Source organism: Stegodyphus dumicola, chromosome 1, assembly GCF_044657685.1.
Source record: "Stegodyphus dumicola isolate Sdum_Otavi_A_Nest chromosome 1, ASM4465768v1".
Lineage (NCBI taxonomy): Eukaryota > Metazoa > Arthropoda > Arachnida > Araneae > Eresidae > Stegodyphus > Stegodyphus dumicola.
In genome coordinates this window covers 7,288,055-7,576,412 of record NC_140768.1, presented here as the reverse complement: position 1 = coordinate 7,576,412, position 288,358 = coordinate 7,288,055, and the positions used below count along the sequence as shown (strand labels likewise).

Here is a 288,358-nt window from a genome sequence, read left to right as displayed (position 1 = left end):
AACAGTTTCATGCCTGTTTTCAAACTATCCGAGAAAATTGATTCCATGATCAAAAAGTGAGAGTTTTGAGAATAATGTTTTGAAATAAAAAGACGGAAATATTGTGGAATTTTTAAAACTCTCTATCGGAAAATGAACTCTTAACTTACAAAATGTCAAAGAGAATATAATAACCAGCTTAAAAAGACTCCAGTGGTCATTCAAACATGATTTTCTTAAACACAATGAAATGCGCAACTGCATTCCAGATCCTTTCGAAGAAGACTTTTAAGCAGCCTGAAAATTACTATTTTCTGAGAAATGTATTGATTATACCTTTTTAAATCTTATTCCTTGCCGTTTGTTAATTTTGTGGTACTACAGTGAAAGAGTGCATAGCGATTCGTTCATAGAATTCTCGAATAATGTATCAGCTTACTGTGACTTATTTGTCACATGCCAGTTAAGCTATGAATCTAAGGAAGTACCGGATTTAGAATAAGGCTTAATACTGAATATGCCATTCACAATCTGATCCCCATAATCAAGAACAGCACCTAAGCCAGTTTTTGCACTTTTGTTATTTCAGTTGATATCAGCTGCATATTTGGTTCATTATGGGTGCCTAACATATCCGCAATGTTATAATTAGTATTAATACGGTTACGTTCTGTAGACGCTGTGTATCATCGCGTGCTATTTCAGCGACTGAAACATGCATATTATTCAATCATGAAGTGTCACATCTCCAGGACAAATACATTGGCTTAAATTTATTGGAACATGTTGGTTATTTGCGAAACAGTGCTAGTCTCTACGCCAGTGCAGTAGCATATGCAGATAACTTGGTCATTACCACAGACGATACTGATTTGCAATGCCTAGAAAGAAATGCTAAACGAGCCGAAACCTATTCACCAAGTGAGAGAGCAGAATTTGCCTTGTTCAGTTCAGCTCTTCAATCCTGTTCAGTTCTTCAATCAGGATAGTAGGGCAGTTTAAATACCTGTAAATGTTTAAATACCATAATAGTTTAAATACTATAATAGTTTAAATACTATGCAGAGCACATTACAAACTTTTGAGATTCTGAGCCATATGGTATCGTAGTGTGGCAGAAAGGTGTATAGCATATGGGGTTTCTTCTTTCAGAGTAAACTTGAATACTCATATGGCACATTTCCTACTCACAAAACTCTTTCTCCTCAGGATGTGTCTTATATCTCGCGCGACACTAACCCCCACCTTCCAAGTGCTGTAGGGCTTTTCTTAATTACATTTGATAACACAAAGAGATTCTTAAATTCTGTAGTATTCCGACTGAAAGTGTCATCTTATGAAATCAAGTATCTTACGGAATTAAGTACTATGAACAGTGGTCAACTTCATTACCTTGTCACCTCGTTCGTTTTATGCATAACTAATCGTCCTGACACTTCTGAAATTTGGCTCAGAACGCTCCATTTAAAGAGTTAATGAGAGAGGGGTAGGAGACCAGTCCACGATATCCAGGTGGTGGTCCACCACATTTTAATTCAGGCCCAACAGCAGAGACCATAGGTTTTTCATAGTAGGAGGTACAAAAAATCAACTGTGTCATCGCTAGAACTCCACGCACGAAACTTGCAGTGGTAGGCGGACGTGTTAACCACTCATGTCAAGAAAGCATGCGCGAGGGAATATGCTAACTCTTTTTATTCTTCCTCACTAAAAGGGAGATCCATGGACAGGCACGAGAACCACTCAACTAAATCCAGGCGGTACTAAATTATGGTCCACTAAAGTGCGGACGCTACCGTAGGAACTCTTAGGTTTTTCGCACCCAAAAAACATTATAAACCAATTATGTTTTGGTAGCCCAGTACCCTGTTAATGCTTCTCTCAATGCACACTGCTTTTCGTATTTTGCACTTTGTATTTTTATATTCTCATATTGTATTTTGTACTCTATTAGCATTTCTAATTATGGATTTAATTTAATTACTATGCTTATTTACATAACCAATTCCCAGTACTGTTTCAAATTATCTTTCTGTGCACAAGTACCATGAGCCCACAAATGAAATGTAACCTTATGTAACTCTTGTCCTATTATGCAAAATGGAGCCTTTTAATAGTATCCAACAAAGCTTGGCACTGATATGCCCATAGTATGCCCATAGGGTGCAGTTCTCTAGTTAGTTAGTATATGCGGGCTATACCATTTTTGTCAATGACGATGTCGTGGTGTCCCATACACTTGTTACTGTAACTGTATGTTTTGGTAGAGATGCGAACCATGGATATCCCATTTGCTGGTTGGATGTGCTAATCATTTACACCAAGAGAGCACGTATCAGAGACAACGGTAAATTTTAACATTCTGATGCTTACACTTGCTCCAACTAAATGTACATCGCACATCGTTTTCCGGTGTTTTCTCGAACTATGAGCCAAATGTTTATGCATTTGCTATCTCCATATTAATGCTCCTAGAAAGGGATACAAGTTGGTGGATAAGATTTAGATTCACCTGTCGCAGACTTGAAAGGAATTAAAGGAAGTATATACAATTGGAAAGAAATACCGTCTCCTGGAACGTGTTTTGCAAGTTGAACGTTTTTCGCTGTTAGCTTGTTATTTTCGTGAAGTTTGGTACTTCTTGTATGGTTTTAAGCTATAACCGAGATTATCAGAGTTAGAAAAATGCTGTCCTGTACTCCGAGTGTCTATTGTATTGGGTGTCTCATCCAAAGTACTTTTCATAGTTACTATTAGATTAATATTCATAATTCTATGCAGTGTTCTTCAATGAACTGGGCTGAAAGCTCAAAAAAATGTAGGAGGTAGATATATCTATTAATTGCTTTAAACAGAGTAATAAGATCATATTTGTAGATATCGTATTTTGAATCTACATCGTCAATATCAATGTTCATTATACGCCTAGAATTCAAATTATGTGTTTATATCACATGCACAATTATCAGGACCTGAATTAGTATCTTAGTTGTAGATAAGTTGTGCAATTGTCTGAACATATTGTCACCTGTGCTATGTATTTTTTATCTATACAGTCGCTTTCTATAACTGTGCAGTGCATGTATTACATCTGTTCATCAATATATAACAATGAATTTTGGTTTTCTTATAAACATCCTTTTTTAGATTCAATACTATCTGTATCTTTTCAAATATTGCATTTCTTGTTATTAAACTATAGGTACTGTTGTCGGCACCTGCATCTGCGTTATAACTGTAGATAAGTTGATAAGTTTTGTTTCTCAATATTGTCGACCTTTATTGCATTCAGATAATTGGGTTGACAATCCCATTTTCTTTCCTGAGTAGTAGTTTCACTATATACGTTTCAGCATGGAAGCATTCTGTATTCCTTTGTATTACCACTAGTACTTGTTTTGTTGTTACTGATATCAGCATTATTATTTTCCTCTATGTACTGTGTAATTTGCATATCCATCTTACTTTACTTAATTTAGCACTTGTTCGTTTTACACTTTTGCTGTACACAAATTGTAACTTACTCTAGTACATATAGTAGACTAATATAATTTTTGTACACATATTACAATATTTCTGTACATCTATTGTCCATAATATATTTTCACGCTTGTTTCTTGCCTTAGGATCGTTGTAAATGCTGTGCAATGTCGAAATAATGACATTGTAACCCATTATATATGCATATAAACAAATGCGTGACTGAGCTGCTATCTGGTTTTTGACCGGGGTTTAGCTGTTGTGTACGTAAGCTGTACGCTGAGATGTTAGTAAGCTGCCTAACTGATACAGTAAAATAAAGGAATGCTCTAAGGTAAAACTGGGATGGAACTCACCTAAATGACGCTAGCGTACTTTGCCGAAATAAATTAATCTAGTGCAATCCATTTATACCACTGCCAGTTGTAAAGCCATGTTTACCAAGAAAACTAGTTTCAAATAACTCTAGAAATAGTTATCAATTATCATAAAATAAAAGGCAACAATTGAGAACAAGTATTTTTATCACTAAACTGAATTATCAAATTATCAAACTGAATTATTAAATTGAATTATCAAGTAAAGACGTTTCCACGAAAAGATACACACTTAATAAGTTAATAGGTAAATATCATTACCAGATTCTTCAACGCAGTTTCAGATTTGCTGAAAATTTCAATTTCAATATATTAATATCATTGAATGGAGATTTTAAATAGAACAGGAGTAATACTGAAACAATCATGCAAGTTTTGATTGCTTATCACAAATACCGCTATATAATTCAACACGTTTCTGTTTTCGACAGAAGTAGATAAAAGAACATCTGGGTATATAAGCCTAGGTTTATTCCTAGATAAAAGAATAGCACTCAGTGTTATTTTCCTCTGAGAAAAGAATTTGTTACCTTTCTTCGATCTTCCGCGTTTAATAGCTTCTGTTGAATTTCCTCGTAAGTAAGCTCTTCTTTCTTCTCTTTGTATTTCTTCTGCAACTTTAAAGGCGGAAGCCTACGTAGTGTTGGAGGAAGAGAATTCGTTGACACAAGCTCGAATCTGAAAGAAATAAGTTCAATCACAAGCAGAAAATAAAACAATAAGTGTCTATAAAAAGTTATATGCTTCCTTTGATAAAAGTTTTATTTGCTTATAAATTGGTTAGTGTAAGAAATTCAGAAATAGGATTCGTAACATTTTTCTCTATAAAACCGAAACCTATTACTAATGCATCGGAAATTTTATCTTCCGATAATTTTTTTATTTACCTTATACCCCCACCTGCTTTAGATGGGGGTCTACAAATAAGCCCTTCTTCTCTCAGCATTTCCAAAATGGCAGTCTGCTGTAATGTGTCTCGGTCCTTAGAACTTAACTTCCTTGGGCAAGCTTTTCCTTCAACTATCAGTTCTAAGGAAATAACGAAACCCAAAAATAGTATTTAAGAGAAAGATATTTTTGATACAGGTAGTATGTTATTATTTATATTGACCAGAAAATTGAATTTTAGATTTGAAAAACAATTATTTAAAACTGAAGCATACAGAATACATGTTTAGATGAGGAATCTCCTATGTAGTTTACATCGAACATGACATATTGATGTAGGATATCTAAATTTTACTCTGCTCTCTGCAAAATATTAATAGAAAAGCATATCAGTATAAAATATTAATAAAAATAATTTGAAACATTGCTATAACTTCTTAATTTAAGAGCCTAGAATTGTACAATCCAGGGAAGTGTTTATGAATGTTTTTTTGCTGCACACAAGACTGTAATAAATCTCTGAGGCATATTAAAAGCCCAGTTAAGTCAGACAATACCAGAGGGAGTTCACAAATTTTCTTAGAACTCAATTTAGATTCCCACACAAATATTGCTCGAAGACACAGGATGTTGTTTTTAGAATGATGTTGTGGGTAACTGAGCCAATAAAACAGTTTCTGGAAAGGCATAGGTAATCAGCATAGGTTTCTGGAAAAGCATAGGTAAGTTGTCGAACGAATAATCATAAACAAGAAGACATCTGGGTATCACTGAGGATGTAACTTTAACTTTAGCGCAATGAAGTTTTAAAATCCATATCAGGTGATGGCACCAATAAAAAGGAATATCCTTGGTTTCATTAAGTCTATGATATTATGTTCCATTCGACTGACTATTTTAGATGTCTAGAACAATAAAGCAGAGCGTGTTTTTATTTTGTTGCGTACAGAACCCCGTAATGTAATATAATATGTGAATGCGCTGCAATTCTCCTGCCCGATGGTAATCGGCTTCATGATTAACGCAGCACACCTAACACAGATTAAAATAAAAAATGCTGTTAAAAACGACAAAAATTGACCGGTAAATTTGACTTCAAAATTTGCTATATTTGACGTCATTCTGAATTTGAATTGTGCGGCCGGTTAATAAATAAATTAGAATAATTCGAGAGATTTTTTTTCTTCTTTAAAATGCAGTTTAATAAACTCGTTTTTGACTTACGGGAGTCTTTATTTATTATTTTTCATCTGTATGCCGAAAGAATTTTCACAAAAGTAGTTTGTAAGTTTTCAAAGTCTAAAAAAATCCGTTATTAATAGTCTGTCGAGTTTTATTACTTTAAAATCATAACCTTGTAGTCCGAAAAAGTCATTAAAATGAAAATATTTCTAATTTTTAACTAATGAAAAATTATATATATTATTAGCAGTTGGCTACATGAGAATATTCAACTCTATCAGTGTTTTCAAGAACATGGATTCTATATAAAATTCTGTGAATAAGATCTCCGTTTAGAAAAGTATTACATGGGTTAACATTTTTCAGAATGATCTGTATAGAAATGCTCGTCATGTAATCTCTTAATATCAGAAACTTTTTTTACTTTTAGTTACATATAAATGCAATCATTTTGCTCTTCAATTTGTGTGCGGCCTCTGAATATGATTCTCGAATTTAATATCAAATATCTCGGTAAGTGTTTGTTGTACAGGTGATCAAATCTTCAGTCAAATCAATATTTTTTTGAAACAAGTACAAAATTTACTAAGTATAAAACCCGAAAAAAATGTAAAAGTCAGTTTTATTATTTTATATAAAATTAATTTTTTTTTTTTAAATTTAGAAATATGAAAACATGAATCGTTACGTCCTTTAAAACATTTTTGCAGTTGGAAGGTTCTTCTGCTTCTCCTTCTATGTCATTTTTCTAAAAGTTTCATTTTGATATTAGAAATTAAACTTGTAAGGGATATAAAGGTCGTTCGCTTTGCCTTGGCTATTTCCATTTCGAAATCAAGTTCTAACAAATGTTTCAAATTAATTTAAGTATTTACGTACTCTTGCAACCACCTTAGCAGAAGTTGAAGAATTTCCAGCAGTTGCCAAACTATGGCAACCATGCGCATAACAGTTATTTAGGTAAGCATATCCGTTGTAAGTTGTAATTAGAAAGTTCACTGAATCACCTTTCTTTTCTGTAAAAAATCGCCAAACTGCGCCAAGGTTGAATACGTAAGTACCTTAACTTGTTATCTTCATATAGCTAAGTTTCTTTTCTGATTTTAAGTACATAAAAGAAGAGAACTCTTGCGATGCAAAATTCATTGTAAGAAATTTTATGTGGAAATATATTTTAATCGCCAAAGAGGGCCTAAATCTTTCATGTTGTGTACTTCTTGTTCTTGGATCTGGCAGCGCCAGTTGAATGTGTGTTAGACTTGAATAAACTTGGCAGTTTGTAATGTTCATTTACCTTGGTGATTTGCATGCTTTTAATTAGTGTTTCTTGAAGCAATATCAATTGAATTCTTGACGGTGAGTAATAATATTTTATATTCATTTCTCAACAACAAACAATAATGTTATGTAATTGCTCATGATCAATAATATTAATTGCTATTGTGCTTAACATTTTGAAAACAATGATGTTAAAAATGTGAAGAACAACTGTTAGAAGAGTGTTCTCTTCTTTGATATGGTAGAATTCAGATAATGTCTCTTTTTCTTCATTGAGTGAGAAAGGAGATAAAATTATTTTTGTGTAAATTAATCGCTACGTTGATGTTGAGAAAATTCTTGTTCTTTTCAAGAAGAAGCACATTAGTTTTTATAGAATAGTAAATTATTTTCTCTGCGCTCCATTATATTTGTTTCATACATTACAGGTCCGTAGACGGTTAGTTACGGTATCCAAAACAATTATGTTAGTTTTCCTTTTGTGTATCGTAACATAATTTTCGGCGCCCGAACAGGGACGTTAAAGAAGTTTTAAATAATTTATAAAACATTTTAATTAACGTGTTATATTGAATTTAGTGTACAAATATGTATGCATTCTTAAGTAATTAATTAGATTACATTTAAGAAATTGATTTAAGGAGTGTTGGAACCCCCAAATCTTCAAAAAATTGTGATTTCGGATTTTTTGCATTTTCAAATTCTCTACACTTTTATCTTTCTGAAAATGCCATTCTTTAATCTCTATGAAAATTAGAACTTTAAAAAATCTAGTTTTAATTTGTCATCGACTGCTTTGATCAATGAGGATTTTTACATATAAACGCGTTTTTCTCCAAACTGGATTTTTTTATACTCGATGTACCTTTTCTGAGGAACTACTGCTCACAGGTATCTAAAATTTTTATGGCTTATTTATTAGGTTTCGTAATATTTACTGAAATGAGATTTTTGTGATAAACTTAGAAATTTTTAAAAAAATTTCTGTGTGAGAAAAAGGGTAAATTCTACTATGCCTAACAAAATATTCTGTAAATTACTCTAAAATTCAAAATGTTTCAAAAATTCATTTCAGTATAATCAGAAAAGTATACTTTAATTACACAAAAAATTTCAAGCGTGTATCTACAGCAGATTTTGAGAAAAGGTACATCGAAAATGGCAAATTTAATATCGTCGGTTCAGGGGTTGCTGATACCCCTTAAGGAAGAGATACTATTGTTCCAAAAGCATTTCAAGAAAAATGAGTGTTGAAGCTTTAGAGACGAAACGTCGAATAACGCGTGACTCTTTTTCTAAAACTGTTAAAGGTTTAAAAGAAGAGATAATTAAAACTGAATCTGATAATGGTATTTTGAGTGATAAATTTGTAAAACTGCAATGTATAATGAAAGAACTGAAGAGCTTGAATTCAGAAATTTTGAATTTGTTAAATTGAGCTTGGTACTTTTGAAGATAATGTGAATGCGGAAGTTGAGGGTAAAGAAGAATACACTGGTGAGTTTATTATTATACAGCGCCTCATCAGTGAAAATATGAATAGTTCTAATACTTGGGTTGATGAGCATATCCAAAATGAAGTAGAAAATAAATTGATTGTTAAGGAAAAACGTTACAGGTTCCCTAAAACAGAAATTACGTCATTCGACAGAGAATTGATAAAAAGGCTTTCCTTTTTGGTTCATTTTAAGAAAATTCATGAAGATAAGGAGCACGAAGAATGCGATAAATTTCATTACCTGTTGCAGTCAATGTTGCCAAATAACAAGAGCTTATAAATTAATTGAGAGCTGCCCGTTAACGTCAGAAAATTATGAGAAAGCTGTTTGTGCTTTAAAAGAAAGATTTGGGAAACCGGACTTATTGACAGAAATTTATGTCAGATAACTGCTGAAATGTCAGAGAATTTCTAACGTTCGCTTCACAGGGAAAAAAATTTCGGTACTTACGTATTATCGCAACCAGGTTGGCGCGATTTGTAAGTTTGAGTAAAAAAGTATGAATAGAAAGAAAATGTACATTTATTAATTACAGATAATTTTTAATAGTTTTTTTATATTATTTTGTTTTAAAATATAAAATAGCAATTAAACCCTTCCGGTTTCGAATTTGAATAAGTTGCAGAATTACTTTTTTCGGCGGAAATCTTTTGGCTATTCCTTTTAGCACTGATTGAAAACCGTCTTCGCCATTAACAGCTTGAGCTTGGCGCCATATAAATTCGATAAGGTATGAGTCAAGATGATGACGGGCTGTTCCTCTCTGTTTTTTGTGGCGCCATTTGGCTGAGCCCTACATGCGCTCTACATGTTGTGTGTGAACGCCCGTGTTGGGATTCACAAAGTTATATTTGTGATTAACAGTTCCATGCAGAAATCCAGCATTTTCGAACTCACTTGTATTGTATCCTTTCCAGCAATCCGAATAAATGATGCTTCCTTCCTTGATATTTTCGCAAATTTTTTCCATGAGTAAACGGCGCTTCTGTTAGGTACAGTAACCAAAAAAAGTCTCTTTCTTTTCTCGGCTAATTCCGCCGAAAACCCATTGCTGTGGTAGTACACGCCCAGTGTTATTTTTTCTTTTTACAAATAAACTTTCTCTATTTCTACACACGTAGGGTTGCCGTAAGTAGGGTCGCCAAATTTGACGATTTATGCGAATTTTGGCCTGGTTGCGTTAATACGTAAGTACCAAAATGTCCTACCTTTAGTAAAATTATTCGATAAAACTGAGTCCCATCTCAGGGCTATAGAGTCCATTGGTTTGGATCAAGAGTGTAATGTGGCTTGGTTGTATGCCATGATTGAGTCATGCCTTTTAAAATACATTCTCCGTACGTAGCTGCGAAGTCCTCTCTTTAATATAGTCGAAGATAAAAAGAAATCGCGCCTTTCTCATTTGTTGGAATTTTTAAACAGTGAAGTAGAATGGGGGGGGGAGAAAGAGTTAAACTTGCATGAACTGGATTTGATTGTGTGTTATATTCACAGGACTAGAAAACAAAAACGAGGCAAGTAAAAAGACCGCTTGCTATTGAGGTTACGTTAACGACTTTAGAGATTGAGATAGGCGGAAAGAATATTAAAAAAGAGTGCGCGCCTTGCTAGACTGTGGATGGTAAAGATCCTATATCTTTAAGTCTACTGTGGTAGCTTTAGGTTTAACTAGCATTCCTCAGAAGATATAGTTCCTGCTTTATTTGGAGAGAAAATAACTGAAGCTGCATCTCACAAGGGGTATTCCTTGAATTTATACTCTATAAGGAAGAATCATGAGTCTGAATTTGACTTATTAGAACAAGACGTTATTTATGGAAGTACCCCATGTCTGCCTAAAGGGCTAATATTTAAAGAAATATAGAAATATAGAATTTGTATTTCAGACTTAGGAGAAATTAGTCCCCAAATTGCGATTCTTATTTTAAGTGACAATTATGGGAAAATTCTTACCGGGAAAGTAAAGCCTGCTCAACAGAGGTTTTGCAGCCATTAACACCAAACTGGGTTGTGCGATTTGTGGTGAATATAAGCTTCTACAGGTGAATATAAAGTATTTTCGTTGTTGACAAGGGATCTTTTGCTACAGAATTTGAAAGTTAGTGACTTTTGGGGATTAGAAACAATAGACGTTAAGGATGAAGGTCAGATACTGTACAAATTAGCACAAGATAAACTTGCACATGAACAATTTGTAGGAGATTTAGCCAGAAGCAAGATGGACGATATTATGTAGAGCGGTCCTTTTTACGTGTGTAGTGTATAAAGCGGTTCACTTAGAAATCGTTACAGTTCTGAAACTTTTGTTGAACTCTATCTACATTTACTGCCAGAAGAGGGCGCCCTACAGTAATATATACGGACTACGGTACCAATTTTACTGGTGTATTTTCAGCATTGAGAGAATTAAAGCGAGAAGACGTGATCACACATGAAGCATTAAAATCAATCAAATAAAGTTTATACCTCCCACAGCAGCGTGGTGGAATGGATGCTATTCGCTCCACCAAAAACTTGTTAGTTAAGGTATTAGGAAATTCATTGGTGATCTATAATTAATTGTCAACTATCCACTGTGATGCGGAAGCAGTTATTAACAGTCGTCCTCTTACCTATGTCTCAGATGACGCGCAAGACCTCGTTCCCCAAGACATTTAAGGCATAAAGGAAGTGGGAACACCAGATGTAGACCAAATGGATAGTAATAAATTACGAAGGAGACAGCGTCATTGCCAAAGCAACAGTTAAGAAACAGATTCCGAAAGAAATATTTTGGCCAATTAGTTCAGAAAGCCAGAGAAAGAAAATTTGATCTGAAGATTGGGGATATCGTCCTGATCAGTTCAAGCAATCAAAACTGATTAACTTAGTCAATGGGAAGAGTACGAAAGAATTTTCCCAGTAGAGATAATTCTTCTCGAGAGTGATTTTTTGGTGAGACAGATTCAAAAGCTCTATTTCCTAGAGGTCTCAAGCAAAGGAGCTACAGTCCTTCAAGTGAAACCAGAAAAAAGAAGTCACTGTGGCAGACTTTTAAAACATCCTAAAAAACTTTTATAGATATTCATTTTGTGCTTTCAAATCTTTTCATATTATATTTTAGTTTAAGGACTTTGTTTTCTGCTTGTATATATATTTCAACTTTCAAAATATGTTTTAAACTGTATAGTGTGTAATTTTTTTATGTTAAAAGCAAAAGGTTTTTTTTATGTTATGTAACTTCTCACGTGCAATAACATTATTTGGTATAATGTTTAAAATTTTTATTTTAGTTTAACATTTTGAAAACAATGCTGTTAAAAATGTAATGACAACTGTTAGAAAAATTCTTTCTGAATTGATGCAATTCAGATAATGTTTCTTTTCCTTTAGCTGAGTGCAATAAGAGATAAAATTCTTTCTTTTCTGAGAAAATGCCTTATATACTCCCCCTTTTAAAGAACGACTGGGGATTAGGAGCACCAGTCGCCCAATCTTGGTGGTGAAGAATCATCATCCATCACCTTTTGCTTCATTTTATGCGCCACTGTAGAATATTTTAGATATTTTTCGATGTCAGGAAACTAAAGAAAAAATATGCAATACCCTCGCGGGACGGGAACCTAGACCTATCAAATACGCGCCGAGTATGCTTCCGTTACACCATGAAGGCATGCAGAAAGGAGGGAAAGAATACCTTATAATTATAGAAGATTGTTTAGTAGAGCTTTGAAGGATTTTGAGAAAGATGAAAGTAATTTAACTAAGAGTATAAAAATTACAGAGTATAAAAATAAGTAAGAGTATAAAAATTTCAGAGCACAGGAAAAGAAAAGCTAAAGCATTCGTTGCTTGGAGGGACAACTACTGAAATTACAGATAACGATGTTTTACTGTTTTTTTACTAAAAACAGATGGTAATTATGTATGCAGTTTTAAGGCTTTAGGACAAGAGTTAATTTGTGGAACTATACCATCAGTAGGACGAGGTGACTTGATAAGCGAACTTAGGGAAGATAATATTTATCTGAATGATTAAAGTGATGGACTGATAGAAATATTAATTGAGCTGGTATTCTTATAAAAAAATTCCTGTTATTATTATAACACTGTTTAAGACTAAAATACAAATGCTAGGGTGATGTTTATGAATGAAGCACTGCACATGAGATTGTACATGAATGCTTTTTGCTATAAAAATCAATTTTCAACTTGTTCTGATGTCTCTGATCTTTATTTGGTATTCCATTTCATTCCCTTCGTAACGTTACCGTCCTTGTTTCTCATAAGCGTAGATATCATCATACTCCGTGTGCGGTATGCAGTAGCTAAGTCCCGGATACGCATGCTATCTTCATACTTTTCAACAATCTCTTTATTTCCCTCTCCATGGTGGTTCTAATAATATTCTCTCATTAACTTTTCTAAAATTCATTGTTTATGAATTTACAAAACATTTGTGCAAACATACACACATACAAAATGTTTCTCGCAACATCAGAGTTATATTCAGTTATTGAATGTGCAGTCGTAGCATTATCTTGAAAGAGGTGAACAAGTGTAGTGTCAGTCGAGGCTCATCGAACTGAAGTCGTATTCCGAGCAAATGCCGTATAGTAAACAAACATTTTTGCTTCCAGACAGGAGATTTACAAAGTTGGAAGTATTTCGAAGCGCACATATATCGATAATGCATATGCAGACTGCGTAATAGATGTGTTGAACTCTTAGAACAAACATAAAATCTTATTGCCTAATCACAATATAGCTTTAGTTTTTGATAGTTACGCTATTCAAACATCATATTGAATAGCACGGCATAATGGGAGCAATCTGCTCCTCAAAAGTTTTAAATAAAGAGTTCACATTTTTTTTAACATAGGGAAAGAAGGCAGAGACATGATTTATTCAAGCAGGCGAGAAAAGCAACAAAGCAACAGAAGGCGAGAAAAGGTGATGCGTACTAACTTGCGGTGGTATAAGCCAGAAAGTCTTTGTGTTATTCCTGAGCAGCGACTGAGCTAAATATTTCGCAGTGCAAGAGAAATTGCAGCGAAGGAGTTGAGTAACATGCTGCAGAGTGAAGCGAAATGTTGCAAAGTGTATCCTTGAAGCGGGGATGTTTAATTAAAATCTATGAATTTAAAGGCCTATTGCCAGTTGGTTATAATTGGTTTAATAATTTTATTTCTTATTTTATATTTTGCATATATATGTTACCGTGAAAGACCGACATTGGAGAATGTCGACTTTCACCGGAGAATGTCAACATTCACCAAATACGTCGGTGAAAGACCGAATATTTCACTAAATTCTTGTATATTCGGACCCTCACCGGTGTATGTCGACAATCACAGATATGCTCTGGTGAAAGTCGAAAAGAGAGGTCATAAAGTGCCATAATAGTTTAAGTTGTTGCAATAAATAAGATTTGAATCACATAATTTAGTAAGTTTTTTATTACTGTTATTTTATTTTCTCATTTAGAACGTACTGTATAATTAAGTAAGTTTTTAACTTCTATTATTTTCCTTTCTCATTTTGAATGTATTGTGTGTTTTAGGTTCTCATGTTCTTAAGTTCTTATTTCAAGTTTCAAGTGCGTTTAATCGCGACTGAATTACGGAGAAGAAAATATAATATTGTTATACGAGTATGTTCAACATTCACCATTAGTACATCGTGAATGTCGACATTGACCGGTGTAAGTCAGAAATAAGAGTATTTGGAAAATATTTCGGACATACACCAAGAGACTATGTAAATGTTGACATTCACCGGTGAAAGTCGACATTCTCCAGATTTCGGTGTTTCACCGTAACATATGTATATAATGATTTTTTTCTTTTTTAGAGATTTCAAAACATAATTTTACGTCTGTACTGCCTGACACATTTTAAGTGGGCTAATGGTTTGTTAATCTTCACTCTTTATCAAATTTTAAGTTGTTAATAATTAGATACTTATAAAAATTTATATTTTAAAAATAATTATATAAATAATTTATATAATTATTTTTTAAATATTAAAAATTATTATATCTGTAAAAGCTCAATTAAATTAATTTAAGAAACAATAGGGATACCAACGTTTTTTCTCCAAAGTATAACGTGGATACCCACGTTCTACATATGAAGTTCAATAAATAATTAAAAATATTAAAAAGCCTGCATATTCTCATTTCTGCAAACTCTAAAAACCGAAACCCGTCAGAATAGCTGAGAACAAACATTACGATCCTCAGTAGAATTCTGTATGAAAGGTGTTAGGAGGTTAAATGGCGATGTACTCAAGACCCCTGAGAATTAACATCTTCAAAACAATCTTCGTGTATCCCTTGAAGAAAAGCGGCGGACCACATAGAGATGAGAAAATCGTGTAGGCCGTCCCCGCAAGTCACTGTTTCCAAGCTTTTACGATATGCCACGTGACATGTTTCTGACATTGCAGACTCAATAATTAAATGACACTGCAAGAGACATAGCTTCACGACGAGTGTCAGGAAATGTTAGCGCTTTTCATCGTGTCTGTCGTCAAAACCTCTCGATTTCAAGAGGGCTGACGAACCAATGATTGTGTTTTTCCTCTGATATCGTTCCAGATATGCCAAATCAGAGGATGTAAATTACTACTGAAAAATTAAGGAGGTGTGCGTAATTCAGTTTGAAGATCTTTTTCATCGGAACGACACGTCAGAAGGCTTCTGAACTCTCGACTAGAGAGATCTAGAATGCTCTTGAACTCTCGATTAGAGAGACCTAGAATGCTTCACAACTCTCAGATAGAGAGACCCTCGTTAGCAGCCTCCTCACACTATAAGAACTATGATTCATTTCAATAACTGTCTCTGCTAACCATGAATTATATATTTGTAAAGAGCTTCTCTTAATTGTAATAAATATGTTTTGAGTTCAATAATGCAGTAAGTATCACGCAACCTCACAAACGTACCCAATTATTATAAGGTGACAGATGCACTACGTGCTGCCAGCCACTCAACACAGTGATAATCCACCAGCCACCCCAAAGAATATATTCAGGTTGTTAAATTACGGAGTCAATCTGAGAATTAACATGCGGAGTATATACTTAGTATATTCCAAGTCACTGCAACTTTAAGATGGCATTTTTAGGATGTTCTGTGTTGTGGGGGAGAGATTAGAAGCACTAAAAATAAAAAAAAAAGAAGTAATTTGAAAGACAAGACAGTGCGGTTTACACAAAAATGTGAAAATAAATTTCCTGTTGCAGTAAAAGCGAAAGTAATTAGTAATTTGCACAACAATGAGCAAATAAAACTCACAGTACCATAAAAGTGACTTGCCGTTGAGTTGTTTAAATGCCATACTAGTATGCAAGTGTTATGAAGAACTGGAAAAAGAATCTGATAATTCTCTAAGACCATCGAGTTAAATATAGCGAAGAAGAAAGTTCCGAAGAAGCAAATTCAATAAGATTTTACTAAGAGATGTGTATGTAAAAGAATTTAATGTGCCTATGTTACTAAGTTCTAGATCCATATCAGCTGTGAAGGTGACGTGCGTAGTTGCGACGAAATATTAACAAAAAATAGTATTAGCCGAAAGACTCAGCAATGCATTAACCGAAGAAAGTCAACCAAGAAAAACGTATTGCTTTTGCAAAGAATGGGGATAGAAATCTTTAAATTGGGTTTATCCATATTACAATAAAATTTCATGTATATTTAAGAGCTGAAAGTTATCAGAATATCTCTTGCCTTGTGAGAATTAGACACCATTTGGTAAAAATAAAATTTTTTTGTAATATTCAGGGTTTATATTTCCTATAATATTGTTACGAACAAGACAAATTTTAAGAGCAAGCTATGCCGGAAAAGTAAAAATTGCATTTAACATTTAATAAATGGGTATCTCTTTAGTTTGTATTGAATTTGAATAAACGTAATTGACCACTATGTTAGTGTAACCGTATTCCATGCTCTTATTGGTTTCCAGCAATCTCTAGAAGCAGAAAATGCTAGAACTATTTCGCGCGACCAGTCGAAAACTATTTAAAGCCGGGGAGTAGTTATTTGTTGTTGCAGCCGCTTAGTTAGCTGATGTAGTTATTGTTGAGAATTCAGCGCGAGATCGGATTAGCTTTTTTTTTTTTTTTTTTTTTTAAACTACGCAGTGCATTGCGTTCTATTTAACGTTTTTAATAGTTTGAAGTATAGCTACTGATTATTATTGCGTGATATTGTGAACACTTGTACGAATATCTCTGAGGAAAATTCCAGAGTTCTGATAAATTTCTTTTGATAAGAATAAATTTCATTAACTTATTATCGGACTTGTGCATTCAATATATTACGAATCCGTACGCACGCAACAATATTATACCTGCATACAAATTTGTAAAGAATTTAATACTTCCCATTTGCTTTTGTTGCGGTTCCATTAGTCCAGTATGCTGAAAATCCCCGTTTGACTTCGGGAGAGGATACATTATCTTCAGGTCCTTCACACAACTGATCTCACTCTGAGCTCTGTGTCCTGCACCCAAAATAAACTGATGTAGTTAGAGTAAATCATTAAAAGTGTTTTCTCCATGTGCTGAGTGTTCCATCTAGCGTATCGTTCTGGTACTTCGAAGTGTTTGATTCTGAGAAAATGCGTAGATTTTTTTTTTTAAAGTGCTTCTTTCCCTCAACCTTCTCTTGGTATGCGTTAGCGTCCAAAAATATTATTTACTCAATTTAAAAAATGTTGTTTTTTAAAACTTTGAGTTATAACCTCCGATACTTTACCTTCACGAAACTGAAATGAATGGTATTGAGTTAAGTATTTTTCTTTTAATAAAATTCTCCAACTGAAGTTTTCATAACTTTCCCCATTAAAGGTTCTTAACGTAGAGAGAGACCTGATCTATAATTATTGACGGTTTCTGTAATCTTTGGCTGTGATAAACACTTTTTATGTTGATTATGCCCTTTTTATGTTGATTATGGCCTTTTTGATTTTAATTCTCAGGAGAGTTATTAGAAGTCATATGTTCAAATTTTGTTTCAAGGATAATGTATGATTAATTTGCACCTTGAGGGTAAACTATTTCTCATGGGCTATATACCTATAGTTAAAACAGAATGTTTCAAGCAGATAAAAAATAATAAAAACGGAGTTTAAAAATTAATTAAACTTTAAAAGAAACTTAATATTTTCTTACCTAAATCATCTTGATGTTTAAATTCATTGTCTACTTCTCGAACCTTTTCCGGGTCAGAATATTCAGTTATGATGCTTGAATCTTCGAGTTCATAGACTCCAGAATCCCAACTAAGGTTGGATGACTGAGAACTTTTCAATGAATCCTGGGAATGAAATGATAAATCATTAAGTATAAGAAACTAAAGACATTTTTCTTATCTTTACATTTCATTTGCATGGCTATGCTAAAAATGAATCTTGGTTTCTGCATGGAACAGAAAAATATTATTTTTAAATTTCCTCTTGCAGTTTAGCGGATTGAGTAGCTTTAAGAGAATTAAATTTTAGCAAAGGAAGACAGCAATAATTAATATTGGATTGATACTGTAAGATGATTCAGCCAGATAAACGATGGAGAAGAAAATCATATAAACTGCATCATATCAAGTGATTATCAACTTACAGTAAATATAGAATAGTTGGTTCAGTGATGGGCATATATCGTTTTGCTTATATCAGAAGCATTGATGCAGTATTTCTTGCATGGTTTTAGACATGTCTTTATATTAAAAACGTGTTCAATAAATCAACATAATGATATTTAGCTATATTAACGAACTTTTCAATACCATAAAGTAACTTATGAAAGTTATCTAGCGTGATAAAATGTTTAGAAATCTATTAACTATATGGCTTTGCATCAGGCATGAAGAAAAAAAGTTTAATAAATTAATTATGCGAAACCATTAAGTTGAAACCAGTGAAATTTAATTCAAATCACTATGTAATTGTTTTATACATAATATTTATTTAATTAAATATAATCAGATTAGTGCCAGTTCTTAAGTAAAAATACCAAACATTAAGAATTCAAGCAGTTAGCATTGTGTTATTAAATCAAACTTAAGACACTTTAGAGGCAGATATTAAGTGAAGATTTAAATTTAATATCCCAATTACTTACGTAAAAATTTTATTTAGGACTAATTTTTATAGTTGTCTCAAACCAAACTCTTAGATCTTAAAAATTCAAAACTATAGCAAAGCCAGTGCGGTCTTATAGTACAGCGTTTCCCAAGCTATGTGCCGTGCAACTCTTGTGTTCCTTAAGAGATCACTAAGAGTTCCGAAAAAAATTGCGAAACTTAGGTAAATTGATTTGACAACTGATTGCGTCCTAAAACTAAAATTTAAGGAGATGCTATTAAGCCAATTATGGATAAGTTTGGCGTATGAATATCGAAACCTATCAAAACGAGCTATTCGCATTTTAGTTCCTTTTGCGACAATGTATTTGCACGAGCAGGTTTCTCACGTTAAGGTGCAATGAAATCCAAACATAGAAACCGACTTGATGTTGAATCTGATATAGGAAATCAAGTTTCTGAAGATATGTAATTCGAAAAGTGAAACGTATCAAAGTCATTAAAAATTAAAAATGTTTAATTTTTTGTATTATTTAATTGGATTTATGTGTTATTTTTTATAAAACAAAACAAAACAAAAAAAGTCAGAAAAACATTCCTTTTATATATATGGTATAAAAATTGGAATAAATGTTTATTTTATTTGTCTTATGATTTATTACAATAAAAAAGCCGAATTTACTCTAATGTTCTCTAATCAAGGTTGCTGGTAGTGAGGGTGTGTCGCAAAAAGGGACAGATCCTATTCAGTGAGTGCACGGTTTTGATTTGATCCCATTAACGGATGATTTCGTCCATCTTTATCGCTAACCAAGCTGAACAGAATGATTGCTTCAAGTCCTTTCATTTCTTTTTGTCAGCTGTACTTACCACTGGCCGAGTGGCTAAAGCTGTAGAAATTGCTGTTATCCTGGGTTGTTTTCATAGCTGCGTGATTTCCTAAACTTTTCCTATGTGTAGTATAAGCCAAGTCATTCGTGCCTAGATCCTAGAAAGCCTTCCTCCTTTAAGAGAATAGGTCTGGAATCTTTTTCTGTAATTAATTCTACTTCGCAGGAGCCAATGTTAATTTTAGCGTAATCTATTACAAGAAATAATGCTTTCAACAGTCCTCAGAGTTAATGTATGTTAAATTATTTCGTATATAATAATTTATGCTGTATGTGAAAATTATAAAATGTTTGTTTTGAGCCAGTTTGCCTATCTTTGAGTATAGTCTGGTCTGTTTCGAGTATTCTTTCATGGTGCGGCATTTTCTTTGTCTCGCAAACCTGCCCCATACCAGGCTGGGCATTTAGCTTTCATTACACAATGCACATCGGCTTTTACACTACTTGCCTTTAAAATTGAAACACGAGGAAGGAATAATCTGATGAACGTCAAAATCACATGAAAGGAAGTTGGGATATGCAAATGATTAATTTTTCAGCGCATTTAGACAACAAAGGAGGGAGAAACGAAATCTGAAGCAACTCCATAAAAGAAAAGTTGTGTAGTGGATTTCTCATACGGAATGTACTTTGTAAGATTGGAATTTGGTCAAAATATCATGTTATGCCTCTAAAAAGAAGAGGAAATGCTTACCAGCAAGTTTAAAAATTTGATAGAGGCGGGATCGTTGCTTATCCAAAGTGTAGATTATCGTTCCGTAATATCGCCGGCCGCACTGATCGACATCCAACCAATGTCTCGCGAATATCGAATCAATAGATTGCTGAGGGTCATAGTGAATGGTATGGAGGAAATAAACGCCCTACCATGACTAACGTCAGAGAGGACAGCCATATTGTGAGGTCAGCCTCGCAAAACCGTACGACCAGGTCACAGACCATTAGTCAGGAAATGGGCATGTTTGCAGCACGCCCAGTATCAGCTCGTAAAGTGCGTTGACTTTTGTAGCAGCGTTTACTATCAGCAGGTTGACGTTTACTTCGACTTCCCTTGAAAATGCAGCACAGAGAGAGACGGTGACACTGGTGCGCCAAACGACAAAACTGGGTACAGGAGTGGCGCAATGTCGCCTTTTCAAACGAGTCAAACGTGCAGTATTCGAATGGCCTTATACGTGCCCGGAGTGTCCGAGGAGACCTCACGTCACCTGCTTACATGCCATGTCGGCACAGGGGCCCTGCACCTGGTGTGATGGTTTGGGCAGCCACTTGGTACACGACACGCACATCTCTAGTTCGGATCAACTGTAATTTGGAAGCAGGTAGGTACATTTCTGACATCTTACGTCTAGTGGTTGTGCCCTATTTTCGAGGTCCCCAAACGCCATGTTCAAAGAAGATAATCCAAGACCACATATTGCACGTAGTGTTCTGACCTATTTCGATACGCAGGTATTCGATTGCTGCTCTAGCGTGTACGGTCTCCAGATCTCTCACTCATTGAAAACATTTTGTCATGGGCTACCTACTGACAGACTGTCTCGCCACTCCTCTCTAGCTAATACGCTTGCTGAAATGTAGTATAGACGTGAAGCAGCATGGAATGAGTTGCCCATTTCTGTCATCCAAGCCCAGTTTGACTCCATGCCTAATGTGCTAAGGACCGTTTTAACTGCCAGGGGTGGCAGCTGTTTCTACTAATTTCGCTCCTCTGTGAACCTCCAAAATGCTTACAAATTTAATCATTTTGTTTTCATGTCGTACTGTTTACGTGCAATAAATATCCTTTTTGCATTTGCTTTCCTTCATGGTGTTGCAATTTTAATGGACAGCAATGCATGTCTCTTTGATAGTTACATATTATATTCAAACTATTTACTACTATTTGTAGGTATTACTGTTTGCTTTTAAAAGCTTTTTAACTGCAGTAATTGTTGTGCATAATTTTATTGTTAATAATATACATATTTAAGATAAAATTATGAAAGCAAGTTGCTAACTTTAATTTTGCAATAGCCCCTTTAATCTTCATTTTAATTTGGGTACTTCTGCTTTCAGTCCTGAAAGTAGTAACTATTTATAAGACAGAAATCCAAACTTCGTCATTTAAATATTAATCCCTTTTATCCCATATTGTATAATGCTGCAATGCAGGCATCTTTTAGCCAATCAGATTAAAGATTTAAGTTGAAACCGAAACCTTTTGTTCTTTTCTTAAACGAAATATCAATGTTCCCAATCTGGAATCTATTATCATCTTCAAAACCTTGTTCTAGATCTGTAGTAAATGCATTCCAGTTGGCTTTTTTAAAGCTCCATTTGCGTTGGGGTGTACTATATTTAGTATTTCGTTTTGCAGGAGTATTTGCCCTGATTGTTGTAATGATCGCTCTGTGTCCAGAGCCGGGGTCGTAAATTACATTTCTTACGGCGTTAGGTGCTAGATCATCTTCAACCATAGTTAGGTCAGGATTTGTAGATGTGCCTTTATAATGGAGGTAGGTGGTATAGAAGATTTAAAGGAGTTGAGAAGATCTTCTATCACTCTACCTGCACTATTGTAGTCAGCATAGTTACATGTAGTGCTATGAGCATTGAAATCATCCATTAGCCTTTTTTATCTGGCGAAAGAGAGTGTCAAAATTTAATTTTGCGTTACCAGGTGGGCTGTAACACATACAAATTGTAAAATGGACTTCATTTCTGCAAACTTCAGGACAAACCAAATCTGTGACACTGCGACTTGTCTTGATTTAGGTAATATATGTAAGGAGTATCCAGGGGAATTGTGGAATTTTAAGGATAAGTCAGATTAGCTTCAACAACGGAAAACACATCAACATCCTCCTTATCTAGAACAGTTAGGAGTTGAGTCCATGTTTCATGTGAGAGGCCACCAGCATTCCCCTGAAGCAGACTCAAAACTTTACAGATCTTGCAAAAATTGTCAGCAAAATATCCAGAGACACAAGGAAGGTGGCAAAGCCGTAGCAGATTTAGTATTAACCAGGGTGCACCGCTTGGAGGCCTGTTGTATTACACCCTGAATAACAATATTTAATATTAATATAATAATATTTAAAAAGGGTTGATTGCCCGTAAGTGGATTTCTCTTGCAACTTGAGCGCCTGCTTCACTGTAGTATTGGAATTAGATTGAGTAAGCCTATGGCTGTCGGACTTAAACAGCCATAGGCTACGGAGTAAGCCTATGGCTGTCGGAATTTTACACTGCGTCTGCGTTAGCTTGCCAAACGTTCAAGTTATTTGGAAAGAAGGGCTAGTATAGACTTTAAAGTTGGCTGATAAACTGGCTAATTTTTCGGAAGCCCTCTATAAAAATAATTAAGACTGGAAGAGTTTAAAAATTCCCTAGATAACGTCAAACCGAGTTAAACGCTCGTTAAATCGAAAATGTTTGTTTTAACTTTGATCAGTTAAATGAAAACATTTCTCTCAGTCGAGAAAGATTTTTAAATATGAATTAGACTACTTACGAATAAATTTATTCAAATGTTTCGTTAAAGTTTTTAAAAGGATTATAAAGCACAGTTTTATTTCTTTAACGTTTTGCAAAAATTTTTATTCCCTTGATGATCAATGAATTAACGTTCTAAGAAATGCTTATGAGAGCTCATTAAAAATAAAATAATGCAATATTTAATCATGCATATTAGATGACAATAAACATCGCAAACCTTCCCTTGACAATTTCCACGGTAAAAAGATTAAGGAAAGTATTTAATATAATGAAAAAAAAAATTACATCTTACACATAGATATTCTTCCCCAGTCATAACAGTGACATATATGTATCTTGACATTAATTTACTTAATATTTGTCAGTTTTTATATCATATCCAGAACTTCCGCAATTTTTCTTCTCCTCCATGACAACCAAATCCATTATGAAATAAATTGTGTTGAAGCTGCTATTGATTCTCGGATTGTCCACTATGAAAGCGAGTTTCTTTCATCTAATGTTCAGTTTTCACTATGAAATAGGTCAAGCCTTATAAAGTGAATTCTTATTAGTCTATCTATAGTGTGCAATTTGTAAGAAAAAATAAATTCATGAGATATTTCTAAATTCCTTTTTATTTCCATTAAATAACTGACGCAGTGAAAGATTAAAAAAAGATTCATTGAATGCAAAATTTTCAATACAGTTAAACAATCTTAATGAAGATAGTGGAATAAACTAAAAATGAAGGATTTTATTCCAATGATTAACTTAGAAAAGAGGATTAAACACTTTTAAGCGCCAGTGTCAGCTTTGAGAAACCTATCTTTATAGTTTACAAGAAACGTCACCTAATTATTACTTGCCTACGAAACGAAAACGGGACTAAGTGCCGTCTGTATTAAGCTGTTTTAATTTTGAAACAGTACTGTGATGTTTTGTCATATCAACAAATATTATATAATCCTTTTAATTTTAAATATTTGCCGAGAGCTTAAAAAGGATAGTTATATCCATAAATGGAAAATGTAGAAACAAATAGTAACTTATTCCCCAATTAGAAATGCGAAATTAAAAAAGTATTATTTCTGCCATAAATACAAGGTGGCGCAGAAGTCACACATGGGGTACCCCATGCACGTGCAATGCGTCATAATTGATTTTTGTAATTTGTTTATTTAATCTTTTTCTTTTTCAGGATTATGAAATACTTTGGGACATACACCATGAAGAGATTGAGACTTGGACTGTTCAGGAAACTGATAATACTTTATTTTGAAAATCAAAGATCCATCAAAAATCATTACCCTCACTCAAAGAGGATAACCGTCGCCATTTGTCCTCATTAGACTACAATTCTGCGATCGCTCAAGAACGGGTTCGGTTTGAACTCCCGAAAACATTCGACTGAAGGACAGCATTAATGACAATCCCGTTCTCGGGTGATCGCAGGCTGAGTAATGTTGCCGAATGCATGCTATCAGACAGAGAATAGTAGTCTTACGAAGTTAGTTGCGCACAGTGAAATGCCGATGGTATGCTCTTTGAATGAAGATGATAGATCTTTGATTTTCAAAATAAATTTCTATAAGTTTCATGAGCTGTTAGAAAGCTGTTAGAGAGGAAGACTCAAAACCTCTCCAAGGTGTATCTCCCAATCATGCTTCACAGTTCCGAAAAATAAAAAAAATAAATGAAAAACAACTTGCAAAAAAATTATAATGCATTGCAAACCAGGCTTGATTTCTTCGCCCCCCTATATATTAAGCATTCTTTTTAAGCATTTTTTAACTTTATTCCTTTTAAAATATTTGAGACGGTATTACAGGACGAGTTTAAGATAGTTTTATGATTACAAAAATGTAGTTAACGCAGGGCGTATTTGATTAACTTCTTCAGAAATAAAGTTTAGTAATTGGCACTTAGAAGCTTTCTTAACAGCTGAGTTGTAAAACATTTGCATCTGTGCATCGTAACATAAATAGTGAAAGACTAAGCCTCGAACGCTTCCAAAGTTCCTTTAAGCGCAAACTTATGTGTCTGCATGTCAGGGCAAGAGAGTGACTGGTGTCTCAAGAAGTATCATGACGAGGCACATGTATGAGTTAGCTTAGAAGTAGTTCTGAAACTTTCTTACCGTACACATAGGTGCGAGGGCGGAGGTTGAACCTCTGTACCTGGTTCTGTGCCTGGCACTAAGGGGCAAAGGAACTCATAATGCGGTTCAGCTTCACGGAGTGAGGAATGCCCATATCTTATCTTACCCTACACATCTTTTTACCATCTGCAAAAAAGGTGCATCCGATTTCTGACGGCCTTTTGCTCCACATTGAGAAAAGCTTTGAAGAATGCAAAAAATATTTTATTTCAGAATGCTAGCCGGCTCATATAAATTTCCTTCAATTAAGTATAAGTTCAGAATTGTTTTGTATGTTATGAATTTTGATTCATTAGACCTTTTCAAAGTATGTTAGAGGGTTGGCCAAACTTCATGTCAGTAAGAGCCGCACGTTTGAATTCAGGAATGTTCGAGAGCCGCATCTAGATTTTCTAAAACCCACAAGTTCATATTTACATTATTATAGAAGTAGTGGAGGAAGTTTTAAATAGAAAGAAATCCCTAATAACTTTATAAAAGGAGTCTAAACTAATTAATTACTTCCTTTTGGACACTGAATAGTTTTAATTTAGTATATTTTATATGCATGAGCCGCACAAATTGCCTGCGAGAGCCGTATCAGGCTCGCGAGCCGCAAAGGTTTTGCAGCTGAGGATGGTGGTTCGGTAAAACCATCGAAACTAGTCCTGTGAAAATTTTGAAAATATAACGCTGATTTTTGTTGTTTGACTTCTGAATTAGAAGCTATTGGTTATTTGTATTAAATAAGCACACACAAAACAATTTTAGATTAAAAACTAGTTACCATTTTAATTATCAAAATTTAAGTTATAATACTTTAATTCTACAAATTTGGTGCGAAATTTGGGCCTATTTAAGAGAGATCGATTTCTTTATGTCTGGTCTTACTTCACTTACATTCAATCGTAAATTAGAATTAACTTTTAATTTTGTTCTGTATTTATTTTGCAAATATAACATAGAAAAAATCGTTAACGCAAATAGGTTGTGAAAAAAGGCAATACAAATTTAATAGCTTTGTTTAAAATGCATTTAATTTCTTTTTTTCGGTTCAGCCAAAAGTTAACAAGTGTGTTATTTTTGAAATCTTCAGTTAGAGTTCAATAACGGGAAATTTCTATCAATTGTTCTTTTTCTTCACGAGAGAAAATTTCAGGTACATTTGAACAAAATGGATTTCTAATCCAATTTTCTTTATCATAATTCTCGGAAAAATACATGTTGAAATTATTTATCAATGAAAAATAATGATTTTTAATGTTGGATGCTAATTCTTCTTTTATTTTCGGTTAGAAAACTTTCTAAAAGGGGTAAAACGTTTAAAATAGTATTATCCAATTCTTTGACTTTTAGTTCGAGTTTTTTATTCCTTTTATGGTCTGTTTTATTATTATATGTATTTATGTTGTAGGGTATTTAAATTTTGAATTTAATAGTTGAAAACATATTGTTTCTTTTGCGTACCACCTATTTTTCTCTTGCGTACCACCTATTTTTCTCTTGCGTACCACCAGTCGTATGCGTACCAGCGGCTGAGAATCGCTGATTTAGATAATTAATTTTACAATTTAAATGCCTTCCAAACGGGGCAGTGGTTAGTGACCCTGACTGCCGTAAAGAAGGGTCCGATTTAGAGTTCCGGAGAAAGCATGGTGTTTGTAAAGCTGGTTCTTTTAAATCACCGTGTCGTCATTTTATGAGTGTTCTCATTTTTTAATACTTTTTTATCTGAAAAATTTGAAGCTTTTTCAAAGAGTCCTAGATCGAAAATTTTAATCTCCAGTTTTGAAGTTTGAGCCTGTAAATAAAAGGAAATTTGGAAAAATACAAAATTATTAATTTATATATTTCTTTAATTGTTTTATATGCATTTATATTATAAAAATTACATTTCCTTTTTGTTACCTCACGGGCCCACCAGCGGCCGAGCGGTAAAGTCGCTGAACACTGGTAATTCCGTCCGAATCCCGCGAACGGGCTGGCTGCATGGGCGTTTTCGTGGTTTTCCCCATGTGTAATGTGTATACGAGCCAGTTTCCCTTAGAAAGTCCTCCACGAAGGCATCCCTCCTCTTAGGCAGATAGCCCTAGTGTGCGCCCACCAGCGGCCGAGCGGTAAAGTTGCTGAACACTGGTAGTTCGGTCCGAGGTTCGAATTCCGCGAACGGGCTGGCTGCATGGGTGTTTTCGTGGTTTTCCCCATGTGTAACGTGTATACGAGCCAGTTTCCCTTAGAAAGTCCTCCACGAAGGCATCCCTCCTCTTAGGCAGATAGCCCTAGTGTGCTTTCCCATAATTAAACACACACACACACACCCTAGTGTGCTTTGCCATAATTAAATACACCAAACACCTTGTTACCACACGTTTTCCTCGCGCGAACATTTATTATCCACTTGTTTAATAGCTAATTATGTGTAATAGCTAGTTTAATAGTTAATAAGTCAAAACGTGTCTCGTAACTAAATATGAGAATATTTAAAGAATAAAATTTTCATTTTCAAAATATCAAGAACATTTTAAGAATGAAATTTTCTGATGTAGGAAAACATTTTATGCTTCTGACTTATAGTGCTACATGTTTACTAAGGTAGTGAGACCAAACGTATGATAAAGACCCGAAGATATTACACAGAGCATATATAAGAACGATGTGCTGTGCGTAATACCTGCAAAGAAATAATTACCACATTATTTTTTTTCCTTACTCTTGTTGCATTAAAGAGGATATCTTTTTTAATAAGATTAATTATTTGAGCACGGAAATAGCGTTTTTCGGACTAAAGGTAAAGGTATGATAATTTGATTCCAGATGATAGCAAATTATGCGTATATAACATATACAAATTCCAAGGACCGAAGAGAAGGCTACTATTTATTTCAGCAGCTTTCTTGCCGTTTTATTCCAATAAAAGATGTTTCGACAAATTTCATCATTAAAAAAGGTGTTACGATGTATTGCCAGATAAAGACATTACTTTATTGATATTTAGAGATTTAAAGTTTTTAGGATATATTTTAAAATTTAGTTTTCGTTTGAGTTAATTAGATTTTCCGAAAGAGTTTGCTTTTGTGAAACAACCAAACATTTGTTTCTAGAAGCGTATTCATTTCCTTTCATTCAAATTAAAGCCAAATAACATTTCGACTTCATCGATTAATGAAATTCTGATTGGATACAAGTAATGTGCTTATTATTATGCATTATTGTAGCCTCTAAATTACGAAAAATATTTCATACTGCGTTTTAGTAACATGGAATTTCTACAACGTGATGATTGTATGCAATTTATTTTTATGTTTATATCATGTTACCTGTAAATTATCTAGCCCTAACATAAATTATTACACATGGAAGGTAAAATAGTTAAAAGTATTATCTCTCACGAGTGCAAAAATATCAAATTAAAATTATGCATAAAAGATAATTCACTGCACACGATCAGATAGATTATAGAAATTTCCCGTTGCCTGCCATTCAGTATTTTATATAAAAATAAGAAATAAATCATAATTTTTATTATGAAAAGCAGAAAAGAAAGTTTGGAAATATTTACTTTCAAGTTGCTTAACATTAGCTAAGTTTTATCGAATAAATATACATCTTACCTGTAAAAAGCTATCTGCTTCATATTCGGTGTCTTCTTGTTCCAAAAAGTTTTTTTCTACTCCTAAGTCATTTAAGGGAGAATCATTTAGGACAAAGGTTCCAGGTTTTGTTTCAGATGAGGCTCTTTGAGTTTGTTCCACAATTATGCATTTTGTAGTTTGACTTGGAGTACAACCCATTTCGGATGTGCCACTTTCAGTTTAAAAAATTAAAATATTGTTGCTTCTGTAAGTAGAATGTTTGTAGTATAGTAACTCATATTTTTAAGGCACAGTTATGCATATAAAAGGATTGAAAATTTAGTTAAACAGTTTTGTCTAAGTTGAAAGAAATTTCATAAATGAACAATTCACTTTTTTAGCAAGTAGTTGGGTTCAAAAATCAGAAAATCCGGCACGCGTGTTTCAACTAGCTAGGAAATATGAGCATCATAACATAAACATAATAATTAAACATCATTTTGGTCTTTCGATTTTTTATAGGTGAAAGCATACTCATTCCTTCCCTTTTCATTCATTTTCTGCCCTTCGTTCCATGCCTAAGACAGGAACAACTCCCTTGAAAGTTGGATAACAGGTTTGCAGGAAACTGCTGCTTAGGCAGATGAATTGATTTGGTCACTAAATTACTGTCAATCTTTTCTGAAATCAAAATTGATTACATTAACGTACACTCCTTTTTAATTGCTCTGCAAAGTCTCACTTGGCAGATTCTACTTTAAGAACATGTTCATAGGAAGATGTAATAATTCCATAACTAAAGTGCAGGCAATCCTTTCAGAAATCCAAATTGTCTGCATTAACTTATACTCTTTTTTTTAATTGCACTGCAAAGTGTCGCTCGGAAGATTTTACTTTTAAGAAACTGGAAGTCTTAGGAAGCAAATGCTTCGAGTATCTGTTTGCATAAAGTTAAAAATCAAACGACATTTTTTACTATTACATTTATATCAGCAGCTTGTTTGCCGTTTTATTCCACCTAAAAAAGGTGTTTTGACAAATTTCGTCAATAAAAAGCGTATTACGATGAATTGACAAATAAACACATTACATTTATATCAGTATATATTACATTATAAACAAAATTATCAGAAGCAAACATAATTTTTTTATGTTTTTTGAGAGAAGACAAGCGAAAAATTTTAAGAAAACATACAGAAGCAATAAAATGTTACAACATAGATCTTTATTTCATCAGCTAGAAAGGAAAATAAAGTTTTAATTTTGCGGAAGAAATCTCTACTTAAAAAATGTTTTTTGCAATAATTTAGATGCTGTTTAATTGTTTACTTTTAAAATTTAACATTTACTGAAATAAAGTACTGCTGCCACAAAGAGCTCTACGATATGTATTCCTGAAATCCTGTATCTAATATTTAAATTTATTTTAATTATTTCTCTTACTGTCATTAAATTGATTACGTGAAACGAATCTTCGGGAAAAGGCATTCCTTATAGGAAAATTAAAAATTATATTTACGTCCCAGCAATGGCCATTGGGCTAAAATATTGAGCTGTGCTTGCTTTGGGATATAAAATTTAGAAAACACTCATATGACAAAACCTTTCAAATACAGTTTTGTAGAGAGTAATTTAATACACATTAAACTTTATTTATCCCTCTGGGATTACAATTACCAAGCTCCTAACTTCTTAGAAAGTTCGGGATCATGAAAGTCAGAGAAAATTAAAGATCTGGTAATCTATTTAAACTGTTCCGAATTAAATAATTTCTCATTTTTAGAGAAAAAAATTCTTTCACTTTTACATTTCGTGTAACTGTCATCAATCATAAGACTCGAAATATTATGTTATTATTTTAAGAGTTGCAAATTTATCAAAAATATCTAATTAAGAATCTCTATAAGCTAATTAATGCATATGTATTTATCCTACCTGTCAAATGAAGATGCATTCTCATTCTTCTTATACATAAATTACAGTTTTGCGTCTTACGCAAATGCAGGTGTTCAGTCGTTTTGGTGACGGTGTCTCTTTTTTTTTTTTTTTTCTTTCTAATGCAACGCATTTTCTAGCGCGTATTATACGAAGGGATATGTGGGACGAGTTCTGACTAAATGCTCCCGATTGTCTAACTTCTCTTTGGAACTTCTAAATCGATTGCGTGCCATTCAACATGTTTTTGCCATAGAAACGTGCGCAGCAGTTCGCGAATAAACAATTCGCAAAACAGACTTGGACTTCGCAGTACAACGGAGTGAATGGCAGTTGGGAGGGAGTTGGAGTGGGAGATAGGGTAAGCGTGCAGTGTGTCAATACTAAAAATATTTCTTTTTCTTTCTCAGTTATCTCCACTTTATTTCAAAATCATAAAAAAAAGTTGGAAACTTTGGATATCGGACATAGTTATATTCTCGAAATCATAACTTCAGTTTAATGATTGTTGTAACGATATTACAATAAATTAAAAGAGTAAATATAACTTCAAAAATATTATTTCAGTTTAACTAGTTTTTTTTTTTTTTTTTAGGAAACTTTATACAATCAATATAATGATATATCTAAAACATGCGTCAAAGAAAGCTTCAGAATTTCAACATTTTAGAAAGAGGGAGAAAAGAATTATTTTTAAATGTATTAATACATGAAATGCTTCCTTACTTTTGCTGTTTTAATTCTTTTAATAGTAATTTTATCTAGCTCTTTAATATATTTTTTAAATATTAATGCCGGTATAATTATAAAATTGCACATTAGATGATATTCTTCTACTTTTCTTTCGCTCCCTTAATTTACAGAATAGTATAGCTTTTTCGACATGTGTCTCATCATTTCATTTTTTTCTTTTTTTTAAATTTTTTGGTGTTAAGTCATTTTACCGAAGAAAAAAGAATCATTTAAGGAATTTTATTTATTATTTATTATTTTTATATTTGAATTTTTAAATTTAATTTATTATCATTTAAGGAACTTTATGTATTTTATTTAAAAATTTCATTTTTGCTGTGCAGCCGCTTGAAACATCAAACGGGAAAGAGAACTAACCTATTTTCTCGGCAAGTAGTCAAAACAGAGGATTTTAAAATGATTAAATTCTGAAACACGTTTTAATTAAACTGATGTACAAAGTAATATACGGAGTCCAAAAGCATGCGATTTTATTCATTGAGAAATCCTAAAATGTCTTGTATTCGTCATTATAAAATAATGCACCGCAAGGAAGTTCTAGGAAAATTTCAATAATAACACACTAGAAATTCTTCCATCCGAACTAGCTAAAGGATACTAATTCAGAAGACAAACAACAAAAATCAGCGTTATATTTACAAAATTATAATAACTAAAATAAAAATAACGCTGATTTTTGTTGTTTGTCTTCTGAATTAGTATTTATTCGGCGTGTTATTGTGTCTTAATTATTAGCTAAAGGATGTTTCTTAGGATAACACTTGTTTTCTTTGGTAACCCATAGTCAGGCTTGTTTTCACATAAAAATGAAAATGATACATTTTTCATGTTGTAATTTCGACAACAATTTTGCACTCTCCAGCGTTAAATACGAAGTAATAAATTCGTTATAACATATGTTTTGAAATTCCAGATTTAACAAGAAATTATTCACCTCACTAGTAGATATTGACTTTCTTGTTGTTATGCTAGCCGTTACTTGGCGATTGGACTTGGACAGTAAATGCGATATACTGGCCATCAGGAGACGTTGTAGTACTAGGAGGACATGGAAAGGGTCTCTGGGTAATTGCCGTAGCTGTCCAGAATGTTTTACATAAAAAGTAATAGCAATGGCTCTGGGAAAAAACTGGGGACTTCTTATAATGGATTACCTTTTGTTCCTACAGCACATCAGCGTTGAGAAATCTTTCGGATCTTTCTTTTTCAAAAATCTTCTTTGCATCATAAAACAATTTTTTTAAATTCAAAATCATCACTATCATTTTCAGAAAGTTGGTCTTTAGATACTGATCCCTTGGACTTAAGAGTCAATTTGTCACTTTTTTTCTTTTCTTTGTATCTCGAAAATCAAAGTTTTGGAATCATTATATATTTATTTACACATCACCATTGACGGCAGAATCTTCTTACAATGAAATTCGCGTATCTGCTCTTATTTACATCGCGTCCTTAATGTTTAAGATGAACACATTTCGCTTAAAAAAAACTTAAAAGTTTCTTCTTAAACTTCGTATTTTCATTTAAATAATAACTACCTAACTCAGGAAACACAGAATACATGCAATAAAACATCGTTCAGTTTTTAGTTTTACTTCAATTATAATTTTTGAAACATCAAACTAGAACTATAAAGACGAGAAAACGAGCAGTTTTTTTAAGTTTCTCTAAATGACAGATACTCACTGGGCATGTTTGGCTGCTGTTTTTGTTAGTTTTTTTTATTTCAGGGAATTCTTGTAATACAAAGTAAATTTTGATTGACAAAATGCATCAGTATCTAGATATCGGAAAATTATCTAGACAAAGACTACACATTTTATAGTATTTTGCAAACAGGATACTTTTTAGCTTTAAAATATGAACTTAATTCCAAACAATGAGTTAATGAAAAAACAGTTCATTTCTAGAAATGGTTGGTTTTCTAGCTCATTTATTTTATATTATTTTAACGTTATTTTACAACAACAATAATAATAATACAAATAACAGTTACAATCATAATTATTCTGATGTTAGTGATAGTGATGATAATAATGTTGCAAAATTAAGTTGATAAGCCTAGTTTTTCCCAGCTAAAAAGACATGAGTATTAAATAAAATCCGAGGTCGATTTATACAAATCTTCCAATTTTTTTTGCGCAAGCTAGGGGGCACAAGAAAAAATGTTATTATGTCTCATCCAGCTCGTGTTCAATATCTTGAATAGACAGGAAGTGGTAGAAGAACAATTTGCTTTTTTATTACAACTTGGAAGAAGAAGCAATTAATGCAAATAAAAAACACTTAGTGAAATATAACTCCAACAGTGTAGAAGATAACTCATAATCCTTCTCAAGGAGGAAGAATATCGCACTTTCAGTTCCAAAAGAATAGGGTCGCCTTTTGTCGAACTCAACAGAGGCAACGAAATTGGTAAATAAAACACATTTTGGTTTCTATTCTAAAATAAGCACTATCACCAAATTAAAGAGTTGGTCCTCTCTGGCACTTATACGACCTTTTAAAATGCAAATTTTCAATTTTGGGTCTAATCTACTGATTATATGTTTGACTTCTTTGATGGCAATAAAGAGGATTTAACTGAAGTCCACTTGGTTATGAATTTAGTACTGTCTGCCAATTCTGAATTCGAAACAGATATTTTTCTTCCATTGTTGCTCATAGTGAAATTCACTGAAGTTGGTTTAAGTATTACCCCATGCGTCTAAACCTTTTTTTATTTGTCCTCGCTCTTGTTCTTCTGTTTTTTCTGCATGCTAAATGCTTTCCTCTGCATTCGTTTTCCATCAGGAGCTTTACAATTTAAGAGCCGAACTTATCAAATGAGCGTTTTTAGATTACTTCCGATTATAAGAATTTGGTAATGATGTCACTCTTTTATTCGATTAATCCCAAAACTGCACTATTCGCAACTTTTAGATTTTGTTCGTCTTTATTTCTATTAACGAAATCTGTGTTCTGCCCTAGAATACCATATTTTACGGTTTATGTTTTAATGTAAGATATATATTTTGTAATAATAAAATTCCATAGTCAAGAATACACTTAAAATTTTAACTGTTTAAAAGTTGCTTAAGTGCCGCTAAGCCTAATAATTTTTCCATGGCGGCCATTGCTTGTTTACATCTGAAACAGCAGAATAGTAGATTTGTTGCCAATCTAGAGAAAGTAACCTTCGCAATAACAAAGATAACGCTTTCTTTTATTATTGCGAATTAAATCATGCTTAATCCATTCTGAAATTTATTCAAGGAAATAAGTGTTTAAAATTTGCTTAATAATTTTCAATAGACATTTTGAGTTTTAATGTATTTTTGCCTTGTCGCGAAGTGAGAACTGAATTAATTGAATGAAAAATACCGAATCGTCTGTGAAAAATTGTTTCTTTTTGTTGTTGTTGTTCTTTGCTTAATTTCTTTTATACATCGATTTAGATTTATTATGGTATTTGAATAGAACATGTGGAAACGATTAGATAATTCTTAAGATCATATGAATTTTGTGCATTCTGAGTTAAAGAATGAACGAAATGTAACGCTGTTAAGTGAACCTTAAGACAAAGTGTCTCTGTAGTAAACAAATGCAGTGAATTTTAAAAGGCTATTATTCTATTGTGTTTTATGCGCTATCGACGAAGTAGATTTAATTCAATCCAATAAGTTCAAATGAAATGCAAGAAAAACTGCGTATAATTTAATATTCCGTACAAGCAAGTCATGTCGTGCACACATCAGATTTTTTTATATTCTATTAGTTTTCTTTTAAGGTTGTTCGAAAAAATTATTCAGTATCTTTTTACGTAAACCTTATATCGCATCATATTACGCATGTGCATTGGATTACAAATACATATTGTTTTAGTTTGTATATTTTATATCTAATTCTTGAAGATGATTGATGAAATATAAATTCCATAGTAACACGAAAATGAAACTCGATTCTTACATTTTCGTATTATATATGTTACTGGCAAAGTATGAAACGCCGGTGTTCTATAGAATGCTTAGGCACTGTATATAATGCAAGACGTTTTTAGGCAAAGTATGAAATATGAGAATAATTACATACTTTCCCTAGCCATTGCGTATAATATCTAGGCATTCTATAGAATGACAAATGCTCTTTAGGCAAAGTTTGAAAAAAAAAAAAGTTCCTGATAAGGTTATTATTAAAAAGAGCATATCTTTAGAATTTCCGATATACAGTCTCGCGCGCTGGAGATTTTTTCTGTACAGTTTTGCCATTCTTCGCTTTGAAATCGTTGAATTTCTTAATCAAAAATTCGTTAAAGTTTTACAAAGTATGAAATAGATAATAAAAGAAATTCCAAATTTGGGTTTTCAGATAGATGCCCATGTTCGGGTGGAGACTTACGTTATTCAGAATTGGATGGCTCTAGATACCGTTGTTTTATCACAACGCGAGAAACATGCATACATTTATATGCAGATTCTTCATTATTTAATATTTTAAATATAATACAGGGCTCTAATATTGGGTGGCAACAATTTAAAGGGATTCGTCGTTTATAGTAAATCAACGCAAAATGACAAAAATGGCTATTAATTTCATTTTGGGCTGAAAATTTTAAAACCCAGTCTCACGGTGTGGAGTGTCATTGTTTCTTCCGCACAGTCTTGCCATTGCTTGCTTTGAAATCGTTGACTTTGTTAATCAAAAATTCGTTGAAGTTTTACAAAATGAAAAATGATAATAAATCAAATTTCAAATTTGGGCTTCCAAATGTCCATATTCGGGTGGAAATGTTCAATATTCAAAATTGGATGGCTCTAGGTACCGTTGCTTTATAACAATCCGAGAAACATACATAACATTCATGCAGATTCTTCATTATTTAATTTCATTACATGTAATAATACAGGGCTCTAATATTCGGTGGCAACAATTTGAAAAGTGAACCGACATTTATAGTGAGGCAACGCAAAATGGCAAAGCGAAATTAATAGTCCTTCTGGGCAAATTGTCCCTTTGGGCTAATAGAAATACAATTTATTACAATGATGGGAACGAAAAGCGGAATATTGGGACAGGCGTTCGACAGAGTTTGGCTTACTGGTTTACTCTACAAAACCATCCAAATTAAAAGCGACATATACAAAGCATTTCTGCATAAATGAATGTCCCAATATTTGGATGTCCAGGAAGCAGGCAACGACACAGGATTTATGATTAAAAGCTGCTGCAATTTTTTTCTATTAAATTGAGAATTAGTTGTTGAATGTCCTAGATGGAAGCCGAATTGATTATTCTGAATTTTTGGAGTGTGATCTGACCTTTCTGGGTTCACTTCTCTCATTGCAGCAAAGTTGCCACTTTTCTCCAAAAGTATAAACAAATCTTTCGCTCCCTTTTCCCATGATTCACTCTTCCCGCCCATTTTTGTTTTGCCAGCAGTTTTTTCTACTAAATTGAGAACTAGTTGTTGAAAGTCCTTGACGAAAGCCGAGGTCAGGTCCGGTCATAACATTAGACTTCAAGTTTCGTACTAATGAAAGTACATTACTTGACCTGATAATATCCATTTAAGGCTTTAAGTAATGTATTAGTGCTTGTCCCGAAAAGGATGTACGTAAGTAGAGAAAGAGATTCTTGAATTACGGCAGTATTTCGAGATGTTGATTACAAATGTGGCTTCTATGCGCCAGGAATGCAAATACAAATTTAACGTCTTAATATCAGAAGTGCTTTTCACGTGTGTAATTTCCATGATGTTGATTGGCTGAGGCGAAATAAACTTAAGATGCATATTTTTAACTTAAGATACAATCTAGAGAAAGTAAGCTTCGCAATAACAAAGATAACGCCTTATTTTATTATTGCAAATTAAATCATGCTTAATCCATTCTGGAATTTATTCGACGAAATAAGTGTTTAAGATTTATTTCATAATTTTCAATAGACATTTTGAGTTTTAATGTATTTTTGCCTTGTCGCGAAGTGAGAACTGAATTAATTGAATGAGAAATACCGAATCGTCTGTGAAAAACTGTTTCTTTTTGTTGTTGTTGTTCTTTGCTTAATTTCTTTTATACATCGTTTTAGATTTGTTATGGTATTTGAATAGAACATGTGGAAACGATTAGAGAATTCTTAAGATGATATGAATTATATTAAAATAAGGAAAAGTCTATATACAAAACTAATGTATAGAACTGTTGTCTAACATTATCAGTTATCTTGGAAAAATATTAGTATGATGATGCTGACGCATGATAATTGTAGAAAAATAAAACTTGAGTATAAGGGTGTGCTAGCTGATCGGCCAATACAGTTGCAAATAAGTAAATTCTTGAGTAAATACAGAATGAAAATTGCTAATGCTTCCAATTAAAGTTCAAATTCAAAAGTCTAAGTATTGAAGCATAGCAAAATCTTGATTAAATACTCAGTGAATAATAAAATTCTAAAATAAGATGATGAATATATACAAGTGCTACCAACGAACATTGTGGTGAATTATCCGCGTTCGTTTATAAGGCTGTTCAATTAAGTAAATTTGTAATTGCGTATGTTTTTAATAAGATTTGAAGGGTGATTTTCTATTCTATTGTAGAATTTGTAGACGGACTTTAGGATTTTTTCATCTATTGTGTTGATTTTCATATCTGTATGTAGAACTTCTTACAAACCAAGGAGCAGATCTTTCCGAGTGTTGGAGTGGGATCTAACCTTTTTAGGATCTAGGATCCTATCTTTTCTTCTGGCATCAACTTCTAAGAGTTCTAACCAGTAGTTTTACCAAACATTTACCAAAGGCTCTTAGAATAAGAGGTGAATTGATAATAAAATAAGAGATGTATTGAAAAATACCACAGCCGAAGGCGAGATCGAAGTCATGAGATAAACTCAGTAAATAGTCATTTTTTAAATGCAATTAAATGGCATGTCATTAGCAGTGGTCGGTGCAAAATAAGTCCTAAATTTCATAAAATTGCTGAATAAAATGACCTTTCTGTGGTCCCTCTTCTCCTTTAAAGCAAAGTTGCTGCGGGGGACGATTTTTCTTGAAATATAAACAAATCCTTCTCTTCTTTCCCATAATTTACTCTTCTTGCCCCCCATTTTTGTTTTGCGAGCAGTTTTCCGGTGCTGGAACACCTGCAGGATGCGCTGCCACCAAAGGAAGCAATCAATAAATCAATCAATATACTCCTATGCCCTACTGCCGCTGTTTTACACGCGACGTTGTTGTCTCAATGACATCTTTCCCATAAAGGCACATAATGTAGAACAGCCCGGGCGAGCACGTGGGAACACTCCTTTTTATCAGTCACTGTTGATTGCCGAATTGACCAACTGCCGAATTTACTGCCCCCTTCCCCTCGTTGCGTTCCAACCTGCTTCCCCTTGCTTAGTAACTTTAGTAACTTAACACGATAAAAAAACGCCCCTTTGGGCGTAATGTAAAATATTTTTAATTGTTAAGTTACTAAAGTTACATCTGCAGGGTTAATTCAAGAGGACATCTGCAGGGGTAAATAAAAGTAACACACAAAACACGATAAAAAAACGCCCCTTTGGGCGTAATGTAAAATATTTTTAATTTTTTTAAAAATCTAATGGCCGGAATTAATTATCTTGTTTTGTGTGTTACTTTTATTTATTAAATATCATGTTCTTCGCACTTAAATCATAAAATTCAATTCAACAGCAATATCGCAAAATAATTTTAAAATGAGCCTATCTTTAGAATTTCCGATGCAGAGCCTCGCGCGCTGGAGATAATTTTTTTTTTTTTTTCAGTGTTGCCATTGTTCGCTTTGAAATCGTTGAGTTTTTTTAAGCAAAAATTCGTTGAAGTGTTACAAAATATGAAACCGATAATAAAAAATCTGATGTGTACACCACATGACTTCCTTGTCCGGAATATTAAATTATACGCCTTTTTCTTGCATTTCATTTAACTTATTAGATTGAATTAAACCTACTTCGCCGACAGCGCATAAACCACAATAGAATAAATATATTCTTTAAAATTCACTTTGTTTACCACAGCGACACTCTGGCGCTAGGTTTACTTAACAGTATTATATTTCGTTCATATTATAACTCAGAATGCACAAAATTTATATCATTTAAAGAATTATCTAATCGTTGCCACATGTTCTTTTCAAATACTATAACAAAGTTAGAACGATGTATAAAAGAAATTAAGCAAACAAAACAAAAAGAAACAGTTTTTCACAGACGATTGAGTATTTCTCATTCAATTAATTCAGTTTTCACTTCGCGACAAGGCAAAAATACATAAAAACTCAAAATATCTGAATTAAAAATTACGAAGTAAATCTTAAATGCTTATTTCCTCGAAAAAATTCCAGAAAGGATTAAGCATGATTTAATTCGCAATAATAAATGAAGGCGTTATTTTTGTGTTGCGAAGCTTAGTCTCTCTAGATTGGCAACAAATCTACAATTCTGCTGTTTCAAATGTAAACAAATATGTCCGCCATGTTATTTAGAACTTAACCGCTCTTAGCTTTTAAATTGTTGATAATTGTACAAATATTGCTTCCAGAATTACGAAAGGCATAAAAACTTTGACCGGAAGATAAAAACAACATAATTCAATCATTTTTAAAGCATAAAACGTACAATTTACAAACATGTAAGAGTAAAGAAACTGAGATCACTGAGCCGAGTAACAGAATGGATATATATATAAATGTATTTATACACGTTTGGTGCGGACGATTGTAACCAAAATACGAGTTGCACATCTATATGTTATAGCAGTCCGATATACAAAATTTCAACGTTCTGAGGATACTCGTTTTTGAATTATGCGAGATACGTACGTACATACGTTCGTACAGACGCCACGAAAAATTCTCTTCAGAATTTTAAAGCAGTTTTATAATTTTTTTGGAGGAAAAGAGTCTTTTATTCTGTCCTTTACGTATAGATATCACGCAAAAACATCGTTAAATTGCATTCGAAAGCGGTCAAAGTGGATATTTTCGTTGAAATATGCTGCCTGAAGATTTTCGCGATTACAATACTTCCTTTTTACTTCGTACAAGGAACTACAAACAAATTTCAAACTCAAATTAGGGCTTCCACATGACCATATTCTATGGAAGATTGTTATTCAAATTTTTTACGGCTCTAGGGTACCGTTGTTTCATCTCAGTGCGAGAAACATACATACATTCACGCAGATTCCTCATTATTTAATTTCTTAAATAATATTTTTAAAGCTTTTTTGGCCGCCATGGGAAAATCGCATCTAATGTCAGGGGCGTAGCTACAGGGGAGCATCTGTCCCCGGGCGCAGAAACCAAGGGGCGCCAAACTGATGTTACGACATTTTAGAATTAAATGTTTTCCATCCCGCAAAATCTTCAGTTGTTCCTGGGCGCTGAAAACCCTAGTTATGACTCTGTGTAATGTTAATCCAAAATGAATTAATTGAGTCTTTCGAATATTTTAAAATTAAATCTCGATTATTAATTAGAAAGCGAAACTAGTTCTTCCTCTTCGTTCAAATTTAATTCAGATACAGAAGTTCTTCGGCACCAAAATCGGCTTGGATACCAGAATCGGCTTGTGTTTAAAAACCGAATTTCGCCATATCTCACGTGTACCGTATACTAGGATTAAACCCATTATAATTTTTACTATATACACATCTAAAATTTAGCGGCACAATTTAAAAATTTGATGGCACACAAAAGTGCAGCTGCATAATGGTTGAGAATCACTGTTGTAGAGTCATTAGGACTTTTGAAGCAAGAGACATGGAAAATGAGCAATGCCCTCGCCCAGAGGCGTAACTGGGTTTTACAGCTCACAGGGACTGCTGAAGATTTTGTACCCCTTTCTGTGTGCCAAGAATAGAAAACATTTCATTCTAAAATTTCGAAGCATCAATTTGGCGCCGCCTGGTCGCTGCGCCCAGTGACAGATGTCTCCCCTTGCCCCATCCTAGCTAAGCTACTGCCGTCGCCGGGACTCGAACCTCGACTCCTTGATTATGCGCCCAATGTGCTAATAAAATTCGTACCACAAAGGATTTATACACGCAAAAGAAAAAGGAAAAATTGACATTGTATATTAATTAGTCCAAGACATAAAAATGCGTTCTAAACTGCATATAGATATTATATTTATTATCTTACTTTTTAAAATAAATCTTTCGGGCCCACCAGCGGCCGAGCAGTAAAGTCGCTGAACACTGGTAGTTCGGTCCGAGGTTCGAATCCCGCGAACGGGCTGGCTGCATGGGTGTTTTCGTGGCTTTCCCCATCTGTAACGTGTATACGAGCCAGTTTCCCTTAAAAAGGTCTTCCACGAAGGCATCTCTCCCCTTAGGCAGATAGCCCTAGTGTGCTTTGCCATAATTAAATACACCAAATAAATCTTTCCTTTATGTAAATTAGGTTTAGAATTTCGATGAATTTCAGCAGGCTGGTCTATTTAATATGAAATTCCTGATATATGTCACACGTGGCCAAACGGCGGCTTTCGAAGCTTTTGCATGCGGCTCCCGATGTAACAAGCATAGTTTCGTTTTTAAAGATAATTACAACATTCATTATAGATATGCATGCTACGACACGCTTTTTTAAAATAACGGTAATTTAATATTTCAAATTGCATTAGGCACATAACATTTTTAAAATATGCCCCTTACGCTACTTGTAAATTAACCCTTAAGTACAGAGGTTCATTTTCTGTTACATAAACACAGAGAAGGGGGCTCTCAAATCGCGCTCTATTTTATGCATTTTGAAAATATAAAATTTAAAAATAATGTACTATTGTTATTATATAAGCATTCATACACTTTGCTTCTTATATTGAAGCAATTAGGTCTTTTAAAAACTCTAAAATTAATGCATTAAAAATTAATTTTTAAATTATATACTAAAAAGTACGAAACATTTAATCAAATAAATAAAATTTACTACTCGCTTGCAATGCGTATAAACAAATTATTTAATAAATTTCCCATTCTGGATTTAAATAAAATAATGCAAAAAAAAAAAAAAAAAGTATAATATATAGAATCTGGATTTGTATAAAATAAAAAAAAGTATAATATATAAAGAATGTTAAAAAACTGCAGCATATTATTTTAAGCATTTTCAGCACAATTTTTAACAAATTTCTCTTGGCATTACATATCGGATTCTTGCAGCTGAAACACAGAGTGCTTTGCCGTAATCAAATAACCAAACCATACTTTTGCATTTTAGATCCGAGTTTGCGCCTCTCCGACAATTTAACTGCGGCTCGCGACCTATTTGCGATCCTTTGCCATCTGAAATGCCCACCAGCGGCCGAGTGGTAAAATCGCTGAACACTGGTAGTTCGGTTCGAGGTTCGAATCCCGCGAACGGGCTGGCTGCATTGACGTTTTCGTAGCTTACCCCAACTGTAACGTGTATACGAGCCACTTTCCCTTAGAAAGTCCTCCACGAAGGCATCCCTTCCCTTAGGCAGATAGCCCTCGAGGCTTTGCCATAATCACACAATGTGCAGGTGGAGGATTGTTATTCAAAATTAGATGGCTCTGGGTACCGTTGTTTTATCACAGTGCGGGGAAACATCCGTACATACATACAGATTCTTCATAATTTAATTTTAAAAAATATAATACAGGGTGATAATATTTGGTGGCAGCAATTTGGAAAGTGATTCAGACTTTTAAAGTTTTCGACGCAAAGTGCCAAAGCAAAATTAATAGCCTTTCTGGGCCCTTTGGGCTAAAAAAAAACTTATGTTCAAGCCCGCAGCCTGCTTGCAGCGCAGTCTAGCTATGATTTCGTCCAAGCAAGTCACTTGCCGACAGGTTTTCAAGCAAAGATAAAAATCAAGAAATGTAATGCTGCTTTTTTAGTTACTGATCTTAGCTTATAAAGTGACAGTCTATTCATAAAAGCGGTCGAGTGGATGAGATCTTTTAACTCTGGTAATTCGACCGGAGTTCATATCCCGGCGAATATATAAGAGGGTTATATAACGTTTTCACAGTTTTTTTTAATGAGCGATTTTTCTTCAGAAAATGTACCACGAAGGCATCTCACCCGTTTAGGCAGATAACTCTTGCGTGGTTTGCTTTGATCTACTAAGACTTTAAGACTGGTATTTTTCTAACCAGCCTTAAAGGGAAATGATTTCACGGAAATGTGCTGAAAGAAAGAAATTGACGGAACACAATTTTGAATTTTTTATAAACTGTTGTACATTTGCAGGATTACACAGTTCTATGAAAGTTTTCATATATAATTGTGTTATTAATTAATAGTATTATCCCGTAGGTTGATATTGAGATTGAGAAAATTTCGATTCCCTTCTTCCTTTTTTTAAAATTTATTTTATATAATATTTATATATATATACTTATTTGGTATATAATGTATGCCAAATGCCAAATGCTTACCTTATGCTTGTTACTAATACTTACCTATTACGCCACCCAACTGGTATAGTGGTTAGCGTCTTGCCCAAAGGCCCGGGTTCGAACCCCGTTGAACGGATGGATGTTTGTGAATGTATAGTGTCGGTGCGGCATGGCGGCACTACGAATTTGCGGCGAGCCGAAAGTCCTCTCGTGTGGTTTGGTGGAAGGAGCAGAGAGGTGGGAAATTCGCGGATCTGCCCCCCCCCTCCCGGGGCGCTTTCCATCCAAATTGGGGGTGGAACTGACTTAAATCGCATTGGCAACGGCAGGCGTAATCTAGCACTCCTTGCCACGAGGAGTTTCGTGAGCTAGGGCTAACTATGTCAGACAAGCGAGTATAAGCAACAGCACACAGCAATTAACCTATTACTTAATACTTACCTTATACTTAATATTTACTTATTAGGTAGGTTGTCGCATTTTACATTACAGAGTATATGTGCCACATTTGAGGGGTTAAGTTAGAAATTGAACATACAAGAATTTTGAATTATTATGCCTTTTCCTCTGGAGCAAAAATACAGCAGGCGCCACTGTATCTGATCGCGGTTAATGTTATTCGGATATTGTTATCGAATTCCCGAAGTCCAGCCCATTTTTATACGAAAAATAGGAAAATACATCGATTATCATGATCAACAGTTTTGTTAACGTTATCAGGAAGGAATTTTTGAAACGGAATTAAAGTCGCTAAATAAAAGTTAACATCGCCGAATAAGGTTGAAATATAGAAATTGCTAAACGACAAAGACATGTATCGAACTAGTGGATTAAAAGGTCGCCTTAATAGCATGAATTGTGATGAATTTAACGTTGGCCGGATATTGATGAGGGGGGGGGGAAACTGAGAGCTTTCAGGTGTTTTAATACGCTCAAAGGGGTATTTTTTTTTATTTTATTTATTTTTTTTTTTTTCTTTTTTCTTTTACATGTACAAACACATTTCGAGAGCATTTGGGCCAAAAATATTTGAAAACAGTATATTTTAGAATTTTCGATAGGCAATCTCCACGCTGGAGATAAAAATATTTTATTCCGCACAGTGTGCTATATGAACTAGATAATAAAACAAATTCGAAATTCAAGATTCGGGCTTCCGTCGGTCTACATTATCCAAAATTTGATGCTTTTTAGGTACCGTTTTTCACAATGCGTTAAACATAAATATATCCATGCAGATTCTTCTTATTTAATTTCTTTAAATATAATACGGAGTTCTGAGTTAAGACCCCCAGTGAAGGTACACCAGCCCACGGGAAAAGGTTAATAATAGCAGATACTTCTTTCAAAAGAGAAGTGAGAATCAGGATTTCCCTGAAAACCGTGGCAATCTGTATGCAATTAGGAAATTTTCCGGAATCTTGCAGGTTTTAGTTCTGAGTATTGAGTTGAAAACAAGCTAAACACCTGAACGTGGGGGGGGGGGTGAATTATACTAAAAAGTCTCACGGAGTGAACTGCTAGTCCCCAACCGTGAGAGCGGGTATTTCCATGAGGGCTCTGAAGGCTATTTGGGTAATAAAAGACAGCTGAAAATTTCGGTCATTACTGAGGATGCTCCATGTGCTTGAACCAAAGAATATTAGTGCTGTAGAAGTAACGAGAAATTGTGTACTCGTATGTACTCGTTACGTTCGGTAAAAACCATCGGTATTCGTATCCTGAGCCTGTTTTATCGGTACACGGCCCTATGCGATAGGGAGTTTTTCGTCGTATTTTTGGATGGAAATAATTCACCTCTTTTTGTGGTGTCACAAAAGTCAGAAGTCAGAACCGCCTACGGAAGTCAGAAGTCAGAAGCGCCTACGGAAGGCGGCTACGGAAGGAAAATAGGAAAAAATAAAATAAAAAATAAATAAAATAAATATTACAATAATAACATTAATTAGTAATTAAAATAATAAAAAATTACTTAGTAAAAAACTTATTAATTAAAATAATAAAAAATAGTGATTAAAATAATGAATAATTAAAGTAACATAATAATTAGCAACTGAAATATAAAATACTTATAAGTAAAATTTAACAAAAATGTTAAGACAAATAAAAATTAAAATAATTCTTAAATTTATGATGAATAGTTAAATTATAAAGTAAAATACCAGACCTTGTCTTATTGGCTTAGTACCTTCTCGTCCTTTCTCATTTCATCCCAGCTCCAAAAAGTGTCATTTTGTTCGCTGCCTTCCCCCACCAATTCCCTCTTTCCCGTTTTATCCGCTGTTTTAAAATTAGGTGTTTACTTTACGATAAGACGAACGTCTGTTTACTTCAATTAAAATGGTTTAGAAGAGATGACTGTTTCTACTTGGACTTAGCTTTTGATTTCTAATACTATTTATTATTTTATGCAGACGAATTATGCTGAGCAGAAGAATGAATTTCAGACGTGTTCAGAAGGTGTTGTATCTAAATATAACAACATTTTTGTTATATAGTATCCATTTTTTTAATTTCACACATTTTCTAAAGCAACAGAACCACGGTATCACTATTTTGGCACACACACACCAAAAACATGTATAATTAACATTAATGTTACATTCTTTATTAAAAGCAATGAGTCCTCTTTAAATGCAACCATTCATGCTTTTTAGAGGATTTTACATGTCGTGGTCTTAAAAAGGTGATGTTCACTACCAATGTTTGTTTATGTTCTCAAAAATACAGATTTCTTAGAAAGTAACCTCTTAGAGATGTCGTAATTAGATGATTTGCTATAATTATTTTCTAATAGATAACCGAATTAATGTAATTTAATGTCAATAACTCGAAGAAGCAAGTTTAAATACGGTGCAACAAAAATACAGAAGTATTTTAAATGACGAAAATATTCATATTTTGTCAAATTCAAATTTTAAAAAGAATTAATTTTGGACAAATTATAAAATCTAACTTTTAATGTTGTCTTCTGGTTCCTATATTTATAGCTGGCAAAGTTTTATACTCGTTATGAAAAAATAAAAATACAAGAAGTTTGAGTCCCGTGGACGGAGATTGACCGGGAAATTTAATTTCAAAATTTGCAGTGTTTGATGCCATTTGTAACTTGCCTTCGGGTATCGCTTAATTAAGTCAGAATAATTCGAGGAAATAAGTTTAAATGAAGTGCAGCAAAAATAAGCATAATTTAAGATGTTATGCGGTATCCATATCAAATTTCACTTTTCATAATGACAATAAAACTTTTCCAAATACAAATAAAGAAACTGGGTTGGTGTTGGTGTATTTAATTATGGCAAAGCACACTAGGGCTATCTTCCTAAAGGGAGGATGCCTTCGTGGAGGACTTTCTAAGGGAAATGGCTGGTATACACTTTACACATGGGGAAAACCACGAAAACACCCATACAGCCAGCCCGTTCGCGGGATTCGAACCTCAGACCGAACTACCAGTGTTCAACGACGTTACCGCTCGACCGCTGATGGGCTAAAGAAACTGGCTGACGGCATTAAAGATTAGATTTCGTTATTTGTCCGCTATTCGTTATTTCGTTTGCTGCTTCTCCCCATTCCTTTCATCAGAACCGCTAATGACGAAAGGGTGAATTTCTAGTAAAGCATGTATATTAATGTTCATTATACATTTGTCACATTTTTGCTTTCTTTCAAAACAGCGATAATATTGTTTTATAAATTAATAAAATGGGCCCTATGTTATAAAAACCTAATTATATTCAGATACACACCTTTTGCACATGTTTGAAATCCAGGCTTCTTAATCAGAATGTCTACAGAAAATATTTAATCATTATTAGAAATCAAAACCTAAGCAGTGGCGTTACTAGGGGGGGCAAGGGGGGACATCTGTTCCCGGGCGCAGCATTTAGGGGGCGCCAAATGGATGTTATGAAATTTTAGAATAAATTATTTTCATTTTTAAATGCAATAAAAATAAATTAAAAAAATTCGCATACAGTCTATCGCCCCATTATAATAAGGATATCTTTTTCCTACATTTTGTGTCATGTGATTAGCAAAGATTGAATAGAAAAGCTAGGTTTTCGACTAGTAAGGTCAATGAAAGTCATCCTTCCCCACAAGTCCCTTTCCCATTCATCCCTAAGTAAACGGCGAGAAAATACTTGGAAGGTTATGTGATACTTTTAAGTTGTAAAGCTTTTGTCCTTTTACAGCTTTGAATAACCCTCCGTATGTGGTCCCATTTTCCCTGTAGCAATCAAGTTTAGCGTCGCGATTCTCTGAAAGTGGAGACACTAAAATAGCAAAAGCCCTTTCATTTTGAACCAAATATTTAAAATCACAATGATTAAGAGAATTAAGTATTCCAAAAAAGAAAAAAAAAGTAAGGGTATTTAATTTGACATTTATTAATTATTACACAAATATTGCACAAGAGAGGGGAAGAAGCTAAGTCAGTTAAACTTATTAAAAATATTAATTTATTTTATTTTATTATTATTATTTTTTATAATATAGAGAGAAGGCCAACTTCGCTGCGTTAAGTACAATGAATTTTACGCTATTAGTCATCTAGTAATTTAAATCCTCTGTTTAAAATTATTTAAGGGAGCAGGTGTTAAATATGCAGATGGTTTATATAGTTCATTAGTGGGTAGAATGTATAAGTCTGGTCAACGGTGCTGGTTCGATATTGTTTATAATATCAGCGAACGGGCTGACTGCATAAATACTTTTATTATTTTCCCTTATATGAAATTCAAATACAAGCCAGTTTCCCTTAGAAAGTCTTCCATAAAGCCATCCCTTCCATAGATGGATAACCTCCACTTGCTTTGCCGTACTCAGTTCAATAATAGCAAGCATATATAAAGTGCTAATTATAGCGACATAAAGTTTGTATTTGTAAGATTACATACATCATCAACAGCAAGTCAAAACTACATATTAACGAAATCAGTTTTATGCAGAAAATAAGAATTTCTGTCGTAAATGCAGGAGAGAATAATAACTTCCCCTCATAAATTTTTGGTATCGGCTTGATTTTGCAAAAATCGATGTTCTACACCAGGCATTCCCAAATCCGTTCTTAGATCGATCCCTGTTAAAGGTTTCTTCATCTACCCACTTACATTTTTCTTTATAATATACAGTCTGCAACATAACAATAATAATAATTGCATATATGGCACTTAAAGATAATATTTATAACTAAGAACATAAACAAAAATTTAGATTTATGTTTTATTATGTTTTGTATAATTATTAAGTTTACAAATATAAAAAGTTTTCAGGAAAAATATTACAGAATTTAATTTTTTAAAAGTTCGATTTTAATCACTGCGCTTCATATATTGATGCACATGCACATTTTTAAATATGTAGCATAAAATTGCTTATGCCGTATTATTCCTTGTTTCCCGTAATAAGTTGACTAAAGCTTTCTTCACTTAAGCTATCAGGGTCAATGTTCCTTCTTACCTTCTTCGGGAACATACAAGGACCTGACTCGGAACAGAGAGCTTACTAAAGCTATGTTCACTAATTGTGGTAAGTAGACAGGACACACATGAAGGGTATACAAAACCCTTTATTTTTCTCTATATACAATAACTTCCGTACTTCGGAATACACCGACCCGCCACTCGGGGTCTAACGTAAAAGTATAAAAATAAAACTAAACTCTAATTTAACTTTAGAATAATAAACGTGGAAGATTGGCCTTATATTAACAGGAAGGCGTATGTAGTACAGATAACTGAGAACACTACAATACGTTTAAAAGTTATCAAGAGGATTAAAACCTCTGGCCTGGAAGGCAAACAGCAACTGCGTAACTTCTAAGGTAAGCGGCCTGCTTTGACTCAACTGCTTCCTCTCTCTCGCTTGGCAAAAAGGCCACAACTTAAATACTTGGCGTTCGCCAGACAAACTTTGCATAAAAACCTTAACGCTTATAATTCTGGCCGGAAGTAGAAAATAAGAAGTGATAGTAAAGATTTAAAATAAAATAAACGTTAGTAAAACTTAAGATCCTTACAAAGCAAGAAGATGGAAAAATCAATGGTGCTGGGCAAGATAAAAGCTTTTATTTTGTGATACTTCTTTCGAATGACTTTTATTCCAAGACTTAAAGTTATTATAATTATACTCCAAAATTCAACTTATACACATGTATTTTGAATAAGTTTTGTCTTCCTGTGATATAGCATTATATGAATAGCTAATTAAATATCACTTTTATCAAATAAAGTTTCGTAATTAATGGGATCTTTATTGTGCCGACTAACTGCCCATGCAAATTCGGCTATCGACTTTCATTGTATTCCTTGATCATTATTTACCTCCTTTAAAATTTTATCGACAACCAGGGGGTCAATACCGACCCCGCCGAAAACCTTTCTTCTACACTATAATTCTAATACGTTTATCAAAAACAAATGCATTATACTTTTAATCATGCCCGATGAGTTAACCAAAAAAATTCGAAATCATCAATGAAAAATGTGGCACACGGGTATTGTTAGGAAATACAGTGGATGGACAAAAATATGGAAACACCTTGTGAAATGCATGTTTGAAAAGAAAGATTGATTTTAATGAAATATGTAGGTGGCGCTGGCGTTTTTGACTACTGACGCCACCTGTACAACTTCGTAAATGTGCTAAACAGTTCAGTTGCTGTCGGAGTACTGTTATGTGAGGTTGTCATTGCATTATGTCAGAGTTAACAGACTTCGAACGTGGGCAAATTGTTGGAGCACGTATGGTAGGTGCTTCCGTAAGCAAGGTAGCCGAGGTTTTAGTGTTTCAAGAGGTACTGTATCGAAGATTTATTCCGCATATTTGAAAAGCGTGAAAACATCATCTGCTAAATCACAGCGCGGACGAAAGTGTGTCCCGAGTGATCGTGACAGACGATCATTAAGGGCAATTGTGACGAAAAATAAGAAGACCACAGCTGCAAAAGTTACTGCTGAAATGAATGTTGTGTTACCGAACCCTATGAGTACCAAAACAATTAGAAGGGAGCTTCATAAACAGGGAATTGCTGGCCGTGCTGCAATTGAGAAGCCACTCATCAGTGATGCTAATGCCCGTAACAGGAAAAGGTGGTGTTTAAGTCATAAAGCCTGGACTATAGAGCAGTGGAAGCGAGTAATATGGTCTGACGAGTCTTCTTTCACATTGTTTCCCACTTCCGGCCGAGTTTACGTCTGGAGAACGCCATCTCAAGCCTATAATACAGACTACTTGTTGCCAAGAGTGAAACATGGCGGGGGTTCTGTTATGGTTTGGGCAGCCATATCGTGGTCCTCTGCTAGCCCCATGATAACTGTGTCAGGGCACATGACTGCCAAGACTTATGTGAACATTTTGGCCGATCAAGTTCATCCCATGGTACAAACTTTGTTCCCCGATGGTGAGGGTGTCTTCCAAGACGACAAAGCCCCTGTTCACACAGCTCACATTGTCCAGGACTGGTTTTCTGAGCATGAGGATGAGTTGTCCCATCTCCCCTGGCCACCACAGTCACCAGACCTGAATATTATCGAACCTTTGTGGTCTACATTGGAACGGAAAGTGCGTTCTCGTTATCCACCGCCAACATCGTTAGCTGAACTTGTCACCGTTTTGCAGGAAGAATGGTATAATATTCCCTTGGCAAACATACAGGAACTGTATTTATCCATTCCGAGAAGACTGCAAGCTGTTTTGGATGCCAACGGGTTTCCTACACCATATTAAGCAAAGAAACATGTTTTTTTAAAGGTGTTTCCATATTTTTGTCCAACCCCTGTATATCATTCGTATTCGCATAGAAACCGCATCATTCGTATTCGAATAGCAACCGCATCATTCGTACTCGAATAAATGCACGACAGATGCGAGTAACGAACAAATGCGAGTAAAGAAATGAATTTGTGAGTACCGAATCGGTACTTCGAGTCAACCGATGTACCCGTTACTCGGTAACGAATACATGCGGTTTGCTCCAGCTCTAAAGAATATCTCCTTATAGAGATTCTTTGCTTGGACAAACAGAAATAGCATTTCTTAACTTAATTGTATTTATATGTTTTACAACTGACGTGCAGTTTAAAAGCAGAACCCAGAAAAATTTTTACTTGTGTTTACCAAACATATTTGCAGCGCCGTTTGTTTGTATCTCGATAAAGCTCTCTGCTTCTTTTGCATATATGTATTCATGCATACAGATTGATTAAATTAATATATAATTCTGTGAATTAATTGTATTAAAAAGATGGATTGAATTCACACTTTTTTCTTGTTTTTGGCCAAATGTTAGCGATACGAGTAATAAGTAACATAACATTTTAATCTCTTTCCAATAAAATCACATATTCATGACTTTAGACCCATAGTAATCAAACCTTTTATACTGAATCCAGGCATGTCCTCCAATATTTACAGTGTGTTTGCCGATTAATGCATAGGTGTGCACTGATTAGAAAATGGTTTTGAAATCGTAACTGACGTGCGAGTACCATATAAAGAAAAAACTTTTAGTCAGAAATTTTTACAAAGTATACTGTGTTCTATTCAAAGCAGAATTTAATTAAAATAGCTATAAAATTTATGAAGTTTGCTTTCAATTTGTGTGCAAAATGTTCTATCGCGTTCTTTCTCTCCTTTTCTAGATGCAAAGTTAATATGCTTTCATACTATATGGAGCATTGAACAGTTATGAGACCACTGAATTTGAGCCTAATTTAGTCATCTATACAAGTTAACAACTTCTACACATTCCAGAACCTCATCATGACCATCGTTTCTATTTCATTTTCCTTGTTGAACGTAAGTCCACTTCCAGACTGTTTCGTTCTGAGTTGCTGCATCATCAGTCTTCGTCTGAAATAAACCTTATTTTTCCTTTTTTCTTTATCAACCTTCACATATTTTTGCAAATCTTCAGCACCGCGAGTCATTTCAAAGAAGCCCGATTTCAGTTTCAGGATTTACTTTTTCCAGCCAAGAATGATAATCTTTTAACTCAATTTCAGGTTACTATTCAGTGAATCAAATATGCGAGTTTCTCCTAAAAACTGTAAACTTTTTGCCTTTGATGATAATTTTGAGGAGCAATGAAGAAAAAAAAAAAAAAAAAAAAAAAATTGCAAAGCGCATATTTCCCACACAGATAATCGAGAATTCGGCCTAATGGTCTTTGAGGAAGGAATCTTACTTCCATGTAATATATTCGTTTTCTTAGATTAATTAAATCTAATCGTATAATATTATTAGCCCAGAAGGCCTATTAGTCTTAAAACAGCATTTTGCGTCGAATCCCCTTAAAATTCCAAATCACTTTTCAAATTGTTGCCACCAATGTTATCTCTCTGTATTATGTTTAAAGAAATTAAAAATAATGAAGAATCTGTATGAATGTATGCATGTTTCTTCTATTGTGAAGAAAGAACTGTGCCTATACTCATCAAAATTATAATAACATAGACTTCCACCCAAATATGAGCCCTTGGAAGCCCGAATTTGGTATTTGTTTTATTTTCTATTTCATATTTTGTAAAACTTTAACGAATTTTTGATTAAAAAAATATGAAAAAAAAATCTCATGCTACCCAAAGGAGAAATACTGTCGTTTTCAAAAAGCCTGGTCCACAGTTTTGTTTAAGTACCCAAATTTTTGAATGTTAATAAGTACTATGATTTAATAATGTATAAATAAATTAAAGTCAAATAAAAATTTGAAGGACGACATTATTTGAGTCACCTAGTATTTTTAACACAACTATGAATAAAAAGAGAATGTTTTTATTTAAGCGCCGCTAAACAACATGCAATAAAACTGTTTTGTTCTATATTACATTTAATCACCGCTTACGAACTGAAGATTCTTCACATTTTTAAACATCAGTATTGTTGTTTCTTAATATTTCTCACGTGTCTATAAATAAAGGAAATCATAATTCGGGTGATGAGAAAGCCACTGTATTCGATCAAGATGGCGAAACTCGGCCTATTTACGCATCATAAATTATAAAAGCATGATAAATTCAAGTTTTGTCGCTGAGAATGAAAAATATTTTCAGTTCGAAGCATAAGATTCCCAAAATAAAATCTTTTTTTTAGTCCAAAGGGGCTTTGTCCCTGAAGGACTATTGTTTTCGTTTTGCGATTTTGCGTCGGACTCATAAACGTCGGTTCATTTTTCAAACTGTTGCCACAAAATGTTAGAGTCCTGCATTATATTTGAAGAAATTAAATTATGAAAAATCTGCATAAATGATTGTCTATTTCTCGCATTGTGATAAAACAATGGTACATAGAGCCATCGAATTTTGAATGACGAAATCCTACTGCGAATATGGGCATCTGAAATCCCAAATTTGGAATTTGTTTTATTATAGATTTTATATTTTGTAAAACTTTAACGAATTTTTGATTTACAAACTCAATGCTTTAAAAGCGAGAAATGGCAACGTTATATATAAAAAAAAAAAAAAAATACTTTTATCTCCAGCTCGCGAGACTGTGTATATCGGAAATTCTAAAGATATGCTTAATTTAACATTATTTTGCGATATTGCTCTTGAACTGAATTTTATGGTTTAAGTGCAAAGAACATGATATTTAATAAATAAAGGTAACACTCAAAACGTTAAAAAAACGCCCCTTTGGACGTAATTTAAAATCTGAGACATTTCAGATTTTTTTTTTTTTTTTTTCCTTGTTTTATAAATTTCAAGCAGTATTTTTTCAGAATTGTGCTTTCTAAATAGTACTTGAGATCGTAAAAAGTCTATTAATCTGCCAAAATAACTTAAAAAATTTAATCGCCAGACTTTATACAGAAACATTACATTGGCTTTTTCAATTTAATGTATTTAAGTGGGAGGGGGGGGGAACCTTAGTTTTTGCAAATAATGAGCTGCGCATGTAAATGCTTAAATAAAGTAATGCTACACAAATAAATGAAATCCGTCTGATGATTGAAAATACTTTAGTTTTATCCAATTCCACTATTCATAAATCTGTTTCTCTGATTTCCATATACTCGATCTCTCACAATCGACAGGATTTCTGTGTCCTACAGATTTCTGTATTTATCTCTCTCGTTTACAGTGTCTGGTACATTCATCTTAATATTTTTAATTTAAATCTTAATATTTTTAATTTTATATTTATAATTTAAAGTTAAGTAGTAAGAACAAACGAAAAAAGGCCTATGTGGACAAAAATTTTGCGCATTGTGCTGCAAAATTAAGGAATTAGAAGATAAATTCTAGTACGCACGCTAAAAAGTGTACCAAAAACTGTGGCTCCGTGAAAACTTCAACATAAGCATATTTAGTTGCTATGAAATGTGTGAAAAAGGAGAAATATACAACATTTGAATATTTACAAGTAAGATTACTAAAAATAGTAAGCTATATGCTAAACTAATTAAGTAGATTTAAAACGCAGTAAAATACTAATCAATTGATCGAGGTAAAAATAAAAAATAAAAATTAAGAAGCGGTAAATGGTTATTAGCCCAATTCGAAAAACCAATAATTCATAATCTTTTATAATTTCCATATACCATCTCCAAGGAACACAAATTTAAAACCATCAATGAAAAAATATATAGAATTTAAATAATTATTTTTAATAATTTCAACATTTTGTTTAAATCTGCTAAGAAAAATCTTTAATCGCAAAAATAAATTTTAAATTTCTACCGAGTGATCAAGACCTCTGAATACTTGTTTTTGACTTTGATGCAGATTCTAGAAATTATTCGACCGATGTTCAACCTCTAACTTAATATTCGAGGACCACCTCTCGTTGAAAGAGAGCACGCCAATGTAAAATTTAGGGTGAAAATCTCAAAGCTTTCGTATTTTATATTAGGCCTAAGAGGGCACTATTTTAACATTTTACGTGTTACCTTTATTTAATAAACATATTTATTCTTCGCACTTGAACAACAGAAAATTCAATTCAACAGCAATATCACAAAATGTTTAGAAAGAGCATAGCTTTAGAATTTTCGATAGACAGTCTCGCGCGCTGGAAATAAAAAATGTTTTTTTCGTACAGTGTTGCCATTGTTTGCTTCGAAATCGTTGAGTTTGTTAATGTAAAATTCGATAAAGTTTTACAAAAATTTGAAATAGATAATGAAACAAATTTAAAAATCCGGTTTCCAAGTGCCCATGTTCGGTTGGAGGACTAAGTTATTCAAAATTGGATGGCTCTAGGTATAAAGTATTTCTCCCACCTTCTTAGCATGCCTTCGTGGTGGGGTGGTCTGCACGCTGGGCGCATATTTCCAGGGGTCCGTGGTTCGATTCCCGGAGAGGGCGTTGCTCATTTTTCACATCTCCTGCTTCCAAAAAATACCTAATGTCTCTACATAATGTTAATAAGGTACGGTTGTTTTTCCACAATGCGACAAATATTCATGCATTGATGCAGATTCTTCATTATTTGGTTTCTTCTTATACAGGGCGATAATATTGGGTGGCAACAGTTTGAAAAGGGAACCACTGCAGGGAGTGAAACGATGCAAAATGCTGTTTTGAGACTAATAGCCCTTTGGGCTTAAAAAATAAAAACCAACCTTAGTAAATGTTTTCATAGTTCTCCCCCCCCCTACAGACACACAGGGAGCAAAGAAAAGGCGAGAAAAATTTAGCAGAAATTTTTTATTTGCTCTGAAGAAAAGGAAATTTAGTCTGAATGCTCTCGAAATCGGTATTCAAAATGTACACCATACTAAGGTTGCTTCTTTTTCGTGATTTTAAAATCCATCTGTATCCAAATAACTGTTTGGTGATTGACTTCATTACTTAGCTGTCACTTGGCAACTTTTATAATCGTATTTGACAATTTTACTTGAGTTTGAAAGAAATTCGTTGTCTTATATTCACTTCCTTGTAAGATGTAAAAAGGAAGTATAATAATCGCGAAAAATTTCGGGTATCATATTCCAACGAAAACATTCATTTTGACCGTTATCGAATGCGATGTAACGATGTTTTCGCGTCACATCTGTAAAAACTGTTTTGTTTAATATCTTTTATGCATCGTTTTAGATTTATTACAGTATTTGAATAGAACTTTTCGTAATTCTTTAGATGATAATCATGATATAATTTTTGTGCACTCTGAGTTATAAAATGAATGAGATGTAACGCTGTTAAGAGAACCTAGCGCCGAAGTGTCGCAATGGTAAATAATTATAGTGAACTTTAAAGAGTGCATTTGTTCTATTGGGGTTTATGCCCTATCCACGAAATAGATTTAATTCAATCCAATAAATTTAAATGAAATTTAAATGAAGTGCGTATAATTTAATATTCCGTACAAGGAGGTCAAGTAGTGTACTCATGAGATTTTTTAATATAATACAAGGCGCTAATATTTGGTGGCAACACTTTAAAAAATGACATTAACAAGTGTGTGAACACAAAATTCCGTTTCAAGACTAATAGCCCATTCAGGCTAACACACTTTGGGGCTAATCAACCTGAATGGTTTAATAATCGGTATGCGGGAATCATGCATTGAATTTCAAATCTGAATATCTTTATTTCTCCTGCAGCTTTAATGTTGAATTCCTAAATACTTTGTTATATCTGTGCTTTCAGTAACCATTTCTATATATTCTATTACTCATACAAATGGCTTTTGTTTTCGTCTTTTCTTTCTTTTCTCTTTCAGAATATTACATACTACAAAGAGTGCATTTATTCTCTTGGGATTTATGCCCTATCCACAAAATAGATTTAATTCAAAATTCATTAACTATTAATTCAATATGTTTAATTGAAATGCGGGAAAATTGCGCATAATTTAATGTTCCGTACAAGGAAGCCACGTGCTGTAAATATCATAATTATATATATTATTACGACAGCAGCAATTTTTTTTTTATGCTTGAACCTAAGACAGACAGAAGGCTTTCTGCCCGCAAGGCGTTGATTTTTGATTGATTTATTGAGATTACGGCAAAGCACACTAGGGCTATTTTCTAAGGGGATGGATGCCTTCGTGGAGGACTTTCTAAGATAAACTGGCTCGTATACACTTTACACATGGGAAAAACCACGAAAGCGACCATGCAGCCAGCCCTTTTCGGGATTCGAATCTCGGATGGAACTACCAGTGTTCAGCTACTTTATCGCTTCGCCGCTGGTGGCCTCTGCCCGCAAGGCGAAAGATCAAGCTTAGGGGCGAACAAATGAAAATAGAAAAGGGCAATTTCTTTTGAGAGAGAGAAAGATAAATATATATTTAATAAAAATTTAATATGAAATTTATATTTGATTTATATTTGATATATCATTTATATTTGATAAAATATAGCATTTATTCGGGTATGGTTAATAAGATGAAGCATCAAATTGAAAAACAGCTTAAAATAACCTCAAGAGAAGCCTTTTTTTCTGTGTTTATAACGGCAAAAAATATCCTTTACCTATCTCTGTCAGTACAGAAGTTGCTCAGTACAACGCAAATTCATGTTTTTAAACTGTCTTTTGTAGCGGTTATGTGTATATCTTGTGAGACTTATATGAAAGACTTATATGAATATTGTGAGAAAATTATGTTCTGTTTAACAGTTGCTTGTTGTAACATTACAAAATGAAGATCTATAGCCATTACAGACATAATCCCTGTAAAGTTACAAAGAATGCACGCGTTATGGTTACTCAAATAACCCAGGCATCCTAGTTTCCATGAATTTTTGAATATAAACAAGCTATAAAAATTCGACTGGAAAATCTTTCCTTCATATTGTCTATCGTCTGAATCCTAAAGTAAAAATCTTTTCTTTCGCTTTTGTTTATTATTTTGAAAAAACTATTAATTTGAAGTGTCGTAGCAACAACTTCTAATTTCTAATCATAATTATATATATAAAAAATACTGCTTATTATATTGACAAGTCTCAAGAGCATCACTTTGCTGCATTAAAATTGTTGTTCGACTTTGCAGAAATGCTTTATGTGAGTCGTTCTGATTTCCCATTTAAATTGAATTCTCTTCACAAATTTAATACGAAGCGCTCGAGCAGATGTTTTTCGTTTCAATCATGAACAAACTTTCACTTTCTCTCCCAGTTTCAAGTACCACATCCAGCAAAATAAAATTCCTATGTATCAACTTAATGGTTTGAAGCAGCTGGGTGTTCCGGTTATTCCTTCGCGGTGTCTTCCTTTTTCAGCGGTTGTTAAAATCTTTCCTGTTTCTGTGAAATCATAAATATTCATTACCCCCTTTCCCAAAGGGGTTACATAGTGGGGGGCCGAGTGGACTGAAGAAAAGAAGTGCTGGGTCTTCCCTTTGAGGGGAACGATGCCGACAGGAACCCTTTTGGGGACAGCAATGTGATGCCACTGGGTTCCTCATCTCCCCTACTGACCAGAGCTTCACCAAAGAATATGACATTCTTTGGCTTCACAGTACGAAAGATTAAATCTTTACTTCTTACTTTTATTTGAAAATTATAGTGAGGATATTTTTAAAATGAATTAGTATTTATAAAGTGTTTGTAACGGGAAAATGCCGCTGCATTCGTATACGAAAGAAATCAATGTGGTATTTCATCAATTTCCATACAGAAACGTTCAGCAGACAAAAGAATGGATGCGTTGAATGTTGGAGAGCAAGCTAACGTTTCTTTCTCTCTCTCTTTTTTTTTTTAATAAGTTCATCATATCAATGTTCAGTTTTCTTACCGAGACGGCTTTACAAAACTTTTTTTTTTGTGTTTTTATTATTAACGTTTTGGTGTTTACCTTATTTATTAAATATCTCGTTCTTAGCGCTTATGGCACATAAAATTCGATTCAACAATAAAATCAAAAATATTTTAAAAATCATATCTTTAAAATTTCTGCTAGACAATCTCTCGCACTAGAGATAAAAATGCATTTTTCCGTATAGTGTTGCCACTGCTTGCTTTGTAATAGTTGAGCTTGTTAACCCTTTCCGGCACGCTACCTTTTAAAGTCAGAGTTTTGACTTGGAAAAAAAAAAAAAAAAAAAAGTAAGCAGTCTAGTTAGGCCTAAAGAAGTACACAAGTAAAATTTTGCGAAGAAGCACTTATCGTTTTAATTCTGTGGGTGTGCCCAAAGTGGCACACTGATTGAATAGAGCTTCGAAAAGAGTACTGAAACGAGCATTGTTGTCAATGAACTGACCGATGAGATGTGGAGAAACAAAGAATACTGACTCTCAGTTGTTCTAGATGATCGTCGAGCCCGCCCTGGGCACACCTAGGGTTCGCCGTTTGATTTTAGGCAAGATTTCAAGGTAAAAATCTAAAACTAATATAGAATAAGGAGATTACCATACAGCCAATAAAATAACATAGAAATTTCTTTTCAACCAATTCCTTTTATACCCTAAAAAAATCTGGAAGATTTCTTTGAAAAATGAGAGTCTTAAAAAACTAAACATGACTAAACTATACGGACTAATTTGTGTTGAGCTGCCATCTACTATAAATAAAGAAGGTTCAGAGTAACCTATATTAATCTAATAATCCTTTTTCATTCAATTTTTCTGTGCGTACAGAAGGAAATTTTCAGGTATGTCCTGATGGTGTGTTACCTTTATTTACCTGGAATTTTAAAATTTATTTAAAACTTAATATTTTATGGAAAATATTTGATTAAGAAAATAAGAACGCAGTTTTAATCTTCAGATTGAAATCGTTTTAATATATGTGTGGATCTTTATTATTAAATCAGTTCTAATATAAAATGGTGGTATGAAAAGAAAACTGGATTTTTAATCAATTTTACTGACTTTTAATCATCCATTTCAATAATAAATTGGTTTACTTCTGCTCCAGAGTTAGCGTAGAATTGAAAAAATATTACTGCATTTATAACTAGAGTACTTTTGCCAGCATTTCCAAAAATGCAGTTTGAGATATAAAAAAGTGTAAAAGTATCTTCAGATAAACTACAAACTATTGATATTTTCCCCTTTTCTTGATAATTTGAAGAAATCCTTATACATATTTGTTACAGACGTTACAAATTCTTGTATTACATTTACTGTATTATTAGTTACATATTATAAAACTGCGTATATCTATCAGTTTGTAGAGTTCCTCACTTTGTAAATGCTAAGTTATGGTTGAACGTGAAGAATCTTAAGAACTGATAAGCGAATAATTGCTTGAGTTCGTGTCGCAGGAAACAACAAGATGGAAGGGAAAATAACCCTTTATTATTCAAATAAGATTTAACAGAACTCCGTCTCTGAGTGTACAATAAAAGCCGACACTTGGGCTTTAACTTAAGAGGATAAGAATTAAACTAAACTAACCTAACCTAAACTAAAGAGGTATAGCCGAAGCTATCGAGATTCTAACCGACATGGCCCCTTAACGCTGACTCCGAAGCTATCAAGGGCCTAAAGTGGCCCCCGAGCTAAAAGGGTTGTGGATGATGACTCTCCACACCCATGATTTGGCGATTGGGTTCCCTAAAAGCCCAGTCGCCCTTTAAAAAGGGAATATATAAGGTATTTCTCCCACTTTCCTAGCGTGTCTTCGTGGTGTAGTGGTTTGCACGCTGGGCCGGTATTCCAGAGGTCCGGGGTTCGATTCCCGGCGAAGGCGATTGCTAATTTTTCATCTCTCTTGTTTCCAAAAAAAATCCTAATGTCTCTACAGTGGCGCCTGAACTAAAAGGGTTATGGATGATGACTCTCCACACCCAGGATTTGGCGATTGGGTCCCCTAAAAACCCCAGTTGCCCTTTAAAAGGGGGAGTTTATAAGGTATTTCTCCCGCCTTCCTAGTGTAGTGGTCAGTACGCTGAGCCGGTATTTCAGAGGTCCGTGGTTCGATTCCCGGCGAAGGCGTTTGCTAATTTATAAGCAAAGCCGGCTTAAAAGGCTTTTAAGGCCGGCTTTTCCAATCAACCTAATGTCTCTAGAAGTTAAAGGATTTTAACATTAGAATGCATTGCTGAGATATAATCAAATTCCTCATTGTTGAGAGAATAGTTTGCATCTGTGCTTGTGCATTGTGCTTGATTTATCCACAATAAATTAATCCTAAGAATAATTGAAAACAGGGGTCAGTTAACGTGCTTCGTGATAAGAGTTTTCTCAAAATCTGAATGAGGTCTCATTTTTTGGCAGTCTGAATTTCTGAGTTTGTTCAGCTTTTGAGGAAAGTATGTTGAAACAAGTAGAAAAGCTCGCAAAAACTACGTGTTTCAATGGACATCGTTTTGGAGATAGCCTGGGATTTTTCTTTGATAATTTTTTTTTTCTGGTTACTGAGGGCTCACCAGCGGCCGAGCGGTAAAATCGCTGAACACTGGTAGTTCGGTCCGAGGTTCGAATCCCGCGAACGGGCTGGCTGCACGGGCGTTTTCGTGGTTTTCCCCATGTGTAACGTGTATACGAGCCAGTTTCCCTTAGAAAGTCCTCCACGAAGGCATCCCTCCCCTTAGGCAGATAGCCCTAGTGTGCTTTGCCGTATTCTCAATACACACACACACGCATTTTTTGGTTACTGCGAAAAAGCTGTTTTTAAAATTATTTTAAACACCTCGATTCCCATAACCCTTTTGTTTTCCTAATAGAACGCAAATCTCGTAAAAAGTATTTAAGCTGAGGTTTTTCGGATTGTAAGTCAGAGCGTGTTTCTGCCTCGCAGAGGCAACGTTAATAAGATTTAATTCCTCGTCTTCGTATTTTACTTGCCGCCATTTAAATTGTTACATCTGTGAGGCGTTCCAAACTTTTTGTTAACTAAAGAATTTCCTCATTTGGAAGTTTAATGAGTGAGTACTGTGTAAACAGCACCAGTTAGTAATCTTGTTGACTGCCCCTGAATTTATTAACTGCAATCACATCAGCGAATTTTGTATGTAGATATACAAAATGTTTTGTACTGAATTTAAGGAAGCATAACAAACAGAATCCCAGATTTGCAGATTGAAGGCGTGTGCTAAAATTTTTACTTTAGAGTCCAATTTCCACGTGATTCTGAATTATCCTTAATTTATGGATATGAGTGTATTATGTAAGCTCTACCCATTTTTTGAAACTGCAGATTACGAGTGGATTTCCAGACGTACATGACGTTATGATGACTGGACATTTTGATTAATAATAAAAATAAGACAGGGCGCTTTGATATTTATCATTCAAATAATAAATATTAGACAGATTTTCCGAGTTTAATAGAAGCAATTCTATAGACTTAGGAAACTAAAACACTCGTGAAGTATGATGGGTGAAGTATGACAACAGATGTCATCGCTAGCTTTCGAAATGTAGGGGAGGAGACAGAAGCTGTAGAATCTAGCCACATTTAGAACGAATTTCTGTAGATAGTTTAATTTATGTTTATCGATAGTTTCTCAGCAGATTCTGCGCAAACCAGATTGAATGCCTCACATCCAACTACTGAGGAATTAGCGGAAACACTATTCATCTAAAGTGCTATCAAACTGCTTAGGACAGTGTGACATGTACCAGAACCTGCTTCGTCTACATCCATAGAAAGAGATTGCATTCGGAAAAAAATTGTTAAGGGAATGGTGGGATACGTCAGTTACGTCCATGAAAACAAACCATTAAAGCTGGCATACACTGCCTAGCTGCTGGGCAGATTAATGCTAGCTGGAAGGAATAAGGCAAACATGGTACGTAATCAACTAAATCATAATAATCAACCAAAACCGAGACCGTTACGCTCTTCTTCGAAAGCATTTCAAACGATTGAAATAATTAACAACTGAGATATCTCTGAATCATAAGTAAAGAAAGTTAGAAAGAAAGAAGCTGAAAATATTGCATTTTTAAAACTTTGAAATAGATTTGTGAAATCATTTTTTTATTTCAAAAATTTGTAGATGTGGAAAAAATTGTGAACTTATTATTCAAGGTAACATTATAAGATATTTCTCCCACTTCCCTACCGTGCCTTCGTGGTGTAACGGTAGCACGCTGGGCCGGTATTCCAGAGAGCCTGGTTCGATTCCCGGAGAAGGCGGTTGCATATTTTTCATCTTTTCTGCTTCCAATTAACCTAATGACTCTACAAGTGGCGCCCGAACTAAAAGGGTTGTGGATGATGATTCTACGCACCCAGGATATGGCGATTAGGTCCCCTAAAAAACCCTAGTCGCCTTTTAAAAAGGGGAGTATGTAAGGTATTTCTCCCACTTCCCTAGCGTGCCTTCGTGGTGTAACGGTAGCACGCTGGGCCGGTGTTCCAGAGATCCGTGGTTCGATTCCCGGCGAAGGCGGTTGCATATTTTTCATCTTTTCTGCTTCCAATTAACCTAATGACTCTACAAGAGTAGGGACGAACCTTTACAACAGGGTTTCTTAAACTTTTTTCATTCGCGTCCCGTTTTATCACCGAGATTTTTTTGTCACCCCCAGAACTCCATAATATTTACAAAAATTTGTAAGAACCTCCATAAGTATTGCGCAAATCCGACATACGCGTGAGTAAAACTGTCAATTCTTTAACTTGTACTGTAATATACTATTGCAGTTTTAGGTCATTAACTTTAATTTCTAATTTTAACACATAGAACAGTGTGAACATTTTAAATAAGTAACAGACGAAATGGCAGCGTCACGTGCAAAGCAAGGAAAATTAACGTTTATATTATAAGGTATTTCTCCCACTTCCCTAGCGTGCCTTCGTGGTGTAACGGTAGCACGTTGGGCAGAGTCGTAAGTAGATAGAAAATGGGGGTTCACCCACACGCGGTGTGGGCGTGGCCAATGACGTCACACAGAAGGCGGGACCAAAGGCAACGTCATCACACTAGGAGGCGTGGTCACGAGTGGAGTTGAGGTGTTGGTAGATTGCTGATTGAGTTGTAGACCTCCTGCTTTTCATTTAAAGTTAGTTTTTTTAAAATTGGCAACGGGGTCATGGCGTCCTCTAGGGATGACTTTTATCCTGACTAGTTTTTCATGAAACTTATTTCTCAGGTTTTCTGTTTCATAATAACATATTCATTTACTGTCATATTTTTTTAATACTTAACGTTTCTAATTTATTTGTAATATTTTATTTAATTTCCACATACTATTTTTTTTCATACCTTTCATAAATTTCAGAATACCTGATTTTTAACTTATACGTTATATTTCACAAACGTTCCCGCACGTGCTGTTTATTTGTTACATTACTTAATTTTAGATGCAATTTCACACTTTTTTTAACGTTATAATGTTCAATATATTCTGAATTTTAACTTCATTTACTTTTTTTAAACCATTCTAGTATTCTATACACACTCTAACTTAGTGGTATGAAATTGTATTTAAAAAGAAACGTTTATTTTTCATGATCTTAGTTCTTTTACTAAATTTTCTACAGAATTTCTAATTTCTTTCACGTGTTTAACAATATCTTCCTTACATTACCGAATATTTTTTAAAAAAAACTTAAGTCTATAACTGTTAATTGCTTTTCTTACGTTCATGATTTCCCTTCTGTGTTTATATTTCTTAATTCTAGCTTAACTTATTTATTATAATGTTTTTATTTCTGTCTCATCACTCGTAATTCCAACATTTTATCCCTTTTTATTCATTTTAACGATATGGATTGTTTTCATTTACTCCATATTCAAATATTTCCTTACAATTTTTATAATACTTGTTTTATTCCTCGATCATAATAGATCATCTACAGGTTTTACTCAGAAATTTCCATTCACAACTTTACAGTTTAATACCATTTATATCTAAATGTATTTCTTTCTCATATAGTTTTATGGTCTTCAAAGTTTCTAACATCATATTTAGTTTTAAATCCCGATTACCTTTAAGTGTGTTGATAATTTTCATTTCTAATTTTACAACCACGTTCAGTGTTTCATCCACACATACCAAAATATTTCTTACATTTTCTGATATTTAGTCTGTGTCATATTTCAGTACTTCAAATGAATTTACACTGCTCACACTATTATTTTTTCATGTTTTAGAGACACTAATTATACTAATTTTACTATTTTTCCTGCACTAATTGCATCTATGTCAGCACTCATGATAAACTAGCAATTGTTTTGCATCACATGCATAAAGAAATTCTTAAAACCAACTTTTTCAATATCGTACTCAAATTACTGTTTTCCAGATAGGAATTACCAGTATTCTTTGGTTTTACTCTGTTACATCTTTTTAAATTTTAACATCTTACTTTTAATTCTAACATACATCTTTTAAACAGTTTTTTCTTTTAATGATAGCCTTACTTTATTTGTTCAAATTAATTCTTTCATTCACCTTCTTTACTACCTTTCAGTACCTTCATAATTCACTATGCAAACGCAATGTCTTTCACTGACATTCTGTTTAATAATACCACAAGTTTCCTTAATTGACAAAAAGCGAATTATTTCTCATTTCAAAATAGAACTACTATATTTTTGCACAAACATTACCTTTATCCATTCAAGCCACCCCTTAACCTGTAACTGACGTAGCGATAGGAAAGGAGATTCTTATCATATGCTCTTTCAACATTTGAGGTTTCTAGAACTTCTTTGACAAGTATATCAATACCATCAGAAAATATACTTAACACTTTTACCCAGTTTAAAGGCAACATACTGTTATAAGAATGGTTTTAGTTAAATTTATAACACAAATAAACGCATTTTGTGCTAAATAGGCATAAACATTTAGATTCAGAATATTTCTTTTTAATCCGATGTAAGACTTGAATTTCATTCATGATGCGGATTGTCTCTTGATTTTCTTTTTGTTTACCTTACACTAATAGAAAATTTTTATTTTGCAAGTTCAGCTTTTAATGAAATAGAAATAAAAACTACGATACACCTGCTGATTTTAAGAAAAGGAACTTTGATATATTTCTGGAAATGTAAATGCTTTTAGAGTTTTCTTTCAATAACGTTGATTTTCATTACTTTACTAACTTCAATAATTCTCTTATTAGCTAATATGAATGAAAGAAGATTGTCAAAAATGTGACACAGTATAATTCTTACGAACATATGTACCTTTACCAGCATACAGATATTACCGATTGAAATGAAGAAAGATACAGATATTTTACTCCAATCTACATTAAATTAAAAAAAAAATATTTAAACTTTCATACATTCCAAAGAATAAACGAAAACTCAATAGATATTGTCATGTTTGTATATATGAGATAAAAGTTTTATGAATGGTATTTAAAGGAATGCTTAGAACTTCATAAAAGCGAACATTCACTATGTTAATACACATATCATTAGTTATTTACATTAATCAATGTAATATTAATCATTACATGTACTATATGCATATATATTTAAAGTTTAATTGTCTTACAATTGAATAATTAACTATTGAGAGAAAGAGGTTCATATCTTACACTATTTAATTCACATGGAACAAATTTTTCCATCAACCACATTGAACCAAGTTTATTAAATTCGCCAAAGCTCTTTTATTTCTGCATTTTCACACTCACGACACATTTTAAATGTAACTATTGATTACCATTTCAAACACCGATATCATAACTCAGTGTTAACTCAGTGTAAGTACATCATAACTCATTTTTTCCCTACTAACTACAATTTTATATATTCAAGAAGTACATCTAAGATATGATCATTTTCTATGTTCTAGCAAATCGATTCAATTGCGAACATACTATTAAGACGTGCGATTTTAGAAGACTTGCATGTATTAACGATGTCAACGTTTCTTCGTTTTTATAAGATTCACATCAAATCATGTCGCATTCGAATGTGGTGTAAGAGATCACTTTTTCTTTTAAACACTTGTAAACAATGGATGCAATTTATAAGAACAGAAGTATCATGCTGTTTCAAAACATCATCATCAGCATATTTCTGTTTCTTTTGACACCGGCAAAAAAAAAAAAAAAAAAAATGGTTCGTGAGATTTTCTTCAAATTCTGTTTTACTTGAAAAAATGTCCGAACATTCAATACGATGTAAAGATTCATATTGTTTTAAATTCTTATGCTCACTAAATATTTTTTATCACGATTTACTCTTAAAAGTAACTTTATAAGTTTTCATGTCCTTTTTACATGAAAAGAACTTGTGATTATTCACTACAAAATTCTAAGACGAGAAACTTCGCGACTTTTCAAACTACAAACTTAAATTTCTTAGGACATACGCTACATCTGATGTTTCTTTCATGAGATTTCAAATATCTCTTCAGATTACTCGTATTCAAGAAACCTTACAAATATATCACATAATTTCAGCGAATAATCGCTTCATAAACTCTTAAATTTTCAACACGAGTGAATCACTTGAAGCATATACTGCACTGTAAACATACAATACTTAAAAAAATTGTTATAAAAAATAAAAATACATTCATTTCACCAAGAAGCTTTTCTATTTAAATACATTTATTTATTTCCAAAGAACAAGTTTCTGTATTCTACATAAAATATACTTAGAATTTTCTTTCATTAGTTAATATCAAATTAACAACAATATCCATTTACTGATATTTGATATACATGTTTGCTTTAAAATTAAAACTAAAATTTCAATATACTTCTATCAAAAAAAAAAAAACATAAGGAAAAAAAAATACTCATAACATCAACCAAAGACAGAAATTTAAATAGAATAGCTGTACTTATATTAGTGCATTTTTATAATCTTCATAACATTTCGATTCAAAAAAATCTATTACAAAATAAATGAAACATTTTTTTCTGCCTTAAAGAATCTCTTATATTTTTAAAATTAATACATAAAAATATATCTTCCCCAATATATTTAATTCTATCCTCGACATTTATTCTAATGCAATCATGTCTTGTTTGTGAAGGATGATTTACAATGCAACCTTCGCATTTATATAGCTTTTTTATCACTGAATTTAATTCAGTTTTGATAGAGTTTATGAGTTCTTTAAAAAGTTCATCATCATCACTTACCATATCCGAACAATTGTTTTTACATTTGATTTGCAACGGTAAAATAATTTCAAAAATACTTTTATATAAAGTATTAGATACATCAGGAATAATTTCTTTCAATTTTTTTAAAATATCACAGTTTACTTTTAGGTATGTAGGTTTTAGTTTAAAAGAATTTTCATCTTGTTTAGAAACTTGTTGAAAAATACACTCACCTTCTTTGTTGAAAACTACCAACTCATTATTGCAAATGATGCTGGCAGTCGTATAGACAAGATTAAATTCATATATTTTTGAGGAAAATTCTTGCCATGTTGCAGGAGTTATAACAACACCGCGTGTAGTAGGGTATAATATTTTATTTTGTTCCACACATTCACGTAGATGAATGTTCATTCTGTTTTCAAACTGATTTATGGACACAAAATATCCCCAACCAAGAGTCCACTGTGCAATCAACTTCGAACTTTCTTTTTTCTGTTCTCGATTATTCGGCATTAAGATATTTTCAGGAACAGACTTCATATAGTGGGCAAACCAGTCATCCTCTGGAAGTTCATCCTCATTATCTTCCAAGCGTCGTTTTTTAATTTTCGAAATTTTTATGTTTCGGAATGTGATACTAATTCTAGGATCTTTAACGTCAGGTTGAGAGGGTATTCCGTGCATCCAAAATTGATTCGTTGGGGCTTTCATTACAAGGAGAGTTCCATGAGTTAAGTCCACGCTTCGAGATGTGAAATTTCGCCTGGTAAATACCATTTGACGTTTTGCACCTAAACTGATGATAGGTATATCACTTTCAGGTTCGAGACAAGTTTCATTGTCTTTATGCGTTGAAATTTTCGCCACTCCGTCAGGATAATAGTTCAATAAAGCAAAATTATATTTTTTGCCAGTTATCCTTTCAACATAATCTTTTACATTTAGAAGAGTTTGAGTCCATGGTTCTGCACAAATGCTCGTTCCAGAGAATTCGTAACTAAGTCCTTCATCACCAAAATCGAGTACTTTTCTTCGTGGAACATACTGAGTCCCATTAATTTCAAAACTAATATTTTTAAAATCATAATTTGATAGTTCATCTAGCAAAATATCAGCTTCATTTCGTGAATAAAATTCTTCGTATAATTCCACATTTAACTCTGTATCACATATATTCCTCATATTCGCTTCTGAATCTAACGACAATTCTGAATGATATAGAAATACGTAGCATTCTTAAATAGCAAAAATTATCTAAAACATACATTAACGAAATGATTTCATCAACACTTATCGTAATACATTCTTGTCATGTCTTGTTTGTGAAGCCAGTCTTTCCGGCGTCATATGTGTAAAAATAATCATGATAGGATAGTGGGAAAGAGTTATAGTGCCCTAATGTTGTTATTCTGAACCTCGATATTACATATATGCATAAGGAGAATCTTAAAAGCATCATCCACTTATCATGATAGAGTAATGGAAAATTTCTAAAACTCTGAGAATCATACGCGAAAGAATGTATTATCTTAAGGTTATTGTTGCTATTCCAAATTTGACAGTACATACAGAAGTGAAGGAAGATCCTTGATAAGCGCTGTAGACTTCACGTTATCATGATAACGTAAGTATATTAGTTTCATTTATTCTTTGTGTACTCAGCTCGAGTTTCATTCGTCTGTGTTTAGCTAAAATTTTTACTCGTATTTCAGCACTTATCTCTTTTCCAAGAGAAAGACTCATCGATTTCAAAATTGCCATCTGGGGTCAAAACTTTACACAATTGTGGGAGTTAAATGTGGCATGTTGGCCCCCAAAAGACACCCGTTGCTTCGTGTTTTCCAAAATTCTAAAATGCAAGAAAAATGAAAGAGGTGATTGACAACTAATTTGTCATTCGGGAGTCACGCCTTCTTCCCTTTGTGAGGTGTGATAAGATCACACAAAGGGAAAGCTCACTTAAAATGGAAATGTACTTAAGGTCCATCTCACCCGAAGTCGCGAGCTCTCCGTCGCTCTTCCTTCACAGAAACTGCTGGTTTGAAAGCATGCTTTTATTCTTTAGGGAAATTCTTTGTTAATTTCAGATGAAAGACTAGAGAACACAAGAGAAATCTGCGCTCTCTTTGATACAAATAGGTTGTTTCCGAAATAAATTCTCACAGTTGGTGAAAGGAGGAAAAATATTTCTAAGGCTCGTTTTAGATGCAAACTAAAATTTATCCAAAAGTTGAAAAGGAGCCCCTATGCAGCCAAAGGGGTTGAAAATCAGAATAAGAGCTTTGAGGTGTATCAAATAATAAAATTGTTTAACGGCGTTTCTTCCTGAACAAAAAGATACATTACAACCTATATTTACAAAAAATAAAAAAGGGGACCCTTACAGTCCTTGATGATCTAAAGTGTGTGTGCGTGGAGGGGGGGGGGCGATTCTTCGTATCATAGTATGAAGCATGGTTGTTTTTTCACATATTATCTAAAGTATAAAATACAACTTCAAAAATGTAACATACTTTCTCAGCTGAGTCGGTCGTAGTGCTTCATTTTTCAATTTTTTTAATTTTCGGCTGAGTTACATCTGCTTGTAATATTATACTAGTTCAGTTACAGCATGATACGATTTACACATGCAGTGTTATATTTGCTAAATTTTTTTATAAAATAATATTGAATTTAAATCAAGTTGAAAAGCTTTTCACCCATATTTTACATAAGTATGTTCAGCTGGGTTGCGTCATCAAAGTGCATAAAAAAACATAAATTTTATTTTTAAAATTTTAAATTTCTGCCAAAATTTAAAAAAAAAAATTGTCTTTATACTTACATAACTATATTCAAGCACTCATCACTACAGACGCACATCAAAAGTACCCAAAATTAATTTTAAAAACGAAGATTAACAGTTGGCAGCTACCTGGAAAAAAATGTCCTATTATACCGACTCTCAAAATTCAGGATTTCGCTCTAGATTTTTTTAAAGTCTCAATTTTGTATCCTTAGGGTCCATAAGTTATAGTTCATGCAAAATTTTACCACAGTTTAAATTATTTTATATACCGCCCCTCAAAGGGTTAAAACACTCCAACTGAAGCGAATTTTTGTGAGTCACTAATTTCATTCCATCTGCCTTTTTCGTTTCAAGTGTTTTCATAGTAGCTAAGGGTTGCCATATTCTAACTAAGATTAATTATAGAAAAAAAGAGTACCATTTAAAACTGTGGTAGCTACTTTGAAAAAGGCTAAGTTTCTTGCAGATACAAAGCATACTGATCGGAAATCGTATCTAATAAAGCTATGCAAAAACGTACATTGTATCGAACACTGTACGTGCATTTGCCATACCAGCCCACAATGCAAAATTCGAGAGACTATTTTCCCCAGTAGTCTTCAATAATCGGATAAAAGTAACAAATTTGCAATGGAGACAGTTGAAGCAATTTTGATTTGTTATTTTAATTTTAAAATGACTTGTGCCCAGTTTTATAATTATGTGAAAGAAGAACAGGATATAATTAAGGAAGTAAAAATCAACATAAAGGCATAAAAAAGATGTAAGCATCTTTCCTATTATTTCGTTTTCTAGATTTCTCAAACTTTATTTATTATTATTTTTTTTATTAGAGTAAACATTTTAAATGTAGCATATAAACTTCCCGTGTGTCAATGCTTAAAAATCACGCCAATCTTATTCATAGCAGTTAAATTTTAACGTAGGAAGTCCTAAAGGGCTGACTGCATGTGTGTTTTCGACACGTCTGACGTGTATACGAACCAATTTTACTTCGGAAGCCCTCCACGAAGGCATTCCTTCTCTCAGGCAGATAGCCCTCGCGTGCTTTGCAGTAATTTAACAAAACAAAAACATTAATTTAGGTAAGGTGCCGCCCTGATGCGGAAGTGGGTAGTGAGTCTGACTGCCGTACCGAGGCCTTTGTTCGAATCCCGGAGAAAGCATGTATATAAATTGTATGTCCCTTCAAAGGCGGCAATGATGGCCACCCGTTAGGTGCCTCCCATAGTAAAATGACCAGGCCTTAGTAGTGGCCAACGCCTATAATCGGCTAGTGCGTGCCATATTAAAAAAAAAAAAAAAAAAAAAAAAAAAAAAAAAGAAACCTTTTAGGGGTTATATTACGCTCAAAATGGCCTTTTTTTTTTTTTTTTTTTTTTTTCAACTACATACACATACATGTTTGTGTTGGTCGTGCTGCGTGCCATGGGTTGCAGCACACTCGTATATTACATTACACATGCACATTTTGAAAGCATTTGGGGTAATGTCCTTTTGGTCTAAAAATATTTTAAAACAGCATATCTTTAGAATTTCTGATAGACAGTCTCGCGCGTGGGAGATAATTTTTTTTTTTTTTTCTTTCTGTTATTGTTTTTACTTCTCGTTTTGAAATCGTTGAGTTTATTAATCAAAAATTCGTTAAAAGTGTACCAAAATATGAAGTAGACAATGTAACAAATTCCAAAATCGAGCTCCCAGGTGTCCATATTCGGGTGGAGGACCACATTATTCAAAATTTGTTGACTTTTAAGTACCATTGTTTTTTCACAAAGCGAGAAACATACATATTATTACCCAGTAGAGAGGTGTTTGCAACACCAGGGTGCCTAGGCCAGAGGCCTTACCCCTTGTAGAATATGTCTGGTTCCATTTAATATTATATTTACAGTTAACCATTCAATATAAGCATATAAGTAATTACCAACATTTTTTTTTTTTTTTTTTTAAATATAAATTTTTAGGTCTTTAGAGGGTAAATTGCTGTTATGGTGGAAGCCCAGGAAAGTTGTCGAGCCATGACTACAAAGTTACATGGTAAGATGGTAAGTCAATAGTCTGGATCCATTAAGTACATGATACATGATTCAAAAAATATATGAACAATAATTAACGATACATTAGAAGATAATAAAAATAAGAACATACATGACATCAGAGGCAGGTAAAAGGTGAGAAAGCGTATACACAAAGCAGGAATAAATTACATAATGTACACATTGAGCTGAGCAAGGGGACGATCAATATTCGCAAGATCGTTATAATCATATTCACAGATTTTGATGCAGGGATTGTCAGTAATTTGCTGCCTACTGTGAAATCTTTTGGCCAGCCTGTAGTAGAATGATCTGAGCTGCATCATGCCCAGCTCTTCATGTATTCTATTATTCCTGATATACCATTCTGCGTTGGTAATTTGCCTTAGAACAATATTCTGACAAGCCTGCAGCTGCCTCTGTTAGTTTTGAAACATATATATATTCATGCAGATTCTTCATTATTTAATTTCTTTAAGTATAATACAGGGCGGTAGTATTTGACAGCCCTTCTAGGCTTTGGGCTTTTTTTTTTAGAAAAACTAAAAACTTTTCTAAACTTCAGTCGGTTTAAGTTAGTTTTTATTAGAATTTACGACTACCAGGACAGGATTAAGTGTTAAAATGTGCTTCAGTTTATAATTTTTTCGAAATTGTTTATGTCGCCAATATTCTTAAGCAATAAATTCTTAAGCATGCAATTCTTAAGCATGATTCTAAAGCATCAATAAATATTGATTTTTATTCTTTCAAAGAGCTTATCTTGTTATAATACCTTACGTTTTTCCGAATATCAACAGGATCGAATGAAAGGTGAATCAACGAAAAATTATGTTTCCAGACTAATAGCCCTTTTCGGCAAAGAAAAGTCGGTGTCATATACAAAGACAGAGACAAGACAACACGCACCAAGCAATTTTCTCCAGAAAGACTAATTTTTAATTAAGGTTAAATTTTTTCTAAACTAAGAATTACATCTCTGTCTTGAGTTTTCTGTTTCAGTAAACAAGTAGCGAAGTAGAATGAGACGCTTTAAAAAGTTCCAGTTGCTTTGAAAACGAGAAACGCATAGGTTAAATTAAATGGAGCCATAACAGAAACGACTGTCAATTCCGAATGGGCAACTGACTCGAATGAAAAGTGAAAACAACTCAAAATCGTGTTTCGCTACTAAAAGACCCTTTTAGAACCATCTAGTAAGGTTACAGTTTTTGCATTATTGTTTTACATTAGCATGTTTTCCTTCAGCGAGAGATGTCCTCCGAATATTAAGATTAGGCACTGCATCGGCCAAATAATTTTCAGAAACGTATGAACCCCTTCATAAATGCGAACAGTCTTTTCGTGTTTAGAATTTTATGCAAGATATATTACTGATCATATTCATATTAAATTAGTTAAATTCCATTTCTGTTTTGAAGGGCAATTTTTTTCTCAGCGTTTAGTGTTATCATGATACCATCATGATTATTACGATATCAAAATATGTTATGTGATCACATTGAAGTGCGCTTGCAGTATATTTTTCACATCATTTATTACATATTCGTTACAATCCCCCCCGAATACCTAATTAAATCATTTCCTTTGCCTAAAACTGAAGTGAACCTCAGTTCAGTTTACTTGGTTCTATCTAAGTCGTTGACTGTAAATAAAGAATAAACACTTTTGTGTTACTTAGCTGAAAATCTACGTGAAAACAAACGTGTGGGCTTTAGCCCAAATATAAACCTTAATGTAAATTCGTTGGTAAATATTTGAACTAAACGAGTGTTCGAACTGGCGAATTGTATTTAGCGAACAGGTAGAACGCTTGTATGTTAAAAAGGTATCTGATAAAATAAGTTTATAATAAACAAATAAAATCTTGAACTTAAGCTTATTGTTACTGGAACAGGTACTTAGGCATACAGCTACATGTAGCTATTACCTACATTTGGGGTAGTTTGTAAGGACATTGGCGGTAAAATAAAAATAAGTGCTTAGCGCCACACGAAAATTAAGAACTTTTTATAGATAAAACATGAAATATGTGGCGAGAAGAGAAACAACAAATACGGGAACTCCTATCGCCATCTATTGAGTAAAATGAATAAAAAAAAGGTTATTTAGTAGATCCTGAGATTATAGAGCAGGTGCGAATAGTTTTCAGCCCTAGTCTGTGCTGTTTATAAAAGTATCTGTTAGTTATTCGAATTGGCATGAATTGCGGTAAAGATGAGTATTTAGTCCTGGGACTTTGACTCAGCAATTATTGACCCTACGGGGTGCGTCGTAGTGATGAAAAGACACTCCACTTTAGAATTTAAGTGGAAATTTTTTCAGGAAACGTTCCGAGTTATTCGAAAACGCAAGCGTGCATTTATTTTAGAAACAAAAAAAAAAAAAAAAAAAAAAAAAAAAAAAACCACCTGCATTAATTCAAATTGTTCGAAAAATGCTAACAAAAGGCATCCAATAAAATTTACTGCTATTCTTAACTAAATTTTCTGATTGGCTGGAAGGGATGCAGTGATATTTGATTGGACATTTGCCAGTGACTTTGGAAACGCAGAAAGACTTACGGCTCATTCTAGCCAAAGAATCTCTAAAGCTTCGACTGCTAGGGCGATTTTAGACTTATCTCTGATTTTCTAACTTTATATATTTTTATCTATTTTGCTAACTTTTTATACCTAACTTTTTTATTATAACTTTTTATACCTTTTTATATTATAACTTGTTTATATTATATAAACTTTTTTGTATTATATTTATCTATATTATATTAAATTTTTATCTATCGTGTTTTATATTTTCGTCAATTTGTATATATATATATAAAATGTAAAAGTTTACATTACGCACCATGGGCCCACTTAGGAAGAGCTCCAGGTAAGGGAAATTTTTATCTATTTACGTATTTATATTGTTATACTATTTACTTCGTTTTATTCTCTTTTTCATCGTTGCCGGTTTTCCCGGGTGCATATTTTGGAATGTCTGATGTCTTGGAAAAATCGAATTTTTTCGCATGGATGCACACATAATTCTTGCGCATGTGCTAAGTAGCTGAAGGGCGAGATTTAAACAAAACGTTTAGGCATATACTTATAAACACTATTACGTATATAGTCTAAAAGTATATTTTTTTATGTAATTTCATAATTTCAGCTGCTTTTATTTTAATATTATTATCTGCGTATAGGAATATAGAAAGTTTATGAATACTGTAGGTACTATCAAATAATCTTCACAAACCTTTTAAACTAAATTTTTACGTTGTGTTATTATAAAAAATTATTTCGTTTTATTATAAATATATATATATATATATATAATTACTAAATAATATCGATTATATTATCTCCTAAGTTTAATTATAGTAGAATTATCCCAAAAGAGTAAATCCATACTTAGTAAGTTCTATTTTGAAAGATGATGTGGTAAAGTAACTTGAATGTAAATTGTTTAAAATGTTTAACGGGGACTGGAATTAAATCATGAATAACAAAAATTTCAATTGTAAAAGGAATAAATTAAAGGCAAGAATTAAATGCATGCAGTCATTGATCGGAAATTAGTTGACTTTTTAAGGGGAACAAACCAACTCCCGTTCAATGAACAGTAATAAGAAATAAATACGAAGGTGGTAAAATCCTAGTATACGGTGCATAGAATAACTTGTTTTCGCACTAAAGATCATACAACATATATATATTATTCGGTACTATTCGGTTTCGTGGGCCGTAAAAAATCGCCAAACTATTGTTGATGCTAATAATGCCAAAAATAATTGCGGCAAGAAAAGAAGTATAATAAATAACTATCTAAGATTGATGTTTTAATTTAGATGAAAGGTTAATTTCATATAATACTTTTTTCTTATAATTTATATGAAAAAAGCTAAATATGACTGAATGGAAGCATAAGAGTAAATAACTATTTCAGATCATTATTATAATTTATATAAAAATTGCTAAAAATAACTGAATGGATGCCTGCATCGCTATTTCGCTACCGACTTATCGCTAAAGCATAATTTCATCTCGTTGGTTGTTCAAACGTAATTTCTATAATGAATGATGCCTTTTCTTTGAAAATATTCAGAAGTGCGGAATCGCTCACTTATTTGCTTTCCGTATTTTACAAGGGTAAAAACAATTGGATTTTGGTCAATTTTATTTTACTTTTTAAATGAAAATAGGTCGATGTGTACATAAATAACGTCAAGGGGTGCGCAGTGCCATTTTTGTGCAATTCTAGGATTTTTTTTTAAGTGAAAATAGGTCGATGTGCACATGGATACTGAGTGTGTGCAATTCATAAAAACGCGTCAAGCAGTGCGTGATTCTGCACTTTACCCAAAATTCGATTGCCGACTTTTCATCATGGGCAATTCCCAAATTGTTAAATCCATAGGATATCAAAAAAGGATTTAATAATTAAGCTAGTATTTCAATGGCGTCTTAAGAAATATAGAAGTATATAAACTTACGCAATCTGAAACCAGCGCGTACGCTAGATTTGGCGCGCTGTTAAATGGGCGCGTTTGCTAGATTTGGCGCTTTTGCGCATACATTTTCGCTGCAATTTTTTTACGGCTCTCGAAACAGACGAGTACCGATAATAGTGTTAGTCCAAGTTTAGTTCGATAAAAGATCGTTAGGAACTTGACGATATAATTGACATAGAACAATGTGACGTTTCTAATTATTAAAGAATGCGTCGAAATGCGTTTACCTTTTTCTTTGTATTGTCTTATCGGGGAAAGTGCAGAATCGCCCACTGCTGGGCCTGTTTTTAAAGGACTGCACATACTCGGTATCCATGTACACATCGTCCTATTTTCACTTTAAAAAACATCCCAGAATTGTACAGAAATGTCATTGTGCATTCACTTTATCCATGTACACATCGACCTGTTTTCATTTAAAAAGTCAAAGAAAATTTAGAAAAATCCCATTCTTGCTCTTGTAAAAAGTGCCTTCTTTCTATTGATAATGTTTGATTCCACCAATTTAAATAAAATTTTTGGGATTCTATGTCTTGAAAGAGATAGTTTGTCAGTAAGTCTTGCTGATTCAAGAGGTTTTTGATATTATTTTCTCTACTTCTTGTTTGAACGTTGGGCAGTGGATATCATTGGCTGCATGATGGATATCATAGCTTGCATTATTGAATCTATTATTAGCTATGCAATTAATGCAAGAGGTGTAGTTTGCTTGGCATTCTGAGGTATGGTTCTTTTCTCCACAGTAAAGGCAGTGTGTCCAAAAATTACAATTTCTGGTTGTGTGCGAAAAATCTTCACGATATTTTTGAATTTAATAGTTAAAAATACTTTGTTTCTTTGCATACCACATTTCTTTGCATACCACCTATTTTTCTGTTGTTTACCACCGGTTGAGAATCCATGGTTTATTGAATATAAAATATTTAAGATGTCCTCTTCAGTATAGTTGGGTGGAAGATTATGGGGATTATGTGTTAGTTTCTGTATTTTTGATTTGAATGATGAATTCTTGTAAGGAAAAAATATCGATGCTATTGTCGCATTCACTAACAATGCCTCCTCATTTGAGCTTCACTATTTTCTTGATTTTGATGGGCAGTTTCTTGAGCGGACTATGTCAATCTAGCTCATCAAAGATTCATTCATTAGTATTATGTCCTTTCGGGAATATTAAAAGTGCTGTTGGGGGTCTTTTTCCTTTATTATTATTTTCAGTAGTTGATTCTGATCTTGTGCTAATTATTGTCGGTATAAATTCTTGAGAACAATTTTTAGTTGTCTTAGCTGTCTGATTGCATTGTGGCTTTGGAGTTGATGAAATTTTCAATGAATGATGAGCTGAAGAAATTGCAGTATGGCTATGTTCTGAAATACTATTATAAGAATCGAAACTGACTTGGCATGTACTCTTTTTTGTGAGTTGTTGAATTGAAGAGTCAATCTGTTGTTCTTTTTCAAACTGGGTATGTGCATTTTTAGTAGTTATTGCAGTTTATTCAGATTTATCTTTTTTCTGTATGGGGGTAAGTTTTTAAGTGCTGCATTTCTAAGATTATATAGAATTATCTTGAATTTTTCTTGCATTGTAGGTTGTTTCTTCTGTACTTTATTAATTTGAGTCCATTTTCAAACTGATTATTTATATTTTCTTTGCCATTAATTACAAAATGCATTTAAATTTGGAAGCTTTCATTTAAATAGCTGCAGTCAAATTCTGTCATTGTATCAGATTATGTGTCTTTGAGTGACATAAATAATGAATGAGATGTTTCAAACTAATCTTGTTACTGAATTTACAAAAACGTGTAGAATAACTAATAGAAAATGTATAGAATAACTAATAGAAAAAATAATAACTTAAATATTATGATATAAACCATATGTATAACATAATTATGTATTTATATGAAATAGTTAAAAATATTTATTTTGATATTTTTCAGCGTAGAATTTAATTTGTTATGTAAATCAAATGGTTACTATTATTTATTTAAAATAAGATATTACTGAAAGATATGCATGAGCTATCAACACAGCTGTTGCGTGAATGGTACAAATAATGAAGTTCTATCAATTTTTAAAAATATTATTATTTAGATGAAATTTTATGAAAAGTGCTGTAATTTTGGAAACTCTATATATATTTGAACAGAAGTTATATCACAAAATAGAGAAATTTTTTTTCGATAATTCAATTATGAATTAAAAACGTTTTTGTAAAATTTTGAATTATAAACACATACCCAGACATTGCATTACTTCATTGTTGAATTACATTGTTTAGTTACAAGTCCAATCTGCGAAGATTTTCAGTTTGCTTAATTAATAACTTTTTCCATGATTAATTCTATTGCCTAGCAGGTGGTATCAGTGTATTCCTCTCGAGTAGGGCTTTACGATGATATAAAATTCGCTTATGGTATCACAATTTGTCCACAGTATAAAAAAATCATAATACAAGAGCTCAAAGAAACGCGTCTGTCACTCATATGTATCACTCATGTATCTGTATGACATAGAAGGAAAGACAAGAATTGGGGAAGAAGGGCACCACTCTTCTACCATTTGGTAAATTGGTTTAGTGCTATCTTCCCACTATCTAGAGCATCCAAGGGTAGCAAAGTATAGCACAGAGATTACAGGAAGCTCCACACCAGATGCCACCACACAGTGATGCCAGTCGACGTTCTAATCCACACCTCAGGACTGAGTACACAAATGGCCACAGAGACATCACCGATCCACCTATCCGAACCCCAGCCGTTTATTGATATTAACAAAACAGATACATTATTTACAATGTAATACAAAAATTTTGAGCAAAATATAGTAAAATAGTAATGTACAGAATTTTGAATATAATACAAAAAATTAAACATAATATATGACATAACTTATTAATTAATGAACGTAATTTTCAACATAAAATATGACAGAAAGAAATGGTAGTAATGAAGAATATTTTATGAAACACATCAGTCTGGTATGATAATGATGTTCGTATGTAATTTAGAACAAAATATATGTACAAAATCTGTAATTCAAAGTCTAAAGTTCAAAGTCTGTATTCAAAGTATATAAGACTATAGATATAGTACAAAATCTGTAGTTCAAAGTCTGTAAGTAATGTTTATGTAATTCATATATATAGTTCAAATAGATTTTGCAAATATACAGTTCATGTAAAAACATACAGTCAAAAGTCTTTAATCCGGACATCCATAATCTGGAATGATTTATAATCCAGACCTCAGAGCTACAAACTTTCCCACGAAGTTGATCTGTCAGCACTATCCTTATCTTTAGGGCAGATGTTTTTATTTTATTCTGCTTATAATTCCTTACTAAATGTAGTATTTCATTTTGATGTACTCAGTCTTTGATATGATTTAAATCAAATTCCTCGTCATTATAAATATCAGGAATACACATCAAGTAGTTTTCTGCTTGCAATTTTCTAATTTCGGCTGTGCGTAATGTATGCTTTACGCATGCCCGCTGTGAAAGAAATGTTTAATAAAGTAAACAAATAAATATTAAGCTTTTTTTTTGTAAATTTTGATACCCTTTAGATCATAATTGCTCTTTATTTCATAAATTATGGTTTCATATTTTTAATTTTATGATTTCTGCATGCCATCTTACCAGATTCAAACTGATGATCTATAATCCGGAAAAACCGATAATCTGGAATTGCCGAAGTCCTGACGAGTCTGGATTAAAGACTTTTGACTATAGTTCATTATATATTTCATATACGTAGTTCAGGTAGTTCTAATAAAGAGTTCAGATAGTTCAATATATCAAAAAATTTAAGTTTCTAAAATATAAATAGTTCTAAAGTTTAAATAAATTGTAGTTTATCATAATGTTCAGAGTTTATCTGTAAAATAAAGTTCATATAGTTCAAAGATAATGATTCTTAGTCAGTAGATCATGTATATGGTATGTTTATAGTTCATACCGTTATAATTGTAAGTTCATTAAAAATTCCTAATAAAATACAAGAGTTCATAATTGGTGGTAGATAAAGAAAGTACAATACTATCTCATGAAATCCAGTACTTAAAAACACACCACTCCTGTATTCAGTATTGCGATGTAAGAGTTTTCATAAGATATTTATGTTTGACAGAGGTCTGAACCAAGGTGGAATAACTTTAGCATAATTTTGGAAACTGAATTTATAAGATGTTTTTGGTGGATCATAAATTTGCAGAAAGCTTGGGTATTGGAAGATGGAATTGGGATGTGGGAGTTTTCAGTTAATGGACAACCAGCAATATAGTGTTCTGGAGTACCTACTTTGCCACAACAGCAATGGTCAGTATGAGAAATGCCATGCTTTGTGAAGTAAGCAGGGAATGGGCCACGTCGAGAAATGTAACTAACCAAATGTGGATTGACTATTAGGCAACTGCTTTTGACATGAGAGAGGTGATAGGTGACTCATTTCCAATATTTCCGAAGTGTGCTTTTATCCACGAAAGTCGGGGCCTCAGTTGTTCATTATTTCGGAGGATTGTTTGTATAGATTTAATGATAGTGCAATAGCCTTTGGTTATATTTAAAATGAATGGTCTTTGAATACATTGGAGATGCTTGATTTTATGTCCTTGCATTGGCTGAGCCCAAATAGCTGCAACATAGGTGACTATTTTTTCAGAGACTAATTTCAAAAAGATTTTTTGAAGATGTGGCTTGATGCCCCAGTTTCATCTGTGCATAAATTTTAGGTTTTTAGCCGTTTTTTAAGATCCAGAATATGGTTAATCCAGTTAATTTATTATCAAAAATGACTCCAAGGTATTTTAAGTTTTTAACTATTTTAACACGATTTCTGTTAATGGTAATACAAAGTTGTCATGTAAGGGATCCACCTTTTTTATTAATCAATAAGATTTGAGATTGGCTATTTCAAGTTTTAGCTTGGAACATCGTTGGTATAAGAGGTGACAAACCTCATTTGAGTTTCGTTGTAATTATTCATTCGTATTTCCTGTAACGAAGAGAGCTACATCATCTGCATATGCTAGAACTTTTTTATGACTGGGCCAAGGAGCTTCAACTACATTGTTAAAAGTGATGTTCCATAATAAGGGTCCTTGTAAATAGTTCAATTATTATGAAGAAGGGGACGATCTGAGAGGTAAAAATTTTTGAATATATTGTATATATCGATAGGACAGTTTGCTTCCTTAAGAGCTTGGATAATAGCCGGCCACCGTAAGTTATCAAATGCACTTTTGAGGTCTATACTGATAAATGCTGTATGTTGGCCCTCATTCTATTGGTTAATAAAATTTCCTTAATATTAGATAATGAATGCAGGGTAGATCTTCCAGTTTGAAAGCCTGCAAAAAAAAAAGTATAAAATCAGCATTTTGATATTATGACTTCAATTTTTGAAGTTGCGTATTTAATGTACTTGTTTTTAATGTGTATTAATATAAAGAATATCACATTAATAGAAATAAATTAAACAGATAAAATACTAAAATCATAACTATACACAGGAATAAATACTGTAAACATAAAAAGAAATTTAAAATACAAAATTAAAAAAAAATTAAACAATTAAAACTTGAATTAAAAATTCTGCTGTGTGTGAAATAATTCAAAACAAGGATCCACATCTGTATGTGGATCCTTGTTTTGAATTATGTTGGACTGTTCCAACATTGCGTATTTCACACTAAAAATACGTTGTTTACTTTCGCTTTTCCTTGGTTTTAGCGAACACAACACATCTTCTCTTACCTTTATTACCTTTTCATCAACGTAAATTTTCAGAAACTGTCTTCCAGTTAGACGGAAAGGTAGAGTGTCTGGTGATTTTGGACAAATTTTTAAGTTTTTAAGTAAGGTTTCTTAGCCATGGCTAACAGAATGAAAGTGAATGCCCAGCACATGTCCCAAAGCTTCTTCAAAAGACACTCGGAAATATTTAAACCTCGAACACTGTGTGACATCAGGTTTATATTAGAAAACTTCCTGTTTTTCTAAATCGAAAACCACGATGACTGGAAAGTGATCAAGGAAAAACCCCCACTGGTGGGATATCCGTTACAGATCACATCAATATATACATTATATATAATTACATTATATTTAAAGTAAATACATTATATACCAAAGTATAATGATCATTCAAGACACTATATATAATGACTTGTTAAATTGAGTAAGAAAAACAAAAATGCAGTCTTTTTTCCTGAGAAATGCGAGCAAGATGCATTATCCGTTGAGAAAGCTGATAGTCTTTTCCGTTCTGTAATGATGTTGTAAAGTTACTTTTTAATTAACCAAGAAAGCTTATGTTAAGCTTCAAAATAAATAGAAAAAAAAAAAAAATCGTAACGAAATAAACAAACGCCTGTTACTTTTTAATTTACAGGCACACTTATAAAGAGCAGTGATTTCCAGTTTGTGTTTTTTTCAATAAATCTCTCAAAACCAGTTGTTTTTTTTTCAATAAATCTCTCAAAACCAGAAACACAAGACAGAAACTAATGCCAGTACATGAAGGTCAAATGCCCTGTGAAAACAATTACCACTTAGCTCCATTTACTGTCTTTTAAAAATTCAAATAAATCATTCCGTTTTAATGTTACGTATATGTGGCACTGGACTCGTAGGAGCAGAACACAATGCAGGTCCTGCAAATCCTATTTTGGATTTAAATGATTTTCCTTAGTTGCATTGATGGTGTAAATATTTGTAGAAACTATTAGTAAAAACAGTTGTTTAAACCTTTATAATTGATGTTAAACATGTACTATATTACTAAAAAGATTACTTTTTAAAAGTAGCTCAGTTTTTGCACCGATAAGCTGTAGAGTCATTAGGTTATTTTGAAGCAGGTGTGAGGGCTTAATTTCTAAAATTAGAAGTGCTGGAGCCCTATGTAAAACTATCGGGAAAGAACAAAAATAAACAAATACACAAAATGACTAGAAAAATAAATAATAATTAAACTTTTAAATTATTATTAAAATTAAATAATTAATAATTTTAATAATCAAAAATGTAATATTAACATTTAATAAAATGTAAAGACATATATAAGGTATTTCTCTCGCCTTCTTAGCATGCCTTCAAGGTGTAAGGGTCAGCACGCTCGGTGCGTATTCGAGAGGTCCATGGTTCGAGTCTCGGCGAGGACACTGCTCATTTCTTCAGTTTCCTGACATTGAAAAATTCTGTCATGCATTTTATGCATTGCATTGCTCAAATTAAACTTTAAATATTAACTAATCTTGAATTTTCTTTTTTTTTTTCTGGGACAGTATATGTAAGCAAAATTTGAAAATGGGCATAGAACTATCTAAATTTAAGGTGCAGTCTAAATTCACTTGCAGAGAAATCTAAATTTATGTGCAGTTTTATTAAATGCACATGTGTGCCAGATTTGGTGCTTTAGTGGGTATACTGTGGCTGCGATTTGATATGGTTCCGGTAACAGAATTGTACAAACTTTTTTAATTATAGAAAACTGCAATTTTCATTATTACATAATATGAAACTATATTTCTTATTTGTAATACTCAGTTTTTCATTTTATTCATTTAGGAGGAGTCTAAAACGACGAGCAGACACTGAGGATGACAGGTAAGATTTTATCTTTTTTCACTTTGCTTGTCTTTGTACATGTTCAGTAGAGTTTCCATTATCCAGATTCCTAGCAGTCGCAAATCTTTAAGAGTGAAACTTAAAAAAAATTACATCTCTCTATAGAATTAAAAATTATTAAACATAATAAAGTAAGCTAGCAAAGAATAAACCCAAGTGAATGAAACACAAAAATTTGCAGATGCTAACTTTATGAAATTTTACGAAAGTAATTTGGTGTATGATCACTTTTGTTATCTCCTTACATTTTTCAATTTTGGGAAAAGAAAATAAGTATTTTAAAAAAGGTTTACTTTATTCAAAATCACAATGATATGAAATAAAAATATATGATATGGTATGAAAAAATACTGAGCTTTATATTCGAATTCAGCTCCAGGCTACAGTGCTTTTCTACAAATTATTTAAGTTTACAAACAGTTTTGGGAGCCACTGTATATATGCTGTGCAGTAAACAGTATAAAGCTGCATTCACACCAACGTGCTCACGCCTAAAGCGTTAACCAATCAGAAGCGAGCTGAGAGGTGGCATTTGCGGGATGGCCGGATACTCACGCGGTCTCCGACCATCTTGATGGATTTTCCAACTTTTTTACGCTTGACGCGTCATTTCAGGCGTCTGGTTTCAAACGTCCAATTTATATCATGGTTTTTAAATGATTCCACGTTTAAGCATTCTTCTCAATGAAAAAAAAGTCAAATGAACTAATCTTAATTAAAAAATGCATATGCTAATAAAATAAATAGCTTTATAAATTATTTAAAGGAAAATTCTCAAGTTTATTAGCAGTAATAAATCTTAATAATCAACCATAAATCATGTATGGTTGATAACTATTACAACTGTTGATAACTATTACACTGTCCAACTTATCATAGCCCGCATGCCATATTTTCTTCATCAAACATTTCGGGAGCCAAGAATGAAAAGTCTTATGTTAATTAAAAAAATATTTTATTTAGACTAAAAAGAAAACTTTAAAATATTCGTAATATATTAATGAGAGCATTGTGGCCGTAATTGTTTAGCAACAAAACCTTTTATGTCCACATCAGTACTTGTTGTGGTTAGTCTAATTATATCTTCAAGAGTGGAATCTTTCAAACTGTTTCTATATTTTGACTTTATATATTTCATATTGGAGTATGCACGCTCCAAAATTCCAAGTTTATCAAGTCACCATAAGTCTGAAATTTTTGCATCGTCTACATGTAGCGATATAATGCTATTTGTGCTATCTGAAGTTTCCATCGTATTAGTCTTACCCATTAGTGTCCATCCAAGCCGCATTTCCATCAAGACTAGACCTGAATCTAACTGTTTATGTTTCCGGTATACAGTTTACCTGCGACATCAGCCCCTACGAGTCCACGAATCTCGTCAGGAGAGAATTGATACAACAGATCTACTTTATCATTCAAATCAGACAGGAAAATTTTATCTTTCTTAATTTCAATCATAAATTTACCTTGCGGTACTTTTGGGACTTTGGAACAAATTTTTTCTTGATTTAACACCTCGAAATTACATCGATGATTATACGAAAAGTCACTAAGGCAAATCAAGTGTCTCTTATGTGTTTCCGTAGTTTCTGTACCGCTGAACAAACTGTGTGTTAAAATTTCTTCGCCAATACACATTCATATCCCATTTACATTATTGCAAAATTTGACAAATAAGATTTACTGCTGCCTGAGTCAATTAGTACCCTTGTGTATTTCGTATTGTTCTTATTCCTAAGACGAACAATAAGTGTTTGCAAGAGAACTTTATGAGTAGCTGTTTTGTTAGATAGAGCGGAGTCCTTACTTTTGATTTGTTTCTCCTCAACCTGGAGCAATCGGTTTGAATTTTCGGGATTACGTTTTTCAGTACACATTAATTTAAAATGAGCCTTACCACAAATCTCGCACAGTGGTACTTTCATTTTACAAAATCAAGAAATATGCTTTCTTACTGCTAAACATCTGAAACATGCGCACCCCTTTTTAACAACATTTGCTTTTTCTCTTCATAAGGCAAATTATCAGCATACCTACACTGGCTACTCATATATGCTTTGTTACAAAATACACAAGTTTCCTTTTTAATATCGCCCACCAGCGGCCGAGCGGTAAAGTCGCTGAACACTGGTAGTTCGGTCCGAGGTTCGAATCCCGCGAACGGGCGTTTTCGTGGTTTTCCCCTGTGTAACGTGTATACAAGCCAATTTCCCTTAGAAAGTCCTCCACGAAGGCATCCCGCCCCTTAGGCAGATAGCCCTAGTGTGCTTTGCCATAATTAAATATACCAAACACCTTTTTAATATCCGAAGAGTTACATAACTCTGCAGCTGTTGGAGTAAATCTTTCCTGTCGTGCTGACGTGGGTGAAATAACTTTGCTTTTGGTTTCACTGTTAAATCTGGTTCGTGCTAGATGCATTTTTTCTTCGCTTTCAATCTCACGAGATAAAAATTTCATCAGTTTATCTAACTTATGAACAGTTTCTTCTTTAGATGTTAGGGATATGGAATTCAAATTTCTTTCCCAAACTCTCAATATGTCGACAGGCAAGCAAGATTCAATCAACGGATACAATATTGAATAATTTGTTCTGGAAACACCTAACATATTTAAAGACCTTAAATAAGTTTCAATCTTATCGTAAAGTTTAAAAAGAGGCATTTTAGGGCCTTTACCGATTGCGTTATTCATCATCAATGAAAGAACTTCTCTAATATACATTTCTATTAACATGTCAGTTCGGCCCAATCTCGCCTTTAAACATTGTATTACGTTTTCATAACTATCAGCTGTGGCCTGAAATGATTCAACAAGTTCTCGCACTCTTGAGCCCTTTAATGTAGCTTGTAATAAATACTGATAGATATCCTCCTTTGCGATTTCATTATCATTGCATATCTTCTCAAATTGTGCCCAAAATGACAACCATTCTTTGATATCACCGCCGAACAACTTAAATTCTATTTTAGGAAGCTTAAACTTCCATTTCGATGAATCATTAACTATTTGAGAATTAGATAGGTTTGTGTCAATAGCAGTAGAGTTTTGGTTTGACATGTGAATCCGGGTTTTCACTCTAAATTTCCACAACAGAATTCTTTTGTGATATTCTGCTGTAGTTTGAATCTCTTCGTCAAATTCTTCTGGTTTCAAATTACTTTCGATTTCAGAATCAGCTATCTTAAGGGATTCAAACTTATCGTTCAAGAGTTCTAAGTCTTTTAACAAATTTATATCAACAGAAGACTTACAGTGTCTCAAAAAAGTGATGGGACACTTGTGCTTTACAAAAGGAAACTGCAATAAAATAAATTAAAAAAAAAATGTAAAATTTTTTGTGGGTGTGTTTCATACTTAAATTTAGTAACAATTATTACATAACATACATTTTCTCAAAATATTAAAATATTAATTTAATAAATACAATTGTTTAGAACGGAGCAGAAAATGGCTCACTTAAGTGATGGGACACTACGTACTATGCAACAAAAATCGTCTGAAGTAAACAATAAAAATATCTTTTGGGGTATTTATTTTTACTCAAAAGCAATTGCCAATAATTTATAAAATCGTCTGCAGTATTTCTCTCCAGTTTGTTTTGGAATTTTTTTGTTTTTTAGCTCTGTGCAGCCATGAATGTTAAACAAAAAGAAACTTTGCCTGGAATTCGAATATTAGTTATTAATTTGCATATTGAACGTGGAAAATCTATTAGAGAAACTACTGAAACAGTTAACTTCAGTCATTAAACAGTTTTCAATATCATTAAACGATATAAAAAGAATCATATGATTCAGGTTAAAAGAAGACCTGGCCGACCATCAAAGCTATCCAATGGAATAAAGCAAATTATCGTTCGAAATATTTAAAAAAATCCAAGAATGAGTGCTCCTAAAGTTGCTGCTGATTTACAAGCATTATATGGAGTAATTGTTAATCCTGAGACTATTAGAAGAGTAATTTGATCTACTGGATATCACGGTAGAGCAGCCAGGAAAAAATTCTTCGTAAGTGAAAAGAATAGAAAACTCAGACTGGCTTTCGCAAAATCCAACATAAATAAGAATTCTGATTACTGGAATGAAGTTACATTTGCTGATGAGAGTAAATTTAATATATTTGGTTCTGACGGTAGAATCTTGGTGTGGAGAAAACCCAGGGAAGAATTTCGCAAACAGAACTTGGTGCCAACAGTAAAACATGGTAGAGGAGGAGTTATGGTATAGGGGTGTATGTCGTCCACTGAAGTCGGTAATCTTGTTTTTATTGACAGTATAATGGATCAGTACAAGTATATTGACATTTTAAATCAAAATTTGAAATCTTCAGCACGAAAATTGAACCTTCATAACGATTTTAAATTCTACCAGGACAATGACCCCAAGTACAGTGCTTTGAACATTATACTCTGGCTGCTGTATAACTGTCCTGAAATAATAAAAACACCCCCACAATCTCCACAATTAAATCCCATAGAGAATATTTGGCAAGAATTGGAATCAAGAATTCGCAAACACACCATTTCTTCAAAACAACAATTAAAATCGGTGCTTCAAGATTAATGGGGTAAAATCACTCCAGAAATCCCAAAAAAATTAGTCGAATCCATCCCAAGAAGATTAAATCATGTTTTAAAAGTAAAAGGAAATCCAACAAAATATTAAAACCTTTTAAAAAGTAAAATTTTTGGATAAATATTTGATGGAAAAGTAAGTGTCCCATCACTTAAGTGTCCCATCACTCAAGTATTCTGCTCCGTTCTAAACAATTGTATTTTTATTAAATTAATATTTTAATATTTTGCGAAAATGTATGTTATGTAATAATTGTTACTAAATTTAAGTATGAAACACACCCACAAAAAATTTTACATGTTTTTTAAATTTATTTTATTGCAGTTTCCTTTTGTAAAGCACAAGTGTCCCATCACTTTTTTGAGACACTGTATCTAGTTCAGATTCTATTTTCTAAAGAATTCTGGTAATGTACGTTCTCAAACCACCTCTCTTTTTCTTTAGTAATGTCGTCTACTGAATCGAACTGTTAACTGATTGTTTACTGAATCGAACATGTAACATATGAGATCTTAAAGAATTCAACAAGTGCCTTTCAAATTCAAAATGCATAAATTCATTAATATCAATCTTCAATTACTTTGCTTTCGTCTCGGCAAGGTATGCCAAATTAATATTGCATCAATTCAATAGACAATATTAATTAATGTATAAAGCATTCCAACAGTAGGTAAGCAAAATAATATTTACCTGAATGATCGGGTTCTTCATTCAGGTATATCCAAAAAATACGCACAGGTTCAGCTTTTTAAAACTTTAATCTGTACGCAAGTTATAAAAGAGAGGGTTATTACAAGAGATCAAAAACTGTGCATCCATTTCTTAAGGCATTCATAAACAAACTAAACTAAAAATAAAACACTGATTACAACATAAATTGTTAAGCGCGCGGTAAAAAACTTAGGCAATCAGTTCTAATCGTTATGCGCGTGCATAGGCGGATATATTACGTATCCCAACAGCAAAAGCATGCATGTCTTGATTGATGCTTGTAGGATTTATGTGTGTTTTCCTGTTCTGCTTTGTATAATTTTATGATATTGGTATTTCTATGGATATCTTATGCATATAAACAAAGATTTTAAAAAATGAAAGGTTTCCATTGTTAATGTTTGTGTAAAAGGACTCTTTTAATTAATTTGTTTTAGTGTGTTTTGGAAGTTTATTTTGGTTTGTCAGCATTATCAATAGAGATGGTCCATATGAAACAGCGAAATATTTTATATGATACTAGACATTTATATGATACTAGATACATACATTTATCCTTAAAAGCATGTGACCAAGCATGTGACAAAATGAGACAAAAAAATTAACATAAAGCTAACTATTAGTAAAACGTAAATGTCACTTATCTTTCAAATATGTCCAACCTATTATAAGTGTCCTTAAAAGCATGTGACCAAGCATGTGACAAAATGAGACAAAAAAATCAACATAAAGCTAACTATTAGTAAAATGTAAATGTCACTTATCATCTTTCAAATATGTCCAACCTATTATAAGTGTAAAATATTTAATGCTACTTAATAAACTGTATGAACTTTATTTTATTCTCAAACTTATTAATAATTATGTTAATTCATGTTTAGTAATAATGCATACTACTTAGGGATCTTTTATTTTTTAGGATGGTATTACAAAAGTGAAATTCAGGCATAGAATAATATTTTTAATTGAATTTATTCAGTTCTCATTTGCTCATAGGTCCTTAATTTTTTCATTAATGGTCCTTAAAGTCCTTAAAAGTACTTAATTTCCATGTGCAGAAATGTGTACGAACCCTGTATTTCTAAGAAATAGTATAGCTTTGGCAAGATCTTCATTTGATAACTTTAGAGCTGATTTGATAAACTTTAGAGCTGAGAAACGTCTTTCCACACTGACTTTCTCCCGCCTTCTTGGCATGCCTTCATATTGTAGTGGTGTGCACACTGGGTGCGTATTTCCAGAGGTCTGCGGTTCGATTCCTGGCAGAGGCATTGCTCATTTTTCATCTTGCCTGCTTCCAAAAAATACCCAATGTTTCTACAGTGGCGCCTGAATTAAAAGGGTGGTGGATGATGATTTTCCAAACCCAAGATTTGGCGATTGGGTTCCCTGAAAAAACCCCAGTTGCCCTTTAAAAGGGGAAGTATATAAGGTATTTCTCTTGCCTTGTTGGCATACCATCGTGGTGTGGTGGTCTGCACGCTGGGCGCATATTCCAGAAGTCCGTGGTTTGATTCCCACCTAAGGCATTGCTAATTTTTCATCTTGCCTGCCTGAAAAAAATTCCTAATGTCTCTACAAGTGCTTTCAATATTATCAAAAAATTTTTCTCAAAATCAAATTTATCACTGAAAGAGGATAATAGAGACTAAGTTGCAATGTCTGCAGTTTGACTGTAGTGATTTGAATCCTCCAATTGCTCTGAAAATAATTTCATTCTTATTGAAAGTTTATAGATGGCTTTGTTCGTTCGATGTTCCAATCGAGTTATTGTTGTCATTTTTCTTCCGCTGGGTGCAACTCTCGCTTTAGCTTGCACCAAATGAACTTGAATCAAATCTCTTATTTGTACTCGAACAAAGGTCACAGCTGAATATGCAAGTTTACTCACATCACTGAAGAAATGAAGTGAGACATTTTCTATATCACGATCACAGTGGTATTCTCAGTCTTTCCAGACACTTCAAATCATTCAACCATTTACAGAATTGTGATTTTCTATTTGTATGAACTTCTTGGTCCTAAGATAACTTCCCATAGGTGCTGAAGTAAAAGTTTCGGCACAAGAGTTATGGGGCAAGCTATTCCCAAGGCTGCGTTCAGACGGTGGCGTATAGGGCATAGAGGCATAGCCATAAGGGCATAAAATACAGGAGTTCTGTCTACACCTACGAGGATGGGATGTAAGCTGTGGCCAATGAGAGAAGCTAAATTTGCGCATGCGTGGATGTGTCTGCAACTTTCCCATGCTGTTCTCCTGCTCGATTGATTTCCCGTGTTCGCTCTGTTTGTTTTTTTAACAGCGAAATCTTCTGCAGAACGCCGCTTCGTTTTAGCTTCACTCTGATTGGTCAACGCTTATCCCAAACTCGGTGTAAAGTTGAAAACTTTGAACCCTATGCCACGAGCTCTAAAGCAAATTTTGTGACGTAGCACAGACTGGTTAACTTGGCAACGGAGCTTGGCTTTAACCACTTATGCCCTTTACGCTCCCGTCTGAACATAGCTTAAAGGGCCGTTTCCACTGGGGTTTATCTGAGCTAATAAACACAACTAATGTAGTAGACCCATCTCTAAAACTAGTTTTTCCCCATAGGGCAGCAAGTAGAAAAATCTGAACTGTAGGCACAGCGGAGCTAGTCGACGCATGGAACTGACTTCGTTAGCTCAGATAAACCCCAGTGGGAACGGCGTTTGAAGGGTCGAATATTTTGTGTGTAGTAGCTAAAATCTCTCTTTTATACAAAATTTCTGGTAGATAGTAGGTGATGTTAGTAATATTAAGGCAAAGGTAATCTCCACATCGTACCCAAACCATTCCTAATACATTTGTGGTACTAGAGAAATTATCTGTTGGGTCACTGTATTTCCAACCACGTAATTCTAGCTTTCTTGTGGCCCACCAGTGGTCGAGTGGTAAAGTCGCTGAACACTGGTAGTTCGGTCTGAGGTTCGAATCCTGCAAACTGGCAGGCTGCATGGGCGTTTTCGTGGTTTTGCCCATGTGTAACGTGTATATGAGCCAGTTTCCCTTAGAAAGTCCTCCACGAAGGCATCCCTCCCCATAGGCAGATAGCCCTAGTGTGCATTGCCGTAATCTCAGTAAACCATAAACCAAACTAGGTTTCTTGTAGCTAAAGTATCTGAAGCAACTTGTATGAACTGTTGCAATTCTAAATTATTTTTCACACTCACTAAGCAGTTATCTACATAAAAGCTCTTCTTCAATTGCTCAATAATATCCACTTTATACATTGGGTTTCCATTTAGTTGTTTCAAAGTGGATTCTAGAAGATGGTGAATTACAGAAACTAGCAAAAAAGGGCTACTTGTAACTCCACATTTTACCCTACAGTGCCTGTAATACTTCAGTTTTCCATCAGTTCTATACCATAAGAATCTTAGTCTTTATCCTTAGGGTTGAGACTTATTTGTAAGAATGCTTTTCATATATCTGCAGAAACTCCTATTCTGTTCATTCAGAATCTATGAAGAATTGAAGGAATCAGTTTGATAAGGTTCTGACCTTTTTCTAGACGATCATTGAGACTAGGTGATCCTTTCTGTTTGGCTGAGGCATCAAACACTGGCCTGATTCATGTAGTACTGTTTTCTTTTACTAGGTGTCGATGTGATAGATAATGGCACGTTACATCAATTTCGCTTTTTGGTTCTTCTTCTATGATGCCTTCTCATTCCCATTCACTAAAAACTTCTCCATAAGCATCATAAAGTTTCTCAACTTTTAGTCATTTTACTGTAGAATCTAATCTCTTTACAGCTAAGTCATAGTTATCTTTTAGTGGTAGATGGTTATAAAGCCATGGCAAGTTGACTTGAAAACGTCCCTCATCAATCACCTTTAGTAGACAAGAAATGATCTCTTGCCTCTTCTTGAAGTTCTAGTTTATTTTTCTTCTCTGAGGGATCTAGAATTCCAAGTGAATCTAGAGACTATAGATCGGATATCGATACTTCCTTATTCAACATGGATGTGACGAGCAGTGTGGAATTGTCCGAGATCTCACACATACCATTTTTCCCAAAAAGAGTCCAGCCAAGTTTAGTTTCTATAGCAGCAAGGCCTGAAGTAAGCAATTTAAATTCTCCGGTCATCAACTTGCCTGCAATGTCAGCGCCGATAAGTATTTCTTTTGGTCCATTAGTATTGTTGCATACAGAAATATTGTTCTCTTTAAGCTCTCGAATCCACTCGCCTTTGGCAACTGGTGGTATAGTTCCACAAATAATATCTTGGCTAAGAGCTTTTAAGTTACAATGATAAGTTCCATCCGTTTTAGACAAAAACACTGTAAAAACATTATGGTTTATGACATCAGTACATGGCCCGCCAAATAATGAATGGCTCAATCTTTCTTTAGATGTACTCTCAAATTTCATTTCATCTGCAGTGCTTTTTAGAATATAAGATCTTTGTGAAACTGAATCGATAATAGCAGGGGCCTGGTGCTTTCTTACCCGTGCTTTCAACGTAACCGTTAAAGTTTGCAGAAACACATTTGCTGTTCTCGCCAAATTGGCGAGGGTTTCATCTCGTTTAGGTACTGCATCCATATTTGTATCTCTATTCATGCTAACAGGAACTGGAGATTTTGATTCAGCTTGGATATTTCTACATAAAAGTATATGGTGTTTCTTCCCACAATTCACACATAATGTTCGTTTTTTTACATTTAGCTATTACATGTTTTCTGTCTAAACATAAAAAGCAACTGCACAAAAAGTACATCAGTTGAATTTTGTTCTGATGTTGCTATTAGAGTAGAAACAGAAGGTGTTTTGGAAAATTCTGTGCGGATTTCCCACTGAAAGGGCCCAGTTTCCCACTGAAAGGGCTCCACGAAGGCTCATAACTCTCGTAAATTTTGTTATATTTAAATAACCCTAATTCTCAAACTACAACAACTATCACACTAAATTGGGGTAGAAGACTTCGAAACAAGATTTTGAATAAGACTCCGGATCCCCACTGGCAGAGCATTTAAAATCGCTAAGCACAGCTAGCTCGACACAGGTTCAAATCCTGGCCAACGAGCTGGTTGCATGGAAGTTGATGGTAGGACAACAACAACTGAAAATTAAGAAAAAAGAACCTAAAATCAGTATAAAACTCTACCGATTACTAAAGCAATCTAGCAAAACTTTTCCATCGGGTGATAAATTCTACTCATACAAGAACAGTTGTATTTTAATAGTGTTTATCAAGTTAAATTTATGAGAACCTACTCAAAGTTTGGTTTTTCAGAGCCTTCGAGATTCATCAGAAAGGTGATAAGATCATTAAGTGTGGGGAGACAAAAAAATGTTTTAAATGAAATAATTTCTGCAAAACGCACGAAGTATGATTGTTATATAAATTAAAAATATGCGAAATTTCTTCTGATGACCTCTTTCAAACAGCATAATATTTCTGCAAAAAGGTAGCACATATTTAGTTCACTCATGGTATTTGGGACTATGAACAGAAGGTTGTCAAAAATTTTTATACTACTTCCTGGTAAGCTATTGAGTTCAAATTTTGTAAATATATTGATTGCGGATGATAATACAATATGGTACAACAAGTTTTATAAAATTCCATTAAATATTTTTTTAATTTAATGTTGACACGATTTTTGCACATATTTTCATTTGCAAGACAAACTACAAAAGTCAAAACTTTAATGTTTGCACTGACATAAAATATTCTTTTAATTGAAATTTGTATATTATTAACGTAGCTTCTGATTTCTGAGTGAAAAGTCAGAAAATGGTTTCGATTATTGTTAAAAAAATATTCATTGTTATTCATTTACTTTATTGGAAGTAAAAAAATTTTATTCATTTTTGAAAAATGATTTTTCAGTTGAAAATTTTCATTGGAGATAAGTTATTAAGATTAAGAAGATAAAAATTTATAAAAAATTAAAAACGTTTTATAACATAAACTTTTTATTCGAAACTTATGAAATTCTTAATAAGCCAATGGCAAAAAAAAAAAAAATATGTGGCATATTTTATTGGGAACAAGAGATTAATTAAACTTCTTTACAATATTCATGTGCAATTTATATCAAGGATTATAAAAGTGCAGACACTTAAATAACGAAATCAAACAGTCGATTTCCAATGTCAAAAATATATATAGGGCGCGACTTTTTTTTCTTATTCATGATATAAATTTGTAAATGAATTTTGTAAAGAATATTATTTAATTTCTTATTCCTGTGCATGTATATACAGATGTATGTGTTCATGTATGCGCATATATATACATACGAACGTATACATGTGTTTACACACATATAAATACACAGACACATGCATAGGACGTGCATACATACATTCCTGAATCCCTTCCGATAGCAGAACAATAGCTAAATTACTTTTCTTTTTTAATTTACTAATCATTTGAGTTATAAATAAAAGCTTATTTTATAAAAATCTCCTTTTTGTATTTTTTAAATTTCTTAAAAAACATCTAAAACAGAAATTCTTATTTCCTCTTTAACTTTCTAACTGGTAACAAATTTCTTATTATTTTAGAACCAGTGTAAGGTCGCCGTTATCGTAAAACATCAAGAAGAGTTCTTGATCCTTAAACTTCCCGCGCTATTGAGGGTCATTCATTAGCTATTGTTATCAGGGTTGGAGGGAAGCTTGTTCCCTTAGGCGCTTGGGGGAGAAAGTGAGACGAAAATACGGGCTATCTGTTTTTGAAGTTTATTTTAAGTCTAACAAAAAGATAGGTCAATCTGTTTTCAAGGAGATATTTAAAATGAACATGTTAAAGTAAAGCAACGCAAAATTGCATTTCAAGACTATTGGTCCATTTGGGCTAATAAATTAATCTCTAACTTCTATGATGCTAAAATTTTTCTTGATCCATTGAATATTTATGTAAGAAAATAGTATGTATTAATGTTATTATAATTCATATTGTAGTTTTTATAATTGCTGAACAGTATTCTTTACAAACTCTTATGTTTAAACAAATAATAATATTATATTCTTTTATTTAGGTCCTCAAAAAGGATCTCCCGAGGTCCACTCCAGATGCCCAGTGTGCCCTCAACGTCAAGGGGTAAAATTAATACTTTTAACTTTTCGTTTTTGTGCTTTTCATGAACAGCCTTCTTTTATATGATAACCATTTGTGATAGTAATTTTTCCATATTTTCTCAATAACAAATCTTTAGATGAGGCCCAGTTAATTTGAAATCGGGTTAATAAGGAATCTTTCATAACTAGCATTCCAGAATTCCTTTGTTAATAAATTGATTTTGTCCGTCGTGCTGAGAAGGGATTATGACTGATTCGACACAAGATGCTTCCTAACTGCATAAACAGTAGAACATTTTTTCTTAAACCCTCAATAAAAGTCTTTTTTTAAGAAAAGAATTTATGAATTTTTGCATGCTAAAAATAGTTGTTTTGCTTTACGTGATGCTAAATTTGACTTTTGAGTGGCATTTTTAATATTGTTGCATTTTCTCTATTCTTCTGACACCAGTTTTTGCGTTATTTTCTTACTTCACGTTCGTACGGGGTTCGTAGATTTGGAGTGAATAACGACGACACTGGATGAAGTATCGAAACACACTTTACTTATCAATATTAATCAGGACCGCTTGAAAACACTTTTACAGTCGTCGAAGATCTACTATAAACACTCTGGAACAATCAGTGACACAGCCTTCAGGTTATCAGGCTATCACGGTGGAGACAGCTTCCTGCAAAGCATCCGACTCTGCTTTCCGGAGTACAGCTCCCGACTCTGCTCAGTCGTTCTCGGAACTCCACGTACTCTCGAGACTCTCCATGCTGCAACTCGCGATGCACTCGCCGACACACGAGCACACTCTTCGGTTCAGTCTTTCCCGGAGCTCAACACGCTCTCTCGATGATGCACTTATTTTAATAGATGTTTTAAACGTGCTTATATAACACTTTTAATGATATTTCTTTATAATATCTTAAGCAATTAAGAACAGCTTAAATTCTTTAAAAAAATGGATTACAGGGAACCGTCTCATTATGACAAGCTACCTCAGTCAATCATTTTTTAAATTTAACCAACATTCCTCATTAAATAAGTAATTAGCAAACATAACTTCTCTAGGATGACCACTATCATTGAAGATCAAAATCTTCAAGAATCGCATATAGCTATCTTAGAGAAAGTTCATTGTACAAAAACAGCCAATATGCAAATCTTCTCATAAATGAAGCCACCATAGTTATTAAATATAATATAGCCCTTAAAAAACTTAGACATTGTTTAGCCGGAACAAAATTTGATATTGTTACAGATTGCGCTGCTTTTGAAAAAAACCATGTCACCATAAGACATAACACCCAGAATTGCTCGATGGGCTCTTTACCTTGAAGACTTACGATTACACAATTACATGATAAAACACCACTCTGGACATCTTATGAAACATGTAGATGCTTTAAGTAGTTTCCCTGTCATGTTAATTGCCATCGACAGTGTCACTCAAAAAATTATTGACTCACAATCAACTGATGACTTCATTACGGGGATCAAACATACTTTAGAAAAACTCCTTTAGATGACTTCTTCCTAAAGAACGGTGTTCTGTATAAAATAGTTGAAGACCAAGAACTATTAGTTGTACCTCAGGCATTGCAAACCGAAATAGTTGAAAATGTTCACTCTAAAGGTCATTTTTCTGCTCTCAAAACGGAATCCATTATTAAACATGAATATTGCATCCCTAATTTATCTGCGTTAAAAAAATTGTTAAAAAAATCATTTTGAACTGCGTACCCTGCATTCTTTCTTCCAGAAAGGCTGGTAAAGCAGAAGGGTTTCTTCATCTGATTCCCAAAGGCGATACACCGCTTGGTACTTATCAAATAGATTTTCTGGGACCACTGCCATTAACAAACAAGAATTACAAATATCTTTTTACAGTTGTTGATGCATTCTCAAAGTTTCTTTGGCTTTATCCTGTTAAATCAACAACCACTCAAGCTGCTGTGTACAAACTGAAATTCCGAATAAATTTCTCAAACTGTTGTGGCGTTCGAAAAATATTATATTTATTACCTTAAATTTCTAAAACAATATTACATATTGGTCCAAATGAATCACTGGGACTCGGACAATGTTTTCCCTCTACCTTTCTTTTAGCACAAGATTCTGAATATGTTTTAATGATTTTGGTAATGTTTGTCTTCCTTAAAGCGCTCACAAAACGAGTTACCCTAAATTTTTCGTCCGCATAGTGGCCGTTTTCATCTTACTAACTGATTTGCTATGGAATTTTGGGTGCATGGCCTATCATTGATGAAACAATAATAGTGAACAGCTTCAAGAAAATGGGGATATCTAATGCTCTTGATGCCATATTCCCACTTATTTTTAGTAATTTTATCTTCCGTAAATTGAGAGGGAAAAATTAGGTGAATAATTTAATTTCCAAAGGACACAGTCACAATAATAATATAACAAATGAAAAGTAATCATGGATAAACTACTACTATCACAATATTATTTCTTTAAAAGAAACCTATAGATCAATAAGAATGTACATAATTGCAACATCTAATAATTTATCTCATTTGTACTTCTTTATAATTTGAATTTCTCTCATTCTCATTGTTGTTCTTGCAACTCCTTAGGCTCAGATCATACATAAATAATTAGAGAAGGTGAATATGCAGCTGATATGGCAAAATTGCACAGTGAATGGCAGTTGGTATTTGCTTTCACTATCATAGATAATTTTTTTGTGTTAGGCTGACATAACATTCAATAGTTAGAAGAGAAAGATTCAATGGGGCCTTTAGTGGTCGATAAATCCATTTTAAAATCTTGGGATGTTCATTTTCTGAATGCATTAAAAAGGGAAACATTCTGCAAATATTTTTTTTAATTTTCAGAAGCTGGTTCTAAAGCTGGGTGGGGTGGAAAATGCAATGCAATACGGTAATTCTGAAGATCATTGCTCGTGGTAGTACAAACGGGAAGGTGATAACTTGCATGCTGTAGAAGACGACACAAATTGCAGTTCCAGATGCATTAAATGCTTTGAGGCCTAGGGAGTAGCAGTGGACAATAATAAGAGTGAAATTCAAGGTATAGGGAAGTAGGAATGAAAATTATTATCATCAGATACTGAAATGTTAATATCACTAAGCATTCTTATTGGAATGTAGGTTTCTTTTAAATAATAATACTATGGTAGTTACCAGTAGTTCATTCATGAATATTTTTGATTGGTTATGATCTTACTGTAATCACATCCTTCAAAATGAAATTGATTGCTTAATTTCCCCGTTGATCTTCATACTATAATATTAGTAAAAAAGGAGGAAAAAAAAGTCTGCAAGTAAACATCTCTTTCTCTGTATAAATAGAGGCATGTATCTTCATGTGCAACTATGCAAAACAAATGTGACTTTTCGTTCTTTAAAAAATTTGTTAGTAAATAGGATGAGAAATTAAGTTCATTTTAAAGACTTAAGACACATGAAATATACATGATCAGAATAAATTAGAAAATTAAGTTCAAATAAATTTTAATCTAACTTACATGTTCAAGTTGCAATAATTCAGTTGTAATAATTAATACTAACAAAACCAAACATCATATTCCCGTTCTGCAAAGTATAAAAATTCTTCTGCAAAACTGCAAAATTTACCAACACTTTGGCTTATTTGATAACTTTCAAATTCACTCCTTTGTTTGCATTTAAAATTTATAACTTTAATTTTCTACAGAAATTTGTGGAGCATAATTTCATTCACTTCAGGGCATAATTTCATTCACTTCTGAATATATTAATAGATGAAGAAGGTTTTTGTACCTTACATAATTTTAAACCTTATGTAATTAATCACAAAATCAAAACATAGATCAGAAACTGCATAAAATTTAATTAATAATTACTACCAGTGTCATACAAAATGCTATGAAATTAATCAATAAAATAAGAATGAGATAAAATATGTGGAATTAATATTCCACATGTGTGAAGTTTGGAAGTTTTATGTTAAATACTTTTTTTAAAATTAAGTATTTTTAAAAATGACCCCTAGTGCATGGGACCTTTCGTAATTAGACACTTCGCTAGTCTTTCATAACATTGCTTTTCTTTTATTAACAAGAAATATTGCATTCATTTATTTAATTTAAGATTTCCAAAAATAATGCTACTGAAAAGCATGAATACTTAAATTTGAAATTAATTTGGTTAACTTAAAATAATATTAAAAGAAATAAATCTTCATGTATACGTCTAAAAATGAGACCTTATTAATTTTCTTTTATTTGAATGATATCTGAATTCTGCATTAGTTTGGAGTAGTAAATAATTGGGCAATTAAATGCCAAGCTGTACGAGAACTAATGTAGTTTACAAATGCACTGAATTTCATTTCCTGCATTAACTTTCAAAGAAAGTAAAATTTTTTTCATATTTGCATCATTTGGATTGATAGAATATGGCAAAGCATGAAAAAGCTATCAGCCTAAAGAGATTTATATATTCATGAATGACTTTGTAAGGAAAAGTAGCTTACATTTCCATTTATTCATGTGTGTGTATATATATATTTACATTGTTAATGGTAAAATCAATGCTTCATTAAAAATTTATTACAGTCAAAAGTCGTTAATTCGGACACCCATTATACGGACCTCAAAGCTACAAACTTTCTGCGCATGCGTCACGTGTAAGACCTTTACTGCTGCGAATATGCATGTGCGCGTGCACAAAATACATCTACGAATGTGCGTTTAATGTATAACGGACGGTATAAGCTAAGCTAAAATTATCTAATTCAGTTAATGTTGCAGATTGCGTTGTTCCTTAATCTTCGAATTGGATGCGGCTTATTATTTTTTTGCAGACTGTTAGAGCAATTTTATAAAAGTAAGCTTGAACTTTCGATTATGTCAAATAGAATTTCTGATATATGTTTACTAATATGTACAAAACGAAAGTATGTTTCGAAATCCATTAAACAAAAAGTGGAATTGCAGCAAAAAATGGATAAAGGCATATCCTTTGTTTATTTAAACTTTAACTTTTGTTTATCTAAACTTTGTTTATTTTTGCGCAATGAATTGGAAGTTGATCTGTCAGCACTATCCTTATCTTCAGGGCAGATGTTTTTATTTTATTTGCCGTATAATTCCTTACTAAATGTAGTATTTCATCTCCATGTACTCCGTCTTTGATATGATTTAAATCAAATTCCTCGTTATTATAATTTGCTTCCGATAGTGAAGAAAGTGACAGAGGTTATTGAAAACGAAAAAATTTCGATTGACAAATTAAGTCTGTATTCTTGACACAGCAATTATAGGACTTGAACAGTGGAACTTTGTAACTGAACAAGAAATTATGTCTGTTTATAGAAAATTAAAGAGAATGTATTATCACATAAAAAACAAAGCAACTTGAACAACTTACATTGAAAGAAATGTTTAAAGTAAACAAATAAATATTAACCTTTTTTTTTGTAAATTTTGATACCTTTTAAATCATAATTGTTCTTTAACATAAATTACGGTTTCATATTTTTAATTTTATAATTTCTGCATGCCGTCTTACCAAATTTAAATTGATGGTCTATAATCCGGAAAAATCGATAATCCGGAATCGCCGAAGTCCAGACGAGTCCGGATTAACGACTTTTGACTGTATTATTTTACTTTTAATACTAACATACAGATGCAGAATTGTTTGAAATTCCAATAAACAATCATAATTTATTTTTAAGAAAACTTATTTTATGATTTATATATTATATTGCATGAATAAGAGAAACATTTATCACGAAATGTATTAAACTTGTATTAGCAGATTCATGCTATCGTAGTAACAAGACTATCATACTTCAAAACTGTATTAACACTGGGCAAAATAAAATCAATGTAAATTCTACATTAAATGTTTAAAAACTTATAAGTATGCAATGGCAGTTGTATATACAATATATATTAAATTTTGTCATTTATAAAAAATTATAAAATGATACTTTTAGAAATAATGTATAAAATTTTAGTTTTCGTTTATAACCAGTTTAACGAATTTTTAGAAAAATATTTTAGGTCATTTCCATCTTTCCGCTGCTGATAATGGTTTATTAAAATATATGGAATAATTAAGTTGCATCTAGTTAGTAAAATAAATGTTAGTAAATTTTCGTAAGAAATTAATACTACTGAAAAAAATATTATTACACTAAAGAATAAACTCGATTCTTGACCACAATGTTCAAGTTTTTGTAAATTTATTTCGTAACACACTCGTACATAAACATATTAGACTGAACTATAAACCAAGTATAATTAATCAGGTAATCCTAAAAAAAGAATAAACCAAACCTAGTAAGCAAAAAATATACTATACATTAAATTCAGAATTCTAAGTGTTTACATAAATTTTCTCGCAAAAGATGTCAAACGTTCTTTTGTCAGATGATTGCAAACGAACACTAACATGATTAATTTTGTTTTCAACAACAGCATTACCGTTTCAATTAAATACCACAACAGTGATTAAATTTTGGAATAATTAGTTATAAATAATAATACAGTCAATTTAAGGCGTAATTTATCGGATGCACAACGACAAAATATTACTATTAGATCTGCATTTTTAATAAATATTTTGCACTCTTACAACTTATTAGACATTATGAACATTGATGTTAATTAATTGCAAAGCTTAAACATTAAAATACTTACTCACTACATATAACAGTGCAAAGTGCATGAGAATAATCTGCATAAAATGAACAAAAAACAGTAATTGTAAACATTTTCTTACTTACCTGCGCTATACAACCAACATGCATTCAGCCATATTTTTTTTTCTGCGACTAGCTTTCAAACACCTTTCTCCTGATTGGCTAATTTCCAGTCAGTCACGTGATTCTTCCACGCAGCTTCTGAAACATTATCTGTAATGTTACAGGCAAATCAGCTGTACCCGCCACAGTTTGCTTTCAAACTGTCACCATTATGGGAAATTCATTTGTAACTATTTGATTTCTGTAACTTTACAAAACTTTTGCCTATAAAGAGCAAACTTCTTTTTTACAGTGCAGTTAAACCAACTGAATTCGAATATTCCCGAGCCTTGGGTACAAAATGATTTTCAAACCATTCATTTATTTATGCTTGTGTCATCCATGCTGTTTTATTTCCACAATATATAATGGGGAAAATCTTTACTCTTCTAAATTCTTGAGGTCATGTATTTTTTCCAATAACAAAAATTCATTTATGCATGCTAAAAATTGTTAGTCTCGCTTCGGAATCTTTGACACTAGTTGGAGCCTTTTCTGTAGATGTTGCCAACGTTATTTTGTGATATATATTGCCAGAAAAGACCAATTTCATCAGCATTGCAAATTGTTCTGGAGATGACGTTTCACTGTGGGTGAATTCAATGAATTCATCTACAAATAGTTCAGGAGTTTCTTAATCAGAAGAAGCTTTTTCACCTGAAATTTTTAATTGCCTTATATCATAGCGATTTTTTAATTTGGTTATTCAACCTGTTGAATTTGTGCATTCAGTTTTTAAGTTAATTTCTTCATGAAATAGTTTGGCTTCAAGCCATCAGCATTGGACCCATCAATGGCAAGCCTTTTTTCTATGCTGTCTGACCCATTTAGTTATCACTTTGTCATGATTGTCACTTTTAGTATAACGGATAATTTTTCTATTACTGGATAATTTTTCATTGTGAGTGGATTGTCAGAACCAGGAAAATGTTTTGTTATGTCATATATAGAGTTGACTTTCCAATGCCAAACTCCTCTCGTAATTAAACCATACCATTATCCATTTTTTGCAGTAATTCCACTTTTTGGATATTTAAATGGGCTTTTGCTTTGTAAATCCTGTTGCAGCTCGAGAATTAGAATCTCATTTCAACATAATCGAAAGTTCAAATTCAATTTTCATAAAATTAAAGTTTGTATAACATATGTAATAACAGAGGCCTGCAAAAAATAATAAGCTAGATCAAATCAGAAAGTTAAGGAACAGCATAATCTGCTATATTAATTGAAATTCCTTGAAATTAGTAAAGTATAATTCTACCCTAGCTCAATGTGTCTGCTATACATTACTGGCTGTTTATCACGAGATTGGCGATGAAAGGCAAATTGTTCTGCTAAATTTTTGTCATGCTACTATTGTGCACAGTCAGTTAAGCCTGAATTGTATTTAGTTGATATATATTTCTTGCACATGCTTAGAATCCTAAATAAGTAAATTCCCACATATACTTATTAGTTATTTATTATACATACTTATGTCTATTTCTTGCACATGCCTAAGGCTTATCTGAATCCCCAATCTGTAAGTTCCTACATATACTTAAGGTTTATCGAGGTCTGGTGCCACATATCTTACTGCCTGATGCAGTCTCTGCAGGTTCTAATCTTCTCTAAATTCTGCTGCCCGGTGCGGCCACACGTGCTCTGGCGCCTTTTCTGGGTTTATGTGATTAACAAATCAATTATTCTTGATTGAAATAACACTAAATGTAATCTTTTGGCCTATGAATATCATTAAAAATCTATTTTTGCATATTGAAAGATATTTTTTTAAAACTTTTTCCTTGTGAATATTTTTTAGCTCATTTAACTCAAATCTGTCTAGATTATCGCGCAGCAGCACCACAGGTCCAGGGTTCGATCCCCGGGCTGGGCAAGGTCGACTCAGCCTTTCTTCGCTTGATTGCCATCTCTTGGGTCGATAAAATGAGTACCAAGTTCGCTTGGGAACTGGGGTTCCTGCGACAAGCTGACCACTTGTTCAGGGCATATGCACCCCGGGGCCCACAGTCAAGAAAGCAGATTTCAGGGTGCTGCAGGCATTGGCCCATTAGGGCTGTTACGCCACTGAGGTAACTTAAACTTCTAATCATCGTCAAGCGTAATGCCAACAGAAAAGGATGCCATACTCTTTGTTATTTAGTTACTAATAGAAACAAAATTTAGGCTTTGCTTCATGAGTCATTACTCAATTTTCATGTGTTGCATAAACAGGCTGGTGATTTGCAAGGTTGGTTGGTGCCAGGGATATAAAATGTTAGTAGGTGTAAAAATCAATGATGTTCTTATGTAGTAGAATGCATCAGTTTGAGATGTGGCCCTAGCAGATATGCAGCTACAGAGTGAACTTACTGATCACATAAATTTAAGCTAAAGTGATTAGTGCCAAAATGAAATTAAGAATTGGGAATCTATGTATGTTTTATTGTTTGTGTGGGGGGAATCAAGTGCATATACGTAAACCATACACACACACAGGCACGCACAAAAAATTTGGTGGCATTGAAGTCCGGAAATTCTGGATATTGGACGTCCAGATGTTGGACTTTGTACTGTATTTTTCTGTGAATGTAACATGAGAAGGTGTTCCACTGGTAAAATGGAAACACAGGGGTTTAACATTGAGTAAATGGCTATCTCGCTAAATTGGCAAGAAATCACTAAGCTGGAAATGTTTTGTTTAAACGAAATTTTGCAGCCGAATTTGGCAACATTTTGATCCAGTCTCTGTATTATCATGCTAAATATTATAATTCAGTAACTATCATTGATCATTATATTAGTTTTAACCATATCTGGGCCTCATGTGCTTTCCTGTCATTTTGAGAAGCAGAAAGTACTAGAAATAAATAGCTTAGTGGCTGGGTAAACACTACATAAGAACTTAAAGAGTATCAGTTCTCAGTTGTTATCGTGAGTTGGTTCATCTGGCTCAAGAACTGAAAGATAAACTTAGCTGGATGCTTAACCTGCATTAACCTCCAGACTGTGTCCAGGATCAATGGAAAATTAAATGACAGCACTTGAAACACCACCTCCCATCATATGACACCATAACAGGACATTGTATTTGACTCCTTCAACCTCTGGCATAAACATTTGTGGGGCTATTTGATGTTCAAACTTTGCTTGAAATTTGCATCCAGTTGTCTTTTGAAATTAGATGCTGCTTTACAGGAGACTTGATATTCCATCAAATTCTTCTGCTCTATACAGTACAGTACAGTGTGTCAATAAGAGTAATAAAAACTCCTGTTAATAACGATGTTTTCCTATATCAGAGTTGTTCTTTTCAGACGGTCTTTGCATTATATTATATTTATATTCACAAGAATACACAGTATTTATTATTAGTGCACATGAAGCAGTAAAACACACAGCAAAACTATTTATGTGAGGCTAAGTTTTGAGAAGCTTCAAGCAGATTTCAAAAAAGGATAAAAAATATTTCAAAAGACTGAGAAATGTGTGTCTCCGAAGAACAGCCGAGCATTATTTTGCTGGATTAATCAAGGGGCCTGTGGGAAGTACATGTGGAATATAGGTTGGGAACTGCTGCTTTAGAGGTTAGAATTTGGTATCAAAATTATATTTCTGTGTATCAGAATTTTACAAAAGTATGGTGTATATTTCTAACATAGGAAACTGCTATTATCTGCTTTTTCACAATATGGGGCTTCTTTGTTTCTCTAACTCTGCCCCCCCTCAAAAATATGTATCATGTTTGTAATTGGTTTTTAAGGCACAAGAATATTAATAATATGTTCTTTAGGTAGTCTAAAAAATATAACTTTCATTTTCTCTTTTCCATTGTGAAATTGACAAATGGTATTGATAATTAATTCTTTTTTTATAATAATTGACAAATGATATAGATAAGCAGCAGATGTCATTCCTTTAAAGAAAAAAAAAAAGGGGGGGGAAACCTTAACATGTTCAAAGAGTGTTTGCTTTTGTTTGTGGAATTTTGATTTTTATATTGTGTCAATTGCTTTCTAAAATCATGACCGCTAAATTTGTACACATATATTTTTCTATAGGAAAATAAAGTTATTTATTTATTTATACTCTGAATCAGTATGTATGTTTTATTAAATTTCAGATAGTATATTAATTCTTTTCTTTTGTAGGGCACATTGGAGGGAGTTCGACAGAGGAGGTTTGTATAACTATAATAAAACTATTTTAAGACCTTATCTATTTGATTTTCTGTGGAAGCTGTCATCTAAGAGCAGTGGTCTCAAACATAAATTGAATGGGCTCCTAATGCACAATATGAAAGCAGCTTATTCCAACTCGTTCTAATTATGTTCAGCTCATCAGCTGCCGGGCAGTAAAGTCACTGAACGTTGGTAGTTCAGTCCGAGATTCGACGGGCTGACTGCATGGGCGTTTTCATGGCTTTTCCCAGGTGTAACGTACATGTGAGCCACTTTCCCTTAGAAAGTCCTCCACGAAGGTATCCCTCCTCTTAGGCAGATAGCCCTCAAGCCTTTGCCATTATCACATAAACCAACCAAGCCATCTAATTATTTTGAATTGATAAATAACTTACTTACTAAACTAAAAATAAACAGTTTACAAAATATTTCCAAGTTGGCAAAAGTTGAGTACAAATAATGAGAACTTATTCTCTTTCCTTTACTTATTGAGTTTCCCGGTACTGTTCCATTTTGAGGACCGTAAAAAATAGCCAAATTATTGTTGATGCCAGTGCTGCCAAAAATAATTGCGGCCACCCTAATGCAAGAAAGGAAGTATAATAGGAAATAACTATCTAAAGATTGTTTTAATTTATACAAAAGGTTAATTTCATATAACACTTTATTATTATAATTTATATAAAAAAGGCTTAACATGACTGAATGGAAGCACAAGAGTAAATAACTATTTCAGCTCATTATTATAATTTATATAAAAAAAGGCTAAACATAACTGAATGGATTCCTGCATCGCTGTTTCTCTACCAAGTTATCGCCAAAGCTTAATTTCATCCCATTGGTCGTTCAAACATAATTTTCTGTAATTAATGATGCCCCTTTTCTTTGGAAAAATTCTATTGCAGACTTTTCGTCATGGGCAATTCCCAAATTGTTAAATCCATAGAATATCAAAAAAAAAAAAAAAAAAAAAAAAAAAAAAAAAAAAAAAGGATTTTAAAATTAAACTAGTATTTCAGTGGCATCTTAAGAAATATAGAACTATCTACACAGTTTGAAATCAGCATGTACGCTGGATTTGGTGCACTGTTAAATGGGCATGTTTGCTAGATTGTTGTACTTTTGTGCATACATTTTCGCTGCAATATTTTACGGTCCTCAAAACGGAATATTACCAGTTTCTCTTTGATATATACATGTATACATGTATTTGTTCAGCAGTAAGTGAATTTCTGTATTTCTCACTAATCATTTGAGCTGCACCATCTGATAACCATCAGTTAGTCTCATTCTTGTGCTATTAATTACCAACTGCACAGAAAAAATTTTCACATCTAAATGTATACTCAAACAAAGTGATTATTCTTGTAGCAAAAATTCACAACTGAGAATAAATATTTTTTTTATAAGTATAAATAATATTTAGTCAGATCTGTACCTTGAAATGTTTAAAAAAAGGGTTGGAGATGACTTTAAAGTACCCCTTGTATTATCGAGAAGTTGTTGTTTGGTTTATCGCCAAGTTGGTGTATTATTTATAGTAACCTGAATAGTAGAATTTTATGGAAACCCTATTAGGACGTAGTCTTTTGCATTATTCCAGGAAATTTTGAACCATGGGATGTTTTGCAAAGGCTTTTGTGGTGTGTGTTGCTTAGGAAGTACATTGCTTGTTTCATTGTTTAGACAGTATAATGGCTGAATGTAGTAGGATTAATTTGAAGTTTCTGTACGATTTAGAACGAAAGTGGAAAAGTGCATTAATTGGGAAAATTAATTGTGTAAATGTAGGTTTACTTAGTAGCCATAGTCCGAAACTATATAGTATATTTTTGACTCTTATTTTTGTGAATTTCTGTGGCAACGCCGATTTACGGATTGTAGATCAGATAGTTTTAGGAAGTTTTTGGATGCTGTTAAGGAATTTTGTGTGCCACAGACTGAAGATGAATGAAATTCTAAACAAGGTAAGGGGATTTTTGCTTTGTGTAGTGCTAATATACATAACAGGTTTTTCATTTTTTTATGTTATTTTATTGTTTGGTTTAAAATGTAGTTTATTGATTATTCACTCTTTGTTTGCCTCTACTGTAGAATTGGGTGCTCCTTTGACTTTTTAAGTGAAAATATATCGATGTGTACATGGACAAACTTAAGGGAGTGCATAAAGCATAGTTTGTGCAATTCTCTGATCTTTTTTAAGTGAGAATAGGTCGATGTGTACATGGATAAAGGGAGTGCACAATGCCATTTGTGTGCAATTCGGGAATTTTTTTTTAAGTGGAAATAGGTCGATGCGTACATGGATTTACCGAGTTTGTGCAATTCTTTGGCTTGCGTAGTGGCAGCCAAAATAACAAGTCAAAAAATTTCATGAACTCGGTATCCATGTACCACAAAAAATCGCCAAGTTTCACTAAGGGGTACCCTAAAATGTACTTTTACCAAAAAACAGTTATTTGAATTCAATATCTTTATATGAGTTATATTAAGCAAATTAGTTCCATTTGTGAATGGGCAATTCTCATATTCATTTTGAGTGATAAAAAAAATGATATAAAACTCCAAATCATTAAAATCTGGAACTTTCTCTTCAAAGTTCTGTCGTAAGAATGCCAATTTAGTTGGTGGGTATATATTCATAAGATACGTGAAATTGCTTTCGGGGTCACTTGAACCTTGCAAGCCACTAGTTTGAGATGACTGCCTTAGAAAAGTTCTTTTTTTTGTTAATATACTTCATTTTCAGAAATCATCAAAATGAGATATTTTATTGTATTTAATATACGACACTTTGACTATTTCTATCACATTTTAAGTTCTGCAAAGGCCACATTATATATTCTATTGTTATGAATTAACGAACTAAAGAATATTGATATGAATTAACGATATAAAAGCAGTAGATGCAGTTCGTAAGAATATTATCCTTTAATTTTTTAATATAATTGATAAATAAAAATACATTTAATTCATGAATTTTTATTTAAATCAATCGCATTTAAACATTAAATATTTTTATAAAATTATATAATATATATTTTCACTTTTTAAATGTACAGAAAATACATAATATTTCTCATGTCAGTTTAAATGGATATTCATCTAATTTCCTATGAAATGTTTTGCTCTTCCACCTGAGCTATGTCTGTCGACAGTCCTAGCTGATAAACCGTGGTAAATTTAGAATGATCCCTTTTAAGCAATTGTTAAATTTGAACCGTTTCAATTTTCCTCCCTTTTTTCTTTCTTGTTCATAATTTCATTATTTAATAAAACTGGCATCAGTATAAAGAAAATGCACCGTTATGTACACTGCTCAGCTGATAAGATAGCTGCTGATAAATATGCTGCATGCTGTTAAATATGTTTATGAAAGTGAGAACTAAATAAAAATAGGAATAAAATTGTAGGAAACATATCTATTACAGAAAACTCATTTTTACCCATATCTTTCTGATAAAAAAGAGGTATGCATTAAGGAATTCTGTAAGACTTAATTTAATAAAGATTGTTGACATGTTGAATCAGCGAGACACTAGGCTTCACGTCTGTGAGAAACTGAATCGATTACATGATATATGAGGTTATGGGAGATTTTTCTCTTTCCCTACTGAAAGTAGCTGAAGTTAAAAGTTTTATCAACAATGTATCACATCTATATTCTACTAGATTCTGATGCTCTGTTATTTCATCCTCGTGTGTTCAGTTCACGAAGTTGGCAATTTTGATGTACAGAAAGGGTGGAAGCGCCAGTGGCAGCAGTGCAAGGCATTACCAAGATTTTAAAAATTTCTTCTGTGTACATTTAAACCATCAGAGGAATCCACTGTGAATGATTTAGAAGTCCATACATCCATATCTGCTGAAACAAACACGCAGCTTTAACCAAACAAGTTCTTTTTTAGATTGTGCTGCGTTAAATTGCACATTCTCTCCAAATCAGAAGTCGTGGATTAGCCGTCTCTGGGCAAAATCTGGATTTCTAATGGAAGAATACTTGTCTGTGCATTTGTGCAGTCTCGAAATTCTCCAGTACCTTAAATCCTAACCCCCACATGGAAAGACGTAAATTCTTTGTGTAAGCTTCTTGTAAAAGCCATTGGAAACATTGTAGCTGTGAGGCATTTTGTCACCTGTTCAGAGGGGTTATTATTAGCAGATAAGGGTCATTCTTTTGAACTGTTAACTCGTGAATGACAGTGACCAATATGTTATGGTGATTTCCTATATGTTTTACCACCAATCCTCGAATTCCATATCACAGATTATGTTCTTACTGCATTAATATAAATATTAACAAGACATAGTGCACAATAAAAATTAAGCTTTATTTCGGAACTTCGCGCACACTCCTCGACAGCCGGCCTGTTTCGCTCTGCTCGCTACTCTTAAGAAACTTCTCCTCTAGGGTTGCCACACTTATCGGAGGGCGCAAGGCGCGCTCCTTATCGCCATCACCACAGTTTCCCCCCAGTTCCTTAAATGGCTATTCAAAGGAATGACATAGGTTAAGAAATTATCTCAGAGGATCCGTACTGTCGGGTATTTTTTTTATGATTACAAAATTATAATATAAAATTAGAAAAGATCAAAATGCAGTTCAGTATATAACAAGGGAATGACACATATAATAAACATGAAATAACAAAAAATATGTTACAATATGACTTTAAAATTGTTATGTAAGAAGCAAGTTTCTTAGGGAAGTGAACGTATCTTCCCGATCTGGTGACAGTTTGTGTCTTAGAGAGTTCGTTTGCAGATTTATTCTGCTGAACTGTCTTTAAGTCTTATTTGTTTTCAGTTCAGTCAAATTAGAGTCCGAAAGCAAATGGGCTGGTTTCACATGGTGTATAGACACAGTAGATTTCAGACCGTTAATATCAATTGTGAAAGTTTTGTTCATTCTAGAAAGGACTTTATGTGGACCTGTATATGGTTGGCACATAGGTGGCTTTACTCGATCGACACGTAAGTATACATGCGTACAAGACTTTAAGGTAGCACTTACGTAACACTTTTCTTGGCAATGTGCAGATATTGCTAGTGGATTTGTTTGTTGCATTCTATGCCGAAGATTCGTTATAAATTGAGTGTCATACGGAGATATCTTAGATGACGTTATCATATCACTAGGCAGCTTGAGAGTTGTGCCGTACACCAGTTCAGCACAAGATGACTGTAAATCTTCCTTTACGGCTGTCCGAATACCAAGCATAACAACTGGTAGTGTTTCAGTCCAGTTATTGGTCTCGTGAGCCTTGAGAGAAGATTTTAAATGTCGATGAAATCGTTCAATGATGCCGTTAGACATTGGATGATAGGCTGTTGTTGTGATTCTGTTCATACCCAAAATGTGCGTAAATTCTGCAAAAAGTGCGGATCTCATTTGAGAACCTTGGTTTGTTGTTATGATCGATGGGCAGCCAAAACGAGATATCCAACAGTTGAAGATGGCTCTGCAAATGGTTTCCGTTTTCATATCCGGGATGGGAATGGCTTTAGGCCATCTGGTACACGTTCAAAAGGTACACGTTGCCTTCTGATGGAGGTAACGGTCCAATGATATCCATATGGATTTCTGAAAAAAGAGCATCAGGAAGAGAGAATGTGCCCAGTGGTGCTTTAGTATGCCTAGAAATTTTCGATTTTTGGCAAGATTCACAGGATTTCACCCAATTTTTGATATGACGTTTCATATCGGGCCATACATAACGAGAACAAATAAGCTTCGTAGTAGCTGCAATTCCTAGATGTGACAGATTATGCAGATGATTAAAGATGAGTCTATGAAAGGAATTCGGAACAAATGGACGAGGTATGTCTGTTGATATGTCACAAAGAATATTACCATCAGAATACTGACACGGTTTAAATTCTAGTTTCAAAGATGATGTATTATTTTTGAGAAGGTCTTGTAAGTCCGGATCATGCCGTTGAGCTTCCGAAAATTTTTTAAAATCCAAAAATGGAGATTTTGTTATGGAATCAATTTCAATTCTTGAAAGGTCGTCAGCAACGTCGTTTTTTGAACCTTGCACATGCCTAATATCATTAGAGTACTGAGAAATAAAATCTAAATGGCGCAATTGTCGAGGTGAACATTTATGAGGGTTCTGTTTAAAAGCCTATATTAACGGTTTTTGATCCGTATTATAAATTATAATTATCCGTAAATTATAAAATTTCTGCCCTCTAACATGTGTCGGAATTTCTTAATTGCAGAATAAATAGAAAATAATTCCCTATCGTACGCGGACCATTTCTGTTGACTTGAGTTTCATAGAGAAAAATGCTATATGTTCCCATGTTTGTTGAGACAACTGCATAAGTGTGCTGCCTATTGCAACGTCTGAGGAATCTACCCAGATGCTTAGCTGGGCTCCGGGAATAGGGTGTCTCAAAAGGGTAGCCTGAGCAATGACATTTTTGGCAGCAATAAAGGCTTGTTCAGCATTCTCGTTCCAATTTGATTGTGGGGGATGAATCCTGAACATGAGAACGAGATTTCTTTTCATTAATATAGCAAGAGGTTCAATTCCGTTTTCACTAAGGTGAAAACCTAAGAAATCAATAGACATTTGACCAAAGGTGCATTTTGAAACATTTATGCAAAGAGCATATTCCTGAAGTTTGGAAAATAAAGCTTTCAAATGCCTGCAGTGTTCCTCAGAATCTTCAGAGGCTATGAGCAAGTCATCGACGAAAGCGTAAACACCTTCTAAATCCTGCGTGACTTCATCTATAAAACGTTGAAAAGTCGCGGATGCATTGCATAAGCCGAATTGCATACGGGTACTTTCGAATAAACCGAATGGTGTGCATATGGCGTTTTTGTGCATGTCAGCTGGGTTAATCGGTATTTGATGGTATGCCTTAATCAGGTCAACATGACTAAAAATTTTAGTACCGTGCAATGCAGCAGTAAAATCGGCTAAGCATGGAATAGGGTATTTGTCTTTTATTGTTTGAGCGTTCAATGCTCGATAAGCTCCTACAGGTCTCCATTCCAAACTTCCCTTTTTTGGAACCATGTGAAGTGGGGATGCATAATTGCTGCTCGAAGGTCTAAATGCCCCAATTGCATCATAGTTTGAAATTCTTGTTTTGCTATTTTTAAGCGATCTGGAACTAACCGACGAGGTTTTGCAACCACAGGTGGACCTTTAGTTATGATATAATGAACGGTGTTGTGTTTAACAGGTTGGTTAGGATCTGGTAATCTAGTAATTGAAGGAAATTCTTTTAAAATTTTGTGACATGATGTATCACTGAATACAGTTTTTACTGAATAAATGCTTGCATTTTTTACGCAACCGACGGTTTTAAAATGCGTTTTTAAATCTTTGAGACATTTGTTTCTGAGATCAGGCACCAATTCAAAGAAATGGAGAAAATCTGCTCCAAGAATGGGTTTACTAACATTTGCTATAAGAAAAGTCCATGTAAACTGTCATCTTAATTTGAAATCCAAAGAAAGTGTTTTTTGACTATAAACATGAATAGTGGAAGAATTAGCAGCGAAAAGTGTTTGTTGGTGAGAATTCCGTTTTTGAGAATTATTTGCTGGAAGTAAGGACACGTCAGAGCCGGTATCGATCAAGAATGAAAGGTTTGTTCTACGGTCACGAACGAACAGGCGACGTGAAACTTGAGACAAAGAATAAGTCGCCTCTATTCTTTGCTGGTTTCGTTTCCCTGCCATGAACAAGGTTTTGTACATTTGTCTTCTGTACACTTTTTCCCAAAACGTCTATGATACCAGCAAACAGAATAATCTCTCCTTTTCGAATTGCTTCTTTCCTTATTGCGATCTCCGCGATTGGCGAGCGACCACGAGAAAGAGAAATGCGATCAATACGTTTGTTTAATTTTTCTATTTGTTTAAATAATTTATCCGCAAAAGACTGATCGACTGTGCGAGAAACGGAACAAGTCCCTTAGGTTGGATTTACTTCTAAAATTCTGTCGGCAATTTCTGCAGCTTTATCTACAGTTAAATTGGAAACCGCTGCCAAAATAGACTGAACAGTCGAAGGCAAACGTTGAAGGAATAATTCTAACATTAAGTTATCAGGAACATTTAAAGATTCTACTGGACGTTTCATATTTCTAAGCAAATCGGAAGGTTTTCGAGAGCCTAATTCTTCTCCAGATAATAATTGACGAATTTCTTGCTGAGAAGATTCTCCTGAACGATTTATTAACTCAGTTTTAAGCTTTGTATATGGATAGATAGGGTCTGGTTTCATAAGTAAATCCCTCACAAGTGATGCAATATCTGGAGGAAGATGAGAAACTACATAATTATATTTAGTAATGGATTCTGTGATAAGTTTGGGGATGGCAAGAGCAAAGGTACTTTCACACATAATAAACCATAAAGGTGGATCTGATTGGTTATAAACCGAAATTTGGACGGCATGAACATCAGACATTGTGCAAGGTTTTTAAGCCAAAATAAAAGCAAAAATTTAACTAAAGAAAATGAAATTAAATGATAAGTAGAAAACAGAATTATAAGATGATCTATAATTACTACTCATCTGTGATTCGGAGGATGAAAACCGATGTAAACAGAATTACTTTTGGTTTAGAGATCTTGAGTGATGGCTTGTAGTCAAAACCGAAAGTGCTTGAGAACTGTTCATACGGCTTGATTTAACACAGTCCGGGTCACCATTATGGTGATTTCCTATATGTTTTACCACCAATCCTCGAATTCCATATCACAGATTATGTTCTTACTGCATTAATATAAATATTAACAAGACATAGTGCACAATAAAAATTAAGCTTTATTTCGGAACTTCGCGCACACTCCCCGACAGCCGGCCTGTTTCACTCTGCTCGCTACTCATAAGAAACTTCTCCTCTAGGGTTGCCACACTTATCGGAGGGTGCAAGGTGCGCTCCTTATCGCCATCACCACAATGTCTATAAATGCATTTTCTAATTCTGTACAGAAGCCCTGGTGTGAGAAAAACCCTTTTTAGGATTTCTTTTGGTAATCAAACACAAATCACAGTGGTTTGGTAATCGATCACAGATTACCAAATCATTGGTAATCAATCACAGTGGTGTAAACTATTATAAAGCAAAGAATATATGTGTTAGAGATTATATGAAGTATAATAAAATGCTTTCAAATTTACTAAAATTTTTATTTAAATGTAAAAATAATTTATATAGCACTCTAATTCTGATATTATCCTTTTCAGGCTGTCCACCTCCAATTTCTGATGGACCACGTGGCAGAAATAAGGAGCATGCTGGAGCGCTCTGCCACATCGGGTAAATAAGAGTAAAAATGTTTTTTGGCATATGCTGAAATTGAATCTTTTAATATTCAGAGTTCATACAAAAAAAGTCGTATTTCCTTAAAAGTCTTATTTTAATTTTGGCCAAAATGAGCAAAAGGTCCTTAATTTGAATGATCTAAAATTTCTGTCAGTTTTTACGACTGCCATTTTGAGTGTGAATTAGCATTTTGGAGGAATATTTTTGGTGATTCACTGACATATAATATGGTTATCTTTTGAATGGGTTCATGAGACATAATTTGTTTCCAATATAAATGATGGGATATTCGAGTTTCTAAGCAAGAAGTAAAACATAAGCATTTAGTATATTTATCAGTAGTAAGTCATTTTTTCTAATGAAGAGCTTTTAAAATTTTTTATTTTGGGGATGTGAATTCTTTTATTAAACAATTCTAAATTTGGCGACTTTTCAACATTTTGGCGATTTTAAGATCGGTTTATATAGAAACTTTTTAATTCCGAGACCTGAGAATTTTTTGACTATTTTTTTAAAACATCGTAACATTTATAAATTTCAGTAAAATAATGGTAATATATTGAAATTATATTTAAAAAATAACATTGAAATGAAACATTTTTATTTTTTGCTGTCATATTATGAAGTTTCATTTTGGCAACTTATTATACAATATTTTTGAATCTGAAAAATAAACAAGGTATAATGCCATAAAGCACAATTTACAAAACAGCTCTTAGCCAAAGCAAAATTAGCTATATAATTAATTAAAAATATCTTCTTTTTAATTTTTTCGTAGTAAGAGTTTTTCCCATGTTATTATCTCAGAATATTCAAAATTCTCGAAATGTGCATCAGTTTCCTCTATAAAATTAATTTTACATTTTTTCCCTCTTTTTTTTTTTTTTTTTTTTTCCCCAAAAGATTTCTGGCTTTTTGCTGTTACAGAAATGGTAGCAATAATTTTTCTTTAGGATTTTAGACATTGCAGCTTGGAAAGTTTAGAAGGATTTGATGGCAAGATTTATACATCCACGATTCTAGAAGATTCGAGAAATATGTGACAAAATGAAAAGTGTCTCCGTGGTATCAACACGTTATAGGTGTATTTTACAGAAAGTTTGCAATGAATTTCTTACTGTGAACGTCTGGAAGAACAATGAAAACATAATATTTGAATGTTTTACTTCTCATACTAGAACCTTAACATGTTTATCTTCCCTTTATTTTCCCTACTTTTCACTAGACACAGGTATGGAAAATATCAAAAATGCTTCTAATCTTATCACATGGGCAGGCACTATAGAAAGGGATTTTTTTATTAATAAAGAAATTGAAAACTTACAATTTAAAAGATTAATCCAATCTGTCTTATGCACCCTACACATAGCTGGCACTAGTCATTTTCCCACTCGAAGCAATCTCTGTAGATCCTAAATTCTGTTGCCTACTGCCTTTCTAAATGATTCCAATGACAGTTCTAAATTCTAAAAGTTTTGCTCTTTCTAGATTTTGTTGTTCAGTGTGTCATTAAATTCGTGTGTCATTAAATTCTAAAAATTCTGTCACATCAGCTCAGTGACTGGTCTTTACCATATATATTTCATATTTCTTCTGAATATTAATATTACTAAAGAAATAAAAGTAGCCACTTTTTCTGTATACTCTTAATGCATTTAGTATTTTTTAGAATAACAGAAATCCTTAATTAAATCCAAAATTTCTAAAATAAAAAGGAAATGTGTTGAAGAAAGAAACTGAATATATAAAGAAAATTATTCTTCAAAGATATGTGCAGTTATTATTATGTAAATTACCCAATTGTTTATGATTTCATCCTTTACTATAATTTCCGATTTCTATTTCTTTATATGATAAGAGTTACTGAGCCAGATTAAATTAAAATTAAGGGGCGGGATGTCTTCGTGAAGGACTTTGTATGGGAAACTGGCTCGTAGGCACGTTACACATGGGGAAAACCACGAAAACGGCCATTCAACCAGTCCGTTCGCGGGATTCAAACCTCGGACCGAACTACCAGTGTTCAGCGACTTTACCGCTTGTCTGCTGGTAGGCCCTCATTATTAGTTTGAATTTTACTGTTCTTGTTTAATTACATCATTGTGAGCTGTAATTGATTTTGTTAGTATCAGAACATGCCCAGAACATGCCTTTATGTTCTAAGTTCTTTTTAAATAAAGAGGCTTATTTAAACCTTTGTCTGATATTGTAGTTACTTTCAGACATAGCGATGATATGCTTCAAGTCTGTTGGGCATTTGAACTATTTAACTTTTACCAGATCAAGTAAACCCTCATAGGTACATTGTGAAGAGGTTGGCAAGTTAGGAGATAAAGCACGCAGAAACTAGGGAAAGCATTGGTTTGCATATTGAGACAAATCTCTAATTATTAGAAAAGATGCTTAAGGAGAAGAACATTGATATAAACTAGCCAAAATGTCTGGGAAGGCTTCAAATTAAAATGATGGATAAATATTTTATTGAATGTTGTTGCTACAAAACATAAATATTTTGTAGCTTTTAATGTGTTATTATCCTAATATCGTTTAAGAATCAAATTCATAAATTACATGTATTTTAAACTGAAACTTTATTGGATTTTAATAGGGCTTTTTTAACAAATGTTGTTAAAAAATAAAATTTAATAGTGGTCATGTAAATCCATAATGACTAAGGTTATTAAACTACCTAATTTAGTTATTTATAACTAACTGCTTACCCTTAAAAAGTATCTCTACATATTAAAGCGAGTTACTGTGTTTCATTAATTCTCACTGTGGTTAGAAGATAAAATACAAAAATGTAAAAATTCAAGTAAAACTTATGCTTTGTATCTACTGAGAAACTTACTTAAAATACTAACTACTTAAAATAATACAAAATATCTTATCACCTCTGCCGCCTTAATGGCTTATTGAAACCTGGCTTATTAACTGGGTTACGAAACCTGGAACTCTACACGAAGCTATGACAGTAACTGCATCAAACAGAGCCTGACTAACTTTCAACACTTGCCAACTGTACCTACATCAAGCCTTTCAGGTTTGTTCTAATCAGCAGGTCTCTTTCTAGTTAGGCAGCAGCGGTGACAACATCCAGTCTTTTGTTATGAATGATGCTGATTATGATCTTACATCTCATTTTAACCTATGCTGTTTGACATCAAATCTACCTGCTATTTACTAAGCTTCTAGGCTGACCAAGTATGTGACAAAATGAGACATAAAAAAAATCAACATAAAGCTAACTGTTAGTAAATCGTAAATGTCACTTATGTTCTTTCAAATATGTGCAACTATTATAAGTTTAAAATATTTAATGCTACTTGATAAATTGCATTAAGTTTATTTTATTCTCAAACTTATTAATAGTTATGTTAATTAATTCATGTTTAGTCATAATACATACTACTTAGGCAATTTGAATTGAATTTATTCAGTTCCCATTTGCTCATGGGTCCTTAATATTTTCATTAATGGTCCTTAAAAGTCCTTAATTTCTGTGTGCAGAAATGTGTACGAACCCTGATATTGGATATTTACAGTCATTTTCTTCTTCTTTTTTAACTAGGTGGTTAGTGCACTATTTCCTAGTAGTTGGCTTTAATTAATCTTGTAATGGTAATAAAAGTTTTAATAAAATCGTGATGCTTCAGATGCAATGAAGCCTAAGAACTGGTAGAATTTTGCATAATTTCCTTCTGAGGGAAGTATTTGTCCTAGAGACAAGATAGTTATTGTATCATTTATGAAATAAGAACTCAGTGACAAGAAGTTATCTGAAGTATTTAATAGCGGCTAATATCAAAAAAACCTCTCTGTCCTATGAATCATATTTCTGTTCAGTATCAATGAATTTTCTGGAAAAGAATCCTAGTGGTTCACGGGACTCAAGTGCCTATGTGTTGTTCTCAGGCATCACACATAAGAAAAAATTTCTTCTTTGGGGTCTGGATGTACTAAATTTGTAACTTGTTTCATATGCTGTTTCCAGTGTCTTATGAGCAATCTAACGGTATCTTGTCATTTTTCTGAGTGTACCTTTCAAAGGTAGTTGAAATTCAGCAGCATGATTTAAAAATTTCCTATAGAAATAAAGAAGTCCCCAAAAAATGTCTGAATTCATTAATAGTTTTTTTTGTTTTCGGGAAATCTTCGATAACTTTAAAAGGAATGTTCCAATTTTTGTCAATTATGTGATTGTCATAGACCATGCGTTAGATGGAGAAATTGGGACATGATGTCTGCGTTGCACAAATGGACTGGGTGCTAAAATCCCATAGCCTTTTTTACCTTCCAAACATTCACCGCTTAGACGGTTAATAATATATTTTTGAGTTAGTCTAAAAAAATGTAACTTTTATTTTTGCTTTTACCTGGCCATTGTGAAATGAACAAATCATTTTGATAACTAATTCTTTAAAGCATTAGTTGTCATTCCTTTAAACAAAAACCCTAAACATGTTCAAAAAATGTTCACTATTGTTTCTGCACTTTGGAATTTTACATGTCGCGAATTGCTCTTGCCATTCGTATTTAAAACGATGGCTGTTATATTTGCCTACAAATATTATCTGTAGCAAAAAGAGCGTTTTTTTAAAATTTGAAATCAGTATATATTTTTCTTTAAATTTCAGATAATATCTTGATTCATTTTTTTTCCCTTTAACAGGGGATACCTCGAGGACTGTCGTGCTGCAGGTTTGTATAATCATAATAAAACTTTTCTAAAACATTATCCATTTGATTTACTGTAAATACCATGTAAAAGCAGTGGTCTCAAACATAAATTGATTGCACAATTTGAAAGCATTTTTCTTATTCCAAATAATTCTAGTATATTTCAATGCGTAACTTACTTAAACTGAAAATAAAGGATTTAAGAATTATTTCCAAGTATTTCTGGCTACAGATTTGAGCCATCAGTTAGTCTCATTTTTTCTTATTAATTTTCATCTGTGTAGGAAAAATGTTTACTTATAAATGTACACTCAAACAAAGTGATTTTTCTTTTAAAAAAAATTCACAACAGAGGATGTTTTATTTTTTGTTAAGTATGAATAAAATTTAGTCATGTCTGTAGCTTGAAATGTTTGAAAAATTTATACGAAGTAAATATATTTATATGAATTTCATTAAATAAATTAGTTCTGTGTGTGAATTTTTTGGGAAATTCTCATACCTATTTTTAAGAAGTAAAATAATTTAAAAGTGGACTGTAAATCATTAAAATCTTAAAATCTTGTCTTAATAATGTTAATTAAATTACTAATTAAAATTGCAAAGCATGCGAAACTGCTTCAGGGAGTCACGAGTAGCCTATAGGCCACCAATTTTAGATAGAAAAGTTCTCTTTTTTGTTAGTGTACTTCATTTTTAAAGATGATCAAAATGAAATTGTTTTATCATATTTAATATTTTCGACTTCTATTTCTATCATACTTAAAGTTCTGGACAGGCCACATTGTTTATTAAATTGTTATGACTTAATTAACTAAACTATTTGATTGCATCTCACTAAATTGTATTGAGTGTCATAGTTTCTCCAGATCCAAAGTCATGCATTAGCTGTCTGGGCCGAATCTGCATTTCTTGGGGAAGAAAGCTTGGCTGTGCATTTGTACAGTCAAAGCTTGGATCCATTGGAAGCTTTCTTTGCAGCTGTGTGTCATTTTGTCACCTTTTCAAAGAGGCCTTTAGTAGCAGATAAGGGTCATTCTTTGAAGTGAACTTGGGAATAACATCGACCAGTATGTCCATAAACTTTTCCTATCTCTTGGAACCATATTTCGTGGTTACTTCTTAGCTCCCTTAGCTCACTGGAATGTTGAATGTTAAGATGTATTGTTGACTGGCTTTCCATCTTGCTGTGGCTCATCATACGATGTTTTAATGTGAAATCCTTTCCACTCAGGATTCTGATTTGAAGTAGGTGCAGAAATCTCCTGTTAAGACAAATGGTACAATTATACAGGTTTAAAAGAAACATTCGTTTTGGGATATTTTCATATCACATTAAAAAAGTGTCTCCATTGTTAATTTGCAGTTTAAACAGCTTTCTATGCCTGTCCTTCCACAATCCAAAGTAATGAAATTTATTTGAAAGCAGTTCAAAAAACTATGCTATAATGAACTGGATTGAGATAAGATATATTTTGAAAGACTCTTTTCTGTTGACCAACATCTCTACTATGCAAGTTTCTCGTTTCATGGCCCATAAGCTGTACTTGCATTGTGTAAGCAAAACTCTTTTTAGGATTTCTTTTGGTAAGCAAACACGAGTACAACTGCAGGTTTTTTGTAACAGTACAGTGGTGGAAACTTAGAAAGCAAAGAATATATGTGTTAGGGCTTATATGAAGTTAATGCTTTGAAATTTACTGAAGTTTTCATTCAAATGCAAAAATAATTTATATAGCACTTTAATTCTGATTTTATTCTTTTCAGTCCAAAAAAATGTGCTTGCAGCTAGACATGCTGGAAGAGTGGGTGGACCAACTAGAGACCCTCATCCAACTAGGTAATTCACAGTAAAATGTTTTTTAGCATATGCTGGAATTGTATCTTTTATGTGTATTTAGTACAGTACAAAGTCCAAAATCCGGACGTCCATTATACGGAATGATCTAAAATCTGTACCTCAAAACCACCAACAAAAATTTTCTCCTAGGCTTTACGCATGTGGATTTGATTTCCCCCTCCTTGCATAAGAAAACATCTGGAGAGTCTCGATTCTTAACACTAAATAAAATACATTGTTACTGAGTAAACAATTTTTTTTTAGTATAAATTTGTATGATCAGTAATTTGATTCTGTAGTTTCATATTTGCTTGGCACACATTCTCAAACTGAAACATTTGACATAGATATATTGTTGATCTGATGCCAACCTGGCGAATCATTATTTGTTATACTTTTCCTTTCATTACTGCAGGTTTATCAAAACATGACAACTTGAGTAGTGACTCATGTAGCGATGCCTAAAAATTTTTTTTATGTTAGCATTTGAATAATAAAGGCGTGTGGTAACCTTTTATGTTGACAGTACGCTTGGCTATGATTACAGATTTCAGATAAATGCGATAAAAAATGTTGAGGAAAAATTTACCTAAAATTTCTTTCTCTATGCTGTAAGTAGATTTTGTTGATGATACTCATAGACCTAAAGATTATGTTTAGGGCTATTTGAGTTAAGAATAACTTATTTGTTTTTCGCATAAACGCAGAACCTGTGCCAAGGCTCATATGGTCGTGCCGAGTCGCATAATTTAGGACCCACAGAGGCATCGGGCGATAAGATATATAGTGTCGGCCCTCATTACTGCAGTAAGGCGGTAAGATATTAGTGTCGGTCCTCAATAAAGCTTAAATATATGTTGGAATTTATTTAGAACTCAAGCCTCAAGCATGGGAAAGAAATAGACATAAATATAATAAATAACTAAGCTAATGCAATTTAGGCCTAATTGTCTCAGTGCTTGATAGAAGCAAGATAAAATTTAATGGAACAACTTGTCGTTAGTCGGCAACCTCACGATGCATAGCCAAATACGTTGTAATGTATTTTGCAGTAATTAACAAAACAGACAATCTTCTTACATTCATTACATTTTATTTCTAGTTCACGGAAATAGATAATTTGGAGAAATTCTTTAGCGGCAAAACTTTTATACTACTACTAGCTGGTAAGAACTTCACAATTCTAATTTTTAAAACAATTTCTTGCATTGCTGAGCAACGGTTACATAATACAAATATGACGTTGGCACTTCAACAATAAATTAATTAAATAATAAATAAATTTATTAAATAGCAAGATATTACAACCTCTTCCCCCTCCAGAGAAACTTTAATTTATATTTTTAAAAGTTTACGTTTTTTTTTTTCCTTCAAAACAACAAGATCAGCACAATACAGAATTGAAATACAAGAATTTTAAGAAGAATTAAACAAGAAATAACATAACATACACTGAGGAAGAGAGGAAGGAACAAAAAAAAAATTTTTTTAAATCAATATAGAGAAACAAATTATTTAATCGGGACAGGGAGTATGACTTAATGAGTCTACATTTTTATGGTTCTTACCACTTCGATGAATGACCATGTAATTGTAGAGTTGTGTAGTACTAATGCCGATCTTATAAGTCATGGATTTAGACTCACATTATTTTTGAGCCAAACTAAGGGATTATGATCGGTCATGATGAGGAATTTAGGATGCCCGTCTAAATAACATTGAAGTTTCTTTACAGCAAATATTATGATGGCACATTTCTTTTCTTTGGTAGAGTACTTTTTCAGTTTCTGTAAACTTCTTACTCAGGTATAATACTGGATGTTCATTGTCTCGTTCATCTTTTTGAGCCAAAATGACACCCATACCAGAGTTTGAAGCATCAGTTTGCAAAATAAACTCCTTAATCGAAATCAAGTGCATGTAGTATGGGCCTTTGAGACAGTTTCTCCTTTAGCTTTTCAAATGCTTTTGTGCACTCTTCTGTCCAATTTAATTTCCCTTTCTTTAAGTTTCCTTTCAAGGTTTCTTTTAAAGGTGCTGCTATAGATGAGAACATGGGAATGTAATGATTATAATATCCCGTTAATCCTAAAAATGCTTTGACTTGACTTTTTGTGGATGGCACTGGAAAATCAAGAATAGCTTTTACTTTCACTTCACTTGGCATTCTTATACCACGACCGACAATATTTCCTAGATAATTGTCTCTATCTTGTGCAAATTTACATTTTATAGGTTTAATAGTTAAACCAGCATCCTTTTTTTTGGTCAAAACGGCTTTCAGGAGATTTAGATGTTCTTCCCAGGTGTTTTAAAAGATTGCCACGTCATCTAAATATGGAACAGCAAAGTTTTCACAACCGTGAAGGATTTCGGCCATCATTTTACTAAATGAAAATGGTGCATTTTTAAGTCTGAAAGGCATCCATAGATGTCTAAATGTGCCAAAACTTGTAACAAAAGTTGCAAAACTTTGAGCATTAGGTGTTAAAGGTATTTGCCAGTATCCCTTTGTTAAATCCAAAAGAGTTATATATTTTGCGCCTGCTAGCATTTCTACTCGTTGTGTTGATGTTAGGCAAGGGAAAGAATTGTGTTTTTGTCAACTTATTCAATTTTCTATAGTCGATACAAGGTCTTCGATCCCTCCCTGCTAGTTCCACTAAAATCATAGGAGAAATGTAATCTGAATCTCATATTTCAATTATTTTATGCTGAAGCATTTTATCAATTTCCGTTTTTAATCGTTTGTCTAGGTGACATTCTGTATGGTTTACAGTGCATTGGGGTGTTTTCTGTCAATTGAATGTCATGCATTATTAAATGAGTTTTTCCAGGCTTATTAGAAAATATTTTTGAAAACATCAGCAGCATATCATACAATTCTTGAATCTGTTGTTCATTTAGCTTATCACTTCAGGAACTGTTTTCTTTAATGTTCTCAAAATCAAATAATGTTGGTTCCGAGTCAATTGTTGGGAAATTTTCTTCCATATCATCCATTTCAGATTCATCTTCTGCAATCATAAGGTTAACCGATTCTGCTTGCCTATGATAAGGTTTTAGCATGTTAACATGGTAGACTTGATTAAAGTCTTTTTTTCCTTCGAAACTCGCAACATTAGTTTCGGATAATTTCTTCTCAACCTTCTGAGGAGCTTTCTATTCAACTGCTAGTCTGTTTGGTTTATTCGTTGATAAAACTAATACTACATCTCCTTCAGAGAAGTCTCTTTTAATAGCTTTACTATTTTACCACACTTTTCTTTTGGTTTGCATTTCCAGCATTTTATCTGTAGCCAGCTCTTTGCACCTTTTTAACCGATTTATCAATTGAAAAACATATTCAACAGCATTATTTCCTTCGTCTTCAGGATTCATCCATTGTTCATATAATAATGTTACAGGTGTTCTGAGATTTTGGCCATATACTAATTCTGCAGGTGTAAATGCCGTAGTCTCGTGCGTTATTGTTCTTAAAGCAAATAGAGCTGCGGGAACTAGTTTGTCCCACTCGGGCTGCTTCGATACATAAAACTTTTAAAATTCGTTTGATTGTTCAGTGAAATCTTTCAACATAATTGCTCTGCAGATGGTGTACTGAGCTTCTAGTTACTTTTATTCCAAATTTTTCTACAAATTCAATGGATAGATTGCTCATAAAGGAGGTACCTTGATCAGTTTTCGCATTCTTTTTCTCTTTCTTCTCTTTTGCATTCTCTTTCTCCTCTTTCGCGTTCTTCTTTTTGTTCCCTTTCTTCTCTAATTGCAGCCAGTAGTTCTCGAGTAAACTCCTCATCATAACCAGGACTTTCAGTAATCAGTTTCTGCAACTGAGCAATCTTAAATTCAGGTTTCACGGTTAAACATAACTGTCCTGCTAGTACTTTTATATCCTGTTTTTTTTTTTTTTTTTTTTTTTTTTTTTTTTTTTTTTTTACTCCTAGCTAAGAATGATATGTTGACACAAGTTACCTTTATTAGGCTTCCTTTTGAAATTGAATCTACTTGTACTAAAAATGTATAATTTCTGGCAAGATTTAATTTCTCAAATACAAAATTCACACCAACCAGTTGGAGAGAATTATTTAAACAACTTTGCCAGGTTGGCACAAAATACTATAATACTACGTCGGGTTAACGTTTTAACTCACTATTCACAAGCCTCGTTAGCTATAACTATATAAACACCTTTGCCAGGTAGGCAATACAATGAAATTTTACCCGCGTCAGTTTGACGATTTTCTATCTATCTCCACGCCTGGTTGCCGATAACCAAAAACAATTTTTGCCAGTTTGGCAATACAACTTTTAGAATATATAATCTGTAATACGTTGGAATGACGTTACTACCACACGCCTGGATGGTGAGAACTAAGAAAAGACTTTTGCCAATTCTGCAGTATAATCAAATCACACTAAGTCAGTTTGACGTTGCTACTTATTTTCCACGCACCTGCTTGGCAACAAATTCAAAACTCAGCTAGCAGTTCTTTCTTTTCTTTTCTTTTCTTTTCTTTTTTTTTTTTTTATAAAGGACGGGATGGCTTACACATATCAATTATCAACATAAAAATTCAGTACAAATAAAAGTAAAGCATAAATAATAATTTTAAAATACTTCTTTACCACAAATATCAATTATAAATTTAAGCTGAATATTTTTAGTGTCAGTTATTTTAAACAAAATCTTACACAATAAACTATAATTCTGAAACAAAGTATTAAAATTCAATAAAAGTTAATCTTATCTTCAGAGGTCAGCAATATCCTATTTTTGACAATTTTTGCTCGGACACAAGTTATAGAAGCACAAAAGATAACCTTTGAATGATCCGCTTCAAATCTGGCTTTAAAACGGCAGACTTCTTACATCCATTTCTCCTTGAAATAAACAAAATCGGCAATTGGTATTAGCAAACTTGTTCATTTGAGGAAATTTCTGGGATTAGGAGACCAGCACCATTGAAATTGATAATTGCACTTCTAATTTCCAGTATCTTGGTGGAACCTCCAATTATGTAATGACTGTAATGTATTTTGCAGTAATTAACAAAACAGGCAATCTTAGTAGAACATAAATTTTATTTCTAATTCACGGAATTAGATAATTTGAAGAAATTCTTTAGTGGCAAATCTTTTATGCTACTACTAGCTGGTAAGAACTTCAGAATTAAAATTTTTAAAACAATTTTTCACGTTGCTGAGCAACGGTTATATAATACAGTCAAAAGTCGTTAATTCGGACTCGTCGGGACTTCGGTGATTCCGGATTATCGATTTTTCCGGATTATAGATCATCAGTTTAAATCTCGTAAGATGGCATGCAGAAATTCTAAAATTAAAAATATGAAACCATAATTTATGAAATAAAGAACAATTATGATCTAAAGGGTATCAAAATTTACAAAAAAAAAGCTTAATATTTATTTGTTTACTTTATTATTAAACATTTCTTTTAATGTAAGTTGTTTAAGTTGCTTCGTTTTATGTGATAATACTTTCTCTTTAATTCTATAAACAGACATAATTTCTTGTTCAGTTACAAAGTTCCGCTGTTCAAGTCCCGTAATTGCTGTGCCGAGAATACCGACTAACTTTTCAATCGAAGTTGTATAACAAGATATTACAACATATAGTGAAGAATTTTTTCGTTTTCACTAACCTCTCTGTTACCTTCTTCATGTCTTTATCCATTTTTTTGCAGCAATTCCACTTTTTGTTTGATGGACATTGAAACATACTTTTGTTTTGTAGATCCTTCGGGAGCTCCAGCATCGGAAATTCTATTTGACATAATCGAAAGTTCAAGTTTACTTTTATAAAATTGCTCTTACAGTCTGCAAAAAATAATAAGCCGGATCCAACTCTAAGATTAAGGAACAACGTAAACATCAACATTAAGTGAAATAGATAATTAGATTATTTTAGCTTATACCATCCATTATACATAAAACGTGCACGCGAAAACGTATTCTGCGCTTGCACACAAGCACATGCGCAGTCGTAAAGGTCTTACGCGCACGCGTAAAATGCCTATGCTCATTTGTCAACGCGGCGCATGCGCAGAAAGTTTTTAGCTTTGAGGTCCGGATTATAGATCATTTTAGATTATGGGTGTCCGAATTAATGACTTTTGACTGTACAAATATGGCATTGCCACTTCAACAATAAATTAGTTAAATAATAAATAAATTTATTAAAAAACAAGATATTACAACATATAGTGAAGAATAGCTAAACTTCATGATGACAGCCGCTAATTTTAAAGGTTTTCTAATATCGCAAAACAAAGGTGAAATTTTCCAATTAACGGATTTTGTAAAGAAATGTTGAAAAGTGGTAATAAATGAAGATGATAGAAAAGTTTTTCATGGTGAAGACAATGCTTTTCAATCATCAATCAATTAACGAATGAAGAAATCTGTAGTATGGTTCTAGATCCAGAAAATACCGCTACTGATAGTGACGAAGGTGACAGAGAAGTTACTGAAAACGAGAAAATTTTGATTGACAAGTTAGTTGGAATCCTCAAAACAGTGTAACTAACAACAGTGTAACTAAACAAAAGATTATGTCTGTCTACAGAATTAAAGAGAATTATTAGCACAAAAAACAAAGCAATTTAAAATTTTAATTTACATTGAAAGAAATGTTTAATAATTAAATGTTAAGCTTTTTTTTGATATCCTTTAGATCATAAATAGGTCATTATTTCATAAATTGCAATTTCATATTTTTAATTTTATAATTTCTACATGCCATCTTATAGATTTAAACTGATGATCTATTATCCGGATTTTGATCTATTTTGGACTTTGTACTGTGTTATTTTTTTCTTTCTTAGGTCAGTGGTTAGTATATTATTTTCCAATTGGCTTTAGCAATTGGCTCTTGCAATGGTAATAAAAGTTTCAGTAAAATCAGGCTGCCTCAGATGCATTGAACCTTCTTGGATATGAACTCGTAGAATTTTGCATTATATCCTGCTGAAGAAGTATTTGTGCTAGAGACATAGAATGAGAACCGAATTCCAAGAAGAATTAAGCAAACTGTTTTATTGTTAAAAAATAAAGCTTTATTTGAACCAAAAGCATGATTCTGTTCATGTTTTAAATTTCTGTGGCTTCTTGGCAATCAATTAGCAGAAAGTTTACTTTTAAATTTAAATTCATTTAATACTGGATGAATGCATTGGCGGGAAATTGCATTGGCTGAGCGATTTTCTGCATCATTCACATGTAATGCGTATCAGTACCTATGAAATTAAGTGTTATTAATTTTGCAAGGGGGGAAATTGTTATACATTTGGGGGGGGACTTTTGTGAGTGCCTTATGTTCTGTAAACATGTAAGCAAGTTCATTCCTTCAAACAGATATCTGAAATATTTAGTGTCAAAGATTTCCAAAAACCTCTCTGTCCAATGTATTATATTTCTTTTTAATATGCTCAATTTTCTAGAAAAGTAGCCTAGTGGCTCCCGTCTTAGTGAGTTCCTGGACTCAAGCGCCTATGGGTTTTCTCAGGCCATTATATATGAGTTTTTTTTTTTTTTTTTTTGTCTGCATGGACAGAATTTATAACTTGTGCCATAAGCTGTATATAAGACTCAAAAGTGTTTTAGTGTCTTTTAACCAATCTAAGGATATTTTGTCATTTTTTTTACAACTTCACAGTGTACCATTTAAAGGAAGTTGAACTTAAATTTATGATTAAATGATTTAAAAACTTATTTATGATGATTTAAAAACTTCTTATAGAAATTAAGAATTCCCAAAAAATGTCAGAGTTCAAAAATAGTTTTTTTCTGCAGAATATCTTGGATCTATTTTCATCAATTGTAACCTAACCTAAGAATTTTACACGTCCTGCATGTAGGAAGGTTGACAGTCAAATTATGATTTTTTTCCCTCTTAAAAACTTCTTTGATATAAAGGATATATTCATAGAGAGATGAAGAAGGAATCAAAATATCCTTTCTATATATAGTAAACAATAATTTAAATCTGACAAAATTTGATCTAGTAATGTTTGTATATTTGTGCAGCATTACGTAAGGCAAATGTTATGCAGTCTACATGGGAAATTCAAAATATACGGATGGATGACGTCCGTGCTTTCCTGTATGCTTTGTTGCTTGGAGAATGCCTGCCTTTCAAAATGACTCTCCCTACTTTTAGGTTTGCTTTTTCAAGCAGTCCTTTGAAGTATATGGTTAAAAAACATAGCATTGTATCAGGCCTTCTTCATCCCATGGCATGAACAATTAAACATTTGGGAGGCTATTTCATGTTCAAACATTTCACTTGAAATTTGTCTCCAGTTATGCTTTCAAAATTAGATACTGCTTTACGGGAGGCTTGATATTCCATCAAATGCTTCCACTCTATATTTTGTACAGTGTGTTAAAAAGGAGTCCCTTAGAAAGTCCTCCACGAAGGCATCCCTCCCCTTAGGCAGATAGCCCTCGAGGCTTTGCCGTAATTAAATAAACTAGCCTAACCTAACCTAACCTTGGAGAACACCTGCCTTTCAAAAGGGCTCTCCCTGCTTTTAGGTTTTTTTTTTTCAAGAAGTCCTTTGAAGTGTATGGTTATGAAGCAGAACATTGTATCAGGGCTTCTTCATCCTATGGCATGAACAATTAAACTATTATTGGCATGAATAAATTAAAAATTTGTGAGGCTATTTGGTGTTCAAACCTTTCATTTGAAATTTGCCTTCAATTATGCTTTCGAAACTAGATTCTGCTTTACAGAAGTCTTGATGTATCAAATGCTTCCACTCTATATTGTGTACAGTGTGTTAAAAAAGAGTTATCCAAACTAATATTAATAAAGATGTTCTCCTAAATTAGAGTTGTTCTTCCCAGACATTTTTATTATCTTGCACACCATCTGATTTTATACTCCATCAGCTACAATAAAGGAAAGTAAATAAATTTTTTAACAACTAGTATTGAATACACTAAATTTATACCATTCACAAGAACACAGAGTATTAGTTTAAATCCAGGAAGCAGTAAAACACAGCAAAACTGTATTTTTGGGAGTTTTGAGAAGCTTTAAGCAGATTTGAGAAACTCTGGAAGGACTGAGAGTGAAAAATTTCTCGTATGTATGGTTCCGAGGAACAGCCCAGCATTATTTTGCTAGATTGATCAAGGAGCCTCTGGGAAGAACACGTGGAAAACAGATTGGGAACCACTGCTTAAGAGGTTAGAATTCCCTATCAGAATTATGTTTAAGTTTATAAGAATTTTACATAATGTAAAGTGTACATTTCTAACACAGAAAATGGCTGTTATCTGGTTTTTCACAATATGGGGCTTCTTTGTTTCCCTTACTGCACCACCCCTAAATTTAAAATGTTTGTAATTTGTTTTTAAGTCGCAGTAATATTAATAATTTATTCTTCAGTTAGTCTCCAAAAATTTATAACTTTTGTTTGCTCTTTTATATAAATTAACAAATCCTATCGATAACTATTTCTCTAAAGCAGCACCTTGAAACAAAAACCCTTAGCATTTTCAGAGTTAACTGTTGTTTCTGTAGTTTTGAATTTTATGTCATCAATTGCTCTTGTCATTGATATTTAAAGCCATGGCCGCTATTTTTGTATAGAGATATTTTAAGCCTTTTTGTACTCATAATCAGTACATATGTATTTTTAAATTTCAGATAATATCTTGATTTTTTTTTTTTTTTTTTTTTTTTTTTTTTTTACAGAGCGTGAGGGCTTTAGAAGGCATGTCTACCACGAGGTTAGTATAAATATAACGAAACTTTTTAAGATATTATCAATTTGATTTCATGTAAATGTTGTTATTGAAGAAGAGTGGTCTCAAACATGAATTTGGCCAAATACGTGATTTGAAAGCATTTTTTTGCAAATAATTCTAGCATTGAATAAGTGATTAATTTACTTACTTAAACTAAAAACAAACAGTTTTCAATTTATTGCAAAGTATTTCTGGCTACAGATTTGAGCTGCAATGCCAGTCAATCTAGTTCTTTTCATATTAATTTTCAGCTGTGATTTTTTTTTATAAGTATGAATAAAATTTAGTTATATCTGTAGCTTGAAATGTTTGAAAAAATTTATACAAATTAAATATATATATTTATATGAATTAAAGGAATTAATTCTCTTTCTGAAATTTTTTGGCCAATTTTAATGATAAGGAAAATAATGCAAAAGTGGACTGTGAATCATTAAAATTTTGAACTTTCTCTTCAAAGTCTTGTCATAATAATGCTTATTAAATTGCTGGGAATATATTCCCGAGCCATGTGAAACTGCTTCAAGGGAACATGTGCAGCTGGTAGGCCCCCAGTTTGTTACCCAGTTGTTCTGCCTTGGAAAATGTTTCTTTTTGTTAATATACTTAGTTTTAAAAGATTATCAAAATCAGACATTTTATTGTATTTAAAATTCAACACTTTACTGCCACACTAAAAGTTCAGAACAGGCCACATTATTTATTATATTAGTATGAATTAATGAAAGAAACTATATGAAAGTAATAGATGTAGTTTGTAAGAATATTATTTAAAATTTTTTTTATATAATTGATTTAAGTAAATACATTTAATTAATGAATTTACATTTAAATGAATCAGATTAAAACGTTAACTGTTTTTATAGATTATATAACTTATTTTTTTTTCATTTTTTAAATCTATAGAAAATACATAATATTTTTCATATCAGTGTAAATAAATATTCATCTAATTTCCTATAAAATGTTTTTCTATTCCACCTGAGCTATGTCTGTACACCACCACCACTATTCCATCTGGGATCATACTAAATTTAATACAGTTATCTGGTAAACCGTGTTAAATTTAGTATGATCCCTTTCGAGGAATTGTTAAAATTTGATCCCTTTTCAATTTTTTTCCTTCTTTTTCTTTCTTGTTATGTTTTATTATTTGATCAAACTGATACTGCAATAAAGAAAATGCTTTGTATATTGAGTATGCAATCTGCTGAAATGATAAGAGAGCAGGTAATTTAAACACACAGATAGCTGCTGATGCCACACACTATTAAATATAGTTATGAAATGAGAACTAAAGTATAAGAAAGTTTTAATTTATAGGAAACACATCTGATGTTATAAAAAAATTCATTTTTTTACCCATATAAAAAAAGAGTACTGTGATCTGTTTTCTGTACCTTTATGACATGTGCCACAGCAATATTTAGGAAATTGCCATAGCAAAAAGATCTTTCCGAAAAAAAAGGTGTGCATTAATGAATTTTATCAGACTTCAGAGTGTAGCCATCTTGAATCTGTGAGAGACTAGGCTTCCCATCTGTGAAAAACTGAATTGATTACATGAAGGATGAAGTTTTTTTCCTGAATGGAAGTTGAAGACAACAATGTATTCCGATCATGCTCAATTGGATTCAAATCTGAGCACAATTCCATATCCTCTATTATTTCTTCCTCATGTATAACGTTTATGAACCTGGCCATTTTGATGCATGAAAAGGGGGAAATCACCAGTGGCACCTGTAACATGCCATTACTAAGATTTTAAGAATTTAGTTAGAATGGTAAATGTGGACCATGGCCAGATCTATTCTGAATGATGCACAGGTCTGTACATCCATATGCGCTGAAATAAGCAGCCTATTTCCAGCAAAAAGAGGTCTGTATTGATTGTGTTACACTGAATTTTATTGAGTGTCACATTATCTCTAGATCATAAATCATCGATTAGACACCTCTGGGCAAGATTTGGATTCTTTGGGGATGAAAGCTTTGATGTGCATTTGTCTTAAGTGCAGTTTATTCAAGCTTTAAACTCCTCTGAAGACAGAAATGCACAGGACTAGCTCACACCTGGAAATACATTTGTATATTCTTTGTGTAAGTTTCTTGTAATAGTCATTGGAAGCTATTTTAGTGGTTGCATGACATTTTGTTACCTCTCCAGAGGGGCCATTATTATTAGCAAATAAGGTCATTCTTTATAGAATTACAGAGTTGCCAACTCTCCCGAATTAGGCGGGAGACTCCCGATTTTCGACCGCTCTCCCGCCAACCTGATTTACAATATATTTCTCCCGACTTTTTCTTATTCTTAAAATTTCTCACGATTTTTATGGAACTTGGCTTAATGCTTTGTTATGTGAACAAAAAAAAGTGATTTTGGACGTCTGAAAGCAATTGAATTTTCTCTAGATTATATCTAAAACAAAATTCGATAACTTCTGCTTTGTGTGTGAGAGCATATACGTATCCAGAAACGTCGTTCTCCAGTTCTCCAATGGGCATCGTGCTCCATTGCGTGTCACCTGGCATATATTAACCAATGAGTACAAAGCAAGCTGTTATTTGGATGTTCTTTAGTTATTTCGGTCATTTTGTATTTATATTATTAAATATTTACTATTATCTTGAAAGGAGTTCTAAAAGGAAGGGAAAATTGAAACATTTTCAACAGCTGCATAACAGCAGTTTACGATTAGAAAACTTGGATGGAGTTATAAAATCAGCTAGGATTTACACCCAGTGGAGTTTAATTGGAAAACTGAAAGATGCTGATGAATTTTAAAATGTAGTGAATTGTCTAGAATTATGTTGGCCATCTTAACAGTTCCCTATATTAATGCAGAGTGTGATAGGATTTTTAGTGTTGTTGCGAAAACGAGGACTAAATTTAGATCTAAAATTAGTGATGACACATTAGGAAAACATTTATTAGCGAAAGCAGGCCTACGTGGCAATTGCTATGAACAAACTTATGAAGTTTCTTTCTTAAAGAAAGCAAAATCTGCCACTGTTTATAACATTTGTACGAAAACTGATTAAAGTTTTTTTTTTCCTTAACCGATGCAAGTAATAAAAATGTTTTTTATATGTAATGTATTTTTGTGTTGCTTGCATTTAAGAATTAGTTACTATTTAAAGTTAATTCATTATTAAAAACTACATTTTCATCATTTACAAAGTCTTTTCTTCTCATCATTTACAAAGTCTCCCGATTTCTTAAAAAATCTCCTGATTTTTGAGTGTCATAGGTTGGCAAGTATGGAATTATATAACTTATTTTTTTCATTTTTTAAATCTATAGAAAATACATAATATTTTTCATATCAGTCTAAATGAATATTAATCTAATTTCCTGTAAAATGTTTTGCTATTCCACCTGAGCTACGTCTGTACCCCACTAATTGCTATTCCACTTGGGATCATGCTAAATTTAATACGGTCATCTGGTAAACCATGTTAAATTTAGTATGATCCCTTTTGAGGAAATTTTAAGTGGTAGTCACCAAGTCAATGTCTCAATGTCTTTCGGTCAATGTCTTTTGCAAGTGGCAACTTGCGAAAGACATTAACCAATATCGCTTGGTACCAAAGTAGGTGGTTACACCTTAGCTCACTCGAATGTTGGATGCTAATATTTGTTGATGTCTGGCTTTCCATCTTGCTGTGTCTCATCATACGATGCTTTAATTCGAAATCCTTTTGACTCGAGACTGATCTGAAGTGGATGGAAAAATATGCTGTCACTACAATAAATGGTACATGTATACAGGTTTACAAGAAACACTCATTTTAGGAGACTTTCATCTCATGTTAAAAAGTGTCTTCATTGTTAATCTTCATTTGAAACAGCCTTCTATACCTGCCTTTTTGTTACCTAGAGTAATTAATTTTATTTCAAGGCAGTTAAGTAAACCGCTTTAGTGAACTGGTTTGAAATGAAAGATATTTTGATAAATTCTCTTCTGTTCACCAGCATCTCCAGCATATACATTTTCAGTTTTTGTGGCCCGTAGGCTCTACTTGCATTGTGTGTTGCTATGCAGAAGCCCTGGTATATGCGAAACTTTTTTGGATTTCTTCCAGTAAGCAAACACAAAGCAAGCTGTTGTAAGCTTTTTTCTAAAAGCAAGCTGGTGTAAGCTATTGTAAAGCATATATAATATGATAATATATATGAAATATATGCAAATGCTTTGAAAGTTACTGAAGTTTTTATTTAAATGTAGAAGTAAAATTATACAGCATTTTAATTCTAATTCTCTCCTTTCCAGATGCTCGAAGTCTGCAGGGCTTCTGCATCGCGTCTCCGAGCAGCAGCAGCAGCAGCAGGCAGAGGTAATGAAGAGATTTTTCTTTTTTGGCTTATGCTGAAATTGAATCTTTAATATATATTTATTGTCATTTTTGTCCTTTTTAACTCGATGGTTAGTGTATTATTTTCTGGAAAAAAGCGTAGATATGTCAGCATAGGTGTTGCCATCTGGTGGTGGTGGAAATGGTGAGAAGATCTAGGAAAAACTGGATGGTGAAAGCTGGGTTGCTGAGGATTAGGAGGCAGCGAAGAACTTGGAGGAAGTAACTCATACCTGTGAGAAAGGATAACAGAAATGGCATCAGTAACCATTTTGATGTGAAAAAGAGTGTCAACTGGTCAATTTAAGAAACTGGGCAATAAGAAAAATCTTACTTTTGGGTCTAGATGTAATTGTGAATTTGTAACTTGTGTCATAAGCTACTTGCATATCTCAAAAGCTGTACCTGCTGATATTCCCTCCCCATCTGAAGCAGCAGGAGCTGCCAATTTTTTTTTTAGATTTAAAATTTACAGCTTGGTTTCTAGATGATTATTAAACACCAATTTTTAAAGAATAATAAATTTCTTTTAATAAATTAAGATGACATTAATCTGAGTAATGAACAGAGTAAACTTACAAAACAGATGGTAAGAGGTATTCTTTGCACTTCCCCAGAGATGAGATTTATCAGGCATTCATTAGAAGGAGAAATCAAGACGTGATGTCTGCATTGAAGAAATCGGGGGGGGGGATAAAATCCCACAGCTTCTTTACTTACCAAATCTTCTGTTTTCCAATCCATTTACCCAGGGGCAGGTTAAACCAGTTGAGGGCCTCCGGTAGTAAAATTTCTTTGGGCTCCCTGAAAAGTATTTATTTACCTGTATGTTTAAAATATTTGTTCGCAATCTGCGCTGAAGTATAATAAGTAATTAAATGCATAATATTACTTAATATTATTAATATTTTAATAAAACTATGAATAATATTTTTAATTTTAAATATTGGTATATTTACTCAAGACCAAAATACTGCATATCAAGAGTAAAATACATAAAATCATATAATTTAGTTTACTTTCTTTCTCGAGCTGACTTTCATCATGACGTCTAAATGCTAAAATAATCTAATTTAACAATTTTCTAGTTGATATAATTCTTTTCAGCACATTTTTTATATAATTTTCATCGTGATCAGTCCGTTCCAGTAAATCGGAATCAATTCTATTTAAAGGTGAAGATCTTCTGTATGATGTACACATGGAGGATGTTCCTCTGAGATATCATGATCTGACAATGTTACAGTGATAGATCTCCAGTTTTGGAAACCACTAATTAATTTGGATTTTGATGTGGAAAATAATTTGCAAGTGTAACAGCATACACACTTGGTTGTTCCTTTTTTCTTCGATTCCATTTGTTTTAATTCAGCAAAAGTGATCACACAAAAGCCCTATTATATATTTGATCTCAATCCTTATACAGCAATATTAAAGTTGCTGTGTTTCCAATAGATTGAGGCTTGTTTAGAAGTATATGCTGACCCTGTCGGGTACTTGTCTCTTTGGGGGAATATTCTTGCATCACAAGTCAGGCCCTAATGGCACTCTTTTTCAAGTACTAGCACAAGTAGTGAACACTATCAGCTGTTGCAGGACAATATACCGACTAAGTATCAAAATACATGCTATAACAAAGAAATTGATGCACCAGGAAGGAATCGTCCAATTGCTTTAAAATTTCATGTGTGTAAATGATTTAACCAAATACGCAAATGATTAAAATTTGGTGTCCAAATGAATAAATAATGTGATATCTAGCACATTAATTTAAATGTATTTTGATTCAAAACCACAAGAATGTTTCGCACGATGAATTAACTTCTTTTAAATGAAAATTCTTGCTCTGCTGATGAAATTGTATTAAAAGCACTTAAGATATATAAAATATGTTGTGTAAAATATAAATTTTGTGTAAGTGAATTTAATTGAAAACACATACACAGATAAAGACCAGTTGTTATACAATTTTATCATTAATCCTTATGTTTTATTTTATGCAAGTGAAAGTATATGCTCAGAAGAGAAATTTATAGCAAACATTTATAGACTTACTGCAACATATTTTGGCAGGAAATACGCTGCTGTGATGTGAAAGATAAGACAAAAACAGTAAGCTGCATAATTAAGCAAAGTTTCATTGTTCCATTCCAGATCGGATTTAATCCAAAATTAAAATATAAGTACCAGAAAGAATTTTGTAGTATTATTAAATAAATTTAAAGTAATAGAACGTTTAAATTTGAGAACATTTGTTTTCATTTAAAACCCTGTAGTTTTAAAGTTGTAATTAGTTTTCATTTAAAACACTGTAATTTTAAAGTTTTAATTAATCTTCATAATATCGCTCAGTCAATCTTCATAATGTGGTAATTTTTTAAATTGTAATAAAACTGAAATGCTATCTAAATCACAAACATTATTATAAAATAACATAAACAGCATTACATTATTATATTATAAGTAACATTATTTGTAAGTAACATAATATTAGACATTAGCAAAGCAGCCTTCACTTCCAGAAAGTACCTGAAAATAACCAGCACTTCTTGGAAAATGAACAAATAAGTACATCAATGGTAATCATTTTTGTAATGCGATTTCTCTATGGGAGTGCGAAATTGCTTAGAACTACCGGTGTAGTCATTTTTTAGATGTTTCAATACAGTTCAGTACATAATTTCTAAGTACAGGAAAATAAAATGTGATTTTGTCCTATTTCTTTTAAGTAAAGTGAGCTGATGAATGCACTATTCTATTGAGCAAAGAATTTTAATTGATATTCATTAACTAGAAAAGGCTTGTATTTCTAGATGACCATGTGTTCACGGGGTAGGTTTGCAAACCGCTGAACCCGCCTCTACATTTACCACTCATGTTTTGAGAATGCCCAGAGAACCTTTTATGTCTGTATGTCTGGCTGACTGTGAATTATGAAAGTGATGACCTCTATGTATGATGTGCAGTATCTCCACTGCAATCTTGCCCACTTGCTATTATATGGGAAATTCAAAATACCCAGACTGATCACAGCCATGCTTTTCTGTACACTTTATACCTGGATATCTTTTAAGATGGTTCTCCCCACTTTCAGGTTTGTTTTTTCAAGCAGGCTTTTAAAGTAAATGATTATGAAGCAGAACATTGTATCTGTCCTCCTTCATCCTGTGGTATGAACAATTAAACCTGAGACTATTTGGTGTTCTAACTTTGTGCTTTAAATTTGCCTTTTATGCTTTCGAAGTTAAATGCTGTTTTACGGGAGCTTCCACTCTATATTGTGTACAGTGTGTCAAAAAAAGTTACCTAATATTAATAAAGATGTTCTCCTATATCAGAGTAATCAGGATTATTTGACTACATGAAAGAGGCAAGTCTTTGTAATTTAATTTGATTTTGCTTATGCTATTACACTTTGGTATTTTAAGGAAATGTATTTTAAATTATTTCATGTTTTAGAATTTTACACTTGACATTTAATATCATCAGGTATCGGCAACTTCATCTGAGTACTGATCATTTCATCAGTTTTGGTTGTTATGCAGCTCATGTGGTTTTAACCATGTCTGTCTATTTGTATATCTATCCTGTTTTATCTATCAGCTGTGTTTCAAGTGCCTTACATGTAGTTCGGCGTGTATAACCTTTAAGGTTTTGTGCCAGAATACCCACACATCCATCTATCCATTCATCCTCTCCCCACCCCTAAATTAAAAAATGTTTGTAATTGGTTTTTAAGTTACAGTAATATTAATAATTTATTCTTGAGATAGTCCCTGAAAATTTTTAATTCGCTTTTATACAAATTAACAAATCATATTATTAACTAATTCTCTAAAGCAGCAGATGTTATTCCTTTAAGCAAAAACCCTTAGCATTTTAAAACAGTGTTTAACTTGTGTGTAAGCAAGTAACTTGTAACTTTTTAAAGTGTTTTCTCTGCAATTTTGAATTTTTTATGTCGCCAATTATGTCACTTTTGCCATTGATATTTAAAACCACAACCACTATATTTGTATAGAGATGTTTTTCAAGAAGAAAACAAACCTGTTTTTTTTTGCTAGAAATCAGTACATATCTGTCTTTAACTTTTAGATAATTGCTTAATTTTTTTTCAGGTCCTCGGAGAGTAAAGGAGGGTCTGCTGAAGGTGTGTATAATTATGATAATCCTTTTTAAGACATTATCCATTTCATTTTTTGTGGACGTTATCATCTGAGAGCAGTGGTCTCAAATATAAGTTGAACATGGGCCTGATGCATGAAACCGCCTTATTCCAAAATATTCTAATTATGTTGAATTAATGAGTGACTAACTTATGGTAAAAATAAACAGCTTACAAAATATTTCGAAGTGGCCAAAACTTGAGGACTGATAATGACAACTTATTCCTCTTTCTTTTATTTATTAAGCTTTGCCTTCTGCATATACAGAAAAAATACATATATCTATACATCAGTAAGTAAATTTCCTTATTTTTGACTACTGATTTGAGTTGCAACACCTGATATAACCGTCAGTCGATCTTATTCTTTTCTTATTAAATTTCAACTGCTCAGAAAAAAATGTTCACATATCAAATGCTCAAACAAAATGATTATTCTTATCACAGTTATTAGCAATTGAGTGATAGGTATGAATAAATTTTAGATCTGTAGCTTGAAATCTTTGGAAAAATCTACTTCCGTTTATGAATATTTTTGAGTGATTCTCATGTTCGTTTTGAAGGGTTAGCAAAATGATGTAAAAGTGGACTATGAATAATGTTTATTAAATTGCTGAGAATATATTCCCAAGCCATGTGAAACTGCGAGCCGGTAGGCCACCAGTTTGAGACTGCCTTGGAAAACTTTTCTTTTTGTTAATATACTTCGTGTTAAAGATTATCAAAATGAGATGTTTTATTTGTATTTAAGCTTCCACACTAGACAGCCACATGAAAAGCTCAGGAGAGGCCACATTATTTATGATATTATTATGAATTAATGAACTATAAAGCAGTTGATGCAATTATTAAGAATACTGTTTCTTTCATTTTTTAATGTAAATGATTTAAATAAAAATATGTTAAATTAATGTATTCTCATTTAAATGAATCGGATTAAAACATTAAATACTTTTATAGAATTATATAACTTATTTTTTATCACTCTTTAAATCGATAGAAAATAAATAATATTTCTCTAAATGAATATTAATCTAATTTCTTATGAAATGTTCTTTTATTCCACCCGGGGACTGTCTGGTGACAATCTGAACTGATAAACTGTATTAAATTTAAAATGATCCCTTTTGAGCAGTTGTTAAAATCTGTACCACTTCAATTCTTATCTTTCTTGTTCAGTGTTTCTTTATTTAATAAAACTGGCATCAATATAAAGAAAATGCTTTGTATGTACTCTACTCAATTGATAAGAGGATAGGCAATTTAAATAAACAGATAGCTGCTGGTTAAATATATTTATGAATGCTAGAACTTAATAAAAATGTAAGAAAGGAAAAATTTATAGGAAACACAACTATTATAAAAAATTCATTTTTACACATATCTTTCAGACAAAAAAGAGATGTGCATTAAGGAATTTTGTAAGACTTTTAATAAAGATTGTAGATATTTTCAGTCTTTGGGAACACTAAATTGATTACAGGATAGATGAGGTTATGGGAGATTTTCCCTATAAAATGTACAATAGCTAAAGTTAAAAGTCTATCAACAATGTATCCCGATCATGTTGTACGGGATTTAAATCTGAACACCATTCCATGTGCTCTTTTATTTCCTCCTCCTATGTTTAAGTTCATGAACTAGGCCATTTTGATGTATAAAACCCATGGAATCGCCAGTGGCAGCAATACAAGGCATTACCAAGATTTTAAGAATTTTTGCATTTGAGCCATCAGGATATCCATTCTGAATGATGTAGAAGTCAGTAGATCCATATACGCTGAAACAAACCCGTTATTTTCAGCAAAACAAGCCCTTTTTTAAATTGTGTCGCACTAAATTGTATTGAGTGTTGCATTTTGTTTTTGTTCATGAATTAGCTGTCTCTGACCAAATCTGGATTCCTTCAAGTAAAAAGCTTGGTTGGACATTTTGTCCAATTGCAGCGTTCTGAAGTCCAGTTTCTTCAAGCCTGGCATACACCTGGAAATACATTTGTAAATTCTTTGTGTAAGCTTCTTGTAATAGGCAGTGGAAGCTTTTTTTGCAGTTGCGTGACATTTTGTCAGCTCTTCAGTGGGACCATTATTAGGAAGGTCATTCTTTGAAGAGGTAACTTGTGAAAGACATTGACCAAAATCTCTTGGTACCAAATTAGGTGGCCGCATCTTAGCTCACTCGAATGTTGGATGCTAATATCTGTTGATGTCTGGCTTTCCATCTTGTTGTGACTCATCATACAATGCTCTAATGCGAAATCCTTTTGACTCGAGACTATGATCTGAAGTGGATGGAAAACTGCTGTCACTACAAAAAATAATACATGTATACAGGTTTAAAAGAAACACTCATTTTAGGAGACTTTCATCTCACATTAAAAAAGTGTCTCTGTAAAAATTGTATTTAGATTTTAAACTGCTTTCTCTGCCTGATTCTTCATTATCCAGACTAATGCATTTTATTTCAAAGCAGTTCAGTAAACAACACTTTAGTAAACTGGTTTGAAATAAAATATATTTTGAAACGTTCTTTTTTCTGTTGGGCAGCATCTGTACTGTATAAAGTTTTTAGTTTTTGTTACCCATAAGCTCTATTTGCATTGAGTAATGCTGTGCGTCTGTGTTAGAGATTATATAAAGTGAATGTAAAAATAATTTATACAGCATTCTAATTGAGATTTTATCCTTTTCAGGTGTTGGAGAAAGCCTTCCAAATGAGGGCCGAGTTTAATGAAGTCCTGAGAAAGGAAGCTAATGCCCTGCTCGATGCAGGTAATTAATAGTTAATTTTTTTGGCATATGCGGTAATTTAATGTTTTATATAGTGTCATTTTCTTCCTTTTTAACTCAGTATTTAGTGTATTGTTTTCTATCTGGCATCTTGAATGCATTTCAATATGTGTTTTTGTTGATAATGTTTTCATACAGAAAAACTGATGATACAGATAAAGTATTGGCAATCTGAAATCAATTTCTGTTTTGATTTGTTTATAATTTTCGTTTTTATTTATTTATTTATTTATTTAAATGAAGTGCCTTTCTCAAGAATCCATTTCTTTGTTAGATTCCTAGTTAATGCTAATTTTTTGTTGAATATGCATTTTTGTTAATCACGCACCCTACAAAGGCAAGGGACCTTATTCTCAGGAGGGAAGATCAGAAGCAGAGAATGAGGTAATGAAAATGAGGAAGCAGAGAATGAGGTGCCCTCCTTCTCCCCCCCTCGCTACGCCAGTGCCATCATTCCCACCCCAAGTAAGTTTTCTGCTTCTTCATATATATTTTTAACTAGAAGTAACAGTTGGCTCTAATCTGGTAGCATAATAGTTCCATTTCAGACACCTTATATAAAAGATTTTATTTCCAATTTAAAAACTTTGCTACAGCGATTCATCAGGGCAATAATGAGGTCCCAGGGCCCAGTGATCAGAGCACAAGGTCAGGTCCCTGGGACGAGGACATCATTAATTTAAAACAAATTAAATTAAATTAAATTTTATATTTTTATGTAATTTAATTTGTTTCATATTTTGCAATTTTTAATGAAGATATTACGAGTTTTTATGTATTTTTGCATTGCCGCAATGGGAGAACTGAATTAATTGAATGAGAAATATATCTCAAATTGAAAGAATTAAGTTTAAATGAAATGTAGCAAAAAATGTGTATACTTTAATATGCTATACAAGAAAGTCATGTGGTGTCCCTATCAGAATTTTTTATGAGGATTTTTCTTAAATAGAAAAGGAAAAAAAAAATTGTATAGAATATTATATTTTGTAATTTATAATGTTTTACATTTAAAAAGGCCAAAACATGAATATTTGGGTCAAAATATTTTTGTAAGTGGCAGTATGTATATCTGTGGTAAACAGACAAACAGTTGTGCAGAGAAGGAATTTTGCTGGATTTGTCATGTAAGTTGATGTATGATGCAATTTTCACATATGTGTCTTTAGTTTTACAAAAAATCTTGGCCTATCTGCAGGTTGCCTTATATTTGGAAATGTTTGGTAGTCTGTTAAATGGTTGCTGCTGTTGCTTTAAGTATTGTTTTCTTGCTCACATTTCACTGTTGCAATAGCAATTCTATTTTCTTTTGTCATTTATTTTTGTCTAGTAATTATTTTGTATATCAAATAATCTATATTTCGTGCAATATTTCATAATTTCATTTCTTCTAGTATTTTCATGGAATTGCTGAACTGTGTCTAGTTGTAATGAAAGTTTTCCGTTAAAAATGTTCTTAATAGAGTTAGGAGGGAAATATATTATTTTGCATATGTGCACATGAATGTTTCTCCAGGGTTTGTACGGTCCTTAAGAGTCCTTAAAAGTTCTCAATTTCAACCAAATTTGGCAAGAGGTCCTTAATTTTAATCATCTGAAATTTGTCGGTTTTTATGACTGCCATTTTGAATGTGAAATAGTACTTTGAACAAATATTTTTTGCCTTTCACTGAGATATATAGTTATCTTTTGAATGGGTGAATAGGTTTATGGATTATAATTTGTTCCTATTTCTAATATAAACGGTGGGATACTCAAGTTAAGCAAGAAGTGAAATGTATGCTTTTCGAAATTATTTCATTTTTTTTCTAATGAAGAGTTCTTAAACAACTTTTCATGTTTGGGAATGTGAATTCTTTATTGAACGGTTCCAAATTTGGCGACCTATCAACATTTTGTCGATTTTAAGATCATTTTTTGTAGAAAACTTTCAATTCGTAAATTTGGTATATTTTCGACGATATTTTTTTAAAAAATATAACATTGATGAATTTCATTGACATAGGATAGTAGGATTATTTCTAATTTATAAATTTTTGTTCCAGCACCGGCCCATAACACTGTCAATATCGAAATCGCAGGGTCCTGGGACGGGCACATTTCAGTAAAAGGAATTTAGTTTAATTTTATGATTTTTCATATTTTTAAATTTTTAATGAAGATATGAGTTTTTATTATGTATTTCTGCCTTGCCATGAAGTGAGAACTGAATAAATGAGAAATATATACCAAATTCCAGGAAATAAGTATGAATTGAGATGCAGCAAAAATTATCTATTATTTAATACCCCATACTCATACCATAAGAAAGTCATATTTTGTTCACATCAGATTTTTTTAAAATAAGGAATGCAAAATTTTTCTAAATAAAAATGCAAAGAAATGTATAAAATGTTACATTTTGAAATGTGTCTGTTTGTAATGAAAGTTTTCCGTGAAAAATTTTCTTAAATTCTAGTCCAAACACACATCAACTTCAATTTGAATTTCCTGTGTAGAATGGAAGATAGCACCAGCTAAATGTAGCTGCAGTTATAAAAAATCTGATGTTTACACCACATGACTTCCTTGCACGGAATATTAAATTATACATCTTTCTTCTTGCATTTCATTTAAACTTACTGGATTGAATTAAATCTACTTTGTCCACAGCGCATAAACCACGATAGAATAAATGCACTCTTTAAAATTCACTATATTTGTTTACCATAGCGACACTCTGGTGCTGGGTTTACTTGACAGTTACATTTTGTCCATATTATAACTCAGAATGCATATAAATTTATATCATTTGAAGAATTATCTAATTGTTGTCGCATGTTCTATTCAAATACTGTAATAAATCTAACATGATATATAAAAGAAATTAAGCAAACAAAACAAAAAAGAAACAGTTTTTGACAGACAATTCAGTATTTCTCATTCAGTTAATTCAGTTCTTACTTCTTGACAAGGCAAAAATACATAACAACTCAAAATATCTATATTAAAAATTACGAAGTAAATCTTAAAGCTTATTTCCTCGAAAAAATTCCAGAAAGGATTAAGCATGATTTAATTCGCAATAATAAATGAAGGCATTATCTTTGTTGTTGCAAAGCTATGTTTCTCTAGATGGGCAACAAATACACTAGTTTGCTGTTTCAAATGTAAACAATCAATGGCCGCCATGAAAATAAAGGCTTAGCGGCACTTAAAAACTTTAAAATTGTTTATAATTCTAAAAATATTGCATACAGATTTACTAAAGGCATAAAAACCTTAACCGGAAGATAAAAACAACGCAATTCTATCATTTTTAAAGCAAAAAATGTACAATTTACAAACATTCAAGAGTAAAGAAACTGAGATCACGGAGCTGGGTAGCAGAGTGGATATATATATTAATATATTTATATACGTTTGGAGCGTCCGATTGCAACCAAAATACAAGGTGGATATCTACATGTTATACCAGTCCTATATACAAAATTTCCAAGTTCTGATGCTACTCGTTTGAGTTATGCGAGATACGCATGTACAGATGCCACGAAAAATTCTCTTCAGAATTCATTTTATATCAGTTTTATAATTTTTTGGGTGGAAAAGAGTCTTTTATTCTACTCTTACATACAGTTATCACAAGATGTTTTATACCTGATTGTAAATGTAAGAAATATTTGTAATATGTGCACTAACTATTTTTTTTACTTTTATAGGAGAGAGAACACAAGAGGAGGAGGATTTCCTCATTATCATCCACAACCTCCTCCTGGCATTCCCAATCTCCTTGCCTGCCACAAGTAAGTTTTATGCTTCTTCATAGACATTTTTTGCAACAGAACTAGAAGTAAATGATAGTTCTAACCTGTAGCATGATAGTTCCATTTCAGATACCTTATGCTTTTTGTGATTTAGAGATATTTTTCATGCCACTGTTTTAGGAAAAAGAAAACTCAGTTTTGGAAAATGACAATGTAGATATGTGTTTTTATAATCTGCTGGAGTTGCCTTTTTGTCATCAAAATACTTTGTTTAGAATTTGAGAGAAAATATATTTAATAAAAATTTTGAAATAAATTTCATTTACTTTTAAATAGAGTCTCAGTAGAACAACATTGACGTAAATGACACATAGGGTATCATTTTTGTGTGGAATCTGAAATTTTATCAAATAAATTTCAAAAGGAATAAATGTATCGCCGATTCTATTTAATTCATAATTTTGGGGTTTTACCTTCTTCATAACATTGGATAATAAGATTATTTCTAATTTATAAATTTTTGTTCCAGCTCCGGCCCATAACATGGTCAATATCGAAATCACAGGGTCCTGGGACAGGCAGGTTTCAGTAAAACAAATTTAGTTTAATTTAATTTTTTTTTCATATTTTTAAATTTTTAATGAAGATATGAGTTTTTATTATGTATTTCTGCCTTGCCATGAAGAGAGAACTGAATGAATGAGAAATATATCCCAAATTCCAGGAAATAAGTATGAATTGAGATGCAGCAAAAATTATCTGTTATTTAATACCCCATACAAGAAAGTCATATTTTGTTCACATCAGATTTTTTTTAAATAAGGAATGCAAAATATTTTCTAAATAAAAATACAAAGAAATGTAAAAAATGGTACATTATGAAATGTTTCAGTTTGTAATGAAAGTTTTCCATCAAAAAACGTTCTTAAATTCGAGTCCAAAAACATATCAACTTCAATTTGGATTTCCTGTGTAGTATGGAAGATAGCACCAGCTAGATGTAGCTGCAGTTATAAAAAATCTGGTGTTTACACCACATGACTTCCTTGCACGGAATATTAAATTATACGTCTTTCTTCTTGCAATTTCATTTAAACTTACTGGATTGAATTAAATCTACTTTGTCCACAGTGTATAAACCACAATAGAATAAACGCTCTCTTTAAAATTCACTATATTTGTTTACCATAGTGACACTGGTGCTGGGTTCACTCGACAGAGTTACATTTTGTCCATATTTTATTATGTATTTCTGCCTTGCCATGAAGTGAGAACTGAATAAATGAGAAATATATACCAAATTCCAGGAAATAAGTATGAATTGAGATGCAGGAAAAATTATCTATTATTTTATACCTCATACAAGAAAGTCATATTTTGTTCACATCAGATTTTTTTAAAATAAGGAATGCAAAATTTTTCTAAATAAAAATGCAAAGAAATGTATAAAATGTTATATTTTGAAATGTGTCTGTTTGTAATGAAAGTTTTCTGTCAAAAAACAATCTTAAATTCGAGTCGAAAAAATATCAACTTCAATTTGGATTTCCTGTGTAGTATGGAAGATAGCACCAGCTAGATGTAGCTGCAGTTATAAAAAATCTGATGTTTACACCACATGACTTCCTTGCACGGAATATTAAATTATACGTCTTTCGTCTTGCATTTCATTTAAACTTACTGGATTGAATTAAATCAACTTTGTCCACAGCGCATAAACCACAATAGAATAAATGCACTCTTTAAAATTCACTATATTTGTTTACCATAGTGACACTCTGGTGCTGGGTTCACTCGACAGAGTTACATTTTGTCCATATTATAACTCAGAATGCATATAAATTTATATCATTTGAAGAATTATCTAATTGTTGTCTCATGTTCTATTCAAATATTGTAATAAATCTAACATGATATATAAAAGAAATTAAGAAACAAAAAAGAAACAGTTTTTCACAGACAATTCAGTATTTCTCATTCAATTAATTCAGTTCTCACTTCCCGACAAGGCAGGAATATATAACAACTAAAAATTTCTATATTAAAAATTACGAAGTAAATCTGAAACACTTATATTCTCGAATAAATTCCAGAATGGATTAAACATGATTTAATTTGCAATAATAAGAGAATGTATTATCTTTGTTCAGGGTTCGTACGGTCTTTAAATGTCCTTAAATATCCTTAAGTTTTTTGGAACTGATTTTTGGTCTTTAAAAGTCCTTAATTTTAATCATCTGAAATTTTCTGTTTTTACAACTGCCATTTTGAGTGTGAATTAGCATTTTGGAGGAATACTTTTGGCGATTCACCGACGTATAGGGCTATCTTTTGAATGGTTTCATGTGTTATAATTTGTTTCTATTTCTAATATAAATGATGGGATACTCGAGTTTCTAAGCAAGAAGTGAAACATAAGTATTTCAAAATTCATTTTTTGTAATAGAGCTCTTAAAGAGTTTTCGCTTTTGAGAATGTGAATTCTTTTATTAAACTTATGAATTTGCCGATTTCAAGGTCAGTTTCTATAGAAAATTTTTAATTCTGAAATCTGAGAATTTTTCGATGATTTTTTTTAAAACATTGATAAATTTCATTAAAATAATGGTAATATATTGGAATTATATTAAAAAAATAACATTAAAATAAAACATTTTTATTTTTCTCTGTAATATTATAAAGTTTCATTTTGGCAACTTATTATACAATATTTTGAATCTGAAAAATAAACAAGGTATAATGCTATAAAGCATAATTTACGAAACAGCTCTTAGCAAAAGCAAAATTTGCTATGTAATTAATTAAAAATGTCGTCTTTTTAATTTTTTCATAGCGTTTTCCCCATGTAATTGTATCGGAATATTAAAAATTCTCAGAATATGCATCAGTTTTCTCTATAAAATTAATTTTACACTTTTTCCCTCCTGTCTTTTTTTTAAAAATATTTCTGGCTTTTTGCTGTTACAGAATTGGTAGAGATAATTTTTCTTTAGTATTTTAGACATTGCAGTTTGGAAAGTTTAGAAGAGTCTGAAGTTAAGATTTATGGACCGACAATTCTAGAAGATTCGAGAAATATGTGAGAAAATGAAAAATGTCTCCATGATATCGACACGTAATGGATGTATTTTACAAAAAGTTTGCGATGAATTTCTTACATTTTGAAGAACGCCTGGAAGAACAATGAAAACATAATATTTAAATGTTTTATTCCCGATACTAGAATCTTTTTCTTAACATGTTTATCTTCCCTTTATTTTCTCTATCTTTCACTAGACACAATCATAAAAAATATCAAAAATGCTTCTAATCTTATCACTGGGCAAGCATTATAGAAAGGGATTTTTTTTTATTAATAAAGAAATGGAAAACTTAAAATTTAAAAGATCCATCTAATATGTCTTAATGCACCATACACATAGCTGGCACTAGGCATTTTTCCATCTGATGCAATCTCTGTGGATCCTAAATTCGACTGCATAGTGATTTATAAGGATTATGTTAATTTTATTAATGGTTACACTTTGATTTAATTTTGAATAAAGAAATTGCATTTTGAATTAAGGAAATCGATGTAAACTAGCCAAAATGCTTGGGAAGGTTTCAAATTAAAATGACGGATAAATATTTTGTTGAGTGTTGTTGTTTGAGAATCAGTGTTATAAATTACATGTATTTTAATCTGTGAAATTTTATTAGATTTTGATTTTAATAGGGCTTTTTTTAACAAATATTGCTAAAAAATAAAATTTAATAGTTGCCATGTAAATCCATAATAACTAAGGTTATCTATTTACTTAATTTAATTATTTATAACTAACTGCTCACCATTAGAAATTATCCCTACATATTAAAGCGAGTTATTGTCTTTCATTACTACTCACTGTGGTCACAAGATAAAACACAAAGATGTAGAAATAAACAACTATTTTGGTAACATTTTTGGCTATCTTGCGTCTAAATAGTTTTGAATTGTCATCATAACATTTCGAACAATACTTTCGGACTTTATGTTCATCTCCTTCCTTTTTGTATAATTTATTAATAATTTAAGTCAGCAATATTGCACCGCTTGATCGCAATATTGCTGCCGGCTCAACGGAAAAGACAGCAAATTCGGCGTCAGGCTCAATGTGTTAAACCTTTACCGTAGTCGCATGGTAAAACACAAAAATATAAAAATTCTCGTGAAAGTTATTCTTTGCATCCAGTGAGACTAAATTCAAAACAACATTCCCTGCTAATGCTTTAGTGGCTTAATAGAACCTTAAAGTATATTAACTGAGTTACAACCCCTGGAACTCTACATGAAGCTACGACACTAACAGCATCAGACAGAGGTCAGCTAACTTTCAAAACTTGTAACTGTGCCTACATCAGGCATTTCAGGTTTGTTCTGATCAGCAGGTTTCTCTATAGGCAAGCAGGAGCGGTGACAACAACCAGTCTTTTGTTATGAATCATGCTGATTATGATTTTAATGCTCATTTTAACCTATGCTGCTTGACATAAAATCTAATTACTGAACCTCTAGACTGAGCAAATATGTGACAAAATGAGACATTAAAAAAAAAGGATAATTGTTAGTAAAAGGTAACTAAAATGTCACCTACCTTCTTTCAAATATGTCCAGTTATTATGAGTGTAAAATATTTAATGCTACTTTATAAGTTTCATAAAATTAATTTTATTTTCAATAATTATGTTAATTAAGTTATGTTTAATAATAATGCATCCTACTCAGGTTCAAGCATAGATATAATATTTTTAATTGAATTTATCCAGTTCCCATTTGCTCATAGGTCCTTAATTTTTTTCATTAATGGTCCTTAAATTCCTTAAAAGTACTTAATTTCCTTGTGCAGAAATGTGTACGAACCCTGGACACAGCCTTCAAGTTATCAGGCTATCATGGTGGAGACAGCTTCCTGCAAAGCAGCCGACTCTGCTTTTTGGAGTACAGCTCCTGACTGTGCTTGGTCGTTCTCGGAACTCCACGTACTCTCGAGACTCTCCACGTTACAACTCGCGATGCACTCAACGACACATGAGCACAGCTCCTGAATCTTCGATTCAGTCTTTCCCAGAGCTCAACACGCTCTCTCGACGATGCACTAAACGCGATACACTAACAGGCTCCTTCAGTGAACTCGAACCACTCGGCACTCGCTGCCCGGCTGTCAACTTGATCGACTCCGCAGGGATTGACTCGCTAGACGAGGCACACACACTCTCAATGTAGCACACTTTCAGACTGCAGACCAGCACGGTTTATATAGCTTTCGGCTTGTGTTCGGGAACATTCTGGACTAAACCAGTAAGAATTCATTCCAGAAGTTTCTCCAACCGTCTATGGTATATTGTAAATTTTGTTGCCAAATGTCGCCAAAAGGCTGATTTATCGTCAAATGTGGCAACCCTGCCTTCCCTTGCCATTTTATTTGCGGGGAAGCTATCTTACTGCACCTTTACATTTCGTAACAATATAAAAGAAATTAAGCAAACAAAACAAAAAAGAAAGAGTTTTTCACATTCAATTCTCATTCAATTAATTCAGTTCTCACTTCTCGACAAGGCAAGAATATATAACAACTAAAAATATATTAAAAATTACGAAATAAATCTGAAACACATATTTCCTCGAATAAATTCCAGAATGGATTAAACGTGATTTAATTCGCAATAATAAGAAAAGGTATTATCTTTGTTGTTTCAAAGCTTAGTTTCTGTAGATTGGCAACAAATCTGCTATTTTGCCAAGTTTGAAGTGTAAACAAATGTGTCCGCAATCGCAAAATTCATTAAGCTTAGGTGCACTTAAGCAACTTTTAAATTGTTGATAACTCCACAAATATTGCATGCAGATGTACTAAAAGGCACAAAATCTTATCCGGAAGATAAGAATAACATAATTCAATCCTTTTTAAAGTAAAAAATGCACAACTTAACAAACATATAGGAGTAAAGAAACTGAGATCACTGAGCTGGTGAACAGAGTGGATATATACATCTCTTTATATGCGTTATACACGTTTGGTGCGGTTAATCGCAACTAAAATAAGAGGTGCACATCTGCATGTTATAGCAGTCCTATATAAAAAATTTCAATATTCTGAAGCTACTTCTTTTTGAGTTATGCGAGATACGTACGTACAGATGCCATGAAAAATTCTCTTTAGAATTAATTTAAAAAATCAGTTTTTATAATTTTTTGTGTGAAAAAAGAGTCTTTTATTCTTTCCTTACACAGAGTTATTTCAAGATGTTTTATACCTGATTGTAAATATGAGAAATATTTCGTATCTGTGCACTAACTATTGTAATAGTTGTTTCTAATTATATTTGTTACTTTTATAGGCACCAGGACACAAGACGAGGAGGATTTCATCCTCCACAACCTCCTTGTCTGCCCCGCCACCTTGCCCAAGACAGGTAAGTTTTATGCTTCTTCATACACAATTTTTGCAACAGAACTAGACATAAATAATGATTCTAATCCGGTAGTATGATAGTTCATTTCAGATATTTTATACTTTTTGTGATTTAGAGATGTTTTTCATGCCATTGTTTGGGTGGGGGGACAATGTAGACGTGCGTTTTGATGATCTGCAGGAGTTGCCATTTTGACATCAAAATTTTATTATGCATTTCTTCCTTGCCATGAAGTGAGAACTGAATGAATGAGAAATATATCCCAAATTCCAGTTAATAAGTATAAATTGAAATGCAGCAAAAATTATTTATTATTTAAATACACCATAGAAGAAGTCATTTTATTCACATCAGATTTTTTTAAAATAAAGAATGCATAATTTAAATAAATAAGAAATCCAGAGAAATGTATAAAATGTTACATTTTAAAATTTAGAATCCTTCACATTTATGACAAATCATGAATATTTGGGTAATTTAAACATGACTCAATAAAACATAAAACAACATGACTCAATCAATTTTAAAGCAAAAAGTGTACAATTTACAAACATATAAGAGTAAAGAAACTGAGATCACTGAGCCGGGTAACATAGTGGATATATATATATAATTATATTCATATACGTTTGGCGCGGCCGATTGCAACCAAAATACAAGGTGCACATCTACATGTTATAGTAGTCCTATATACAAAATTTCAACATTCTTAGGCGACTCGATTTTGAGTTATGCTGTACAGAAGCCCCGGTATAAGCAAAACTCTTTTTAGGATTGCTTTTTGGTAAGCAAACACAAATACACGTACAGGTTTTTTGTAAAAGTGCAGTGGTGTAAACTATTACAAAGCAAAGAATATATGTGTTAGAAATCATATGAAGTATAATAAAATATTTTCAAATTCACTGAAATTTTTATTTAAATGAAAAAAAAAAAAAAAAACGCAGCACTCTAATTTGAATTTTAATCTTTTTCAGAATCTCAAGAAGATAACTGCTCTCTGTGAGGAGTCTCACACTATCCTCAGCTGTGCAGTCTCCTTAGGTAATTAATAGCAATTTTTTTTCGCAGTTGTAGTAATTTAATGTTTTATATATATTTAGTTTGATTTTCTTGTTTTGTAACTCAAGGTTTAGTTTTTTGTTTGACCGTTTGACTTTTCTTAATCTTGTAATGATGATAAAAGTTTGAATATAATGATGTTTGAAATGCACTGAACCATCTGTTAAATGAATTTATAGAATTTTTGACTATATTTCCCTCATCTGAGGATGTATTTGTCCTAGAGACAAGCAAGTTACTGCCTCATTTACGAAATAAGAACTGAGAGGGATGAACATTTAAGCTAACTTATTTTTCTGAAAAAGCTTTCGATGAACAAAAGGCATGTCTGGTGTTCATGTTTTAAAACTCTGTCTCTTCTTGGCAATCAGTAGAAATTTTATCTTTTGATTTAAGTTCATGTAATACTGGTGACTAGCAATGTGAAATAAATTAGGCTAGCAAAATAAATTCAGAGTTAACAGGAATAGCATCAGTAACTGTTTGAATGCAAGAAAGAGCATCGGCTGGTCAATTTTCTACACCCTTCACATGTTGAATATCAGTAACGTTGACACATCGGCAAATTTGATTATAAAATATATTGTTCATTCAGAAAAAACACAAAACTTTTCTTAATTCTTTCCATTTTATAAGCAATAAGTTGCCCCCCATGGTTATTTTCAATCAAAAAACGTTACCCATATGAGAAGATATGATGCAATCTATCAAAGTAAAGATAATGACATCAGGTGTGATAAATCGAGAGATGAAATTTATGACGACACACTAATGACTGAAAAAGAATTTCTTGATTTACTGGCAGACTCTGAATTGAATAAGTATTTGTAGGATTTAAATGAAATTCTTTAAAAATTTTGTACATATTTATATGTAAAATAATTTAATAAAAATTTATAATATGTAATAATTTATAATATACAATTTTATGGATTCCATTGGATTATTTAATTATGGCAAAGCACACGAGGGCTATCTGCCTAACGGGAGGAATGCCTTCGAGGAAGACTTTCTAAGGAAAACTGGCTCGTATACACGTAACACATGGGGAAAACCACGAAAACGCCCATGCAGCCAGCCCATTCACAGGATTCAAACCTCGGTCTGAACTACCAGTGTTCGGTGTCTCTATAGCTCGGCCGCTGGTGGGCCCTTAAAATTTTATGTGCTAAAATGCAAATAAATAAAAATTTGCTAAAGTGTAAGTGTTATTTTATCAAGTATATCAGTATGCTGTTTTATCAGCCCCAGCGGCGGCACCACTTATGTGACAAAATTGTTTTTCCGAAAATGTTTTTGTTAAATCATATTGTTAAAATTTTATTGTTAAATCAATATGTTTAAAATCCTATTGATAAGTAATTCTTTAAAGCAGCAGTTGTTGTTCCTTTAAACAAAAACACTTCAAAGGGTGTTTGTTGTTTCTGCAGCTTTGAATTTTTAATGTCACCAGTTGCTCTTGCCTGAAAATATTTGTATACAAATAAACAAATAAATATTTGTATACAAATAAACAAATATTTTCAGTAGCAAAAAGAGCTTTTTTTTTTTTACTCAAAATCAGTATATATCTTTCTTTAAAACGTCAAATAATATCTTGATTTCCCCCCCCCCCCAGCATACAGGGAGCAGAGTCTTCAGAATGAGATTGGAGTGGTATGTATAATTTTCATAAAACTTTTCTAAGCATTATCCATTTGGTTTTCTGTTAATGTTGTCATCTAAGAGCAGTGGACTCTCCAAATAATTCTAGTATGTCGAATCAGTGATTAACTTACTTACTTAAGCTAAAAATAAAGGGTTTACAAAATATTTCCCAAGTATTTCTGGCTGCAGATTCGTGCTGCAGAACCTGCTAACCATCTTCCAATCTCATTTCTTCCTTATTAATTTTCAACTGAGCAGAAACAATGTTTAGTTATAAATGTACATGCAAACAAAGTGATTGTTATTTTTGCAAACATTCACAAATGAGGATATTTTATGATAAGACTGAATGAAATTTTGTCAGATGTGTAGCTCGAAATCTTTTAAAAATTTATAGGAATTAAATTTATATTTTAATATATATATTTATATGAATTAGTTCCATTTGTGAATTTTTTGGCCGATTCTTATACTTATTTTTGATGATAAGTAAAATAGTGTAAAACTGCACGCTGAAGAATTTAAATATTGAACTTTGTCTTCAAAGTAATGCTAATTAAATTGCTCGAAATATATCTGCAAGCTGTGTGAAACTGCTTCAGGGAGTTACATGCAGCCTGCAGGCCACCAGTTTGAGACAACTGCCTTAGAAAAGTTTAGAAAAGTTTTCTTTTTTGTTGATATACTTCATTTTGAAATTTATTAAAATTAATTAGATTGGACCATTAAATATTTTTGTAGGATTATATAACATATTTTTTCACTTTTTTAATGTACAAAAAATACGTAATGTTTCTCATGTCTGTCTAAATGAATATTCATCTAATTTCCTATGAAATGTTTTGCTTTTCTACCTGGGCTATGTCTATAGACCAGTGATGGGGAACCTGTAGAACGCGTGCCACAGTCGGCATGCAGAGCCTCATCAGCCGTCATGCGACTAAAATATTACTTCCTTAATCAAAACCACAATAAAATGATACTATGTAATTTAAATAAGTATTTCAATCTGTTTAGTTAGTTTAAATAAGTATTTCGTCTTGAACGTTTCACTTACTTACTTATCATATAATGCCACTGAGATAGGGCTGAAGCCTATACATAAGCTTTTCATTTATCACCACAGAAATGATATACATATTTTTGACCCAATTTATGACATTTCAATTGTTTGGGCCAGTCATATTACTTGTTACGTGGCAAAGAATATGCCAAAGTTGAAGATGTTTGCTAAACAAATTCAAATTTATTGCAGACTCCCAATGAGTTTTAATACTTTCATTGTTAAATAGATTCCAGTTTTCAGATCTCAGCATCCTGTTATGAATAATTCTAATGTAATAATATATAAACAGAATGCACAAATATAATGGCAATAAATGATTTAGCACTTTAAGCACACAAAGAAATAACATTATTAGCAATATTAGTAGTAAAAAGAATTTCCTCAGAATTGAGCACTCAAAAGATTCGTGCTTACCTTTGAATAGTTGTACGAGTCCTTAGCACTAGCCAGTACCTCATCAATATCCGAATTCCTCTGAGTAATGGCATTTTGTAGTAAGCTAACTTGTTGAGCAACAGTGACATAATCATTTAAAGATTGAGTATTTCATTTAGTAATTCAATCCAGTTATCGTGAAGCAATGTATTTGCATATTTATGTATTTCATCAGGTAGCCCCACCACGTGATTACGAACAGCAGCAGCATCCATTTTGTTGAGTGGAAGGAATTCACTCTCCTCCATCGCACATGTTAATAACCAAAGTCACAGATGAAAATTTTCTGGCACAGCACAAAAATAACTGCACACTCATTCGATTTAATCCACCAGGGACTTAGATACTGAGATAGCACAGCCATAAAAAGAGCTTGAAAACAGCACAGAATATTTTGCTCTGCTCAGAGCAGCAAGCACTTAGTAACTCTCTTCTCTCGACCAGCATCTGTACGATATATGTTTCCACTTTTTGGCCCATAGGCTGTTACTTGCATTTTGTAAAGCTGTACAGAAGCTCCGGTGTAGGAGAAACACTTAGAATTTTTTCCGGTAAGCGAACACCAATACAAGTGCAGATTTCTCGTAAAAACACACTGATGTAAAGTATGATAAAGAGACGAATATCTATGTTAGAGATTATATGAAGTGCAATAAACTGCTCTTAAACTGTTTTTATTTCAATGCAAAAATAATTTATACAGCATTTTAATTGTGACAGGCAATGGAAAGAATAAAGGAGGTAAAGGCCTCTTCTGAAGCTCTTCTTCGTGCTGGTAATTAATAGTACTTTTTTTTTTTGGCATGTACAGTAATTTAATGTTTTATATATATTTAGTGCCATTTCCATCTGTTTTTAACTCAATGATTAGTGCAGTATTTTCTGTTTGACTTTTGATAATATTGTAATGGTTATAAAAATTTGTGTAAAATCATAAGCTCTATTGTTTCCACTTCCAAGTGCCACTTCCCGATTAACAATTATTAGTAGCCAAGAAACGTGGAGTAAATAAAAGTAAGTGAAAGTACCTATAAAATACAAATTACATGTAATCTGAAATCCCACAGATAGTATGGAAAAGTTATTAATAATATAAGAATATAAACAAGGGCAATGTATGCTTTATCCCATGCAAATAAAACTAAAAATGACCGAAACAATGACACTTCATAGTTCCAGTCAAATTCCATTCTTCTGAAAGTGATGATTTTGATACCTAAGGGTCCTGAGAGAATGTTGATGTCATGAAGTGAGTCTTTCTAAACGTATATTCTGAATACGTCTTACATGTTCTGTATTACAGTGCAGTCACTAGCCATAGCAAACATTTTGTAGGCCCACCGGCAGCCGAGGGGTAAAAATCGTGGACACTGGTAGTTTGGTCCGAGGTTCGAATCCCGTGAACGGTCTGGCTACATGGGCGTTTTTGGGGTTTTCCCCGATGTTTAACGTGTATACAAGCCAGTTTCCCTTAGAAAGTCCTCCATGAAGGCATCCCTCGCATTAGGCAGATAGCCCGAGTGTGCTTTTCCGTATTCTCAATACACCAAGCAAACATTTTCTTCCTCTAGGATATCATGGTTCATTTGATGTGTCTGTTGTATTATCAGCAATAAAAATAAAATCCTCTCAATACCTCCATGGGAAGACCTCCTATAAGGTTAAAAGGCCCATCTCCGTGATGTTTACTCATCACAGTGCTTGCATGGGAGACGAGATGGGAGTGGTCCCTGGGCTCTCTCGTGACCTTCGTGTACCTCGACACTTAGAAGACATAGCATGAAACTGCTATAACTGGTTCTAAAGATAGCAATGATTATAATCAGTATTTAACTAAGTACTTAATTTATTTGCATTTGATAGTGGAAAAACCTATGTTGCAACATTCTTATTTAAAATGAGATAATGATCGAGCAAATAACATATGTGACTGTAATATTTATAAAACTTGTATTATGTTGTGTTTGGAAGTATAAATACAAAAAAAAAAAAAAAAAAAAAAAAAAAAAAAAAAAAAAAAAGCAATAGAACTGTATTTGGCAGTTAATAAGAATGGATCTTTTGTATTTAGTAGCAGTGCTGAAGTCTTTAAAATGTGACTAGATCTACCCAAATGTTGTTACCTGCGAATTCTCTCACAAGATTTAAGATGAACGCAACCAGGGAAGGGTTTTTGCCAGCGACGTGCGCGAATAGCCAATAGTCGACCGAGTCCTTATCACGTGTCATAATCAGAAAACCTTCTTGTTTACCCGTTTCAATATGGCGTCAGAACCACACAGATATGAGTTTTTGCTTAGAAATATCATAACTGTATACAGCAATAAAATAAACAGCATTGTTCATGCCATCTTCAGATTTCTCAAACCGTATATATTGGTATAAATTTAAAATTCTCATTAAAGAGGAAAACTGTATATTTATAAAGCAATGATCCGACCAGTATATCCATATGCTTCACCTATTTATAACACCATAAGTGATAGGAACTTAAATAAATTACAGTTTCTACGAAATCAAAGTTTCTGCGTTAAAAAATTCTCCTTAATTATTATAAATATTGGCTATATCATGTGTAATAAAAAGCTCTATAAGTATCCCAATATTAAATACACCAAAAACTAACTTCAGCAATATAACAACTTCTAAAATAAAGCAGTTGACTGTGAAAGAGTATTGAATAAAATAGAATTACAAAATTTTGGAAGAAAGTTACATCTTGTGTCATACAGCAATGATTTATTGAAGTTTAATTAAATTACCTTTGGAGTGACTTGTTACATTATTTTTCACAAACACTACTATCAGAGATAGCTGAGTGGTCAGCGTGCTGCTTTGCAAATGGAAAGGTGGCGAGTTCGAACCTCACCCGCAGACAGTATATAATTCAGTTAGCTTTTCTCATTTTGAAATGTTTATATTTAATCATGAATCATTATATTCTTATTTTACCTATTATTATTGTTTTTATTTCTTATTTTATTCATTACTAGCAGCTTCGCTGCCAGCCTTCGTCTGGCTTTTAAATGTATCGGAAAAATGGCTGAAGGGAACACCAAACGTTAAATTTAAAAACTGCATAGAATTTTACTCTGCAGAAAAACTTCATAAAAAAAGTTATTACGTATAACAAAATTCCATTGAAATAAGCAATATCCATTAATACAAATATTAATTATCCTAATAAATAAATTAACCAACTTCCCTTTGCAAAATCTTAAGAACTAAAATGGGATAAAGGAGGTTAAGAACTTTGTTTCCTAAAAAATTCACTCAAAACTTTTGAATATCTTAAAAACAGTGAAATGAGCAATAAATAACATAAAAAAATACGAAAAACAAAAAATTCTGAAAAGCAAAGTATAATTAATGATATTTTACCTTATATTTTCAAGAGAAAAAAAATTAGGTTCTACTTTGGTAGACGGTCGCGCGGATTTTTGGCGATTTACATTGGTACAATTGTTGGTGCGGTTTTTACAGTCATCAGCCATCTTGAGTTCCGAGAGTTGGAAGCCATTCTCCAGTGCTAAACCGTGAGGCTTTCTTCACCATTATAGCTTTATAGCCTGAAGCCTGTGTTCCTTATTATTTCAGCATTATTTGTCGTAGTTTTTCGATGACTAAACATGTTTTTGGAGCTGTCCTGAGTAATACTTTCTCATAAATTGTGTTTCCTTACTTCATCCAGTGTTGTTATCCAACATCTAAATCCACGAACTCGTAAGTACCCAACAATATTTTGATGATAATATTACAAGAAATCAAAAGGTCGACAGATTTCATTGCCAAATAGTCAAATATTAATTAGATGCATTTTAAGAAATAAGGTCTAAATGCTGATTTTCTCCTTTATATTATGTTTTTCATATTGTTTTGTTTTAAATATTCTAAAAATGCAATAACAACAGATATTATTAAAGGGAAGGTCTCTCGATACCATTTCTGTTTGAAATGGAAATGAATGGAATTAGAAGAAAAATCTGTGTCAAAGTAAGAGTGAAATGATGATACAGAGAAATATTGATAATTTAAAATAAATTTCCCTTTTGATTTGTTTACAATTTTGGTTTTTATTTATTTATTTACTTTTTAAATGAAGTGTTTTTCCCCAAAATCCATTTCATTGTTAGATTCTATGTTAATGTTAATTTTATGTTGAATGTGCATTTTTGTTAATCATGCACTGTGTTACATACAGTTCAATTAATTTTTTTCTCTTTTTTTAAAGTAATGGCAAGGTTGCCAGGACCAGAAGAGGTAAGAACAATTTCCCCTCCTCAACATTTCTCTAAAGCATGTCTTTAAAAAAATTCGTGAATTTTGATCTATTTTTATTTTAAACATTCAAAATATATTTTTATTGTTACAGCAGTATTTTTAGCAGTGGAAAACAGTATTTTTCTTGAGTATTGTGTTTAGGAAATTCCTAGCAGATTTATTATTCTTTTTAGTATGGAGATTTAAAACTCAGAAAAGTTTCTATTTTTATTAACCCCTTCGAGCCAAGTAGCGAAAACGCGTGCTTATCGCTGAGGCCGGCAGTATCTTACGCGAGCGTCTCTCCAGGGCCGGGGGCTTTATTGCTACTAAGCCTTAATCCATGAAATTTCCGAAGTATCAACACATTGTTTAAAAATGCTCTATAGAGTATTTAAACGGCTTATGCTTTATAAATATTTTTATATATATACTTTAATTACCTTATTTCTTGTTTAAATGCATATTTTACACATTTTATTTTAATTACTCACAATTTTATGAATTTTAACATTATACATCTGAAAACTAAATATATTACTTAAAATTCTCTTTTCGTATGAAATATTTGAAAACAGGGATGTACACACAGTCCTACGTTACATTCCTTGCACTCGTAATAACTCATTTGCCGTTTTGGAGGATTTTTCCAGGAATGTGAACAAACGAAGCATCGTCGTCTCATTTTCTTATCAGTCTCTTCTGAACAAAGTTTTGGGAAATGTCTTTCAGTTAATCTTTCAGAATCAATATCAGAATATCAGAATCAATATCTGAAATATTTTGCATCATTTCTGCTATTTCATGCTCTGTTAAACATTTTCGACGCTTCGACATTGCAACGGTAAAAACAAAGAATTCACGTCTAACAAGATCTAATTATTTTCTAAAAACTGAACTGCAAACCGAAACACCCAACGCTTTAGAGCAAATAAAACTTCTCTACTTACAGTAAACAACTACCACGTGCGAATAAAGTGCGATTTAAAGAGACGTCATAAATCACGCCATTCGGAAACATTTATTTCCCCGTTTGTTTATATAATCAAAAACACGCGTATGTGAGTCATGCTTCTCTCATTTTGAGTAGAAGGTCTAATTTATATGTATCTGAAACCATATGGACATACAGTGCCATCTTGTGGCAGAAATTATAGTTTGAAAAACGTTCCAAAGTACTGGCACAAATACGTGACAGTCGGTAGAGAACGGAACAATCCTCTGGCACGCCTGCGTGTCGGCCGGTAGGTAAGTGCGTTCGTTGCTGGCACCTATACCTGACAGTCGGCGCGAAGGGGTTAAAAAAATAAATATCGTTCAAAATAATGGATTAATTTTTTGTTGAAAACGTTGTTTTTTAAGGTGGCTGGCAAATGTAAATACAGTCAAAAGTCGTTAATCCGGACTCGTCGGGACTTCGGCGATTCCGGATTATCGATTTTTCCGGATTATAGATCATCAGTTTAAATCTCGTAAGATGGCATGCAGAAATTCTAAAATTAAAAATATGAAACCATAATTTATGAAATAAAGAACAATTATGATCTAAAAAGTATCAAAATTTACAAAAAAAAAAAAAAAAAGCTTAATATTTATTTGTTTACTTTATTAAATATTTCTCTTAATGTAAGTTGTTTAAGTTGCTTCATTTTATGTGATAATACTTTCTCTTTAATTCTATAAAAAGACATAATTTCTTGTTCAGTTACAAAGTTCCGCTGTTCAAGTCCCGTTAATTGCTGTGCCGAGAATACCGACTAACTTGTCAATCGAAATTTTTTCGTTTTCACTAACCTCTCTGCACATTCTTCATGTCTTTAGCCATTTTTTGCAGCAATTCCACTTTTTGTTTGTTGGACATCGAAACATACTTTCGTTTTGTAGATCCTTTGGAAGTTCCAGCATCGGAAATTCGATTTGACATAATCGAAAGTTCAAGTTTACTTTTATAAAATTGCTCTTACAGTCTGCAAAAAATAATAAGCGGGATCCAATTTGAAGATTAAGGAACAAGGCAATCATTGACATTAACTGAAATAGATAATTCGATAATTTTAGCTTACACCGTCCGTTATACATTAAACGCGCAGGCAAAAACGTATTCTGCACTTGTGCACACGCATATGCGCAGTAGTCAAGGTCTTACGCGCACGCGTAAAACGCCTGTGCGCATGTGCCAACGCGGCGCATGCGCAGAAAGTTTGTTAGCTTTGAGGTCCGGATTATAGATCATTCCGGATTATGGGTGTCCAAATTAACGACTTTTGACTGTAAATACATTTACTAAGAATATAAAATGCTAAAGCAAGGTTAAATTACTACTTTCATATAATAGAATAAAAACACCTCTATAAAAGCATTGTGCCAACATTTAATTGGAATAAAATATTACTTAAATTGAATATTGAATTCAAAACATCATACCAACGATTAAAAGAATTAAAAATTTTCGATTACTTAAATTCAAATCCTTTAAAATAAGTTTTATAGGATATAATTATTTAACATTAAAACATATGTGGCATTCAATATCTCAGGAATTTTTGAAAACAGTGTATTAATTTTTTAATAAAAATTGAAGTATACAATTATAAAGTAAAAGAAAAATATGTACTTACATTTTTTTAAAGTATTTTACCTGTCGTATATTGATAAGTACCAGAAAAAAAAAAAAAAAAAAAGATCTTCATCTGTGATCCACATTTCTCGCACTTCATTGAAGAAACAATTAACGAGGTTTCCTCCAAAAATTAAAGATAAATTTCCTCTGGCCCTTGTAATAATAAATAAATCTTTGATTAGGAAAGCCAGGTTGGCCAAAATAAGGTCTCAAACGGCAATTTTTTTATTCCGATACCAATAATTCTTGGTAATTACCAATAACAACGTTCATCTTCGAAACGGACATATCCATTTGCTTTGAAATCTAAGGAATTCGAAGACATGAATAATAAAATTTTAAAATGGCGCAGTAATGCACAAATATTCAGTAACCAATCAGGGAGCTGATTACATCACGTATAGAATTAAAATTATTTAAATAATCATTCATAATAAAATCATATTAAAAAATGCAAAATTAAATTGTATTTTGATATTTAATATCAATAAATAATGTTTAAAACATTAGATTAAATTTATAGATATTAAAACCAATTACTTTTAAAATAATGCGACGTCATTCATTACATCATCCACAACATAAAATTCCAAAAAATATCATAAACAATAAAATTTTTATTTCAAATAAAAATGAAAAATTCAATTCATTTTTATTATTTAGAAGTCTTACATAACATTGAAACGGTAAAAACAAAGAATTCACGTCTAACAAGATCTAATTATTTTCTAAAAACTGAACTGTAAACCGAAATACTCAACGCTCTAGCGCATATAAAACTTCTACTTACAATAAACAACTACCACGTGCGAATAAAGTGCGATTTAAAGAGACGTCATAAATCATGCCATTCGGAAACATTTAGTTCCCCGTTTGTTTATATAATCAAAAACACATGTATGTGAGTCATGCTTCTCTCATTTCGAGTAGAAGGTCTAATTTACATGTATCTGAAACCATATGGACATACAGTGCCATCTTATGGCAGAAATTATAGTTTGAAAAACGTTCCAAACTACTGGCACAAATACGTGACAGTCGGTAGAGAATGCAACAATGCTCTGGCACGCCTGCGTGTCGGCCGGTAGGTAAGTGTGTTCGTTGCTGGCACGTATACGTGACGGTCGGTGCGAAGGGGTTAAACAGGAATATTATCAATGGTTATTGGACATCATAATACTATCTAAGCAGTCTCTCTTTTCAAATTTTAAAGAAAATTTAACGTATACACTCATGTAATGCCTGCACCCAAACTTTTCAGATAAAATTTATGTTTAAAAAAGTGACCCGCACAATGTCTGCACCGCAAAAATTAAAGAATTTCTTACTTTAAAATATTTTTTTAACATTCCCTTTTTCCCTTCAGTCAATATCATTAGTTGATAAACATCTTTAGAGAAAGAATATGCATTTGTTTTGTCTTTGGTTGATGCCAGGATGGAAAGCAGAGACTTTCCTGGCTTTATGGTATCCAGTCATAACATGGGTGCAGACAGAGTAATAAATGAAGGCAGTCCAAACAGGTTTAGTAATACTTTGTAGTGGTGATACTAAAGGTTTTCAGTTTTTGTTTAGATGGCACAATTAGTTCAAAAGGTTGAGAACCACTGCTCTAGATGTTTGACATTTGATTGTAAATTTAAGAAATATTTGAATATGTGCACTAACTATTGAAAGTGTCTAAATATATTTGTTACTTTTACAGAGTCCTTCACCCCCTTCACCTCCACCTCCACCACCCAAAGTAAGTTTTGTATATTATACTTCCTGTACATTATAATGAGAATAAGTATCTCTCAATTAAGAGTATGAATGTAACATTTTATTTAACTTGGTTATTAGCTTTTTTTATCAGTAGTCAACTTAGTGTAGGAGCTTTTATTAGACATCTGTCCTCAGTTTTATCTTTCCAGTTAAGTTCCAGTTAAGTTTTGCTTTTTGAGAGCATTATTTATGTTAATGATTAAATAATATTTTTTTTACAAATTTCACTAAACAGTGTTCTAAATCAAGTCTCTTTCAAATGCCAAAAATCGTATGACAAAATATGATTAAATACACCAATGCAAACCTTCCGCCTCGGTGCAAACCACCTGTAAGTTTTATTGATTTAATATAGTTAATTACTTTCAGTGGTTTTAGTAGACATCAGTACTCAGCTGTAATTTTCCAAAAGTTAGTTAAGTCTCATTTGTTTGGAGTGTGGCGATAATGAAGGAACTTGTTTTTGTTACTCACCAACTGCATGCCCAAATTTCTAGCTGTAACTGTAACGGATATTTTCAACTCAAATATCTTCAGTATTGATTTAATGAGTAGTTATGATGAGTAATTGTTGTGATTAAAGGTTTATTATTTAAAATCGATCATCTGTATGTGTTTATCTAGTGGTTCTCAACCTTTTCACTAACGTGTACCATCTGAACAAAAACTGAAAAACTTATGTACCACCTTATGTACCATTTTACGACTAATTTTCAGTTTCTCAATAAAGATATTAAAAAATATATTTTGTCATTTTCACAAACTATTGGCTGTATGTGTTTTATATGCACACATAAAAATATTAGATTAAAAATTGGTTATGATTTTAATTATCAAAATTTCCTCTAATAGCTTTAATTTTAAAATTTAGTCTGAAATTTGACTGTACTTAAGATATTTGAATCTCTGTATGTCTCGTCTTATAAACTGTAAATTAAAGTTCACTTTTGATTTTATTCTGTATCTAGTTTTCAAATTTGACATGGAAGAAACACCTTGTTCACACAAATAGGTTGTGCAAATAGGACAATATAAATTTAATAGTTTTATTTGAAAATGCCATTAAATTCTTTTTTTCGGTTCAGCTAGAAGTTAACAAATGTGCTATTTTTGAAATCTTCAGTTAGAGTTCGACCACAGAAATTTCTCTCAATTGTTCTTTTCCCAAACGAGACAAAATTTCACATACATTTGAGCAAAATTTTCTTTTTCATAATCCTTGGGAAAATACATGCCTAGAATGAAAAACAAAGATTTTTAATGTGTGACGTTAATTTTTTTATTTCAAATTATTTTTCTAAAAAGTGGTAAAATGTTAAAAATATTATTATATAATTCTTTAATTATTAGCACGAGTTTTTATCAGTGCATTTATTAGTAAATAAATTAACACATTGTCCTGGCAATCCTAAATTTTATTCATTTAACGTTCCCAAAATATCAGCTAAATATGCTAAACATGCAACCATAATTAACTAAATAAACATTTTTATATTGATAAACAGATTTCGGAATGGTTAGAGAAACAAAGGATATGCCTTTATCCATTTTTTGCAGCAATTCCTCTTTTTGTTTGATGGACATTGAAACATGCTTTTACTTTGTAGATCCTTTGTCAGCTCTAGAATCGGAAACTCTTTTTGACATAATCGAGCTTTAAGTTCAAGCTTACGTTTTATAAAATTGCTCTAACAGTTTGCAAAAAATAATAAGCTGGATCAAATTAGAAGATTAAAAAGCAACACAATCTGCAACATTACCTGAAATAGATAATTAGATAATTTTAGCCTAGCTTATACTGTCCATTATACATTAAATGCGCATGCGTAAATGTATTAAGCACATGCTGTTTCTTTAAGTGTTGTTTTCTTGCTCTTATTTCAGTGTTGCAATAGCAATTATATTTTCTCATTTATTTTCATCTAGTAAACGTTTCAAATATCATATAATCTATATTTCGTACAGTATTTCATAATTTCATTTCTTGTATTGTCATAGAATTGTATTGTTGAAATGTGCCTGATCTTAAAGAAAGTTTTCTGTTAAAAAACGTCCTTAATAACATTAAAAAAAAAAAAAAAAAAAAAAAAAAACATGAAAGCAGTGTCTTTAGTGTGGGGCCAATGTTTTTTGGTAGTTTTTCAAAACATTTGGCCCAGAAACTTGGTAGCTGCGAGTCCAGAAACTTATCAACTTCATTTGACCTCCTGTTGGAATGGAAAGCAGCACCAGCAAGATGTAGCTGCAGTTGTGAAAAAGTTAGAAGTCCGAAAAAGCTCGAAAATTCACATCCAGCAAAACATAACTGTTTGATAATTTGTATTAGTTTTTACTTGATTTCAGTATCTCATAAAAACTCTCATATTGCTTTCTCAAGATGTTTGACATCCGATTGTAAGAAATATTTGGAATATGTGCACTAAGTATTGAAAGTTTGTAAGTATGTTTGTTGCTTTTACAGGGTGTGGCATCAACTGTCCCACCTCCTCCTCCACCTCCAGCTCCACCATCTCCTGTACCTCCACCTCCAGCTCCACCATCTCCTGTACCTCCACCACCACCCCCACCTAAAGTAAGTTTTTTGCATCTTCATATGTATTATAAGGAGAATGAGTATCTGTCTTTCAAATTCATAATTAAAGTTTTTCTAAAATTTTTATTAACTTGGTTATTAGCTTTTTTATCAGTCAGCTTAGTGTAGGAGCTTTTATTAGACATCTGTTTTTAGTTTTAATTTCCCAGTTGAAGTTAATGCACTTGTGGGGAGCATTATTTTTGTAAATGTTTAAAATAATGTAAAATAAAGTAACACCTTTTATGGTTATTGCAATGAATCATTTCTTTTTACAGAAGATAATTTTGAGATGGTTATGGGTAAGTTCTTCGTACTATAGCAAAATGTACCAGTAAAGAAATATAAAATAATAGCTTCATAATTTCTTCTAAAGATGCATAAAAAAGTCAGTCCATAGGACTTTAATCAGGTCAAGAAAATATCTTACACTGTTGTGAAGCTGTCAGCAGCTTGGAATATGATTTAACTTTGTTCCATGCCCTACAGTCTATGCCCCACTTGAGATTTTAACTGATGACTAAAATAATGAGTTGTTCATGGAACTGCCTTTCTCATCCTCTACAGCTGTAATATCTAAAGAGTAGAAAGATTAAATACGAAAGACACGAAGGATATTTTTCTTGATTTTTTACTGCTTATAGAAAGATCTCTAGGTCTTTTGTTGTAATATCATAGTGACACATTATAGCTGCACTGATCTCATGGATGTATGTCTGGTTCCTCTTTAACACAATATATTTCAATTTTAACCATGCAGAATTCCATATGTGTTTCCTATTTGAATGCTTCATGCTTAATTTGAGTGGTTTAGTAATACAGAATGAGTATCAAAAACAGTATCAAAGTAATATCCCATTCATCAGACTCCAGTTTCACTCCCCTTTAAAAATCCGACATACACAGTTCATGAAAAATGCTCACAGATTTGTTTGAAAAAGAAAGCTTAGAATCAGCTTAGAAATTCACATCCAACAACTCATAGTTTTTTATAATTTATATTAATTCTACTTGATGTCCATACCTCCTAAAAACTGGCATAGAGTTATCTCAAGATTTTTCATACCTGATTGAATGTGAGAAATATTTATAATATGTGCACTAACTATTAAAATCTTGTAAATATATTTGTTTCTTTTACAGAAGACTGGAACTTCTAGGCGTCGTCGCCGACTTCCGCCTCAGCGGAAACCACCAGCAAGTTTTACTGATTTAACATAGTTATTTAGTTTCAGTGGTTTTAGTAGACATCAGCTGTAATTTTCCAAAAGTTAGTTAAGTCTCGTTTGTTTGGAGTGTGGCGATACTGAAGGAACTTGTTTTTGTTACTCACTAACTGCATGCCCAAATTTCTAGCTGTAACTGTAACGGATATTGAAATATCTTCAGTATTGATTTAATTAGTAGTTATGATGAGTAATTGTTGTGATTAAAGGTTTATTATTTAAAATCGATCATCTGTATGTGTTTATCTAGTGATTCTCAACCTTTTCACTAACGTGTACCATCTGAACAAAAACTGAAAACTTATGTACCACCTTATGTACCATTTTACAACTATTTTTCAGTTTCTCAATAAAGGTATTAAAAATATATTTTGTCATTTTCACAACCTATTGGCTGTATGTGTTTAATATGCACACATAAAAATATTAGATTAAAATTGGTTATGATTTTAATTATCAAAATTTCCTCTAATAGCTTTAATTTTAAAATTTAGTCTGAAATTTGACTGTATTTAAGATATTTGAATCTCTGTATGTCTGGTCTTATAAACTGTAAATTAAGGTCCACTTTTGATTTTATTCTGTATCTATTTTTCAAATTTGACATGGAAGAAAATCCTTGTTCACACAAATAGGTTCTGCAAATAGGACAATATAAATTTAAAAGCTTTATTTGAAAATGCCACTAAATTCTTTTTTTCCGTTCAGCCAGAAGTTAACAAATGTGCTATTTTTGAAATCTGCAGTTAGAGTTTGACCACAGAAAATTTCTTTCAATTGTTCCTTTTCCAAACAAGATAAAATTTCACATACATTTGAGCAAAATTTTCTTTTTCATAATCCTTGGGAAAATACAAAATATCAGCTAAATATGGTAAACATGCCAATCATAATTCACTAAATAAACATTTTTATAATTCTAATTTTTAATCATAGAGGAAAATTTTATTTTTTTGATCGAAGTTTAAACAGAAGATTTAAAACTTTGCTTCTGGATAACCACCTTACTTCAGAATATAGCAAAAGCGTTTCATGTTCGCTGCCCATCTCTAAGCATTAAATCGTAAATATTCTTCAATTTAAAGCTTGGCTTTTAATAAAATTACCAGTTTTCACAGCTTGATTCAAAACAACGTGCAGGTGTTCAGGGATTGTTTTAGCTACTAAATCTTCACAATGAGTGAAGCAATGAGTAAATTTAGTTTCAGGTGCAACATGTTTTATTTGAGAAATAACACCCGAATGTTTCCTGTTAAATCCTGAGCTCTGTCACTGCGTACAGCAATGAACTTATTCCAAGGAATATCATTATCAGACATAAAATTGTCAGTTACAGTAGAAAGTCTTTAATCCGGACTCGTGGGGACTTCGGCAGTTCCAGATTTGGGATTTTTCCGTATTATAGATCATCAATTTAAATCTGGTAAGATGGCATGCAGAAATTATACAATAAAAATATGAAATAAAGAACAATTATGCTCTAAGAGGTATCAAAATTCACAACCAAAAAAGAGCTTAATATATATTTGTTTACTTTATTAAACATTTCTTTCAAAGTACACATGTGTAAAGCATAAGTTACGCATAGTGGAATTTAGAAATTTGCAACCAGAAAACTATTTGATGTGTATTTGTAATATTTACAATTACGAGGAAATTGATTTAAATCATATCAGAGTACATAGAAATGAAATACTACATTTAGTAAGGAATTTTAAGCCTAATAAAATAAAAACATCTACCCTGAAGATGAGGATAGTGCTGACAGAACAACTTCCAATTAATTGCGCGCCGCGATGTTTCTTTCTCCACAGAGCAGCGGGAAATTGATAAACATATTTCGGAATTGTTAGAGAAACAGAGGATATGCTTTATCCATTTTTTGCAGGAATTCCACTTTTTGTTTGGTGGACATCGAAGCATGCTTTTGCTTTGGCAGCTCCACAATCAGAAACTCTTTTTGACATAATCGAAAGTTCAAGCTTACTTTTTAAAAAATTGCTCTAACAGTCTGCAAAAAATAATAAGCTGGATCCAATTACAAGATTAAGGAACAACACAATCTGCAACATTAACTGAAATAGATAATTAGATAATTTTAGCCTAGCTTATGCAGTCCGTTATACATTAAGCGTGCATAACGCATTATGAGCATGCGCATGCACAGAGAGTTTGTAGCTTTGAGGTCCAAATTATATATCATTTTGGATTATGGACGTCCAGATTAAAGACTTTGTACTGTACATTGAAAATACCATTTACAGTTGCTCTGTAATGAAGACATTCTCAAAATAAATACTCTTCAGCAATTCATTTATCTTCTTCAAAACATATTTAAACTAATAATCGAACGGAGTAAGTTATATCAGTACTTTCATCCAAATGTAATGCAAAATGCTTGCTGTGTTTTATTTTTCAAACAAGTGTCTCTGTTATAAATTTGCCATTTCATGAATTCATCAACTTACTGGATCATTTGATAACGTGATATTATTAAGTTCATTAGCTCCTTTTTCATTGAATAATGTTAAAACGATATCTTTAGCTGCTGGTAATGTAAGGTTTTCTCCAATAGTGTGAACCTGCCCAGTCTTACCGATTCTTAGGCTTACTAGGCAACTAAGTTCCAAAGCTTTTTTTACTTGATTTCAGATCAACCATTTGAGAAGTATTTTTATTTAATTTTAAACTACATATAAGTCATATTTCTTCATATTAGTGTCAGAATATTTTAGGAATTCTCCAAAGAATGATTTTTTAAAATTCTGTTCATATTAACATTAAACTGCAAATCCTCAGCCAGATGGAAAAGCCAGGAAGAGTGCTTATTTTAAATCCATTGAAGGTGGTAGGGCTTGAAGAGTGGCAGGGACTGAGTCCCCTTGTTAGTAGGGATGTCATTAATGTTACGAATACGATTATTGTTAGTTGATTTTGCTATGAAATATTTATAGTTTCTGAAAGTTAAAATTTTGGAAGCAGCATTTCATTCAGTGGGTATCGGTGGTCAGTCTCATATGTGGCACTTTGTTAATAATGATATGGGCAGCTTTGGACTTTTTGTACTTAATTTCTGGGAGGAAGAAAATGTAAATGAATGTAATGTGAAGAAATGAATGAAATGTTAGATTTTGTAATTTATAATCTCTTAAATTTAAAAATACCAAAATAAAAGTATTTGGGTGAAATAAAACATTTTTGTAACTAGAAGTATGTATATCTGTGATAAACAGACAAACAGTTGTGCAGGTAAAGGCCAGGGAAGGAATTTTGCTGGATTTGTCTTATCAAAAATGCTGACAGAACATATCAAAAACGCTGATATACATGACCATTATCTAGGGAATCACATCCGAAAGGAACACCTCCATCAGATGGGCGAATTGGTTCTCAAGAAAATAATTGCAGATGGTCAGACTGCCAAATATTACTCCATTATGCTAGATTGGACTCCTGACGCAAGTCATCAGGAGCAATGCCATAGCAAAATTTATTAGGCTTATTTGCACTTAAACAACATTTAAATTGTTGATGACTCCACAAATATTGCATGCAAATTTACTAAAGGCATAAAAACCTTAACCAGAAGATAAGAACAACATAATTCGATCATTTTTAAAGCAAAAAATGCACAACTTACAAACATATATGAGGAAAGAAACTGAGACATCGAGCCAGTTAACAGAGTGGATATATATATGTACATATATTTATATACGTTTGGTGCAGCCAATTGCAACCAAAATACGAGGTGCCCATCTACAAGTTATAGCAGTGCAGTCCTATATACAAAATTTCAACATTCTGAGGCTACTCGTTTTTGAGTTATGCAAGGTACGTACATACATACAGACGCCACGAAAAATTCTCTTCACAATTAATTTTAAATCAGTGTTATAATTTTTGGGGTGGAAAAGAGTCATTTATTCTGTTCTTACGTACAGATGTCATGCAAAAACATTGTTAAATTGCATTTCGATAGTGATCAAAATGGATATTTTTGTTGAAACGTGATGTCTGAAAATTTTCGCGATTACAATACTTCCTTTTTACTTCGTGCAAAGAAGTAAAAAACGTAGAAGTCTGGAAAAACTCAAAAATTCACATTCAGCACAACGGAACTGTTCCATAATTTATATATTAGTTTATACTTCATTTCTGTATCTTATAAAAACTCTCATATTTCTTTCTCAGGATGTTTGACATCCGATTGTAAATGTAATAAATATTTGTAATATGTGTACTAAGTTTCTAAATATATTTGTTACTTTTACAGAGTATCACATCACCACCATCAACTCCTCCACCCACACCACCCAAAGTAAGTTTTGTATATTATACCTCGTATATATTATAATGAGAATAAGTATCTCTCAATTAAGATTTTGAATGTAAAATTTTATTTAACTTGGTTATTAGCTTTTTTAGTTATCTATCCTCAGTTTTAACTTCCCAGTTGAAGTTAAATCTTGCGTTTTGAGAGCATTATTTATGTTAATGTTTAAATAATATTTTTTTACAAATTTCACTAAACAGTGTTCTAAATCAAGTCTCTTACAAATGCCAAAAATTGTATGACAAAATATGATTAAATACGCCAATGCAAACTAATTGCACAGATGATATTTGCAATGGCGGGAAACTTTTCTTAAAAACCTGATATTTATAATTCTATAAGTATGCTATAACTGTCATAAAATAATTACGTTTTCTATTGTTGTCCTGTTGGTGTGAAGTTGGCATGTAGATTTTATTTTCTTAGAATTATGTACTCATAAAAAACACATTATACTAATACATAAAGAGAAAACTTTATAAGATTAATCACAACAAGCGTTTACCATTCTTCTAAACCATAATAATCTCTCTAGATGACAGATACATTTTTAACTCAATCTTTTACAATCTTAAGAAAAATAATCATTGTTGCCAAAATATTAAAACTTAAAATAATACTTTATAAACAAATAGTATTACATTGGAGGGTTATGAAATCTGTGCTTTTGATCAAGTGTTTCCCCCCTTTCCTTTCTTTGTGCTTTTGTGCTCCTTTCCCACAAAGAAAAGATAGTCCAAGCCCTTACTTTGTTAAGATATAATAATATGCTTGATAGTAATAGAAAATAGTTAATAAAATATTAGTAAATTGGGAAAACTATTGCCAGCTTGTGAATGAATTGCCATCTAATTTTAATTCTCCATGCCATGGAAATTATTGGTTACCTGGGTAACCAAGGAGCTGACAAACTATGCCCAGTTTTATTTATTGTATGCTGCCAAATTTTTTATTGTTTATGAATGAAACTTTTTGCTTGAATTTCCAAAGATTATATTTCTAATTAAAAATTTTTGTTTCAGCACCGCCCAGTCACGAGGTCGATGACGAGAGCTTGTGGGGCAGGGATGCCATTTCGGGTAAGACAAATGAAATTTATGTTTTTTCATATTTTTCAATTTTTAATGAAGGAATTTTGAGTTTTTACATATTTTTCTCTTGCCGCAAAGTGAGAACTGAATTTAATGAATGAAAAATATATCTCAAATTTGAAAAATTAAATATAAAATCAAATGCATTAAAAATATGTATAAATGCTCCATACAAGAAAGTCATATTGGGTTCACATCAGATTTTTTTTTTAATAAGGAATGCATAATTTTCCTAAACACAAATATACGATAGCCAAAGAAATGCATAAAATGTTATATTTTGAAATTTATAATCCTTCGGATTTAAAAATGGCAAAATATGAATACTTGGGTCATTTAACACACTTTTTTAAGTGGAAGTATGTATATCTATGATAAAAAGACAAACAGTCGTGCAAGTAAAGGACAGGAAAGGTACTTGGCTGGATTTGCCATATAACTGGACTTTTGATGCAATTTGCACATGTGTGTCTTCAATTTTGACTGAATTTTTGAAACAAAGTCTTGAATTGTATGCAGGTTGGCTTATATTTAAAAATGTCTGGTACTCTGTTAAATGATTTCTGCTGTTCCTTTAAGTATTGTTTTCTTGCTCTTATTTCAGTGTTGCAATAGCAGTTATATTTTATCATTTATTTTCATCTAGTAAATGTTTCAAATATCATATAATCTATGTTTTGTACAGTATTTCAGTAATTCATTTCTTGTAGTATTGTCATGGAATTGAATCATTGAAATGTGCCTGATCTTAAAGTTTTCCGTCATAAACATTCTTAATAACATTAAAAGAACATGAAAGCAGTGTCTTTAGTGCGGGTAGTAACCACTACCTAAGTCCACGATTTTATGCCAATTTTTTGGCACTTTTTCAAAACCTCTGGCCCAGAAACTTGGTGGCTGTGAGTCCAAAAACATATCAAATTCATTTTGGACCACCTGTGTGGAATGGAAAGCAACACCAGCAAGATGTAGCTGCAGTTGTAAAAAGTCCGGGAAAGCTCGAAAGTTCACATCCAGCAAAACAATTGTTTGATAATTTATATTAGTTTTTACTTGATTTCAGTATCTCATAAAAGCTCTCATATGTATTGTATTGAAAGTTGAGTATGTATAGTATTGTATGAAATTGTATCTGTCATATGTATAGTATTGAAAGTTTCTAAGTATGTTTGTTGCTTTAACAGGGGGCAGCACCTCCTAGGCCTAGTCCACCACCTCCTAGTCCACCACCCCCACCACCTTGCCAACCTAAGGTAAGTTTTATGCATCTTCATATATATTATAAGGAGTATGATTAAGTATCTGACAATTAAGATTTTGAATGTTTTTTTGATATCAGTAGAGATTTTTTATCAGTAGTCAGCTTAGTGTAGGAGCTTTTAGAAGACGTCTGTGCTTAGTTTTAATTTCCCATCTGAAGTCAAGTCTCGTTTATTGGGAGTATTGTTTTGTTAGGTTAAATAACATTAAGTATAGTAACTTTTTTTCATAGTTATTGCAAGGAATCATTCATTTTATAGACATAATTAGTCGTTCGTGGAAATGACTTTCTCATCCTCTACAGCTGTAATATCTAAAGATTAGAAAGATTAAACAAGAAAAACACGAAGGATATTTTTTTTGATTATTTACTATAGAAAGATCTGTAGGTCTTTTGTTGTAATATCATAGTGAAACATTATTGCTACACTGATCTCATGGATATTTATCTGGTTCCTCTTTAACACAATATATTTCAATTTTAACCATGCAGAATTCCATATATGTTTCCTATTTGAATGCTTCATGCTTAATTTGAGTGGTTTAGTAATACAGAATAAGTATCAAAAACAGTATCAAAGTAATGTCCCATTCATCAGACTCCAGTTTTCACTCCCCTTTAAAAATCCGACATACACAGTTCATGAAAAATGCTCACAGATTTGTTTGAAAAAGCTTAGAAATTCACATCCAACAACTCATAGTTTTTTATAATTTATATTAATTCTACTTGATGTCCGTACCTCCTAAAATCGGGCATACAGTTATCTCAAGATTTTTCATACCTGGTTTTGAATGTAAGAAATATTTGTAATATGTGCACTAACTATTAAAAGCTCCTAAATACATTTGTTTCTTTTATAGGAGATGATGACTTCCAGGCGGCGGCGGCGGCTCCCAACTCGGGTCAAACCGCCCGTAAGTTTTATTGATTTAACATAGTTATTTAGTTTCAGTGGTTTTAGTAGACATCAGTACTTAGCTGTAATTATCAAAATTTCCTCTAATAGCTTTAATTTTAAAATTTAGTCTGAAATTTGACTGTACTTAAGATATTTGAATCTCTGTATGTCTGGTCTTATAAACTGTAAATTAAGGTCCACTTTTGATTTTATTCTGTATCTATTTTTCAAATTTGACATGGAAGAAAATCCTTGTTTGCACAAATAGGTTGTGGAAATAGGACAGTATAAATTTAATAGCTTTATTTGAAAATGTCATTAAATTCTTTTTTTCGGTTCAGCCAGAAGTTAAAAAATGTGTTATTTTTGAAATCTGCAGTTAGAGTTTGACCACAGAAAATTTCTCTCAATTGTTCTTTTTCCAAACGAAATAAAATTTCACATATATTTGAGCAAAATTTTCTTTTTCATAATCCTTGGGAAAATACATGCCTAGATTATTTGTGAATGAAAAACAAAGATTTTTAATGTCTGACGTTAATTTTTTTATTTCAAATTATTTTTCTAAAAGTTGGTATAATGTTTAAAATATTATTATATAATTCTTTAATTATTAGCTCGAGTTTTTATCTTTGCATTTATTGGTAAATAAATTAACACATTGTCCTTGTAATCCTAAATTTTATTCATTTAACTTTCCCAAAATATCAGCTAAATATGCTAAACATGCAACCATAATTAACTAAATAAACATTTTTATAATTCTAATTTTTAATCATAGAGAAAAATTTAAATTTTTGATCAAAGTTTAAACAGAAGATTTAAAACTTTGCTTCTGGATAACCACCTTACTTCAGAATATAGCAAAAGCGTTTCATGTTCGCTGCCCATCTCTAAGCATAAAATCGTAAATATTCTTCAATTTAAAGCTTGGCTTTTAATAAAATTGCCAGTTTTCACAGCTTGATTTAAAACAACGTGCAGGTTTTCAGCGATTGTTTTAGTTACTGAATCTTCACAATGAATGAAGCAGTGAGTAAATTTAGTTTCAGGTGCAACATGTTTTATTTGAGAAATAACACCCGAATGTTTCCTGTTAAAGCCTGAGCTCTGTCACTGCGTACAGTAATGAACTTATTCCAAGGAATATCATTATCAGACATAAAATTGTCAGTTACAGTACAAAGTCTTTAATCCGGACTCGACGGGACTTCGGCAGTTCCAGATTTGGGATTTTTCCGAATTATAGGTCATCAATTTAAATCTGGTAAGATGGCATTCATAAATTATACAATTAAAAATATGAAATAAAGAACAAATATGATCTAAAAGGTATCAAAATTTACAACCAAAAAAGAGCTTAATATATATTTGTTTACTTTATCAAACATTTCTTTCAAAGCACACATGCGTAAAGCATAAGTTCCGCCTAGTGGAATTTAGAAAATTGCAACCAGAAAACTATTTGATGTGTATTTGTAATATTTACAATGACGAGGAAATTGATTTAAATCATATCAGAGTACATAGAAATGAAATACTACATATAGTAAGGAATTTTAAACCTAATAAAATAAAAACATCTACCCTGAAGATGAGGATAGTGCTGACAGATCAACTTCCAATTAATTGCGCGCCGCGATGTTTCTTTCTCCACAGAGCAGCGGGAAATTGATAAACAGATTTCGGAATGTTAGAGAAACAGAGGATATGCTTTATCCATTTTTTGCAGCAATTCCACTTTTTTTTGTTTTCCACTTTTTGCTTGAACTCCATGTTAAAATATTTTATTTCTAATTTAAACATTTTATTACAGCGCCGGCCGTGGACTAGGATCATGACTAAGTACCAGCCGGTGACTAGGTCACAGGCTAAAGAGAAGGGGGGCCCAAGGCCTTATTTTTAAATCTTCTCTCTCTGAGGTAAGCTTCATTTAATTTATGCATTTTATTTTATGCAATTTTTTCGTTATTGCTAAACTGTTGTAATAAATAGTGAATAATTAGGTACATTTGTGACTATTTATTTCTATTTGTATATTATGTTATGAAGCTAAAAAAATTAGAAAGAATGCAAACAAGTAAAACTAATAATGAAGGATGTCACTCACTTCTGACCTTCATTTAAGTTTTGATATGGTAATCTATATGCAGGCCCGGATCGAATAGGGTGCGGGGCCCTATTGGATTTTTTTTTTTTCCCCCGGAGACCTCTCTCTAAAATTAAATATTTAAATAAAACTCAAATTCAGCTTATATATATAAATATATCAAATGTCATGGATCATCAGACATGTAAACTTCTACATAAATTAAAAAATAAAAATGTTCAAAATGCAAAAACATTTATTGAATATAAATTTACCTCACCGAATATGAATGCATGAATTTACATATTTCTAAGTTTAAAATCTAATTTCCTTGCATCTTCACTTTCAATCGACATAATTGCTAAACTATTTAATCTGTCCTGATTCATTGTCGCTCTCAGATAGTTTTTTTGTTCTGGAAAATGATCCCTCTCCAGAAGCAAAACTTACTGGAATTGTTAAGAATATTTGGAGAGCAATAAACAAGATTAGAAATGCCAGTGCTCTATCATTATCCGATAAAACTTTGAACATTTTAAATGGATTTTCAAAAAATTCTGAAGGAAAAATAGATTTCAAAGCTTCCAGTTCTTCAACTAACATTTTCCCATCTATATCAGCTTCTTTCACTTTTGGTACATCATTTTCTGTTAACTTAGAATCTGCTAGAGAAATTTTTAATTCAGCTGCATGTTTTTGAAGTACTTCTTTTTCCATATTTTGAAGTTTTCACAGAAACTCAAAAGATTCATTATGATTTTTTAATTGTTCAAAACGATCTTTTAGTGATTCTGTTATAACTAAATCTCTTATTTTTTTAGTAATAATCTCAGGCCAAGACGCAGGATCATCAGTTATATTCTGTGATTCCATTTTCATTCCAATATTTGCTTCTTCTTGTTCCGGCTCCATTATGTGCAATTATGTTTCTTCTTCATTCTTCAATTGTTCTTAATCTTCTTCATCTTTATCATGAACTTCTTCATTTTTGTCATTTTCCTCTTCATTTTTATCAGTACTTTCTTCTTCAACTTTGTCATTAGTTTCTTCTTCTCCTTTGTCATCATTATCTATTAAAAAAAAATTTGTTTAAAGCACTTCTGAGTTTTTCACTCTCCATTTTCCTTTTTGCACTTAATTTCCTTTTTAGACTACCAGTTTTATATTTTCTTCCTACATCTCTTTCTTGTTTCAGTGGATTCGACATCTAATGATAAAATTATAGATTAGGTATCCATTTTTTATCGAATACTCTACTTAGATTTTTAATTACAAAAATAATTGTATTGTCAATAAAATTATGTAGAATAATTAGTACTTACCTTATTCAACAATTAGTAATTGTAGTCAGAAAACACGACTCTAATAATTATAACGATTAGAAGAATAGCGAACTACAAATGCAAGAAACAATTGACGTTTTATACTAGCTATACATCCACCAATGGCTGGTATGTTTGTGCAAATAGTTGCGTGTGCATATACGTGCATAGTAGTTAGTAAAGTAGTTCATGTACGTAGTGCAAAATCTCTCTAATATAGGACTATCTTGATTAAATTCAATACATTTGACATGAACTTTTACGGGTATGAGTTTTCTATATAATAAAGTATAATATAATAATAAACACATTAATAAATCTCATCCAGCAATGCGAACTTAAAATAAATATATTTTTAATTATTTGAATAATTCATAATTTATCCATTATTGTTAAAAGCAATTTGCTTTAAATTTCAAATTTTTTTGTGTTTATTTTGATGGTAATGCGGGGCCCTTTCAAATGCGGGGCCCAATCGCCTTTTATCTGGCCCTGTCTATATGGAGCTGCCATAAGGCAACACAGCTATTTTTCTAATAGTTAAATTTTAAATCTTCTTGAGCATACTTAGAGGGAGACTAATAATAAAAGCAGTGCATCTAACTCATCATAAAGATTTTTAATGGGGATTCAATTTAGGTGAATTGGATGGCCACTTCCTGTGAGCAGTGTTTTGATGTTTGAGGTACTCATTCAGAAATTTTGGTTTATGTGGACATTCATAATTATCCATAAGAATAAATATTGGTCAACCTGCTATAACTTGCAGCGAGATAGCTCAATTGATGAGCCTGATCATCAACACCTTCTATTCCAAAAAAGAAATCCTTCTTCGAGAAATGATTTCAAACTCATCGGATATAAGTAATTCTGATGTATATTTGACATGTTGTAACATGTTAAGATTGCAAACTAAATGAGGTAGTATACGAAGTCAAGAAGTAACATTATGGCCTTGGGACCATAATTTGATTTCGTTGCAAAAATGTGTATTGGTCATAGATTATTTCAGTTTTACCGAGGGCCTCAATCATTTCGTTAACATGACTGCAGCTACAATAATATAGTATGTCTTAACTAGCAAGATTATGGTTTAAAATTAGTTCATTAGAAGATATGAATAAATATAATGTGATTAAAAATTAGCATCTGAATTAAAGATATAAATTTTTTTATTTAGGCTCTTGACAAAATCAGGAGTATTGGTATGACAAAAACAGATCTGGTAACCAACTTGGGAACAATTGCAAAGTGTAGTGCCAAAGCATTTATGGAAGCAGTGCAGGCTGGTGCTGATATCTCTATGATTGGACAGTTTGGTGTAGGTTTCTGCGCAGCTTATTTAGTTGCAGACAAACTAACTGGAACATCAAAACATAACGATGATGAGCAGTATACTTGGGAATCATCAGATGGTGGATTCTTCATGGTTCAACCTGATCATGGTAAGTTATTTAGTGGAATATGGCAGTATTAATTTTAGTATATTAAGAATAGCTGAGATTTCTTTGGTAGTAAGTTAATGGAATATTAATGTTCAGGTAAATATACAATTTAAGGATATCATTGTAGTTGTAAAAATTGATGACTTTAGATGAGTGTGATGAATCCATGGCCAAGAAGCTATTAGATACACAAATCTAGGATTTCTGTTACTCAGCACATCGGATTCATTACTACAGGTTGCCACAATAGTGATAATGAGTGCAAACTGTCACATTAGTGATGATCAGTTAAGTTACATTAAAAGTTTTATAACTGCCCCTTTGGCCATAATATATAGTTATTGTGAATTAAAATTTCTTGATGATATTAAAAGTAAATAGATGAATGAATGAAGTGATCCTTTTTAACACATAAGCCACACAATGCATTAATTTGTCTTAAATTTTTTTTTGAAATAATCATACTACAGTATGTAAATATTTATAATTGTTTATTTGCTAAAGAAAACATCAAATTCAAAATTCTATGCGTACATCAAATGACTTCCTCGTACAAAATATTAAATTATACACATTTTCCCCTGCATTTCATTTAAACTTATTGAATTTAATAATTAAATTTACCTATTGCTCGGTACCTCTGTTACTGGTTTTATACTTTGTGAATTGTGCACTAGAAATGTGCGCTATGATCCCAATTCCTGTTCATTTGCATGTTCGATCAAGATGTTTTGGCATACCAAATTTTGTCCTTTATTGCAAAAGTCCTTGTGCTACGATTTTTTTGCAAAAGAGCATATATTTTTTGAAAAGGTATAGTCACAAGTATTTATTTGAATTTGGAAATTAAAGAAAAATGAAAATCCTTAAACAAGAAAGTTTAATTATTCCAAAAATAAATGAAATAAATTATACAGTTTTGTACTAAGAAATATGTTGAAAAAATTCTTTGCATAGGCCCACCAGCGGCTGAGCGGTAAAGTCGCTGAACACTGGTAGTTCAGTCTGAGGTTCGAATCCCGCAAACAGGCTGACTGCATGGGCATTTTTGTGGTTTTCCCAATATGTAACGTGCTTAAATCCCCTTAGAAATACAATTTTCCTTAGAAAGTCTTTTGTGAAAGCATTCCTCTTTCCATGTAGTGTCGAAGGGCAGAACATGTAAATAATAATCCTTTGCTCTGGTTATTTAAAAGTGTGTGCATTGCAACGATTTTTTTCCCACATGGATATTAAAGTCACTGATGATTGATCTTTGAATCCTTCACTATCAGCAATGATCATCATGATTTTTTTTTTAATTGGAAGAGTTTCGCAGAAGGCCACTTATTTTTTATGCAAATATGATTGAAAAAAGTGGTAATAAAACGTGATTATGTGTATCATACTGCTTATACTTTATTTAGGCCTTTCTTAATAGAATATTTTGACCACGTGCTAGTGAACAATAGGCACTAGGGGTAAAATTATTTCCTAAAAGCCACATTACGCATTGGTACATATGTGTAAAAATGAAACGAAATAATGAAAATAAGTGATAAAACGCAAAAATTATTTTTTGTATGATACTTTATCACTGGCAGATATTTAATATACGTGAATTATTTTAAGTTTGTAGCAAATATATTATTACTGCAAACAGTATTTTTAAACATTTTACTTGTGGGTCATCTTCGTGCAATCCAAGCAATAAGTGGGAGATCTGTTGTAAATTTTGCATATATAAATATCTATATGTTTTCCTGGGATTAGCAGCTTTTGCACTGCTTTCAAACTATCTTTCCACTTTTCTCTTCTTCTTGTTGATTGATCATATGTTCTAATTAGCTGAATTATGCACGGAATCACGAGGGACAAGTTGTAGTTTCAATAAACTGCATATCACGAATAAACAAAAGTCAAAGTGATATTTTCTGTGGAATATTTGTTATAGAGAAAGTGAAAATTTGAAAATCATAAATTTCAAAATATGCACAAATATTTTGGTAGGCCATCTAGAGCCCCTCCTTCGCCATGATCGAATTTATGACGAAAATTTATGACAGGGATTGCTTATCAATCCCTGTCATAAATTTATTACATTGAAGGACAGGAAATGGTTTTCCTTTTGCCTCTTGTTTGTCGTTCCTACAATATCGTTTTTGTATTCATTAGAAATATAAACTACATTTCTTTTATCTTTCCATTTGTTGATTATATACCATTAGCATACTTCACTACCATTACCCCTATATTCAGTTTTTCATGCCAACCACCATCTAATTATTCTCTTGTCCTGGGTAGTGTATTTCAGCCAGCCGCATTTTGAGCAAATTCACCATATTTCTAATTTTACATAGTCAATCCTTTGGGGCTTCTGAATTTTGTAGTTTCACAAAGTGCAGTGCTCCAGCAATAAAAGAAAACAATTCCTGCTCATAGTGCGCTCAAGTGTGTATCTCAAATATTGTATCTGTTTTCTGGTAATCTTGAATGTGGTTTATTCTTATAGTTCTCGTATGTAAAATTAATCCCACAAATACCACCATATCATCTTTTGTGGATTCCTTCCAAGCATTTGTTTCACTGCAACAAAGTACTTTATGAGTATAGTCATTCTTTTGAGTACTTACTTCATCCATAATATTTTCAGTAAGTAAATGGCAAAATAATGATTTGGATTGCAACCCTAAATAGGCTGCAACAAACACTCTGATTTTGTGAAATATTTTGTGATTTTGTTCCATTGTTGTTGGGGATTTTCCCAAATTGTATTTCCTACCATAGAAGAATCAAGCTGATGTCATGTTGCCTCTTGCACATCTTTCAACTTCAATCCAAAATATCATGGGTATCTTGGGGATAAATTAAATCTTCATCGCTGTCATAACTAACATCATTCAAGACTACTACAGAACTAGAGATAGACAAGGGCGAAATAAGGTTTTCAACAGCTCAGATTGCAGGACTAGATCAAACTTGTCATAATGGGCTTTTATCCCATTATGACAAGTTTGGTTTCTTGCTCAATTTCCAATGCGTTATGGGAGTGAGCGAAACTGACCTGAGGAAGTGTTGTGATGTTCTCAGCGATATCTTAACAGATAAAATTACTGGGTCGGATATTGATACTCATGATTTATGTGCTAAATTGGGCAATTTAACAGGTTTAGTGCAACAAAGTACTGCTGCTTTTAAAAGTCTGCAGTTCATTAAATTCTTTCCCAAATGTATCTGTTGCATTGCTTATCGCTTTGACATTTCCAGTAACTGTTGCGTCTGCTGAACGAAGCTTTTCAAAGCTCAAGCTGATTATGAGTGACCAGCAAACAAGCATGATGCAAGAGCGTTAATGTTAATTGAGGTACAAATCTCATGATACTGAGGAATACAGTTGTTTGGTAGGATGTTCAATATTACCCTTAATGTTACTAACAGAGGCTGTTTGAAGTCTTTAACATGAATTTGCAATATTTTTTAAAATTATTCCAAATTTGTCATAGTTTAAAGTGTTGGATTTATTTTTCTGTTAACACAATATGTGAAGCTGATGAAAATAATTCATTCATGTCATGTTCGTTTTTGTTCTTTTACTGCTGGTAGTTGAAACGTATTAACTTATTTTTAATGATCAGCAAACAATTGCTTTTAGATAAATGTGAAAATAACTATATCGAGAAAATTATTTCTGTACACTGATAAATGTACAGAAGTACAACAAAGTTTATAAATTAGTGGATGAATGTTGATCAGTATTTAATATCTGATACAAAATAACTGATACATGATCAGAAAATTGCATGAGTCAAAATGGCTGAAATTTTGAATTTTTATATTAGATGTCAAGACGAGAACAAAGTTCATATGCGGGAGGATTACAATGATGCCGAAGCGTTTGCATTCCAAGCTGAGATAGGCCACTCGATGAGCCTCATCATCAACACCTTCTATTCCAATAAAGAAATCTTTCTTCGAGAACTGATTTCAAAGTCATTGAATGTAAGTTATTCTGTTGTATATTTAATGTGTTGTAACATGTTAAGATTGCAAACTAAATGAGGTACTATACAAAGTCAAGAAATAATATAAGGCCCTTGTGACCATCATTTGATTTTTTTGCAAAATTTTTATTGTTTCAGTTTTACCGAGGGCCTCAATATTTTTGTTAGCGTGACTGCTGCTAGAGTAATATAGTATATCTTAACTACCAAATCTAAGGCTTAAAATTAGTTCATTTGGATGACATAAGTAAATATAATGTGATGTAAAAACTAGTATCTGAATTAAAAATATCAATTTTTTATTTAGGCACTTGACAAATGAGGAGGATAGAACCTTGGCTATCATTGACACCGGTATTGGTATAAGCATTGCAGATTCCGAATGAGGAAGATAGAAACTTCGCCATCATTGTCACCGGTATTGGTATAAGCAATGCAGATTTGGTAAACTTGGTGATTTGGTAAACAACAGATGTCTTAGTTTTTAATTTTTTAGCAAGGAAAATATTTCCCTATTATAAAATTGCAAGGAATAGTATCCTGAAAAGCGCACTAAACTCTGGTTAGTTATCGATTTCCATACACCAAATGATGCAAATTTTTTTATGAACAAAAATGCCAATTGTGAAAATCAACAACCATAATGATAATGATAGTTTTCAAAATATAGAATTTATTCATCATTGGTTTTTTTTTAACATTGAGCAGTTGTACATATATTTAGCTACTAATCCATTTTTAATCCTTTTAGGTGCATTGTGATCAAAAATCAAAGGTTATAAATACCTGAGTAAATTGGTTCATGAAATGCATGAACAAAATAAATAACAATGCTTAATTAAGCATGAACAAAAATAAGAAATTATCACCTGATGGTAGTAAATTGGTGAAGCTCAGCTCAGTTTTGCTGTTAATATAGTAAGCACCACAGATGTTAACAAGTATTTTACATGGAAGTTTGGAATTCTTTGCCACAGATTCTTGGCCCACAGAAGACATTTCTCCATTATCCAGCAGGAATGGACTAGAATCTGCAATCATTAGCATTATTATTGAGGAAAATTTTGGAAGCTCCTATGAAATCCAGACTGAGGAGAAAATTAATACAGACAATAATTCTGCCCTCTAAAAATTAATCTTTTGCCACTTTTACCCAATAAAAGATGTTAGTATTGAGGATCCCCTTCCAATTCTATTCCAAATGCTTGTTACATTCATTAATTTATCCTGAATTTTAGAGATTTGTTTGTTTGTCCTGTGTATGATTATGTGATGTGCTCAGTTTCAAAGATCTCTTTAAGTAACTAGAACGGATAATTCTCGTTCACATGCAGGGAGGGGGAAAAACACAAATCATGAACTTTATGGTATGCATTAACAAGAATAAAATGTCTTATAAAAATATTATATTTCTTTGTTAATGAAACTGTAGCCACAGTGAATTCATGCAGTGGCTTGTTTTTAAATATTTAGGTTTTCTTTTTTTCTTGCTAAACATCCATAGAAAATGTTAAAGAAATAAATGATTCCTTTTCCAATGCATATAATATTGCTTATTTCTGTCACATACTGCTTATTGTTATAAATAATAAAAGAATTTTTTAAGTTGTATAATTTATTAAAGATATAACTTAAATGTTTGGGCATTGGAGGCTGCATTTTACGTTTAAGAAGAACGTACAAATAAAGGACTAATTAAATGCATATATTTTAGCTAAAATTGCACTTTAAAGTATGCTCTGGCATGAGGTTCAGTTTTCTACCCATTGAAAAATTACTTTTCAAGAGTTATATTCTTTCCTTATTCTGTTTTGCAACTCATTTTACATGTTGGGCAACTCATTTAAGTGAGCAGAATATGGAGGAATTTTGCTAACATGTGTGCGATTCTTCTATATATGCAATTCTATAAATGAGCATATAGAACTTTTATTTGGATATTTAACCTGGAAGAATTTTTTTATTTGAGTTATTGTGCAGTTATTTTAGGTCTTAGGTCATTAGGAAACTTTTGTATTTTCATATTCTTATTCATATTTGTATGTTCATATATGTTGTATATTCATTTAGGAAACTTTTGTATTTTGTATATCCATAGTGTTTGTTAGGAAAATTTAAGTTTTTTAATTTGGAGGCAGTAAAAGATACCCAAACTATTATGCCTCCACCATTCGGTAGCAAAATTATCTTTGCTGAATCTAAATGTGTTAAATATTGAGGAATGTTAAATATTGAGTGTATCGTGGTTAGTGCATTGTCGAGAGAGCATGTTGAGCTCCAGGAACGACAAAACCGAAGAGTCGGGAGCTGTGCTCGTGTGTTCTCGAGTGCATCGTGAGTTGTAGTGTGGAGAGTCTTGAGAGTATGTGAAGCTGTGTGACACTGTGCCTATTAACGTGAAGGCTGTGTCACTGATCATGTTTATAGTAGTTCATCGATGACTGTTAAATGTGTTTTGGAGCTGTCCTGACAATACTGGCCAATAAACTGTGTATCAATACTTCATGAAGTGTCTTCATCCTCAGTCACTCTAATCCTCATGAACCCCGTACGAATGTGAAAGAAGAAAATAACGCATTAACTGGTGTCAGGAGAATAAAAAAAAAGTAACAGTATGATCAATTCATTGATTAATATGACCTTAAGAGAACAAAAAGATGCTTTATTTAATTAAAATTTTTATGCGTGTTTTGCATAAAAATACAAAACATGCATAACGAAATAAAATTAAAAAAAACATAATGACACATAAAGTTGGTTGAGAATTTGTGGAGTTCCATTGAAAGAGTTCAGCACAAATCTGGACATTTGTGATTTAATTTCTTTTGAGATGTCTGGGAGATGTGTGTCATGGATTGGAAGAGTTTTTGTGGAAAAGTATGTGTATGAGAATATGATTGGAGCTTCTGGTGTGATTGCTGAAACCGGTAAAAGCAAAACTGGAACGTGGGAATTTGATCATGATAAAAGAATGAAAAACATTTGGAGTTATTGTGAGAAATTCTGGCAGTGTTCTTTTTTGAGTTTTCTTAAATGCAAATGGCGTCTTTTAGTGTCCAAAAACATATGTTGCTTCGTTTCCATTATATTTTGAATAATTTGCTCAATTTAAAAATATTTTTCTTATTAATAACAATATGCAGAATGTGAAAGAAATAGGTACATTATACAGTAGACTCCCGATTATAAGCGCTTCCCGCACAAAGTTTTTTTTTTTTTTTTTTTTTAACAAGCGTAAAGCAAAGATAATAAAAATGTTCAGAAAACTGAACGAAATGTTAAATTTCCTAACATTATGCTTATTAATGACAAAAATATCCCAGGCCTTCTCTGAACCTTCCCCTCTGATGAGTCAATTATTTCTTACTCACCCTTGCAGTGTCCGCTCGACAGCCTTCTGTCATCTTAATCTTACTGACACGTCCACTTCCTCCCACTCGGCATTGTTAGTTTAAGCCTGATGGTGTTTGAGAACCGGTCAGAGTTAATTTCTTATCTTTTATTGTGTTCAGTGCTTGTGCTTTTTGGTTTTGCATTTTTCGTTACAGATTTAAAATGTCAGGAAAACGAAATGGCGCTACGAGGCTAGAGATGGAAAACGAAGAAAATAGTCAATTTTAATATAGATTTAACTGCATAAAATTTAATGATTTATATTTAAAATATATTGATTTATGAATTAGAATTCTATAAATATGCATAAAGTGTCTATAACATTCCTTAAAAAAGCATAAAAGTTTTACGCGTTTCTTTAAAGCGGTCTGCGAGATCACTCACAGTAATTATGCCAAAAAAATTGTCGCTCTGTTTCAAAATTAATTTTAAAAGGCTTTTAGTCAATATTCAAAAATTCAAATCAACTTGCTCAATCTAGTTTATTTTTTAATTAGAAATTAATGTATGACACAATGTATTTTTCACCCTTTCTAAAACACATAATGCAATAAATGTATGTGTTTTCTGAGAAACAAAAATCTATGAAGCTTGCTCTTAATAAATTACACTAAAGTAAATTAAAAAAGGAAAAAAAAAAAAAAAAATCAAGCCTTTAACTTGATTTGCACAACAAAATTCTTGATTTGGGGCTCTAATACAAGAGCTCAAATTTTATTATAGAAATGTTCTAATATTAATGTAGTAAACTTGCCACTCTAATACAAGAAGCTCAAATTTTATGATAGAAGTAATCTAATATTAATACAAGATCTCAGATTTCACAGTAGAAATATTCTAATATTAACGTAATAAATTTGCCAGTCTAACACGAGCTTAAATTTCATAATAGAAATATTCTAACATTAACATAGTAAATTTGTTAGAAGAGCTCAAATTTTAAAAGAGCATCGTAATCAGGCTTTAATCCAAAACTTAGAATATCATTCTATTAGTTGAATTCAATAATAAGATGAAACATTTTCATATAAAATGGCACAGTATTCATAAAAACTAATACTCACACATACTGTATTTCTTTTGTTTTTAAATAAACACTGGTTTCACCTTTCTCCCAGTGATATAGAAAGGGTTTTTTTTTATTAATAAAGAAATTGAAAACTTACAATTTAAAAGATCCATTTAATATGTCTTAATGCATAATACACAGAGCTGGCTGGCACTAAGCATTTTCCCATCTGTGGATCCTAAATTCGACTACATAGTTCTAATTCTGCTTTCAATGCCTAATTCTAATTTCAAGTACTAATTCAAGTACTAAGCCTATTCTATTTTCAAGTACTAATTCTGCTTTCAATGCCTGTCTAAATTCTAAAAGTTTTGCCATTTCTAGATTTTGTTGTTTGGTGTGTCACTAAATTCTAAAAATTCTGCCACACCAGCTCTGTAACTGGCCTTTACAATATATATTTCATCTTTCTTCTGAAATTCATATTACTAAAGAAATTAAATTAGTCACTTTTTCTATACATTCTAAATGCATTTAGCGTTTTTTAGAAAAACGGAAATCCTTAATTAAATCCAAAAATTCTAAAATGAAAAGGAAACGTGCTAAAGAAAGAAACAATACACAAGAAAAATTATTCTTCAAAAATATGTGCAGTTATTATTATGTAAATTACCCAGTTGTTTATGATTTCAGCCTTTACTATAATTTTCCATTTCTGTTTCCTCGTATGATAAGAGTTACTGAGCCAGATTAAATTTATTTATTAAAATAATTTCAAAAAATTTAAAAATAATTTCAAGTTAGTGGCTGACATTTTATACCCAGTGAGTTCTTTCCCATGTGGCAGTTAATTAAAAATCTTTTTATGTTAAAATGTTAATTAAAAATCTTTTTATGTTAAAATGTTAATTAAAAATCAGTTAATTAAACAGGCAGTTAATTAAAAAGATTAAGACACATGCAGTTATTATTATGTAAATTACCCAATTGTTTATGATTTCAGCCTTTACTATAATTTTCCATTTCTGTTTCCTCATATGATACAGCCAGATTAAATTAAAATGAAATTGTATAATCTTTGACTACTCGTCCACATTTTTAGTTTGAATTTGACTGTTCTTGTTTAATTACGCCACCGTGAGATGTAATTGACTTTGTTAGCATCAGAACATGCCTTTATGTTTGTTCTAAGTTCTTTTTAAATAAAAGGCTTATTTAAACCTTTGTCTGATATTGTAGTTACTTTCAGACATAGTGATAATTTGCTTCACGTCTGTTGAGGGTTTTGGACTATTTAACTTTTACCAGATCAATTAAACCCTCATAGGTACATTGTGGAGAAGTTTACAAATTAGGAGATAAAGCACGCAGAAGGTAGCGAGAGCATTGGTTTGCATATTGAGACAAATCTCTAATTATCGTTAGGAAAGATGCTTAAAGAGAAGGAAATCGATATAAACTAGCCAAAATGTTTGGTAAGGCTTCAAATTAAAATGACGGATAAATACTTTGGTGAGTATTGTTGTTACAAAACATAAATGTTTTGTAGCTTTTAATGTATTATTATTCTAATATCCTTTAAGAATTAGTGTCATAAATTACATGTATTTTAAACTGTGAAATTTTATTAGATTTAGAGTTTAATAGATTTTTTTAACAAATATTGTTAAAAAATAAATGTAAATTTAAATCCATAATGACTAAGGTTACCTGTTCACCTAATTTAATTATTTATAACTAACTGCTTACCTTTAAAATTTATCTCTACCTATTAAATCGAGTTATTGCCTTTCATTAATACTCACTGTAGTCGCAAGATAAAACACAAAAATGTAGAAATTCAAGTAAAATATATTCTTTGCATCTAGTGAGACTTAAAATAATACAAAACAACTTATCACGTCTGGTGCTCTAATGGCTTATTGGAACCTAAAAGTATATTAATTGGGTTACAACCCCTTGAACCCTACACAAAGCTATGACACTAACTGCATCAAAGCCCACCAGCAGCTGAGCGGTAAAGTTGCTGAACACTGGTAGTTCGGTCCGAGGTTCGAATCCGGCGAACGGGCTGGCTGCATAGGCGTTTTCGTGGTTTTCCCCATGTGTAACGTGTATATGAGCCAGTTTCCCTTAGAAAGTCCTCCACGAAAGGCACCCCTTCCCTTAGGCAGATAGCCCTAGTGTGCTTTGCCATAATTAAATACAATACACCACACCACACCACCTAACTGCTTCAAACAGAGCCTGACTAACATTCAACACTTGCATCACCTACATTCAACAACCTACATCAGGCCCTTTCTGGTTTGTTTTAATCAGCAGGTCTGTCTCTAAACAAGCAGTAGTCGTGATAACATTCAGTCTTTTGTTAAGAATGCTGCTGATTATGATTTTACTTGCTATTTGCTAAAACTCTGGACCAGCGATTCTCAACCTTTTGAGTAACGTGTACCATCTAAACAAAAAATGAAAACCTTTAGTACCACCACCACAATGTTACCACCACCGCTCTTGAACAAAGCTCAGATCGTATAAATTTACGAGTGTTTAGAGAAAAAACTCAGTCAGGATTATGGGGTTTTAATTTTTGAAATAAAATTTGCTTCTTTGTGTACCACCTATTTTCTTCTTACGTACCACCAGTGGTACGCATACCACCGGTTGAAAACCTCTGCTCTAGACTGACCAAGTATGTGACAAAAAAAAAAAAAAAAAAAAAAAAAGGTAAATGTCACTTATTTTCTTTCAAATATGTCCTACCTATTATAAGTGTAAAATATTTAATGCTACTTGATATACTGCATGAATTTTATTTTAGTCTCAAACTTATTAATAATTATGTTAATTAATTCATATTTAGTAATAATGCATGCTACTTAGGAATATATTTTTTTTTAGGATGATATTACAAGAGTGAAATTCAGGCATAGAATATTATTTTTAATTGAAATTATTCAGTTCCCATTTGCTCATAGGTCCTTAATTTTTTTCTTTAATGGTCCTTAAAATTCCTTAATTTCCGTGTGCGGAAATGTGTACGAACCCTGCATTTATTATCAAAGACATCAATGACATTTTAAGTTTATGACATTTAAAATGAGATTTTAAGTTTGGCGACAAGTTAATTTTTTTCATTAATGGTCCTTAAATGTACTTAATTTCCGTATGTACGAACTCTGTATACCATTCAATTTCAGTAATATGTTTTGTATGTACAGTGACATTGTGCAGGGAAAGGAAATAATAATAAATAGTGTTACGTGCCCCATCCTTTGACATTACACGTCTGGTAGCAACTGTGGAACCCCCCAGGCAAGGGGCTGTATCTCAGAATTAAGTCTCCCAAGATTAGAACATACACTAATCATACAACCACCCCGTGTTTCCAATTCTGGGTGGCAGACTAAAAATGGTCTCTATAACCACGGCTACCTCCTGGGCCCGCGGGGCTACCATTCCCTGTTCTCAGGTTTCACTGTGACGGGAAAATGTCACCTTTGAGATCTGACTGGTCATTTCAAGGCTACCTACCAGTACTATGCGGGCTGCAGTTCACAATATTGTCATTACTTAGCAAACTATGGTGCCGTCCCACACCGAGGTGTGATCATCATCCCAAGCTACAGAGCCTGCTGCTCTGTGACTTGTGCCTACCCACCCAGGCAGGCCAACAGTGTTAGTCCTGAGGTATATCCATCCTCCTGGGCACGTAGAACCACCCAATTCAATGATATTATACCCCAATGGCTAAGACTTCCTAGGTACAGATCCTAGCCAGTAGCCTCACAGAGTTCTCTGCGTCGACGCCCCGGGGGAGGACAGGAAAGACAAATTTTTTAATAACAGGAATAAGAAGGCTGTTGGCCGGCTCACTTTCTCAAAGATAAAATTGTTGTTATAGACTCATTATCTAAAATGTACTGTAAATAAAACTGTGACTCATTATTAAACCTACTGCATCTCGTACTCTTATCGACTGACTCACCAGTAACAAATTTTTCTCACCGAAGGCGCTGCGCTCGCAAGCACGAACATACCGCTTGGCCTTGATGTAGTTACATTCAACAATTTAAAATTTTCAGAAGTATAGCATTGCAACACAATCTAATTACAATATAATAACATAAATCTTATGGATATACATCTTGTAATTACTTAAATTTTACTCATTTAGGTAAAGGTAAAATGCAAAGTTTAGAAATTGGCCTTATAAAAGTTCCATTTTTTGTTTTTACTTTTACGACTCTTACTTTATTATTTTTACGTGCTAGCGTTTCTATAATTCTACCTAGTGGCCAAGTACAAACAGGTGTATTATCTTCTCATAGAATGACCATAGTACCAACTTCTACATTATTTTTTCCATAATACCATTTATTTCTTTGTTGAAATGTACTTAAATAATTGTTTGACTAACATTTCCAGATGGACTGAATTACTTATGTTAATTTTTCCAGTTTAAAGTGGTGGGTTCTACTAATGCAGTTATTGGTCTTCCAATCAAAAAATGACCAGGCGTCAAAGTCATCTAACTCAGCTGACATAGAATACAGTGGGCAGGAATTAAATATCCCCTGAATTTGAGTAATTATAGTTAAAAATTCCTCCAATGTTAATTTTAAATTTCCCACCACACGTTTGAGATGATGTTTGACGAATTTGACGGCTGCCTCCCAGAGTCCTCTGTGATTAGCAGCACGTGGAGGAATGAAAGTCCAATCAATGCCCTCGATGGATAAATAATTACCCAACTTCTCGTCTGGTTTGTTGATCAACTTCAGTTTTTTTTCAATTCTAAATTACTTCCAACAAAATTTCTCGCGTTGTCGGAAAAGGTACGTGCACAATTACCTCTTCTGCTAACAAATCTTTTTAATGCTGCGATAAAGGCCTCACTAGAAGAATACTCCTTTTATTAAGAACTTTACTCCTCACTTTTATTTAGAACTCCTTTTCTCTGATTTTTGTAGTTTATCATAAATAGCCCGCAAAAATCAACTCCTGGGAAGTTTGGTGTGGTAAATGGGCCATGAGCTAATCACTAGGGGCTGGTTTTGCTTTAAAGCAACTCATACCATCATGGACTATTTTCCTACAAAGATTACGAGCACCTTAAAGGCCAAAATTTCTGTCTAATATTGCACAGTAATCCTTGAGGTCCAATGTGGATTTTATGGATCATATATGCTATTAAGATCGTTAATCTATGATTTTTCGGCAATATTATAAGAAATTTTCTTTCCAAGTTATACTTACTATTGGCTAGTCTTCCGCCTATTTGCAAAATATTTTCCTTATCTAAAAAGGGATACATTTTTTTTAACTTATTATTTGGAACCACTTTACCATCTTTCTGGAGACTAGCTAATTCTTTTTTAAACTCTTCTTCTTGAACGATTTTGATTAATTTTAATACCGCATGTTTAATTTCCTCACTGCTAAGAGGACAGCTAATCTTGTTCTTAGCCTTGCAATTATTGTAGAACCTGTAAATATAACTTAAAATATGCAAAAGTTTCACATAATTATTACTCAAATTTAAGAATTCACTTAGGAAATAATTGACTTTTGTATTAAGTGAAATTTTAGAGTCATTAAGTTTTTTGAGTTTATTAGGAAAATCTTTGACAATACGTTCAGTAGGAATCACTTTACATGGCTACACATCCTTTATCAAGAAACCAGGATCTTTCCACCGTAGTTCACTTTGGACAAGCTTGATTGAGTCAAGTCCCCTGGATATAATATCAGCTGGATTTTCACTGAATGGAACGTGCCGCCACTGTTGCACATCTGTTATTTCTTGAACCACCGCAACTCGATTAGGAACAAACGTTTTCATACAGCAGGGCTCCTTTTGCAGCCAGGAAAAGACTATCATAGAGTCACTCCAGAAAAATACTTTACTATTATAGAGTAGATATTACTCGAGTCATTAACTTCGCAAGCAATACACAGCAACTCTAATCTTGGTATGGTAACTTGCTTTATAGGAGGAAACTCTTGATTTACTTGTTACAAGCCTTATTACTACTTCACCATATTGGGAGACGGATTTACAATAAACTACGGCTACACAAGCTAACTCGGAGGCGTCACAAAATCCGTGTAATTCAATAACAATTGCTTCTGTGACAAGAATGCATCTGTTAATATCTAATTTACGAATATTTGGTAGTTCAGAGAAAAACCTTTGCCATTCTTTGGCTTCTTTTTCATGTAGAAGATCGTCCCAGTTGAACTTCATAAACCATAGTCTGTGAGGAAATATTTTTAGCTTGAGCTATCAGGGGATCCAATAAACCAAGTAGGTCAAAGATTCTCGCTATTGTCGACAAAACTTACCTTTTAGTAATTCCACACTCATTTTCTAATTTCACTGTTAAATTAAAACCTCCCACCAGTGGCCGAGAGGGGAAGTCGTTGAACACTGGTAGTTCGGTCCGAGGTTCGAATCCAGCGAACGGGCTGGCTGCTTGGGTGTTTTCATGTTTTTCCCTAAGTGTAACGTGTATACGAGCCAGTTTCCCTTAGAAAGACCTCCACGAAGAAGAAGGAAGGCATCCCTTCCCTTAGGCAGATAGCCCTCTAGGCTTTGCCGTAATTAAATAACCTAACCTAACCTTTAAAATTAAAACAATCTTTATATGCTTTCCAGGAAACACCAAGAGCTGAGACTTCATTTTCGCACTGAAATGTGTATTCATCATCAACATTAATTGCAAGCTCAGAATTGTTGCTACACCATTTGTGCAGAGTCATAGTCGCACTTTTTAAAATCTCAATTAATTCATGCTGTAGCTCTTTTGCCGAACTCAGTGAACTGGACCCTGTTAGCACATCATCCATGTACAAATCACTCTGTAGAACTAACTGCAGCTGCTAATAGAAAATTTGTGAACTCATCTATAGCAAACTGACATAATGTGTTCTCATGCGTAAAAACGATGCACTTACTGTGCCATAAGTGACCGTGTTCAACTGGACCATTAATTGACTCTTTCAGCAAAATTCTCTGTAGCTGCTGTTGAGTAGGATGAATTGATATCATTCGGTACCTCTTTCTGATATCCGCTGTAAAAAGAAATCTGATATCCGCTGTTTTCGGAAACGTACTATAATTGAAAACAAGTCCTCTTCAATTACACCACCATTACACTGAATTGAATTCAGCGAATTACCTTTTGATGTTGCAGTCGAAGCATTGAATCCCAAGGATGTTGCAGTCGAAACATTGAATCCCAAGGTGTGGAATATTCACGTAGAAACCAGACGTACATGTAGAAACCAGATTCATGTAAGAAAACGTACTGAACCAGAATCTGTATAAGGCTGCTAACAAAACAAATATTCACAATATTTGCATTATGCAATATTTCCAAATTTCTCATTATTTAATACATTTAGATCCGGCATTGCTGTGTAGTAAAAGCCTAACAAATAATTGAATTAGAAAACTGTTGCCTTGTTACTGAAAAGTGGATACATAATTTAGTATCTGTGGCTACCTTCAAATTCAAAATCTTCATAAGACACAGTATGAAAATATGAAAAGTTTCTGAACGAAGACCTTTGTAAGTGATTCAAGTTTCTTACATGCTTATATTTATTGTCTATTTATATGTTGCGCAATAAAAACTGGCAACACCTTTGCCAACTTTCCAGGTACAGTGAGATTTTATAGTAATCAAAATATGTGTGTTTTTTGACTGAATATTATTTAAAAAACTTATGTGCTTTTGTACGGCTGTGTGTGCTTTTGTGCTTTTTTTTCTAATGAGAATTCTGCTTTTTACATACCTCTAGCGGAATTTTCCTGTACCTGGAATTCGGGATTTTCCGAGCTTTTCTTTTATATGGAATTTCATTCCTTATAAATTTTGAATGCATTGATTTATTTATGATGGAGTCCCAAATTTATAACATCTTAGATTTAGTCTGCCGTTGAAGACTTTTCTTTATTTACATGGTCTGCCCATTTTATTCTTTGTCTTTTTTAATGATGTCATGTTCGTTATATTTGCGATATAGCTTCAAATTTGATCTTCTAAGCCACACACCATCTTTTTGTATTCCTCCAAAAGTACTTCTCAAAACCTTCCTGTCAAAGATGCCCAGCATATTGTTACGTTTTTCTTCTGACACCAGTTGTTACGTTATTTTTTTCCTCCACATTCTTACAGGGTTCGTGAGGATTTGGAGTGAATAATGACAATATTACTTGATGAAGTATCGAAACACATTTTATTGGCCAGTATTCTTGGGACAGCTCCAGAACACGTTTTACAGCCGTCGATGGACTACTATAAACACGCTGACACGATCGGCGATAGAGCTTCTAGGTTATCAGGCTATCACAGTGGAGACAGCTTCACGGCAAAGCACTAGAGTACTTCCTGCAAAGCACCCGACTCCGCTTTCCGGAGTACAGCTCCCGACTCTGCTTGGTAGTTCTCGGAACGCCACGTACTCTTGAGACTCTGTGCGCTACGACTCGCGATGACTCGACGACACACAGAGCACAGCTCCCGACTCTTTAGTTCAGTCGTTCCCAGAGCTCAACACGCTCTCTCAACGATGCATTAACGGCGATACATGAGACTCTTTCGGTGCACTCGACGACCCACTTAGCACTCGCTGCTCGGCTGTCAACTCGATCGACTCTGCAGGGATTGACTTGCTAGACAAGACACCAACTCGATACTAACTCACTCTCCGCGTACCATCAGGGTTTATATAGGTTTTGGCTGGTGTTCGAGAACATTCTGGGCTAAACCAGTAAGAATTAGTTCCAGCAGGTTATCCATCCGTCCATGGCATATCGCCAGTTTTTTCGCCAAATGGGCGATTTCTCGCCAAATGTGGCGACTCTGCCTTATCTTGCCATTTTATGGCAACCCTAAAGCTTTTTTGCGAGGAAGGTATCTCACCGCGCCTGGATATTTCGTAACAATATTCTCATTTATGTGCATCACCGTCCAAGTTTCATATGCATATGTCAAAATTGGTCTTGTACAGTAAAACCTTTGTTTTTCTTTCACTTACATTTGAGTACACATATTTTTGCATCCCACTGAAGCAGCTATTGACTGCAGTGATTCTCTTTTGTATTTGTGTAGTAGTATTTTTTCTGTTGAAGTTTCAGTCCCTAAATATGTGAAGCTGGCAACACTTTTAAATTTATATTCTCCCATATCTAAGTGTCCTATCTAGATGTCTCATTTAGTAGTGCGTAGCATATATTTTATTTTCATTAATTCTCATCCTTGTGTGAGCCTCCTCTAGAGATAATAATGTCATCAGGAAAAGCCAAAATCTGTACCAGTTTATGAAAGATGGTATTGATAATTGAATCTGTTATTACTTTTTCTAGGACCAGATTGAAGAGAAGGCATCCTAGCGCATCACCTGTCAAATGCCATTTTGAATTTCAATTGGCGTGGATTGTTCATTCTGTAATTTTACTATGAGTTAATAATCAGGGAGTTTATTTTAAGACCAGCAGAAGATATTAGTTGCATGTAATGAATAAAATTATTAGCATGATTTTTTAATTTTCCTCTATTTCTGAAGAGAATTAAACAGTTAATTTTACCCATTATCTTTCTAATACTTAGAATGTTCTTCTGTCCTATCCCAAGAAAATCCACTATTGAATTTAATTGTGAGGACCTTTTTTGTATGAGAAGTAGTTTCTTCATTAAAAGACAATTTCAGAGCTAGTGATAAAATTATAGGATGTCTAAGAATTAAATCCAATGCATATGAAAGGGCAGGATGGGGGAAAAAAACACTGCATATTAGAATTGCAGTATGAGAACAGATTCATGCTGTTGATGATCTGTGAATAATTTTTTTTTTTTTTTAAATGCGGGTGTGAAGGTTAGTGTTCTATTTTTTTTTGGGGGGGGAGGAATGCAGTAGTGCCTTGGTGTTATGTCATTAACCCGTTTCATATCCTTGGACAAACAAATCCTGTTCATTTGAGATCTAAACAAACTTTTCCAACAAGGGAAAAAAAAAAAAAAAAAAAAAAAAAAAAAGAAGTAATTAATTGGTTCCTAGAAAATTTTATAGTTATTATTATAACACTTCGTAATACTAATATGCAAATACAGTGGGTGTAACGCATATCATACATAAATGAAGCACAGCATGTGATAACAGCCATAAATGTTTTTCTGCTATGCAGATCATAAGCAATTTTTCAACATATTTTAAAGTCTCCAGTCTTTGTTTGTGATCAGTTTCATACCTTTCAGAATGTTAGCCTATTTAATAATGTCACAATCATAGACACCTTTTTTCTCAACATATGGTAATCAGAAATTAAATCATAGAAACATCAAGAAAAGTAATAACACAGTTCTTAACCACTGAGCATCTTCAATCCATCATGAAGATGAATTTTTAGTTAACTTCTGTAAAAGACTACAAGCTTTATCAGAATCGAAACATCAAGCTGTAATAAGAAGTAATAAAATATTAAATTAACTTTTTATAATTTACAAATAATAAATATTTGCTTTATATTGTTATTTGTTTAAGTCAGAGAAAATGTAACTAATTAAAAAATAAATAAAATTTTAAATTAACTTTTTCTTATTCATAAATAAAAAATATTTGCTTTCTGTGGTTTTTTGTTCAAGTCAAAGCTTACTATGTGTTAATTATGTATTACAGTTTGTCTGCAGTATTAATAATGTAGCAGAAAAAAGCAGAGATAATACATTTTGGTTTCATGTTTTAAAACATATTTCTGTCTTTCATGTTTTGTGAAAGAGGGAAATGTATTTTTTTAAATAAAAATGCATCATATTTGAATAAATCTATCTATATATATATAAAGAAAGAATATAAGGCTTATATATATATATATATATATATGGTTATATATATATAGGAAATATATATATATATATATATATATATATGGTTATATATATAGAAATTATTAGTTCAATAACTATAAAAAATTAGCAGAATATAATGAAATTTTTTAAAATTAATATGGTCATTGAAGTTGACTATGTATGTTACCTGTGTTATTTTATATAGGAAATATTAATCATATTCTTTAAATAATTTCATACATTAATACATTTAAATAATTTTTTCACACGAGTCTTTCCAAAACAAAACAGATTGTTACTTTATGGATGCAACCCCTATTAAGGTATGTAACATCAAAAGAGCTTATAGACACAAGGTGTTTAAATTGATTGCTAGCAAAAGTAAAACCTCAAATGGTTGGTTTTTTAGGTCATTACATTTGATTGTCAATTATTTAATTTACTACAAGTAAAATCAATGCTAGATTCCCAGTAGAAAATTTGTTTAAAAGTGTGGTAAGCAAAGTATTTGCCGATAAAGTTTACTTCAGTAAAGAATTGTTTGAAAAAACTCATGGAAAAAGGTATACAACTGATTACTCAAATCAGAAGCAATATGCAAAATGCTTTTATGCCAATCTGGGATAATTACAGCTTATGGACTAAAAGAGAGAAAAAAAAAACCTTTTATGAATAATATATATGGCTCATTTAATATAAACAAAATCCAAAACTGATGCTCTTAGGCCCAGTGGGAGCTAAGCCAGTTTCTTTCTTAGGCCATTTTGTGAGAGTTTGCAGGAAAAAAAAGTAGTATTCTACAGTATTTACAGATACTGGGCAAGATAAATTTGAATGGAAAGATGTCTGGGTATTGACTCCAGGACAAATTTCGCTATTGACTGGCATGACTGATAAAGGTTTCCTTGGTTTTTCTGGCCAGTTAAAATTTATGGAGATATTTGGCAGGTTTCCTCGATCAGCCTGGGATATCAGTTCCGATGTTATTCAGTACCTTTTTGAACAGCTTGGGGTTCCTTATAATATTTTTTCTTTGTACGAACCTACCGATCGCCAGTTTAAAACGGCATCGTCAGACTATTCGTCATTTACTTGGATATCTTCCTTCCTCCGATGCTGACCTAATAAGGGTAAATGTACGCTAAGACTTAAATCATTTAATCAAATTTTTATTTATAATGTACTCTCCATATAGCAATACATTATCCCATCCGATATGGCTAATGTGCTCCAACAATTTAAATCCTGTGTTCTTGCCTTCTATCATGCTATTCATAGCCAAGGTGATTGTCTAATTCTACATCCATGGCACGTTCTACGGTGAGTTTTATAGTTGCTTGCTGAGAACAGCTAAATCTTCGCTAATTCATTTACTAAATTGGGATCTATGCTTATTTGTTCTTGTTCCATTGCTTATTCTTCATTTATCATTAGTACTTTAAGGTGCTAGCTTAGTTAATAATAAGCACTTACACAATTTTATTTGCAGACTCGGTAATGGCCATTGAAAAGTCTAATGAAGTATTGTTTAATCAGAGGTTATCTGACAGTTATGGATTCACTGATAGAACTAATCTAATGAGAGAGTAGAAGTATCACTTACGTCCCTCTTTAGAACCATCATCGTGCAAATTTCTTGCAATGAGCTCAAGATAAATTCACTCGATCGGGCTATAGATTCAGAAAAGTGTATAGATGAGTTTTGGAAGTGGATTAGCTAATAGAAATAAATGAAACTTTTCCCAATTAATCGATTTCCTTTGACTCCTTCGGTTTAACCATTTAAACAAACATGATATGTTTTGTATGATGCAGGAAAGTTTCTATCCCTTTAATATTATATAGCTTAGCCATAATATTGAATGTGAATTTCAAGTTTAATATAAAGTTTTTGCCATATTATTTTGAATTTATATTAATTACGAACACCTTTAACCCATTGGCTCACCTTCCAAAGTTTTGGTCTCATTCTTTTCCCTTCTGTCTTGAACTTGGGTATCCTAAATCCATTACGGGATTTGCCCCAATAAAATGGAAAGCCTAAGAAATTAAATGATGACCTCCCATCTTTATTACGATTAAAGTTTAGCATTTTTGTCTTCTCTGCATTCAACTGCAACTTGAATCTAGACAGACGTTTGGCTAAAGCTGACCTAATCCGTATGGAATCATATGCATATTGGCAACAGATACATATATCATCTCCATAATGCAATAAATTACCTCGCTTTTTCAATAAATTATAAGAACTTTTCATGCCATTCGTCTATTACATAATGTGCAAAAATATTCGCAAGGATAGTGCTGCAGCAACTACCTTGCACTACTCCTATTTCATGAATGCTCAGTTCCCCATTTGATAATATACCTGATTTCAACATTCTGATAATATATGGTATAAGACGACTGTCTTTAATTTTTATCTGTAATACTTTAACTTTTTCTTGATTTATGTTTCCGAAAAAGTTTTCGAAGTCGACATCAGTGACAGCTTGTACAGGTCTGGAATATAAATGATTGCGTAGTTCCTTAATTGCTAAATGACAGCTCCTTGGAGGTCTGAATCCAAATGAACAATCTAGCAATATAGGCTCATATATGCTTTCAAGAACTTGTTGCATCATCTTTTGAACCAGCTTATCCTCAAAATTACTAATTACGAACGTTGCCTATCCTATCTTCCTTTGGGATAGATATTTGACGTATATATCCAGGTCTATAGCGCATTTGTTTCATATCAGTTATTAGCTTTCTTAGATTGCTATCCAAGTTTTGACTATAACCTTGCTTATCTACCCCAACAGCTTTATTACCATTTACTTGATAGTAACAGGATTTTAGAGATTTTTCATTGAAGTAATGCATTAAGTATTTAAATTCCTTGGTCGCATCGTAGTGAGATACCCAAACTATCTTTAACATTTTTGTATCCGTTATTGTGTGAGCTTCTGTTGTACTCTTAGTTTTCTTGTTACGGGTAAATTTACCCACTGACCTTCCCTCCATTGGAATTAGCCAACTTCATTAGTAATATGCCGGATCTGACTTCCTGATCATCTTTTTAACTTCCTCGCTTTTATATTTGTCCATTAATACTTCTTTAATATGATATCAAGTTCACTTATTAACTTTTCATAACATGCTGTGCTCTTCAATTCTCGGAATGTTATCTGTATCTCTCCTATTAATGATACAGATAATGTTGTCTTCTGGTAATCTTAAAACTATCGACCATTCCTAATTTGATTTTAATGAAGCTCTATCACTTCAAACTTGCGGCTTACAGACTATTATGTCTCTGTCTGCACTTAACTATAATTGTTACTAATTACAGCCCAAGGCTGTATAACAAGTGTAGTGGGTCAAAGGTTATATAAGGCTTGAAAAGACTCGGCAGATTTACTACCAGAGTCATGTCAGATACTGGACATACTCTCTCGATCTCTTTAGATTTTCTATGTAGTGGGTTACTTTTTTATCAAAGTTTCCATGTTTGTAATACCTCTCCTAATTTTTCCAGGTTAATAACATTAAAACAATCCTGTTGCGTTGATTCCTTTTTAGAGCTCTCAGTTCTTTTAAGTGCCGAATCTTCTATACTTCATTGCTCTATACGCTTAGTAAAAATTTCAGTGGTAGCACTTATAGGAGTGTTATAGGAATTATTATATGTATATGAATCTAACCTGCTTATTGTTATCCGTTGTAGAATTCTCCAGAGCTACATGAGACTCATCTTCTGGATTAATAAAAATACCTGAATCATCTTTGCTTAATTCATCTGCAAGTTTTATTCTTTCACCTTCAGAATCTCTATTACCCATTTCTAAACATGAGTATTATTTTAGAATAGATTTGAGAAACTGTTCTGCTGGAGTAGTTTCCTGAAAGGAATACTCATTTTTTGTTGATCAAACTCTACCAGTATACTATTAATATCTCGAGCAATGCTCACAAACCACAATTATATCCATCAGATTGCTGTCGCTTAAATTCTATAAAATGAATCTTTTTATTTTTCTAAATTTTATTTAATAATAGATGGAATTGGAGTATTGATTATTGGGACCCGCTACTACAAGTGTAGTCCAATGAAAGTTACCTGTATAAATAAAAAATGTCCTTGAGGATAATTCAGAAAAGTTAAAGAAACCATCAATGAATTGTTCTAATTGACTATTTAATTCATCACCTAATGAATAGGACTTTTTTCATAATCATCATGAATGGCTTGGATACGCGTATATGGCATATAAATTTGAACAACATCCCTTATATCTTGATCTTCAAGCCAATATTCATAATTACTATCATTAGTTTTATAGACTAAATTATTAGTATGAATACGATAAGGAATACTGGAATTATTATTTAAAGTTGAAGGTATGACCTCTCCACTAGTATTACTCAAATACTGTTTGGTATAATCAATAAAGGAATTTCTATTTTCTTCTTTTACATCAGCTTGATTATAAGTACTTGAAAAATCAATACCATACTTAATACCTTAATCATTTAAATCATTATTTAAATCCAATTGTGGACTTGAAGGAATTACAACCTCTATATGCATATAATTCGAACACTTAATTATAAGAGCAAGAAAGCAATACCTATCTTTTTCTTTTGCACCTGATTGATTATAAGTACTTGATCACTAAAACTGGAACCATTGTTTAAATCCGATGGTAGAACATGAGAAGTTCTCGACTCTTTACCAGTATTCTTCAAATACTGATGAGTAGAATCAACTTTGCGTTTTTTTAACTCATTTTGTACATCAGTGTTAGGTGAATCTTTTTTTTATTCCCGAAGATCTCTTAGATTGCTGAGGAATTTCTTGTTAATTTGAAACTTCCTTAGATTCTTATTATCCACGGCTGGAAATACATTTTTCTTTTCTGTTGGTTTTGGATTTATGTATAACCTACGAGTATCCCGACAAACAAACAAAAAAAAAAAAAAAAAAAAAAAAAAAGATGAAGTGGCTTTTCATTGACATAATAGCTAAAACTGTGGATAAAGTATTATAATGGTCCTGTCGGCGTCTGATTAGTTTGAGGTCTAGTTTTAAGATAAGGAAAGCTCTTGTGCTGGATCTTGATGAGTTGATTGTCGATCCCATTCGGATTCGTTGCTTCGGTAAGATTTTGATTATTTTTGAAACTCAAAGGAAGAGAACTTAAATGTCGTTGCTTGTTCCTGGTGGTTGTGTGTTGATTTTGCTCATACACTGGAGTGATGATTCTTTATTTGAGGAATCATGGACGAATGCAACATCCATTATTTTTCTTGATGCTCTGCGTTGTTGCATCTTCGTTTATTTTCTTTTAGTTGATGGAATTTGGAATAGTAATTCGACATGTATGGAAAACTTTGTTGGAACATTTTTGATTATTTGATGTAATTTTATGAATAGGAAGGACCTTTTAGAACTTTTCTTACAGCGACCTTTAGAAATTTTTCGTTGGGAAAAGGAGAAGGGTCGGTGCGTTTCTTTTCTTCTTAGCGCCTCTGAAGAGGTGATCAGGTTTGCTGGTAGGTGCTGGTTATTCCTGTGGCAGCAAATCTGCTCTCTTATTTTTTTGTGTGCATCCACGAAATAATTGCAATGATGGCTTGATGTATTGGGAGGTATAATATCTTGTTGTTTTGATGTAGTGCTTCTTGGAATTTCCTGATGCTGTGAAACTGATGTTCTCTGTGATGAGTGCTGGAGCACAAACATTAGTATCGGGTATTTCAACTTCTCTCAGGTTGTCTGTTAGTGCCTGGGGAATGATAAAAAGGCTTCTTCTTGTTTTAATTCTAGTGTTAGTTAGTCCGAGAAAGTTTGAGTGTAGTTTTTGAATGTCTTCTGGATGAAAGTCTTGAAAGCTCGAAATAGAATCTTCGATGATTGTGATCTCGCACTGTGTCGGAAGACCCTCATGCGGCTGAATGGAATTGTGTTTTTGATAATAACAGTTATAAGTGACTGGGAGAGGTTGTCGTTTATTGACTCAGACTACTATACAGTCAGTAGTCTGTATGGTAGACTCAGTCTACTATACAGACTTATTATATAGTGAACAGGCAGTCGGTAGAGATGGGGATTGTTACAAGCGCCGCTTGTGGTAAAGAGAATGGAAGAGGAGAAGGTACCTATATCTGCGAAACTTCGGCGAGGCGGAAGAAAAGGAAAAACTGCAGAAGTTGGTAAGTACTACTTCTATGTCCTTCCATAAGACCGGGGTTATATGTAGAAAATACATTTAATAAATGCTTAAAACAATCCCCATGATACCTTATACATCTGAAACAATGAAACAAGAAATAATAGAAACGCATACCCAAGTAGATGCTTAAAAGCAAAATTATTGTACCTGAAATTGTCTCTAAGCTAGTCCAAATGTTTCGAAAAAAGAATAAATCAAACACAGCATATGTCATTGTGCTTCGTTGTCGATTACAAAAAGCTACACAGCAGAAATTTACGCTCTTCTCAAAACAGAGGCTATAATTAGGAACATAAGGTGTATTAAATATAACACTTAATTTAAATTCTTGGCACTTTCAGCCAAGCAAAAGGCCAGGAAATATGTTAAAATGGAATTTACCACAAAATCTAGCCTTTCTAAGATTGTCATTTGGATTATGCAAAGCTCCAACTACGTTTCAACAATGCCAGGAACATAAACAGATAAACGTTCATCTCTCTAGATGACATACGACATAATAGTTACAAATAACTCGATTGATGAGCACATTGAGAAAGTGCGAAATTGATTTAAAACGTAAATGGGGTAAAAAGATAACAACAATTTTCTTATTTATTGTTTTTTAAGCTTGAAAACTAGTAGTATGTTAAAAATTTTATAAAATGGTAATTGTCTGATTTTTAAGAATTCATTTTAGTTTTATGAATGTCCTGCAGATGGCAGCACTGAAAATCCTTTTATAAAATTAAATTTTAAGAGAACTTTCATTAAGCTGGGTAAGGAGCTTAATGAAAAGGAAAACTTGAACTGAATATTTCTTATTGGTTTTCTGAAAATCTTCATCTGTAAGTGAAATTTTGAACTGTTTTTTATCGATACTATTGGTAGTCAGAATTATTATAATTCGACCAAAAAGTATATTCATATTACATATCATTCTACTCATTATATAGAATTACTACTTACAAGAAAATTTAAATGCTTGAAATGCTACCTTTACCTCAAAATTTAAGCATTTTCTTTTTAAACTATAATGTTGCACAACTATTAACTACAGTTATAGACCGTAGTTAATAGTTGTGCAGGCTCTGTGTCCCAAAGTGAAGGCCAAGTAGGCCCAAATGATGAAGCTAGGAAAATTCTTTAGATAAGGTGTTATGCTTATCGTAATGTAAGTAAAATTTTTCTTTAGTATTTTTGACATTGCAGCTTGGAAAATTTAGAAGGATTTGAAGGCAAGATTTATAGACCCACGATTCTAGAAGATTCGAGAAATATATGACAAAATGAAAAATGCGTCCATAGTATCAACATATCAATACGTAATGGATGCATTTTACAGAAAGTTTGCGATGAATTTCTTACTTTTTGGAGAACCTGGAAGAACAATGGAAACATAATATTTGAATGTTTTACTCCTGATACTAGAATCTTTTTTTTTTTAACATGTTTATCTTCCCTTTATACTCTACTTTTCACTATATACAAGCATGGAAAATATAAAAAATGCTTCTAATATTATTATAGGCGGCTTCTAATCTTAACTTGGGCAGGCATTATAGAAAGGGATTTTTTTATTAATAAAAAAATTGAAAACTTACAATTTAAAATATCCATCTAATATGTCTTAATGCATCATACACAGAGCTGGCACTACTGCATTTACCCATCTGATGATATTTATGAGTGGTTGAGAAGGCAAGCAGGAGCGGTATATTGAGTGAGGTATATGGTGATCTTTTGAATGGGTTCATGTATTATAATTGTTTCTATTTCTAACATAAATGATGGGATACTCGCGTTTTTAAGCAAGAAGTGAAACATAAGCATTTCGAAATTCATTTTTTGTGATCAATTTTCGATTTTGGGAATGTGAATTCTTTTATTAAACAGTTCTAAATTAGGCGACTTGTCAACATTTTGGCGATTTTAAGATCAGTTTCTATAGAAAATTTTTAATTCCGAAATCTGTGAACTTTTCGACGATTTTTTTTGAACATCATAACTTTGACAAATTTCATTAAAATAATGATAATAGATTGAAGTTATATTTAAAAAATAACATTAAAATAAAACATTTTTGTTTTTCGCTGTTATATTATAAAGTTCCATTTTGGCAACTTATTATACAATATTTTGAATCTGAAAAATAAACAAGATATAATGCTAAAGCATAATTTACGAAACAACTCTTAGCAAAAGCAAAATTAGCTATGTAAGTAATTAAAAATACCTTTTTAATTTTTTCATAGTAAGCGGTTTTCCCATGCAATTGTCTCAGAATATGCATCAGTTTTCTCTATAAAATTAATTATACACTTTTCCTCTCCCCCCCTTTTTTTTTTCCAAATATTTCTGTAATTTTGCTGTTACACATTTGGTTGAGATAATTTTTCTTTAGTATTTTTGACATTGCAGCTTGGAAAATTTAGAAGTATTTGAAGGCAAGATTTATAGACCCACGATCCTAGAAGATTTGAGAAATATGTGACAAAATGAAAAATGTCTCCATGATATCGATATACGTAATGGATGTATTGGAAGAACAATGAAGTCTGGAAGAACAATGAAGACATAATATTTGAATGTTTTACTCCTGATACTAGAATCTTTTTTTTTTTTTTTTAACATGTTTATCTTCCATTTATATTCTCTACTTTTCACTATATACAAGCATGGAAAAGATAAAAAAATGCTTCTAATCTTATCACTTGGGCAGGCATTATAGAAATGGATTTTTTTATTAATAAAGAAATTGAAAACTTACAATATAAAAGATCCATCTAGTCTTAATGCATCATACACAGAGCTGGCACTAGGCATCCTGACATCTGATGAAATCTCCGTGGATCCTAAATTCAATTAGTTGCATAGTGCCTATCTAAATTCTGTTTGCAGTGCCTGTCTAAATTCTAAAAGTTTTGGCATTTCTAGATTTTGTTGTTTCTAGATTTTGTTGGTGTGTCACTAAATTCTAAAAATTCTACTACACCAGCTCTGTAACCAATATATTTCATATTTCTTTTGAATTCCATATTACTACTTATCAATTGGGCAGGCATTATAGAAAGGTTTTTTTTTTTATTAATAAAGAAATTGTAAACTTACAATTTAAAAGATCCATTTAATACGTCTTAATGCATAATACACAGAGCTGGCTGGCACTAAGCATTTTCCCATCTGTGGATCCTAAATTCGACTACATAGTGCCTTTCTAAATTCTGCTTTCAATGCCTGTCTAAATTCTAAAAGTTTTGCCATTTCTAGATTTTGTTGTTTGGTGTGTCACTAAATTCTAAAAATTCTGCCACACCAGCTCTGTAACTGGCCTTTACAATATATATTTCATCTTTCTTCTGAAATCCATATTACTAAAGAAATTAAATTAGTCACTTTTTCTATACATTCTAAATGCATTTAGCGTTTTTTAGAAAAACGGAAATCCTTAATTAAATCCAAAAATTCTAAAATGAAAAGGAAACGTGCTAAAGAAAGAAACAATACACAAGAAAAATTATTCTTCAAAAATATGTGCAGTTATTATTATGTAAATTACCCAGTTGTTTATGATTTCAGCCTTTACTATAATTTTCCATTTCTGTTTCCTCGTATGATAAGAGTTACTGAGCCAGATTAAATTTATTTATTAAAATAATTTCAAAAAATTTAAAAATAATTTCAAGTTAGTGGCTGACATTTTATACCCAGTGAGTTCTTTCCCATGTGGCAGTTAATTAAAAATCTTTTTATGTTAAAATGTTAATTAAAAATCAGTTAATTAAACAGGCAGTTAATTAAAAAGATTAAGACATGTGCAGTTATTATTATGTAAATTACCCAATTGTTTATGATTTCAGCCTTTACTATAATTTTCCATTTCTGTTTCCTCATATGATACAGCCAGATTAAATTAAAATGAAATTGTATAATCTTTGACTACTCGTCCACATTTTTAGTTTGAATTTGACTGTTCTTGTTTAATTACGCCACCGTGAGATGTAATTGACTTTGTTAGCATCAGAACATGCCTTTATGTTTGTTCTAAGTTCTTTTTAAATAAAAGGCTTATTTAAACCTTTGTCTGATATTGTAGTTACTTTCAGACATAGTGATAATTTGCTTCACGTCTGTTGAGGGTTTTGGACTATTTAACTTTTACCAGATCAATTAAACCCTCATAGGTACATTGTGGAGAAGTTTACAAATTAGGAGATAAAGCACGCAGAAGGTAGCGAGAGCATTGGTTTGCATATTGAGACAAATCTCTAAATATTGTTAGGAAAGATGCTTAAAGAGAAGGAAATCGATATAAACTAGCCAAAATGTTTGGTAAGGCTTCAAATTAAAATGACGGATAAATACTTTGGTGAGTATTGTTGTTACAAAACATAAATGTTTTGTAGCTTTTAATGTATTATTATTCTAATATCGTTTAAGAATTAGTGTCATAAATTACATGTATTTTAAACTGTGAAATTTTATTAGATTTAGAGTTTAATAGAGATTTTTTTAACAAATATTATTAAAAAATAAATGTAAATGTAAATCCATAATGACTTAAGTTTACCTGTTCACCTAATTTAATTATTTATAACTAACTGCTTACCTTTAAAATTTATCTCTACCTATTAAATCGAGTTATTGCCTTTCATTAATACTCACTGTAGTCGCAAGATAAAACACAAAAATGTAGAAATTCAAGTAAAATATATTCTTTGCATCTAGTGAGACTTAAAATAATACAAAACAACTTATCACCTCTGATGGTCTAATGGCTTATTGGAACCTAAAAGTATCTTAACTGGGTTACAACCCCTAGAAGCTATGACACTAACTGCAACAAACAGAGCCTGACTAATTTTCAACACTTGTCAACTGTGCCTACATCAGACCTTTCAGTTTTGTTCTAATCGGCAAGTCTCTCTCTAAACAAACAGCAGCGGTGTGATAACATTCAGTCTCTTGTTATGAATGATGCTGATTATGATCTTACTTGCTATTTACTAAAGCTCTGGACCAGCGATTCTCAACCTTTTGAGTAACATGAACCATCTAAACAAAAATTGAAAAACCACCACCACTCTTGAACAAAGCTCAGATCGCATAAATTTACGAGTGTGAGAGAAAAAACTCAGGATCAGGATGTTGGGGTTTTAATTTTTGAAATAAAATTTGCTTCTTTGTGTACCACCTGTTTTCTTCTTACGTACCGCCAGTGGTACGCATACCACCGGTTGAGAACCTCTGCTCTAGATTGACCAAGTATGTGAAAAAATGAGTCAAACAAACAAACAAACAAAACAAAAAAAAAAAAAAAAATCAACGTTATGCTAAACTATTAGTAAAACTTAAATGTCACCTATCTTCTTTCAAATATGTCCTACCTATTATAAGTGTAAAATATTTAATGCTACTTGATATACTGCATGAGGTTTATTTTATTTTCATACTTATTAATAATTATGTATAATTAATTCATGTTTAGTAATAATGCATAATAGTTAGAAATCTATTTTATTTTTAGGATGATATTACAAAAGTGAAATTCAGGCATAGAATAATATTTTTAATTGAAATTATTCAGTTCTCATTTGCTTATAGATCCTTAATTTTGTTCATTAATGGTCCTTAAAAGTACTTAATTTCCGTGTGCAACTCTGTATACCATTCAGTTTCAGTAATATGTTTTTGATTGTGTTCATTACTTTTGTTTGTAATAAGTCTAAGAATGTATCAGTTTGATGCCAACGAGGTAAGTAAGAGTAGCTATACCCTACTTTATAGTGAATCACGAACGGGTTGTATAGAGAAATTTACTGAAAGGTCAACGTATTCACGTCAATGAAAAGGATAATTACAGCTGGACCCCACTTCATTGGGCAGCAAGGAATGGTCATGCAGGAATAGTTAAACTATTACTGAATAATTCTAATATTCAGGCAAATACAAAAAACAATTGTGGTTGGACCCCACTTCATTGGGCAAAACAGAATGGTCATGTAGAAGTAGTCAAAGCATTGTTGGAAGCTCCAAATATGAAAATTTCAAATGGAATAAATCCAATGAAGTAAATAATTTTTTAAAATCTCTCTTTTCCCGTGAATATTCACGAGAAATGTTTATCCTCCTTACTGCGTGCCTTCGTTGTATAGCAGTAGTCTAGAAAGATCTTGAGTTCGAATCCCCGCGAACGATAACAGATTTTTCTTGTTACCTGTTCAGAAATAAATCTAATAACTCTGAGCCGCGAACTAAATTAACGTGGACGGTAATTCGTCCCCACTTGTGGCCTCCTCCTTCCCATTCGTCCTTTAACAGGGTGTGGAGACTTTTCTTCTCCGCCTGCCTTCATGGTGTAACTGGAGGCAAATCCGGCTAGTAACTGGAAGGTTCGGAGTTCATGTTTCCTCTTTCTTGAATCGAAATAAATGTAATGGCTGTAACCAAACAAGTTGGTGGACGATAATTCGTCACGGCCTTCATTTGGCGATCGGGTTACTTCTACCCCGGTCATCCCGTAAGTGGGGGAGAATGTAACGAATTTTCGTCCTCCCGACTGCGTGCTTTCGTCTAGTAATCGAGATATCCGGAGTGGAAATTTCAAGGAGAGCATAGCTAATTTTCTGCTCCGAAATGACTCTACATGCTGAACTGACAAAGTGAGAAGGGGGGATGTTTTTCGTGCAAAAAAGCAACCCGGATACCATATTTCCTCTCGCATTCCCCCGAAAGATTTTTACGCCACGTTCTTCAATGACTTTCATTTTCAGTGAAGTAAACTTTCAATAAAATATAAGGTATTTCTCCCGTCTTCGTGTTATAATGCCTTAGCATGCCTTCGTGGTATAATGGTCAGCACACTCGGCGCGTATTCCAGATCTCCGAGGCAATGCCATTGCTCATTTTTCATGTCTCCTCCTTCGAAATAACCTAATGTCCCACAGATTATAACGCTTTTGGACTTTTAAAATGGGAATTGCCCGTAAACGTCAACCTCGAGGCACACCAGCGGCCGAGCGGTAAAGTCGCTGAACGCTGGTAGTTCGGTCCGAGGTTCGAATTCTGCGAACGGCTGGCTGCATGGGTGTTTTCGTGGTTTTCCCCATGTGTAACGTGTATACGAGCCAGTTTCGCTTAGAAAGTCCTTCACGAAGGCTTCCCTCCCCTTAGGTGGATAGCCCTAGTGTGCTTTGCCATAATTAAATACACCGTCAACCTCGAACCTTCCTGAAGGAGAAATGGGATAAACTACCTCTTTCGGTATTAAGAAAGGTTTTGGAAATGACGGTGTAGAAAGACAGGGTTGTCAAATGAAAAATACAAAAATAAAAAAATAAAAAAAGTACAAAAAGTACAAAAATTGTAGGTAAAATATATTTCTATAAATACAATGAAAATCGTCTAAAAAATACCTTTACTAAACCGCCATCCAACCGGAAAAAAGAACCCCCCAAAAAATAAGTTCTTCCATTTCGTTAGAGATTTGTCTGAGTTTTCTTGAAGTGAAAGGCAACCTCGAGAGTGAAGTTGAACTTCCCAGGGAGAGAATCACTAACGGTCGCACATGTCTTAAGGGGTGTTGTAACCCCAAAATCTTCAAATAATTGGGATTTCGGATTTTTGCATTTTCAAATTCTCTACACTTTTATCCTTCGAAAAATACCATTCTTTAATCTCTATGAAAATTAGAACTGTAAAAAATCTAGTTTTAATTTGTCTTCGACTGCTTTGATCAATGAGGATTTTTACATGAAAACGCGTTTTTCTCCAATCGTAATTTTTCTATACTCGATGTACCTTTTCTTGGGAATTTTAGAATGGTATCTAAAATTTTCATGGCTTATTTATTAGGTTTCCTAATATTTACTGAAATGAGCTTTTTGTGATAAACTTAGAATAAAAAATGAAAAAATCTTTTTATGTGAGGAAAGTGCTAAATTTTACTATTCCTAACAAAATATTCTTTAAATTACTCTAAAATTCAAAATGTTTCAAAAGCTCATTTTAATATAGTCGAATAATTATACTTTAATTACACAAAAAATCACAGCAGACTTTGAGAAAAGGTACATCTAAAATGACCAATGTCGGTATAGGGGTTGTAAAATGAACAACAGAAATATAACAACAGAAAATACAAATCAATTCGAACTGTATCGTACACTGTGCGTATACTGTGCCATGCCAGCCGACAATATTATTTATTATATTGTGGGAATATTTTCCCTAATGGTTCTCAGTAATCGAATAAAAGTAACAAGTTTCCAGTTGAAGCAATTTTTCATTTGTAATTACTGACTTGCGCTCAATTTAATAATTATGGGAAAGAAGAAAAGGATATAATTAACAAAGTAAAAATCAACATAAAATATGACTGGCACAAAAAGGATTAGTCTTACATGCAATTTTATTGATTTTTTTATCAGAGTAAAATAAACCATTTTAATGCCTAACAATTACGCCAATCCTACTCATAGCAGTTAAATTTTAACGTAGGAAGTCTTCCAGCTGCCGAGCGGTAAATTCGCTGAATACTGGTAGTTCGGTCGGGAGGGCCGATTCCGCACGAAAGGGCTGACTATAAAGGCCTTAGTAGTGGCCAACGCCTATAATCAGTTAATGCCCGCCATATTAAAAAACAGATCTGAAAGCTTTCGTGTATTGTATTACGCTCAAAGGGGCATTTATATACGTTTCGAAACGGCTAATATTGGCTAAAAGCCAATTTGGGCTAAAAGCATTTAAAAACACAACTTTACACAGTCTTGCGCGCTGGAGGTAAAATTGTTTTTTCCCGTATAATGCTGCCGTAGCTTGCTTTGAAATCATCTTTGCTAATCAAAACTTCTTTAAAGCTTAGCTTGTTAATTAATAACGGACAAATGAAAGAATAATATTTTACGTTTTTCCGAAAGGCAACAGACTCGAATGAAAAGTGAAACAACGAAAAACAGTGTTTCGAGACTAATAGCCCTTTTGGGCCAAAACATATCAGTGTCATAGCCAATGACAACACTGGCCAAACAATTTTCTCCAGAAAGACTTAAGTTTCGACTAAGGTTAAATGTTTTTAAACTAAGAAATACATCCCTATCTCGAGCTATCTGTTTCAGTAAACAAGTAACGAAATAAGAATGAGACGCTTTAAAAAGTTTCATTTGCTTTGAAAGCGAGAAACGCATTTAATTTAGCCTTGGTTAAATAAATAAATAAAATTTTTTAAATTCAATCTTTTTCTTAGTTTTTCCCCACATCCAGCAGTGGCCACTATACCGGTAGTTCGATTAAAGTTGCAAACCTATTCGAACTAGTAGGCTACATGAGTGTTTCTCGTAGTTTCTCACTTATCTGTAACATGAATATAAGCTAGTTTCCCGAAAAAGTCCTCCACGAAGGCAACTTATCCCTGAGGCTGAAACCCTACAGTGCTCCTCTCTGCGCAGGTCGGCGTCCGTGTTGCTTGGTGAATATTCAGTTTTGTGAAAAAAACATGTTTTATGATGTAAATAATTGATTTGCGTGTGTGCAATTGTGATATTTCGGTTCTGTAAGCGTTCCGGTTTATAAATCTGTGCTTCTTTTATGATTTACACGGCCGATTATTGAAGATACAGTGATTTTTTAGGAATACCGTGTGAAATGGAACGAATTTGCATACCAAATGTAAGTTTTCACTTATTTTTGTGGTTTTAAAGCTATTTTATGACATATTTTCCTGTATATTAGATGCATATTATGTTCCGATTTGTGAATATCTAAGTTTGTTTAAATCAAATTGCATATTTTAAAGGATTTGGTCTTTGAAAATTTCAGAGTGAGCATCTAAGCCTAATGGATGCCGTTTGTTGTGATTTGACTATTTAAGAGCAATAGTGATTTAAGTCACCAATACGTCAAGTCTTTCTGCCCAAATATAAAATCAATATTTTATATTTGAATCTTGATTTTATTGCTATTGCCCCGAGGCTTTGCCGTAATTAAATAACCTAACCTGTCTCAAGTGATAATAGAAAAAAAAGGAAGTTAATGAAGTCATAAATTAAATCTCTGTAAATCTGTAAAAATAATGGAGATTTTATTTTTGGGGTGGCTAATAGAGCATAGGAATTAAGACTGACGAAACATATAAATGAAAATGAGAGACTTAAATAATGTATTAGTGCCAAAAGTAAAAAAATTATTTCCCCAAAGATGTTCCTACAATGTTTCAGATTTTGTACACAATGATAATTTAGTAGATAGTCTGAAGGATAATTGTTCCTGTTCAGGAGAATGTGTACGATATCTTTTCTTGGTACTATTCCGTTTTGAGGACCGTAAAAATTTGCAGCGGAAATGTATGCGCAAAAGCGCCAAATCTAGCAAACGCGCCCATTTAACAACGCGCCAAATCTAGCGTACACGCTGAAAGTTTATATAGTTCTATATTTCTTAAGACGCCATTGAAATACTAGTTTAATTTTTTAATCCTTTTTTGATTTTAAATCCTTTTTTTAATATCCTATGGTTTTAACAATTTGGGAATTGCCCACGACGAAAAGTCGGCAATATAATTTTGGGTAAAGTGCAGAATCACTCACTGTTTCACGCGTTTATAAGAATTGCACATACTCGGTATCCATGTGCACATCGATCCATTTTCACTTTAAAAAAAAATCCCAGAATTGCATAAAAATGGCACTGCGCACACCCTTGACTTTATTTATGTACACATCGACCTATTTTCACTTAAAAAGTAAAAGAAAATTGACAAAATTCAATTGTTTTTACCCTTGTAAAAAGCGGCAAACAAATAAGTGAGCGATTCTGCACTTTACCGAGAATATTTTCAAAGAAAAGGCATTATTCATTATAGAAAATTACATTTGAACAACCAAAGGATGAAATTATGTTTTAGCGATAAGTCGGTAGCGAAATAGCGATTCAGGCATCCATTCAGTTATGTTTAGCAATTTTTATATAAATTATAGTAATGATCTGAAATAGTTATTTACTCTTATGCTTCCATTCAGTCATGTTTAGCCTTTTTCATATAAATTATAAAAATAAAAAACTATTATATGAAATTAACCTTTCATCTAAATTAAAGCATCAATCTTAGATAGTTATTTACTAGTATACTTCCTTTCTTGCCGCAATTATTTTGGGCAGCATTGGCATCAACAATAGTTTGGCGATTTTTTACGGCCCTCCAAACCGAATAGTACCCTTTTCTTTAATAAAAGAGTTGTTGAGAATGGGACTTCCAATCGTATTTTTAGAGTTAATTTGTTAGGCGCATTTCCTGAATAACGAAAGGTTACGTGTCGGCTGGAAGTTTTATCCACTCCGTTTATTTACACAGCCCAAAAGATGTTTAAAATGCTTACAATATGACCATACAAAAAGGGAACGTAAGAATGATTATGTATGTGCAAAGTGCTCTCTAAATCATCCAAAAGATAAATGTAAAGTAGAGAATATGTGTTGTATTAACTGTAAAGTCTCAAATGATAGATTTAAAACAAAATATGATTTTGCACATAGTGCATTCTCTAAAATTGTTACGTATATAAAAGAGAGATTAAATTTATTACGGATCATTTGGATATTTAATATATACATTGAGAGGATTGCGCGGCAGCATTGGCGTATTCTATTTTTACTGTTTGAATTTTAAAGTGTTTTATTTTAGAACTTTATATTTTATTTTGTGGCTGTGACTTCATACAGCCGTTTTTAGAAATTGAAGAAATTATTTGTGAATTTGCAATAAAACGTTTTGAAAACTTTTGAGTGAAGGTTATTTTCTTGGGGAGATATATTAGAAGAATTGTTCCCTTGCCTCCCAGGTATATTTAGAAGTATTTTGATTTACTGCATTGAATTTGTACTCTGTATATATTGATTTTAATTATTTTTATTGTAAATATTGGATTTTAAAATTTTATACAGACCTTCTGGGATTTTATTGATTTTATACTGAAATATTTAACTATGAAGATTTAAAATGTAACGAAAATCACTGTAATGCCGGCTCTTTGCAATCGACAAAATAATTGAAGGAATTCCAGATGTCATTACACTGCAAGAGCCGTATTATATAGGAGAAAAGATTGCATATATAAAAAATGATTGGATAATTAGAAATGATGGAGTTATTGATGTGAAGGCGGCAATTATTGTTGGGAATACTGAAATTGACTTTTGGGTCGAGTGTATGACTGATACTATTAAGGTTTATGATAACAAATGTATTCTTGGAATTGTCTCAGTTTATTTCTTCCCGGTGGAGGACCAGGAACAGGCTATTAGTTTCAAAATGGCATTTTGTGGCGTTTCATTATAAACGGCGAAGCACTTTTTAAATTGTTGCTACCAAATATACCTGTACTATATTTAAAGAAATTAAATAATGAAGAAGCTGCATGAATGTGTGTAGGTTTCTAGCACTATAAAAAAGCGACGGCACCTAGAGACATCAAATTTTGAATAACGTAATCCTCCACCCGAACATGAGCACCTGGACGCCCGAATTATGAATTTCGAATTTGTTTCATATTTTGTAAAACTTCAACGAATTTTTGATTAACAAACTCAACGATTTGAGAGCGAATAGTGGCAACACTGTGTGAAAAAAATCATTTTTATCTCCTGCGCGCGACACTGTCTATCGGAAATTCTAAAGATATACCGTTTTTAAATATTTTGTGATATTGCTGTTGAACTGAATTTGACATGGCTTAAGTGTGAACATACAAAACGTTAAAAAACTAGACTATGAGCGCAATATAAAATCTGAAAACTTTCAGATTTTTTTTTTTTTTTTTTAAATTTTACTTACTTGTTTACGTATTTCTCAAAATTGGCTTCACGCAGATTTCCTTCAAATGTTAGGTTAGGTTATTTGCACACAATGACCTAAGGGAAGAAATGACTTCGTGGAGGAATTTCTAAGGAAAACTGGCTGCATAGTAAAAAACACAAAAGCCAACTATGCAGTATTCAGCAGTTTTAACTACTTGAGTACAGTGGAAACGGATTTGCTTCTAAAGAATTTATTGACAGAATATTACAGCCTTGCGCAGAAAAATAAGATCAAGATGAAAAAAAATATCATCTGGATTTGGATTTGGCTGCGATTATATGTGGTTCGGGTAGCTGAAGTGGTAAGGTAATGTGGTGGTGTGGTGTATTTAATTATGGCAAAGCACACTAGGGCTATCTGCCTAAGGGGAGGGGTGCCTTCGTGGAGGACTTTCTAAGGGAAACTGGCTCGTATGCACGTTACACATGGGGAAAACCACGAAAACGCCCATGCAGCCAGCCCGTTCGCGGGATCCGAACCTCGGACCGAACTACCAGTGTTCAGCGACTTTACCGCTCGGCCGCTGGTGGGCCCGGTAAGGTAATGTGAAAAATCAGTGATGTACAAACAATATAAATATACACATTACACTTAATAATTTTTATCTTCGTACTAGCTTTTGAAAATATATTAAATATATTTTATAATTACTTTCAAAAGGGCGTTTCTTTTCACGGGGGGGGGGATTCAAAACGGGATTTCAAAAATGAAACGCACATTCAGAGTCGTACGACGCGTAACGTCGTTGCGCTGTTACACTACTTATCTGTAAGAAATGTAAAGAATCCTCGCGCATAAAATATCCGTGCTTGAAGATGCGCGCGATGATAATGTTGATGGAGCGCTTTGAAAGCATTGAGTTTGTTCATCAAAAATTTGTTAAAGGTTTACAAAGTATGAAATAAATAATAAAACAAATTCCAAGTTTCGGCTTACAGATGCCCATATTCGAGTGGATGACTACGCAAACTCGTTGTCTTTTAGGTACCGTTGTGTTTTCACAGTGCCAGAAACATACATACATTCATGTTTTCTTCATTATTTAATTTTTTTAAATATAATGCAGGGCTGTAATATTTGGTGGCAACAGTTTGAAAAGAGATTCGGACTTTTATAGTAAACCAACACTTCTGGGCTAACTGCCTTTTAGGCTAAAAAAGGGAAGAAAAATTCGTGATGTATCATTAGTGACGGCAAATGATGTCAAAAAATAAATTTACTCTTCTTTATTATTAAAATTATTTTATTCTGAGTTGTACAATGTTGTTTAAAATACATTATAGAATCTTTACTCTTGTTTTCTGTAGGGTCAGGGTCTTCCAAAACTCGCTCTCATCAAACTCTCAAAAATTGTGAAATTGCAAAATGTATATAAATGGCAAATTATTTCATTGAATGATCCCCAATACTGTTTTATTTGGTATGAGATGCCCAAGATTTACCGAGGAATTTTTATGATTGAGCATTATATTTCGCAACGCATAGATTTGATTGCGAGTCCATTTTGTCCGAACTCAGAGGAGACTGGCGGCTACTTCGTTTCTTATGGTGAACGCTTACTTAATTTTGTCGAAATCAAGTTACCAATCGGAAACTTACTGTCTTGTTAAGTTCGCGAACATTTGGGGAGGTAATCTTTAAAAGCTTCAACAGGTTTTCTGTAGGAATGCGTTGCTCAATCATAAAACTTTGTCTTGCAGCAAATCAATGGATTTCTAAAAGTTGTAAGGTATTTCTTCCACCTTCTTAGCATACCTTCGTGGTACGTTCACACTTCGTCAGCACGTTCGGCGAGTATTCGAGGTGTCCGAGGTTCGATTCCCAGCGAAGGCATTGCACATTGTTCACGACTTCTGCTTCGAAAAACCTGATATCTCTACAGGATAATGGCATAATGTACAACTGAAGTTTCATGTGATTTGTTACTTTTAAGAATAGAGAAGTTTCATCCATTAAAACGTTTTGCCTTTTAATAGCCATTTCGGAGTTTAGAAAATTTTTGAAAGTTACAAGTGCGCGACTTTTGGATCATCTTGTATATATGCCCCGGCGTAGTCTAGTGGCCACATTAAATTAAATGCGTTGTTCTTTTTGCTTAGAAAAGCCTACTTTGAATAAGAAGTTTTTAGAAGATGTGCCATTCTAGTTTTTCGTTCCGAATAGGTTCGGAAGAATGTTTGCCGGTCGGAAATAATGAAATTGATGCATGTACAGAAAAATGTTTGCCTTATAAAGATCCGAGAAAGGATCTTTGGTACTTTTCCGTTTTGCCGGCGCAAGCGATAAAGTCGCCAATAATGGTACAACCGATGCCAAACGGAATATTCTCGCTGGTAACCTTTTACGCCTCATTTTCAAAACAAGTCGCAACCATTTCTTACCAGATTGATTGTTTCTTTCAATACTGGCATATAATTACATAGAATTTTTATCAGATAGTTCAGTTTTATGTCTAAGGCCATTTTCGGTTATTAAGTCAATTAGGATGCAATCACAGCTCTTACCCGAAGCCGAAAATATAGAAAAGGAAATTCAAGGGTTAAATTCATCAATTCTAATGAGAATGCATTAGTGAAGTAAAGCACTGCAGTTTTACATAATTTCTGAGTAAGCTATTCGTACGCATTGAAATATTTCTTGCATTTAAACTTGTGTTCCAAATTAAGATTTAACTTGAAATTAATGTAAATAATTACTGAGAGCATTAGATTTTTGTAGTTTACGTGAGATGAGATCGCTTGGGGTCACGTGATATGAACCGGCGAATCAGGATGTTGAACCATGAAAGCATGGTAAATTCTTAAATTAATATCTTTTTACAAATTTATTGTCTTTATTTATTGGCTTTTTTTAAAGTTTTAAGCGATATTAAAATGTTTATACCTTCAAAAAAAGAATTCTTAGAACTAAAATTTTTTAAATATTTTTTATGTGTATACTGTATGTTGTCGCCAAGTCTGCTTGGCGAGATTTGCGCCGGCGAAACGGAAAAGTACCGGATCTTTGTATGCAATTTTAAATTCAAAAATAAAATTTAGTTTAATTCAAGCTGTTATGCCTTAATTTAAAAAAATGCTTTGATCATCAGATTTAATTGTACAGAAGGCTAAAAATGTAAACACAGTGCAATAAAAAATTCCATTATTATTAGAATTGTGCCAAAGTATGCCACGTAGAGGAAGAATATGCCTTATGGAGGATTTTTCAATGAAAACTGCGTATTCACGTCATGTGTGAAGAAAATACACGCAAACTATTATGCTATCAGCCCATTCGTGTTAACCAAGAGTTTGAATCAAGCCTATTAATCGGAAACTAACGCACCTTTGTGTAAAATGCAGTAAATGCCCCTTAATATTATCATTTGGATATTGTCATCGATGCACAACTCCCTCCAGTTTGTATACGAAAACAAGGAAAATTCGTCGCTTATTGTGAAGTTAAAAAGATTACGAATACATTTTTTTAAACAAAGGTTCTTTTAAATTTTAATATGGTTTATCAGTAGAGTTAATGTATAGACATGGATCAAGTGGAATAGCGATGTATTTTATAGGACATTAGGTGACTAGATATTGATAGATATAGATTTGTAGGACATTAGACTAACATATAATATAACATCTTTCATGTACTTTAGAAAGGAAAAAGATTGGTAATGTAATTCTATAAAAATACTGAATGTTTTTAATTAGACATAGCGTTAATTAAATGTATTTTTTGGTCAATCCCATTAACAGAAAAAAATAATGTTTAGAACTGAAGTACTTTAGATTATATCTATAGAATAACTGGGAAAATGGGCAACGCTCTCGCCGAGATTCGAACGCCGGACCTTCCGCATAACGCGTTGAATATGCTTCCACTTAGAGCACGAAGGAATGCGCAGAGAAGGGAGAAAAAACTTACATGCTTTTAAATAGTTTAATTTGTTAATTAATAAGAGATTGAAAGAATAATATCTTTCGTTTTTCCGAGTGATGACAGATTCGAATGAAAAATTAAACAATGTAAGATAGTGTTTCCAGGCTAAAAGTGCTTTTGGGCAAGGAAAAAAGAAATAAATAAAGAAAAAAAATTTGAAAGCTTTCAGATTTTACATTACGCTCAAAGGGGCATTTTTTTTTTTTTTTTAACGTTTTGTGTGTTACCTTTATTTATTAAATATCATGTTCTTCGCCCTTAAACCATAAAATTCAATTCATAAAAGAGCATATCTTTCGAATTTCCGACACACAGTCTCGCGCGATAGAGATAAAAGTGGTTTTTTTTTTTTTTTTTTTTTGTTTGTTTGTTGTTGTTGTACAGTGATGCCATTGCTCGCTTTGAAATCTTTGATTTGCTTAATCAAATCAAAAATCTTTAATGATAGTGATAGCCCTTTTCTCTTGTTTAGATTTTCTTCAATTGCCAAGGCTGTCTTAATGTCAATATAAAATAATATTGAACCGCAATATAACCCCAACAGCTTAGAAAATTTACTAGGCCTATTTGCTTGTTGTCCCTGGTTCAACAAATATTGGTATTAAGAAAGGTCATCGACTCACCACTTTCTTAGTTTAAACCTCTTTTAAAGTCCTTTAATTTCTTTAGTCACCCATTGCTTATTAGGTTCCGGCCCACCAGCGGCCGATCGGTAACGTCGCTGAACACTGGTAGTTCGGTCCGAGGTTCGAATCCCGCGAACGGGCTGGCTGCATAGGCGTTTTCGTGGTTTTCCCCATGTGTAACGTGTATACGAGCCAGTTCCCTTTAGAAAGTCCTACACGAAGGCATCCCTCTCTTAAGGCAGATAGCCCTCGTGTGCTTTGCCGTAATCCATTAAAAAAAAACCTTATTAGATTCCAATTCCTTATTCCAATCTGCCCACCAGCGTTTGAGCGGTGAAGTCTCTGAACACTGGTAGTTCGGTCCGAATCCCGCAAACGGGCTGGCTGCATGGGCGTTTTCGTGGTGTGTAACGTGTATACGAGCCAGTTTCCCTTGGTCCAGTGGAAAGGTCCTAGTGGTCCTAGATAGCCCTAGTGTGCTTTGCCGTAATCTCAATAAACCAAACAAAACTAAACCAAAACCTTATCCCAATCTAATGTGATCCTCATCACGTTTTTTCCAAGTCCTATATAAGTATTCATGTCTATAAAATAAAAGTGTTTTTGTATATATATATTTTCAGGAGGACGTTCTTTTGACTCGCCTCAGAATTGGTCACACTAGAGTCACACATAACTATCTTCTCAAAGCTGAAAATGAGCCTGTTTGTTTTAATTGTAATGTTTGTTTATCTGTTCATCATATTTTAATTGAGTGTCCATGTTTTAATAGTCTTCGCCAGAAATATTTTAATAGCTGTGACTTACCTCTCGACCGTTTAATCGGAAGAGAGGTCAATTGTAATTTATTTTACTATTTAAAAGAGATTGGCTTTTATTACCTAATGTAATTTGTTTTGAAGACTGTGTCTTGAATTTTAATATGTGCTTTTAACGTGTGTTTATATGACTTCATCCTCTGGATTTGGTACATTTATCTACTCGTTTTTATTCATTGAATTTTAATGACTTCAATTGTAATCATCCCATCTTGTGTTTGGCGCGTCATAATCATCTCTGGTTTTTGCGCCATAATCACTCACTCACTCACTCTGTATATATTTTCTTAAATTTCGTTACTGTCAAGCATGAACTAACATTGTGCGATATCGGTATCGCTATGCCGCGAAGCTTCTTTTGCTTAAAATTGCATTAATATAAATTTTGAATAAACCCCTGATCATTCGGGGGCGGGGTAGTGTATAACTATAATTATAGGGGCCAAATGGCGCTGTGTGTCTGAATTTCTTCGAGTTGATTTAGTGCCTTTGAGTCTACAACAACGTTGAAGGATAATTTTTGTAAGTGGAAACTATGACTGGATTTATACGTGTTTTCTTGATTGTCATGTATTGTTTGTGTCGTCAATAAATTGGATAAAATAGCGTGGACTGAATTGATTTCGTCTGTGAGGTAAGAGACCTTAATTGTTTTATTTGTTTTGAATATTGAACTGAATCTAAGTGGAACTGGATTTAGATGCAATTCTAAGATACATCAGAGTGCAAAATTTGTATCTGATTCTAAGTTACATCAGAGTGCAAAATTTGTATCTGATTCTAAGTTACATCAGAGTGCAAAATTTGTATCTGATTATAGCTTTTACGCTAACTAAAGTGCAAATTATGAGGAACGCGAAAATTTCAACACCACCTCCAACCCGACCAAGTAAACTCAACACTGGTAGTTTCTCCGAGATTCGAATCCCGTGAAATCGTGGTTTTCTCCCATGTATAACGTGTATATGAGCCAGTTTCCCGTCGAAAGTCTGTCCATGAAGGCATCCCTCCCTTTACGAAGATAGCCCTCAAATGCTTTGCTGTAATCAAATGAACCAAACATAAACTTCCAAAGTACTTGGCTTAAAGTAGCTATGCTTAAGAATCGGCTAGAAGATGGAAAACGGACAAGACTAAAGACTTGTACAAGCTGAATCAATGCGAAGAAAGCAGATTTAACAAAGTCTGGTGCTGTTTGCTTATTACGTGCTCCGCCTTTAGAGGCACTACACGGAAAAGGCAGGATGTCCCGTGGAGGTATTTTTAAGGGTAATTGGCTCGTATTCACGTTACACAAGAGGAAAAACCACGAAAACGCCCATGCAGCCCGCCCGTTTGCCGGGATTCGAATTACCAGTTTTCAGCGTCTTTTTACTACTCCGCCGCTGGTGGAATAAAAGCGTGGTACTTCTTTAAAGAATAAGAAAACTATTAACAAATCTTGCTTTGGAAATAGAATAAAAACTGCTTTTGTGAAAGTGCACATTCAAATTTCTGCATTTGTAGCTTGTCATATATTCATAATTTGAACGATGATAACGATTTAACGTGAGCAAGATAACAAGTTTTGAATGGGTCATATTTCTGCGCATGTATGAAGTAGTTTTACTCTTGAAAGTTGAATTTCGACTGGGATGAGTTTAGAGAACACTGACCTAGATAAGGCCTCGTATTAATTTAGAAGTCAAACAACAAAAATCGGCGTTCTATTTGCAATTTTTCACAGGACTCGTATATTAACATCAGGAAAAGACAAGCTTTCGTAATGATGTAGGATTTTTCCAACCTAATGTGAGTTAATATTAGGTTTTGGCTAACTTCGAATAAAGAATTTTTCTTAATGTAGGGTTACATTAATTCAGAATTTAGGATTACCTAGGTATTTACGTCTGACAAAGTTAGACGATAAAGATAAAGGCTTTTTGAGAGTATTAGTTGAAAAAATTTGAAAACTTGCGATATATAGTTAATTTCTTAAAGAGAAATGTTTTTTTGAAGTTAGTGAGTTCGTTTTGTTGAGATTCTCCAGTACTTAAAAGTTAATAAGTTTAGTAAGTTTAATAATAATAAAGGTTAATAATTAGTAAGTTTTATGCATGTAAAATAAATATGTAAAAGTGACTATATTAGAATTTTTCGTATGCAGAGTGACTGTCAATTGTTTTTACAAAATCAGAGGGGTGATAGTACCCATCCAGATGAGGAATAATTACACTCCATGGAACACTCCACTCTGAGAGGCAGAAAAGAATAAAATTAGAATTCCGACATGAAACAGTGCTGAGAAAGCGAATGAACGATACAAAAAGTTGCATAATCTCATTCGTAGGTGAGCTCAAGGTAGGCTTACCAGCAGTCGAACGGTAAAGTCCCTAACAGTAGAATCACGCGAACGGGCTGGCTTATGGGCGTTTTCGTGGTTTTCGCCATGTGTAACGGGTTAACCCCTTAATCTACAATGACTGATGCTATTTTCTTATGCCTTCTTTTTGTAGTATTGCAAGTTCTAACGGCTTTTATAGTAAAATTATAATTACTTTTCGTCTTAAACTCGATTGCAAAGCTTTTCTCGTCGGCGTTTCCTATAAGAAAGAAAGGAAGGTGAAATTTCTGCAGGAATACATTATTTTGTAGTAAAATCGCTGAATGCTTTGAATTCTTTTTCAAAGCGATTGCTACGAAATTTACAACAAAAGCAAAAGCCTTTTGTAACTAGGTTTACTGGTCGTCTTTTGGATTAAATATATATACGTATGATATGTATGTAATATATGATTTTGTACAATAAATGTCGCTATCCTTTTCCTTTTGTAAAATTCGCCAAACTACTCCAACGGGGTTGTGATGAGGGGACCGGGACTGAAAGTTAATACTGACAAGTGGGAAATATCTGTGTAAAAAATTTAAACGCTTAGAATTAGAAGTAACGCATAATTTAAAAAGAACGTAGGAGGTATATTAAGATCGACAAGTCTAAAATTGCCAGAGCTCTTCTTAAGTCTAGTTGAAATAAATAGCTTTAATTCAAAATGATGCTTCACACAATGAATAGCCAAGATACCTCACACAATGAAGAGGTATCCTGGCTCCTTGGGATACATTCATATTGTCGATGTTTCATAAGGAATGTTGCAAACATTACAAATCCTTTATGACAGCTGAAAAGGACGAAAGAGAGATATGTTTATTTATACAAAACTCCAAAATACAAAATTAGTAATCTGTAACGGTATGAGCATTCGCGTAACGGAACTTTAACACTTTTTACACTCGCGTTCTATGTGGATTTTCTCGTACTCGATCTGCATACAGATTCGTTTCGATTACAATATTGTTCCAAAATATGTCATCAAATATTAGATTAAAATTCTCCTCTACTTCCTCTTAATTGACATAAGGCTTTCTCTCTTCTTTCAGGAGTCATCGTATAGTCCCAGATTTTTGGACTATTTCTTATTTCTTTCCAAAGCCAGGACTCTGGTAGTTGATCGTCATCGGATATATCATCCATAATTATTCGCCTATACTTTCTTCGAAAATTACATAATTCATCATGTTTACGATTGCCCGGATTAGACACAAGTCGTGCAAATGTCGCGAATGCTGCGTTAGCTTGTATATTTCTGCCCAACATCTAAATCGTAGTTTAAGGGGTTAAGTACGAGCCAGTTTCCTTTAGAAAAATCCTTGAGTAAAAAAAAACCCTTCCGTGTAGTGCCTTAGAGCGGAACACGTGAATACGGCACGTAAACTGGCACACCCTCCCGAAGATTCCTGGCGTTGTCTGCGATAACAACGGTTCTCGTTACGCCATCTTCAGCCGAGGTCGCAGGCGTCCCGTACGCTAAGGATTTTATGAAGAAGAAGTCCATTGTGTTGATGTTCAGTGAGCGAGGAGGTCTCCCACATCCGATCCATCGTTCGAGACACTACTTTGTCTCTCAGAGTGCCTATATTCCATGCTAATTACGTTTCCTCTGGATAAGGTTTTAAAATGATTTTCTACAAATCGACGTTGTGTAAAGCACTTGAACGTCTCATCTTCTCATGAGTTCGTATTTCTAGGGAAATAGAGTATTGCAAGGTCTGCTTAACTAAAATGTTAGGAATTCTAAATTTTGTTCCCTTTAAATTGTGGTTCAAATTTTATAAAAAGAAGTACCGGAGCTCATCTTATTTAGGGCTCCGGTGCGCTCCGGCTAAAGTTGAAATTTATCTTAAAATTTGAGAAGCACCGGAGCCGAGCTTCGGTGGGCTCCGGCGCAATTTAAGCACTGATTGGGGAAGAAATTGCTGTAATGAAATTTCTACGCATCAGTCGTGTCCGTAAGATTTAAGAATTTCCAAATCAGGCAATTCAGTCGTTATATTGCAACTATTACTCACAGAGATTTGATTGAAGATGACGGACACTAATCTGAAACTAATGAAGTTTTAAAAATCTGTGTAAATGTATTTTTACTATAGCTGGTATTCCACCCATACATATTACTGTAGCTTGTACACTGCTCAAAAAAAAAAAAGGGGGGGGGGACAGTCCTATATCTCCCGATCTACTGGGCCGATTGACAAAATTCAAATTGCGTTCTTCATGTCTCGAAAGCGCGACTTAGGATATATATTAGATTTATATATAGCACTATTCCAACATAGGTATTTTGACACAAAATCGGACTTTTTCTGAAATAACATACCAATTGTTTTCCATATTTCGATTCTACGACTCAAATTATGCCAGAATACCAAGTTTTGTAAAAATCGTACGACTAGTTTTTAAAATATTAGCTCCTCAATGTTAATTGAATTTGGCAAATATTTATTAATATATGGCAAATATCTCTTTTTTTATTGAACTTTTTTGATTTTTTCTCTCACATTTCGAAATTTAGGTTCATTCCAAATAAAATTTACCCATTTTTTGTGTTTTATTTTTAAAATTTCTATTTTTAAATAATTTTTATAAATTTTTCGAAAAAAATTTTGAGTTATAACCTGTAAACGTTTTACCATCATCATAAAGTAGGTGTATTTTTAAGCATATCTGCAAAAAATTAGAATTTTTTATTCAAAATTTTCTAAGATATACACGAATTTACATATTTTCGCGTTTAGAAATTTGGCATTTTTTTTTTTTTTTTTTGAGCGATAATAACGCCAAATGTGATCTATGGATTTTTGTTAAACTGAATTGCCACAGCTATTTTTAACCTTAAATTTCAAGTAAAATTGTACGCAAAATTAATTATATGAAATTTTTTCCTTCAATAAGGCGTAATAAATATTTATTAATACTATATGAAAAGCTATTTTTTAAATTAGATGATATTATTCAAATTTTGAACATTTTTTTTTTTTATTTCTCTCTTTCTTCCTTTTTTTTAAAAAAATAAGAGTGCATTTTTCTAAGAGATCTTAGAAGTCTTTTCTTTTTACCTTCGTTTTATCGTCTGCTACTTTACTTCGTTTAAATCGAATTGTCTAAAACTGAGAATTTTCGTTTAATGTTTATTTGAATTTTCTGAAAATATTTTATGACATTAACTGCATAATTTATTTCTAAACTAACTGTTGCTTTTGAAGTGGCTGAAAGAGCGGCAGATACTATCATTCACATTTTTAAAGCACAGTATATTTTTATAGAAACATAAGATTTAGAATAATTATTTATATAAGTCAAATTATGATATAAACATACAATCCTCTAGAGACTGAATTAGTGGAAGTTCAATGGTTATGTAGAAATGATCTGCAGCTACTTAATGGCTGGATAAGTCAGCAACTTCTGTGGACAAGTAAGAATAATTATATAAACGACACACAACATTCTGGATTCAATTAACAACGAGGATACGATGTTTATTAAATGAATTTAAGAAGTTTTAAAACATAAAAAATCAACTCATTTTTTATCCTAAAATGTATTTTTGTGCTTAGCGTATTTTCATTATATCCTCAAAATTCTAATTTAGAATGTAATTGTCAAGAACTGAATCCTAATCATCAGTAATATAATAAGTAATTATTACGGTATTTTGAATTCCGTACTATTTAATTTCAGTGACATTATGAATGTTTTACCGTATAGGTACGTAGTTATCTTTGTCGTGCAATAGAAAAAAGCCAAAACTGCAATAGTTCCTTAAAAAATATTCTGCAATAAAGGTTGTAACAAATTACACCAAAATGACTATTTTTTTTCTTGCCTATACAGGCGTTGGGCACTCCTAAGGCCAGATTGTGGTGGTCTCTTTATTATGGAGGCACCCAATAGGGGGACTATCTTTGCCTCCTATGAAGGGGCAGATAATTTACATCCATGCCTTCTCCGAGATTCGAGGCCGGTCCCTTCGGTATCGCAGTCGGGCTTCCCTAACCACTATACCGTCTGGGCGGCCCAAAATGACTAAAAGTAACAAACCAGATAAAAGAAATCTTCTAACACCTTTTCATCATAACAGGAAGAGAATAGTCACTGAGAACATTTTATGAGTTAAAAGAAGTTTGGAAAGACTGAAGTTGTAATTTACAATGAATTTCTATAAAACTGAATGTTTTTACTATCTGTAAAAATAAATAAATAAATGAACAGGTTTGTTGTTTAGTAAAATGGAAGAGAATTTGAATTTTATAATCTCTAAAATATTTTTTATAATTATTTATTTTTCGACTATTTTTATACATATTTAAATTTTTTTCTATAAGATAAATAAATAAATAAGAAAGGTAAAATATACAGATATATAAATTTCTCCGGCAGACGAAGCTAATACTAGTAGCATAGGCATTGCCATAAAATATCAGAAGGAGTTAAAAACCGCGGAAATGGAAAACGAACAGAGAGAAAAAAATCAACGGACTGAGAGACAAAAATATTTCAAAAGTTGTGGAGGTTCTGATTTGCTCTCATCAGCACTTTCTCCAAGCATTTTCCATCAGCACTTTTTTTTCTCTGAGCTGAAGATTTAGCTGGTAAATATTTTGAGGGTTTGGTTTGGTTTGGTTTATTTTAATTATGGTAAAGCACACTAGGGCTATCTGCCTAAGGGGAGGGATGCCTTCGTGGAGGGCTTTCTAAGGGAAACTGGCTCGTAACCACGTTACACATGGGGTGTGTATTTAGTTGGTGTATTTAATTATGGCAAAGCACACGAGGGCTATCTGCCTAAAGGGAGGGATGCCTTTCGTGGAGGACTTTCTAAGGGAAACTGGCTCGTATACACGTTACACATGGGGAAAACCACGAAAACGCCCATGCAGCCAGCCCGTCCGCGGGATTCGAACCTCAGACCGAACTACCAGTGTTCAGCGTCTTTACCGCTCGGCCGCCGTTACACATGGGGAAAACCACGAAAACGCCCGTGCAGCCACCCGTTCGCGGGATTCGAACCTCGGACCGGCGACTTTACCGCTCGGCCGCTGGTGGGCTAAATATTTTGAGGAGCCAGGCAGTTGTGAAGGTAAAGTATCCTTTCGAAACCAAATTTGCTTTGACAGAAATTCATTCGTTCATAACATAATTCTTGATTACTTTTTGAATGCCTGTTTCAAGGCAATATTTTTCTTAAATTAAGGCCCACCAGCGGCGGAGCGGTAAAGTCGCTGAACACTGGTAGTTCGTTCCGAGGTTCGAATCCCGCGAACGGGCTGGCTGCATGGGCGTTTTCAATAATAATAAAATTCAATATCCACTAGCACTCCAAATTCACAAGGAAATCTTACAAAGAGATTATATAAAATGAAAATACAGTTTTCATGCAAGGCCTTAGGTTTTCATTCAGGAATAAATTTAAGTAACTGGAAAATGCTACACAGCTGAATTCCAGGCTATATACTCATTATCCACGTATTATGAAAAGCTTGCGAGTGTTACAGGAATGCCCTTCTAGCTGACAGTGCTAGTCAGCTGGCATTGCAATGAACTACTGTTGTTTGAAAGCATGGCTTTAGAGGATCGTCTTTGTTAATTTTTAGATAGGATATAAGGGAAAAAAAAAAAAATTCTGCTGGCATTCTTGATTGTCACAAGTAGGCTTTTTAAATAGATCTTGGTGAACGGGAAAAGAAACAATTTAAGTTTAGTTCGGGATATCTAGAATCAAATCTTAAAAAACTGAGATATGTTTCAAGCATCTAAAATTAAATTTAATTCAACGAAAGTAAGTAATTAATTAAACGTATTTAAGAATATGTTTTATTTTAGTTTTCAAACCAGATTACATTATTTATTAACAATATTTCTCTTGTATGGAAGTTTAACGTTAAAACAAAATAAGCATTGCATCTCGCAAAACTTCTCTATACGTGATAGGTTTAAATAAAGGAAACAAAATAGCCTTTGAAAGTGATGGCGCTTTTGAAGTTTTTCATTTTATTACTTCCTTACTTCCGAAATTGAGCTAAGGAATGGATGCCGAAGAATTACCTGTTTGGGAAAGTTATGTGTAATAGCATCTGATATTGATATAAGGATTTCTGCCGAAACTTCCATAGAGATGGCTTCGGGTTATACATGCACGAAACGGGAAGATTTACTTGTGCTGAGTTATATGAAGATTGCAGGTGTTTCTTCCAGTTTTCACATCCACGATGATCCATCATCTGAAACAGCACTTTTGACAGTCATGAAATTCGTTTTTGTTAAGAATATTCTCATGGGAAATCTCCATCATCATGTCCCCTTCTTGCGTAATGTTCAGGATCTCAAACTACGCCTGGAGAAATGCTGCAGGTTTTTTGTAAATTTAAAGTAATTTATTTTTGTTTTTGCCCAGTTTTGTATATATGTTTTCCTCGGAAATTTCAGTGGAGGGTAAAAAAAAAATAACTACTCTTTTTTTCAAAAAACGTTTTGAGACTTATTTTGATTGGTAAAAATGTGGCAATGGTTATATAGTAAGAATATCGCCCTTATTGATTGATGATAATTATTGTAAATTAGAAGTTTTAATTTCATCAGCCTCAATTTAAAAAAAAAATAAATAATCATAATAATATTATAATTTCACATTTCTATAATCAATTTTAATATTATTTTTGCAGCTTTTGTAAGCAATAGACGAAGCTTTCTTAATGTTCCAAAACATGTATCACCTTTATTACAAGCTTAAGGTTTTTTTCCGTGATTAAAAATGAAATTGTAGCAACTTTTTGTGGAAAGAAGTTCTTTTCTATGGAAAAGGAAATGTTTTATAACTTATTATTATTATAAGGGCGCAGCCCAGATTCTCCTACCCGGCACATATAATGTCAAAAATCTGAGTCTCAGTGCCGAATTCCAACTCTGTCTTTGTTCGTATTTATAATCTACATTATTGTCTCTGAAAAAAATTTCAGATTTGAATAGTTCCTTTTAAAATCTTCCTTAACACGTTGAGCGCCAAACGTATTTCTTAGGCAATCCCGTTCAGGCCACGCGCGCCGCTAAGGCCAGCGATTCTTATCGCAGTAGAAGATAGTTTACGTTTGGAACGTGATTCCTATAGGCATTCATTCAACACGTTACGCTCCAAGTCTGTTTTGTAAATAGTTACATTCTATGCAAAGATATTACGAAGCAGAAAATTAGCATTACTGAAGTCCGAAAGAATTAGCAACCTTACAAGTTGTGAAAAAGAAGATATTCCATCGAACAGAAATGCAAGAATATCTAAAAAACGGCAGCATAAACTCCAAAGAAAACCGGAAAAAACCTCTGAAGATAAAAATGCAACTGAAGCTGGTAGAGTAATGGCCAGAAAAAAGACTAAGACAGTTGTCACAATTTGTAATAGCTGTAATGAAGAACAGTTTTTATGCTTACCGTGTTTCAATGAAATCCATTAGTCTTGTAATGAATCGAAATTAAGCAAATTTTAAATAATTTTTCTGTAATTCCATAAAACATTGTAAATTGTATAGTTATATATATTATGTTACACGCTGTCAGCCAGCGGCGGTCGACGCGGCCTAAACAAAAAGTCTAGTGTCAGCCACAGATGGCTGACATGGCGCTCAACGTGTTAAAATTCTTAACTCTTTTTTTTCTTATTAGACGACTCTCAGAAAAATTCCATTCTGTATAAATACAGTTTTCCATTTCAGCAATGGTCTTTTTTTCTTGAATCTTGGATATCAAAATTATCGGTCCCATTCCCAAGTGCCGGCAGTTTAGCAATGGGTGTCTGCTCTTTCATTTCCGACAATTCCACTGTATGCTTTCACCCAGTGTAATTTAACAATATGTTTTCTTTCAGCCTTTTTAGACAAGTCTTTTATTTCACTAATGAGTCGATTCTTATGATCTGGTTGGGCGAGTGCCTGAAGCGCAGATAGGGCATCAGCATAAATATTTATAAAACATCCAACTGTTAATTTTTTATGAATCCAATTCAAAGCCTCTGTCAATTCGTATAGTTCTGCTTGATAAACCGACTTCATTGGTTTAAGTTTTATTCTGACATTGTCTATTTTCTCTCCATGAAAATAAGTTACCATTTCCCCATCAATTCCAGAACCATCTGGTAAAATACCTCTATTTCGCCACCAGAAGAAAACTCAAGATCATAAAATAATCCAAATCGTGTTATAAGGTATTTCTCCCACTTTCCTAGCGAGCCTTCGTGGTGTTCTGCACACTGAGCCGGTATTTCAGACGTCCGTGGTTCGATTCCCGACGAAGGCGGTTGCATATTTTTCATCTTTTCTGCTTCCAATTAACCTAATGTCTCTACAGTGTCATTGGATGAATAATATCCTCATTTTCATGTTGAAAGGCCTTACTTATGAGTACGTTTTGTCCAATTTCAGTATCTATAATAATTTTATTAGCTAATAGAAACTTCTTGTAGTAAAATTTGTATAGAATCGAGAGGGGCGTAACACCCGCAAAAACGCAGGCAACTTCAGTTGAAACAGTTCTGAAGGCTCTTGTAATAGCAAGCATCCAGCCTGTCTTAGAAGTTTTAATTTCATCAGCCTCAATTTAAAAAAAATAAATAAATAATCACTATAATATTATAATTTCAAATATTGACAGTTCGAAATATTGACTTCAGTAAGTCATTAACAATGACGCCTCTGAACAGAGGAGCGCTGCAAGAGCCTTGGGGGCATCCTTTGTAAATGTCAAAAACCAGGTTCAGATTATCAGAGGGGCCCTTAAAAACCACCTTTCGCCTTTTAAAGTAACGTTTTATAATTTCATACATATTCTTAGTAATTCCAATATTCTTCAACTGTCGCATCAGGAAGAGCCACCTTGCATTATCAAATGAAACCAGAGCCGCATGCTTACTCTTTCTTTCTCTCTAATGATAGATGTAACTCTATAAAGAGCCAATTCGGTTGACATTCCCTTTCCAAATTGCCTTTCAGAAATAATATTAGTCTATTAACTAAACGTTTATCATAAATCTTTGCAAATGTTTTCAGTTGGCAAATTGGACGAAATCCTCCTTTGGGATCAAGATTAATTTTCCAATTTTCCATATATCTGTAAATATCCTCAACTTCAAGCATCTATTGTATAACACTATGAAAAAGGAAGGACAATCCACAAACAATATCTTCAACAATGTGGCCTCGATCGCATCCAATCCAGGAGTAGACCTTATCCGTAGACGTTTCATCGCAATCAGAATTTCATTATGAACAGCGTCTTTCTCCTCTTCATCCTGCTCCATAATAATTTCTTCTTCATTTATATCCTCGTTATAATATCCTCAACTTCAAGCATCTATTGTATAACACTATGAAAAAGGAAGGACAATCCACAAACAATATCTTCAACAATGTGGCCTCGATCGCATCCAATCCAGGAGTAGACCTTATCCGTAGGCGTTTCATCGCAATCAGAATTTCATTATGAACAGCGTCTTTCTCCTCTTCATCCTGCTCCATAATAATTTCTTCTTCATTTATATCCTCATTATAATCCTTAAGATGTAAAGTATCTTCGATAATTTGTTTGTAATTGTCCTCAATAGACGCCGTCGGGACTTGGCTATCTCTCAATAATCATTTTCTTTTTCATTTTAGCGGTGGCGAGTCTAAAGAATCCATTATAATAATTTTTACATTCTTACCTCGTACGCTTGATAAGTTTTTTTTGTATTTTGCTAGGTTTCTTTTATATTCGGGTTTTCGCGCAATCTCTCAATCCTTTTGTTTTTATGTGCCACTGTTATTTGTCTTCTTACTTTATCCAGTTCCGAATTCCATTAGGGAGTTCTTTCTTCCGCACACTCAGCTTTTTTCCCATTTGTGTAATGATACGATTCTCAATATGTGAAACCACTTTATTCAGTTCCTTTCCATTTTTCGATTCCAGTATCTCATTTTCCCTTTCTAATAAATCCTTTTTCCTATTTCGACTAAATCTCTCAATTCTATTAATTAGTAGTTATAAATTTCTTAATATTATAATTAATCTTTCTATAATATTAGTAGTTATAAATTTCTTATCACTTTCCATTTTCAACCCTAATCCTGTTTCGATCCATATATATCTGTGGTTACTAAGAGAATCCTCATCCAAAATATCCATATTAACTTCCTGAAAGTCTTGGCGAACTCAAGACTAGATACATCCAACCTTCTCCCACTGAGGACAAAAATGTAAGTTTAGAATCTTAGTCATTTTTGTGCAATAGAATCATTTTGTGCAAACAGAATTGCAATTTTGTGCAATAGAATCATCAGTTAAAACTCCTTGCATCTACAACAGGTGCTCCCGAGCTAAAATGTTTTGAATTATAATCACCTATAATAATATAACAATTTTTATCATCATATATATGTAAAATATCTTCCAATCTAACTGAAGTTGCCTGTAAAATGTGCAATCAAGTCCCCAGCAGGCGAAAAATAAACTAAGACGATACCAAACATTTTTTCCCCAAAAAATACAGATATTGCCACTATAGTATCCCCGACAGCATCCACTCAAATATCAAATTCGGAATTGCACACTACAATTGCGGCTCTTCCCATTTTATCATTAATTAGTCCCCATTTTTTTAATATAAACAATTCCATCTTTAACATAATATGGCTCTTGCGCAATAATATCAGGTACCTTACCCCCAATATTCTCAACCGCAGACAGCCGGCGTGCTGCAGCATTACAATGATTTAAGTTAATGTTTAAAATTTTCATTTCCAAAATTAAAAGAATGATGTAAGCAATATATATAAAATCCAATATATGCAAAATTAAAATCCAATATAATTTGGCACTAAGAAGCAGAAAAGAATAGACAAATGTTCCAGCCGATATGCATGTAATAGTTCTTTAATCATATTCAATAAAATTTCTATAGATCCAAATGATCCTTTAAAAAACGTATTTCCTCGATTAAAATCGAGCATTCCTTAGAAAATGCATTATGGTTTTCCAAATAGTTGGTTCCATACTTTTTATTAACTTCTACACAGTTAATACATTTGTCAGTTTATAAGGTATTTCTGCCACTTTCCTAGTGGTTCTGCACGCTGGGCCGGTATTCCAGAGGTCCGTGGTTCGATTCCAGGCGAAGGCGTTTGCTATTTTTCATCTTTTCTGCCTCTAAAAAAATCCTAATGACTCTACAAGTGGCACCGAACTAAAAGGGTTGTGGATGATGATTCTCCACACCCAGAATTTGGCGACTAGGTCCCCTAAAACCCTAGTCGCCCTTTAAAAAGAGGAGTATATAAGGTATTTCTCCCACTTTCCTACCGTGCCTTCGTGGTGTAACAGTAGCACGCTGTGCTGGTATTCCAGAGGTCCGTGGCTCGATTCCCGGCGAAGGCGGTTGCATATTTTCATGTCTCTGGCTTCTAAAAAATCCTGATGTCTCTACAAGTTTCAGATCTACATTCGGACTTAACGTCCAATGAACAAATTCCACAGGCGATGTCATTCTTATAGTATTTCTTAATATGTCCATATCCTAAACACTTTATGCATCGTTTTGGGCGAAGATACAATTTAGCGGAATATGGGTGTTCCTCCTCCCGAACATCCCTTCCTCCAGAACATCTTTTTATCAGGAACGAGAAATTTTGAGCACGAATTCTAAATAACGGGCGTTTTATAACTTATTATGTTTCTTGAAACTGAGAAGATATCTTCTGATCTTCAAAAGATACTGTTGCCACATATGTAAATGAAGAAAGGTAATTTTTCAGTTGTTAATTACTTTCAATATATGCACAGGCTATAGTGCTGGATGTTTTGTTCCCGCTTATTGCGTTTCTTCAAGGAAAACACATCCAGCCAGCAATCGAAAGGTTAACTAACAATGAGACCACCTAGCAATAAACCTGTTAAAATATCGGTATGTTTTGAGTGTTAACCTTGTAGTTTGTTTAAGATGTAGACAAAAAACTTAACCTATTTCGAAGGCAAACACATCCCTCTCTTCATAAGGAGCAAAAAAATTTGCAAGACTGTGAAGCAGTGTGCGTAACGGTCGTATTTATACCCTAATGCAGTAAAGCGAACAGGTAGGTAGCAACATCCGTCGAGAAAATTTGTGCAAATACAAGGGTGGTCGAAGGGTCTACGTCGAATACAAGGTAGTTTCTTTGGCATGTTTCTCTTCTGATCTTCAAAAGATACTGTTGCCACACATGTAAATGAAGTAAGGTAATTTTTCAGTTGTTAATTACTTTCAATATATGCACAGGCTATAGTGCTGGATGTTTTGTTCCCGCTTATTGCGTCTCTTCGTGGAAAACACATCCAGCCAGCAATCGAAAGGTACGGAGTTCGAATCCTGTTGCATCGCTTTTGGATTTCCAGCTTCAGCAAACTTAACTAACAATAAGACCACCTAGCAATAAACCTGTTAAAATATCGGTATGTTTTGAGTGTTAAAATCTGACAACGAATATCCTCAGAATATATATATATATTTATTGCTTTAAATGTATATCTATATATATTGCTTTAAAATGATTGAATTATGTTGTTCTTATATTCCGGTTAAAGATTTTGTGGCTTTAGTTAATCTGCATGTAATAGTTTAAGAATTATCAACAATTTAAATGCTGTTTAAGTGCGACTAAGCTGGAGGGAGCAGCCATTTGTTTACATTTGAAACTTAGCAGAATAATGAATTCAGTTTCTGCACCTTTTTGACGAGTTGGACGAAAAATAAAGTCTTCTCACCGAAAATTCTACTTTCTTGCCTGCTGGCCGAATTGCTTGTATTTTGTTAAAAATGATAATCTTAATTGCAAAAATATTTTTTTTTTTTTTTTTAACTGCTTTGACTGTATTTGGTGTTTTATGTTTTTCTGCATTTTTCAGTTTTTAATGCAGATGTTTTGAGTTTTTATGTATTTTTAGCTTGCCGAAGTGAGAACTGAATTGACTAAATGAGAAATATATATCTAATGAAATAAGTTTAAATTAAATGCAGCAGATAGGCTGTACAAGGAAGACATTTTTGTGTCCACATCAAATTTTCTTTAGGACAGAAACAGGAGATAACAAAATTAAAGATGAATTATACTAAATGTGCTATTACAAACTAAAATTATAATTTAAGGTTCAAGGTCAAGGAGTTTCAAGTTAAGGTTAGAGCAAAGAATTAAAAGTATTAGATCTTACCCCCTTTTCTTAACTTCTCTTTTTTTAATTCATTAAAGATTTTACTTTCGAAAATATTTAATCATATTTTTCTTAATATTGTAAATAGGCAGGACTATGTAAAAATTTGAGCACGTAATAAAATGTTACTCTGTAAAAAATTCCTTTAAAGGTGGTAAATTTAACTTCAAAGTACAAAACTGTTTTGACTTGCATTTCTTTAGCAGCAATTTTTTCTCTCCTTTTTATTTTGTTTCTATGAATAACAAGTCCATAAATTTTATAGTTAATAAAATTACACAGAAATAATAAACCAATTTTTTTTTTTAAATTTACGTTTTCTCGAAAACCGACTAAATTAGGTTTATTGATAAACGTTGTGTCAAAGAGAATTTTTGATGTTTGACACCTCATAGATCCCAGATTCCTTTTAATATGTTTTAATCTGATACAGAATTAGAAATGAGCTTCTAGAATCTGTTTAATTTTTTTTTTATATGCTTTCTTTTCTGTTTAAGTCATAAAAAGTAGCCGCTCTAAAGACGAAGGGTTATAATTGAATTTTATAAAACGTAATTGCTTTAGACAACCATGCTTCATCCTTTCGCCGTTTTTGTAAGAGTAATTTATTAATGAAAAATCACTTTTAAGTATTTCAGTATAGCCTAACACCCCCCCCCCTCCAAAAAAGAAAAAAGAGGAGACAGGAAAAAATAAATCTGATTTTTATTTTTTATTTATTTATTTAAAACATATTAAAAGGTATACATTTATATGATTTTTATTTATTTATTTAAAACATATTAAAAGGAATCTGGGATGTATGAGGTGTCAAACATCAAAAATTCTTTACGTGTATGCTACATTTTCTTTGTTAATGTTTATTTTTTATTTGCATGCGTATTTTATGCTCTAGAACTTTTCTGACATCTGCTCTGCAATTTTTCTGTAAATGGGGAGAAAAAGTTGAATTTATATTATTGTCGGTAAATTTATTCTGGGTTTGATGTTTAGTAGTTTCACTCTTATCTTCTCTTACTGACATACATATCTACTTTCATGGCTAAGAGTAAAAATCAAAGAAATGTTGGTGATTGCGTTGCCACTAGCCTTCAGCACCATACTGGTGACAGTGCGACTTTGCTGGGTTCCGCCCAGTCTCGTCATTTGAAATTGTTGAATTTTTTAATCAAAAATTCATTTAAGTTTTACAAAATATGAAATGGACAACAAGACAAATTCGAAATTCCAAATTTGTGCTTCCAGGTGCCCATGTTCGGGTGAAGGACTACGTTATTCAGAATTTTACCTTCCTAGGTACCGTTGTTTTTTCGCAGTGCCAGAAACATACATACATTCATGCAGAGTTTTCATTATTTAATATCTTTAAATGTAATGCAAGGTGATAATATTTGTTGGCAACAATTTTAAAAGTGATACATCCCATTTAAGCGATTCAGAGCAAAATACCGTTTCCAGAAAAATAGCCCTTCCAAATTTCGAGTCGTTAGAGCTAAATTTAGCCAATTGCTCGAAACAGCGTTTTATCTTCTGATGACAAATTACTCATTTATAAGAAAATCAGGTTTTGACGTTAGTTATCGTTAATGAAGCATGGTTTACACACAAATACTGAGGTTCAAGAATGTGTATTTAAAACAATAAGATATTTTCTCTCTGCATGCTTTTGTAAGTGTAATCCAGAAAATTCTCTGATCCGTATTCGGTAAGGTCGGGTTATGAGAGATTCTGCAGTATTAGTATTAATTCAGAAAAAGAGATCATAAGGTCCTTCCAGCACCCCTTCGTGGTGTAACGGTAGCACCCTTCCACGTTCGAGTCCCAGCGAAGGTACAGCACATTTTTCACACCTTCTGCTTCAAAATAACCTAATGGTTCTACAAGCTTGTTATCAGGCACAAACTTTTATTAAAATCCGCACATATATGGAAATAAATATATATGAAAATAAACACGTATATGAAAAAGTGATTGTAAATGAATTCTGAAATATATTTTTTTTCCTCAGGTAACAAACTAAATTTTCATACAAAAAGTGTCCCATCTCGTGTAATTCGCATTCCAAATGGGCAGAGTTGATCCCAGTCTGCTGCAAAATAACAAATTTCATTGTTTGGAATGATGTAATTTCCGTTACGATCCAGGAACACCACATGAACTTACGTTACGATACACGAGGAAACTACATGAAATGAAAATCACTTTTAATTGTATGACGTAACTTACACGTCGACAGTCGACTATGACATAATTGAAATGATGGCAAGCATGTGATTTCAGCTTGCATTTTCACTGCAATTTAATGTGTAACCAATGTGTAAATTTTTTTTAATGTGGCGTTAGCCCAGAAGTGCTATTAATCTCGAAACGGCATTATCACTTTAAGAATCACTTTTCAGATTGTTGCCACCGAACATTATCGTCCTATATTATATTAAAAAAAAAAAAAAAAAAAAAACTGAATAATGAAGAATCTACACGAATGTATGTTTCTCGCACTGTAAAAAAACAACGATGCCTAGCATCATCAAACTTTGTATAACATAGTCCTTCACCCGAACATGAGCACCTAGAAGCCCGAATTTGGAATTTGTTTTATTGTCTGTTTCATATTTTGCAAAACTTTAATGAATTTTTCATTAGAAACTCAACAATTTCAAAGGAAGCAATGGCAACATTGTAAGGAATAAAGCATTTTTATCTCCAGCGCGCGATACTGTCTGTCAGGAATTTTGAAAGTATGCTGTTTTTAAATTTTTTTTACCCCAAAGGCTCTGGATACGTATGTGTCTGTAAATGAAAAAAAAACTCCAGTTTGGGCATAGTATAAAGTCCGGTATCATTCAGATTTTTTGTTTTGTTTTGTTTATTATCGTTAAAGGCCGGAGGGAAAAATAAGTTCCTAAAAGTGCAATTAAGTGTTAATCCACACAAATGGAATTATGCGTAGATACTGAATTTAAACCATTTTATCTCTTTCAGTGAGCAAATAGCTAGTATGGCATTTGCTCTGCAACCCTAAAAAAACCCCTGCGGTCTCTAAAGGGAGCCAGTGTCATATACAAAGAAGGGACTTTCGAAACAACAGGGACGTTAAAAGCCTTTCTCTCGCCGCTTCTTACGCGCCTGGTTGAATGCCACGTTCGATCATTGTCAACGGGGGGCTGTCGTCCGCCGAAACTTTGCAACCTGGAAACAATGGACACATATATTCTTTTTCCTTTGTCTTAGCATTTGCTTTTAGAACAGACAAAGCCTTATTTTCTTTTATTTAACCCCTAACACTGGTCAAAAAGGCAGGGGCTTTGATGATGTATAGCCGGAGGCCTCGTCAGAAAGTAAAGTAGATGTTGTTTGGAAAAGAATGACAGAAATATAAGTCATATATGTTAAAATTTGGATATTTCTTTCTATGTATAAAATCCACATATTTTTCCTGATAATGATACAGTTTTTGTAAAGGGGCTCTAATATATTCCCAAGTTATCAAAAGACCTAATCAAGTATTTACCTTTGAAGTGCGAGGAATTATCTGTTTATTTTTAACTAATAGTTTAATTTTAAGTTAAGGTACTTTTCTACTTTTCTTCTTTTTTAAGTTAAGCTACTTTTTTTCACCCACGCTTTTCATGCCAGAATTTAACGAGCGTTTATTCATATTAAAGGAGAAAGAAGTGAAATTGAAGAGAAGGTTTCGCAAGTTAATTTTAGAGCATATTCTGCCTACTTGAGACCACGCTGTACCTTTATTTATTAGCTATTTGATCCTGTGGCTTTTAGCCACTAGGCTTGTCTCGCCGGTTTCCTACAAACCAGAGCCTTTCCTGCGCGTTACTTTATACTGTGAGCCGTTAGGCTAATCTATTACATTTGAGTTAGTTCAACATTACGTATTTAAGTTAACCCAGAAGTGATGACTTGTGTAAACCTAAGCTGGGCCTAACTTAAGCCTAACTTCTTTTGTGTTCAAATAAAAAGGTCTGATACGTCCTTCCTCTGGCATTCCATAATCACAAGACTCGAAGATAATTTTTCTATAGTCCTTTTAGTACTTCTTTGTACGAAGTAAAAAGGAAGTATTCTAATCGCGAAAAATTTCGCGTATCGTATTTCAACGAAAATATCCATTTTCACTGCTATCGAATGCAATTTAACGATGTTTATGCATGACATCTGTACGTAAGGACAGAATAAAGGACTTTTTTCGGCCAAGAAAATTATAAAACTGATTTAAAATGAATTCTGAAGAGATTTTTTTCGTGGCGTTTGTTCGTATCTCACATAAATAAAAAACGAGCAGCCTCAGAACGTTGAAATTTTGTACATAGGACTGCTATAACATGTAGTTGTGCACCTCCCATTTTGGTTGCAGTCGGCAGCATCCAAGTATATAACTGTATATATATCCACTCTGTTAGTCGGCTCAGTAAGCTCTGTTTCTTTATTCTTATATGTTTGTAAATTGTGGATTTTTTGCTTTAAAAATTACGGAATTATGTGGTTCTGGTTACGATTTTTATGACTTTAGTTAACCTGCATGCAATAATTGTGTAATTATCAACAATTTAAAAGTTTTTTGAAGTGCGACTAAGCCTCACTTCTGATTACCATGGCAGCCATGTTTGTTTTCATTTGAAACTTAGAATAATCGATTTGTTGCCAATCTAGAGAAATTAAGCCTCGCAACAACAAAGTAACGTCTTCTTTTATTATTGCGAATTAAATTATGCTTAATTCATTCTGTAATTATCATTTAAATTATTAGCTTGTTTTTGCGTAGAAACTGTTCTTTTAATTTAAAAAATTGTTTTAACTGTACTTGGTGTTTTATGTTTCTCTATATCTTTCAAATTTTAATGAAGATATTTTGAAATTTTATGTATTTTGCCTTGCCGCGAAGTGAGAACTGAATTAATTAGTAGTGCATGGGCATTAGGTAAGCGGGTCTGAAAGGTCTGTGAAAATTTTTTTATTTGTTTAATTTCATTTATGCATCGTTTTAGATTGATTATAGTATTTGAATAGAACTTGTGGTGACTTCAGATGGTATAATTTGTCTACACTTTCAAATTTAAAATGAATGAGATGTTAAGTGAACCTAGTGCCGAAGTGTCGCATTAGTAAATAAATATAAGGAACTTTAAACAGTGCATTTATTCTATTGTGGTTTCTGCGCTATCGGCGAAGTAGATTTAATTAAAAAATTCGTTAACCGTTAATTCAATATGTTTAAATGAAATGTGGAAAATTGCTTATAATTTCTGTACAAGGAAGTCGTGGTGTACACATCAAATTTTTTTATTCTTATATGTTGGTAATTTGTGAATTTTTTGCTTTAAAATTTTTTGCTTAAAAATGATTGAATTGTATTGTTCTTATCGTCCGGTTAAGGTATAAATCGAGGACGGAAATATGTATACACACCGTGTGTGTGTGTGATTATGGCAAAGCCTCGAGGGCTATCTGCCTAAAGCAAGGGATGCCTTCATGGTGGACTTTCTAAGGAAAACTGGATCGTATACACGTTACACATGGGGAAAACCACGAAAACGCCCATGCAGCCAGCCCGTTCGTAGGATTCGAACCTCGGACCGAACTACCAGCGTTCAACGTCTTTACCGCTGGTGGGACCTGCGCTGTGGGGGAAAATTAGTTTTGGAGATGGGTCGGCCCTTAGCTCGGATAAATCCCAATGTGTCTTTAGAAAGTCCTCCACGAAGGTATTCCTTCCCTTAGGCAGATAGCCCTGGAGTGTTTTGACATAATCAAATAAATCTAAAAATAAATAAACCCTCAGAAAGTCCTTCGGAAAGGAATCCCTTTTGCAAACAGCCTTCCTGTACTTTCTCAAATGTAAATAACCCAAACTTCAATTATAAGTGCTGGAATTATAGTCACAGCACTCGGGAAAACAATTAGCGAATTTCGAAGGAGTAGGTGAGTTGGAATATCCTGCTCTGTTCCTAAATGATATCAGAGTGGATTTACAGTGGTGGGCAAAATTGTGGACACTTTTGGAAATTTTTATGTTTTTGAACTTTGTATGCTTATAGAACCTAGAAAGAGATGTAATATTATAGTGTTACGAGAAAGTTGTCTTTCCTATGCTGAAATTGCAAGACAGGTGGGTGGTTCAGTAACTACATCTGGAGTCCGAAAGTTTTGTTTGCGATATCAGGAGACAAATTCAATAAAAAACAAAGAAGGAAAAGACCGAAAAAGGTGCACCACATCTATTGATGACAGAAGAATAAAAAGAATATGTCTCCAAGATAGAAAAATGTCGTAAGCGGCTATCAGAAGTGATCTGAATGATGCCGGTGTTTCTGTCAGTTCAAGGACAATCAGGAGAAGATTAACAGATGTTGGACTGAGAGGTAGAATTCCACGAAAAAAGCCATATCTTAATTTTCAGCAACAAAAAAAAAAAAAAAAAAAAAAAAAAAAAAAAAGACTACAGTGGGCAAAGGAACACATAGTGATGGGCGAAAATATGTAAGACGTAGAATAGGAGAAGATCTACATCCTGACTGCATTCAAGCAACTGTGAAGAACCCAGTTAGTGTTATGATTTGGTCATGCATGTCAGCAGATGGTATTGGTCGCCTTCATGTCGTCGATGGGACACTGAATGCCAGAAAATGCATTGACACTATTCTAGAACCAAAACTTCTACCTTCCATCAGAGATCTCTTTCCCAACAATGCTTCGTTTATTTTTCAGCAGGATTCTGTTCCTTGTCGCACGGCCAAAATATCGAAAGAGTGGTTTCGTACAAAAAGAATTAAATTGTTGTCATGGCCAGGAAACAATCCTGACCTCAATCCTATCGAAACTTTGTGGCACCGTTTGAAAACTCTTGTCCGAATGAGACGCCCATCAAATAAAAGGGAACTAATTGAGGCTATAATTGTTTCCTGGCATCATGTAATAACGAAAGAAGAGCTTAAAACTCTTGTCAGCTCAATGAAACGTCGATGTGAAGCTGTAATTAAAAATAAAGGGTACCCTACTAAGTACTGATAACTCACTGCAATCATCACTATCTAATGTATATCGATAACTATTATCGTTTAACTTTTTTTGTATCGCAAATAATTGAATTCAGTAATAAATTCTCTTTAAAATGATATATACAAGTTTACATTTTGTGAAACGTAACGTTTTCTATAAGCATACAAAGTTCAAAAACATAAAAATTTCCAAAAGTGTCCACAATTTTGGCCACCACTGTATAGTTGACTTATTTACCATTAATTCCTTTTGCGATTCAAGAAGAAAACACACAGTAGAAAAATACATGATTTATTCTAAGATACCTTTACTAGCTGAGTAACACATACTATATACAACACCTGCAATAAAAGCATAAAAAAGGTTAGAGGTAGTAATCAGATTAAATAGTGTCTCTGAAAAATCATCTCCGCGAGAAAATGTTCATGAATATTCAAGTCTTCATCACGTTTGCCGCTTTTACTCTCGCTAGACGAGTTGAAATCGAAAGCTTTCACGTAAAACTTTTATTTCGGTTCACTTAAACGAATAGTCAAGAGTGGGAATAGCAGTGGGATTAGAATGTTATTCTTTGGCGGGTTACAGAACTTCCCTTTTAAAACAGCAAGTAATGATTTTCGAGCGAGTTGTGTTATCATAGCATTGTTAGGCTTTTATATAAAATCACAATTTCTAAGCAGAGTTCTTAGAAATTGTGATCGTCTTTGTTAGTTCTTTTATTATTATTATTTGCTGCCATTGTTAGAATAAAAAATAACATGCTATCGGTCTTTAGTAGCAAAATTCGAAGATTCTGTCAGATGAAATTTTAAGGTGTAGTTATAAGATTGTAAGCATGATAAGGGAGATGGTGCGCGGAACGGGAAGAAAGGCACCGGGGGAAAAAAAAAAAAAAAAAAAGTACTCAAAAGTGTTTGAGTTTTGAGTTTTACATTAGTCCGTCCCAAAGGGACTTTTTTAACCTTTTTGTGTGTTACCTTTATTCATGAAATATCGTACTTAAACCATAAAATTCAGTTCAACAGCAATTTCACAAAATATTTAAAAACAGGACATCTTTAGAATTTCCGATACAGATTCTCGCGTCTTGAGATCAAGTTCCTTTGAAATCGTTAGGGAAAAATTCGTTAAAATTTTATGAAGTGGGAAATAGTTAATAAAAACAATTTGAAATTCAAAATTTGGGCTTCTAGTCACCCATGCTAGGGATTACGTTATTCAAATGCGTTACGTTATGCGCATTCTCCTTTATCTAATTTCTTTTAAAGTAATACAGGACGTAATATTTGGTTGCAACAATTTTAAAAGTGATTCAACCTTTTCAACACAAAATTCCGTTTCGAGAATAATAGACTTTCTAGGCTGACGCTCCTTTTGGGCGAATAAAATAAGTAAATAAAATAAGTGTTTGTTTTTGAGTGATTTGAAGTCACTAATCCCCAGTCGCCCTTTAAAAGGGTATATAAGGTATTTCCTCCCTCCTTTCTGCGTGCCTTCGTGGTGTAACGCTAGCACACTCTACGCGTATTCAAGAGGTCAGGGTTCGAGTCTCGGCGAGTGCATCAGTATAACTTAATGACTCTTCAAATTAATAAAGAGATAATAATAAATTTAATAAATAAATTCAAGATATACAAACTTATTTTAGCTAATTTAGATTATTTAAATGCTCTAAAGCATTGATTCTCAATGGGGGCGGTACGCCCCCTCAGGTGGCAGTGGAAGGGTTTTGAAGTGCGATGAACTTGTTTTGGACGGCAGGAGGGCTTCAGCGAGCATGTTTCGGGGGGTAGGGGGCGATGAGCATGTTTTGGCATTCGAACTCCGATTTAGATCTCCGGAACATCAGAGCCAGTTCTGAAGACACTGTCTGTCTTAGGGTATCAGGACTTGTGTTTCTCTTGATTTGCTTTGGAAACATGATGTGTCCTGAATAAGTGTGTGTGTGTGTGTGTGTGATTATGGCAAAGCCTCGACGGCTATCTGCCTAAGGGGAGGGATGCCTTCGTGGAGGACTTTCTAAGGGAAACTGGCTCGTATACACGTTACACATGGGGAAAACCACGAAAACGCCCATGCAGCCAGCCCGTTCGCGGGATTCGAACCTCGGACCGAACTACCAGTGTTCAGCGACTTTACCGCTCGGCCGCTGGTGGGCCGTGTCCTGAATAAGAGCAGGGGGCTTACTCAAGCTATGTTCAAGATTTGTGTGTAACAGACGACACAGGCAGGAAGGGTATACGAAACCCTTTATTTTCGATACTTTTACAAGTACTCCCGAACTTAGGGATACAAAGACCAACCTCTTGTGGTCTGAACGCCGAGCTACTGAAACTACAATACGTTTACAAATATCGAGAGGCCTAAACCTCTGGCCTTAAAGGCAACCAGCAACTGAGTGAAAACTCGTAAAACTGCAGTGGCAAACGGCTTGCTTCCTAAGACTTCTTCCCTCTCTCTCGCTTGGCAAAAAGCCACAACTTAAGTACTTGGGCGTTAGCAATGCAATTTGCATAAACAAGTTAAAGCATTTAATTCTGGCCGGAAGTAGAAAATAAGTACAGTTTTAAAATAAAATAAACGTTAGTAAAACTTAGGATCCTTACAAGGGTTACCAGCAATCTTATAAAGAAAATGCTGTGTTGGTTTGATAGCCTTTTATAATACGTCAAAATTATTTGTTAAGCCAAAGAAAGCTCACACCATGGGCGAAGAGTTGATCGTGCAGGCTGTCCAGGATGTTTTCGAAACGGTTTTACACCATCCAGCCACATCCAATAGAAAAATGTCCTATTAAGCAATGATACTGTGCGACGACGAATTGATGACATGGCGGAAGATGTTGAAGCTTCGTTATGCAAACTTCTGATATCCACCGAATTTTCCTTTCAGGTTGCTAAATCAGCCTTGCCACGTAGTAATGAGGCTTTTCTGTTTGCGTATGTCCGATTTGTGAAGGAAGGAAAAATTGTTGTATCTTCGGAATATGGTAACTGGGCGATTTTTTGGCGAAAATTTGGCGACCAACCCTGCTACAGCAATTTGCTAGTTTTTGTTTGGACGCCATTTTGTTTTCACGAAGTAAAGGCTTTTTTTTTTTTTTTTTTTTAACTCAACATTTTTTCCAACAATCTGCTAGTCGAATTACGCTTATGCTAGAACTTTTATGGAACAAAAGTGCTTAATCATGACGAAGATTTAGGTGCGCAATTGGGAGAAAGTGCAGAATTGCAAACTGCTTCACGCGTTTTTAAGAATTGCACATACGCGGTATCCATGTACACGTCAACCTATTTTCACTTAAAAAAAAAAAAAACATCCCAGAATTGCACAAAAAGGGCATTGCGCACACGCTTGACTTTATCCATGTACACATCGACCTATTTTCACTTAAAAAGTCAAAGAAAGTTGACAAAAATCCAATTCTTCTTACTCTTGTAAAAAGCGTCAAACAAATAAGTAAGCGTTTCTGCACTTTAGCAGCGAAATTGTTTCTAATTGCTTATTAGCTAAAATCACGATCGAAATTTTCCGGAAAATGTCACATGACACGTTTCATGATCTCTCATTTCTCGGAGACAAAATAATCTCTGATTCGAACTGTGTACTTCTCAGATCATTACTAAAGTCCTAGCTAGTAGCCTTTATCGCCTTAGCAAAATGTCGCCAAACTATTTGTTACCATATTCCAAAGATTAGCCAAAAATTGTCTCAAGTGATAGAGCTCACCAGCGGCCAAGCGGTAAAGTTGCTGAACACTGGTAGTTGTAGGTACTAAATGTGATCAGATACTAAATGTGAATCCATTTTGGATACTGTCAAAGTTTATTTTAATGATAAAAATATTCCTCTTGGCGAATATTATGTCTTTTGCCACCGACGGAGATCCTACAATGGTGGATCGTCATCATGGGTCCATATCCCTTTTGAAGAAAGAGGTACCAAGTATTTTAGCGTTCATTGCTGTTGACAGCAATTAGTTGCAAAAACCTTAGCGACCGCTTGAATCGGTCATTGCAATGTGCTATCTCTACTGTAAATAAAATTCGCAATGATGCTATCAACGATCGATTATTCGAGCAGCTGTGTAAGAACAGGATAACGATGAATAATTCAGTGGCTTGCTACTACGCACTCCAAAAGCGCCTACTTCAATAGATTCTGGAATGTTTTCGACTCTGTACCTCGAAGAGTAAAAAGGTTGAAAGAAAGAAAATTTAAGATTGATGTTGCTAACATGACCGATATTTTCTCAGAATTCATTGGAATTAATTTGCAGTTTCAAGGCGAAGAGCTCAATTGGATCACAGCACAATCTGTTATTTCTGAGTTCCTAAAAAGACTCTTTCTGTGGAAGCAAAATTTTGGCTGCAACGAGTTCAGCCAGTTTTCCAGTCTGATCTGCATAAGAGCAGTAAATCCGGTTCGATGTGTGTGTGTGATTATGGCAAAGCTTCGAGGATTATCTGCCTAAGGGTAGGGATGCCTTCGTGGAGGACTTTCTAAGGGAAACTGGCTCGTATACACGTTACACATGGGGAAAACCACGAAAACGCCCATGCAGCCAGCCCGTTCGCGAGATTCGAACCTCGGACCGAACTACCAGTGTTCAGTGACTTTACCGCTCGGCCGCTGGTGGGCCCGAATCCGGTTCGATGAAACACAAGATTACTTGTGTACATCTTTAGTCTTTGCATAAGGACTTTTCTGAGGGATTGAGGATATTTTGCCCCTGAAAGTCCCTCAGTTGGTCATGAATCCTTTTATGAATATTGAGACAGCATAGGCTCAGGTTTAGGAGGAACTGACCGAATTTTCAACTAACGAAATTTTGAAAGCCAGATTCCAGTATGATGATGATGATCGTCTCACAGAATTTCGGCTTGAAAGTAACGTCAGTCGCCTTTACCCAGAATTATCAACTTCCTCCTACCTTGTCGAGCGAGGAATCAATGCTGTGGCTGGTTTAATTACAAAAAAGAGAAATCGACTCTAAATCGTGGAAGGAGGGGATTGGCGCCTTCATCTCTCTAAAAATATTGTGCCGAATGTTCAAAACCTGATTGTTATTGATATTGAGAAAAATCTCTTTTAGTGTTAAAGCAAACAAATTTGGTGTGTATGTCTTCTGAAGATAATTACTATGAATTTTTGCCTTTATAATTCAGAAACGCCCCTTTCCCATACCGAAATTACAGGATTTTCACAAAGAGGGCGTTAAAAAATTTTTCGCTTCTTATGGGGGGGGGCGGCAGCTTTGAAAAGGTTGAGAATCACTGGTGTAAAGCGTACGAGAGCTATATGCGCGTGGGATGCCTTCGTAGAGGACATTCTAAGGAAAACTGGTTCGATTTCACGTCACAAAAGGGGCCAGGCGGAACACTGGTAGTTTCACATGGCTTCGATTGCAGGCGAAAGGGCTAGCTGCATGGGTCTTTTATAGTTTTCCCTATGTGTAATAAGAGCACGAGCTAGTTTCTCTCAAAAATTTCGGCCCACCAGCGGCCGAGCGGCAAAGTCGCTGAACACTGGTAGTTCGGTCCGAGGTTCGAATCCCGCGAACAGGCTGGCTGCATGGGTGTTTTCGTGTTTTCCCAATGTGTAACGTGTATACGAGCCAGTTTCGCTTAGAAAGTCCTCCACGAAGTCATCCCTCCCCTTAGGCAGATAACCCTAGTGTGCTTTGCCATAATTAAATACACCACACCACCTCAAAAATTTAGCCGCGATGCCTTCCCTTCCTTTCCATTAGGCAGATAGCTGTAATGTGCTTTGCCATCATCAAATAAGCCAAAACAAATTGGATTTTTAAGTTTCACATGGGGAGAACCACACATGCAGCCAGCTTGTTGTCCTGGGATCTAATCTAGGGCAAAGTTCCTGTATTCAGCAGTCTTAATCACACGAGTCTTGACTGGCTGTCAAAAAATACGTAAGAGGCAGCAGCTTTATTTATATCGATGAGAATGACGAATGTATGGTTATAGGGTTTTATTTATTTTTACTGATAGTTATTTTATTTCCTCTTTTCTCTTATTCCCTTTCGCATTGTCTCGCCAGGATGTAAATGAGTTAGGGTGGAAGAGAGTATTTAAACTGTCGGAGCAAAAAGGTTTGACAGAGCGTAATTTCGCTATTGTGAACGCACGTTTCTGGATTTTAGTAGCTATTAACCTTAACAGTGGCTACGCCTTCTTATGCCGCCATGTTATTATCCTGCCGCTGTAGGCCGTTGAGTCAACTTGTTAGCCTAAATTGAATTTTGTAGTTTCACATTACTCTTTGCCTTTAAAATTATTGTTACAATTTCTTTTAAGTTATAACAGGAAATGATCGCTGTTTTTGTAAGCACGTAAGCCCGGGCCATCTGTTAAATATTTTGTGCTCAATGAAAAGTTCTTCGACACCTCTTTCCTGGTTGCGTTCATCTTCAAACCCGTGCATGAATTCGTAAGGGTGACATACAGTTACATTTTGTGATAGCGAAGTGTACTTATCTCGTAACCAGCATTTCCAAAAAGGGAAAAGAATTCTGGGTTAATTATATCGATTTATTTATATCGTAAGTATAACTAGTAATCGTAAGTATAACTAGATTTATTTATATCGTAAGTATAACTAACTTTATATAAGTCAATTGTTCCGTTAGGAAAGACTGTATGGAAGGATGTTAGTACGCTTGTAGAGTCATTAGGTTAATTGGAAGCAGAAAAGATGAACAATATGCAACCGCCTTCGCCGGGAATCGAACCATGGGCCTCTGGAATACCGGCCCAGCGTGCTACCGTTACACCACGAAGGGAACACTAGGGAAGTGGGAGAAATACCTTGTGTCATAGTGCATTTATGTCATGCTTGTGTCATAGTGTATTTATGTCATACCTAAAAGCGCAAATTAAACGTCTGTAAAATTATTATTATTATTTTTGTTCATTTTTCGGTGGTGGCCATTTTATTGTGGAGGCACCTAAAATGCGGCCATCCTTACCTCCTAGGAGTCTAGTCTAGTCTGCACGGTTATTGCCGAAGTGTCGCGCAGCTGCGCAACTTATCCGGCTCTTAAAAATTAAGCCCGAAGGGCGCATGACTTTGAATTTTTCATGACAAGTTTCTAGGAGGTCAAAGGTGGTTACAGGGGGCGACCATGAGTCGCAAGGCCAAAGAGTGGCGCGCGCATCAAGAAATTGCAAAGCAGGAGCCGTGAGGATCTGTATGATATGTTTGTGTTGTATCATAAAAGAAGACACAGACAGAATCCAATAGATTCAATCATGACATCTGAATTAATATATATCATAACAATTAAACATAAGCATACATTATTACATAAATACAAGTGAAAAGAACATACAGGCAAAGTATACAAATAACAAATGAGAAATAAAATTAAATACACTGTATACAATATATACAATATTTACAAGCACTGTGCATTCCCATCATGATATTTTTTACGTGGGGAAATTTAAGTCCCTGGCGAGGTGGGCCGCGAGCGGTCTTCTTCAAGAATTACATAATCTAACACATTTAAATCGGTCATATGGTTGCATTCTTGTGCCTTGTTGAAGAATTTATTATTTGCTTTATGTAGATATGTTTCTACAGATTCCATTTTCAGATCATTGTACAGGGTTTGATTCGAGACATAATAGTGAGCGTTTGTTATCATTATAAGTACTTTATTTTGAATAATTTGTAGCATGTTCAACTCCTTTTTCTGAACTGTTGCCCAGGCCGGAGAAGCGTACGCAAAAATAGGACGTATCTCCTAGGAAGGGACAGACAATTTACATTTATACCTTCTCCGAGACTTTACAGTTCTAATTCTCATAGAGATTAAAGAATGGTATTTTTAGAAAGATAAAAGTGTATAGAATTTGAAAATGCAAAAATCCGAAATCACCATTTTTGGAAGATTTTTGAGTTCCAACACACCTTAAGATAGTGACAGATCACAAAACGAGCTGTGTTTTATCTTTCTAAATACTGATTGACCTTCTGCATTAGATCGCCCTGGCAAAGAAATACGAGTAAAATGTTTCCAAAATTATTGCAATAAATCCCAAAAGTGATAACAAATTATCAAAAACATTTAACGTGAAAACCCTAAATCAAGAACTTCTAGTAACTGAGGCTACGTTCTGTACACTCAAATACATACACACACACACACACATATATAAGCATTAAGTCATTTTGACCACATTATCCTAATAATTAAATGTTCGAAATCAGAAGGAAAATTTTGGCTTGTCGTATATTAATTTACTCCGCATTTCTAATAATCAGCTCCACCGCTTGAGCATGCAAAATTATATTAAAAAAAAAAAAAAAAAAAAAAAAAAAAGAAAGAAAGAAAAACAAGAGTGTAAAAGATAAGTAATAAATAAAAACTGAAAAGTAAATTATTCTGCTCTCTCAATCATCTTCATCCACTCATGCGTTTAATGTAATGGCTACTTAATCCGCTACCTTAATAAGCTGTGTTAAACGATGAATTATCCATTCGGTGAATTCCGACCATCATCAAAATGGCCACAGGCGAATGGAGTTTAATGAGGCGAATCTAAGCGCGGAAACAACACATAAATCGTTCAAGGTGGATGCATGCCTGAAAAATACACGTATTTTCTCTTTATATAATGAAACTTTAATTCGAACCACGAAAACTACTGACAGTTTTATATGCAGAAGGGAAAAAAATATGTGGCGCTCATACCCCACTGCTAGTTTTCGAGGAAATAATTACAACTAATGGGGTGATAGTGTTGCAGAATAATCGAATAATTAATTTACGGTAGACTAGAAGCTCCAGGTGGCAGTAATGACTATGGTTAATAAAAGGGTTTACAAGTTTAATTTCGGGTGATTTTTTTTCCACTTGTACATGAATTTAAATTTATCGGCAATCTTCTTTTAGAAGACTTTTTTTCAGACTAAAGTTTAGGGACATCTTCATCACACCGTTATTTCTACGAGAAAATGAACTCATAATTGTATAAGCTTTTGTTAGACTAATTTTAATTCGGCGTAGAAATAATCTTGCTTCTCCCCTGACTTTCCAACTTTGGTCAGGAAATTAGACAGTTCACATGCAGTACCAACCAGAGGTAGAGTTTTAACAATCAGTTTGGTAATTACACTGAAGAGCCAAAACATTAGGACATTCCGAACATTTTCAATCATTTCGTTTGCATGCTATGGCGGACACGTGATTAAGTGTAAACCTCAAGTAACACACGACGTTGCAAACTGGTCCGAGAGTGTGCAAAGTGGTCGTGGTAACTTTTACAACGTTGCGAAGACGCAAAATATTTGCCGTTGCATCTTGGCAATTTGTCGACGTCTCTGAAACGTCATGATATGACCGCTTTTAGAGTGTAGAGTTCCTCACTTTGTAATTCTAAGTTAATGTTGGAAGTGAAGAATCTAAGAACTGATAAGCAAATAATCGCTTAAGTTCGGTGACAAGAAACAACAAGATAGAAGGGATTCTTTATTGTTCCAATAAGATTTAACAAAACTCCGCCTGGGAGTGCTCAAACAAAGCCCGCACTTGGGCTTGAACTTAAAAGACTAAATTAAACTAAAACTAAGATTAACTAAAAGAAGTATAGCCGAAGCTATCAAGGTTCAAATCGAGTTGGCCCCTTAACTTATTTGACTACGAAGCTTAGCAAGGGCATGAGTACGGCCGAGCGTAATAACAGCTTTGAGAGAGAGAGAGAGTGGCCAAAAAGGCAGACGCGCGTAAATCAAACTCTGATTCTCTCTGACTCAGTAAGTAACTTCGTGGTTTAAATATCGCTCCTCCTCATTAAATATTCAGCAGGATTCCAAAACTACGTTTTGGCCGGAAGTAGTAAGTTGAAGTTAAGAATTTGACAGAAAAAGAACTTAAAATTTAAGTGTTAATAAGGTTCCTTACAAGAGGAATTTTAGAGAATTTTTTACAAGAGGAATTTTTACAAGAGGAGGTTTTAGCATTTTTTTTTTTTTTTTCTTATTCATCAACATTACTTTTAGAAAGAAAGAAATCTGCCCTTTCAAGAATCTGAAGTCCGCGTAAGATTTACTTTGCAATGTTTCATTACTTTATTTCATCTAAATATATTAATCTAAGGTAGATTTGTCTAATGAAAAAAATTAATATAAATACTTTTGTTTTATTAAATTTATTTAGTACAGCTTATTATTTGAAATAAGAAATATCGTCTGCTGCTTCTAAATTTATTTTTCAGAAGTAGTTATTGAAAATATTAGAGCTAAAAGATAAATAAATAATCAGCTAAAAGCTAAATAAATAATCAGCTAAAAGATAAATAAATAATCAGCTAAATGCTAAATAAAAGAAAGCTAATTAAATATATCTACTCAAAATTTCGAGCGCAAATAAGGTTTGGATTGGAGGATAACGTTTTGCGAAGAAAAGTATTCCTATTCTGTAAGTGAAAACGTTATATTAAAACGTGGTTTTAAAATTTCAAAGGGCAACACTATTAATGGGCAAGGGAAAATCACCCATCATTAAATTGTATGTGGAAAGAAGACTCCAAACATATATCCGAAAAAGGCAGGTACTGTTTCCAATATTTCTAAAACTATATCATTGGTAACAAGAGAAACTCCGCCGATGCAGTTGCAAAGATGTATTTATTGTAAAACCCCTAGAAAAGTTCATTGGACACCAAGGGTTTTGAGGAGAACTGCTTGAAGATCACCAACGTTATGGTTGGTTTGGTTACGGCAAAGTACTCGAGGGCTATCTGCCTTAAGGGACGGATGCCCTCGTGGAGGACTTTTTAAGGAAAACTGGCTCGTATACACGTGAGGAAAACCACGAAAACACCCATGCAGCCAGCCCGTCCGCGGGATTCGAACCTCGGGCCGAACTACCAGTGTTCAGCGACGTTACCGCTCGGCAACTGTTAACGTGGGTTCCAACGTTATGGAAACACTGCATTAAGGCAGAGGTTGCCAACGGGATCGATACTGATTCTTGTTATCTTCATTGAGATCTGAGGGGCCAATGAAGTTTGAAAGTAATGATAGAAGGGTAGCGACCAAATCTGCATTATGAAAATATCTATGGTTACAAAAATTTATTAATAAATTTGGTAATTAATTGTTTATTCATATAAAGCTGTATCATATAATAAGGAAAGACGTATAAAACAAATTGATAAGTCATTTATAAAACTAAAATTAATTAAACCTAAACTTTTGAATGTTAATGTTGTTACGAATGCAAGCAGTATTCAAAGAGAATGTTTAGAGCGGTAAAGTCTCTGAACACTGGTAGTTCAGGTTAGGTGTTTGAATCCTGGCGAATGGGCTGGCTGCATGGGCAGTTTCATGGTTTTCCCCATGTGTAACGGTTTTCCTTAAAAGTCTTTCTTTGGGAACCTCTGCTTTAATGCAGTTCAGAGAGCATCTCTTCCTTTTGCGAATACCAATGTGTGCGACGCTGTAATACAAAAAAGTGAAAGTTCTCTTAATATAAAAGGCCTATTTTAGGAATTTCTTTTCGAAATGTAACAGAAGTACCTATCCTTAGGAATATTCGCATAACTTTACTAGAATTTTAGATACGGGAATAAAGCTTGCTTTGCTTCAAAAATTCCTATTTTAGGAATTTCTTTTCGAAGTATAACAGAAGTACCTATCCTTAGGAATATCCACATAACTTACTAGAATTTTAATTAATGATACTTTGGATGATTTTGATGATACGAGAATAAAGCTTGCTTTGCTTAAGCAAAACAAGCTTTTCTCGTATCATCAAAAATGCTTATTTTATGGAATTTCTTTTCGAAATATAACAGAAGTACCCATTCTTAGTAATATTCGCATAACTTTACTAGAATTTTAATTAATGATACTTTGGGTGATTTTGATAGCAAAGCAAGCTTTATTCTTTGCTATCAAAATCATTATTCTCGTATCATCAGAATTCCTATTTTAGGAATTTCTTTTCGAAATATAACAGAAGTACCTATCCTTAGGATAACTTTACTAGAATTTTAATTAATGATACTTTGGATGATTTTGATAGCAAAGCAAGCTTTATTCTCGTATCATCAAAATCAATTCCTATTTTAGGAATTTCTTTTCGAAATATAACAGAAGTACTTATGCTTAGGAATATTCGCATAACTTTACTGGAATTTTAATTAATGATACTTTGGATGATTTTGATGATACGAGAATAAAGCTTGCTTTGCTAAGCTTTATTCTCGTATCATCAAAATCAAAAACCTTTCCTTGCTGCTCGTTTTTCTGCTGAACTTATTTCAGAGTTGATGTTCTGTATACTTTAATTAAACGATATCACGTGACCAAAAGTGCCGTAGTTTAAAGGATCACCTTATTTGATTCGATTCTTACGCTAGAAACTTTGCTGAGATCAATCTGGAAGAGGAACACGCGAATGTAAAATTATAGAAAATAAGCAACCCTTGTCTGGCGCATATTTTTAATAAAAATTTAGAGATTTCGTTTGGTTTATTTAATTACGGCAAAGCACGCGAGGGCTCTCTGCCTAAGGTGTGGGATACCTTTGTTGAGGAATTTATAAGGGGAACTGGGTCGTAGACACGTTACACACGAGGAAAAACGCGAAAACGCGTATGCAGCCAGCGCCGGTTTTCCAACTCTGGACCGAACTATGAGTGTTCAGCGAATTTAACCGCTCAGCAGCAGGTGAGGATTTCGAGGGCGATCGGACATAGTTCCGTGTTTTTCAGGAGCAAGAACATTTTTGTTTGTAACTAAAGTCGGAAACTGCTTTACATCTGAAAAGAAGAGACCTTTATCAAATAACCTCGATATCAATACAGATTTGTTAAAGCTCTACGCCATAAAACGAAATTATTGTGGTTTACATTTTATGCTTATTTTATTAATAAATCACCTCAGTTTGGTATCATAAATATAAACCAAACTTACAGCACCTTTTTATTATTTATATATAAGCATGAAATTTAGTAAAAACATTTTCCCAAAGACCAAAAATTGAAATTCATAAGTTATAAATTTCATAAAATCCTGTAAATGTAAAAAATAATTTAATAAATGCCAAAACTAAAATTCTTCAAACAAGTAATAACCTAATTTAAAAAAATCCATGAAATTTAAAAGATAAAGAATTTTATAATTATAATTTCACTTACGTTTTCAGTTTTCTTGATTCTTTCTCTCTCTTTGTTTAGAGGTAAAATTTTGATCTGAATTTACTTTGTTTTTGCTTTGAGAAGGGGTCGGAATTTTCGGGTGAACTATTATAATTAAAATACATACGAATGGTTCATCGGCTAATTCTGGATATAGAAAAAACGATTTTTTTTTTCAAAGAGAGATATCAATTGATTTCGGTGTTCCTCCTCCTGACGAAGTGGCACTAAAGTTGATTGAATTCTTCTTATTTTATGTTCTTTATTCTTTAAATTTCATTGATTTTTGGAATCAGAGTATTGCTTTTGTTTGAAGTATTTTAGTTTTAGCATTTATTAAATTGCTTTTATATTTATAGGATTTAAATAAATTTATTTCTTATCAATTTCAATATTGGGTCTTTGTGAAAAATTGAAACTAAATTTCTTACGTTATATCTTTATTGATAATTTTTCAGCTGCTTAATGCGCGAAAATACTAGGCATGATTATATTATTTTTTAAATTGTTTTTTAACTATATATATATATATATATGTGATGTACCAGCTTTTGTCCGGAATAAATAGATTGGTGAAGAATCATAGACGTAGTTGTAGCTCAAAGTATCAGACGATAAGTTTAAAAAACAGGATCCATTTATTATTATTCAGGAGAAATAGCAGTTACAAAAATCCGATCTCCGGAGTGAATAAAAAAGAACTACTAATAACTTTTTGCATGAAGTTTATTAAAGAAAAGAGCCCGAAATTCCTTTGCGAGTCCTTTTATAGCCTCTGGAAAGGCATAGCTTCCAAGAAATGACGTCAGCCATTCCAGTTCGCTTTAAATATCTCTAGAACATTCTATAACTGTAAGTGTAGAAAAGGCGGGAAAAACGACTTGACTACGGGGCTGTGAATTTAATTCCACGTACTTTCAAATAAAAGACCGTCGCCATTAAAAATGAAAAGAACATACAGTTAGAATTTTAAGTGTATTTTTGACTATGGAATTTTATTATTACACAATAAAGTATTTAAAAATAAATTAAAATTATTATTAACTATTGGTTTATATATATATATATATATATAATGTACCGTGGATAAGGATATTTAGATTTAATGTTAACATTAAAGAACCATAGTAATACGAGGACGTCTCTCATTTAAGATTTCTAATCTTAATCAGTTACTTCAAAAATAGGAAAACATTACCAAGAAACCTTATGAGATAATTTTCGCAAATCCTTTTATTATGTACTAGAAAGAGCTCAAACAGCTCATTCCATGTAAGTGATAATTTTCTGTTTGCTTTGAGAGAACAATTGGTGCATAGGAGCTCCCCCTTAATTAGGTAACCTTTTGTTCCAGTGCATTACAGGATCTCTTGTGGGTGTGTTTGCAGAAAGGCGCCCGATTTAACAGAGGAGCACAGCTGAGGGAGTTAAGGTCTTTTAGAGGAAAGTAAACGAATGGAGGCTATGAGGGGAGTTTGGCGATAAACTTCCCAACAAAACAGAACAAATTAATTGTTGTCCTACATTCAGTTTCATTAGAGAAAAGAATGGGAAACTAATTAGAGTTACGGTACTGGGAACTGAAGGATAAATTAAAAGAAAGAAGAAACTTTGCATCAAACTATTGACATTAAGCAGAACGGAAAGAATTAAATTTTATAAGGGTCATTCGTATCTCATGAATGAGAAAGAACAACGAAAGTGGAACTAGAGACCTAGTGATTTATTGATTGAAGTACAGTTTTGTGGTATAAGAAATTTTGAGTAATGATGATAACTGGCACTCATGATTGGACACTTAAGACATAATAAAACGCTCTAGACTGTGATGCACTTTATAAGGTATTTCTCCCACTTCCCTAGCGTGCCTTTGTGGTGTAGTGGTTCAGCACGCTAGGCCGGTATTCCAGATGTCCGTGGTTCGATTCCCGGAGAAGGCGGTTGCATATTTTTCATCTTTTCTGCTTCCAATTAACATAATGACTCTACAAGTGGCGCCCGAATTAAAAGAGTTGTGGATGGTGATTCTCCGCACCCAGGAATTGGCGACTAGGTCCCCTAAAACCCTAGTCGCCCTTTGAAAAGGGGAGTATATAAGGTATTTCTGCCACTTTCCTAGCGTGCCTTTGTGGTGTAGTGGTTCAGCACGCTGGGCTGGTATTTCAGAGGTCCGTGATTCGATTCCCGGCGAAGGCGGTTGCATATTTTTCATCTTTTCTGCCTCTAAAAAATTCCTAATGACTCTACAAGTGGCGTCCGAACTAAAAGGGGTTGGATGATGATTCTCCGCACCCAGGATTTGGCGACTAGGTTCCCTAAAACCCTAGTCGCCCTTTAAAAAGGGGAGTACATAAGGTATTTCTCCCACTTTCCAAGCGAGGCTTTGTGGTGTAGTGGTTCTGCACACTGGGCCGGTATCCAGAGGTCCGTGGTTCGATTCCCGGCAAAGGCGGTTGCTATTTTTCATCTTTTCTGCCTCTAAAAAAATCCTAATGACTCCAGAAAGTATTTTTTGGAAGCAGGAGTCATGAGAAATGCACGACGCCCTCGCCGGGTATCGAACCACAGATCTCTGGAACACGCGCCCAGCGTGCAGACCACTACACTACAAAGGCATCCTAAGAAGGCGGGAGAAATACCTTATAAACATACGCAAAATTATAATCTGAATATTCGGAATAAAATAGGAAGCGGAAGTCTTTTAATTGAACACATGTCTACAGAGTTCAGTACTGTCTGTGCCAATGCTAAAGAGTAGTTACATTCAAAAAACAGTTTATTGGACTTTAATTTATTAAAATTTGGCCAATATGGTATAGTGATATTGCATATTTGACAGATTAATCAAAAAAGAATTTAAAAAATGTGATAAAGCAACTTTATTCAATGAGAAATTTTCATATACATGAGAAGACGCTTCTTTACAAAAAGATTTCTGCCTCTTTAATAACTGAAATGAACTGCTGTACTACTGTGCTGAGCTGTTTCATTTTTAAGACGAGCTCTTCCACATTACTCATGAGCTCTACCACTGCGTCCTGTGGAGTTGAGTCATCCTCATGGCCAATGTTGTTTTTCGATTCTTCTTGGAAAGCAGAATCTACCTCATTTTTGAGAGGGCTACAGCGATATTCATATGCAGATATGAAAAGGTTATGTCGATATTGCTTACACACTGTGTTATCTGGACCTCGCAGCTATATAAACAAAAGCGCATGCAATTAAGGAAAGTACTGAAAATTCAATTTTCTAAAAATAACATAATAAATATTACAAGCATTTAATATACATTGACGAGTCAAAACATTAAGACTATCGCCACATTTCTCATTGAATTCGGTTGGATAACATGGAGGGCTCGTGATTAAGTGGAAATGGTATTTAACTGCTGCTCGAGAAGGCAAGGAATCCCTCTTGCACTTACTTTTGCGACCGATGGGAAGGGCTGATGATCTAAGCGGATTGTAATGGGTAAACTGTAATGCCCCGAAGATTCAAAACGATAATCTCCGAAAGTGCACGACTGGTATGTTGTTCACGATCTGCCATTGTTAAAATTTTATGCAAAAGGGATAAATGACGGCGAAACCAGCAGCAGGCGTCAAGGTGTCCAACGTTTACACGTCATCAACGAAAAAGATGCATGAGACTACGGATGTATGAGACAACGAAAAAGATGTATGAGATGCTTGGCACAGCAAAATTGGCGACGCTCAGTTGACAATGCAAATTCAAATGCAAGTATTTCGGAACACACTGTTCAGGAGACACTGCTGGATATTCAACTGCGCAACAAACGTTCCACTCGTGTGCCTCTTTTGACCAAGGGTCATTGTCAACTAGACCTTCAGTGGCCCCGGGAACATGGAGACTGGGCCATGGATAAGTGGAAGATATTTGCCTGGTCGAATGAATCACGATTTCTCATTCATCACGTCGATGGTCGTGTCAGGGTGCACCGTCTTCCAGGTCTCCTTCCTGTACAGCAGGTCACAAACAGGCCAGTGGTGACAGTATGATGCTTTCGGAGACGTTCTCATGAGCTGCTCTGGGAGCCTTAGTTGTGGTAGAACAGATCATGAAAGCAGTGGATATTTGAACATCATTGCAGATCAGTTGCTATGTTACATGTTGCCTGTCTTCCCCAGTGGAAAGGGAATCTTCTAACAGGAAAACGCCCCATGTCAGAAGGCTCGAATTGTATTGCAATGCTTCGAGAAGCATAAAGATGATTTCCAAGTTATGCCCTGGCCATCTAACTCGCAGGATCTTAACCCCATAAAGCAATGTGGGATAGCAGAGAGCGGCAGCTCAGAGCTCAAACATCACTATGTTGGAATATCTTGACTTTGTGCGACACCTGCTTCGACATTTGGTACAACCTGTCTCCAGTTATCTACCAAGAAATTGTGGCATCTATGCAAAATGCGAGTTGCAGCCGTTTTGCAGACCAAAGATCGTGCAAAGCGTTGTTTAGTAGGTGGTCAGGATGTTTTGGCTCTTCAATGTATTGTTTCATTGTATGTCTTATTAATGATTTGTATCCTTCTATGAAATGCTAATATTGTTGTTAGTGCACATTTTAATTTTTGGCTTTTGTTTATTTACACTCTGTATTATTCTCATGTATGTACCGAATGGAGGAGGAAAAACGATTGGCGTCCTTTTAAGTTATAAAATGAATTTATCTATTCAATATACAGGATTGGAAAAAAGAGAAAGTATGCTCCAGACACATGGGTAATTTTGTCTTACATTTTTATAAAAATGTAATTTTATTTTTATAAATTATTTTTGGTTCATTGGTTACTGAAACCTCGCCATTCATTGCTTTAAAAGGCAATACATGTGTACAAAGCTTTCTCAGGAAAACATGCTTTAGTACAAACCATTCACCGTTAAACAAACACAGAATAAACAAGCAATGTACAGATGTGTTGTCTTCTCCAACATTGGGAGCTATTTTTCAATTGACTAAAATACACCCATGTCCATACATTAAGGATAATTCAGAACCACACGTAAATCGAACTCAAGTAAAAATTTCACCCGTTGAATTATCCCACGCATCTTCAAGAATAATATGCAAATTACAGGACGCCATCAGATGAAGGCGATATAACGTCAGAATGCCAAGAATGTAAGAGAAGTGTATACATAAGGAACAGTAACAAAGAAGTAAAATTAGACCATGTGTGGGACATGCTTGCTGACGAATTGCAGCCCGTCAAGCACCTCCTATATGTGTACCGGAACTTCGGAGAGCACTGTTTGCTGAATGGAATAATCTTCCCCAACATCAGCTCCATAATTTGGTACTCAAAATGCCTAGGCGTTGTACGTACTGTATTTCATCGTCTGGGAGACATGCAAGACCCATCATGCCAACCGTGTAAGGTTAAGTTTTTTGTAATATTTTTGTAATTGCTCCCGGCAGCAAAAATCGCAGTTTTTACGAATGGTATCATACATAGACACTTTATGCCATCTTTTTTGTTCTTTACCTTTTATTTAATAAACGGACGTTCTGAATAAATCACGTTTGTTTTGTTTCTGAACCTTTATTTGTTGGAGCTGGCATTATCCTTAATTAATAAACATGAGTTTAGATTCTTTGGCAAGTTAAGTATATTTATTAGCAGAATTAGGAGTAGTTGTAATGATATAATGTTGTATGATCTTAAATTCATTTAGTACGAAAACAAGTTACTATTACTTGCGCAATTGCTGCAAAGTTAGTTAATAATAATTTATTTCCTAAACAATATTGATTAATTGATTATATTATCTCCTAAGTTTAATTAAAGTAGAATTATTTCAAAAGAGTGAATCCATACTGGTAAGTTATATTTTGAAAGATGTTTTGAAGTAATTTGAAAGCAAAATGTTAATAATGTTTTAACGGGGACTGGAGTTAAATCATCATGAAGAACAAAATTTCAATTGTAAAAGGAAAAATTAAAAACATGTAATCATTGTCACTGATCGAAAATTAGTTGACTTTTCAAGGGGAACAAACCAACTCCCGTTCAATGAACAATAATTGATAAAAATTCGTAAATACGAAGGTGTTTCGTCTTTACTCGAGTTATAAGGTAAAATAATTCTACTTTAATTACACTTAGGAGATAATATAATTAATTAATCAATATTGTTTAGGAAATAAATTATATATATATATATATATATATAATTTATCAAGCAAAGCAGTAATAACAATTTTTAAAAAAACAATTTTGGTCTAGAAAACATCTTGCGCAATATGCTGCAAAATAAGTAAAATATAAAAATTGTAGTAAGCTCGCCTAAAAGTTACCAAGAGCTGCTGCTCCAAAAGGTTTAACACGTTTTCAAAAAATTAATACACATGAAAATCAAATCATTAGACATGCAAAACATTAATAAAATTAAAAAACAGAAAAAGTTAAAAAGTAAGCGGAAAATGGTAAATTAGCCCAATTCCACTTCCAAACAGGCTTTTCAAGGGAAATTTCATTTATTTGAACGTCGAATCAAGCTAACCCCATTACGCGTTTCGCCGAAACAGACAATTGAAACTTTTTCGCTAAAATTTTTTTTAAAATTTAGACAAAGTGTCTTGGAAATTTTAATAGTCTCAATTCTCTGTTCCAATTTCCCGACGCGTCCGCTCAGAATGACAGCAAATGTAAATGCGCTTAGTGTTAGTTCCTCCTTCGAAATTATTAAATGCTTCAGACTCGAAATACGAAAAATCAACAGAACCATCACAGGGATTACCATGAGTCTTCTAATTCGCCAGCGAGGCCTGCTTTCGTTTAAAAGTTTCGTATTAAACTTTCCAGAGCGGAAGTATGGAATATCGAATGTATATATACAATATTCTTTTTCTCCGATAGCGAGCTGGCCTCTGCTAAGGCCAGAAGTTATGACCACTTTATTATGGAGGCACCTAATAGGTGGGCCACCTTTGCCTCCTATGAAGCGACGGTCAGTTACAACCAAGCTTTCTTCGGGATTCGAACCCGGGCCGTTTGGTAACCACGGGCTCCAGACGATACCCGAATAGTCCCAGTCAGCCGCCCGGGTGTTCGGATCTGCTCTCACCTGTCACCGGTCTGGGCGACGTAGTGTACAATACCAACTCGCCAATAGGAGTAATAGGTCTTTCATTTTGTTAGATGGACACACCGATTTCTTACAAGCGGACAGCACTGGGGAATACGAAATTTGACGAAAATTTTTGAATAATTCCTTGAATTCAAATTCAAGGAATTAAAATATTTACTTTCTTGTTCTAATGGTCCGACTAGAAGACTCGATTAAGAAATATACTCAGTGGTAAGTGCGTTTAATTCATCGAACACCAAAAAGATTCTTCGTTGGAATGAAAGATAAAAAAACATTCTGCTTTTCCCTGTAACTAAACTTTCGATCTAAATTAAAGCAAAGTTCCCCACCCACGTTTACCTTGCATATTGGAATAAACTAGTTCTCACCGTTCAGAAATATCTAAGAGGATTTTAATACGTAAGTGTCCACCAGCGTCGAGTGGTAAGCCCGCTGTAGACTGGTAGTTCGCTCCAAGGTTAGATCTCCGCGAATAGGCTGGCTGTATTTTCGTGGTTTTCCCTATGTATACATATGAGCCAGGTTTCCTTAGAAAGTCCTCCACGAAGGTATCACTTGCCTTAGGCAGATAGCCCTCGAGTGCATTTCCGAAATCGAAAACCAATGTACATCGATACCAATACAACAGTGTATTGTAACCGAGTTTTCTATAAACGGCAGTTTAAATTACTATTTTGAGAAGAACTTTAAAGTAAAATACTTTTAGAAGATGAAAATATTTCGAAACCTAATAGAATTCTGTGCAGTGTTTAGTGGTTGAATGGTTCTAAAAGTTTCAGGATACTATAAATTCATTAGCCAAATCAGATTAAAAATTTACACACACACATATATATATATATATACTTACGGGCCTTTGTATTGCTTTTCAGAGTAATAGTCAGTGGTTTTGTATGTATACCAGCCACACGGCATCCACGAGGAACAAATGTCTGTCGCCTTTTCCTGTTAAAGGCAACGAAAATACATCAAATAAAGAATCTTTTCCTGATTCTCACTCTATTTACGCAAGATGCAATTAAAACAGCTTAATACACACGAAAATTTGCACCATTCAGACCTTGATTCATTTTGTAAAATACTCAAATCAAGTTATTCTGAGTAAGAAGAATCTTAAATATATTGCATTAATAATTACAGCCTAAAAGGTTGTTCTCGGAAATAAAATGAAATATGCCTACTCTAAAACACTCTAAACTTATTTTTAATTTTAAACCCTCATACGAAAGAAACAAATCTGTCAAATTATTGACATATTTAATTTGCTAAGTTATTTATACAATAATTTGCATTGTTAACACACATTATTATACCTGCAAAAAGGTTTTTCAAAGCATACACTTTTATAGTATTATATTTGAGGATGATGTTAGAAAAATAATGTTAAAAATATTTTTAAAAAATCTGAATGTGTTCAGATTTTATATTACGCCCTAAGAGGTTTTTTTCTCAGCGTTTTTTTGTGTTATAAGTATCACGTCCTTCGCACTTAAACCATAAGATTCATTTCAACAGGTGCATTATTTAATAACTACATTAAATTCAATAATAATACCTTTCAGCAAGTTAGAGGAATTCCTATGGGAGCAAACAGTTCTACACAAATTTGTAACCTATTTCTTTTTACCTTTGAATAAAAATTCCAACTAAGTTTAAATAAAAATGAATTAAAGCTATTTGCTCATACTTTTAGATACATAGATGATAATATAACTTTCAATAATAATTCTACCTTTGAGCAATTCAAAATTTACCTAAATAGTTTAACACTTAATAAAACGAATACGAATCAAGATACTATTGAATTCCTAGACCTGCAAATTATTAAAAACAGCAAAATTAAATTATTTGATAAAAGAAGAAATTTCCATTTTCATACTATTAAACTAATTAAGTGCAACTCTAATATTTCTAGAAAAGTAATAGAAAACATGTTTCATAGCCAAATTATCAGAATAAAAAAAATGTATGTACTGAAATAGACGATTTAAAGGAAGAAATAATAAAGCTAATTAATGTTCAAGTTGATAACCAAGTACCACCAAAATTTATTAATTTATATATTAAAAAGGCAGGACTTGACTTTATAATTTTTTGGCTCTTTTGGATATGATAGCATTACCTTAAACCTTAGCTGGAGAGTAACGAAGGATATAAAAGAGTAGAGAAATTATCTTGTAAATTTTTATTGTAAATATTTTGTACATATGTATATTTAATCAATACTGGATTCTTTCCTTTTACTAATAAAGGGCCAACTCTTTTCAAAAGTCTCAATTATAGCCCGAATTGAATGAAGATTTTAATCTTCTTCTCCTAATTTTCCATACTTTAGCCAGTATTTAGTTAAGTTTTGATATACCAATTGAAATCAAGTTCATTAAACTTTTAATATTTTCTTTCATTAAATATAACTTTTAATTAACTTCCAAAAGGAATTTTTGAGAAATTTCTAAATATTTTTTTTAAGGACTTCATTTCAAAAAATTTTGGGAAATTTTACTTTAAAACTTTAATTTTAACACATTTCAGTTTTTCTTAATTACTTTAATTATTTGCAATTTTCACAAAAAATTTTTCACTTAACGTTTTTTTACAATTTTTACGCAATTTTTCAACAGAACACACATTTCACATTTCAAACAGTTTACATTTTTTATTCACCATACCACTTAACTTTATTTTCCTTCAAGCAAACTTACATCCATTGATTGGCTCAGTTACTTAACTCCCTAAATAATTGATAATTACTACCTTTAGGATTTTTAATTTTTAATATTAATGTTTACAAAAAAAATTTACTATAATAAAGTAGATAGCAGCTTAACACTCAACTTTACCTACATAAGCGCCATCTATATAATTTGAAGAACACGTTTACTTCTCTTTAACAACACTTTTGCAGACCCCAACACTCATATAGTAGGTAAGTTAGAATTAAAACTTACTATTTACTTGCTTTAAGTATTTTTTAAAATTTTTTATGTAGTATTTAAGTATTTTCTAAATATGAAATTATATTTTTAAATATATATTTGTTTTTTTAAAAAATTGTGAATTAGTTCTTTTTGTTTCTTATTGGTTTACATGGATTATGTCTAGTTCTTTTTTAGTTTCTTTTTATTGATATGCATATTCGTGTCGGGGAGGTTTCTGTAGACAAGGGTTTCTAAAATACATTGGTTTCTTATTTTTTTAGGAAATTAATTTTTTAAAAAATTAATTTTTTTGAAAAAAGTTTAATTCTTGACTTTAGTTGTTTCTCAAAAGACTTCATTAGTATTTTCTTTTCTGAACTTTAATTCTTAATTATTAATTCTTAAATGTTAATTTCTAAGGGTACCACTTTATTGGTATTACTTTTGGTTTTGACTTTTACCCTTGCCTGCACGAATGACGAAACACGAATTGAATGATTGGAGAGTTAGGTTTGGAGGCAACTTCCCCTTGATAAGTCTGTCTCCTGCCTACTCAACGGTCATTCACTTATGCATTTTTTAAAAAATTGTATAACTTAATTTTAATTTGCTAAATTAGTAAATTTATTTTCATGGATTGATTTTGCACTTGATTTGCTTATGCTTCTGAATTTAAATGATATTGTAGATTAGTTCGAGAATTAAATCTTTTATATGTTTGCAAATTATTTTGGCTTTTTTTCCTTTTTTTAGGATTTAAATTTGCTTTTTTACTTTTATATGTGTTTGTTAAAAATTAAATTTAAATTTGTTTAAATTTAAATTTCATTCCTTGCAGCAATGGCGCAAAGAATATTTAATTAAATTTGTATTTAAATTTAATTTTTTTAATTAAATTCAATTTATTCTTATGAAACAAAATATTTAAGAGTGCATATCTTTAGAATTTTCGATACACAGTCTAAAGTGCCCGATACACACTTTTAGAAAAAAGTTAACACCAGAAACCACGAAACTTTCAGCGGTGACCCAAGCGCATGGACAAAATAACAGATGCAAAGTTCGTTCTTTCGCCGCCGAACAGGCTTCGTTCCATGGAGGTAAGAAAGGAAGGAATGGCCAAACCGGCATGAGAAGTGAAGCATCGCTCCGAAGCTTCGGTCGCTGAAACACCCTATATACAGTGAAGTGACAAAAGTCATGGGATAGCAATATGCAAATATACAGATGGCAGTAGTATCGCGTAGAAAATGTATAAATGCGAAGTACTTTGGCAGGGCTTTCATTTATGTTCAAGTTATTCATGTGAAGAGGCTTTGACGTGATTATGGCCGCACGACGAGAATTAACAGACTTTGAACGCGGAATGGTAGTTGGAGCTAGACGCATGGGTCATTCCATTTCGGATATCGTTAGGGAATTCAACATTCCGAGATCCACAGTGTCAAGAGTGTGCCGAGAGTATCTAATTTCAGGCATAACATCCCACCATGGACGGCGCAGTGGCCGACCACCTGCACTTAACGACCGAGACCAGCGACGTCTGCGTAGAGTTGTCAATGTTCACAGACAAGCAACACTGCATCAAATAACCGCAGAAATCAATGTGGGAACTAGGAGGGACGTGTCCGATAGGACAGTGCGGCGAAATTTGTCTTCTTTGGGCTATGCCAGCAGAAGACCGACTCGAGTGCCTTTACTGACAGCACGACATCGCCTGCAGCGACTTTCGTGGGCTCGTGAGCATATCGGTTGGTCCCTAAACGAATGGAAACCCGTGGCTTGGTCAGATGAGTCACGATTTCAGTTGGTAGGAGCTGATGGTAGGGTTCGAGTGTGGAGCAGACCCCACGAAGCCATGGACCCAAGCTGTCAACAAGGCACTGTTCAAGCTGCTGGTGGTTTCATAATGGTCTGGGCTGTTTTTACATGGCATGGACTCGGTCCTCTGGTGCAACTGAACGGATCATTGACTGGAAATGGATACCTTCAGCTACTTGGAGATCACTTACAGCCATGCATGGACTTCACGTACTCAAATAACGATGGGATTTTTATGGATGACAATGCGCCATGTCACCGGGCCACAACTGGTCGTGATTGGTTAGAAGAACATTCTGGACAATTCCAGCGAATGATCTGGCCACCTAGATCGTCCGACATGAATCCCATCGAACATTTATGGGACATCATCGAGAGGTCAGTTCGTGCCAAAAACCCTGAACCTTCAACACTTTCACAATTATGGACGTCTATAGAGGCAGCATGGCTCAATATTCCTGCAGGGGACTTCCAACGACTTGTTGAGTCCATGCCAGTTTATGTTATGTTATGTTATGTAGAAGTGATGGGGGCCACGTAATATTTACTCTAAGTAAGTAGGTATTAATCCCACACACTAACTAGAAAACTAACAACATTTTAGCATCATTCTTCGGGTCGTGATGGAAATTGTGACTCCATCGAGCACTACAAGTACTGCCACCGTTGGCGGCATCAACGGCACTCCTAAACCTTTCAGCGTTAAATTACCAGAAGTAAAATAGATTAAATTACGTGATATACTGCGATATACATGGTCGTGCAGGTGCATATTCGAAGATGTTATCTATTGTAGTGGGTACAGGCAACATATTTCAGGACATTATATATTGCATTAGAAACAGGCGTGATGTGTACCACGTTACAAATCATTTTTGTAAATATGATCTGTTTGCGTCAGTGTTTACTATCAGAATTAATTAAGAACTATAAAATGGTTTACAAAACTTACATTTAAGTACTCTAGTATATAGATCATGTCTACAATCATGACTTGTTTACAATCAGCATTCAAAATTAGAAAAGAATATAAAATAATAAACAAAGACATAAATAAATAAATTTGAAAACAAAAGAAAATTATAGCTTCATCTGCATACTTATGCGTACTACGTACTTTTAGATATATCTGCTGATACATTACCAACTTATTTTTGTCAGTTCATTGTATGTAGTTTCGTGTATTTTTACAATAACTAGTTTTCAAGAATTACATTTTGTGATACATGTACATTTCGTGATTCATTGTTGATATTTGACCAACTCATTGCTGGCAATCGTTAAATCAGTTTCATACTCGGTGAAAAAAACATCATTGCCTATAACACTTTTAAAAATAAATTTTCGCGCAGTGACCTTGGCCTTATTTGGAATTCGAGAAGTGATGAACAGTTTATGTTATGTTATTCATTCGTTAAACGATGATAGAATAGTTGAATAAGCTCGGAATTGGAAGTTCCACACACTTGAGACATGCATCGGTTTTAAAACGACTGCGCCTGAAACACCGTATATATGTATTCCATATTACATTAAAAAAGTTCAGATATAACATTTATTACAATTACTTCGAAATAGATCGTTTCTGGACCCCATTGATCCGCTGATACTGAGATTGTCATAATTGCTGCCATTGTCACATAGAATATCATCATCATGGAAAACCTAAAAGGAAGAGGAAATACGAAAACATTGTTATTTCTGTATGCTTTAAGAAGCACGAAAGCTCGATGTGTTTACTACTAAATGAAACCAATGATAGTTTCAAATAATCTCCGGATTCCAACTCGAAATGGTCAGTATGGCTGCAAATAAAAATTTACGCAGTCAAAGGGATGAGCGATTCAACATCTCGAATCTTACAAACCTTGCGAAAGACTTCGCATTCTTGACAGGGTACAGGTAAACCGCTAAGGGAATGTACACTAGATGTTTTAACGCAGTTGAGTTAGACATTCTTTATATTAACAAAATGGGTTTAATTAAGGCACAATAACGCGCCGAACAAATACTAATTCAGAAGTCAAACAACGAAAAATCAGCGTTATGTTTTCAAATTTTCACAGGACTAGTTTCGATGGTTTTACCGAACCATCATTCTCAGCTGCAAAAACGCAAATGAACGAGATAGGATATAATGATCAGATAAGATAAGGAAGCCTGAACAGAAAATAAGCTAGTGGCGCCATCTGTTGATGAAACCAGAACTAAAACACAATTTCTTTAAAGGCCGAAGGCAAAGATGGATTGGAATTAGGATCGTTAACTAGAACAGAAAGATTTTTTGAATGTGAAATGCCTCTAGAAAATCCAGTTCTCCAATGGAAGATGTTTTTTGAATAATTTTGGCAGCAGAAAAATTGAAAGTGTGATTTTCGCACCAACAGTGTTGGGGAACAGAAGACTTCTGTGTTTCCTTTTTTCTAACATATGCCTCATGTTCCTTGACGCGAGAGTGTAAGGCTCTCTTAGTTTGGCCAATGTAAATTAAACCACACTGGCAAAGAATCCTATAAATCTCAACACACTAAAAGGCACACTCTTGTTTTAGGAGATTATAAAAATGCTGTTGTCATTCCCTTCTTTCCATCAATTAGCTATAAAGTTGCACATATTTTGCAGAAATTTAACTTTCGTTTATTCTCCCATCAATAAAATTCCGAGTTCCGTACTCAAGGACCCCATTTCGGATATGAAATCATGATATGAAATCATAGGGTATTTATAGGATCTCTTATATCCTATCTCATTCATTTGCGTTTTTGCAGCTGAGGATGTTGGTTCGGCAAAACTATCGAAGCTAGTCCTGTGAAAATTTGAAAACATAACGCTGATTTTTCGTTGTTTGACTTCTGAATTAGTAAAATGGGTTTAGTTCAGCTTCTAAATCTCAAAGCTACCCTGTTGCCTGAATTCTACATTCTGTGACAAATTCCAGCTTATTATATTTTCTAGCCTTTTAGTCCGGTTTAATGTTACGAAATGTACAGGTAAAGTAAGATTAGCAGGTTTAGGGTTGCCATAAAATGGCAAAGCAAAGGAATTGCCACATTTTGCAAGAAATCGGCCATTTGGCGACAAAATTGGCAATATGCCATAGATGGATGGAGAACCTTCTAGAACGATTTCTTACTGGTTTAGCCCGGATTGTTCTCGAATACCAGCCAAAAGCTATATAAACTCTGTTGGCACACGGAGAGTCAGTCAGTATCGAGTCAGTTAGTTAGTCCGTGCGGAGTCCATCGAGTTCACAGTCGGTCAGCGTGTGCCGAGTAAGTCGTCGAGTGCATCGAAAGAGTCTCTTAGTGCATCGCGGTTAGTGCATTGTGGTGAGAGTGTGTTGAGCTCCGGGAACGACTGAACGGAAGAGTCGGGAGTTGTGCTCTGTGTGTCGTCGAGTTCATCGCGAGTTGTAGCGTGGAGAGTCTCGGCAGTACGTGGAGTTCCGAGAACGACCGAGCAGAGTCGGGGAGCTGTACTCTGGTGCTTTACAGTGAAGCTTTTGCCACCGTTATAGCCTGATAACCTGAAAGCTGTGTCGCTGATCGTGCCAACGTGTTTATAGACCTTCGACGACTGTGTAAACGTGATTTTGGAGCTGTCCTGAGAACACTAGCCAATAAAGTGTGTTTTGCTACTTCATCAAGTGCTGTTGCCTTTATTCACTCCAAATCTACACGAACCCAGTAACAAACGTACTAAAGGAAAAAATAACGTAACAATAAGTTGTCACGTTGGGCTGAAGTCCTCGACTGCATTTTTACAGCTTGATTCCTCCCTAGAATTTTGAAAACTTTTGCGTATAACATTTCGAACACCTTGCTGTACTCTAATTTTCTTAAAGAATCTATTGTTGTTATGTATTTATTTACATAGCATGCACTATTTTTAAATGGTTTATATAGGTTAGGTTATTTAATTACGGCAAAGCCTCGAGGGCTATCTTCCTAAGGGAAGGGGTGCCTTCGTGGAGGACGTTCTAAGGGAAACTGGCTCGTATACACGTTAAACATGGGGAAAAACGCGAAAACCCCATGCAGCCAGCCCGTTCGCGGGATTCGAAACTCGGACCGAACTACCAGTGTTCAGCGTCTTTACCGCTCGGCCGCTGGTGGGCAAATGGTCTTTATATAGATTCTGACACGAAGCACTACAACTACTTTCGTTCGAAGTACTGCTACGTCAGCATAGGAAAAGTTCAATGACTTGGCGGCAGGCATTTGAAATTCTGTGATTACAGCTTTATGGCAGCAAAAATCAAGGTAATTCAATGGTTTTATATTCCATTTACAACTTATTACTTTTTTGGGCTTTACCGCATTAAAATACAATTTTAGAAAGTTTTTTTTTTTTTTTTTTTACTTTATATAAAAATTTCCATTTGATTTTGAGTGAACGTCAAAGCCTATGTTAGGATTAACTCAACCTAGGTTCTTCAGATTGCAATGATTTATTTTTACTGTACATCTTACTTGTGTTTTTTCGAAATTAATTTATATTATGAAGTATTTAATTTATTAAATTTTAGAATATTTTAATATTAGAAACACTAGTTGCTAGTTACAGTTTTACATTACGTTATTATTACAGCTTTGAGAATTGACTCTTGATCTGTTTAACGTGTTGTTAAATTAATTGCTTTTTCAGACTGTGTCTACTTGACCTGTTTTTATTTTAATTAAATGAATAGTTTTATGCTATTTTTTACAATTATGTGCTTTTTTTTGGGGGGGGGGGAATGTTTGAAAACTAGGCGCTTTTGTATTTCCTATTCTTAGCCTGTACTGTGTTGTACTGATAAGGACACAGACTATTTTGTAGTTTATTGAAGTTTTAACTTTTGAATTGTTAATTTTTGTCATTGTGAATTCAGAAAACAGCTGATCCTTTTATTTTTTTCGTTACACCAGCTCTCTGATGACAGTGTGGCGAAAGATGTAAATACGTTTTATTTCATTTTTGGTTTATATTGATTCTGCACATTTTTACTATGGAAAAAGTAAATTAAAATTTTATTATTAATTTAAAAGTTAATTAAAGTTATTAAAAATTAGGTTGATCTTTACAATATGGTAACTGGTAGTTTGGCGACATTTTGGAGGCGATAAAGGTTACTACCTGGGACTTTGGTAATAATGTGAGCAGTACTCAGTTCCGATTACGCATTATTTTGTGTGAGGGAAATGAGAGATCATGGGATATGTCATGTGATATTAATGGACGAATTACGGTTCTTGAATCGGAAAAAGGGGGAAATCGGGAAAAAATCTTGGAAATTTTGTATTTGGTTTATTCTGTGTTGTGTGAAACAGTGTTCGTGAATTTTTGGATCCCATGGCCGTAACTAAAGAAAAGTTTATCGGACACGTAATCAAGATTCTGAAGAAGATTAGGTAAGTTAGTATTTTTAATTATTTGAGGATATTATTTTTATGCATTGTTCTAAATGTAAGGTGGAAGTAAAGGAATTTGGTATTATTGGGAAAATTGTTATTAGCAATGATTTAGTTTAAAGTAATTAGGATTGTAAGGTAATTTTTATTAATTTAATGTATGTGCTCATTTATATTTCAAGTAGTGTTTTTGAATTTAATTATATTTTAATTAAATGATAGTTATTTTGTGAATTTTATGTTTGTAGGAATTTGGTATACGTTATCAGGTAATTTCATATATGTTCTTTTTACCGGTTTAAAGATTGAGAAAATTGTCATGTATTTTCGTGAAATTTTTCTAATTTATGAGAAAAAAGCAGTGTACATGGATGTAGTGAAGAGTGTGCGCAATGCCATTTTTGTGCAATTCTGGGATGTTTTTTTAAGTAAAAATAAGTCGACGTGTACATGGTTTAGTGATATTTTAATTAAATGATAGTTATTTTGTGAATTTTATGTTTGTAGGAATTTGGTATACGTTTAAGTTGAAGTAAACGTGCATGGAAATAATTTAAATATTTGATACTAAGTATTTGTAATGCTTGCGGTATGAATTCGTTGGTGACGTGTATAATGTAATAGATGATTTAGAGGTAAAAGTTTTTGGATATTTTATTTATTTTATATGTGGAAATGTTCATATTTGGAAAGGGTAAATACTTTTTCGCGATCAGGTAATTTCATATATGTTCTTTTTACCGGGATTAAAGATTGAGAAAATTGTCATGTATTTTCGTGAAATTTTTCTAATTTATGAGAAAAAAGCAGTGTACATGGATATAGTGAAGAGTGTGCACAATGCCATTTTTGTGCAATTCTGGGATGTTTTTTTAAGTAAAAATAAGTCGGCGTGTACATGGTTTATGTGTATGTGTTATTTTGAAAAACGCGTAAGGAGTATGGTATTGTGCACTTTTTCCCAATTTTGCAGGGAATATTTGTCATGATTAAGCAGTTTTGTTAGATAAAATTTCTAGCATAAGTGTAATTCGGCTAGTAGATTGTTGGAAGAAGTGTTCAGTAGATAAAAAGAAAAGAAACATGTCTTTACTTCGTGAAGACAAAATGGCGGCGGGAAAAAAAAAATAGAGGGTTGCTGTAGAAGAGTTGGTCGCCAAATTTTCGCCAAAAAAACGCCAAGTTACCATAATGTAAAGATCAACCAAAAATTAAATCAAACAATTTAAATAAGAAATTAAAAGTTAATTAATAAAACAATTGAAAAGTTAATTAAAATTTAATTACATTTGTTAACTATGGAATCTCATTGCTATTTAAAACTTATTTTCCCCATGTTCCTTGCGCATGCACTTATTTATTTACTTTTTAAAGCACGATACAGGTTGAATATGTAATAGATTTAAATATTCTTCTTTTATTTTACAATATGTTTATGCACTCGTCAATAGCCAAGTGCACAATGATAGTTCGATCCGTTTTTGAATTTCAGTGAATGGTTTTCAGCACTTATAAGCGTAATTACAAGAGAATTTATCTCAGGAAGTCGTTCATAAAAGTTTTGTTTTCCTTCGAAAATTCGTTCATAAAGTAATTTATTGAACAGTTATCTGTTATCAAATGGGCTAATCTTTAGAATATGGTAACAGGTAGTTTGTTTGTTGTTTCACTTTTCCTTCGAGTCTGTTTCCATTCCGCAAAATGTAAGATATTTATCTTTCAAACTTAATCTCTCTGATGTTATTGATTAAAAAACTAAGCTAAATGTTATTGATTAAACAACTAAGCTAATTACTAAGCTAAATTAAAAGCAATAAATGCAGGTCTTAAGAATATTACTTTTTATCCGATTAATTTAAGTAAATATACCTATGGTATATCTAATTAAAACCCTTAAATGTTTTTATAGAATTAGAAACTTAAATGTTTTTATAGAATTAGATGTAATATTTTATAGAATTATGCTATACAGTTTTATTACTTTTTATCCGATTGATTTAAGTAAATATACCTATGGTATATCTAATTAAAACCCTTAAATGTTTTTATAGAATTTGATGTAATATTTTATAGAATTATGCTATACAGTTTTATTACTTTTTATCCGATTGATTTAAGTAAATATACCTATGGTATATCTAATTAAAACCCTTAAATGTTTTTATAGAATTTGATGTAATATTTTTACAGAATTATGCTATACAGTTTTTACTTTTTTAAATATACTGAAAATATAACGTCCCTATGTAAATCTGAATGTCTTATTCTGTAAAACGTTTCGCCATTCCCCCTGGGCTGTCTCTATCTGATAAACCATATTCGTCTTTAATAGAGCTCTTTTGTGCGATTTGTTAAAATGTGAACCCTTCCAGATTTTTAAAAATATTTTTCACTGACTGCCCTAACTGCTAAGAGAATGCTCTGCTATTAAAGTTAAGTGATCTTTTAATAGTGTTATCAGCTCAACTTTTCAGGAAAGGGTCGATATCTGGAAGATTCGATAGCTTGTCAGTCTGCTTAATCTGTTCTATTTTTTCATAAGGACAAAAGTTCAGGGTAATAGATTCAATCGTTTCTATGTCAAATCAGCACGTAAACATACATGCATGACTGTACGAATTAAGTAATTAGAATTACAAAAGATAGGAATCTCTATACAAGCAAATTTTTTTGAGGATATGAGTAAAACAAAAAGAATTAAAGAAAAGATTTGAACGAGACCAGTTTCCAAAACTTTCAACTTTTCCTAGGAACTTAGTATATTAAATAGAATTTCGAAATTTTTAGGGGGTTTGGCGTTTAAAATGTAATTGAAGCGAATTCAGTTTTTTCTTAAGTAACATAGTAGCAACCTGGAAACAAATAATTACGAAAATAATGAGAAATAAGGGAATTGAATTCAGGCTAGTAAAAATGAATCTAATTTGTGTACTAGATATCGAGACACTATTCATGATACGTCATTGCTTAATATTATTTACGTGTTCCGCCCTAATGCAGTACACGAAAGGGAGGGACACCTTCGTGGAGGATATTCTAAGGGAAACTGGCTCGTATTGGCACGTTATGCATGTGGAAAACCACGAAAACGCCCATGCAGCCAACCCTTTCGCGGGATTCGAACCTCGGACCGAACTACCAGTGTTTAGTGACTTTACCGCTCGGCCGCTGCTGGGCCTACTATACATAACAGTGGCTTGATATTAAGTGAACAAATTCATATGCGGAATGTTAATATTAAGTATACAAAGAGCTAATGAACATAAAAACTATCGTAGTTTAACTTACGTCACAGAGGCTGGAAATTTTCTGTACCGAGTTGATAGAGATGCAGTTAAAGGCACGCCAACAATATCAGTAATTTCCTGATTACGTATTGAAATTTTGATAGATTTTTATGTTCAGTCAGTACCTGTGACGTGTCTGTGCAGAAAATAACGCAAGGAGTAAATGGGAGGTAGTCTCTGTGGCCAATTGTAGAATGCCAAATCACTCCTGGAACAGAACCCAGTTTTAGGCAGATGTTCATTTGTACATTCTCATAAAGTGTCAAACATTGACATCTGCCAGTGGAAAACTCCAGCAAACTTCTGTCACAAAGTGTAACTGTACATCAAATGCCATTGTTCCTAATATATATATACATCGTTGTCGTGAACAATGGCCTGAATTAACTTCAATGAGGATAAAATGTAGTTGTTTGCTTTATATAATTTCAGCTGTTTTCATCTAATTTTATTTAGGTCTATTTCCCTGTTTGTTTCGACCAAACTTTGGAATGAATGATCGACTCATTCTTGAAATCCTGTATGCATATGTTTTTGCATAGGCAATGTAATATTTCGTATATATTTCGTTTTCAAAATTCGTTATCATTTTGTTTTATTTAAGGTTGAATCGACTCAAACCGTTTTAGAAAATGTTCACAAACATTCTTACTTAACACTAGAAAGACTGAAACTTAGTATACACCTATATTGCCCCAAAAAAAGCAGTCAAAATGACTGCACTGTGAAAGAATAATGCGTACAGAAATTTTAGTTGTTTGCTTTATATAATTTCAGCTGTTTTCCTATAATTTTATTTAGGTCTGTTTCCCTGTTTGATTCGACCAAACTTTGGAATGAATGATCGACTCATTCTTGAAATCCTGTATGCATATGTTTTGCATAGGCAATGCAATATTTCGTACATATTTTGTTTTCAAAATTCGTTATCATTTTGTTTTATTCAAGGTTGAATCGACTCAAATCATTTTAGAAAATGTTCACAAACATTCTTACTTAACACTAGAAAGACTGAAACTTAGTATATACCTATATTGCGCAAAAGCCAGTCAAAATGACAGCATTGTGAACGAATAATATGTAAAGAAATTTGTTTAAAATTAATTTTTAATATTTTTATTATTTACAGTTATATAACAAGTTATTAGTAAATATTAACGATAAAAATTTACTTCACTTGGGAAAAATAATTTATGCATTATTATTTGTACATATTTTGCAAATGAAAGTGGAAATCGTTTAATGTGTACATCTTCCGCAAACATACTTTTGACATATTTCACATATATTATTTGTTTTGCTGTTGTGGCAAAGTCCTACTTGACAAATTTGCCCTTTCTCACCTATGAAAATACAAGTAGGTGGTAAACTTCCAGAAATACCACCTTCGTGAAATTTTGACCACACAGTACCATCTACCATCGGCAGTCGTTTCAGTCTCCTGAAAGGTGTTTTCAGTTTCTTCATCAGAGTCTCTGAACTACTTAGCACCCTACACTTTTTTCTGGGCATAATGATGACACTTTCATTTTCATCATTGGTGGGTGTTTTCGTGGTTTTCCCCATGTGTGACGTGTATACGAGCCAGTTTCCCTTAGAAAGTCCTCCACGAAGGCATCTCTCCCTTAGGCAGATAGACCTAGTGTGCTTTGCCATAATTAAATACAACAACAACAACATTTTCATCATTGGTGATCGGCTCTTCATCGCTATCTTCCCTAATGCAGTACCCTAATGCAGTACACGAAATTCATAGATTCATAGATTCATAGATGTTTCACTTTGAATATAATCCGCTTCATCTTCAGATGATAGTTCAGAACTTGTTGCATCTGATTCTATATCGAGCACTCTTCACTTATGTTCGTTAGCTTTTCCAGTAATTCACTTCTATTCGACATTTCTTTCGTGAAACTAAACCGCAAGAGAAATAAAATAGACAACTTGTTAGAACAAGTATCACTGCATAAAGGGGATTTCAATAACAAGTACTACTTTAGATTATTGAGAAACTGCAACTTATCAAGTATGCGCCCAAATCGACAATTTATCATGTACTTGTATGTTATCATGTGACAGTAATAAAAAAAAATGAAGACTGTTATTTCAATACAGAGCCGAACTGGCCATATAAGAAATTGCTATATATATATATATATATAAATGTGTGTGTGATGTACTAGCTTTTGTCAGGAACAAATAGATTGTTGAAGAATCATAAATGTAGTCGTAGCTAATTATCAGACGATAAGTTTAAAACACAGGATCCAATTATTATTGCTCAGGAGAAATAGCAGTTACAAAATCAGATATTCGGAGAAAATAAAAAAGAACTACTAATAAGATTTTGTATGAAGTTTACTGCATCGTGACATTTAAGAAAAAGCCCCCGATATTCTTTAGCGATTCCTTTTATAGCCTCTGGAAAGGCGGAGCTTCCAAGAAGTACTTCCTTCCTCGTCAGCCAATCCAATTGGCTTTAAATATTTCCTGAACATTCTATAACTGTACGTGTAGAAAAGGCGGGAAAAACAACTTGACTACGGGGCTGTGGATTTAATTCCACGTACTTTCAAATAAGGGAACGTCGCCATTAAAAATGAAAAGAACATACAGTTAGAAAATGAAGTGTAATTTTGACTATGGAACTTTATTATTACATATATATACCGAAAATTAAAGAGGGGGAGGTAACTACAGTTATTAATAAACTGATTTATACGTTGTACAAAAAGTCACAAAATTCTAAGAAATTTTGTCATTATATACATAATTGTTTTTCTAATTGAAATTAAAAAGCGGTCAAAAAAAAAAAAAAATCTTCCTTGGGCAAGCTAGTGTTAACTATAGAAGGAAGAATAGTTATTGAGGACTTAAGGCCCGGGTTCGAATCCCGGAGAATGCAAGGATGTAATTTGTCCGTTTCTTCATAGGAGGCGACTGTGACCACCTACTAGGTGAATCCATAGCCAAGAGCTTCCGGCTTTAGTAATGGCCACGCCTATAAAAGGTAAGAGTCCGCCATTGGGGAAAAATTTCGGTTGAAGTAATTTACTTTCTTTTTTATCTTTTCACGTCTATTAATTATTCGAAACATTACTAAGACCAAAAAATATCATCATTACTCTGAAAATTTATTTAAAACTTAAATGCTTGCATATGTAACAATAAACGGCGAGAAACAGCAAATTTATTATGAAAATGTAGAGTATCACCCAAACATTGT

At 33.2% G+C, this 288,358-nt stretch overlaps 3 protein-coding genes and 1 long non-coding RNA gene across 4 annotated transcripts; 2 read left to right on the top strand and 2 right to left on the bottom strand.

Moving 5' to 3' along the window:
* Nucleotides 1-4,321: 4,321 nt before the first annotated feature.
* LOC118195092 (uncharacterized) lies at nucleotides 4,322-30,978 on the bottom strand. Its single transcript, XM_085812480.1, has 5 exons — nucleotides 30,752-30,978; nucleotides 28,856-29,081; nucleotides 17,849-17,993; nucleotides 4,724-4,865; nucleotides 4,322-4,514 (listed from the first exon to the last, which is right to left on the bottom strand). The coding sequence occupies exons 2-5, from the start codon at nucleotides 29,033-29,035 to the stop codon at nucleotides 4,337-4,339; spliced, it is 645 nt and encodes a 214-aa protein (XP_085668606.1). The 5' UTR covers nucleotides 29,036-29,081; nucleotides 30,752-30,978; the 3' UTR covers nucleotides 4,322-4,336.
* A 49,602-nt stretch (nucleotides 30,979-80,580) lies between these two features.
* On the top strand, nucleotides 80,581-172,747 carry LOC146999040 (uncharacterized). Its single transcript, XM_085812245.1, has 21 exons — nucleotides 80,581-80,648; nucleotides 85,653-85,691; nucleotides 98,026-98,087; nucleotides 108,968-108,996; nucleotides 118,222-118,294; nucleotides 122,973-123,001; nucleotides 124,748-124,820; nucleotides 134,550-134,584; nucleotides 138,880-138,943; nucleotides 143,080-143,111; nucleotides 145,819-145,897; nucleotides 146,253-146,380; nucleotides 149,614-149,697; nucleotides 156,016-156,090; nucleotides 157,068-157,134; nucleotides 158,771-158,808; nucleotides 161,021-161,075; nucleotides 164,532-164,560; nucleotides 168,886-168,924; nucleotides 171,406-171,516; nucleotides 172,660-172,747. Exons 1-21 carry the CDS (start codon nucleotides 80,581-80,583, stop codon nucleotides 172,735-172,737), a joined length of 1,287 nt encoding a protein of 428 aa, XP_085668371.1. The 3' UTR covers nucleotides 172,738-172,747.
* Nucleotides 172,748-179,352: 6,605 nt separating this feature from the next.
* On the top strand, nucleotides 179,353-193,207 carry LOC118202397 (heat shock protein 83-like). Its single transcript, XM_085812474.1, has 6 exons — nucleotides 179,353-179,422; nucleotides 180,294-180,347; nucleotides 182,148-182,253; nucleotides 184,923-185,187; nucleotides 189,006-189,165; nucleotides 189,475-193,207. Exons 4-5 carry the CDS (start codon nucleotides 184,950-184,952, stop codon nucleotides 189,080-189,082), a joined length of 315 nt encoding a protein of 104 aa, XP_085668600.1. The 5' UTR covers nucleotides 179,353-179,422; nucleotides 180,294-180,347; nucleotides 182,148-182,253; nucleotides 184,923-184,949; the 3' UTR covers nucleotides 189,083-189,165; nucleotides 189,475-193,207.
* A 79,355-nt stretch (nucleotides 193,208-272,562) lies between these two features.
* LOC118203993 (uncharacterized) lies at nucleotides 272,563-285,332 on the bottom strand. The gene is made up of 3 exons (XR_015039386.1): nucleotides 285,134-285,332; nucleotides 278,021-278,117; nucleotides 272,563-272,658 (listed from the first exon to the last, which is right to left on the bottom strand). It is a non-coding gene; the product is annotated as an uncharacterized LOC118203993 (long non-coding RNA).
* Nucleotides 285,333-288,358: the final 3,026 nt, after the last annotated feature.

Coding starts and splice junctions, on each gene's coding strand:
- LOC118195092 (XM_085812480.1), bottom strand. CDS start 29,035: ATGGGTTGTACTCCAAGTCAAACTACAAAATGCATAATTGTGGAACAA. Junction 4,866..17,848: donor TAAACATCAAGATGATTTAG/GTAAGAAAATAT, acceptor TTATTTCCTTAG/AACTGATAGTTGAAGGAAAA. Junction 4,515..4,723: donor AAAGCAGGTGGGGGTATAAG/GTAAATAAAAAA, acceptor TATTTCTTTCAG/ATTCGAGCTTGTGTCAACGA.
- LOC146999040 (XM_085812245.1), top strand. CDS start 80,581: ATGTATCTGTATGACATAGAAGGAAAGACAAGAATTGGGGAAGAAGGG. Junction 146,381..149,613: donor TGCCATCATTCCCACCCCAA/GTAAGTTTTCTG, acceptor TTACTTTTATAG/GAGAGAGAACACAAGAGGAG. Junction 171,517..172,659: donor CACCACCACCCCCACCTAAA/GTAAGTTTTTTG, acceptor TTTCTTTTACAG/AAGACTGGAACTTCTAGGCG.
- LOC118202397 (XM_085812474.1), top strand. CDS start 184,950: ATGACAAAAACAGATCTGGTAACCAACTTGGGAACAATTGCAAAGTGT. Junction 185,188..189,005: donor CATGGTTCAACCTGATCATG/GTAAGTTATTTA, acceptor TTTTTATATTAG/ATGTCAAGACGAGAACAAAG.